The 288358-nt window shown below is 43.3% G+C and overlaps 1 protein-coding gene and 3 long non-coding RNA genes across 5 annotated transcripts; 2 read left to right on the top strand and 2 right to left on the bottom strand.

Annotated features, from left to right (window-relative positions):
• Positions 1-46057: 46057 nt before the first annotated feature.
• Positions 46058-245228, bottom strand: ALCAM (activated leukocyte cell adhesion molecule). Of its 2 annotated transcripts, XM_075336567.1 has the most exons (16): positions 244798-245228; positions 140017-140123; positions 134270-134489; positions 131020-131084; positions 130843-130930; positions 127634-127816; positions 100566-100693; positions 94529-94658; positions 90318-90430; positions 89084-89216; positions 84403-84536; positions 84057-84189; positions 83409-83447; positions 82773-82878; positions 67262-67377; positions 46058-48512 (listed from the first exon to the last, which is right to left on the bottom strand). In XM_075336567.1, exons 1-15 carry the CDS (start codon positions 244853-244855, stop codon positions 67290-67292), a joined length of 1725 nt encoding a protein of 574 aa, XP_075192682.1. In that variant the 5' UTR covers positions 244856-245228; the 3' UTR covers positions 46058-48512; positions 67262-67289. The 2 variants fall into 2 exon arrangements, with proteins under 2 accessions (XP_075192682.1, XP_075192683.1); XM_075336568.1 differs by lacking the exon at positions 83409-83447 and having other exon boundaries at positions 244798-245224.
• On the bottom strand, positions 156002-156672 carry LOC142290337 (uncharacterized). The gene is made up of 4 exons (XR_012750270.1): positions 156554-156672; positions 156369-156439; positions 156173-156268; positions 156002-156083 (listed from the first exon to the last, which is right to left on the bottom strand). It is a non-coding gene; the product is annotated as an uncharacterized LOC142290337 (long non-coding RNA).
• LOC142290336 (uncharacterized) lies at positions 163165-163793 on the top strand. Its single transcript, XR_012750269.1, has 4 exons — positions 163165-163241; positions 163356-163426; positions 163527-163622; positions 163712-163793. It is a non-coding gene; the product is annotated as an uncharacterized LOC142290336 (long non-coding RNA).
• A 560-nt stretch (positions 245229-245788) lies between the features above and the next one.
• On the top strand, positions 245789-249465 carry LOC142291777 (uncharacterized). The gene is made up of 3 exons (XR_012750543.1): positions 245789-246069; positions 249203-249287; positions 249387-249465. It is a non-coding gene; the product is annotated as an uncharacterized LOC142291777 (long non-coding RNA).
• Positions 249466-288358: the final 38893 nt, after the last annotated feature.

The raw sequence follows: 288358 nt of genomic DNA, 5'->3' as shown, positions 1-288358 counted from the left end.
CTTTTGGCTATAATTCCAAAAAGGTATGTTTGGCACAAAGACAACACTGACCAATACCAAAAGAAATCTATAAACAAAATGAAGCATGATAATAGCAGCATTATGCTTTGGGGCTGTTTTTAGTAACTGGAACTAGTGTTCCAGTAAGGGTAAAGTTAAGAATGATTTTTTCAATTATCAGTCAATTTTGTATCAAAACCTTCAGGTCTCTGCCAAAAAGATGAATTTCCCTTTTCAGCACAACAATGACCCTAAGAAATCCTCCAAATTAGCAAAAGAATGGCTTTGCCAGAACAAGATCAAAGTTTTGGAATGGCCCAATCCGACCTCAGAGTGAATTGATAAACTGAGTTGTCCTGAAGAACACAGGAGATTCCCTCGCAATCTGACAGACTTGCAACATGGCTGCAAGTAGGAGTGGGCAAAGACTGCCAATTCTATATGTACCACGGTGATAGATTCATAGCCCAAAAGACTGAATGACGTCATAAATTCAAAGGGTTCGTCAATTAAGTATTATTTTAAGAGTGTGCAGAATTATGCTACCACATAATTTTTATATTATTTTCCATACTGCAAAAAATTAAGTTTGTTTTTCAATTGAGTTGTAGAAATTATAGTTGACATGAATGGTGGAAAAATTCTGAAATTATTCTGCTTCGTTTCTTGCATGACAAAAAACAGGATTTTTTAACACACACGTGTCCGTGTTGCCACACGGTGACATGTATGTTTTCTGCTAGCAGCACAGCTGTCACACATACAAGTTTATGTGATCCATGTGACATCAGTGTGATATTTATCAGCAAAAACACAGGTGACATAAAAATAAAGAATTATTTAATATATGTCTCCGGTGCTGCTGTTTCTGCCTCTGCTGTTGCTTCCAGGTGTCGGTAGTAACAGCAGCGTGGGAGACAGCAGCGCCATGGACAGGTTAGTATACCAGCTCATGCTGTCCGTATACTATCCAGATGTCACACAGCTAGCACAGGGACAGCACACGTAAAACTCAGACACACGCACACATATGCACCTTCACCCCGGACCGTGCAAAATGTGCGTGTTTTGCACAGACTTGTAAAGGAGGCCTAAGGCCTTTTGCGCACGCTGCGGTTTGAGCTGCGGTTTTGCCATTGTTTTGCTGCATGAATTGCTGCAGAAAATGTTCATAACCTTTCTGCAGTCATTACCCAGCAAAACCTATGGTAATAAAAAAAATGGTGTGCGCACATAGCGTTTTTTTCCTCTTCAGGTTTTGCTGCAGAATTTCTGCAGCAAAAAGAATGTGCATTTCCCTTATTTTTCAAAGGCACATGAGGTTTTTGTATAGATAATGGAAAAAACCCCAGGGAACAACCTGCGGAAAATTTGTGGTAATACTGCGGCAAAACTACACCAAATCCACAGTAAAACTGCATGCGGTTGTCGGGTCTGTTTTGCTGCGTTTTTTTACCGCAGGTGCAGTAATCTTTCACAGGGTGCGGAATTTTCTTGAGAAAATTCCATTTTCTAGCGCGCACAGAGCCTTAAGCTGCTTTATAGTGCTGCAGGAAGTGTAGGATGATGCAAGTTAGGCCTTGCATATTAGAGTTTCTGTCCCTGTATGGTGCACAGGTGGGGTACGGCTGGGCATCCCGCCTGATCTAATAGTATGGGCGTCACCTAATAGGCTGCGGGCTTGTGACTGTGCATCTGCACGTGTGAACAGCGCTCTATGAAAGCCATCAGTGTGCAGTTTTATCATCCAGCAATTGCCCCCTCCATTTTTTGGAAGTGTGTGTGATTTGCTCCTCCTGTACCTGAGATGCCTCCAATTAGTGGGGGCAGGGCTGTATTTTGCCTTCGTGCTGCCCTAGGCACTTTAAGTCGTCGCGCCCCTTATTGACAACGTAAAATTGAGTTTTCGCACACGACATCTGTTTAAGGCAGATCTACTCTGTAAAACACTTTAAGGCTATGTGCGCACGTTGCGTACAGTTCACTGCAGAAATTTCTGCAGCGATCTGAAGAGCACATGTGCGCTTCTAATCGCTGCAGAAAATGTCCGTAGTGAGCGCCGATTCCATGCGCTCTGCCTGCAGCTCCTCCCATAGACAGAGCAGGGGCTGCCGACAAAGCGCAGGAAAGAAGTGACATGTCACTTCTTTTTACGCAGCGCTTCGGCAGTAGCCGAAGCGCTGCGCTCTAAAGCGCCATGTGCGCACGGCCCCTGCACAATCTCCATAGACTGTGCAGGGGACGCAGGACGCATGCAGTTACGCTGCGCTACAAAGCGCAGCGTAACTGCATGTATTTGCGCAACGTGCGCACATAGCCTAAAAAGTATCAATGAGAAACGAAGGGCACTAACCCCTCCCCCCCAATGGGGATCACCACGGGCACATCAAAACATAGCATGAGTATAAAATATTTCCACCACACCCTCCCCACTTATATACTGTGACTGTCACACTGCCCCTAATAAACTACACACTGCCCTCCCTTATAAATTATACCCACCACACCTTCCTCAATTATGAAATATGATCTGTACTGTCCTCACATCATGCTGCCCCCTCCTCACAATGTCCCATGCATGCTGCCCCCTCCTCACAGTGTCCCATGCATGCTGCCCCCTCCTCACAGTGTCCCATGCATGCTGTCCCCTCCTCACAGTGTCCCATGCATGCTGCCCCCTCCTCACAGTGTCCCATGCATGCTGCCCCCTCCTCACAGTGTCCCATGCATGCTGCCCCCTCCTCACAGTGTCCCATGCATGCTGCCCCCTCCTCACAGTGTCCCATGCATGCTGCCCCCTCCTCACAGTGTCCCATGCATGCTGCCCCCTCCTCACAGTGTCCCATGCATGCTGCCCCCTCCTCACAGTGTCCCATGCATGCTGCCCCCTCCTCACAGTGTCCCATGCATGCTGCCCCCTCCTCACAGTGTCCCATGCATGCTGCCCCCTCCTCACAGTGTCCCATGCATGCTGCCCCCTCCTCACAGTGTCCCATGCATGCTGCCCCCTCCTCACAGTGTCCCATGCATGCTGCCCCCTCCTCACAGTGTCCCATGCATGCTGCCCCCTCCTCACAGTGTCCCATGCATGCTGCCCCCTCCTCACAGTGTCCCATGCATGCTACCCCCTCCTCACAGTGTCCCATGCATGCTGCCCCCTCCTCACAGTGTCCCATGCATGCTGCCCACTCCTCACAGTGTCCCGTGCATGCTGCCCCTCTCCATAATGACACCTCCATGCTGCCCCACTCATCATACTAAGACCACCACACTAGCGCTTATGTTGAGACCCACACACACACACACACACACACACAGACACTACCCCACTCTTGATATTGACTCCCCCTACATTGTTCCACTCCATACTGAGCCCACACATGCTGCCCCTTCTCCATAATGAGCTCCCAATGCTGCCCCACTCTTATTCTGAGTCCTTACACTCCCCCCCCATCGATATTGTCATTGCTCTATCCCTCAACCCTTGTCCTCTGTCTCTAGCATTGGCCCCTCTCTCCCATTCCCCCAGCAGCAGCCTCTCTCCCCCCGCCTCCAGCAGCAGCCTCTCCCCCAGCATCAGCCTCTCTCCCCCCAGCCTCCCCCAGCATCAGCCTCTCTCCCCCCAGCCTCCCCCAGCATCAGCCTCCCTGCTCCCAGCATCAGCCTCCCTCCTCCCAGCCTCCCCCAGCATCAGCCTCCCTCCTCCCAGCCCCCCTCCTCCAAGCCTCCCCCAGCATCAGCCTCCCAGCCTCCCTGAGCATCAGCTTCCCTCCTCCAAGCCTCCCCCAGCATCAGCCTCCCTCCTCCCAGCCTCCCCCAGCATCAGCCTCCCTCCTCCCAGCCTCCCCCAGCATCAGCCTCCCTCCTCCCAGCCTCCCCCAGCATCAGCCTCCCTCCTCCCAGCCTCCCCCAGCATCAGCCTCTCTCCTCCCAGCCTCCCCCAGCATCAGCCTCCCTCCTCCCAGCCTCCCCCAGCATTAGCCTCCCTTCTCCCAGCCTCCCCCAGCATCAGCCTCCCTTTTCCCAGCCTCCCCCAGCATCAGCCTCCCTTCTCCCAGCCTCCCCCAGCATCAGCCTCCCTTCTCCCAGCCTCCCCCAGCATCAGCCTCCCTTTTCCCAGCCTCCCCCAGCATCAGCCTCTCTTTTCCCAGCCTCCCCCAGCATCAGCCTCCCTTTTCCCAGCCTCCCCCAGCATCAGCCTCCCCCAGCATCAGCCTCCCGCCTCCCAGCCTCCCCCAGCATCAGCCTCCCGCCTCCCCCAGCATCAGCCTCTCTCCTCCCAGCCTCCCCCAGCATCAGCCTCCCGCCTCCCCCAGCATCAGCCTCTCTCCTCCCAGCCTCCCCCAGCATCAGCCTCTCGCCTCCCCCAGCATCAGCCTCTCTCCTCCCAGCCTCCCCCAGCATCAGCCTCTCTCCTTCCACCCTCCCACAGCATCAGCCTCCCTCCTCCCAGCCTCCCCCAGCATCAGCCTCCCTCCTCCCCCAGCATCAGCCTCTCTCCTCCCAGCCTCCCCCAGCATCAGCCTCTCTCCTCCTAGCCTCCCACAGCATCAGCCTCCCTCCCCCAGCATCAGCCTCCCTCCTCCCAGCCTCCCCCAGCATCAGCCTCCCTCCTCCCAGCATCAGCCTCCCTTCTCCCAGCCTCCCCCAGCATCAGCCTCCCTTCTCCCAGCCTCCCCCAGCATCAGCCTCCCTCAGCATCAGCCTCCCTCATCAGCCTCCTTTCTCATCAGCCTCCCTCCTCATCAGCCTCCCTCCTCATCAGCCTCCCTCCTCCAAGCCTTCCCCTCCCAGCCTCCCCAAGCATCAGCCTCCCTCCTCCCAGCCTCCCTCAGCATCAGCCTCCCTCCTCCAAGCCTCACCTTTCCCCTCCCAGCCTCCCCCAGCATCAGCCTCTCTCCTCCCAGCCTCCCCCAGCATCAGCCTCCCTCAGCATCAGCCTCCCTCCTCCAAGCCTCCCTCAGCATCAGCTTCCCTCCTCCAAGCCTCCCCCAGAATCAGCCTCTCTTCTCCCAGCCTCCCCCCCAGCTTCAGCCTCTCTCTCCCCCCAGCCTCAGCCTCTCTCTCCCCCCAGCCTATCTCTCCCCCCAGCCTCAGCCTCTCTCCCCCCAGCCTCAGCCTCTCTCTCTTCCCAGACTCCCCCCAGCCTCAGCCTCTTTCTCTTCCCAGCCTCTCTCTCTTCCCAGCCTCTCCCCAGCCTCAGCCTCTCTGTCTTCACAGCCTCAGCCTCTCTCTTCCCAGCCTCCCCCCAGTCTCAGTCTCTCTCTCTTCCCAGCCTCAGCCTCTCTCTTCCCAGCCTCCCCCCAGTCTCAGTCTCTCTCTCTTCCCAGCCTCAGCCTCTCTCTCTCTCTTCCCAGCCTCCCCTCAGCCTCTCTCTTCCCAGCCTCTCTCTCTTCCCAGCCTCAGCCTCTCTCCCTCCAGCCTCCCCTTGCATGATTACAGTGGACAAAAAGAGGCATCGCAATTTGCAACGATCATCAACTAACCAGTAAGGAGCCCATACATTCTAGGCTCTGCCTCTGCCTTACCTGCTCCGGTGCTCGCCGCCCAGCTCTGGCTGGCTCCTCTTCTGGCTGGCTCCAGCTGCAGACGCGTCCTCCTCCGCGGCGTGTGTCATCTGCAGGATTGGACGCTGCAGCACGGGGCAGTGAGCTGACTGTCGGTCGCGCCCGCGCGCCTCTGACCCCGGAAGTGCAGGCCATGGAACACAGCCGAGTGTAACGGAGGGAGGGACGGGGGGGGGGATGTAAAAAAAAAAAAAAAAAAAAAAATTTATATATATTTTTTTTTTCTGCCAGAAAGTGCCGCCCCCCGCAACGTGCCGCCCTAGGCACGGGACCACGGGTGCCTAGTGGCAAATACGGCCCTGAGTGGGGGCTTAGCTGTATCCTGCTAGAGCACTAGTTTTTGTCCTGGGCGATGTACAACTGCAGCCCTATCTTTGCTGTAAGCAATGCTTAATTTTTGGAGGATATTTATTCCTCTATTTTTGCTATTTTTATATTTAGTGTAGGGACCTACAAGCATGAAGTTACCATGATGAGGGTTGTAGGCTTCCGTATTCTGGCCATAATACCAACTAAAACCTTTTTTTGTACAGGATACAGCCAGGCCCCTTTCTGTTAGGCCTTGCATATTAGAGTGTCTGTCCCTGTATGGTGCACAGATGACATACGGCTTAGCAGCCCGCCTGATCTAATAGTATAGGCGTCACCTAATAGGCTGCGGGCTTGTGACTGTGCATCTGCATGTATGAACAGTGCTCTATTCAAACCATCAGTGTTCATACAGTTTTATCATCCAGCAATCACCCCATCCATGTTTTGGAAGTGTGTGTGATTTGCTCCTCCTGCACCTGTGATGCCTCCACTTAGTGGGGGCTTATGTGATGCCCTGGACCCCAGGGGTCACAGGTCACTACATAACACCATACACACCCTTCCCTGGACAGGTCACACCAGTCAAACATTAAACCCTTGTTGCCACCCTCCAGGGTTGATGTCCACACCAGGTGGGGCGGAGCGAGGTGGTTGGCCCCACCCACCGAGGAGTTCACAGGCTGGAGGCGGGAAAAAACCAGAAGTCAGTCCAGTGGTGGGCAGTAGTGAGTAAAACGTGAAAACTGTTGGTGTCTGGGTGAGAGCCCGGGCACTTCCAGCAAGGTCGGCAGACGGTGGTGGCCGTCTGCAGGAGTTGGTGAAGGTTAGCAGAACCGTAGGACTGGGGTCAGACGGTGGCCCGCCGGTACCGAACCGGGGAACCGATTGGAGCCAAGCACCAGGCAGGGTACTCAGACCCCGACTAGGCTTAAAGCCAACCTCTAGTCAAATTCTCTGATTGCGATCTGGACCTCAGGGGTTCATTCCCACCCAAGTCCCGATTGAAGGCAACAGCCCAAACGTTCCAGATAAGTGCCACCGCCAACGGCCAGAGATCCAAAGGGCCAGCGTCTGCGGGCAAAAGGGCTCCTCCAGCACATATATTTCGGGGAGTGGACTCCCGGTGCCCAGGCATTGGAGTCAAGACACAAAACAGAGGTGCAGGGAAACGACAGCCACCATCAACCCATCCAGGGAGAACACCGCAGCCGGCTGTGGGCCCCATCCATCCAGCCATTTGGTTTACCAGAGACCCTGTCCATCTGTGCCTGAGTGAGTACACCAGTGCCATCCGGCACCGCGCTGCACCGCAACCCTGCACCCTGCGAACCTCATCCTACGGGAACCCAACCTCCCACCGGGCCCCGGGACCAACAGCCCCTACCCACGGAGGGGTCAACACCTAGCTGCTCCCCGCCATCGCTCCCAGGAACCCCGTCACCAGCAGCGGTGGTGCCCACATCACCACAACCCATGGGTGGCGTCACGAATTCTATCCATCCCAAAACCAATCCCAAATCCCCTTTTCACTCGTGGGCGAGGAGCGCTGCTCGAGCCCCGAGTCCGGCCCGCTCGAGCCACCGAGGAGAAGGCACTGGATCCGAGCGCGATCTCCCCCGAGCAACCCCGGGGCAGGGAAAGCTGGCCCCTGCCCCCGACAACTTGGCGTCACAAACAGGATTGAACCAGTCTACTTACCGGTAGACGTGCGCCTTGTGATCCCCGTCAGCGGTGTCCCGCTGAAAAATCTGAAGATCCGCTATTTTGGGCGTGAAGATTTCCCGCTCGAGTCGTCTTTCCGAGCAGTGAAGGCGCGAAAAGCGAAGCCCCGCTCCTAAGAAGGTGAAGTGCTGTAGAAAAACCAAGGGGGGAGCGGGTGAAGAATGGTGGCATGTAACTAGTGCTGCAGAGTACAGGGACGCCAGGACTCTGCCGAAACCTGTTCCTGGACCCAGCAGCAAGATGTGCCAGGAGATACAGGCCACAGTCCACTCCATGATAGCGGAGTGGATGTCAGAGATGAAGGGCCTGGTTGATACTGTGCGGGCATATGAAGTGGAGGTGGTCTCCGAGGAGCGGGTAAACGCCCCATGCCCCTATGTCCCCGAGGGAAAGGCCACTGCGGCTGAGGGGCCCGGCCTGCTGCCATCCACCACACCACCTTCCTCACTGCCCACGCCCGCGGCCACCGCCCCGACCGACCCTGACCCCTGTTACCGGTAGCAGAGCCCGCAGCGTCTGAGGGAGAGGGCCCAAACCTGGCCCCCCCGGGCCTTACCTTTGTCACCGCCCTCATACCCGTCAAAGCTTCTATCCCGGCTGCAACAGAGCTGACAACGGCCCCGGCAGTCCGCCCAGCCGCAACGGAGGCGATCTTCAATGCGAAGCCAGCACCGCAAGTCCCGATGACCGCTCCCAGACACCCGGCCTCGGCTGAGGCACGGCGGGGATGTAGCTGCCAAGCAGCAGAACAGGCCACATCACAGCGGGGTCCCTCGTTACCGAAGGTGCCGGTCGTAGCCGGCACGGAGGGATTCCAGCTGGGTTCGTACCCCACACAAGCTGACCCGGAGCAGGTTGAAGATGCTCCATACTGGGAGAGGCAGCTACGGCAGCTGTGCCACGAGATCACTGTTTAAAGAGAAAAGTGTTGAAAGGTAGCGGTTCCCGGCTACCATGTTAAAGTCCCCGTTGGGACCCTACAGCAAGTCCCCGTTGGACCTACAGTTGTTTGTGGCAGCTAAAGGCTGTTGAAGCACCCGTCTCCGTTGGGACTGATGTTGTCCCTGTTGTCCCTACTCCCAAAGAACAAAGCCGAGAACTTGGGTTTGTAAATATTCTGCCCCAATTGCCCTTCCCGCCATTGCCAGTCTCCGGAGAGGCTGGTTGGAGGAAGGACCCACAGCAGAGCAGGCTGGCGTCCGGTCACCATCAGGACCAGTGACCATCCTATGGGTCAGGGGTCCCCTTGGATGTGGGGCCCCTGAGTGACTGCCTGGTGCGAGACACCGTACCCATTCCCACTTGGGTAACCTGGGCCAGGTTCCTGTTTCCGGACTGGGGAAAAGGGGTGCTGCCCGTTTCTTAGGGGCAGCATCAAGGTCTAGGTTGCTTGGGTGGGAAAGCGGAAGGGCATGGACCCGTTCCCTGTTATTAATAAAAATGTTCCGTTTGTAACGGTTTAAGAGTGTGCCTCCCGTAAGGGAAGAAATGAAAAGAAATGCTTACTGTTTTTATGTTTTGTTCCTATGTTGGGGTTGGGATCATCAGTTGTGTTGTGCAGAAGTCTGGTGGATACACAGCTGATAGTCCTACTGAATAGACTGTTAGAATTTGTATTATGGCAAGAAAAAAGCAGGAACAAGGAAAATGGCGCCCAGAGGTGGCGCATGCACAGATGAGCATCTGAGACATCCAAAGCATCGTCCTACTCCACCACCACCCCTGCCTCCCGTGACCCCGCTCCATCACGGTTGCCACCCGCCTCCCGGTAAGACATTACCAGATTATAAGATGGACCCATACCCCCCCTTTTTCCCCCTCTAAATTTGAGGTGTGTCTTATTATCTGGTGCATATTAGAAAATAAAAAAATATGGTAATTACTTTTTTTCACCATTTCTTTTCATTTGCATTTTTTTCACATTTTTCAGTATACTGTATGGTAAAATAAATCATGTAATTCAAAACTACAACTTGTATCTCAAGAAAACAAGTGGTTGCATGCCTATATCTAAGAAAAAATATAGCTTTTTGGAAGAAAATGCTAAATAGAGGTTAAAATAAAAATCTATAGAACTTTTTCAGATTAAAGTAGGAAAATAATGCTGCACAATGGACCTGTATGATGCCCAATTTAAAAAAAAATAAAAAAAAATAAATAGTTCTTCCTTAAACATAGTTCATTTCTGCCTCGGCCAGAAGACAGCCGCCTGCACATTCAGTAAGTATGCACACGCAGTGTATCACCGCCATCGCCTGAAGTGCGTGGTCTTCTGCACTGATAGCCTTCGGTAACTCTGTAAGAGGCAACCTACATGCTCATTAATCTTCTTCAAATTAGAAATGTCGGTTGCAGTAATTTCTATGCAGGAGCCTGGCAAATTCCTTTCACGTTTAGAACATTTTTTTGTAGATAGAATAAATTAAAACATGTATTAGATGCAATGCGGTCAGATATTTGTATTTAACCTGCATAGTTGGAGGACTGGAGGCTACGTTCATAAAATAATCAGTCCAACTATGGTTACAATACATGCATCTGCGGCAAATAGCTTCACTATCAAATGTCATTCACTTACTAATTTCTAAAAAAACAATTTAGAATGTAATAAAATAATAAAGACAATTGTATAAATGAACATGCTGGTCTGAATGTTACTAGAATTTTGTTTTAAATAACCTAAGCTTTCCCTGATCACTACATTTACAGCAAATATAGAAAACACCTCATTATTATTAGACCTTTTTTCTCAAAGCTGTCATACCAACAATGCAAACTCCAAGATTAATGGTAGGCATAAGTACTGAGTATTCCAGCAGAGAATGGATTGCTGATTACTAGTGATGGGCGAATAGCAATTATTCGTGTTCGGATTATTCGGAATGCATCCAAAATACTATTCTGGTATTATCACGAATAATGAACCCAATGCAAGTCAATGGGGAATCTGAGCATTTTTCTTGCCGTGACAAATAGTGGAAAGCATTATTCGAACCTGAATAGTTACTATTCACCCATCACTACTAATTACTAGAGATGAGTGAATAGTGAAATATTCGGGTTTGGATTATTTGTACCAGATACCTAGTACTATTCCATAAACATAGGAACACAAATCCAGCACGACATCCAATGGATAAAAATCTTCTTTTTGCTTTATTAATCCATGATAAAAAATAGGCTTAAAGGAAGCATATTTCGAAACGCGTCCCTTGCCTTTATTTTAAACCTATTTTTTATCATGGAGTAAGAAAGCAAAAATAAGATATTTATCCATTGGATGTCGTGCTGGATTTTTGTTTCTTTGTTTATCCTAGTGTCATGATCCACCTTCCATGCACTATCTTTGGACTTCAATTATACTGGTGAGCTGGAATTGAGAGTTTACTCTCCCTTTGATATTTGTTTCGTCACGAATAATGAATCTAATGCAAGTCAATACGGGAACCTTGGCTTTTTTTTGGGGAAAGCTTCAAGAAAAATGCTTGGGTTCCCCAGTGACTTGCATCAGATTTGTTATTCGGGACAAATACTGGAATGGTACTAGGTATTCGGTATGAATAATCCGAACTTGAATATTTCACTATTCGCCCATCTCTACTGATTACCCATTATTGGTGTGTAGTTCTTAATGCTTGTGCACACGACTGTATTTTAGGTCCGTGTACTATCCAGCCAAAAAATCTGATCGTATTTGAACCAATGCGATTCAAAATTCCAGTACAAGTCAGAATTTTTCTTAGGACCAGAGTGCACAATTTACGTCCAAGATTAGGAAGGCACTTTGCCATTCACGTTTATGGGTCCATGAAAAAAAATTGGATGACATCCAAGTGCAGTCCCATTTTCAAGGACTGACAGAATGAAAAAGATGGAGATTTTTTTTTTATTATACACCTCCGAGAAAAATGGATCCCACTTTAATCAAACTGTGATCAGGTTAGCATAACTGGACCATTTTTGTCAGCTGGAGATAATACAGTCGTGTGAACCTTGCTTTATATTTGTGACATGCATTTATCTACTTCCATAAAGACTTTCCCTTACAAATTTCTTTTCACGATATTTTCTCTTTAAATGAGCTAAGTCTAAGCAATTAGGTTTAGTTTAAAGTACAGGAATGAAATAAACTCCCCACATACTGACTTTCACCTGTATTTCCCAAAAGGTGTTTACTCTTAAGAACAACGGCTCTTTAGCAAGCTATGCTTAACTGTCACTGTATCCCTGCAAAAAGCTGAAAACTGTAGGAACTGAGAGTATTAGAAGTCTCAGTTCAGTAATACTGCTGATGGAATGAAAGGTAATAACATTTTATACCTTCATGCACAGCACCTACCCGTGGGAGCCAGAGTTCTTCTACATTTCTGAACCCAGGTGAAAAGTGGCAAAAATTTAGATTGCCAAGCAGTCAGTTCTAATCTCATGTTACTTAGACTGTGCAGTATGTCTAACGCGCCGAACTGGAAAACTGTAAATGTTACAGCAAGCTATTAACCTTACTAGTCAACCACAACCTTTAGTTTCCTACGCTGCTCTGCTTTTTCTGTCTTTAAAATGGCCTGCACCAATATTCATCCCCTTGGAGCAATTTTGGAGGAACAGAAGAGCACTACAGATCTTAAGTGTTTGCTAAAAAGCTGAAGTCATCCCTCTGTATTTCTGGAGACTTGAGTTCTGAGAATGCTGTAAACATATTTGCATGCAATAATTACCAGAGGAACTTGGCTAGGATATTTGAACTTTAAGTACTTTTGTGGATCAATTAAGCGAAAACTTGCATTGGAAGCTGGTGATGCTTTCAAATGAATTCATGTGAGATGTTTATTTCAAAGTATTATTTTAAATCATTATGCGGTGAGCAGAATATGAACCGAGTACAATCAATGCATCTCATTTAAGAGACGTATGCTCATGTTAAAGTTGGTGCAATATAGAAGCTTTGAGAATAATGGGGCACCGTGTGCTGATCGGCTTCATCGCACAGCCTATGGTAATCAGTCACTCAATCCATGAATGCAGGGAACTAGTCTTGAATGTATGAATAATATAGAGCTTGAATGTACTCCTGCATCACAATTTAAAGAAAATGTACGATAGGAAAATAGCCTATTGTTTTATTCAGGATCTTCTTTTAAATATATTTTTAATAGTTTTTGGCAGCACTTATTTTCATATTCCAATTTGTATTAAAAGTTACAAATCTTGCAATATTCAAACTGGCCATTGGGGCTTTTTAAAACTTTTTTATTTTTGAAACTTTTTGTTCTTTGTAGAAGACTTTTCAGCAGCCTCTTTATCATCACAGACCGGAGTACCATAATAGGTAACAGCACCATACACAGTTCATAACACAGCATTCACTATTCGCTATATGTGAATTAATATCACAGCTTCACATGCGGCCCTCACTTCATGATAAGCTTTGAAAACACTCATTAGATTAATTCATACAAAGGTTAGGGTCTGAGTCATCTACTGCTGGTAATGTATATGTCAATTTCTTAAAAAAAAAGGGGTGAGTCTAAAATAGCACCAAAGGCCAGTGGGAAAATTTCAAGATGTCTACTTTTTTAAACTACAAATCATAATATAAATGTAACTACTTTTCTTAAAAAAAGAAAATTAAATAAAAAACGCATTGATTTACACAGTAAGCCATTTTCTAAAGACACATTCCCTTTGAGTAGAATACGTAAAAATATTAGGCTTGGCCATACCTTAAGATCATGGATGTAATGCCATACAGTCCAAAATATCCATCGTACAAAACATGGATTCAAAAGTAAAAGTTTAGCTTTATATTAAAAGAAATACATTTTCCCCGGTCATTGATTAGTTTCAGAATTGAATGGTTACTGATTCATATTCTTTGATTTTATCCATTTTTAAACATTATACAGGTAGCACTGCAGTTACAAATCATTTGGATACCAAATGGGCAAGATAGCGTAAGACATAAAATAATACTCCTTGCTACAGCTGCTTGTCTCTGTGTGCTAAGGAATGAAGTTCAGGAATCCCTCTCTGCATGCTGGGCTGTATATGAAACACATTTTAGCATCTAGTCTTCTCCCATTGGCTCAGAGTCAATTACAAATTAAGAGAAGGAGAATATAATGGGCAAAACTGGTGAAAGTGCAGGACATATTTATTAAACGGCTAGAAACATTATTATTCTCCCTCATGTACATATAGATGACAGCTTACACTGACGAGCAAAAGGGAAACAATGTTTTGAGCTTTTGACTTTCAGGCTCCATATGTCATTATTCACTACAGCTTTGAGCATGAGACTACCTTCATTTTATAGACAATCCTCTTGGCAATCTCATACATAAACTTGACCTGCAACTACTTATTATACGATTAGTTATGCAGATTATTGTCATGTCACTGAATTGTTACTGTTTTGCTGCTAAAAATAAAAAATTTAATTTTTAGTTTTGTGTTAGTATTTTGAAAATATACATTTGGCTTTCAACACTGCCTGAATCCTTCTAGGCATGCTCTTGATCAGATTCGATAGGGAAAAACTGGTAGACAAAAAGTGCAAACAATAGGGTCTTATCAGATAACAGCACCAGGAGGACAATCCACTTGGAAAGCTTGCCTTGTTTTTTTGTGGGAGTCACAACTAACTGTAGTGCACTGGTATGTGACAGCTGCTGTGGCCCCACATGGAGTAAAGATGGCCATAGAGATGAAAGGTGGTATGAATGCCACACTGCAGAAAGAGAAAAAACTTCTGTAGTACATCAATATGATTTATTTCTACACATTTTGGATAGCTATCCCTCTCTATCCTCAGGAATGTATGATTGTTCCTGAGGAAGGAGAGGCTATCTCACCGAAACATCAGTGTATTCTGACAAGTTAATTGAAAATATGGTTCAATATTGCATTTGCCCCCTTTTTTCCTGTAGTTTTTGGAATTTTAACCTTTATTTAATACACAATTTTGAAGAATTTTTGTGCAAAATACAGTGGAGGAAAAAAGTATTTAATCAGTCATCAATTGTGCAAGTTCTTCCACTTAAAAAGATGTGAGAGGTAGAGGCCTGCAATTGACATCATAGGTAGACCACAACTATGAGACACAAAATGAGAAAACAAATCCAGAAAACAACCTTGTCTGATTTGGCAATATTTTATTTGCAAATTATGGTTGAAAATAAGTATTAAGAAAAGGAGAAATTCCAGCAACTTCAGGAGAAAGTAGAATTTTCTTAAAAAACAGATTCTTTATTGATCATAAAAATATTAATATTCCATCCAAGCAAGACAAAAAATAGAGAGGCAAGACAGAGGAGCTGTTTCCTACGCGTTTCAACCTGAATAGGTCTTAATCATGGAATGCATTCCATGATTAAGACTAGAGTTGAGCGTGGTTCGAGGTTCGAGGTTCTCCAGTTCTAGGCTCGAGTGATTTTGGGGGCTGTTCGAGATCGAACTAGAACTCGAGCTTTTTGCAAAAGCTCGATAGTTCTAGATACGTTCGAGAACGGTTCTAGCAGCAAAAAGCAGGGCTTTTTACAGCTACAGTGTGCAGGAGCCATCGCTGGCAGCTTGCCAGAAGCTGGTAACCAAGATAAACATCGGGTATCCAACCAAAGAGCTTTGGTTAGTAACCCGATGTTTATCCTAGTTACGTGCAGGAAGCCCACACTTCCCCGCTCAGCTCGCTCCACCCCCTCCTGCCCGCGGCATGTATTGTACACACGTACACACACACACACACACACACGCACACACACTCATGGTCCCGCTCGGCTTACCTGCGGTGATGAAGTCCCGCCATCCCGACCTCAGCGCTGTCACTGTCCTCCATGGCCGCCGCTTGTCACATCACCTTCTCTCGCTTCCGACCCGAGATTGACTAGCGGTGACGTCACGGGCCTCTCGCGATACTTGGTGTGAAGGCGGCGGTCATTGAACTCAGTGACAGGTGCTGTCGGCAGTGCTGGAGATCAGCGCAGGTAATGTACCTCACTGACAGCAGCACTTGTCATGCCCTGCAGTGACCTGGGCTGACCCATTGATGTTAGCTCAGGTCACTGCACTGCTCTCCCAGCCAATGGGGAACATCCTGCTCTTCATTGACTGGGACAGTGTGGATCGTCATGGCAACCCCTTGGATTACACCAGACCTGGATTTGTTTTTCATTCTAATAAATTGGTTAAAGAGGGAATGTATTGGGGAGTGTTTTTTCAAATAAAAATGTGTTTGTCGTCTATTTTTTTTATTACTGACTGGGTTGGTGATGTCGGGTATCTGATAGACGCCTGACCTCACCAACCCCAGGGCTTGATGCCAAGTGACATTACACATCTGGTATTAACCCCATATATTACCCCGTTTGCCACCGCACCAGGGCGCGGGATGAGCTGGGGCGAAGCACCAGGATTGGCGCATCTAATGGATGCGCCACTTCTGGGGCGGCTGCGGCCTGCTATTTTTAGGCTGGGGAGAGTCTAATAACCATGGACCTCCCTAGTCTGAGAATATCAGGCCCCAGCTGTCTGCTTTACCTTGGCTGGTGATCCAATTTTGGGGGACCCCTACGTGTTTTTTTTTTTAATTATTTATTTAATTTAAAATAACAGCGTGGGGTGCCCTCAGTTTTGGATTACCAGCCAAGGTGAGGTTGCCAGCTGTGGTCTGCAGGCTGCAGCCGTCTGCTTTACCCTAGCTGGCTACAAAACTAGGGGGAACCCTACGTCATTTTTTTGGCTAAATACAAAGCTAAGCACCCCTTAGTGCCACATGAAAGGCACCAAAGGGTGCTCCACTTTTTCTCCACTTTTTCTCCATTTTTTCTCCACTTTTTCTACATTTTTTCTCCACTTTTTCTACATTTTTTTTCTCCATTTTTCTCCACTTTTTCTCCATTTTTTTCTCCACTTTTTTTCCACTTTTTCTCCACTTTTTCTCCACTTTTTCTCCATTTTTTTCTCCACTTTTTCTCCACTTTTTCTCCACTTTTTCTCCATTTTTTTCTCCACTTTTTCTCCATTTTTTCTCCACTTTTTTTCTCCACCTTTTCTCCATTTTTTCTCCACTTTTTCTCCACTTTTTCTCCATTTTTTTCTCCATTTTTTCTCCACTTTTTCTCCACTTTTTCTCCACTTTTTCTCCATTTTTTTCTCCACTTTTTCTCCATTTTTTTCTCCACCTTTTCTCCACTTTTTCTCCACTTTTTCTCCATTTTTTTCTCCATTTTTTCTCCACATTTTCTCCACTTTTTCTCCATTTTTTCTCCACTTTTTCTCCACTTGTTCTCCGTTCTTTTTCTATGGTCGGTCTACCCATTAGCTCTGCCATGCATACTGTAGCTCTACACCTACTGCACATGTTACTTTATGATTGACATCTCTTTCGTACCAGAGCTGTCTAAGTCTACTCTGACCCCATATTTGTCATTACTATATTGTCCTTGTACTGTATTATGACATTTGTATCATGTGTTTCATTTCTTGCTGTGTTGCAATTTTTTTGCTGCATCCCAATTGTACCTCTACATTGTTCGAGTTTATGTTATTGTTCTCTCACTCTTATGTGATACTGATTATTGTCATTTTTCATGATTACATGCAGATAAGTCCAATCTGAGGAAGGCTCAGGCCGAAACGTCATTTGTAACTTGTTTTGGACAAAAACATATATGCTTATGAAAAAAAAAATTTTCTTAATACGGACCAATAAAGAGTGATTTTGCATTACTATCCGTTGTGACTTACTGACTTAGTCTGGGAGATTTAGAGTGCCGAGGTTACTCACTAATTTTATCTATTATTACCTCTGAGCACCTATATACCAGTGAGCAGAGCTTCCTCTACAGTAGTTCTCCTGATTAGGCATGCCCTTACCTCATGAGCAGGGCATTGCAGTTTTGGTAGCAACCATTACGACATGGACTCTGCTGCTGTGGACCTGAGAAGAGTGAGTGCAGATTCATTGCACCCACACTCCTCACATGAAGGGTCCGCACTCCTAGAAAATAGGGGATACGTTCCCTGAGTGTCTCCCCCCCATATTCTAGACAGTCCAGAGTCGTCGTGGGACCCCTTTATTTTTTTTCTTACAATAAATTGGTGAAAGAGGAAATGTTTTGGGGACTGTTTTTTCAAATAAATTTCTTTTGTCGATTTTTTTTTTTTTTGTTAGTACTGACAGTTTATGATGTTGAGTATCTAATAGACGCCATGACATCACAAACTTCTGGGCTTGATCTCAGGTTACTTTAGAGCTAGTATCAACCCGATTTATTACCCCGTTTGCCACTGCACCAGGGCACGGGATGAGCTGGGGTGAAGCGCCAGGATTGGCGCATCTAGTTGATGCGCCACGTCTGGGGTGCCTGCGGCCTGCTATTTTTAGGCTGTGAAGGCCCAATAACTATGGACCTTTTCACCCTGAGAATACCAGACCACAGCTGTCCGCTTTACCTTGGCTGGTGATCCAATTTGGGGGGGACCCTACTTTTATTGTGTAATTATTAATATTTATAAAATAATTATAAAAAAAAGCCTGAGGGGACCTCCACATTGGATCCCCAACCACGGTAAAGCTGCCAGCTGTGGTTTTCAGGCTACAGCCGTCTGCTTTACCCAGCTGGCTATCAAAAATGGGGGGACCCAACGTCATTTTTTTTTTTAACTATTTTTTAAATAGAAAAAATTAATGGGCTTCCCTGTGTTTTGATTGCCAACCAAGGTAACGGCAGGCAGATGGGGGTGGCAACCCATAGCTGTCTGCTTTATCTGCGCTGAGAATCAAAAATACCGCGGAGCGCTACGTCATTTTTTTAAAGATTTATTTTTACAGCACTGTGATGTCCAGCAATCAAAATACAGGGAAGCCCATTTTATTTTTAGTTATTTAAATAAATAATTAAAAAAAATATATATGGGCTCCCGCTGCATTTTTTGTATTGCTAGCTAAGGGTAATCCAAGCAGCTACTGGCTGCTAACCCCCACTACTTTGTGTTACCTTCACTGGCAATGGAAAATCCAGGGAAGCATTTTTTTTTTTCTTTGCCAAAAAACTACAAAAAAAGGACGTGAGCTTCGCCATATTTTTGTATGCTAGCCAGGTATAGCAGGCAGGAGTTGGATACAGCGCCAGAAGATGGCGCTTCTATGAAAATGCTATTTTCTGAGGCGGCTGCAGACTGCAATTCGCAGCAGTGGGGCCCAGAAAGCTCAGGCCAACCTGTGCTGCGGATTCCAATCCCCAGCTGCCTAGTTGTACCTGGCTGGACACAAAAATGGGGCGAAGCCTACGTCATTTGTTTTCTAATTATTTCATGAAATTCATGAAATAATAAAAAAAGGGCTTCCCTTTATTTTTGGTTCCCAGCCGGGTACAAATAGGCAACTGGGGGTTGGGGGCAGCCGTACCTGCCTGCTGTACCTGGCTAGCTTACAAAAATATGGCGAAGCTTACATTATTTTTTCAGGGGGCAAAAAACTTCTGCATACAGTCCTGGATGGAGTATGCTGAGCCTTGTCGTTCTGCAGCTGCTGTCTGTCTGTATGGAGAAGAGCAGACAGCAGCTGCAGAACTACAAGGCTCAGCATACTCCATCCAGGACTGTATGCAGAATTTTTTTGCCCACCAAAAAAATGACGTGGGCTTCGCCATATTTTTGTATGCTAGCCAGGTACAGCAGGCAGCCACGGGCTGCCTCCAACCCCCAGTTGCCTATTTGTACCCGGCTGGGAACCAAAAATATAGGGAAGCCCGTTTTTTTTTAATTATTTCACTTATTTCATGAAATAATTAAAAAACAAATGACGTGGGCTTCGCCCCATTTTTGTGTCCAGCCGGGTACAACTAGGCAGCTGGGGATTGGAATCCGCAGCACAGGTTAGCCCGAGGTTTCTGGGCACCTCTGCTGCGGATTTGAGTCCGCAGCCGTCCCAGAAAATGGCGCTGTCATAGAAGCGCCATCATCTGGCGCTGTATCCAACTCTTCCAACAGCCCTGGAGCCGGGTGGCTTGTTGGGTAATCATGAGTTAATACTGGCTTTGTTTTACTAGCCAGTATTAAGCCAGAGATTCTTAATGTCAGGCACGTTTGACCCGGCCATTAAGAATCTCCAATAAAGGGTTAAAAAAAACACCACACAGAGAAAAAATACTTTAATAGAAATAAATACACAGACACATTAGAGACTCCATCTTTATTACCCCCTGTCAGCCCTCCACGATCCTGCTCTTCTGTCTTCTTTCTTTCTAGCGTAGTAGTAGTGACGATTGTAGTGAGGATGAGGTTCCCCAGCTCATCACTTGGGGCTGGGGAACCTCATCCTCACTACAATCCTCACTAGTGTAGTAGTAGTGACGATTGTAGCGACGAACCGAACTCGAACGGGACCCCTGTTCGGCGAACCGACCTCGAGCCGAACCGCGACCGGTTCGCTCATCTCTAATTAAGACCCATTCAGGTTGAAACGCGTAGGAAACAGCTCCTCTGTCTTGCCTCTCTATTTTTTGTCTTGCTTGGATGGAATATTAATATTTTTATGATCAATAAAGAATCTGTTTTTTAAGAAAATTCTACTTTCTCCTGAAGTTGCTGGAATTTCTCCTTTTTTTCATGTGTGCTCACCCAGGTCAGGGTGTTTCCATGCACCGGAGGTAAGATTTGGGAGTGAAGAGGGGAGAGCTGAAGTTTCTTCGTTTTTGAAAATAAGTATTAGTCACCTAAAAACATGCAAGATTTCTGGCTCTCACAGACCTGTAACTTCTTCCTTAAGAGGCTCCTCTGTCATCCACTCATTACCTGTAGTAATGGCACCTGTTTGAACTTATCAGTATAAAAGACACTTGTCCAGAACCTCAAACAGTCACACTTCAAACTCCACTATGGTGAAGACTAGAGAGCTGTCGAAGAACACCAGAAACAAAATTGTAGCCCTGCAGCAGGCTGGGAAGACTAAATCTGGAAGATGCAAACAGCTTGGTATGATAAAATCAACGGCGGGAGCAATAATAAGAAAATGTAAGACATACAAGACCACTGGTAATCTCCCATGATCTGGGGCTCCACACAAAATCTCACCCCGTGAGGTCAAAATAATCACAAGAATGGTAAGCTAAAATCTCAGAACCACACAGGGGACCTAGTGAATGACCTGCATAGAGCTGGGACCACCGTAACAAAGGCTACCATCAGTAACACACAATGCCGCCAGGGACTCAGATCCTGACGTGTCCCCCTGCTTAAGCCAGTACATGTCCGGGCCATTCTGATGTTTGCTAGAGAGCATTTGAATTATCCAGAAGAGTATTTTCTCTGTTTCTCTGCAAAGGGACCAGGAAAACTGATCCGTGTATATGAAAGAATGAATGGGGCCATGTATTGTGAGATTTTGAGGCAAACCTCCTTCCATCTGCAAGGGCATTGAAGATGAAACGTGACTGGGTCTTTCAGCGTGATAATAATCCCAAGCACATCGTGAGGGCAATGAAGGAGTGACTTCCTAAGAAGCATATGAATGTCCTGGAGTGGCTTAGTCAGTCTCCAGACCTCAATCTGATAGAAAACCTTTGGAGGGAGTTGAAAGTCCGTGTTGCCCAGTGACAGGCCCAAAACATCACTGCTCTAGAGGAGATCTGTATGGAGAAATGGACCAACATACCACTAACAGTGTATGCCAACCTCGTGAAGACTTACAGAAAACGTTTGATCTCTGTCATTGCCAACAAAGGATATATAACAAAATATAGAGATGAACTTTTGCTATTGACCAAATTTGTATTTTTCCACCATAATTTGCAAAAGAAAATCTTGCCAAATCAGAGAAGGTGATTTTCTGGATTTGTTTTCTCATTTTGTCTCATAGTTGTGGTCTACCTATGATGTAAATTAAAGGTCTCTCATCTTTTTAAGTGGGAGAACTTGCACAATTGGTGGCTGACTAAATACATTTTCCCCACCTTATATCAATGAGCACCACAAGACTAGAGACATAACCCCTCCGCAAATGAAAAATTAGGGCATGTTTTTTTGTGAATAGAACAGGCAAGCATCAACAAATACCAGAAACAAACTAACCTGCTACGTGAAAAAGAATCCAATATTTCAACTATTATTAGACCTATTAATTGCAAAGAATAGACATATCTCTGCCTTCTATAATGTTTCTGCCTGACACAAATAACCTACTGGCTCATTAATGCTACATTTCTTTTTTCAGCGATGTGTATGTTACATTCCACTTGTATTATTTATTAAACCTTATTAAAATGTACAGATTTTTATTTACATTTGTAATTCCAAGTGCTGCATCTAATTTATTATCAGACTCTTGAAATTCCAGTTCTCGACGCTTTATTTGTTCAGCTGCTAATAACAGCGAAGGCTTATTTTCATCTAATATTTAAATGTCTTCTCTAAAAAAGTACTAACACTTCTAATTAACATGCAGGGTGTCTGGAACCTTTTATTAACCTTCCTTTACTTACATAACTATAAAGCTTAACTCATATTTGTATAATAAGAGGCTTCCATAATATATGATATTAATCTTAGCCTATAAAGTTTGGAGATAAGCTCAAACATGTTATTTTTATAATCTTAATAATTTATTTTTTCCATGAATGCACATTGTCTAGAACTTTGGCTCAGTAACACTAGACCCATTACCTGTTAGCAGGATGTCAACAGGAAAGAAATCAGCTATTAGCAATCTACAAAGTATCAGATCATTGTCAGTACAAGGTAGCTGACGTCCACTCTTTGGACTTTTAATATATGCTTTAAGTGCAAATATATCTGAATATTTGTGATGACTGTAATAGAGGAATGTCAGCACATCAGCGTTGTTTTCCATTTTCTCTGTGGATTGATTTTTTTTCTACTAGAACGGTATGGACGATTTAACAATGGAATAAAAAAGCTTGTTATATGCTGATTCTAAAAATTCTATTCATAATGCTTACAATGAAGCCAGAAACCCAACGGTATTTATATTCATTACCAAAGAATATGTTCAGCACTGGACATCATGGACTGTACACAGTAAATAGGGCTCATTCTTCTTAATTAGAGATGAGCGGACGTTCGGTTCGGCAGGTTCAGCCAAACTTTAAATCAAGATCAGTTTTGGACCCGGACTTGACCTGAACTCCAATGGACATCATTAATTGAGCAGTTCGGGTCTCTGCCCACATGCAGGCAGCCATAAACAGATCACTTCCGGGGAGGCAGAGTTTTCCTTTTTTTTTTTGGTTTGGTACACACTACATCCGATCATGCTATTGTTACCGTTGTGCGAGAAGTGCAAACACTGCAAGCTGCTCGTACTGGGCTGAACATCGAGCGTACCTAAGTACAACGATGCTCATGTGAGTGGTTTGCATATGTAACACACCCGAACTCCAAACCTGAACACTGATTTTTGTAGGACGAGTTGTACTTGAGTGGTTTGCATATGTAACACACCCAAACTCCAAACCTGAACACTGATTTTTGTAGGACGAGTTGTACTTTTGAATGACACTGTTCATTTCACTATACTGAAAAAAAATTCCAAGTGCGTTGAAATTGCAACAAGAAGTGCAATTCCACAATTGTTTTTTTGTTCTATATACCATGTTCATGATATGGTAAAACTGACCTGGCAGTATGATTCTCCAGGTCCATATAAGTACGTCGATACCAAACAGGTACAGTTTTTTTTTTATTTAAGTGGCAATTTTTTTGTTTAAATTTGTAAATAAAAATAATTTTGTTTCTGTCGCCAATTTATGAGATCCAGAATGTTTTAGTTTTTCGGGATCTATGGGTTTATGAGAGCTTATTTTTTATACACTAAGCAGCATTTTTTACTGATAGTTTTGGGGTCTTATTGAATTTTATTGCAGTGTTGCATAATTATGGTGTATTGATTTTTTCTTATTACACCATTTACCGATTGGATTAATTTTATATTTTGATAGATCAGACATTTCTGAACATTTCTGATTTTGTTTACATTGTTTTATTTGTAAAGGGACAAAAGGGGGGTAATTTGAACTTTTGTGTATTTTTTTAAAACTTTTTTTCCTACTTTTTACTGTATTTAATAGGGGACTTGAAGTTTTGATTATTTGATCACCTGTGGTACACAGAGCAGTGCTATAGCACTGCTATGTATAGCAGAAATTATGATATCCTATGAACGCCAGCCACAGACTGGCATTCACAGAAGAAACATAATGAGAGGCACATGGATCGTCATCAGAGCCCTGGTTGTCATGACAGCCCATGGGCTCCCCGCGATCATGTCACAGGCGCACCAAGGAGGAATGATGCGCCTCCCTGTTAAAAAGATTGACAGCAGGATTTAACTGGTTAATAGCTGTGGGTGAATCTCCGATCCACCTGCGCCTATTAAAGGCACTTGATGGGTGATTAAATCAGCCATCACGTGCCGGGAAAGATACAGGCTTGGCATGTGGGCTTAATCAAAGGTAGGGACACAACTATTGAATTACACATACGTGAAAAGTCATGATGGAGTAAATATATACATCCAAAGTATACCACTGTACTGCCATGAAGGGTATGTCAATACACACTAAAAAAGGCAATGACGACTCTTGTCAGGTAAAGAGGAGACTAGAACTAAACTTGCTGTAAGTGCCAAGAAATGTTTATGTAGCTTTTGCTGTTTTATCTATAATGCAGTTGTGCTTTTTGTGTTTTCATTCGTAGGTTACTATATAGTAACTATATATACAGTGGAACCTTGGTTTACGAGAACAATCCGTTCTGGGAGTGTGCTTGTAAACCAAGTTACTCGTCTAGCAAAGCAAAACTTCCCATAGGAAATAAAGCAAATTGGGGTACTCAGTCCCGGGCGGTGTATTGCTGGGAGATGTCACTTGGTAGCCATTGCCCGGTTCCGTGTCCCTGGGGACGCTTTTTTAAAGGGGTATATTTACAGGGGAGAATAAATGAAAGTTTATAACGTGACGCCACTTGCGGGTTGCGGCTATGTCAATGAAGCCGCCGCTGCACAGTTCTCACTACTGGGGCCGGTGTTGGTGACAGCCTGGATGTTAGGCCCTCTGCAAGCAGGGCCAAGCCCCAGAGGATAGGTGATGTGGATGGGTGCAGAACGAAGGTAAGCCACACAAGGGGTTGCAGTGTAATTGACCCCTTTAAGCTGGTGTCACACACAGCGACAACGACGTCGCTGCTACGTCACCATTTTCTGTGACGTTGCAGCGACGTCCCGTCGCTGTCGCTGTGTGTGACATCCAGCAACGACCTGGCCCCTGCTGTGAGGTCGCCGGTCGTTGCTGAATGTCCAGCTTCATTTTTTGGTCGTCACTCTCCCGCTGTGACACACACATCGCTGTGTGTGACAGCGAGAGAGCGACGAAATGAAGCGATCAGGAGCCGGCACTGGCAGCTGCGGTAAGCTGTAACCAGCGTAAACATCGGGTAACCAAGGGAAGACCTTTCCCTGGTTACCCGATATTTACCTTTGTTACCAGCCTCCGCCCTTGCTGCCAGTGCCGGCTCCTGCTCTGTGCACATGTGGCTGCAGTACGCATCGGGTAATTAACCCGATGTATACTGTAGCAAGGAGAGCAAGGAGCCAGCGCTAAGCAGTGCGCGCGACTCCCTGCTCTCTGCACTGTGACATGTAGCTGCAGCACACATCGGGTTAATTAACCCGATGTGTACTGTACCTAGGAGAGCAAGGAGCCAGCGCTAAGCGCGGCTCCCTGCTCTCTGCACATGTAGCACAGCGACGTTATGATCGCTGCTTCTGCTGTGTTTGACAGCTAAGCAGCGATCATAACAGCGACTTACAAGGTCGCTGTACGTCACCGAAAATGGTGACGTAACAGCGACGTCGTTGTCGCTGTCGCTTAGTGTGAACCCAGCTTTACTCACAGTGAGATGGAAACTGGTCAAACGAGGAAGTCTGGTCATGACAGCTTAGTCCCAGTGCTGGTTTAGTGACCTGGTGGCTTCTTTTCCCTGCACCTGTCTTTGGTTGGTGGGTCCCTGTGGCTTGGAGCGTCTGGGGGTCCCCTCCTGGTAGTCTCTCAACGGTAGTCCGTATGACGGTAGCGTGAACCCTGTGGGGTCGGAGTCTCTGGTCCTGTTCCCCGGTTCTGTCATTGCTAATGTGTCCCGAACTTCAAGGTCAGTGAGGTCCTTGATGGTCCCCTCACTGTGCAGATTTTATCAGGTCTGCCTGGAGCCTTTGCCTGACCTAGGTGCTATGGTTCCGGTACTCCACCGGCAACCAAACGCCTGGGCCCTCAGGTCACCGTTACACTCCGGTCAGTGCTTCCACTGTCGCTGTCTCTCTCCGACTCTGACTGTCCACTATCTGCCCCTCTCACCTGGTCGTCTAGTGGATTGGATCAGTTCACCCTCTAGGTGGCCATCCATTGGGTCCAACCCTAGTCTGGCATTAGTCTATGGGGGAATTGGGGGGAAAAACAGGGATTAACTGGAATGTTTTTGTTGTTACCGGCACTGGTCTTCTGGGTCCCTGGGCGTAGGTCCTGCATCCTGGTGGGAATGCAGTACCTTGTAGCTCCCTGATGGCTTCAGGGGTGCTACACAAACTCAGACAATTCATTCCACAACTTGTTCAATATCCCATCCTGGTCCCCTATTGTGCCATTCTACACATGCACAAACACACACACACACACACACACATATTATGCTCACCTTACCTTCCAATCCATCGCAGGCCTCCTGGTTCTTGTAGTCCGCAGGTACAGGATGTGTATCGGGTAACCATCGCGACCGATGCTGGCACTTCCACTGCCAGCGCTCTGAAATCAAAGGCATGAGCCACTTGCCTCTGATTGGTCAGCGCGCTGCCTTTGAGAAGCGGCTGATAGCGGAAGTTCCTACATCGTCGCGATGGTTACCAGATACACATACTGTACCTGCAGACTACAAGAACCAGGAGGCCGGTGGTGGAATGGAAGGTAAGGTGAGCATAATATGTGTGTGGGTGCGTGTGTGTTTGTGCAGACTGCAAGAGCAGGTCAGAGCATGGTGAAAGTACGGAACCGGAAGTGTGTGCGGTGAGTATTTGCTCATACAGCAAAGCTTGCTCGTAAACTGAGTTACAAATTTACAGCAAGCTTTGCTCGTATAGCAAAATACTCGCACACCAAGTTACTCATAAACTGAGGTTCCACTGTACTTTTAAGCTTATAGCTGTTGCTCCAGTTAAGATTTGAGATATAAAGCAGCAGAATTAGAAATTTAGCTCAGGACTGTAGTTTAATCTGCAACTTGGAATCAGTACTACAGTCATGGCCAAAAGTTTTGAGAATGCTACAAATATTAATTTTTACAAAGTCCACTGCTTAAGTTTTTCTAATGGCAATTTGCATATACTCCAGAATGTCATAAAGAGTGATCAGCTTAACAGCAATTACTTGCAAAGTCAATATTGGCTAAGAAAATGAACTTTAACCCCCAAAACACATTCCTGCCTTAAAAGGAGCAGCTAACATTGTTTTAGAGATTGTTCCATTAACACAGGTGTGGGTGTTGATGAGGACAGGGCTGGCGATCAATCAGTCATGATTAAGTAAGAATGACACCACTGGACAATTTAAAAGGAGGCTGGTGCTTGGTATCATTGTTTTTCTTCAGTTAACTATGCTCATTACCATTGCTCAGCACAAAAATGGCCTAACAGGGAAGAGTATCGCAGCTACAAAGATTGCACCTCAGTCAACAATCTATCACATCATCAAGAACTTCAAGGAGAGAGCTTCCATTGTTGCCAAAAAGGCTCCAGGGCGCCCAAGAAGGACCAGCAAACGCCAGGACCGTATCTTAAAACTTTTTCAGCTGCGGGATCGGACTACCAGCAGTGCCGAGCTAGCTCAGCAATGGAAGCAGGCTGGTGTGAGTGCTTCTGCACGCACTGTGAGGCGGAGACTCTTTGAGCAAGGCCTGGTTTCAAAGAGGGCAGCAAAGAAGCCACTTCTCTCCAGAAAAAACATCAGGGACTGACTGATATTCTGCAAGAGGTACAGGGAGTGGACTGCTGAGGACTGGGGTAAAGTAATTTTCTCAGATGAATCCCCTTTTCGATTGTTTGGAACATCTGGAAAACAGCTTATTAGGAGAAGAGGTGAGCGCTACCACCAGTCTTGTCTCATGCCAACTGTTAAGCATCCTGAAACAATTCATGTGTGGGGTTGCTTCTCAGTCAAGGGAATCGGCTCACTCACAGTCTTGCCTAAAAACACAGCCATGAATATAGAATGGTACCAGAATGTCCTCCAAGAGCAACTTCCCCCAACTGTCCAAGAGCAGTTTGGCGCCCAACAATGCCTTTTCCAGCATGATGGAGCACCTTGCCATGAAGCAAAGGTGATCACTAAATGGCTCATGGAACAAAACATAGAGATTTTGGGTCCATGGCCTGGAAACTCCCCAGATCTTAATCCCATTGAGAACTTGTGGGCAATCATCAAGAGACGGGTGGACAAACAAAAAACAACAAATTCTGGCAAAATGCAAGCATTGCTTATGCAAGAATGGACAGCTATCAGTCACGATTTGGTCCAGAAGTTGATTGAGAGCATGCCAGGGAGAATTGCAGAGGTCCTGAAGAAGAAGGGTCAACACTGCAAATATTGACTTGCTGCATTAACTCATTCTGTCAATATAACCTTTTGGTACTCATAATATGATTGCAATTATATTTCTGTATGTTATGTAAACATCAGACAAACACAATTAAAAACCAGAGGGCAGCAGATCATGTGAAAATATAATTTTGGCGTCATTCTCAAAACTTTTGGCCATGACTGTACATACAGTGCCTTGTAAATGTATTTACACTGTGTAAACTTTTCTACATTTTTTTCATGTTACACCCACAAACTTAAATGTATTTTATTGAGATTTTATGTGATATACCAACACAAAGTAGCAAGCATTTATGAAGTATAAAACAAATGATACAGGGTTTTCTAAATATTTAAAAAAATCTAAATATGAAAAATGTCATGTGCATTTGTATTCAGCCTGAGTCAATACTTTTTAGGACCACCTTTCGCTGCATTTACTGCTGTGTCTTTTGGGGTATGTCTCTACCAGCTTTGCACATCTAGAGACTGAAATGTTTGCCCATTCTTTATTGTAGACTACCTATAGCTCAGTGACATTGGATGCAGAGAGCCTGTGAAGAGTAATTTTCAAGTCTTATCACAGATTCTCAATTGGATTTAGGTCTGGACTGTAACTGGGCTATTCACACACATGAATATACTGTACTTTGATCGAAACCATTCCATTGTAGTTCTGGCAGTTTGTTTTATCGTCGTAGTCCGGTGAAAGTACGCCAGCTACAGTGTCAAGTCATTTGCAGCCTTTAAGTGGTTTTTCTCCAGTATTGCTCTGTATTTAGCTCTATCTTCCCATACACTCTAGTCAGGTTCCCTGTGCCTACTGAAGAAAAGCATCACCATAGGATGATGCTGCCATCACCATGTAAGACAGTGGGGATGTTTTTCGCGTTGATATGTGCAGCGTTTTATTTCTGCCACGCATAACATTTTACATTGAACCCAAAAAGTTCTACTTCAGTCTTATCTGACCAAAGCAAATTCTTCCACATGATAACAGTTTTCCCTGTATGGCTTTTTGCAAACTGAGAATGGGACTGAGACCAGATTTGCAGAGTATATAACTGATCATTTCCCTTTGGAAGGAAAGATTTCACTTGAGCTGTGCATCTCTGCAGTTCCTCAAGAGTTACCATGGGCCTCCATGCTGCTTCCCTAGTTTGTGCTCTCATTTTGGATGTCAGTTTAGGTGGACGGCCATATCTTGATAGATTTACAATTGTGCTATACTCCTTACATTTTTGGACGATGGATTGAACAGTGCTCAGTGAGATGTTCAGAGCTTGGGCAAATTTTTTTACCTAACTGCTTTACTCTTCACAACTTTATCCCTGACCTGTCTAGTGTGTCCCTTGGTTTTCATGATGCTGTTTGATCCCTAATGTTTACAAACAAACCTCCGAGGTCTTCACAGAACAGCTGTAGTTATACTGAGAATAAATTACATACAGGAAAAAATTCACAAATTAAGTGATTTCTGGAGGAAATTAGTCACTCAGGATTTTATATTAATGATGTCAGACTACAGATTTATACTTTAATATATTTATGAAACCATTTATAAGATATTTTACACTTCTCAAATACTTGTAACTTAGTGTTGGTATATCACATAAAATCCCAATAAAATACAGTTAAGTTCTTGGGTGTAATCTGAAAAAATATGGAAAAGTTTATATGGCATGAATACTTTTTCAAGGCATTGTAAACAATACAATATACATCCCTAAACTGTATGTATATTGACTTTTTGTGTGCTATGTCAAAAGGGGTCCAAAGGTTGTTTGCTTTAAAGTTGTATTTCAGCTTAAACAAGCAATCATTCTCTGCTTGATAGGTGATCACTGATAGATCTGTGTAGGAATAACTACTGTAAAGCCAACAACTTGTGTCCCCATTTTCTCATAGCTGAAATGCTACTAAAGCTGCTCTTTGCAGTTGGAAATCTTTTTTGACATTCATATTGTTTACCTTGAGAGGGCATAAACATTACAAAAGTGTAAACTATTTGGTCTCACATTGTTGTCTCTTTGACCGACAAGTTCTTAAACCGGGATTATTCTTAGACGTTTAAAAAAAAATCCTGTCACTACTAATTTTTTCATGTTTCTCTACGTGTGATAACTCCAGGAAGTGCAGAGGTTCTTCCCATCATGCACAATGCGCTTCTCTGAAGCCATGACGTGTCCACCCATCTTCAGATGCAGCGATGCTGTCGAAATAGGCAGCGGACATGTGCCAGAATTCCATCAGCTGTGATGACGCTGGCTCGTGAAAATCATGTTATCATGCTCACAGGGGTGTGATGACATGGAAAGAGGGACGACTGGTCTGGGGAACTAACGCCCCTGTGACTAGTCAAAGCCTTAATTAGGATAGAAAAAGCAGAGGTTATAAATACTTTTTTCAAACACTTAGTTAAGTGAATAACATTATACAGGGCTGGTTAGGCAGGAAATTTAGTCATACAGATGTAAGTGCTGATGGGCTGGAGGGCATAGGGGACCTGACAGGTTCCCTTTACATATACGAGTAGTACAATAAGTTTGATGTGTTACATGACCCTCTTCCATATAAAGTTCATCCAAAATGTCATGGCTGCCATGGTCACCACCCATCTTCAAAAGTTTCCCCCCTCCCATATACTAATGAGCCACAACCATTCCCATTTTATTTAGGTGTATCCATATAAATGATTCACCCTATATACTCTGACTTACAACTTACAATTTTTAATTTAAATATGTTAAAAGATACCCCACCCAAAGGTGAAACCACACATAATAAAATATGTAAACTCTTACATCAATGGATAATTGATGCTGATCTATTTAGATTTATGTGGGCTAGTGGTCATACAAGACTTTAGGTAAAGATTGGTGATGAGTAAGCACTACCATGCTCAAGTGCTCGGTATTGAAAATGAGAAAGTCAGACTCTTGGGCTCGACTCATGTACCAAGTATAATGGAAATAAATGGGAAATTTGTGCATTTTTCTGGAAGATCTTCTGGAAAAATACTTGCGTTTCCCATTAGCTTCCATTATACTCAGTAGAAGAGTCGAGTCCCTCCGAGTGGCCGACTGCTCGTTCCGAGTACCTGAGCATAGTAGTGCTCACTCATCACTGAATCTTCTCTTTTGCGATCGGGATACCTTAGATTGACTGACTTTCTGTGATTATGTTTTTGCGTCATTTCTGAATATTAACCACAAACTCATGAGCAACCTCAACCCCCATAGAACCAATATTAAATATTTATTAGTAGAATTGACCTGAATAGATGCTAAGATAATGAAATATGTTTGATCTCATGCCTTATTACAGTTTATATGCAGTCTCTGATCCTATGGACGAATATCTCACATGCTCTAATTGCTGCATTACAGTTTGGTATTTGTAGGCACTTTTAATCTATCTCATCTTTTGTAACCCAATAAACCCCACCCACTATGTGAATCCTTAGGTAATGTATGTCTTGATGGCTCATTAGACCTTCATAAAAAAAACAAGGTTAAAATTCCTGGTTAATATGATGAAAAGGAGTGAAATGAAGCCAAGTTCTGACATTATAAAATCAGAGTGAGGGTATTATTCACTTATGCTTGATATCACTGTTAATGAATGTTTCTGGTGCATGCAGCAAAGAACAAAGGTCCGTGTGATAAGTTATCATTGTAGTCATATGTGAAATTACAACACATAACTTGTCACTTAGCATATTTCAGGAAAAACCTTTGCACTTAACTATTCTTACCTCATTGCCTCAACATTTATTACCAATTTTAACACTGATTGCACTAAGCATTTTAATAGTAAATGAACTATTAATTCTCCATGACTAAAAATACCAGATTAAGACACATGTGGCATCAATCATACAGATTTGTGCTATCAGCTACTTAGGCAGTTCACAGAGAACGGTTCTAATTTTAGGGCTTTTGTTACATGAAAGTGTCCCTATAGCTACATGCCACATGCCTTATCTGGCCATTGCAGGGGCTAAACTACAATTCTGGGCTGTTGTACAGTGTATATATATATACACACAGTATATATATACTGCTCAAAAAAATAAAGGGAACACAAACAAAATGGTATGTTAGTGTTCCCTTCATTATTTTTATTTTTTTTGAGCAGTATATATAAAATACATACAGTGTATATATATATATATATATATATATATATATATATATATATATATATATATACTAGAAGGTGGCCCGATTCTACGCATCGGGTATTCTAGAATTTACGTATTGTGTAGTTCATGTATGATTTTTGTTATATATATAGATGTTGTTGTGTGTAGTTACCAAGTGTTTGTGTAGGGCGCTGTACATGTTCTGAGTGTCGCGGGGGGTGAGAGCGGTGTTGTATGTGTGTTGCGTGTGTTGCGTTGTTCGTGGAGCGCTGTGTGTCTGTAGCGTTGTGTGTGTGTGTGTGTGTTGTGCGGTTTCTGTGGGTGTGGTGTGTTTTGGGGGGAGGTATGTTTTGAGCAATGTGTGTGTTGTGCAGTATGTGCGTATATTTGTGTGTGCAGCGTTGTCTGTGTGTGTGGGTGTCTGTGTAGGGCGTTGTTTGTGATTCCTAGTGTGTGTGTGTTGTGCAGTGCGCGTGTGTGTGTGTGTTGGGGGGAGGTGTGCACCTCCCATCGTGCTCCATCCCCCATGCTGCGCACCCCCCATCGTGCTGCATCCCCCATGCTGCGCACTCCCAAACGTGCTCCATCCGCCATGCTGCGCACTCCCAAACGTGGTCCATCCGCCATGCTGCGCACTCCCAAACGTGCTCCATCCGCCATACTGCGCACTCCCCATCGTGCTGCATCCCCCATGCTGCGCACTCTCAAACGTGCTCCATCCGCCATGCTGCGCACTCCCCATCGTGCTCTATCCGCCATGCTGCACACTCCCAAACGTGCTCCATCCGCCATGCTGCGCACTCCCAAACGTGCTCCATCCGCCATGCTGCGCACCCCCTATCATGCTCCATCCGCCATGCTGCGCACTCCCAAACGTGCTCCACCCGCCATGCTGCGCACTCCCAAACGTGCTCCATCCGCCATGCTGCGCACTCCCAAACGTGCTCCATCCGCCATGCTGCGCACTCCCAAACGTGGTCCATCCGCCATGCTGCGCACTCCCAAACGTGCTCCATCCGCCATGCTGCGCACTCCCAAACGTGCTCCATCCGCCATACTGCGCACTCCCCATCGTGCACCATCCGGCATGCTGCGCACTCCCAAACGTGCTCCATCCGCCATGCTGCGCACTCCCAAACGTGCTCCATCCGCCATGCTGCGCACTCCCAAACGTGCTCCATCCGCCATGCTGCGCACTCCCAAACGTGCTCCATCCGCCATGCTGCGCGCTCCCAAACGTGGTCCATCCGCCATGCTGCGCACTCCCAAACGTGCTCCATCCGCCATGCTGCGCACTCCGAAACGTGCTCCATCCGCCATACTGCGCACTCCCAAACGTGCTCCATCCGCCATACTGCGCACTCCCCATCGTGCACCATCCGGCATGCTGCGCACTCCCAAACATGCTCCATCCGTCATGCTGCGCACTCCCAAACGTGCTCCATCCGTCATGCTGCGCACTCCCAAACGTGCTCCATCCGCCATGCTGCGCACTCCCAAACGTGCTCCATCCGCCATGCTGCGCACCCCCCATCATGCTCCATCCGCTTAGGAGTGCGCAGCATGCCGGATGGTGCACGATGGGGAGTGCGCAGTATGGCGGATGGAGCACGTTTGGGAGTGCGCAGCATGGCGGATGGAGCACGTTTGGGAGTGCGCAGCATGGCGGATGGACCACGTTTGGGAGTGCGCAGCATGGCGGATGGACCACGTTTGGGAGTGCGCAGCATGGCGGATGGACCACGTTTGGGAGTGCGCAGCATGGGGGATGGACCACGTTTGGGAGTGCGCAGCATGGCGGATGGACCACGTTTGGGAGTGCGCAGCATGGGGGATGCAGCACGATGGGGAGTGCGCAGTATGGCGGATGGAGCACGTTTGCTCAGCCTCTCTCCTTCCAGCCTCCTTCAGCATCAGCCCCCCCCTCCCAGCCTTCCCCAAGATCAGCCTCTCTGCTCCCAGCCTCCTCCAGCACGCCGTGCTCCTCTGCCGACACTCACCCACACCCGATCGCATCCACTCACCCACACAACCGATCGCATCCACTCACCCACACAACCGATCGCATCCACTCACACACACAACCGATCGCATCCACTCACACACACAACCGATCGCATCCACTCACACACACACCCGATCGCATACACTCACACACACACCCGATCGCATCCACTCACACACACAACCGATCGCATCCACTCACACACACAACCGATCGCATCCACTCACACACACAACCGATCGCATCCACTCACACACACACCCGATCGCATACACTCACACACACACCCGATCGCATACACTCACACACACAGACACTGACGATATCGCACATACGCGCTGATACTCACAACATCCGGGGATATCACATGCTTCTGGCCATGTGATCCTCCCGCAGGTCCTGGAAGCTCACAGCACAATATCGCCGCCGAGAAGCAAGCGATATCCCAGGATGTTGTGAGTATTTGGATGCGATGTGATGTGTGAGGTGTGTGTGAGTGTGATCTGATTTGTGTGTGTGTGCTGTTATGTTATGTATGTTCTGCAGCTGCAGGACCTTGATGTGTGGATGCGATGTGATGTGTGTGTGAGTGTGTATGAGAGTGAGTGTGAGCCGGTGTACACTGGTAACTATGATACACATCGGGTAACTAAGGGACCTTAGTTACCCGATGTGTATAATGGTTACCAGCTTTCACGGCCTCCGTTAAGATCCCAGCATCGCAAGGTTATGTCTGGCGCTGCCGGGATCCTGACGGAGCCGGTGTAGAAGCAAGTGATATCCCAGCATGTTGTGATGTGTGGATGTGATGTGTGAGGTGTGTGTGAGAGTGAGTGTGATGTGTGTGTACTCACCCGGGAATCGGAGCCCCGTGTCAGTTGGGCCACAGCGAGCGTGCATTGCGTGAGGGGGGCGGGGCCTGCAGAGAGCCGGGGCGAGAGGCCAATCCGTGTGGGGGGGCGGGGCCATGGCGAGCCCAGCGGCCAATCAGCTTTGTGTCACCGTAAGGACACAATTTCGGAGCATGACAGACAGACAGACAGACAGATAGACAGACAGATAGACAGACAGACAGACAGAATAAGGCAATTATATATATATATATATATATATATATATATATATATATATATATATATAGTATATATACTGCTCAAAAAAATAAAGGGAACACAAACAAAATGGTGTGTTAGTGTTCCCTTCATTTTTTTTATTTTTTTGAGCAGTATATATATTTATAAAATATATACAGTATATATATATATATATATTAGTACAGACCAAAAGTTTGGACACACCTTCTAATCTCTAGAGTAACTATTAAGAGGCGACTTTGTGCAGCAGGCCTTCATGGTGAAATAGCTGCTGGGAAACCACTGCTAAGGACAGGCATCAAGCAGAAGAGACTTGTTTGGGCTAAAGAACACAAGGAATAGACATTGGACCAGTGGAAATCTGTGCTTTGGTCTGATGAGTCCAAATTTGAGATCTTTGGATCCAACCACCGTGTCTTTGTTGAAAAGGTGAACGGATGGACTCTACATGCCTGGTTCCCACCGTGAAGCATGGAGGAGGAGGTGTGATGGTGTGGGGGTGCTTTGCTGGTGACACTGTTGGGGATTTATTCAAAATTGAAGGCATACTAAACCAGCATGGCTACCACAGCATCTTGTAGCGGCATGCTATTCCATCCGGTTTGTATTTAGTTGGACCATCATTTATTTTTCAACAGGACAATGACCCCAAACACACCTCCAGGCTGTGTAAGGGCTATCTGACTAAGAAGGAGAGTGATGGGGTGCTATGACAGATGACCTGGCCTCCACAGTCACCAGACCTGAACCCAATCGAGATGGTTTGGGGTGAGCAGGACTGCAGAGTGAAAGCAAAAGGGCCAAGAAGTGCTAAGCATCTCTGGAAACTCCTTCAAGACTGTTGGAAGACCATTTCTGGTGACTACGTCTTGAAGCTCATCAAGAGACTGCCAAGAGTGTGCAAAGCAGTAATCAAAGCAAAAGGTGGCTACTTTGAAGAACCTAGAATATAAGACATATTTTCAGTTGTTTCACACTTTTTTAAGTATTTCATTGCACATGTCTTAATTCACAGTTTTGATGCCTTCACTGTGAATCTATAATTTTTAGAGTCATGAAAGAAAACTCTTTAAATGAGGTGTGTCCAAACTTTTGGTCTGTACTGTATATATATATATATATATATATATATATATATATATATATATATATATATACACACACATACACTGTATATACCTACATACATATATACTTTTTTACGTGACTGAAAACCCCCCACTTTGGTTTGTGTGGCGTTTTCGGATACTGCTGGGTTGGGGTCATCTTGTGGTTTCTTTGAACTACAGAATTAGATTGTAGCCCTCCAAGTTTCGTATTACAGCAGCTGGTATGGGTAATTATGTACTTAATGGGTACTTTAAAGGTGTACTCCAGGGAGATAAAAAAATGTGTACTGTCCCTGCCCTCATACACTATGAAGCTGAGCTGGACGGTTGTAGTATCTTTACATCACTTCTAAATCAATAAAATAGTAGTTGCTCATATCACCTCAGCAGACCAATGTAAAAGTCTGTGCTGCAGCAGAGAACAGAGGGGCAAGACCGCCGGCTCAATGGTCTTCCTACCTGTCAGCCCCAATACTTGATTCTATCCAGCTTGACAACAGGGGGCGTAGCGGGGACATGGCCACGAGCTCCATGCTCTTCCTACCTGCCACGCCCCTGTTCTAAGACTGGATAGACTGTTCTCTGCTGAAGCACAGAGCTTTACTCTGGTCTGTGATGTAATGTTCCATATGGGAGGGGTGAGGAGAAGCTACTATTTTATAGGTTTACAAGTAAACTAAAGATATAACTGCAGTGGCCAGCTCAGCTTCATAGTGTATGGGGGCAGGGACAGTACAAAACTGTTTTGTCTCCCTGGAGTACCCGTATAAATGGAACATTCCTTAATATCTTATCTTCGTAAGAGGCATTAGAGGCTGGTGTCAGGCGTACTTAAAACAGAAAAAAATTAACCGATTTTTGTCCTTGTTTATCCAAGCGCCATCCATTTGTACGTATTTTACATTCTTGTGAAATCTGTATTTAAACATTGACATTTACAAAAGTATATGATCAAATAGTTTACTGGATAAATAATGGTAATGTAATTGGAAAAATCTAAGGCTATATGGTTGATCTGTGTGGGATCATATTTTTTTTTTTACACACCCATGTACTGTATGTATAGTTACATAGTTACTTAGGTTGAAAAAAGACCTAGGTCCATCTAGTTCAACCTTCCTCCACCAGTTCTACATTTGGTCACTAAGTCATTTATAACCAACAATGTTTTGTGCACTGAGAAAATCATCCAGCCCTTTTTTAAAAGCTGTTATAGTATCTGCCATTACTACTTCTTGTGGTAGGGCATTCCACAGTCTGACTGCTCTAACTGTAAAGAATCCTTTCCTATTTAGCTGCTGGAATCGCTTTTCTTCCACTCGCAGTGAGTGCCCCCTGGTCCTTAGTATTGTCTTTGGAAGAAATAAGTCATGTGCCAGTCCTTTATATTGACCACACATGTATTTATACATATAAATGAGATCTCCTCTGAGACGTCTTTTTTCTAAGCTAAACATATCTAACTTTTTCAACCTGTCATCATATGGGAGGCCTTCCATTCCTTGTAGTAGTCTAGTTGCCCGCCTTTGAACTGACTCTAACTTCTGAATGTCCTTTTTAAAATGTGGAGCCCAAAACTGGATCCCATATTCCAGATGTGGCCTTACAAGAGATTTATAGAGGGGTAACAATACGTTGGGATCACGGGATCTAATCTCTCTTTTTATACACCCTAGAATCTTGTTTGCTTTTGCAGCTGCTGCTTGACATTGAGTAATGCTGCTCAGCTTACTTGTAACCAGAATATCCAGGTCCTTCTCCTGTTCTGTAGTCCCGAGTTTACTTCCATTTAATGTATACGCAGTTATAGGATTACTCTGTCCTAGGTGCATTACTTTACATTTATCAACATTAAATCTCATTTGCCAAGTATCTCCCATTCTGACATCTTATCCAGATCTTTTTGTAATATTGTACTATCAAGGTCAGTTTTTAATATCCTACATAGTTTGGTGTCATCAGCAAAGACTGACACTTTACTATCAATCCCATTCACAAGGTCATTAATAGATTAAAAAGAATTGGTCCTAGCACAGATCCCTGCGGCACCCCACTTCTGACTATAGCCCATATAGAGAATGTACCATTTATGACTACTCATTGTTTCCTATCTTTTAGCCAATTCCTTACCCAGTTGCATATAGTTTCCCCTAGTCCTTGCTTCTCGAACTTTAGTATGAGGCTATTATGTGGTACAGTATCAAATGCCTTTGCAAAGTCCAAATAAATCACATCAGCTGCATTACCAATATCCAAGTTTGCACTTACCCCCTCATAGAACCCCAACATGTTGGTTAGACACGACTTATCTTTCATGAATCCATGCTGTCAGTTATATTATTTTCTGCAATATAATTTTGCATGTCATCCCTTAAAATGCCCTCAAAAACTTTGCATACTACTGATGTCAGGCTTACTGGACGGTAGTTGCCTGGATCTATCCTCTTACCTTTCTTAAATATCGGTACCACATCAGCAATCCTCCAATCCTAAGGCACCAACCCTGTTACAAGCGAGTCTAAAAAGATGAGATACAGCGGTCTGTCGATTACGGAGCTCAATTCCCTCAATATTCGTGGATGAATGCCATCTGGCCCTGGGGATTTGTCAATGTTTAGTTTACTCAGACGTAGGCGTACTTCTTCTTGTGTTAAATTAATTATATCTGGTGGGGAACTTTGATTTTTCACTTGTTGAATGATCCCTGGTACAGTCAGTTCCTTGGTGAACACAGATGAGAAATGCCTATTTAATATCTCAGTCTTTTGTTTGTCCTCTATAACTAACTTATTATATTTTAAGGGACCAATACTATCCTTTGTTTTCCTTTTGGCATTAATGTATTTATAAAAGATTTTGGGATTTATTTTGTCATTGGCGATTTTTGTTTCAGTAGCTAGTTTTGCTTGTTTGATTTCTTTTTTGCATTTCCTATTGATATCTTTACACTTCTGAAATGCTATTTCTGTATTCTCAGCTTTTAAGATTTTAAACGCCCTTTGTTTTATTATACTTTGGACAGTCTTATTTATCCATAGTGGCTTCATTTTATTCCTGGACATTTTATTACCAGAGGGTATAAGTTTTTTTTACAGGACTCTAGCAGTATATCCTTAAACTTTCCCCATTTATGTTCAGTATCCCCAGTTACCATGACTTTGTCCCAATCTACACATTTAAGCTCTTCCCTTAATTTGTTGAAATAAGCTTTCCTAAAATTCCAGGTTTTAGCATTTCCCCTTTGAAATGTTCTATTGAATATTACTTTGAAGCTTATCATATTATGATCGCTGGTGCCCAAGTGCTCCCGAACTTGTAGATCTGAAATTGTATAGGTGAGCATGGAATAGTGCATGCAGCAATTTTTTTTTTAGACACGGATACTTGGTCAATGTGAACTGTTACCTGGAACAACCCTTTTGAATTACACTGATCAGGTGGCTATCCAACTTTCACTTGAACAGCACGCGTCTGTATAATATGCTCATCTGAAAGAGGCCTTAGTCCTATGTAAATGGATGTACGTTACTACATTCCCAAAGGCAACTTATTTCATTTACATTATCAACTCGCTTGTATTGCTTCATTTGCATTTTGCTTCTCAGTGCAGTTTTTTTTTTGTATTTTGCTCATAAGCATTAATCAAATTTAAAAACCTAGTTATAGAGGTTAAAAAATAAATGTCAGTGAAGCTGACTGAAAGCAAAAAACAATATCTGATTGGAAATTGTTATCAATTCAGTCTACAGAAGGGTTGATAGTCAATGGTTTAATGGCATGTGTTGCTGATTCAAGAGATTGGCTGCAGACGATATGTAGAGTATGAACTGTGACATCTCTAGCTAATGTAAACAGAAGACAAGAGGGAAGCATTGAGGACATGGTACTGAAATGGATGGAAAAAGGCCAGTATTCAGTTATCCATTATTTAAAGGGGTTGTCCCACAAACATAGTACACTTTAATCAGTAGATCTTAAAATAATAAGCATCATAATTAGATGTGTTAAAAAATGTTCCTGTGTTGAGATAATCTTATGAATAGGCCTCTATGTACTGTTTTATTTGCGGTGTCCGTCCATGCAAAGATGCTTCAGTTCATGCTTGGTACATAAAACAACTTCTGGCCAGGGGAAGAAGGATAAATCACTTATGATACAAGAGTATACAGACAACACAGCAGGGGTTGGCAGCTGGCTGTTTTATCACAGGAGTGAGTGTTCCTGCCATGTCTCTAACCCTTGAAGGTCATCATAAATCAAGTCAGTGATAAAAGAGCTCAATGGTCTCTAGAACTCCATAACTGACTTGATTTAGGAGAAATGAACGAACACTAAAATGCAAAGGCGCAAAATAGGGTCTTATCTGGTATAAACGGAATAGAAAAGAGGTAGCTGACTTTCTCAAGTTATATGACACACAAGACATGAGCTTAATAATGGAGATGCTGCTGCAGATACAATAGTGCACAGGACAGTGCAGACAATGCAGAAAAAGAAGAGAAAACATGTTCACTCCACGCGGCTGATGAAGACTTTCCAAAGTAAGATCCAGGACACACCAGCGGAGGTAAGTGGTTTTTAATCATCAAAACCATTACAAAGGGCTGCTGATAAGTCTTTTGCTTTACCCAGAAATAAACGAGATAGGATGATGAAACTTTACATTTATTCCACATACTCTCCACTGATGTCAACACAATTCTTACATCGGTATTCTAAGTTCTGTAAGCCTAGCAAAAAGAAGGATTTCAGTTGTGCCTCAAACCAGGCATCCATAGCAGCCATGGCATCAGAAATTATGTGAAATTTAGTACCCTTGAGGTGTTTCTTCAGCTTTGGAAACACATGATAGTCGGATGCACTAGATCTGGTGAATAAGGTCGGTGGTCAACCAGCTGGAAGCCTAGCTCTGCCAGTTTTGCCGTGGTCGCTTGTGCAGTGTGAGTGGAGGCATTGTCTTGAAGGAACAAGATTCCTTTGGACAGCTTGCCGTGCATTTGGGCCTACAGAGCTGCCTTCAATTGTTACAAAAGTTCAATGTAATACCTTGCATTGGTGGTGGACCCCTTTTAAAGGTAGTCCACTAGCAGCACGCTCTCCTTATCACAGAACACAGGTGCCATCACCTTACTGGCTGATTTTTGCACCGTGAACTTCTTTGGAGAACCACTGTGCCTCCACTCTTTTGACTGCTTCTTGTTTTCAGGGTCATACAAATAAATCCAGGTTTCACCCATAGTGACCAGTCGATCCAGGATGTTCTTATTAGTCCGGAAACGCTGACAAATGGACTGGGAAGTTTTCACTCGCATGCTGCTCTGATGTGTTGTCAAACATTTAGGGACCCACTTTGCAGAAAGCTTCCTCATGTCGAAATGTTCATGGATAATGACACAAACATGTTCACGGGAAATCCCCATGATGTCTGCTATTGCTTTAGCAGAAATTCGTCGATTCTCCAGTATGGGGCTGTGCACAGCATCGACGATCTCTGGAACAACAACCACCCTCAGTCGTCCAGGACATTCCTCATAACTGGTGCTGAAATGGCCCGTTTAAAATTTTGCAACCCAGTTCTTAACTTCTAGAATATGATATGTCTGCGACATATCACCATGAATATCCTTAGTTATTTTTTCTGCAAGGAAATTCCGCTATCAGTCCTCTGCTCTCAGTTGCTGTGAATATCGCATTAGATTCCACCATTTTGTTTTCCCGCGTGCGTAGAACACTGTTGCCATCGCAACAAACACAAAATTTTGAAAACATAAATTAAACACAGAAGGCTTGCATGTGATACAACATTCATTACTATAGAAACAAAAAAAGATCACAAAACCAAAGACTTATCAGCAGCCCCTCGTACAAGGTCATCTTCAGGAAAAGAAACACAGCAGCAGCACGAAGTGAACAAGTCTTTTGCCCTTTTTCTTGATTTATGATGAACTCAGAAGGATGGAGACACGGCAGAAACACTTTGATAAAAGTCACAAAAATAAGTTCACTCATAAAACAGCTGTTGTAGGGCTCTGCTGTGTCTTCTGTATACTCTCTTATAAGTAATTTATGCTATCTCCCCTTGTCATGAGCCATGGTATATGCTGACCATGAATTGGAGCAGGTCTGCATGATTGGACACAGTAAATCAGAAAACACTCAGCAGGGGCGCATTTGTAAGAATATTCCAACACATGAACATTTTTTTATTAACTCATTCAATTGTGGAACTTATCCCAAAACTTATTAATCCCTTCACAACCTTGGACGTACCTGTACGTCCAAGGCCAGGTCTGTCCCTTTAAGTCGGGCTCAAGTGATGACACCAGTCGCTGTCATGATGTAGTTTCTGTGTATAATTAAAAATGTCTGCTCAAGATGTAAAAAAATAAGACCTTACACAGCCCCAAATTACAAAAAAATGATAACTATGGATCTTGGAAAAATTGCGCCAAAAGCGCAATTCTTTTTTTGGGCAAATTTCTTTTTTTCACCATTTTAATACAAGTAAAACTATACATGTTTGGTATATCTGAACTCGTACAATTTTTGCAATTTCACCACACTTGGAATTTTATACCCGTTTTCCAGTACAGTATGTGGCAGAAAAAATGGTGTCATACAAAATGGAACTTGTCCCGCAAAAAACAAGAACTCATATGGCAATGCTGATGAAAAAATAAAAAAGTTATGGCTCTTGGAAGAGGGAAAAAAAAAAAAACAAAAAAAAACGCCAGAGCGTGAAGGGGTTAAATAAAGACAACCTGTCAACAGGATTTAGCACAATAAATTAAAAAAAACATGGCCACAATGGTACTGTGATGCTGATTAAATAGATACCTGCAGTGAAGGAATCCGATCTGTGATTGTTTAATAATCATCCTGTCAACTTTTCATCTACTGAGGTCTTCTGTGCATTGGACCGGGACTTGGAGGTAGGGTCTTCTGCTTCTCTGACCCTCCACTTGCCTCATCTGTTTCTAGCAATTCAGTGATCTGTCTCCATTTTGAAAATCCATTCTGATGCCATAATTATGGTGGGTGGCGTGTGCTCAGTGTGATTCTGCAGCTGGTCTACACGTTCTTAAAAAAATGGTGCCGGGACTGCGAATGTGCAGATCGATATTTCACATGAATGACCTCTTCATTAAACTGAAATCTCTGACTGTGCAGCCTCCGGTGCCATTTCACTGAAGACAGTCTGTAGAATGACACTGTGCACGTCTTCAATAAAATGTAACCAGTTGGTGGCGCAGGCAGAGATTTCAGCTTTAGGAAGAGGTAATTGAGTTGAAATCTTGATCTGGACATGCGTGGCCCCACACCATTTCCTTGAAGACCTGTAGAATCATACTACACACACACCACCCACCGCAATGATGGCAGCGGCGTGGAATTTCAAAAAGGAGGCAGGTCACTGAATAATCAGTGACCTGTAAAAGAAAGAGAAGAGGTAGGCAGAGGGTCAGAAAAGCAGAAGACGACACTACCCCCGAGTCCCAGCCCTATGCATACCAATGCACAGAAGATGCTTGATGAAAACTTTACAGCATGCTTATTAAACTACAGATCGAATTCCTATACTGCAGGAATCTATTTAATGAGCATCATAGCGTCATTATGGCCATGGCTTTACTTTATAGTGGTAAATTCTGCTGACGGGTTCTCTTTAAAATGTACTTTCTTCATGGGACATCCCTTTTCACATGTTATGCTGCTCGAGTGTTTCATTATCTTATACAGCCATTTTAAGGTGAGGTGGTCTTGACCCAACAATGTTAGTCAGATAATATTCTAGTATCACAACATTTTTCATAACTAATGAAGCGGATTCACTCAGATCCTGAGAAATGAAGGAAAGTGTAATGCCATTAATTAAGTTCTGTTGTGGAAAAGATTTACAAGAGATTGTAAGTCCAAAATTTCCAGTCATGGCAGTTACTGCGAGAACTGTAAAGGATACACTTTTGTTCTCTACACTATACATCTAACCTTGCTTAGCTACATAAATACTACAAACAGTATTGAACATATTGGCTTAAAGTTACCTTTTTATCTTATAATATACAGTAGAAGGGTTAAAATGAACATGTCAGGAGCAATATGCTCCCAGAACCACGAGCAGTTCTGGGTGGATATTGCTTATCCCTGCCTAACTGTCCTGTATACACTATCATACATAAAGAGATCTTTAGAAAAATTATTTTTTAAAGATCCTTTATGATATGCTAATGAGGCCAGCAACAAGGTGCAAGGGTGTTCGTTCCCTTGGCTAGTCGGCCCCCTTAGCATGTTAGCATGACTGGAAGTCTGGGGATGTTCTGATCATGTGCACTGAGCCGAAATCCAGTGTTTGAGGCATACTTACATGCTAAGGGGGGCGAATAGCCAAGGGAACTAACACCCTTGTGACTAGTTGCTGGCTTCCTTAGCATATGATAAAAGATCTTTAGAAAAACGTTTTCTAAAGATCTCTTTATCTATGCTAGTGTATACAGGGACGGTTAGACAGGGATTAGCAATATGCACCCAGAACTGATCGTGATTCTGGGTGCATATTGCACCTGACAGGTTCCCTTTAACGGAAAAAGGAACTAAGGTGGGGCAGGGAGGAGATAGAGGCAAAGCACCTCCTTCCCCCTCTCCCCTACTTTCTACATAGAATCTTGTCAGAAGCCTCTGCCATATATTATATCAGTAATATAAAAATATCTATTCAGTCAAGGAAGACAGATTTTCCTTGAGAATTGTGAATTTTGAAAATGAAAAATCAGTCCAGGAGGAGAAAGAAGTGGAATTCTCTAATAAGATATATTAGTAAGATGCTTATTTTCATGTGCATTATTTATGAAATAAGAATTAAAACGACGGTCTGATTCTTCCTTAGCAGTATCATACACATTATCTGCGCTGATGGGAAGGTGTATTAAATTTGATTTCAATATGACTTGATTTCATGGGACTGTGTCCACTCATGAGGTTCCACACAGATAACTATAGGTTTTAAATAATTTTATAGATATAATTGCAAGTTTTTTTTTTTTTAATACAAATGTTACCCTGCAAAGCGAATTACACTTTTACATAATCGTATTAACTTGGGAAATAAATCATTGTTGCTGGGATCATTTTGTGTTATCTCCACTGTATTAGTCAAAAAGTATGCATAGTATTTTTCTATTTTACACACTGACTTAAAATTGTATACATATTGCAATTGAGAATATACATTATAATAATTTAAAATGATACTAAATGTCTTCGATATCTTCTTCAGCCGAGAAATTCATGAAAATCCACACAAAAATATCGCTTGGTGCTTTTTTTTTTTTTGTTCATTATTTAAAATAAAAATAAAAAGAAGAGTGATAAAAAGTTTGAAGTAAAAACACAATTACAAAAGAAAGAAATAATATTTTTACAACAAGAGTAATCTGTCACGACCAACCAACTGAGGCTTGCACACATAAGTTTGTAGTAAATACACTTTATATGTACAATCTCTGGAAACATACTCCTGGTTTACAGAGGATCAAATACATCTCGTGATATTCAATGCATTCGTTGCTGTCCATTTACAATACCAAGTTTACACGCATTGAAGAGTCCACATTTTTTTTTGTTTTGTTTTTTATAAAGTTACAAATTTAAAATGTAACAAAAAAAAAAAAGAAAAAAAAGAAATACTCAGACGTTTTATTGATTTTTTTTGCTTTTTATATCGAATTATAAATTATGTACCGATTAAACACAAGACTGTGTGAAGGTGCGTTCATAACCTTTTAGTGTTAGATAATAAAACTAAACGATAAAGCAAATTTACCCATTCACTCCTGCAACGCACTGCGAAACAGGCTGCTACCGAATTAGTGGTTAGACCTTTGTCTGGTACCATGGGGTCAATATGACCCCATGCAGATTGGTACAAGTAGTGACTTTTTGTTTTCATGATACCAGACAAGGGTTTAAGAACAGAGCATTAAAAGCTGCAAGCGGCTGCTGCTTGTTATGGATGCTCACTACACAGATGGAGCATGCTTGTTTGAAACAAGAAGCATGCAATTGCTTCTCTTCGGATGGAGAAAATGTCTAACCGGATTAGATCCTCGCACTTAAGGTAATCTGTCACTAGGTTTTTGCTACATCCTCTGAGAGCAGCATAATGTTGGGGCAGAGACCCTGATTCCAGAGATGTGTCATTTACTGAGCTGCTTGCTGTCATTTTAATAAAATTACTGTTTTCTTTGCTGCGGATTTAACAGTTCATGAATACGCTGGATTACCTGGCAGCATGCCAGGTAGTCCTGTAGTGATAATCTCCGGCTAATTAAACAGTGATTTTATCAAAATTACACTAAGCAGCCCAGTAAGTGAAACATTGCTGGAATCAGGGTTTCTGTCCCTACAGTATGCTGCTGTCAGACTAAGGCCAGAGTCACACTTGTGAGAGACTCGCACGAGTCTTGCATCACATCACTCAGCATGGTCTGCTGCTCTCTGGACACGAGTGTCTCAGCTGCATAGAAATACATGCAGCCAACCTGCTCCTGTCAGGTGAGTGTGCGGCCGTGCCGGGTGGTGTGATGCGAGACTTGCGCGAGTCTCTCGCAAGTGTGACACTGGCCTTAGTGGCAAAAACCTGGTGACAGATTCCCTTTAACAGAAGTGGAGTACCTGAGTGGGCTTATCAAACATGTTCTGTGTGAACTCCTACTAAACAAGCAGAAGCTTGCACGCTCATTAATCCTGTTGTCTTTAAAGCAGCAATTCTGATTTGCCAAACACATAGGAAAAAAAAAAAAAGATAACCCGATATGTGTAAATATTTGCGACTTTTGTAGTATGCGTCATCATTTGAGATATGGCTAATAATTTTAATTGAGCTTCCTTCACTACAGGCCAAATGTTCAGATGACAAACTATAATTATGAGGAATGTGCAAAGAGCAGCACTGCTGGAGAGGTACAGACCACGTGATACAGAAATTAAGAGTGAGGTTTAAAGCTTAAGCCAGACTACGAGACAATGGCAATCACTCAAATTACCCTGCAAATATTACAACTGGTGTTTATGCCCCAAAAAAATAAAATAAAAATTGCAATTAAAAATGTAATTATAAATGATAAAAATAAACAAGCGTGAGAGAAAGCATTAATTATAAGTTAGGTAGGTCCTTCAATAATTAGTCTTCTTCAATCATGTGAATAAAACACAGTTTTTCAATGCACAGCTATGGCGGTACATGTTTCCTTCCTTGAAGAATGCTGTTCATAAGGCAGTGAATAACCAAAATAAAGATTCCAGTCATTTTTAAATTAACGATATGAAAAAAAGTCTGTAATGCGGTCGGTAAAATCAGCCAAGTGTGGTGACAACTGCTTTGTGCATCCGTACAGCCTGTACACAAAGTTCTCCGAGTCATTCGTCTAGGTTCAAGCATACAGATTATTCAATAACTGCTCAACCGCTTAGGCTCGAGTGAGTCCAGTGAGTCGTTTGAAACCTCAATTTATAAATGTTTTTTTTTTTACCGATGGCATTCAGAATTAAAAATGTACCTGTGCGTCAAACAGTGTCATAAAAAATAATAACATTACACTATACATCTGATTGACAGCAACTCTCGGAACAAAGCCTTACAGTGTATAAAAATAGCTACGTAAAAAAATTTACATAAAAGGCAAACAAAACAAATTCTCAGTGCAGACATTTACATAAAAAAATAACAGAACACAACATGGTAAGCTATCATCATGGCTGTTGGAACAGTTTTTCTTGATCCTTTTCAGAAATAATTTTCCTCATAATTCTGGGACAACTTGGTACAAATGTTTAATACTTTGACCATGAACATTTGCAGTTCCATTGTATATATTCCATTGAGTACAATCCACATTCATGCTTCAAACTGCTCATCATGGTTTCCCTACAAAGTGCAAAAACAGGATGAAATTAGCATTGCCATAGCTAAATAAACAAATCTAAAAAACAAACCAAACAACATGACACTCTTGGGTCATTATAGCATCTCGGCTTACATCAGTATAAAGATAACAGAAATATTTCTAAGTAGGATGTCTCATACTTCTCCAAAGGATATGGCTTCCCTTACTCAAAAAATACTTGAAATCCCAAATGTTTTATGGCAGATATAAACTTCTTTGCATTTTTTTTTAAATGATCAGAAACAGGAAACAATTCCATTTTCTCATAATTTTTTATTTAGTTTTTAGCCCTTCCCGCCATAGCCATTTTCAGTTTCTCTCCCCTTCTTCCAAGAGCCATAACTTTTTTATTTTTCCAGCAATATATTCATATGAGGGCTTGTTTATTGCGGAATGAGTTGGGCCTTTGAACGACACCATTCATTTTGCCCCATATTGTACTGAAAAGTGGGGAACAAAATTCCAAATGTGGAGAACTTGCAAAAGAAAAAAAGTTCAATTCCACAATCGTTTTTTTTTATTTACTAAGTTCACTACATAGTAACCCTGACCTGGCAGCATGATTTCCCAGGTCAGTATGAGTTCAGTATACAGGTCAGTATGAGTATGGTAGTAATCTACCAAATTAAAAAAATAATTAAGTTTGAAAAATAAAAAAGGCACTTTTCACCATTTTCTGAGACCTATTGCATTTTCATTTTTCAGGATCTGGGTCTGTGTGACTGTTTGTTTTGTTCGTCTTGAGCTGATATTTTTAATTATACTATTTTTGGGTAGATATCATGTTTTGATTGCCTGTTATTACATTGTAAAAAAAAATTATAATTCTTATGTTTTGATTTTTTTGTCAATACTCTATTTACTAATCAGATCAATTTATTTTATATTTTGGAACTAATGCTTCGATACTAACTATATGTATTTTTTTTAATTATTTTCAATGGGGCAAAAGCTGGGTTATTTAAATTTGTATTTTGTTTTCATTTCCATATTTTTAAGAACTTTGTTCCCTACTTTTTATTGTGTTTAATAGTCCCCTTAGGGGACTTGAAGCTGAGATCATCGCTTGTGCTCTACAGAGCAGTGCAGTGCTATAAGCTGGGTCTTACATGCTGCGTCAGTGAATCACTGACAGGTCTCCTGCACTCCTTTACAGAAATAATCACCAATTTGTTAGAGAAGAAAACCCATACCAACACCCACAGGATAAGTAAAAACTGTAATTTACAATACAATTATAATCAAAGAAGAAGACTGCACCGAAACGTGCGCGCGTCGGTGTGGGCGTCACACACTTGGATTTGTGCTCCATCTATACTCTGGAAAATTTCCACATTTATCTGTATTTACTTTGCATCTATTACTGGTTCTATATGACTATTTAGCATCATGGATACCAATTGTATTGTGGAGCAGCTTCCTCTTATACTATATACCTGCAACTTTATATGTTTAGTATATATTTTATTAGAACCACATACTACTGATAATTTTGGTTGGTGCATGCTATATACGTACTTGGGTAATATTTTTGTGTTATTACCACTACTGCATATTATGGCAGCAATTGGGTGTATGTATTGTGGTTTAATGTGAGGTTACCCCTCCTTAGCACGTGACACTTTATCTCCCCTTGTCGTCTAATTATTTATCAATTTTGCACTTTAACCCTTATTTTTATATTTTTGCATAGCCCCTTGTTTGCATACCGTGTGGTTTGCAGGTTACCTCATTTGTAACGCCCTTCTCTTTCCAGCCAATGGTTGTATTTTTAAAAAATTATTTAAAAATCTAATATATGCTCTTTTTATCGAATATTAATAGATATTGTTATTTTGTGACCTGTTATTCGGTTTTTCTTCTTTGGTTCTGTACTGCTTTACACAAGTACTGCAATATATAGAACCAGTGACCAAATGAAAAAATATTCATGTCCGATAGCGGAACTAAGTGAAAAAGCAAAAAAGTAAAAAAAAAAAAGTGAAAAAAAAACTAAAAAGTGCAGAAAAATGAAGAAAAAAGTCTTACCACTAAAACCACAGTTTTTGTGTTAAAACAAAAATAAACAAAGATGCGTGTACATTGGTATTGCCACATCCAGAAAGACCCGATCTATAAAACTATCCCGATATTTATTCTTTATGGTGAATACGTCAAAAAAACACCAACAAACTATGTCAAAAATGGCATTATCTCATCATACTGACACAACAAAGTAAATAAAAACTGATCCAAAATTTATATGTAGAAAAGAAGAAGGGAATTTTGTTTACTTACCGTAAATTCCTTTTCTTCTAGCTCTAATTGGGAGACCCAGACAATTGGGTGTATAGGCTATGCCTCCGGAGGCCGCACAAAGTATTACACTCAAAAGTGTTAAGCCCCTCCCCTTCTGCCTATACACCCCCCGTGCTCCCACGGGCTCCTCAGTTTTGGTGCAAAAGCAAGAAGGAGGAAAAAGAATTATAAACTGGTTAAAAGTAACTTCAATCCGAAGGAATATCGGAGAACTGAAACCATTCAACATGAACAACATGTGTACACAAAAAAACAGGGGCGGGCGCTGGGTCTCCCAATTAGAGCTAGAAGAAAAGGAATTTACGGTAAGTAAACAAAATTCCCTTCTTCTTTGTCGCTCTATTGGGAGACCCAGACAATTGGGACGTCCAAAAGCAGTCCCTGGGTGGGTAAAATAATACCTCATAATAGAGCCGTAAAACGGCCTCTTCCTACAGGTGGGCAACCGCCGCCTGAAGGACTCGTCTACCTAGGCTGGCATCCGCCGAAGCATAGGTATGCACCTGATAGTGCTTCGTGAAAGTGTGCAGGCTCGACCAGGTAGCCGCCTGACACACCTGCTGAGCCGTAGCCTGGTGCCTCAAAGCCCAGGACGCGCCCACGGCTCTGGTAGAATGGGCCTTCAGCCCTGAGGGAACCGGAAGCCCAGACGAACGGTAGGCTTCGATAATTGGCTCCTTGATCCACCGAGCCAGGGTTGATTTGGAAGCCTGTGACCCTTTACGCTGGCCAGCGACAAGGACAAAGAGTGCATCCGAGCGGCGCAGGGGCGCCGTACGAGAAATGTAGAGTCTGAGTGCTCTCACCCAATCTAACAAGTGCCAATCCTTTTCACATTGGTGAACTGGATGAGGATAAAAAGAAGGTAAGGAGATATCCTGATTAAGATGAAAGGAGAATACCACCTTAGGGAGAAAATCCGGAACCGGACGTAGAACCACCTTGTCCTGGTGAAACACCAGGAAAGGGGCTTTGCACGACAGCGCTGCTAGCTCAGACACTCTCCGAAGAGAAGTGACTGCTACTAGAAAAACCACTTTCTGCGAAAGTCGTGAGAGGGAAATATCTCTCATTGGCTCGAATGGTGGTTTCTGAAGAACCATCAGAACCCTGTTTAGATCCCAGGGTTCTAACGGCCGCTTGTAAGGAGGAACGATGTGACAAACCCCCTGCAGTAACGTGCGTACCTGTGGAAGCCTGGCTAGGCGCTTCTGGAAAAACACAGAGAGCGCTGAGACTTGTCCCTTAAGGGAGCCGAGCGACAAACCCTTTTCCAGTCCACATTGAAGGAAGGACAGAAAAGTGGTCAAGTCAAAAGGCCAGGGAGAAAAACCCTGAGCAGAGCACGACAGGAAAATTTTCCACGTCCTGTGGTAGATCTTGGCGGACGTTGGTTTCCTAGCCTGTCTCATAGTGGCAATGACGTCTTGAGAAAACCCTGAAGACGCTAGGGTCCAGGACTCAATAGCCACACAGTCAGGTTGAGGGCCGCAGAATTCAGATGGAAAAAAACGGCCCTCGAGATAGCAAGTCTGTTCGGTCTGGTAGTGTCCACGGTTGGCCGACCGTGAGATGCCACGGATCCGGGTACCACGACCTCCTTGGCCAGCCTGGAGCGACGAGGATGGCGCGGCGGCAGTCGGTCCTGATCTTGCGTAACACTCTGGGCAACAGTGCCAGCGGAGGAAACACATAAGGGAGCTGAAACTGCGACCATCCTGAACTAAGGCGTCTGCCGCCAGAGCTCTGGGATCTTGAGACCGTGCCATGAACATTGGTACCTTGTTGTTGTGCCGGGACGCCATGAGGTCGACGTCCGGCACCCCCCAGCAGCAACGGATCTCCTGAAACACGTCCGTGTGAAGGGACCATTCCCCTGCGTCCATGCCCTGGCAACTGAGATAATCTGCTTCCCAGTTTTCCACGCCTGGGATGTGAACTGCGGATATGGTGGATGCCGTGGCTTCCACCCACATCAAAATCCGCCGGACTTCCTGGAAGGCTTGCCGGCTGCGTGTGCCGCCTTGGTGGTTGATGTCTGCCACCGCTGTGGAATTGTCCGACTGAATTCGGATCTGCTTGCCCTCCAGCCACTGCTGGAACGCTTTCTGGGCAAGATACACTGCCCGTATTTCCAGAACGTTGATCTGAAGCGAGGACTCTTGCTGGGTCCACGTACCCTGAGCCCTGTGGTGGGGAAAAAAACGCTCCCCACCCTGACAGACTCGCGTCCGTCGTGACTACTTCCCAGGATGGGGGTAGGAAGGATTTCCCCTTCGATAACGAAGTGGGAAGAAGCCACCACCGAAGGGAAGCTTTGGTCGCCTGAGAGAGGGAGACGGTCCTGTCGAGGGACGTCGGCTTCCTGTCCCATTTGCGTAGGATGTCCCATTGAAGGGGACGCAGGTGAAACTGCGCGAAAGGGACTGCCTCCATTGCTGCCACCATCTTCCCCAGGAAGTGCATGAGGCGCCTCAAGGGGTGTGACTGGCCTTGAAGGAGAGATTGTACCCCTTTCTGTAGTGCCTACTGCTTGAACAGCGGAAGCTTCACTATCGCTGAGAGGGTATGAAACTCCATGCCAAGATATGTCAGCGATTGGGCCGGTGTCATATTTGACTTTGGAAAATTGATGATCCACCCGACACCCTGGAGAGTCTCCAGGGAAGCGTCGAGGATGCGTTGGCATGCCTCTTGAGAGGGTGCCTTGATCAGCATCCAAGTACGGGATCACCGAGTGACCCTGCGAGTGTAGGAGCGCTACTACAGTAGCCATAACCTTGGTAAAAACCCGTGGGGCTGTTGCCAGGCCGAACGGCAGTGCCACGAATTGCAGGTGTTCGTTTCCTATGGCGAAGCGCAAGAAGCGCTGGGCTCTGGAGCAATCAGTACGTGGAGATAAGCATCTTTGATATCGATCGATGCAAGGAAATCTCCTTGGGACATTGAGGCGATGACGGAGCGTAGGGATTCCATCCTGAACCGTCTGGTTTTACATGTTTGTTGAGCAGTTTCAGGTCCAGGACCGGGCGGAAAGACCCGTCCTCCTTTGGGACCACAAACAAGATGGAGTAAAAACCGTGGCTCAGTTGCTGAAGAGGAACCGGGATCACCACTCCTTCTGCCTTCAGAGTGCTCACCGCCTGCAGAAGAGCCTCGGCTCGCTAGGGAGGCGGGAATGACCTGAAGAATCGAGTCGGGGGATGAGAGGTGAACTCAATCTTGTAACCGTGAGACAGAATGTCTCTCACCCAACGGTCTTTTACCCGTGGCAGCCAGGTGTCGCAAAAGCGGGAGAGCCTGCCACCGACCGAGGATGCTACTAGAGGAGGTCGAAGTCATGAGGAAGCCGCTTTGTTAGCGGCGCCTCCGGTGGCCTTTTAAGGACGTGACTTAGACCGCCATGCATGAGAGTTCCTTTATTCTTTCTGAGACCTTTTGGACGAGGAGAATTGGGACCTGCCCCGCCCTGAAAGCACCGAAACCTCGACTGCCCTCTCCTCTGTTGAGGTATGTCCTGTTTGGACTGGGGTAAGGATGTATCCTTTCCCTTGGATTGTGTGATGATTTCATCCAGACGCTCGCCAAACAGCCTGTCGCCAGAAATTGGCAAACTGGTTAAGCGCTTTTTTGGAAGCAGAATCTGCCTTCCATTCCCGTAGCCACAAGGCCCTGCGGAGTACCACCGAATTGGCGGCCGCGACCGCCGTACGGCTCGCAGAGTCCAGGACAGCAATAATAGCGTAAGTCGCAATTGCCGAGGTCTGGGTGGTAATGGACGCCACCTGTGGCGCGGACGTGCGTGTGGCTGCTTCAATTTGCGCTTGACCTGCTGAGATAGCTTGTAGCGCCCATACGGCTGCGAATGCTGGGGCAAAAGAAGCTCCGATAGCTTCATAGATGGATTTCAACCAGAGCTCCATCTGCCTGTCAGTGGCATCCTTGAGCGAGGCCCCCTCTTCCACTGCAAGTATGGATCTAGCCGCCAGTCTGGAGATTGGAGGATCCACTTTGGGACACTGAGTCCAACCTTTAACCACGTCAGGGGGAAAAGGATAACGTGTATCCTTAAGGCGCTTAGAAAACCGCTTATCTGGACAAGCATGATGAATCTGGACTGCCTCTCTGAAATCAGAGTGGTCCAGAAACATACTCGGTGTAAGAGAAGCTGACTCCTCCGCAGGAGGAGCTGAGGGAGAAATATCCAGCATTTGATCGATGGACGCAATAAGAACGTTCACTATGGCGTCCCCGTCTGGAGTATTAAGATTGAGAGCGCCCTCAGGATCAGAATCCTGATCAGCTGTCTCCGCATCATCAACCAGAGATTCCCCCCGCTGAGACCCTGAACAATATGATGTCGAGGGAAATTCTAAGCGAGCCCGCTTAGTCGGTCTGGGGCTGGGGTCTAAGTCAGAACCCTCAGTCTGGGATGTATGAGATACCCCGGGAGGACATTGTTGGTCCAACTGAGGGGGGCCAGGGAACAATGATTCAACAGAGTCCCTTTGCTGAGATACCGGCCTGGACTGCGAGGCTTCTAGTATCTTAGTCATAGTCTCAGAGAGTTTTGCAAACTCCGTTCCCATCACTAGGACAGTGTCAACAGGTGGCTCCCCCTGGGCCCCTCTTAGCAGAGGCCCTGTTGAAGAAGTGTCACAGGGGCCGAACATTGCACACAATGAGGGTCAATGGAACCTGCCGGCAGCTGGGTCGTACAAGCGACGCAGGCAGCATAATAAGCCTGTGCTTTGGCACCCCTGCCTTTTGTGAGCGCCATGCTATTGTTTTCCCTGAGTAACACACTAGGGTATATAGCCAGAATGAACTGTGCTCATACAGTGTAAAATATATACTATAAACAAATAATGTATCAATACACTACAGCACCATGGGGCTAGCACCACAGGTGCTGCTTACCATCCGCCTAAAGCGGTTATGAGGCCACCAGAGACCGTGTCTGGGTCTCCCAGGGTTAATCCCTCTCTGCAGCGTCGGAGGAGCTGACAGGAATGGCTGCGGCGTCCTGACGAGAGGAGGGAGCCGTGGGCGTGGCCGAGGTGCTCACACTGTGCACAGTGAGGGGGGTGGAGAATGGAAATCATACTCCAGCCCTCAGTGCTGCTCGTTCCGTGCAGCGTCCCGCCCTTCCCCTGCCTGTCAGGGCTGAGGGCGGGAGAAAGGGAAACTAGGCCGCAAGCAAGCCGGGGACTCGAGTATACGCGTGGCCGCCGTAAAAGCGCGGCCGACGCCGAAGTCCCCGGCGAACTACAAGTCTCAGCCGCGCCGCAGTTTCCCATGGCAGCGGCGGTTAGCGAGGTAGCCCCTACATATAAACACACTCAGCGACGCTGAGTGTGTAATGGCACAGTTTAACCCGGTCAGCGCCGCGGTCCCCGGTGCACTAGCACACCCAGCAAAGCTGAGGTGTTGCCGTGTGCGGTCCCCACAGGGATACAGAGTACCTTCACGTAGCAGGGCCATGTCCCTGAACTGTACCCGGCTCCTATCCAGCAGGCTCCACAGGAGTTGTGGATGAAGCACGGTCTCAGTGCCTGGAGACCGATAGGATCCCACTTCACCCAGAGCCCTGAGGGGGATGGGGAAGGAAAGCAGCATGTGGGCTCCAGCCTCTGTACCCGCAATGGATACCTCAACCTTAACAACACCGCCGACAAGAGTGGGGTGAGAAGGGAGCATGCTGGGGGCCCTATATGGGCCCACTTTTCTTCCAACCGACATAGTCAGCAGCTGCTGCTGACTAATCTGTGGAGCTGTGCTGTGCGTGTCTGACCTCCTTCGCACAAAGCAAAAAACTGAGGAGCCCGTGGGAGCACGGGGGGTGTATAGGCAGAAGGGGAGGGGCTTAACACTTTTGAGTGTAATACTTTGTGCGGCCTCCGGAGGCATAGCCTATACACCCAATTGTCTGGGTCTCCCAATAGAGCGACAAAGAAATATAGGAATGAAAATGCCAAACCGTCTTGCAAAAAACAAGCCTTGATATGGCTCAATCGGGAAAAAAATAAAAAAGTTACAGCTCTCAGAATATGGCAATGCAAAAACAAGTTAATGTTTGTAAAATATAGATTTTTGTGTGCAAACGTAGCAAAGCAAATAAAAATCTGGAATTGCAATAACCATGGTGACCTGAAGAATAAATTGATCTAATCACTTTTACCACACAATGAACCACGCAAAAATAAATAAATAAATAAAAACACAATAAGCGAATTGCTGGTTTTTGTTCATTCTTCATCTGAAAAATCTGAATAAAGAGCGATAAAAAAAATGTTGTGTCCCCAAAAAAATCTCTAACTCATTGTGTAAAAAATAAGCCCTAAAACAGATCAGATTTCAGACTATGGTGATGGAAAAACTAATTATTATAAAACGCATTTTTACTGTGTGATAGAAGCAACATAAAAAAAAACAATATAATTTTGGTATCACTGTAATCACACCGACCCACAGAATAAATCCATCCTATCACTAATACTACATGGTAAACCGCGCAAAAATAAAAAAAAAAATATTCCTATACCCACTGTATTTCTTTTTTCTACCTCCCAAAAATCGGAATAAGGCTCTGTTGATATTTATCCGGCACTCTCTGCAGAGCGTTACGTTTGGGTTTGTGTGAAAATCCCCAAAAAAACATGATTCAGTTAAACCCCCCAAAGGAACAACTCACTCTAATGAGGCAGATGAAGACACTGTTTGTCTGAGGCCTCTGACACACATCCGTGCCGCCGGTACGCGTTTGGTCTGTTTTTGCACATCCCGGTGGCACAGATACACGTACACCAATGCTACCCTATGGTAGCAGGCACACACACGTAAAACCGCACGGAACGTGTGTCCGTGTGCGTTTGTACGTGTGTGCGTTTTTCTACACGCTGACATGTCCATATTTTCTCCGTCAGCACGGGTGTCACACGGCCCGCACCCGTACCACACGGATGTAGTGTGGATGCGGTCCCGTGTGACATGCGCCGGAGAAAACACACGTGTCAGTGAAACAAAACATTTACTCACCTTCTCAAGCCCTCCTGTCTCTGCCGCTGCTGCTACTTGCTGCCGACCGCCGCTCATTATGCTCATTTAATATTCACTTCACTGCGGCCGGCAGCAGCAGCAGCGGGGAGACGGCAGGGCTGGAGACCGAAGATCAGCACCACGGACAGCAGTGCGGACCACGTGAGTATGTAAATTACCGGTTCTAAGTGTGCTATCGCGGATAGCACACGTAGAACAAACGTGGACTGCACGTACCCGAGACACGTACTTACCACACGCAACACGCAGGGTAAAAACGTGTCTCGCGGCACGTGCGTGTGTTTAACGGAAGTGTGTTTCAGGCCTGAATCACATTTTTGGGTGTTTTACCCAGAACCCCTGACTTAAGTGCTCAGCGTTGAACACAAGAATGTGATCTCAGTTTTGTAATGAGAGTGCTCAAAAAATGTTCTGTATCCCAAAATATTACCAATAAAACCCCTAACTTATCTCCACAAAACCAGTCCCCACTCAGGTACGTCACCTGTCACTGGGAATATCGGGGGTCCCATGTTACTGGTAGGACAAAAACTCTGGAAAAGCAATATGGCTTCCACCCCTGAAATAACATCCAGTGGCGTCTTCGCTTCCAAATGGGCCCTTCCTTCTGAGCCCCCTGTGCCTAATCCACAGTAAGCGACCAGGTGTGTGGCATTGTTGTAGTGGGGAGAACGCACTTAGCAATTATGTATGTATGGGAGCGCTACAATTTATTTGTAATTATCCATAAGAAGAGCGTGGCTTGGATGTTACAAAACAATCACTGCAGCCATAGATAAATTATTTGAGAGGTGTAATTTCTACAATGGTCACTTTTGGGGTGTTTCTGCTGTTCTGGCACCTTAGGGTTCTGCACATGTCAACTGCAAACTATTCTAGCAAAATCTGTGCTCTAAAAACCAAATGGCGCTCCTTCCTGCTGAGCCCTGCTGTGCGGACAAACAATTGTTTCTGATGACATATAGGGCATCACCGTGTTTGGAAGAAATTGTACAATAAATTGTGAGACCCATTTTCACCCTTGTGTAACAGTGAAATTTGTAGCGAATAAAAAAATTACATTTTTACCACTAAAATTTTATTTCCATGTCCCAATGTTATAAAATTCTGCGAGGCATCTGTGGGTTCAAAATACTCACTACATCGCTAGATGAATTCATTATGTAGTGAAATTTCCAATATGGGGGCACTTATGAGGTTTTTGCTGATCTGGTACCTCGGGGGCTCGGCTAATGGAGACCACAATTTATTCAAACAGAATCCGCTCTAAATACCAAGGCGCGCTCCTTCCCATCTGCTCCCTGCAATGTACTCAAATAGTAGTGGGCAGCCCCATTTGTGGTACTGCCACGTTCGGTAAAAATTGCATAACAAATTGTCCTGTCCTTTTTCTTTTGTTACCCTTTGTGTGATTTAAAATTTTGAAGCTAAATTCAAATTTTAGTGGAAAAACCACAAGTTTTTTGCTTTATTATAGGGTTCAGTTTGCCAAATGGGGTCATATGTGGGTATTTCTGCATTTTTGGCACCTCAGGGGCTCTAAAAAAGGAACATGGTCTCCAAATTTGTGTTCCATAAATCAAATAGCGCTGTTCACTTTCCTAGTCCTGCCAAGTGCCCAAACATTGTTTCTTGACCATGTATAGGGTATCACTGTGCTCAGAATAAATTGTGCAACAAATTATAGAGTTCGTTTTCTCCTATTATCCATTGTCAGAATTAAATTTGGGGCTAAAATAATATTTTAAAGGAAAAAAACGCAACTATCATTTTCACATCCACATTTTCTAAGGTTCTGTGAAGCATCTATAGGTTAAAAATGCTAGCCAAACCTTTACATAATGCCTTGATGGGTCTAGTTTCAAAAATTGGGTCACTTGTGGGGGGTTTCCTGACGTTTTGGTACCATAGGGGCTCTGCAAATGCGACATGATGCTCGCAATCTATTTAAGCCAAATTTACTTCGAAAATTCAAATATTGCTCCTTCTCTTTTGAGCCCTGCCATTTGTATAAACAGAACTTTTTAAGCACATGTTGGGTATCGCCATGGTCATAAGAAAATGCGTAACAAACTGTTGGGTCCACATTTTTGGTGTTATGTCTTGTAAAAATAAGAAATTTGGTGCTAAAGCAACATTTTTGTGAAAAAATAACATTTGTAATATCATGACCTAATGTTATCAAATTCTTTTAATGTTTCTCCTTGCTTTGTCTTCAGATGCAGCATCTCAACCATCTTAATAGAGACATTCATAAGAGAAGGCAAAACAGTAAAAGTTTGGGGTAAATTTAGGGAAATGGATTTCATTCATACGGTCGGTTCAGTGTGTTTCAGAATCAGTTTCATTCAGTTTGATTCCTTCGTCAGGTGAAAACATACATATATGTGCCTGAACAACGAATTCTAAATGGTTCTGAACCTAACTGCACTAGATTAAGTCCATTCTGAACCTTCTATTTGAATGGTCATCGAGTACATCAGCTGCACGCATTATACATCCTATTTCTTCCAGATCAGATTCAGTTTCAGATGGAACAGCCGGGGTACCTGAACTTATATGCATACACAACTTGATCTGGAAAGTGCATTTCTTTTTTTCTTCGGCGCTCCATTGGGAGACCCAGACGATTGGGTGTATAGCACTGCCTCCGGAGGCCACACAAAGCATTACACTAAAAAGTGTAAGGCTCCTCCCCTTCTGGCTATACACCCCCCGTGGGATCACGGGCTGATCAGTTTTCAAGCTTTGTGCGAAGGAGGTCAGACATCCACGCATAGCTCCACTGTTTAGTCAGCAGTAGCTGCTGACTATATCGGATGGAAGAAAAGAGGGCCCATACTAGGGCCCCCAGCATGCTCCCTTCTCACCCCATTCCTATTGGCGGTGTTTGTTAAGGTTGAGGTACCCATTGTGGGTACGGAGGCTGGAGCCCACATGCTGCTTTCCTTCCCCATCCCCCTGAGGGCTCTGAGGAAGTGGGATCTTACCGGCCCCCAAGCCCTGAGGCCGGGCTCCATCCACAGACCCGTTGAACCTGCTGGATACGGAGCTGGGTACCGTTCAGGGACAAGGCCCTGCAACATTCAGGTACTCTGTGTCCCCGTATGGACAGCGCACACTCCAGACTTGCTGGGTGTGCTAGTGCGCCGGGGACAGTAGCGCTGCGCGCTGGGGTTACAGTCACTCTGAGGGACTTTATGTGTTGGGGACTACTGCGCCGGCCGCCCCTGGAGCGGCGGCGCGGCTGAGACTTGCGGTGCGCCGGGGACTTAGCGCCGACCGTGCTTTTACGACGGCGGCGCTTATAAATCCAGTCCCCGGCTTTTGCGGCCTAGCTCCGCTTCGTTCCCGCCCCCACCCTGTCAATCAGGGCAAGGGAGAGACGCTGTACGATAGTCAGCGCAGAGGGCTGGAGTCTTTTTTACATACTCCAGCCCCCTCACTGAGCACAGTGGGATGCCAGTTCCCGCTCTTTGTCTGCACACGCCCAGGGCCCGCCCCTCTCCACAGGACGCCGGCAGCCATTCCTACATGCAGTCTGGCTGGAGAACGGACACAGGCTCTGGGAGACCCAGACAAGGGATTTCTGGCGACCACACACCCGCGTTAAGCGGGCGGTAAGCAGCACATTAGTGCTGGCCCCACTAGTGCCACAGTGTTATATTGGTGTATCTTTTTCTCTATACCATATATATTTATATATTGCACTGTAAGGTCGCTTCTTGGCTGTATACCCTATATTGCTCTGAGGAGACGACAACATGTCATCCGCAAAACGCAAGGGTGCCAAGACACAGGCTGTATACGCTGCTTGTGCCGCTTGTGGGGCTGATCTACCGGCAGGTTCCAAAGACCCCCATTGTGTGCAATGTTCGGTCCCTGTGCCACTTCGTCAGCCGGAGTCTATGGTGGTAGTGGCCCAGGCAGAGTCACCGGTGAACCCTGTCCCGGTGACGGGGACAGAGTTTGCAGTTTTTGCTGACAAGATGTCTGTCACTATGACAAAAATCCTAGAGACCTTGCAGGCCAGGCCGGTCACTCAGACCATGGACACTGCTGCGTCAATGTTCCCCGGTCCCCCTCAGTTGGAGTTAATCCGTGCTTCAAGGGGGTCCCAGGCATCTCAGGCTGAAGGCTCTGACTCAGATGACAGTCCCAGGCAGCCTAAGCGAGCTCGCTGGGAGAGACCCTCCACGTCATCACGCGGATCAGGGTCTCAGCGAGAAGAGTCTCTGCGTGATGAGACAGAGGAGGGTGATCAGGAGTCTAATCCTGACACCGCTCTCAATCTGGATACTCCTGATGGTGACGCCATGGTAAATGACCTTATAGCGGCCATCAATAGACTGTTGGATATTTCTCCCCCAGCCCCTTCAGCAGAAGAGGCAGCTGCACAGCAGGAGAAGTTCCATTTCAGGTATCCCAAGCGTAAACTGAGTACTTTTCTGGACCACGCTGACTTCAGAGAATCAGTCCAGAAACACCAGGCTTATCCAGACAAGCGTTTCTCCAAACGTCTTAAGGATACACGTTATCCCTTTCCCCCTGACGTGGTCAAACGCTGGACCCAGTGTCCAAAGGTGGATCCCCCAATCTCCAGGCTTGCGGCTAGATCCATAGTTGCAGTGGAGGATGGGGCTTCACTTAAAGATGCCAATGACAGACAGATGGACCTTTGGTTGAAATCTGTCTATGAAGCTATCGGCGCGTCGTTTGCTCCAGCATTCGCGGCCGTGTGGGCACTCCAAGCTATTTCAGCTGGTCTGACACAGGTGGACTCTATCATACGTCCAGCAGTGCCGCAAGTGAAGTCCTTAACTTCGCAAATGTCTGCGTTTGCAACCTATGCTATCAACGCTGTCCTGGACTCTACGAGCCGTACCTCAATGGCGTCTGCCAACTCGGTGGTTTTGCGCAGAGCCTTGTGGTTAAAAGAATGGAAAGCGGATTCTGCTTCCAAAAAATGTTTAACCAGCTTGCCACTATCTGTAGACAGACTGTTTGGTGAGCAATTGGCTGAAATCATTAAACAGTCCAAGGGTAAAGACTCCTCCTTACCCCAGCCCAGATCAAGCAAACCTCAACAAAGGAGGTGGCAGTCGAGGTTTCGGTCCTTTCGAGGCTCCGGCAAGGCCCAATTCTCCTCGTCCAAAGGGACTCAGAAAGAGCAAAAGGGCTCAGATTCCTGGCGGGCTCACTCACGCCCCAAGAAAGCAACCGGAGGAACCGATTCCAAGGCGGCTGCCTCATGACTTTCGGCCTCCTCCCTCCGCATCCTCGGTCGGTGGCAGGCTCTCCCGCTTTTGCGACATTTGGCTGCCACAGGTAAAGGACCGGTGGGTAACAGACATTTTGTCTCACGGGTACAGGATAGAGTTCAGTTCTCGTCCTCCGCCTCGGTTCTTCAGAACTTCCCCACATCCCGACCGAGCAGATGCTCTTCTGCAGGCGGTGGGCTCACTAAGAGCAGAAGGAGTGGTGATCCCTGTTCCTCTTCAGGAACAAGGGCAAGGTTTTTACTCCAATCTCTTCGTGGTTCCAAAAAAGGACGGCTCGTTCCGTCCTGTTCTGGACCTAAAGCTGCTCAACAAGCATGTGAACGCCAGGCGGTTCCGGATGGAATCCCTCCGCTCCGTCATTGCCTCAATGTCTCAAGGAGATTTCCTTGCATCAATAGACATCAAAGATGCTTATCTCCACGTGCCGATTGCTACAGAGCACCAACGTTTTCTACGTTTTGTGATAGGTCACGAACATCTCCAGTTCGTAGCTCTGCCATTTGGTCTGGCGACAGCCCCACGGGTTTTCACCAAGGTCATGTCGGCAGTGGTAGCAGTCTTGCACTCCCAGGGACACTCGGTGATCCCTTACTTGGACGATCTACTTGTCAAAGCACCCTCTCAAGAGGCATGCCAACACAGCCTGAATGTTGCGCTGGAGACTCTCCAGACTTTCGGGTGGATCATCAACTTTTCAAAGTCAACTCTGTCACCGACTCAATCACTAACGTATCTTGGCATGGAGTTTCATACTCTGCCAGCGATAGTGAAGCTTCCGCTGGACAAGCAGCGGTCACTACAGACAGGGGTACAGTCTCTCCTTCATGGTCAGTCGCACTCCTTAAGGCGCCTCATGCACTTCCTAGGGAAGATGGTGGCAGCAATGGAGGCAGTCCCGTTTGCACAGTTTCATCTGCGCCCACTTCAATGGGACATTCTCCGCCAATGGGACGGGAAGTCAACTTCCCTGGACAGGAAAGTCTCCCTTTCCCAGACGGCCAAGGACTCTCTGCAATGGTGGCTTCTTCCCACCTCATTATCACAGGGAAGATCATTCCTACCCCCATCCTGGGCAGTGGTCACGACAGACGCGAGTCTGTCAGGGTGGGGAGCAGTTTTTCTCCACCACAGGGCTCAGGGTACGTGGACTCAGCAGGAGTCCACCCTTCAGATCAATGTTCTGGAGATCAGGGCAGTGTATCTTGCCCTTACAAGCCTTTCAGCAGTGGCTGGAAGGAAAGCAGATCCGAATTCAGTCGGACAACTCCACAGCGGTGGCATACATCAACCACCAAGGAGGGACACGCAGTCGGCAAGCCTTCCAGGAAGTCCGGCGGATTCTGTTGTGGGTGGAGGACAGAGCATCCACCATATCAGCGGTTCACATCCCGGGCGTAGAAAACTGGGAAGCAGACTTCCTCAGTCGCCAGGGTATGGACGCAGGGGAATGGTCCCTTCACCCGGACGTGTTTCAGGAAATCTGTCGCCGCTGGGGGGTGCCGGACGTCGACCTAATGGCGTCGCGGCACAACAACAAGGTCCCGACGTTCATGGCACGGTCTCGCGATCAAAGAGCTCTGGCGGCAGACGCCTTAGTGCAAGATTGGTCGCAGTTCCGGCTCCCTTCTGTGTTCCCACCTCTGGCACTCTTGCCCAGAGTGCTACGCAAGATCAGATCCGATTGCGGCCGCGTCATACTCGTCGCCCCAGACTGGCCGAGGAGGTCGTGGTACCCGGATCTGTGGCATCTCACGGTCGGCCAACCGTGGACACTACCAGACCGACCAGACTTACTGTCCCAAGGGCCGTTTTTCCATCGGAATTCTGCGGCCCTGAACCTGACTGTGTGGCCATTGAGTCCTGGATCCTAGCGTCTTCAGGATTATCCCAAGGAGTCGTTGCCACCATGAGACAGGCTAGGAAGTCCACTTCTGCTAAGATCTACCACAGAACGTGGAGGATTTTCTTATCCTGGTGCTCTGCACAAGGAGTATCCCCCTGGCCATTCGCGTTACCTACTTTTCTTTCCTTCCTGCAATCTGGGTTGGAAAAGGGCTTGTCGCTCGGCTCCCTTAAAGGGCAAGTCTCGGCACTATCCGTGTTTTTTCAGAAGCGTCTAGCACGACTTTCTCAGGTGCGCACGTTCCTGCAGGGGGTTTGTCATATCGTCCCTCCGTACAGGCGGCCGTTAGATCCATGGGATCTAAACAGGGTACTAGTTGCTCTCCAGAAGCCGCCCTTCGAGCCTCTGAGGGATGTTTCACTTTCTCGTCTCTCACAGAAAGTGGCCTTTCTAGTGGCGGTCACGTCTCTTCGGAGAGTGTCTGAGCTAGCAGCGCTGTCATCCAAGGCTCCCTTCCTGGTGTTCCACCAGGACAAGGTAGTGCTGCGCCCCATTCAGGAGTTTCTCCCTAAGGTGGTATCCTCTTTTCATCTTAATCAGGATATCTCCTTGCCTTCCTTTTGTCCTCATCCAGTTCTTCGGTATGAAAAGGATTTACATTTGTTAGATCTGGTGAGAGCACTCAGAATCTACATTTCCCGCACGGCGCCCCTGCGCCGCTCGGATGCACTCTTTGTCCTTGTCGCTGGTAAGCGCAAAGGATCGCAGGCTTCCAAAGCCACCCTGGCTCGATGGATCAAGGAACCAATTCTTGAAGCCTACCGTTCTGCTGGGCTTCCGGTTCCATCAGGGCTGAAGGCCCACTCTACCAGAGCCGTGGGTGCGTCCTGGGCATTACGACACCAGGCTACGGCTCAACAGGTGTGCCAGGCAGCTACCTGGTCGAGTCTGCACACTTTCACCAAACATTATCAGGTGCATACCTATGCTTCGGCGGACGCCAGCCTAGGTAGAAGAGTCCTGCAGGCGGCAGTTACCTCCCCGTAGGGGAAGGCTGTCTTTGCAGCTCTAACATGAGGTATTTCTTTACCCACCCAGGGACTGCTTTTGAACGTCCCAATCGTCTGGGTCTCCCAATGGAGCGCCGAAGAAGAAGGGAATTTTGTTACTTACCGTAAATTCCTTTTCTTCTAGCTCCTATTGGGAGACCCAGCACCCGCCCTGTTGTCCTTCGGGATTGTTGGTTTTTTTCGAGTACACATGTTGTTCATGTTGAACGGTTTTCAGTTCTCCGATGTTACTTCGGAGTGAATTTGTTTAAACCAGTTATTGGCTTTCCTCCTTCTTGCTTTAGCACTAAAACTGATCAGCCCGTGATCCCACGGGGGGTGTATAGCCAGAAGGGGAGGGGCCTTACACTTTTTAGTGTAATGCTTTGTGTGGCCTCCGGAGGCAGTGCTATACACCCAATCGTCTGGGTCTCCCAATAGGAGCTAGAAGAAAAGGAATTTACGGTAAGTAACAAAATTCCCTTCTTTTCTTGATGTAGGTTGTTTGGAGGTGTTGTTTGATGGGCTGTTTATTTTTAATTCCATTATATATTTTTTATATGTGTTCCCTGCTTTTCCCGCATACAGACTTGTAACAGATTACTATCATCAATGATCTTTAAATAGACACACAAAATGGAGGTTGCTATGTGCAAGAGCATCCAACACAACATGGAAAATAATGGGCTCCTGAAATCAGGACCATGCCATTTGCCCATTAAGTTATACAGCGCTGACAGAAACGGGTTAATACACCTGTAAGAAGGCAGTTACCGTAATGAAGATTATTTCCCAAAGTAGACATAAATTATGATAGTTGTAACTTTCTGAACAAACATACTTTAATGTACAATCTAGTAGGGCTGCTCCGGTTGACATTTTTTCAGTAGTTAGAAGATAATGCCTCTACATGTACCATAAATCAGTGACATCACAGACATTTCGCTTCAAATATTCATGAGGCACTGTCTGTTGATAAATTGATTGTCAGACTCATGAATTCTTCACTACTGGTATAAGCCAGGTGCAATATGAGAATTTGCAAATCATACGGAGATGATTCTCTTATGCAAAGTTTAAGCTGTGCTTCGAGAAAAAAAAGAGTCGTCATTATGTATCTGGATTACAGTCATCTTAGTAATACTGATTCCTTTGTGATAGGAAAACGCTTTGGAAAAAATTGAGTTTGTGAAATCTACCTTGAGTATTGTGTTATTTATATTATTCTTATGCTTCTGATTTATGATTATTTTCTTCTAGCTTCTTGTTTTCTTCTGTGTTACCAAGTTCTTTTCCTACATGTTTCGAGGCTGGGCTGAAAAAAAAAAGAAAACAAATGCTGATTAGAGTGAGTATTAATTGGTAATGCGATAAATTAACAACTGAATAACGGTTTGACATGCGTGCGGGAAAAATGGTTCATCTTTTACAACTGTCCTGGGTACAATTTACGTTATATTCTTGAAATTACCGATATAAAAGTAAGTTACGTAGTAGCAATTAAAATATTAAATGGAACTTAAATCTGAAAATGTAGGCTTCTTTCCAAAACACCAATATACCCCGCTGTCCCTCTGCAACGCATTAGGAACACCGCCAAGATATTCACTAAACTATTTGCTCTTAAATTAATGTGGTTTAAGGAAAAACGATTTATGATGCTCCAAATCTTAGTAGTGATTTAAAGCAGAGTGAAAAATTCCCCCCAACAGCTAGACCCAGCAACGATGATCGATTAGGAACCCAAAGAATGAATCAGTCTGTAGATTTACGCAAACCATTTTGTAACGGTTTTGATGAAACACTGCATAGAGTACAGGTTGTATATAAAAGTAAATTAAGCACATTTTCAGCACTATGTTGTACATTTCCATTCAGATGCCCCTGAGGTTTCATTTGATTTTTTTTCAACAGAAGATTTATATTGAAAAGGAACCACACGGCCCACTGTGAAAGTCTGTGCGTGCACTGCAAGGCACAGAACAGAATGTCAAGGAGAAGGTTACAACTGTTTGCCTGTACACATCAGAAGAGACAAATGAATCAAAAATGTCAGAAGCAAAAACCTTCACAAATAAGGATTTTCTCTGAGGTTAATTTGTTTGCTGGGAAGCAACAATAACAAGTCTACTGTGAAGGATTAGTGATGTACATGGTTATCACCTAAGGCTAAGAGAAGACACTATTGTTATTTAGGAAAAAAACATCTCCATGTAGTAGACTCTCGTATTAGAGTTATAGGGGCAGATTTATACGACATTGGGGCTTTATACGCCAATCTGAAAAGAAGACTGTCCTAGTAAATAGTGGCAAATTTATCAAAGCGTGCACAACACTTAAAGGGTTATCCTCCCCCTCCCCGAAAACCCCCTTAATGTATTCCCTATTCATAGAAAAGGGGATAACAAGCTTATTGGTGGTATTCTGATAGCGGTCCCCGGATCAGAGCCCAGCGGCCACATCCTGAATGAAGGCGCACAAGTGCAGTCTCCGCTTCATTCATTGTTGAGTACAGTTCTCGGCAATTAACACAAGTCCCACAGACAATGAATGGAGCCAAGTTTGAGCAAGTTCCTTGGGATAGAGGATAACTTTTTTTTTTTTTTAGGAAATAGTCTAATAAATCTGGCAAATTTCTGGACAGTCAAAGCCAGAAAATGAAATCTACGCCAGAAGCAAATTTGTGCCAACATTGGTGATATTATCTGACATAAAGCTCAAGAAATCTGTCTGAAAGTTGTTGACCATGCTTCCTCCCCCCCTTTCATTTCATCAAAGCAACTTTTTCAACTTGTGTTGAGCATAGGACAAAAAAAACAAAAAAAACAACTTGACACTTTTTGTATGTTTTTGCACAGATTGTAAACTTCTGGGACTTAGTTGACCAAAAAACTAGTTTAAATTAAGTAATAAATATGGGCCAAGTTGACCATTTAAAGTGGATGTCTGATTTGGTCACGTCACATTTGTGTTGACGATTCAGTTGGAAGACTTTGCAGATTGTTTATTTTCTAACTTTCCAAGGAGAATGAAGGACAGCATTAAGGAAACCTAACAGACACTGTTTTGGTGGGGGTGGGCTGTTTTCCATCATGTGACGGATCGGCTACAACATTGAATTTCAATATTCTGCTTGTGACAAAGCAGAATAAAAAAAAAAAATATGAATACAGAAAGACTCCAGAATAAAAAACATCAAGCATTTTGGCAAATATGCACACCAACTCCTTTTTTTTAATAATATTCATATTCTGTTTTTGGAAATCAGGACGATACAGTTTAACATGTTACACAAATGAGGAATGCTTTTACATCACTGATCAAATGTTAATAATATATACAACATTCCTGATAATAAAGGCAATTTGATAGAAACAATTAATTATACAGGCTGGACCAAATAATTAAAAAAAATATTGTGAAAATCACATTAAATAAGTTATGCGCTTTCTGTTCAACTTTTCGCATTTTCTCCAGCTCGAGTAAGTCTCTGCAGTCACTTTGTAAGCTGTGCATGATGTCAATGTGTGGCATTTGCATTTGTAAAGCAGATTAAGTTGCATAAAATAGATAGACGTAGTAAAATGCTTACCCTCAATACAGGCAGCTTTAAAATTTGCTATGGCTTGAAAAAGTGCACAGGCATCAAATTGTGCCGTTACAGAGGTTTGTTGATCCTCGAGATGTTTTTTTCGAGTGTTCTCAAACTGCACAGTACGTGATAATGTGAATAAAGCCTCTCGCTAAGCTGATCTTTCAAATGAGACAGATATACTAAAAATAAAGCAATAACATTGCAGAGAAAGGCACTCTTCACTACATGACGCAGGGGCTGTAAAAGGCGGAACAAAAAAAAAGTGTATTCTTTATTCTAAGTACACACTTTACAACACAGATGAGATATCCAACAGATGGTTAAGCCAACAACTCCCATTGCATACGTCTACCAAGATTTATACTGATTGCACCTATCACAATTGTGTCGCTTTTTTTTTTTTTAAGTAAAGAAAAAAAAGATAGAAATTTTTCATTCTCCGTATCAGGAGGAGCAGAGTACATAACTCCTCATACTTCTGTGCAGTAATTCATCATGTGTTACACCATTCCGAGTAGAACTGATCCACACAAAGTTATCTATTTGCTGTGCTTTGTATGATATCACTTGCTGACATTTCACTACGTTCTCGTCTTCTGGTAGAAAAGCAGTTTCACCCCTATATCTAAATCTTTTATTAACAGCGAATACACACACTTTTTCTTGTACAGCATAAAGAGATTGTACAAAGTTGATGAATTTCAAGCAATTTTTCTAGTACTTTTAGTTACATTTTTTGTAACATTTTTAAATGCTCATTTGTTGATATATTTCAAGTTCTACAAAAAGGTCTTTAGAAAAATGGGAAAAAAAAATAGCATAAAAGCACATGCTGTTTTGAGGAAAATAAAAAAAAAACACCACCACCGAACTCAAAAATGCAACAAACCAAAGCAATTTGTATGTAGTCCACTTCATATTTCACTATAGACTTTAGTTTAACGTTTAGCAAGTTTAGACCCTCTCAAAAAGAGAAGCAGAAACTCCATGTGATATCCCACAATTCACTGTAAATAAAGCCCAGCACTTTTTCCAAGTCTAAGAATTTGAGCTCAAAAGTGTGAAACAAATTTTGCAAAACTTACCTCACTGATTATGACACTCAACACTACAACTCCCCATCTGTGTTCATCTGTAATCCATACGTGGACCATCAAACATTGGTCTGTATGGCATTCAATCCCAAAGACCACACACGTGTACTGATATAAGAGGAGTTTTTCGTGAATGCGATATTAAGTCAAGAAGGTAACTACTTTGAATCTATGCAGGCTGCTGGCTTTGGCAAGATGCAGTCCCTGTTCTTAGGATGCTTGCCTGATGCTATGAGACTCTCATATTCAGAAATTTTAAATCACAGAAAACCTTTTACTCCCTTCACTATACTTCTTTCCCCACTCGTAAGTGATTGTGTATAAGCATGTGCCACTGCGGCGCCCCTGAGGCTTCAGTCGCCATAGAGTATGGCACCCAACATTGGGTGTAATGTCACACCCGGTTCCTGAGGAGGTCAGTCCCAGTTTCACCACATTACACACTCAAATACACACCAGGTTGCCCGGTTCCAACTGGGGACTGGGCTAGGGTAGGGTAATAAAAGGGTCGCCGACAGAGAAGCATTTTCAAGATGCCCTCAACAACGGCCCCAGGCCCACTAGCCTAGGACCTGGGAGGGGGGGAGGTGCAGCCAGCAGGAGGAGTCAGGAGCCAACACAGCAGTTAGAGAGTTCTCCAGCAGGAGAGCAGCGGAGCAGACATGCCTCTCAGGTGCTCCGGTGGGAAGGAGAAAGTTCACACGGTTGTCGTTGGGAGAGTGAATCTGCTCCCCTCGCAACCGACACCACACAGGGGCGGCAGGACCCTAGGGAAGATCATACTTCACGTTAGTTTTCCATAATCTGCTTGGACGGAAAGTTTCAAGCTTCCCTGACCACATAGCCCCCGACAGCACAGTACCTATATAGGATCCAGGGCCTCGCTTCAAGCCGGACCCAACATTGGAACCGCGGCAACTGCAGAGGACAGCGACAGCAGTGGCGGCCCATTCCCTGGCGGCATACCACAGGTGGCGTCACGACAAACACCCCACTACTACCCCCATCATCTCTTCCTTGCCATCTTCTGTACGCCTCAGGGAAACGAATCGGGCTAGGCCGCCCGTGACCACAAAAGTCGAAGGCTTGGTGACGAGTAAGTTAAACGCACCTGCCCCGTGGGGTGCTACACCACCTTCTTCCTCAAATTGTGAAATCACAAAAAAACTTTTTCTCCCTTCACAACACTTCATCCACCACTTTCTACCCTAGTGAGTGTGAATATGCTGTGCCACCTTTTCCCTCAAATTGTGAAATCACAGGAAATCATTTCTACCTTCAAATTCATTTTTGATCACCGTGCATTTGGTAGTATTCTAAATGAAGTCCTTCATATGCACAAAAACTATCAGAATAGTGGAAAAATGTAGCTGGTACTGCCGAATTGATATAAATATGTGGCACATTCAGGGATGCCAGTCACTGAAAGAACAATGAGACAGCGCTGATCCCACCTAGATAATCCAATTATGGACATGCGGAAGTTAAATAAACATACAGCAAGTCATTTCTACCTTCACTATACTTCTTCCCTACACTTTCTACCCTAGTAGGTGATTTTGCATATGCTGTGCCACCTTCTCCCACCTTAAAAAAAAAATGGGTAACTGGACAACACCATCTTTTGGATTGGTGAATGTCCCACCAGTTGGGCTCTCATATTTTTAGCACATATACAGTAAATAATATTTCATAAATGACTATAAGGGAAGTTCCTTTAACACGGATAAAAGTAGTGCGCATTTTCTTACTGCATGTAGATTGGAAAGGGAAAGAGTTTATTTGACAGAAAAATACCTCCACATTGTATGATTATTAGGACCTGAGAAAAGTCAAAATGGATACTTCCACTTCTAATGTGCTATATTCTACTTCCCCACGGCACTCGGGGTAAAGGCAAAATCTTTCATGCCCACTTGTTTAACAATAACTAGATTCCCCACAGGTTCCAAACGAAACGCAGATCTGTCAAACTGGGAGCAGATGTGTGAATCTTACATTATTCTATACTTTTCCTTTAACTAACTCAGCTTGGCTTATTCTAGGTTTAGGTTTTGAGAAAACAAGGAATAAAAGAATATTGTGATGTAAAAATTATATAGAGAATGTTGTTTTATTACAGTGATGAATCCCTTCTTGCTCTGAGCTCCACAATGAAAACACACATTTGAAGTATGCATGCTGACACAAGAGGAGTTCTCCGTGGATGTGTTATTAAAAGTCAAGAAGGTAATTGCTTTGAATCTATGAAGGCTGCTGGCTTTGGCAAGATGCAGCGCTGTTCTTAGGACGCTTGCCTGCTGCTATGTGATTCTTTTCATAGGATACCATCCATACAGCTAAGAAGGATTGCAGCCAATGCAGCAGGTGGTCTCTAAAAATGATGCTGTGTTATCAATAAGATTCCAGACCATTGAAATGTTAACACCTCCCATAACATACAGTGATGCGCTGCATGGCGTGATGAGCAGGGCATTCTTTGTAGCCTATACAATTTAACATAATTATGTAGAAGAAGTTGTGTGATAAAAAGTTTTAACAAGAAAGCATTCAATTTCCAGGCATAGACTGATTTCATGACAAGTATTTCTTGTTCTCGAATTATCTTGCTCTATGATATTCAAAATATTTCATGCCTATATTTATACCCAGCAATGCCATAAGCCCATTTTAGGATGATTGCTTGTTAATTGCAATCATTTTTTCTCAAATTGTTTTTTTGTGCAGACTGAATGGATACTTGAAATGTCCGCATACTTGACTTATTTTCCTTATTGTTGGTCTAATGACTAACAAGAAAAAGACAGTTGTTTAGATGAAACAGCATGACATGTGACTGCACCTGCGAAGAACTTTATGGATTTTGTTTTGTATTTTTCTGGAAAACTGGAGTAAAAGCTTTAAAAAGTTGCAAAATGTCTGTGCAGTGAGAAGTTGTGCAAAAATTCTGCAACTCTTTGGGTTTTCACACCAGTTTTATCCAGCTCCATCAAAATGTGTACAGCTGGGGTGGGATGAGGGTGTAGCCAAGTTGGCGCAAAATCCATAAAAATGCCAGAAATGCTACCAAGTCTATTTCAGGCGTAGCAAAAACGCATAGGTGCATGTCACAGAGAAGATGCACCAAAACCAGTAATTGGAGTGTGCTTCTTAATGAATTCAGTGCCACGTACTCCAACAAAACTTGTATAGTGTGAGCGTGTGCCATGCCAGTCTGGATGAACCAGAATCAGTCCTTTTGTTTCTGGCAATAACAATAACTATTATGGGTAAAAAAAAATAGATACACTGTTTCTGCAGCGATTTGAAGCGCACGTGTGCCGTTCAAATCGCTGCAGAAATTTCTGCAGGGACAGAACGCAATGTGGGCACATAGCCTAACCGTCCCTGCATACACTAGCATAGATAAAGAGATCTTTAGAAAAAGTATTTCTAAAGATCTCTTATCTTATGCTAATGAGCGCGGGGACTAGTCCCAAGGGTGTTACATCCGCCGACTAGCCGCCCTCTTAGCATGTTAGCCTGCCCACAGGGGGGTGCTAACATGCTGTTCAATTCAGCATCACCAGTGGTGACGTGCATACCTGTGCTTGCTGTGACAGCACTTCTGAATGCCGGGCACATCCGGTCATGAGCAGTATGAAGCCGAGTGAATGTGTCCCGGCTTCAGAGAGATCTACTGCGAATGACTAGAAGTGCCCAGCATTCAGAAAAGCGTTCACAGAGAACACAGATACGCGCATCACCGTTGGTGATGCTGAATTGAATAGCATGTTAGTACGCCCCTGTGAGCGTGCTAACATTATAACAGGCGGACTAGTCGGGGATCTAAAGCCCTTGGGACTAATCCCCGCGCTGATTATCATACGATAAAAGATCTTTAGAAATACTTTTTCTAAAGATCTCTTTAGCTATGCTAGTGTATACAGGGATGGTTAGACAGGGATTAACAATATGCATTCAGATCTGCTCGGGGTTCTGGGTGCATATGGCACCTGACAGGTTCCCTTTAATCACAAAATACATGAAACAAGTTTTATGACTGGCTAGCACTTAGGACACTGAACTAAAGTCCAATTTTTAGGATACCTTATCTGCCATTTTATTTAGGCATGCAAAGAATCATACCTTTTATTTTCCTCTCACTATATCTAACTGTATAGAAGATTAGTTTTTTAGTGAGACATTTTTAATGTGATGATTTATTGATTATTTTTTCTGCCAGGAAAAAACGCAATTCTGGCATTGTTCTACTTGTCACTGTTTACTGAGCAGTATAAATATTAGCATGAATGCAGAATACGAAGTTGTGGCGGGAGCAGGTTCACTCGACATGAACTCACCAAGACAATACCCCCAAGATCATTATGACGGATACATCAGGCAGGATGTGAGAACCAGCACCATAGAAGTCCTTAGCTAATCCTACCTGTCACATCATCAAAGATTTTATAAACTCCATATACGTCCATTTCACGCTGTGCCCCAAGGATGATATCTGCACAAAAACATGCCCTTTTTAAACAAATATTTATCTTCCAGGAATGCCATTAGTGACGCTAACCTAGTATATACGAAAAAGTAGACCTCAGAACAACAAAGCTGGATTTCTTTCCAGCTGATGAATTTCCATTCCCTTCATCAAACAGCAGCAATTGTGGAAGAGAGATAAATCCTTTGTGGTTCATACACAGATCGCCATACCGGGCCCTGCTGTTTACTTCATACATACAAATTACAAATCATGTCCTCATACTGGCTGGTGGAGCCCTGTACGCTGTGTATGGAGACAATACATGCCAGCGTTATATATTCCATGTATACATTTATACCATAAACTTGGCTATTACAGTATTCCCATGGCTTAGTTAAGGGCAGGATGATTCAGAAAGAGCGGAGATTATTGTACAGTAATTGTGCAGCAGGGGAAATACATTTAAACAAGATGTTTATTTCATCCCCAAATAATGAACAAAATATCTCAACATGTTTCTTCCTGTGCTACCCAGATGTACCAATTTTCATTAGTAACTATACTTCTTCAGGGAATATGGCTTGTGGTACATACAGAGGAACAGTTCACCTCATGGTAGAGGAACCCTCATCAATTGATAAGAGTATAATCTCTTTATTTTTTACCATAAATACTCAAAACTTCATGATCTGATAATTATTTATATTTTGTTCATGTCAAATAAGCTGCTGTATATGCAAAGAAGTAAACCTTGACTGAGTGTCAGCATCTACTGTTACACAACAGGGCCACAGCATGCTAAAGCTAAATACAAAGTTTGTTGTAAGGGTTTTTCCAAGATCCGACTGGACACTTATGACCCTTCTGGGAGCAACAGAGTGTTCCTGTGCAGCCCTTTCCGTCACACCCAACCATCCCTATAAGAACTGCATATCCAAGCCATTTTAGGAGCTCAACATGGTCCTTTTCTTGGCCCCTAAATTTGCCACTGTCGAGAGGCTCAGGTGAGCGAAAGATTTCTTGTCCCTGGGGAGACATTACAACTATTTTATGGTCCAGTCAATGGTAAATATGCACAATATGCATATGTATAGGTAATGCAGAAGTAGAGTCAGGCTTGGTTTCTGATGTCCGAGGGGGACCAGGCTCCACATCAGAAAACATCAGGCATGAACACTAACCAAGGCAACTCCTATGGCTGAAAAAAGATTTTAACCCCATAAGGTATTATGCCATTTTCACTTTAAAGATCCAAAAATGTTTTAGATTGATGATTAGACTGTTGGTACTCTGTCAACCACAACTTTTTTATTATTAGAGGTTCTGCTTAGCGATGAGTAAGCACTACCATACTCAGGTTCTCCGTACTTGTAATAAACAGTTGGACGCTCGGATGGATGTGACTCACGTACTGGAAATCAATGAGGGACTCGAACATTTTTCCGGAAGAGTTACTGGAGAAATGTTTGGGTTGCCCATTGAATTCCATTATACTCAAGTTGCGCCCATCTGTGCATCAAAGAGCTTGTTGCCCGTACCAAGCACCTGAGCATGGTAGTGCTCACTCATCACTAGTCCTATTTTTTTGCAGGATAAGCTCCAGATGAGTGAATTCTCTCAGACCATGTTTTTGTATGCATTTCTTTAGAATAGAAGAGGTAAACAAAGATCTTTATTCATGTTTTGTTGTCCTCTTCCATAGAGATGAAAGGACCCACATTTTTAAGTTAGGTATTTGTACCAAACACCGGCTTTACAAAAAAAAAAAAATCAATTTGTGATCGAGTTCGGGTGCTTTACGTATGCAAACCACTCAAGCAAGCAGCGCTGTGCTTGGGTACACTCAGCCCAGTGTGGACTGCTTGCAGTGTCTGAATGGCTCGCAATGGGGGAAAAAACAGTTAAATGCAGTGTGTAGAAACTCAAGTAAAAAAAAAAATGAAAAAACTCCACCCTCCTTCTGTTTATGGCTGGCTTTATGTACAGTAGGTGGAGACCCGAACTGCCCAATCATTGAGTTCCTATGAGGTTTGGGTCAAGTTCAGGTCCCAAACAGAACTTTAAAGACCGGCTAAAGCTGCTGAACACAAACATGAACGGGTCCACTAATCTCTAGAGACCATGTTTTTTGTATATATTTCTTTGGAACAGCAGAGGTAAACAAAGATCTTTATTCTTGTTTTGTTGTCCTCTTCTATAGAGATTAAATTTTAAAGTTGGGTGTTCGCACCAAGCACAGACTTAAAAAAAACAAAAAAACAGTTCGGATTTGGCGTTCAGGTGCTTTATGTATGCAAACCACTTGAGCGAGTATCACTGTACTTGGGTATGCTCGGTGCTAAGCCCAGTGCGAGCAACTGGCAGTGTTTGATCGGCTCGCACTGGGGGGTAACAACTGTGTGATCAGATTTAGTGTGCAACCTTCCTTCTCCCCCCAAAAAGGGAAAACCCAACCACCCGCTCCCGGAAATGTTTTGTTTATGGCTGCCTGCTTGTGGGCAGAGTCACTTCCATTGGGATTCAGGTCAAGTCCGGGTCCCAAACCAAACTTTATTTAAAGTCCGGCTGAACCCGCCGAATCAAACTTCAACGGGTCCATTCATTGCTACTCTTCTACCTAACCAAGATACCCAGGGAAAGCTTGTAAGACATGTCTTTTTTTTTACTCTTACCATGTAACCATGCATCTCTAACATTCAGAAAATTTATTTTTGATGATTTGTTTACCCTTTAATGAGGCTTTTATCCCAGACGTGCAGTACCTTCACAGGCAGGTGAAAATTCCATTGGACAGCTAGTTAGTAAACACTGGGGGCGATGCCAACATTAATATTTGCTATTCATCTTTTTCACTGCAATGTAGCAATGCAATAAATTCTCAGAACAGTTCCAGCACTGACAGGGCCACGTCAAGACTGACAGCAGGAGATAATCCTTCTAGAAATCATAATTAGAGGACATATCATTTAGACGTGCTGATTGACAGCACTGGGGCTATTAAAACTTCACTAGCGAACATGTCTGATTTTACTGAAGAAGAAAACTGTTCAAAACTGACAACATATCATACTTAATTTTAGACTCCAATTTCTGACAACTTTTTTTTATTTAGAATAACCAAAATATTAAAGAAAGAAAATATTTGGGAATTTGAGAAAGAACAGCAATATTCACTTTCAATATTTATTTCTCGGGTTTGAAGACTGTAGTATTGGGCCCTTTGTATATAATTGCTGAGATGAGGTTAAGAGGAATTTACTTACACTATTCTAATTTTTATACTCCTTGCACTAAGCCAGCGGTACCTATAATTACCAGATGCCACGTTACAATCTCCCAAAACTGTCACTAAATGATCTGTTTTCTGAGCAATGTCGCAGAGAACCGATAAGCGGATCTCATATAGACACACAAATATCATCTTAAGTGAAAGGTAGAAGTAAAAGTCATTTCACCTGCGGGTGCTGTCACTTCTTGGTGCTCGGTTGGTTCCATATCCAAACAACTTCGCAGCAAGAAGTCCACATTATGAACCAGCACACAATAGTAAAATAAAAGCTTTTTATTCCAGCTTTGTTAAAACCGTCATATATTACATGGAACCGCATATATTCCAAGTACTAAAACGGTCGACTCGTTTTGAACCCTTAGGGTGCTTCTGCTGGGACTTGCTGTGCCACAAATTGGAATATATGTATGTCCATGTACTATACAAGGTTTTTAACAAAGCTGGAATAACAGGAATTTTAACCATGTGTTTGTAGACTTGTTGCCTTTATGTCAAAGAGCTACTTTAATAAAACGCACTGGTCTTATGGGAGTTGAGCGCAATGTTCTAATATATAGCTAGTCTAAAAGGGCAAAGTCCCACTATATGTATTCCACTCATTAACAGGCTTTTGAAAGCTAGCCTTTATTATATGCACTAAAACATTATTTACATAGGAATCATTTAATTAGCCAATATTAGATATTCAATGTAACTCTTAACAGCTTATTGATTTGTTAATAGTGGAGTAGATGCCACCACGGAGTACCATCCATTCATGTTCAATAGGGAAATTGTAGTAATATAATATCTTATACATACAACCTGAGTCCCCCAATGTGTTTCATTGATTAATCGGCATAATAAGGGGATGGGAGATTAGTATTAATCAAGTGAAGGGTATACAAGTATCTGGAGCCTGCACCCTATCATTAACTATTTTAGAGACAATTACAAACTGCCCTATGACATTGCAAGGGAAGATTGCCACCATCTTTTCACTTGTCGTGAAATCTACTTATAATTCTTGATATTTATTTTAGTTATGAATGTGTCTACAGTGTGGCCCAGGAGCAGCGTACGGCTTGCAACACTTTGTGTGTGACTCTTGACTCCCCCACTACAACATGACAAGCAAGGAGCCAGGATTTAAAAGGGTTGTCCGAGACTTTAACATTGATCAGCTGTACCTGATGCCACCACCAACTATCGAGGTGCGGAGCTGCACAGCACAGCTCCGTCTATGGAATAATGGCCGTGGCCAGGTACTGCATATCTGCCCCTAATGATTCGAATAGGGGGCTGATGTGCATGATCCTGCCACGGCCATTATACAGTTGTTGAAGCTGTGCTGTGACGCTCTGCAGCTGAGCAATTTGTGGCAGTGTTGGCACTGGGAGCAGTTGATCGTTGGAGGTGCCAGTTATCGCACCCTCACCAATCAGACATTGATGATCCATCCTCAAGATAGGCCATCAAAGTTAACGTCCCAGACAATCCGTTTAATAACAAAAAGTCCAGAGATTTTGGCACTATTGTAACATGATAGAGGTCAACATTGGGAACTCATTAGGGCAGGAATAAATGTTCTTCTCTTACAGCAGGAATTTGCCCATCAAGTGATGGAGCCATTTAAGTGGATGCCGAAATTAATTTCATATGGAAGAGTAGAAAGCAGGAGAAGACCATGGAAAAGACAAAGGGTGCAATGTCTAATTCTCCTGTGTGAAAAACTACTACCTACTCCTTGGATCCCAGAAAAGACCACCAGAAAGTGATCAGACACATTATTTGCCATACATTATTGCATGGGAAACAGCTGTGAACTGCCAGCAGGGTGTGGGCAAAGTGTTGTAAGCACGACATTAGAGCAAAATAAAGGCATCATCGCCGACACTAAAAGCGGGCTTTACACGCAACGACATCACTAACGAGATGTCATTGGGGTCACGGAATTAGTGACGCACATCCGGCCTCGTTAGCGACGTCGTTGCGTGTGAAACGCACGAGCGACCGTTAAACGATCAAAATTACTCACCTAATCGTTGACCGGTCTTTCTAATCCCGATTATCGTTGATGTTGCAGGACGCAGATTGTTCGTCGTTCCTGTGGCAGCACACATCGCTATGTGTGACACCGCAGGTACGAGGAACATCACCGTCCCTGCGGCCATCCGCAATGAGGAAGGAAGGAGGTGGGCGGGATGTTCGGTCCGCTCATCTCTGCCCTCCGCTTCTATTGGGCGGCCGCTTATTGATGCCGCTGTGAGGCCGAACGAACCGCCCCCTTAGAAAGCAGGCAGTTTGCCAGCCACAGCCACGTCGCTAGGCAGGTAAGCATGTGTGACGGGTCATTGCGATGTTGTGCGCTACGGGCAGCGATTTGTCCGTGACACACAACCGACGGAGGCGGGTGCTTTCACCAGCGACATCGCTAGCGAAGTCGCTGTGTGTAAAGCCCGCTTAAAGCTGGGCAGTGCCTATTAAACAACCGCTGTTTAGATACATGTTTACCGATTAGCAGTCACTTAATAGCCTGTTTAGACAGTCCTACTGTACATACAGTACATGCAAACATAATGATCGTTAATATGATTGTTCCATGTGCATACAATACTATTGTTCTCAGCAGAACATGTCCTACTTACACAAGATGAAGTGATGTCAGGAACAATCATTTTTAAACAATCTTAAAAGTCCCTTCACTTAGTGATCAAGCATTGTGCTTGTTCATCCGGTGATTGGCAGCCTGTTTAGTCAGGTTGATTAGGAAATGCACACTTCTAGTTCTCAATAATCGGCCTGTCTTATTATTACAACTCATCTGATTATTATTACAACTGCAGTTTTTTAATAGAACTGGCCAATGTTATAAGCAGTGAAGAATAAGCGAATGCTCTGGCAACGTAGAACATTTATCTATGGATATAATGTAAAACAATTTGGATTTTACAATTAGGGAGCAAACATGGATCTGTCACCAGGTTTCACAATACAAACTTTATACATTATTAATTACATATATTCCTGAAGAGGCTGGTTGGTGTATTTGCTTTTAAAGCCATTTCAGAATGGTTGTGTAATACCAAGTCCAAGTGTATTCATGAGATAACGTCAATCTTGTCCCACCTAGCCATACTGACAGCTCCTCAGTGTTCCTCCACCCTGCTGCTGAATATATCACGCCGGTCAGTACACAATGTAGTTGTCAGTCAGTCAATCTGGGTGAGCAAAGATCAAACACACTTTCTTGCTGAATACCATTATGCAGTGGTAATCACTGTAACAATATACTTCAAAATATTTGCACCTAAGACTTTTGAAGGCAAAAGATTATGTAAGCTAAACATAGTAGCTCAACATAGTAGCTCGGCTCCATCTCTTGTCTATGCAGAAACATTATAAGAGTCCAGCAGTTGTGTATGAAAGATGAACCCAAGTGCAAGGATTGGTTTTATTTATATGCTTTGGTGAATAACCCCCCTATATATAATAACTTTGTAATTGATGATTTTGATTTAAAGGGAACCAATCACCAGAATTTTCATATATAACCTAAAGCCAGGGCTATACTGGCACTATCAGGCTGATTCTATACATACCTTTAGTGGTCAGCTCGGATGTTTAGGTTTTGAAATCCAAGAAAGTGAAGTTTATAAAATGAGCAGCTTCTTGAGTGACAGCTGCACTGGAGCAGATCATATATTCATAGTTATCCCCTCCCCCTGTTAGAATTAGCATAAGCATTATACAAACGACTCACTTTGTCTAGCAGGACCTGTGTGAGGTCATACCCATGTTTCCAAAAGGGGATGGGCCTCAGCCACCAAAGCTGGATACCAGGTCACATGGGTATGACCTCACACAGGTCCTGCTAGACAAAGTGAGTCTGTATAATGCTTATGCTAATTCTAACAGGGGGAGGGGATAACTATGAATATATGATCTGCTCCAGTGCAACTGTCACTCAAGAAGCAGCTGATTTTATAAACTTCACTTTCTTGGATTTCAAAACCTAAATATCTGAGCTGACCACTGCAGGTATGTATAGAATCAGCCTGATAGTGCCAGGATAACACTGGCTTTAGGTTATATGCAAAAATCCTGTTGATTGGTTCCCTTTAAGAAAACACCACAACTAGTTATTAAGACTTTAGACTAAATTGTGCTTTTCCCTCACAGCGTTAAAGAGATAAGAACCCCCCTTAAACATTACTGCATAGAGTGACTAATTAATTAGGTAAGGTAAGTAATTAAAAGGAAAGAAATGTTGAACTACCTTGATCTTTTAACGTATATCCAGTAGGCTAATCCGGCTACAAGTGCAGCAAGCAGAAGGCCAACAACAATTCCCACAATGAGTTTTGCATGGTCGTTACTTTCACCTAAACAGCGATTTTAAAAAACAAAAACAATGGTAAAAAGGAACCCAACAACAGACATTTAGGAACGCGTGCCTAAGAGAAAGCGCGTGAACACAAACAAATGTGCACAGAAAAGTGAGCAATTGTCGGAGCAGCTTTGTGAATTTATCTTTCCATTAAAAAAACATGAGATACAAGGATGACTTTGAGAGTTGTTCTCAAGCTTCATGTCACTCTCTCCGCACAGACATACTAATTGTATTTCTTCCCGCTCATCGTCAACTATTTAGTATGCAAAACAATATACACAAGAGCTACAATCACCCCATCGCATTACTTATGCTTCTCACCTTCCCAAACAGAGGATTGCTGACTTACAAAGACATCTTTTAGGACAGTTCTAAGAGTTAATGTGCAGCAGAAAGGAAGATAATGTCCTTTATTAATCTCTAGCTGTGCAGCAATGAAAAAATAAATAAGATGTGCCATAGAGAAAGGAAAGTGGAAACCCCAGGAAGAAGAGAAACACCTTACGCTACTACTTTACTTACCACTTTTATTATTAGGCTCAACTGGCTCTGGGATGCTGACTGAAATGAAAAATTGAGAAGTGAAATTAAAAAAACCCTTCTTCTGCTGATGTATGAAAGTCACCTTCACCACCATAATGTGTCCTAATCTCCAGCAGTAAAATGACTCTTCCCTTAGTGCAAGTAAAACTACGGCGAATGTTTCACTTTCTCACTGATGTAATAGACTCCACTAACCAAATCTTCTTTTCAGAATCCTCTTCTATACAAAATGACAAGGTTAATACAGACAAAGGCGAGCCGCAGCGTCAGGACTCCCAAACCACAGCCAAGACTGCAAATCAGGGCAACCAGGAGGCAGCTTTAGTTTTTTTTATTCACTTTTTTTTATTTTTTTGAGGCTTTTTGGCTTCTTTCTGCAACAATTTAACTCTGATGTAAGCAGCCATTTCCAATTTTGCTTTTATTTTGCCATCCTTCCATCCAAACATTCATCTTTACATAAGATGCCAGACTATGGGTTGAAATGGTGGTAAAACTCAACTAATGATGTACGGTCGGACGTACTGACAAGGATGAAGGAGTGATTGACACAATCAGTGATGTGCTTTCTGGCGCCGCACTTAATTAGGGTAAATCAGGAGGCGTGAGTGAGTGACAGGTACTTACTGGCAGAGATGTTTAAGGAATGGGATTCTCTCCCCAGCTTGTTTTCAGCGCTGCAGATGATGGTGACATTTTCTTCTGGGGAGATGATGATTTTGGCAGAATATCTTCCATTACTTAGCGTGGTTTCTTCAGTCTGCAGAACATGAAATATGCAAATCTCAATACGATGCTTCTTGGGCATTGCATTTGCACTTTGATAACAAATAAAGGTTCAGACATTTTGCAGTGTCACATGCACATACGAAGGTATTAAGTCCGATTTTTTTTTATTTTCGGGCACACAAAGAACATCAGCATCAGCTTTCGGGAGAAAACGTCAAAGTGAATAGATAATCCTGGAGCTCACCTTGTTTAAGTACACTCCGTTACCGAGACTGACGCACTGCACTTCAGGCTTCGGGAAGCCGTCCACTTCATAGACAATTGTTTTTGACTTTCCATCAGCATTTGTTTTTTTAGATAGCTTGATCCGTGGCTTTCCTACCGAGGGCAAATAAAAGTATATGGTACGGAGAACAATTTAAGATCTACTCTTCTGTTGAGTTCTTTTTGAATAAATATAGGCAAACAACTTTAACCCTTTCCCAATGTATAACATACATATCGGCCACATGCAGGGTAGGGGTGTATGAAGCAGCAGAGCCTACACCATATCACACATCTGTCTGTGACAGCACTGTGATTGGTTCTCTGTTGTTAACCACTTAAATACCAGTCAGCAACTGACTGCAGCATTTATTGCCCATTATCCTGGGAGCGAGCCATTTTGGTTGCCAAGTGCCCTCCCCTCGTGAGGAGTCGATTAGTTGTCTTGGCAGACAGGGGCCAGCTGAAGGCCTCCAAAGCTGCCATTTTAGTACTACACCATGCATTTATCCAGTTAGAGCAATACAGATGCACCGCAGTAGACGTAATCACACATAAAAAGTAGAAAAAAAGTTTAGAAAAATATAAAAAAGAACACACAATTTGAATCAACTCTATTCTCCCTTTTAAGAAAAAACAAACTTTATATCGCCATGTTTGCAAAAACTTTAAGTATTAAAATATTAAACTATTGAACTCATACAGTAAATGCCGTAAAGCAAAAAAAAAATAAGGCGGAATTGCTGTTTTGCTGTTGCTGCAATGTCCACAAAAAAATGCAGCAGAAAGCAATGAAAACATCAAAAGTACCCCAAAATGGCATCAGTAAGGCGGGCTTTACACGCTGCGACATCGCTAGCATCGTCTAGCGATGTCGCGTGCGATAGCACCCGCCCCCCGTCGGTGGCACGATATGTGGTGATCGCAACGATAATTGGGAATAGGGGGGGCATGTCACCGGTGAACGATTTTGAACGTTTCTGCGATGATTCAAAATCGCTCATAGGTGTCACACGCAACTACATCGCTAAAGCGGCCGGATATGCGTCATAAATTCCGTGACCCCAACGGGATCGCTTTAGCAATCTTGTAGCGTGTAAAGCCACCTTTAGAATGTCAGTTCACCATCAACTTTTTTTTCCTTTGAGTTGTTCACCACTAGCCCCTTAATGGACAGGCCACATTTTTCAGCTCTGACATGTGCCACTATGTGGCAATAACTCTAGAATGTTTCCACATATCACGCTGATTTTGAGTCAGTTTTTTTCATCATACATTACTTTACTTTAGTGCTAAATTTAGGTCAATATCTTTTGCAATAATTTATAAAAATATCACACATTTGAGAAAAAAAAAGTATCAAAATGATTACACCTTGAATGCAGACGACACAAAAAAGATCATTAAAGATCAGTAGTTTCCCTCATGCCTGCATTACATCAGCACCATTTGTCAAATGACCTTAATTTGTTAGGATGTTAGAAAGTTTAACTATTGAGCAGTCATTTTTTTTTATCTTTTTCAAGGAAATTTACAAACTTATATTTTTAGGGGCCTATCCTGTTTTGAAGTGATTTTTGGGGCCTTATATATTGGAAAACCCCTAAAAGTGATACCATTTTAAAACGGCACCAGTCAACATATTAAAAAGTGCTGTCAGGTAGATTAACCCTTCAGCTATTTTTCAGCAATGAATGCAAAGTGGCATGACAGGAAAGAAAAATGTTAATTTTAACACTATAATGTTGCTAAGATCTAAACAGGCCACTATTTATCTGGCCATAGGGCCATAACCACCATCAGGACCACACAATCATGATTTCAGCATGCCGACAGGGTTAAGGAAAGAGACCCCACACTCTGCTAACCATCCAGATGGCATTGTCACTACCTACAGCAGCATCTAAAGAGTTAAACGGCCATGGTTGGTGAAAACAATGATTGTGACAGATGCAGCAGGGTGTCGGATGTAATGTACAGCTGCTGCATTTTCCCCCGGTGGGGGGTGCTATTCACTTATACACTAGAGTTCAAAAGTTTGGGGTCACTTAAATATTTCCTTATTTTTGAATGAAAAGCACATTTTTTTTTTCAATGAAGCTAACAATAAATTAAACAGAAATATATTCTATACATTGTTAATGTGGTAAATGACAATTCTAGCTTCAAATGTCTTGTTGTTAATGCGATATCTATATAGGTGTACAGTATGAGGCCCATTTCCAACAACCACCACTCCAGTGTTCTAATGCTACATTGTGTTTGCTAACTGTGTTAGAAGGCTAATGAATGTTTAGAAATCCCTTGAAAACTCTTGTGCAAGTATGTTAGCACAGCTGAAAACAGTTTTGTTGATTAGAGAAGCTATAAAACTGACCTTCCTTTGAGCTAGTTGAGAATCTGGAGCATTACATTTGTTGGTTCCATTAAATTCTCAAAATGGCCAGAAAAAGATAATTTTCATGTGAAACCCGACAGTCTATTCTTGTTCTTAGAAATGAAGGATATTCCATGCGAGAAATTGCCAAGAAACTGAAGATTTCCGACAACTATGTGTACTACTCCCTACAGAGGAGAGCACAAACAGGCTCTAACCAGAGTAGAAAGGGAAGTGGGAGGCCCTGCTGCACAACTGAGCAACAAGACAAGTACATTAGAGTCTCTAGTTTGACAAATCGACGCCTCACAGGTCCTCAACAGGCAGCATCATTAAATAGTACCCGCAAAACGCCAGTATCAACATCTACAGTGAAGAGGCGACCCTGGGATGCTGGCCTTCAGGGCAGAGTGGCAAAAAAAGCCATATCTGAGACTGGCTAACAAAAAGAAAAGATTAATATAGGTAAATGAACACAGACATTGGACAGAGGAAGATTGGAAAAAAAGTGTTATGGACAGGCAAATCGAAGGTGTTTGGATCACACAGAAGAACATTTGTAAGACGCAGAACAACTGAACAGATGCTGGAAGAGTGCCTGACACCATCTGTCAAACATGCTGGAGGTAATGTGATGGTCTGGGGTTGCTTTGGTGCTGGTCAAGTGGGAGATTTGTACAAGGTAAAAGAGATTTTGAATAAGGAAGGCTATCACTTCATTTTGCAATGCCATACCATGTGGACAGCGCTTGATTGGAGCCAATTTCATCCTGCAACAGGACAACGACCCAAAACATACCTCCAAATTATACATGAACTATTTAGGAAACAAGCAGGCAGCTGGTATTCTATCTGTAATGGAGTGGCCAGCCCAATCACGAGGTCTCAACCCTATTGAGCTGTTGTGGGAGCAGCTTGACTATATGGTACGCAAAAAGTGCCCATCAAGCCAATCAAACTTGTGGGAGGGGCTTCTGGAAGCATGGGGTGAAATATCTCCAGATTAACTCAGCAAATTAACAGCTAGAATGCCAAAGGTCTACAAAGCTGGAATTGTTGCAAAGGAGCATTCTGTGACGAAACCAAAGTTTGAAGGAGAAAATTATTATTTCAACTAAAAATCATTATTTCTAACCTAGTGAATGTCTGGACTATATTTTCTATTCATTATGCAACTCATTTGATAAATAAAAGTATGATTTTTCATGGAGAAGACAAAATTGTCTGGGTGACCTCAAACGTTTGAACTGTAGTGTATTGCTGATCAGTAAAAAGGCGTATTGGTGGTCATGAAGGGGTTAAAATGAAAACGTAAAAAAATACTAATTTTAGATCATTAATTATAATTATTAATGGAATGATTTTTCCAGATCACATTTACAGCACAGTGTACACTGTAAAAAAAAAAACAGTTAAAACTATTTCAGAATTGTGATTTTTCACTATTTCACTGCATTTAGAATTCTTTTCCAGGTCAGCTTCTGGCAAAATGAATAGTGTCTCTCATAACTACAAGGCGTCCAGCAAAAAAAGAAAAAAAGCCATCGATGGAATAATAAAGTTAGGCGAAGGAGAAATCAAAACCGCAAAATCTAAAATAGGCTGCGTCAGGAAGTGGTTATTACCTTCATCAAAATCATTAAGAATCAGAATCGGATTTTAAATATTTATCTGAATAAACAAGCGAATGCAGGGAAACAAGAGGTTTCATCAGCCGACATTCTCAAACCTCCTGTGGAGCTCAAGCTTTTCACTTTTCATTATTTGAATGGAGGCTATTGCCCAATTCACCCAGAATAATCTGATTTCAAGAGATCTAAATACATATTATTAAAGGGAATCTGTCAGCTGGTTTTCGTGACCTCATCTGGGAGCAGCAAAATGTAGGCAAGGAGACTCTGAATCTAACAATGTATCAATTAGATTACTGGCTGCAGCCATTCTGACACATTGTGCATTTTTAACTTTAGCCATGTAGCAGAGCTGAGAGAGTTGTCCCCACCCACACGCCAGGCTCTCTATAGAGATTGTACATTGACAGTGAGGTGTCTATCGCTGGGCAAGGCATGCTGCACAACATGGCATGAGCCAGCTAGCCACAGCAATGATAAGGGTCTAGCTGCTAAAACAAACATAGCAAATAAACAAAAGATTGGACTGTGACAACACAGGCATGCCTGAACTTTCTGTGTAAACCCTTACAGCATGTTTCAGCTTATGTAGCAAAAACCTGCTAACAGATTTCCTTTAAGGCGTGTATTATTATATAAGCAGTTCTACCAACCTTCTACAGTTAGTCTTAACGTTTTCTTTCTCCTTAAACCATCAACTTCCAATAAGCTAGTCTCACACTCATAAACACCCGAATCTCGATACTGTAGATTTGTAAAAGTTGGTTGTGAAAGGATCTTTTGGTTCTGGAAAAGAAAACAAAAGAAACCAAAAATAGCATCATTGTATTCTTGTTATTCTAGCTCTTTAAAAAATAAATAGTTAAATCTTTTAAATAAAATGTCTAGGCTCTATGTAATTAAATGAAGAATATTACTGTGTTAAATTCACACAAAAACTAGCTTTAAGGCTTTGTTCACACATTGCTTTGCTGCTGCTGGCAGTAAAGAAGCTGCTTATAAAGCTTAGTTTTTTGGTGATGCAGATTGCGTGTCTCATTTGCCTATAATACATGTTTTAAGGTACTTTCCCACATAGCGAGATGGCTAGCGAGATCGCTGCTGAGTCACAGATTCTGTGACGCAACAAGGACCTCGCCAGCGATCTAGCTACGTTTGACACATAGCAGCGACCAGGCCCCTGCTGTGAGATCGCTGGTCGTGTCGGAATGGCCTGGACAGTTTTTTGATCGTCGAGGTCCTGCTGGGTAGGATACATCGGTGTGTTTGACGCCTTACCAACGACCTTCTTGACGACTCAGAGTCGTCGGGAAGATCTGACTGTGACATCTCACCAGCGACCACGCAGCGACTTACCAGCGATCCTTATTGGGTTGAATCGTTGTCGGGATCACTGAAAAGTCATTAAATGTGACGGGGGCTTAATATACTTGGTCTTATTCGCCAAAAATGAATTGTTGAGGTTTTTTTGCACTTCGCCATTGTTTTCTACAGTGAGAAAATGGTGAAAGCAGTTTTCAAAAACGTAGTAGATTTCCAATTCAGTAAGGAAAAAAGAGCAATTGTGTATGAGATTCTGGAATCTAATAGCTTTTGCTGGTACTGTAAAAAAATCAGCTTTTAATTTGCATTAAAAAACAGCAAAAAAATGCTACAAAAACACAATTAAAATATGTACAATTAACAGAAAGTTACATATGGATAATAACACGAATACTCTGTATACTATACACTATGGCAGATTTGTCCTTTGTTTCTGTCTACCACACCTAAGGACACATTCTTCTGCACAAGGGTATTCATTTCTACCACAATTTAAGGATTTTCTAGCCTAGATTTGCATGTGTAACAGATGTTTGTGAAGCCATAAAAGGGAATAAAACTCACTTTCATCCATGTAACTGAAACATTTTTGCTTGCAGAAGGAATGCAAGACACGGACAGACTGTCTCCAATCTGCTTGGTTATATCTCCAGTAGGTGTCAAGGACAAGTCTAAGTCTAAAAGACAAGAACAGAAAAGTATAGGTGGGAGGAAAACGCACTTTGTAGAAACATGTTTTTTTATGTTTAGCAACATTCATTTGTACGCAGTAAAATTAAACTTGTCTTAAAGTTTTCAACACTGTCCTCCGTTTCGGACACCTAGCACATAATTCATGATCACAATACCAAGATTACACAGCTAAGGGACAATAAATCTCTTCTAACATCTATTAGATACAATCCACCCGAGGGCCAAATCACAGGCTTTGGGGATGGTCGGATTAAGGGGCACTATTGCTTTACATCTGGTCAATCTGATTTCATTATATTTCTGGATAGTTCATTGAAATAAAAGCATTATTTAAAGCTTGTCTAGGTAAAAACAGTAACAAGACCAATTATCTTAGCCACAATGAAGAACACTACAGTTAGGGTGGTGTCACACACAGCGACGACGACAACGACGTCGCTGCTACGTCACCATTTTCTGTGACGTTGCAGCGACGTCCCTTCGCTGTCGCTGTGTGCGACATCCAGCAACGACCTGGCCCCTGCTGTGAGGTCGATCGTTGCTGAATGTCCAGCTTCATTTTTTGGTCGTCGCTCACCCGCTGTGACGCACACATGCAGGGAGCAGGAGCCGGCGTCTGGCAGCTGCGGTAAGCTGTAAGCAGGGTAAACATCGGGTAACCAAGGGAAGACCTTTCCCTGGTTACCCGATATTTACCTTTACCAGCGTCCGCCGCTCTTGCTGCTAGTGCCGGCTCCGGCTCTCTGCACATGTAGTTGCAGTACACAACGGGTAATTAACCCGATGTGTACTGTAGCTAGGAGTGCAGGGAGCCAGCGCTAAGCAGTGTGCGCGGCTCCCCGCTCTCTGCACATGTAGCTGCAGTACACATTGGGTAATTAACCCGATGTGTACTGTAGCTAGCGCTGGCTCCCTGCACTCCTAAGTGGTGTGCGCGGCTCCCTGCTCATGTAGCACAGCGACGCGTGTCGTTATGATCGCTGCTGCTTCTGCTCTGTTTGACAGCTAAGCAGTGATCATAACAGCGACTTACAAGGTCGCTGTTGCGTCACAGAAAATGGTGACGTAACAGCGACGTCGTGGTCGCTATCGCTATGTGTGAACCCAGCTTTAGTCTCTTCCTATAGTTAAATCATTGTTTCTACCATAATATAGATTGCATTTCCATAGCAAATAACCACCTTTTTAAATCCATTAACCTAAAATAGTTCATTATTAGCTGGATGTGCAGTAAATGTTTTCTGCATGAATACAGGGCAGAAAACTGCATAATGAACCAATTGCCATGGTCATCTTCCTGTTCTTGGATTCTAATGGCAGCTTGAGGACTGGAGCCCCTTATCTCTATCTGGGACATTGCATTTAAATGTGGTTTTGTTTCATTTGGTCCTGAAGTAGTTAATGTCAGTTTTTCTGCTTGCACCTCTCCTGCAGTTAAGGTCAGCTGTAGCTGTACTGTAGCCACACCCCCTTGTGTTTATATAGCTAGGTCTCCCAGCAAACTCTGCTGACTATACAAACCCATTTGTATGAAAGTCGTCTTGGTGGAAGGAGCTGCTGTGGATTCTCCTGAAGTTATATCTTCTCCATTTTGGTTATTTATCCCATTTGTCTCCCTTACCCTCTTGTCCATTTACTGCAGTGGTGGGTTTAGTGAATCTCACCCGCCTCTGATTAGTTGGGGCATCTGTAGTGTTTCCCAGGAACTCAGGGTGCTGCTCGGCAACAGTTCCGGAATCTGTGTAGGGACAGGCTAGGAGAGTAGGGACTGTTTCTAGAGAGTAGGTGTCCATCTACCCACTCACTAGAACCAGGGCCCACCATTGTTATTGCTTCCCCGGTGTCCCCCTTGTCTGTGGTGTTTTTGAGGTGAAGTTTTCATGAGTCAGACTTTGGTTGGTCTGAACATGCTTGCCACGCCCATTGCGTGACACCATCCTGTAGTTATAAGGCACTACCTGTAGGTATAGGGCACTAGTTGTAGGTATAAGGCTCTACCTGTAGGTATAGAGCACTACCTGTAGTTACAGAGCACTACCTGCAGGTATAAGGCTCTACCTGTGGGTATAATGCACTACCTGTAAGTATAGGGCACTACCTGTAAGTATAGTGCACTACCTGTAGGTATAAGGCACTATGTGTAGTCATTTGTTCAATAGATTTACAAATATTCAATAATGATCTTGACTGAACCTGATATCAGTTGCATTTCCCTACCTGGCATTTCTATCATGTTCATTTCAACTCATTGCCTTTCCAAATACTTATAGTGGCATACACAGCACCCCTACCATTCAGCTGTTTAAAGGGGCTGTGATGATCCTAAGAGCACTGTGTATCCCTTATTCTTTACCAGGCACAGCACCCTTCCTCTAGTAGGCACAGCACCCTTCCTCTAGCAGGCACAGCACCCTTCCTCTAGTAGGCCCAGCATTCTTCCTCTAGTAGGCACAGCACAAATCCTCTAGTAGGCACAGCACCCTTCTTCTGGTCGGCACAGCACCTTTCCTCTACTAGACACAGCACCTTTCTTGTAGGCACACAACCGGTTTTCTAGTGCCTGGCGTCAGATCCTTGGCTTTTTGAATCAGACTGGGTTACTATCCCAAGCAGAGCCACTGCTTAAAATATAGAACAGTGCTGTGTACAAGTGAAGCACCAAGCAGCTGCTAAATGTGAATAATACTGCTGGCCTATCCTAAGCAGAACTGTAAATCCTCTTTAAATCATTTTAGATTTTGAGTGTCAGTTATCTCATGTGAAAAAAAATTGACAATTTATTGTGTATTGCCAATGTTTAATTAATAAGAATTACAGCTACACATTATTTCATTGTTAAAAAGCTCTAGGATAGTATCATTTAAAAGGGAACCTGTCATGTTGCACTAGTGTGGTCTGTGAACAGCATGGTATACAGGAGACAAAATATAAAATGATAAATAGGTGTGTGGGAAAAGATTCAGTATAACTTGCATTTTATTCACTGAAATCTCTAGAGTTTGTATGGATGAGTCCAGCGGACGGTCCTAGTAGTGATTGACAGCTAGCTCTTCATGCAGTCATAGAGGAAAGACTGTCACACATTGAAAAGCCCGCCCACCTGACGCCTATGCATACAAACACCTGAGATTTCAAAGAATAAAATGCATGTTCACTTGAACCTACATGCATTTCCAATGTGGAAAAGCATCAAAAACATATGTAACTGGCACATGAGTATATTATTAATGCTTTGTCAAAGCTAAATAGCAGGATGTATCAAAAACAAAGCAACTTTATTTGAAACATGACATACCAATTAGAGACAAAAACTGCAGCGTCAAAAACGCTGTAGAAACATATGTAAAAAACCGTACTGAACAACACATATAAAAGTAACCTAATTTTAATAATGGGTGCACAAATTCTGCAGAAAAACTGCACCATTCACAACTCACCTAAGGCTCATCGTGGGAACGTAGCCTAAAATATATTTGGTTGCACTTGTGTTTGAAACCTGTTTTTTCAGGTGACGTATAATAGCCGCATTCCACAAAGTGTGAGGATTCTGTCCTGCGTCTCGTACTTGCAGGGACTATTAGTATCACATCTACACTGACATGACAGGTAATAGCTTGGGGAGATTTGTTTCTTGTTAAAGACAACAATGAAATAGTTTGCATGCATTTATTTTTTGGGAAAGGTTAAATTTAGTATCAGTGATTCATAAAGGCGACAGAAAAAAAAAAATATACCAAAATACATAAAAAGAAAAATAGCTATAAATAAAAAGGTATTAAATATTTATATGCAGGAAGAAGTAGGCAATATATATACAAGCTCCATAAGCCATGTTCTGCTGTAAACATATCAACATTCATTCCATTTAAATGAAATTTCTTATTATTCTAAGGAGGAAAAACTCCATAATGTTTGCCACTGTGCAATGACCTCAATTCCAATATTATCTACATATTACAAAAACAAGCACATTCTCCCGAAAAATCGGAGATATTTATTGCAAGACAGAATCTCATTCTTAACAATGTTCAGAATAACCCGTCTCGATGTTTACACGGCAGAACGGAATGACATTTACTTACAATGCACGGTGACCATTGTGGAGGCGATCATCACTTTGTTTAATAATGAGCATTTGTAATCCCCTGTCGCGTTCCTCTTTATGTCCGTTATAAGGTAGGCACTTGTACTGCGTATACCTTCTTCTTGCCCCTATAAAGAAAATAGAGGGGCAAAATCAAAGACTGATGAAAGAGGGAAGTAAATCACTGAAAATATCGGAACAAAATTTAGCTATTCTGCTTACGGACGTTTGGAAACTAATAAAAAGTAAAAGTTGCTTTCTGTGACCAAAGAATATAGTATTTGCATCCCCTGTCATGTCACATATCACAAAATTGAGATCATTTGGATCCTACTGCATAGTAAGAAAAAAAAAAGTAAAAAGTAAAATAACTGGACAAATATAATAATAGCTGTAGGATAAAGTGCTGTATGCAGTATCCAATCAGATAAAATGAAAAGAATAATGCTGAAGGAAAAAAATAAGGAGCCCTACAGATAAGGTGGTCCTTAAGATGGGGCTATTAGATGATCCATCCTTGGATCCCTACTGAATATCAATGTAAGTCTGCACACATTAGCGTATGGCATCCGATGCGAGAGCTACGGACGTGATATGCTAATGACCCCCATCTAAGGCTACTTTCACACTTGCGTTGGACAGCTTCCGTTGCTATCTGCAGCCTTGAGGAAATACGGTAACCGTTGCAGGAAACCGTTTTATTCCTCATAGACTTCTATTAGCTACGGATAGCAACGGATGGTCTTGCGTTGCATCCGCCCCGCGGTGCATCAGTTGTTTTGTCGCTGACCGTCAGTGACCGTCGGGCGGATGGAACGCTGCATGTAGCGTTTTTCTGCGCTTTGCGGAGTGTAAAAAAAAACGCAACCTGCAGGAATCTGTTGGCGTCCGTTGTTTTTATAATGGACGCCTATGGTGGCGGATTCCATTAGAATCCGTCATTTGACGGATTCCGTTAACGCATCCATCTTTACACAACTGTGCATGCCCAGATGTGTAAAGTCAAGGTAAAAAAAAACCTATAACGGATTGCGTTATTTTGTATGATCCGTAGCATCCGTTGTGCCACTATATGCAACGCATCCATTGCATGCGTCACACAACGCAATGCTACGGATGCCGTTCAACGCAAGTGTGAAGGTAGCCTTATGCTCTGCTTCGAGCGTCAGCAGAGTGTCATGTGACTGTGAAGCTGAGGGCGGGCGCTGCGGAGGAGAGGGAGGGGATAATCCCCCCATCTCCTCCATTGTCAGCCTGTGCGTATATCGCACTGCAATGGGATAACATCCGAGTGCAGTCCGATGTTTCTCTCGCACCCATTCACTTGAATGAGTGCGAGTGATACGGCTCTCGCAGAAAATCACAGCATGCTGCGATTTTTTCTTCAGTCCGTTTAGGGCTGAGAAAAAAAAAATCGCTGATCTGAGCTGCAACATTGTCTAACATGGAGCCGAGGGCAATGTTAGATTTTGTCACATTGCACTTGTGTGAGCATACCCTTAGGCCACACATATCAGAAAGTAAAGCCATGGATCTCACCACTACATTTACTGCAGGTTTGTGAATACCACCTGCACTGCATTAAACGTGATGAGAGCCACAGAAGAGGGTCCGCAGCATTTCTACAATAAAATGAGCAGGTCGGGCATGGAAGAGTCTGCTTTATTTGCATAACACGTGAAAAATCAAATTCATTGCCTTATGGTGGAATCCGCTGAGGATACTACTTGCATACTTGCACTAGTCTACAGGTAATACCCTCAATTCCCTAACATACCTGAACACTATGTAGGCACGGTAGGAGAAGACATGAATTACTACAGCCCTTTACTTCCTCCCTGCTGGTGTTGGATTGGTGGATGTAAGATAGATAGATAAATATGACACTCAAACAAGGAGCAGCTGTTTGTCTGTATAGGAAATTTGCCGGCTGATAAAGTTGAGACATTATTGAACTGACTCTAATTAAACTAGTGCTAAAGAGGAGCCAGGAATGGGTCACAAGCATAGTGGGAGCAAAGAGGATTCAGGAAATTTTGAGCGCTTCTTACAGCAATTTTTGTGGTATTGCAGCAAGCAAAAAACTTTTTTTTTGTTTACAGAGTTTACCGGTTGGGTTAATTGTTTTTATATTAATACCACATACATGTATTTTTTAAAAAAAAAATATTTTTCTTATCTTTATTTTTAAATGGGCGAAAGGTGGTGATTTGAACTTTTATGTTTTATGTTTTCATATTTTTTTTTTTTTTACTTTTTACTGATCTTAATATTCCTCTTATGCGACTATAACCTATAATCGTCTGATCAACTGTGCTATAAGACAGCATTGTGGTATATAGCAGAAATCACAGTCTCTTATGAAGCTCGGCCACATGCTGCATGACAAACATGGAGGCCTTCAGCAGACACCCTGCTTTGATAGCAATCCATTGGTGACCCGCAATCACATCATGGGCGCACACATGGGAGCTTAGAATGATGCATCCCCATGCCGGTGCATGTTAAATACTGCTGTCTGACTTTGAAAGTGGAATTTAACAGGTTAATAATCAGAGCAGAGCTCTACTAGCGATTATTAGAGGCAGGCCCTAGCTGTAATACATAGCCATTACCTGCTGAGTATGGGCGGCGCACCCAGTGAGCCCACTCTATACACCTGCTTCCGACTTAGGCTATGTGCGCACAGTGCGTTTTTGCGCGTTTTTCGGGTGCGTTTTTGGCCTCAAAACTGCAGGACTTTGCTTCCCCAGCAAAGTCTATGAGTTTTCATTTTTGCTGTCCGCACACATCTGTTTTTTTTACCTGCGTTTTTGAGTTAAAAAAAAAAAAAATGGACATGTCAGTTCTTTCCTGCGTTTTTCTGCGTTTTCCCCCCATGCAATGCATTGGAAAAAACGCAGCAAAACGCAGAGATCAAAAACGCAGCAAAACGCAGCCAAAAACGCACCAAATCGCGTCAACAACGCACCCGCGTTTTTTCGACGCAGGTGCGTTTTTGTGCGTTTTTAGCGGCCAAAAACGCACAAAAACGCAGCGTCAAAAAGACGCAGTGTGCGAACCTAGCCTTACACAGTACACAGGATGTCGTGAAGGGGTTAAAAGAAAAGCTTGCAATTTACACATTGGCCTCTGGTTCAATTTTAGACTTGCTATTCTTTCAGGCATAGGCATGATTGCAATGATTGGTAACTCCTCTATATAGCGTACATTAACAACAGTTCCACCATTTACAATATGTGTTGTCACAACCGCACTCCTCCCACCTCCCGCTCCTTTTACAGGGATCTTTGCTGGCCCATTTTAGATGCTTTTGTACAAAAAATAGGCTAGAGCCTACCCACTGTGGGTAATGAATACCTGGATTACCTGAAAGAACAGTGGTCAAAGTGGAAAAAAAATTCCAAATTTTAAAAATAAACAGCGTTATTTAGAAAAAAAAAAAAATCTATTTATATACAGTACCTTGAAAAGTATTCAGACCCCATGAACTTTTCCACATTTTTTCATGTTACACCCACAAACTTAAATGTGTTTTATTGGGATTTTATGGGATATCCCAACACTAAATAGCAAGTAATTGTGAAGTGTAAAGGAAAGTGAGAGTGAGAAAGTCCAGGAGTTGAGCATGCTCAGTAGAACGTGACGGAATCCTGCACTGGAATCCGTGGCGTGACGCATGACGACATAATCCAGCACCGTAGACATTCATGATGCCTCTTGAGGGATTGCGACGGAATCCTACAGAGTGTGTTTTTTCACAGCAACAAAAAACATTACATTCTGCATTCCTCCCACCCGACGGTCAGTCACAAAACTACCGCGGAGAGGATGCAACGCGAGACCTTCAGTTGCAATCCGTCCTTAATAGAAGTCTATGAGGAATAAACTGATTCCTGCAAAATATTTTGCCGGTTACCGTAATTCCTCAAGGCGACGGATTGCAACTGATGTAAAACAACGCAAGTGTGAAAGCAGCCATAAATGTTTCATATGACCAATCAAATTTAAATATTTGATAAAGATAACACAAGTAACCACAAAATGCAGATTATAAGGCCCCATGCACACTCTGCAGTTTTGGATGCTTTTTTTTGGTGCATTTTGTGGTATGGTGACTACAAAATGATACTTTTCCTTCCCCAGCAAAGTCTACTTCATATCAGATTTGCCATGCGCACATTGCTTTTTTTGTTGGGTTGCATTTTTGTGGTGACCACAAAAATGCAGCATGTTGCTTTTTCCCCTTTATCACCCATCGGTGATAAAAAAAAAAAAAACACATCAAAAACGCATGATCAAAAAATGCATCAAAAACACATGGTCAAAAAACGCATGAAAAACTCGTGTTTCTGATGTGGTTTTTTTTTTCGCCACAAGATGTGGTTTTTTTTTTACCACAGGATGCATTTTTGTAGTCACCACAAAAATGCAATGTACAGAAACAGCCTAAATGAAGGTCTTCATTAAGCGAAAAAGAAATCCAAATCTACAGCGCCCTGTGTGAAAAAAGTGATTGCCTCCCCTAAAACATAAACGAGCTGTGGGTAATCACATCTTTGGGAAGCTGAGTTGTATTTCCCCTAGCCACAGCGAGGACTGATTACTTGCCACACATGTTCTCAATCAGGAAATAACTTAAATAGGACCTGCCTGACAAAACATCCTCAAAAGCTACACATCATGCTGTGATCCAAAGAAATTCAGGAACAAAGTAATTGATATCTATTAGTCTGGAAAAGGTTGAAAAGCCATTTGTAAAGCTTTGGGACTCCCAACGAACCACTGTGAGAGCCAGTTAGCCAAAAATGTCGAAAACCTGGAACAGTGGTGAACCTCCCCAGGAGTAGTCGATTGACTAAAATTATCCAAAGAGCACAGTGACAACTTATCAAAGAGGTTACAAAAGACATCAACATCCAAAGAACTGCAGGCCTCAGTTAAGGTCAGTGTTCATGACTTCACCATAAGAAAGAGACTGGGCAATAACAGGCTGTATGGCAGAGTTCCAAGATGAAAATCACTACTGTGAAAAAAAGAACATAAAGGCTCATCTCAATTTTGCTTGATGATCCCCAGTTTTGCTTGATGACCCCCAAAACGTTTAGGAGAATACTCTGTCGATTGAAGAGACAAAAGTTTAACTTTTTGGAAGGCACATGTCTTATTACATCTGTGTGACATCTGGGGCTGTGTTGCTGCTTCAGGACCTGGAAGACTTGCTGTGGTAAATGGAACCATGAACTCTGCTGTCTACCAAAAAATCCTGATGGCGAATGTCCAGCCAACTGTTCATGACCTCAAGCAGAAGTGCACTTGGGTTATGCAGCAAAACAATGATCCAAAACACTCCAGCAAGTCCAAATCTGAATGGCTTAAGGAAAACAAAATTAAGACTTGAGTGGCCTAGTCAAAGTCCTGTCCTTAATCTGATTGAGATGCTTTGGCATGACCTTAAAAAGGCGGTTCATGCTTGGAAACCCTCCAATGTGGCTGAATTACAACAATTCTGAAAAGATGAGTTGGCCTAAAATTCCTCAAGAGCGTTTTAAAAGAATCAGTGCCAGTCTTTGCAATCGCTTGATTGCAGTTGTTGCAGCTAAGGGTGGGCCAACCAGTTATTAGGTTTGAGGGGGCAATCACTTTTTTACACAAGGCTCAGTAGGTCTGGATTTTGGTTTCCCTTAATAATAAAAACCTTCATTTATAAACTTCATCTTGTGTTTACTTGTGTTATCTTTGCCTAATATTTAAGTTTGGTGATCTGAAATATTTAAGTGTGACAAATATGCAAAAGAATAAGATATCAGGAATGGGCAAACCCTTTTTCACAGCACTGTATATACACATATATCTTATAAAATCTTGATAGATTATATACACGTGCACACACACACATACTTGGTTCATTCTGGACGACACATTCTGTTAAACATTAGGCACGGGATATATTTACACAATTTGATAACCGGTTGAAAATCACAATATTCCATGCCCAAAAGTTACAGCATTTAAGAGATCTAGAAATCACTTACTGGAAGGTAAAACAGAAATTCTTGTGGGGGTGGATTGCCGTTTCCTATACACTTCAATGTAATGTTATCGCCTTCTTTTATAGTTTTTTTGGGAGACTGCACATGTATCGTCACCTTCTCTGTAGGGTCTAGAAAAATAAAGTACACAATTATGTTGTGCCAAATAGACATTTCGTCTGCACCAATACAAGTATGCACCATATAAGTATGATGCATTGAATTAGGCCAGAGATATTATGATGCACTTGGTCATCTATCATCTGCCATCATCTAATCACCATGTCTATCTTCCCACAGGTATGTCAATTCATGCACTCTACTTTCCCATGAACTGATCTTCACTCCACTTTGCTCTGCTGTGTGTGCTAATACCTGGTATGTCAATTCATGCACTCTACTTTCCCATGAACTGATCTTCACTCCACTTTGCTCTGCTGTGTGTGCTAATACCTGGTATGTCAATTCATGCACTCTACTTTCCCATGAACTGATCTTCACTCCACTTTGCTCTGCTGTGTGTGCTAATACCTGGTATGTCAATTCATGCACTCTACTTTCCCATGAACTGATCTTCACTCCACTTTGCTCTGCTGTGTGTGCTAATACCTGGTATGTCAATTCATGCACTCTACTTTCCCACTATATCTGACCTGTTCTTTCTTTGCTTCAATATCTTCCTGACATCCTCCAGCATCTGTGTGATCTCCCCCCCCCCTGTTTTGCACCCCCCTTTTATGACCTTTGTTTATTTTGCCTATGTTAAGCTGCACCTTTTTTTTTTTTTTTTTTTTTTTTTTTTGATTGAGTGATCAAGGGGTTAGTCTTGCAACCCACCCCTTCACAGCTGAGTGCACTTGTATGTGTATATAGTGGGGCAACTAAATGTCTGCACAAGACATTTCGTCTGCACCAATACAAGTATGCACCATATAAGTATGATGCATTGAATTAGGCCAGAGATATTATGATGCACTTGGTCATCTATCATCTGCCATCATCTAATCACCATGTCTATCTTCCCACAGGTATGTCAATTCATGCACTCTACTTTCCCATGAACTGATCTTCACTCCACTTTGCTCTGCTGTGTGTGCTAATACCTGGTATGTCAATTCATGCACTCTACTTTCCCATGAACTGATCTTCACTCCACTTTGCTCTGCTGTGTGTGCTAATACCTGGTATGTCAATTCATGCACTCTACTTTCCCATGAACTGATCTTCACTCCACTTTGCTCTGCTGTGTGTGCTAATACCTGGTATGTCAATTCATGCACTCTACTTTCCCATGAACTGATCTTCACTCCACTTTGCTCTGCTGTGTGTGCTAATACCTGGTATGTCAATTCATGCACTCTACTTTCCCACTATATCTGACCTGTTCTTTCTTTGCTTCAATATCTTCCTGACATCCTCCAGCATCTGTGTGATCTCCCCCCCCCCTGTTTTGCACCCCCCTTTTATGACCTTTGTTTATTTTGCCTATGTTAAGCTGCACCTTTTTTTTTTTTTTTTTTTTTTTTTTTTGATTGAGTGATCAAGGGGTTAGTCTTGCAACCCACCCCTTCACAGCTGAGTGCACTTGTATGTGTATATAGTGGGGCAACTAAATGTCTGCACAAGACATTTCGTCTGCACCAATACAAGTATGCACCATATAAGTATGATGCATTGAATTAGGCCAGAGATATTATGATGCACTTGGTCATCTATCATCTGCCATCATCTAATCACCATGTCTATCTTCCCACAGGTATGTCAATTCATGCACTCTACTTTCCCATGAACTGATCTTCACTCCACTTTGCTCTGCTGTGTGTGCTAATACCTGGTATGTCAATTCATGCACTCTACTTTCCCATGAACTGATCTTCACTCCACTTTGCTCTGCTGTGTGTGCTAATACCTGGTATGTCAATTCATGCACTCTACTTTCCCATGAACTGATCTTCACTCCACTTTGCTCTGCTGTGTGTGCTAATACCTGGTATGTCAATTCATGCACTCTACTTTCCCATGAACTGATCTTCACTCCACTTTGCTCTGCTGTGTGTGCTAATACCTGGTATGTCAATTCATGCACTCTACTTTCCCACTATATCTGACCTGTTCTTTCTTTGCTTCAATATCTTCCTGACATCCTCCAGCATCTGTGTGATCTCCCCCCCCCCTGTTTTGCACCCCCCTTTTATGACCTTTGTTTATTTTGCCTATGTTAAGCTGCACCTTTTTTTTTTTTTTTTTTTTTTTTTTTTGATTGAGTGATCAAGGGGTTAGTCTTGCAACCCACCCCTTCACAGCTGAGTGCACTTGTATGTGTATATAGTGGGGCAACTAAATGTCTGCACAAGACATTTCGTCTGCACCAATACAAGTATGCACCATATAAGTATGATGCATTGAATTAGGCCAGAGATATTATGATGCACTTGGTCATCTATCATCTGCCATCATCTAATCACCATGTCTATCTTCCCACAGGTATGTCAATTCATGCACTCTACTTTCCCATGAACTGATCTTCACTCCACTTTGCTCTGCTGTGTGTGCTAATACCTGGTATGTCAATTCATGCACTCTACTTTCCCATGAACTGATCTTCACTCCACTTTGCTCTGCTGTGTGTGCTAATACCTGGTATGTCAATTCATGCACTCTACTTTCCCATGAACTGATCTTCACTCCACTTTGCTCTGCTGTGTGTGCTAATACCTGGTATGTCAATTCATGCACTCTACTTTCCCATGAACTGATCTTCACTCCACTTTGCTCTGCTGTGTGTGCTAATACCTGGTATGTCAATTCATGCACTCTACTTTCCCACTATATCTGACCTGTTCTTTCTTTGCTTCAATATCTTCCTGACATCCTCCAGCATCTGTGTGATCTCCCCCCCCCCTGTTTTGCACCCCCCTTTTATGACCTTTGTTTATTTTGCCTATGTTAAGCTGCACCTTTTTTTTTTTTTTTTTTTTTTTTTTTTGATTGAGTGATCAAGGGGTTAGTCTTGCAACCCACCCCTTCACAGCTGAGTGCACTTGTATGTGTATATAGTGGGGCAACTAAATGTCTGCACAAGACATTTCGTCTGCACCAATACAAGTATGCACCATATAAGTATGATGCATTGAATTAGGCCAGAGATATTATGATGCACTTGGTCATCTATCATCTGCCATCATCTAATCACCATGTCTATCTTCCCACAGGTATGTCAATTCATGCACTCTACTTTCCCATGAACTGATCTTCACTCCACTTTGCTCTGCTGTGTGTGCTAATACCTGGTATGTCAATTCATGCACTCTACTTTCCCATGAACTGATCTTCACTCCACTTTGCTCTGCTGTGTGTGCTAATACCTGGTATGTCAATTCATGCACTCTACTTTCCCATGAACTGATCTTCACTCCACTTTGCTCTGCTGTGTGTGCTAATACCTGGTATGTCAATTCATGCACTCTACTTTCCCATGAACTGATCTTCACTCCACTTTGCTCTGCTGTGTGTGCTAATACCTGGTATGTCAATTCATGCACTCTACTTTCCCACTATATCTGACCTGTTCTTTCTTTGCTTCAATATCTTCCTGACATCCTCCAGCATCTGTGTGATCTCCCCCCCCCCCTGTTTTGCACCCCCCTTTTATGACCTTTGTTTATTTTGCCTATGTTAAGCTGCACCTTTTTTTTTTTTTTTTTTTTTTTTTTTTGATTGAGTGATCAAGGGGTTAGTCTTGCAACCCACCCCTTCACAGCTGAGTGCACTTGTATGTGTATATAGTGGGGCAACTAAATGTCTGCACAAGACATTTCGTCTGCACCAATACAAGTATGCACCATATAAGTATGATGCATTGAATTAGGCCAGAGATATTATGATGCACTTGGTCATCTATCATCTGCCATCATCTAATCACCATGTCTATCTTCCCACAGGTATGTCAATTCATGCACTCTACTTTCCCATGAACTGATCTTCACTCCACTTTGCTCTGCTGTGTGTGCTAATACCTGGTATGTCAATTCATGCACTCTACTTTCCCATGAACTGATCTTCACTCCACTTTGCTCTGCTGTGTGTGCTAATACCTGGTATGTCAATTCATGCACTCTACTTTCCCATGAACTGATCTTCACTCCACTTTGCTCTGCTGTGTGTGCTAATACCTGGTATGTCAATTCATGCACTCTACTTTCCCATGAACTGATCTTCACTCCACTTTGCTCTGCTGTGTGTGCTAATACCTGGTATGTCAATTCATGCACTCTACTTTCCCACTATATCTGACCTGTTCTTTCTTTGCTTCAATATCTTCCTGACATCCTCCAGCATCTGTGTGATCTCCCCCCCCCCTGTTTTGCACCCCCCTTTTATGACCTTTGTTTATTTTGCCTATGTTAAGCTGCACCTTTTTTTTTTTTTTTTTTTTTTTTTTTTGATTGAGTGATCAAGGGGTTAGTCTTGCAACCCACCCCTTCACAGCTGAGTGCACTTGTATGTGTATATAGTGGGGCAACTAAATGTCTGCACAAGACATTTCGTCTGCACCAATACAAGTATGCACCATATAAGTATGATGCATTGAATTAGGCCAGAGATATTATGATGCACTTGGTCATCTATCATCTGCCATCATCTAATCACCATGTCTATCTTCCCACAGGTATGTCAATTCATGCACTCTACTTTCCCATGAACTGATCTTCACTCCACTTTGCTCTGCTGTGTGTGCTAATACCTGGTATGTCAATTCATGCACTCTACTTTCCCATGAACTGATCTTCACTCCACTTTGCTCTGCTGTGTGTGCTAATACCTGGTATGTCAATTCATGCACTCTACTTTCCCATGAACTGATCTTCACTCCACTTTGCTCTGCTGTGTGTGCTAATACCTGGTATGTCAATTCATGCACTCTACTTTCCCATGAACTGATCTTCACTCCACTTTGCTCTGCTGTGTGTGCTAATACCTGGTATGTCAATTCATGCACTCTACTTTCCCATGAACTGATCTTCACTCCACTTTGCTCTGCTGTGTGTGCTAATACCTGGTATGTCAATTCATGCACTCTACTTTCCCATGAACTGATCTTCACTCCACTTTGCTCTGCTGTGTGTGCTAATACCTGGTATGTCAATTCATGCACTCTACTTTCCCATGAACTGATCTTCACTCCACTTTGCTCTGCTGTGTGTGCTAATACCTGGTATGTCAATTCATGCACTCTACTTTCCCACTATATCTGACCTGTTCTTTCTTTGCTTCAATATCTTCCTGACATCCTCCAGCATCTGTGTGATCTCCCCCCCCCCTGTTTTGCACCCCCCTTTTATGACCTTTGTTTATTTTGCCTATGTTAAGCTGCACCTTTTTTTTTTTTTTTTTTTTTTTTTTTTGATTGAGTGATCAAGGGGTTAGTCTTGCAACCCACCCCTTCACAGCTGAGTGCACTTGTATGTGTATATAGTGGGGCAACTAAATGTCTGCACAAGACATTTCGTCTGCACCAATACAAGTATGCACCATATAAGTATGATGCATTGAATTAGGCCAGAGATATTATGATGCACTTGGTCATCTATCATCTGCCATCATCTAATCACCATGTCTATCTTCCCACAGGTATGTCAATTCATGCACTCTACTTTCCCATGAACTGATCTTCACTCCACTTTGCTCTGCTGTGTGTGCTAATACCTGGTATGTCAATTCATGCACTCTACTTTCCCATGAACTGATCTTCACTCCACTTTGCTCTGCTGTGTGTGCTAATACCTGGTATGTCAATTCATGCACTCTACTTTCCCATGAACTGATCTTCACTCCACTTTGCTCTGCTGTGTGTGCTAATACCTGGTATGTCAATTCATGCACTCTACTTTCCCATGAACTGATCTTCACTCCACTTTGCTCTGCTGTGTGTGCTAATACCTGGTATGTCAATTCATGCACTCTACTTTCCCATGAACTGATCTTCACTCCACTTTGCTCTGCTGTGTGTGCTAATACCTGGTATGTCAATTCATGCACTCTACTTTCCCATGAACTGATCTTCACTCCACTTTGCTCTGCTGTGTGTGCTAATACCTGGTATGTCAATTCATGCACTCTACTTTCCCACTATATCTGACCTGTTCTTTCTTTGCTTCAATATCTTCCTGACATCCTCCAGCATCTGTGTGATCTCCCCCCCCCCTGTTTTGCACCCCCCTTTTATGACCTTTGTTTATTTTGCCTATGTTAAGCTGCACCTTTTTTTTTTTTTTTTTTTTTTTTTTTTGATTGAGTGATCAAGGGGTTAGTCTTGCAACCCACCCCTTCACAGCTGAGTGCACTTGTATGTGTATATAGTGGGGCAACTAAATGTCTGCACAAGACATTTCGTCTGCACCAATACAAGTATGCACCATATAAGTATGATGCATTGAATTAGGCCAGAGATATTATGATGCACTTGGTCATCTATCATCTGCCATCATCTAATCACCATGTCTATCTTCCCACAGGTATGTCAATTCATGCACTCTACTTTCCCATGAACTGATCTTCACTCCACTTTGCTCTGCTGTGTGTGCTAATACCTGGTATGTCAATTCATGCACTCTACTTTCCCATGAACTGATCTTCACTCCACTTTGCTCTGCTGTGTGTGCTAATACCTGGTATGTCAATTCATGCACTCTACTTTCCCATGAACTGATCTTCACTCCACTTTGCTCTGCTGTGTGTGCTAATACCTGGTATGTCAATTCATGCACTCTACTTTCCCATGAACTGATCTTCACTCCACTTTGCTCTGCTGTGTGTGCTAATACCTGGTATGTCAATTCATGCACTCTACTTTCCCATGAACTGATCTTCACTCCACTTTGCTCTGCTGTGTGTGCTAATACCTGGTATGTCAATTCATGCACTCTACTTTCCCATGAACTGATCTTCACTCCACTTTGCTCTGCTGTGTGTGCTAATACCTGGTATGTCAATTCATGCACTCTACTTTCCCATGAACTGATCTTCACTCCACTTTGCTCTGCTGTGTGTGCTAATACCTGGTATGTCAATTCATGCACTCTACTTTCCCACTATATCTGACCTGTTCTTTCTTTGCTTCAATATCTTCCTGACATCCTCCAGCATCTGTGTGATCTCCCCCCCCCCTGTTTTGCACCCCCCTTTTATGACCTTTGTTTATTTTGCCTATGTTAAGCTGCACCTTTTTTTTTTTTTTTTTTTTTTTTTTTTGATTGAGTGATCAAGGGGTTAGTCTTGCAACCCACCCCTTCACAGCTGAGTGCACTTGTATGTGTATATAGTGGGGCAACTAAATGTCTGCACAAGACATTTCGTCTGCACCAATACAAGTATGCACCATATAAGTATGATGCATTGAATTAGGCCAGAGATATTATGATGCACTTGGTCATCTATCATCTGCCATCATCTAATCACCATGTCTATCTTCCCACAGGTATGTCAATTCATGCACTCTACTTTCCCATGAACTGATCTTCACTCCACTTTGCTCTGCTGTGTGTGCTAATACCTGGTATGTCAATTCATGCACTCTACTTTCCCATGAACTGATCTTCACTCCACTTTGCTCTGCTGTGTGTGCTAATACCTGGTATGTCAATTCATGCACTCTACTTTCCCATGAACTGATCTTCACTCCACTTTGCTCTGCTGTGTGTGCTAATACCTGGTATGTCAATTCATGCACTCTACTTTCCCATGAACTGATCTTCACTCCACTTTGCTCTGCTGTGTGTGCTAATACCTGGTATGTCAATTCATGCACTCTACTTTCCCATGAACTGATCTTCACTCCACTTTGCTCTGCTGTGTGTGCTAATACCTGGTATGTCAATTCATGCACTCTACTTTCCCATGAACTGATCTTCACTCCACTTTGCTCTGCTGTGTGTGCTAATACCTGGTATGTCAATTCATGCACTCTACTTTCCCATGAACTGATCTTCACTCCACTTTGCTCTGCTGTGTGTGCTAATACCTGGTATGTCAATTCATGCACTCTACTTTCCCACTATATCTGACCTGTTCTTTCTTTGCTTCAATATCTTCCTGACATCCTCCAGCATCTGTGTGATCTCCCCCCCCCCTGTTTTGCACCCCCCTTTTATGACCTTTGTTTATTTTGCCTATGTTAAGCTGCACCTTTTTTTTTTTTTTTTTTTTTTTTTTTTGATTGAGTGATCAAGGGGTTAGTCTTGCAACCCACCCCTTCACAGCTGAGTGCACTTGTATGTGTATATAGTGGGGCAACTAAATGTCTGCACAAGACATTTCGTCTGCACCAATACAAGTATGCACCATATAAGTATGATGCATTGAATTAGGCCAGAGATATTATGATGCACTTGGTCATCTATCATCTGCCATCATCTAATCACCATGTCTATCTTCCCACAGGTATGTCAATTCATGCACTCTACTTTCCCATGAACTGATCTTCACTCCACTTTGCTCTGCTGTGTGTGCTAATACCTGGTATGTCAATTCATGCACTCTACTTTCCCATGAACTGATCTTCACTCCACTTTGCTCTGCTGTGTGTGCTAATACCTGGTATGTCAATTCATGCACTCTACTTTCCCATGAACTGATCTTCACTCCACTTTGCTCTGCTGTGTGTGCTAATACCTGGTATGTCAATTCATGCACTCTACTTTCCCATGAACTGATCTTCACTCCACTTTGCTCTGCTGTGTGTGCTAATACCTGGTATGTCAATTCATGCACTCTACTTTCCCATGAACTGATCTTCACTCCACTTTGCTCTGCTGTGTGTGCTAATACCTGGTATGTCAATTCATGCACTCTACTTTCCCACTATATCTGACCTGTTCTTTCTTTGCTTCAATATCTTCCTGACATCCTCCAGCATCTGTGTGATCTCCCCCCCCCCTGTTTTGCACCCCCCTTTTATGACCTTTGTTTATTTTGCCTATGTTAAGCTGCACCTTTTTTTTTTTTTTTTTTTTTTTTTTTTTGATTGAGTGATCAAGGGGTTAGTCTTGCAACCCACCCCTTCACAGCTGAGTGCACTTGTATGTGTATATAGTGGGGCAACTAAATGTCTGCACAAGACATTTCGTCTGCACCAATACAAGTATGCACCATATAAGTATGATGCATTGAATTAGGCCAGAGATATTATGATGCACTTGGTCATCTATCATCTGCCATCATCTAATCACCATGTCTATCTTCCCACAGGTATGTCAATTCATGCACTCTACTTTCCCATGAACTGATCTTCACTCCACTTTGCTCTGCTGTGTGTGCTAATACCTGGTATGTCAATTCATGCACTCTACTTTCCCATGAACTGATCTTCACTCCACTTTGCTCTGCTGTGTGTGCTAATACCTGGTATGTCAATTCATGCACTCTACTTTCCCATGAACTGATCTTCACTCCACTTTGCTCTGCTGTGTGTGCTAATACCTGGTATGTCAATTCATGCACTCTACTTTCCCATGAACTGATCTTCACTCCACTTTGCTCTGCTGTGTGTGCTAATACCTGGTATGTCAATTCATGCACTCTACTTTCCCACTATATCTGACCTGTTCTTTCTTTGCTTCAATATCTTCCTGACATCCTCCAGCATCTGTGTGATCTCCCCCCCCCCTGTTTTGCACCCCCCTTTTATGACCTTTGTTTATTTTGCCTATGTTAAGCTGCACCTTTTTTTTTTTTTTTTTTTTTTTTTTTTGATTGAGTGATCAAGGGGTTAGTCTTGCAACCCACCCCTTCACAGCTGAGTGCACTTGTATGTGTATATAGTGGGGCAACTAAATGTCTGCACAAGACATTTCGTCTGCACCAATACAAGTATGCACCATATAAGTATGATGCATTGAATTAGGCCAGAGATATTATGATGCACTTGGTCATCTATCATCTGCCATCATCTAATCACCATGTCTATCTTCCCACAGGTATGTCAATTCATGCACTCTACTTTCCCATGAACTGATCTTCACTCCACTTTGCTCTGCTGTGTGTGCTAATACCTGGTATGTCAATTCATGCACTCTACTTTCCCATGAACTGATCTTCACTCCACTTTGCTCTGCTGTGTGTGCTAATACCTGGTATGTCAATTCATGCACTCTACTTTCCCATGAACTGATCTTCACTCCACTTTGCTCTGCTGTGTGTGCTAATACCTGGTATGTCAATTCATGCACTCTACTTTCCCATGAACTGATCTTCACTCCACTTTGCTCTGCTGTGTGTGCTAATACCTGGTATGTCAATTCATGCACTCTACTTTCCCATGAACTGATCTTCACTCCACTTTGCTCTGCTGTGTGTGCTAATACCTGGTATGTCAATTCATGCACTCTACTTTCCCACTATATCTGACCTGTTCTTTCTTTGCTTCAATATCTTCCTGACATCCTCCAGCATCTGTGTGATCTCCCCCCCCCCCTGTTTTGCACCCCCCTTTTATGACCTTTGTTTATTTTGCCTATGTTAAGCTGCACCTTTTTTTTTTTTTTTTTTTTTTTTTTTTGATTGAGTGATCAAGGGGTTAGTCTTGCAACCCACCCCTTCACAGCTGAGTGCACTTGTATGTGTATATAGTGGGGCAACTAAATGTCTGCACAAGACATTTCGTCTGCACCAATACAAGTATGCACCATATAAGTATGATGCATTGAATTAGGCCAGAGATATTATGATGCACTTGGTCATCTATCATCTGCCATCATCTAATCACCATGTCTATCTTCCCACAGGTATGTCAATTCATGCACTCTACTTTCCCATGAACTGATCTTCACTCCACTTTGCTCTGCTGTGTGTGCTAATACCTGGTATGTCAATTCATGCACTCTACTTTCCCATGAACTGATCTTCACTCCACTTTGCTCTGCTGTGTGTGCTAATACCTGGTATGTCAATTCATGCACTCTACTTTCCCATGAACTGATCTTCACTCCACTTTGCTCTGCTGTGTGTGCTAATACCTGGTATGTCAATTCATGCACTCTACTTTCCCATGAACTGATCTTCACTCCACTTTGCTCTGCTGTGTGTGCTAATACCTGGTATGTCAATTCATGCACTCTACTTTCCCATGAACTGATCTTCACTCCACTTTGCTCTGCTGTGTGTGCTAATACCTGGTATGTCAATTCATGCACTCTACTTTCCCACTATATCTGACCTGTTCTTTCTTTGCTTCAATATCTTCCTGACATCCTCCAGCATCTGTGTGATCTCCCCCCCCCCTGTTTTGCACCCCCCTTTTATGACCTTTGTTTATTTTGCCTATGTTAAGCTGCACCTTTTTTTTTTTTTTTTTTTTTTTTTTTTGATTGAGTGATCAAGGGGTTAGTCTTGCAACCCACCCCTTCACAGCTGAGTGCACTTGTATGTGTATATAGTGGGGCAACTAAATGTCTGCACAAGACATTTCGTCTGCACCAATACAAGTATGCACCATATAAGTATGATGCATTGAATTAGGCCAGAGATATTATGATGCACTTGGTCATCTATCATCTGCCATCATCTAATCACCATGTCTATCTTCCCACAGGTATGTCAATTCATGCACTCTACTTTCCCATGAACTGATCTTCACTCCACTTTGCTCTGCTGTGTGTGCTAATACCTGGTATGTCAATTCATGCACTCTACTTTCCCATGAACTGATCTTCACTCCACTTTGCTCTGCTGTGTGTGCTAATACCTGGTATGTCAATTCATGCACTCTACTTTCCCATGAACTGATCTTCACTCCACTTTGCTCTGCTGTGTGTGCTAATACCTGGTATGTCAATTCATGCACTCTACTTTCCCATGAACTGATCTTCACTCCACTTTGCTCTGCTGTGTGTGCTAATACCTGGTATGTCAATTCATGCACTCTACTTTCCCATGAACTGATCTTCACTCCACTTTGCTCTGCTGTGTGTGCTAATACCTGGTATGTCAATTCATGCACTCTACTTTCCCATGAACTGATCTTCACTCCACTTTGCTCTGCTGTGTGTGCTAATACCTGGTATGTCAATTCATGCACTCTACTTTCCCATGAACTGATCTTCACTCCACTTTGCTCTGCTGTGTGTGCTAATACCTGGTATGTCAATTCATGCACTCTACTTTCCCACTATATCTGACCTGTTCTTTCTTTGCTTCAATATCTTCCTGACATCCTCCAGCATCTGTGTGATCTCCCCCCCCCCTGTTTTGCACCCCCCTTTTATGACCTTTGTTTATTTTGCCTATGTTAAGCTGCACCTTTTTTTTTTTTTTTTTTTTTTTTTTTTGATTGAGTGATCAAGGGGTTAGTCTTGCAACCCACCCCTTCACAGCTGAGTGCACTTGTATGTGTATATAGTGGGGCAACTAAATGTCTGCACAAGACATTTCGTCTGCACCAATACAAGTATGCACCATATAAGTATGATGCATTGAATTAGGCCAGAGATATTATGATGCACTTGGTCATCTATCATCTGCCATCATCTAATCACCATGTCTATCTTCCCACAGGTATGTCAATTCATGCACTCTACTTTCCCATGAACTGATCTTCACTCCACTTTGCTCTGCTGTGTGTGCTAATACCTGGTATGTCAATTCATGCACTCTACTTTCCCATGAACTGATCTTCACTCCACTTTGCTCTGCTGTGTGTGCTAATACCTGGTATGTCAATTCATGCACTCTACTTTCCCATGAACTGATCTTCACTCCACTTTGCTCTGCTGTGTGTGCTAATACCTGGTATGTCAATTCATGCACTCTACTTTCCCATGAACTGATCTTCACTCCACTTTGCTCTGCTGTGTGTGCTAATACCTGGTATGTCAATTCATGCACTCTACTTTCCCACTATATCTGACCTGTTCTTTCTTTGCTTCAATATCTTCCTGACATCCTCCAGCATCTGTGTGATCTCCCCCCCCCCTGTTTTGCACCCCCCTTTTATGACCTTTGTTTATTTTGCCTATGTTAAGCTGCACCTTTTTTTTTTTTTTTTTTTTTTTTTTTTGATTGAGTGATCAAGGGGTTAGTCTTGCAACCCACCCCTTCACAGCTGAGTGCACTTGTATGTGTATATAGTGGGGCAACTAAATGTCTGCACAAGACATTTCGTCTGCACCAATACAAGTATGCACCATATAAGTATGATGCATTGAATTAGGCCAGAGATATTATGATGCACTTGGTCATCTATCATCTGCCATCATCTAATCACCATGTCTATCTTCCCACAGGTATGTCAATTCATGCACTCTACTTTCCCATGAACTGATCTTCACTCCACTTTGCTCTGCTGTGTGTGCTAATACCTGGTATGTCAATTCATGCACTCTACTTTCCCATGAACTGATCTTCACTCCACTTTGCTCTGCTGTGTGTGCTAATACCTGGTATGTCAATTCATGCACTCTACTTTCCCATGAACTGATCTTCACTCCACTTTGCTCTGCTGTGTGTGCTAATACCTGGTATGTCAATTCATGCACTCTACTTTCCCATGAACTGATCTTCACTCCACTTTGCTCTGCTGTGTGTGCTAATACCTGGTATGTCAATTCATGCACTCTACTTTCCCACTATATCTGACCTGTTCTTTCTTTGCTTCAATATCTTCCTGACATCCTCCAGCATCTGTGTGATCTCCCCCCCCCCTGTTTTGCACCCCCCTTTTATGACCTTTGTTTATTTTGCCTATGTTAAGCTGCACCTTTTTTTTTTTTTTTTTTTTTTTTTTTTGATTGAGTGATCAAGGGGTTAGTCTTGCAACCCACCCCTTCACAGCTGAGTGCACTTGTATGTGTATATAGTGGGGCAACTAAATGTCTGCACAAGACATTTCGTCTGCACCAATACAAGTATGCACCATATAAGTATGATGCATTGAATTAGGCCAGAGATATTATGATGCACTTGGTCATCTATCATCTGCCATCATCTAATCACCATGTCTATCTTCCCACAGGTATGTCAATTCATGCACTCTACTTTCCCATGAACTGATCTTCACTCCACTTTGCTCTGCTGTGTGTGCTAATACCTGGTATGTCAATTCATGCACTCTACTTTCCCATGAACTGATCTTCACTCCACTTTGCTCTGCTGTGTGTGCTAATACCTGGTATGTCAATTCATGCACTCTACTTTCCCATGAACTGATCTTCACTCCACTTTGCTCTGCTGTGTGTGCTAATACCTGGTATGTCAATTCATGCACTCTACTTTCCCATGAACTGATCTTCACTCCACTTTGCTCTGCTGTGTGTGCTAATACCTGGTATGTCAATTCATGCACTCTACTTTCCCATGAACTGATCTTCACTCCACTTTGCTCTGCTGTGTGTGCTAATACCTGGTATGTCAATTCATGCACTCTACTTTCCCATGAACTGATCTTCACTCCACTTTGCTCTGCTGTGTGTGCTAATACCTGGTATGTCAATTCATGCACTCTACTTTCCCATGAACTGATCTTCACTCCACTTTGCTCTGCTGTGTGTGCTAATACCTGGTATGTCAATTCATGCACTCTACTTTCCCACTATATCTGACCTGTTCTTTCTTTGCTTCAATATCTTCCTGACATCCTCCAGCATCTGTGTGATCTCCCCCCCCCCTGTTTTGCACCCCCCTTTTATGACCTTTGTTTATTTTGCCTATGTTAAGCTGCACCTTTTTTTTTTTTTTTTTTTTTTTTTTTTGATTGAGTGATCAAGGGGTTAGTCTTGCAACCCACCCCTTCACAGCTGAGTGCACTTGTATGTGTATATAGTGGGGCAACTAAATGTCTGCACAAGACATTTCGTCTGCACCAATACAAGTATGCACCATATAAGTATGATGCATTGAATTAGGCCAGAGATATTATGATGCACTTGGTCATCTATCATCTGCCATCATCTAATCACCATGTCTATCTTCCCACAGGTATGTCAATTCATGCACTCTACTTTCCCATGAACTGATCTTCACTCCACTTTGCTCTGCTGTGTGTGCTAATACCTGGTATGTCAATTCATGCACTCTACTTTCCCATGAACTGATCTTCACTCCACTTTGCTCTGCTGTGTGTGCTAATACCTGGTATGTCAATTCATGCACTCTACTTTCCCATGAACTGATCTTCACTCCACTTTGCTCTGCTGTGTGTGCTAATACCTGGTATGTCAATTCATGCACTCTACTTTCCCATGAACTGATCTTCACTCCACTTTGCTCTGCTGTGTGTGCTAATACCTGGTATGTCAATTCATGCACTCTACTTTCCCATGAACTGATCTTCACTCCACTTTGCTCTGCTGTGTGTGCTAATACCTGGTATGTCAATTCATGCACTCTACTTTCCCACTATATCTGACCTGTTCTTTCTTTGCTTCAATATCTTCCTGACATCCTCCAGCATCTGTGTGATCTCCCCCCCCCCTGTTTTGCACCCCCCTTTTATGACCTTTGTTTATTTTGCCTATGTTAAGCTGCACCTTTTTTTTTTTTTTTTTTTTTTTTTTTTGATTGAGTGATCAAGGGGTTAGTCTTGCAACCCACCCCTTCACAGCTGAGTGCACTTGTATGTGTATATAGTGGGGCAACTAAATGTCTGCACAAGACATTTCGTCTGCACCAATACAAGTATGCACCATATAAGTATGATGCATTGAATTAGGCCAGAGATATTATGATGCACTTGGTCATCTATCATCTGCCATCATCTAATCACCATGTCTATCTTCCCACAGGTATGTCAATTCATGCACTCTACTTTCCCATGAACTGATCTTCACTCCACTTTGCTCTGCTGTGTGTGCTAATACCTGGTATGTCAATTCATGCACTCTACTTTCCCATGAACTGATCTTCACTCCACTTTGCTCTGCTGTGTGTGCTAATACCTGGTATGTCAATTCATGCACTCTACTTTCCCATGAACTGATCTTCACTCCACTTTGCTCTGCTGTGTGTGCTAATACCTGGTATGTCAATTCATGCACTCTACTTTCCCATGAACTGATCTTCACTCCACTTTGCTCTGCTGTGTGTGCTAATACCTGGTATGTCAATTCATGCACTCTACTTTCCCATGAACTGATCTTCACTCCACTTTGCTCTGCTGTGTGTGCTAATACCTGGTATGTCAATTCATGCACTCTACTTTCCCATGAACTGATCTTCACTCCACTTTGCTCTGCTGTGTGTGCTAATACCTGGTATGTCAATTCATGCACTCTACTTTCCCATGAACTGATCTTCACTCCACTTTGCTCTGCTGTGTGTGCTAATACCTGGTATGTCAATTCATGCACTCTACTTTCCCATGAACTGATCTTCACTCCACTTTGCTCTGCTGTGTGTGCTAATACCTGGTATGTCAATTCATGCACTCTACTTTCCCACTATATCTGACCTGTTCTTTCTTTGCTTCAATATCTTCCTGACATCCTCCAGCATCTGTGTGATCTCCCCCCCCCCTGTTTTGCACCCCCCTTTTATGACCTTTGTTTATTTTGCCTATGTTAAGCTGCACCTTTTTTTTTTTTTTTTTTTTTTTTTTTTGATTGAGTGATCAAGGGGTTAGTCTTGCAACCCACCCCTTCACAGCTGAGTGCACTTGTATGTGTATATAGTGGGGCAACTAAATGTCTGCACAAGACATTTCGTCTGCACCAATACAAGTATGCACCATATAAGTATGATGCATTGAATTAGGCCAGAGATATTATGATGCACTTGGTCATCTATCATCTGCCATCATCTAATCACCATGTCTATCTTCCCACAGGTATGTCAATTCATGCACTCTACTTTCCCATGAACTGATCTTCACTCCACTTTGCTCTGCTGTGTGTGCTAATACCTGGTATGTCAATTCATGCACTCTACTTTCCCATGAACTGATCTTCACTCCACTTTGCTCTGCTGTGTGTGCTAATACCTGGTATGTCAATTCATGCACTCTACTTTCCCATGAACTGATCTTCACTCCACTTTGCTCTGCTGTGTGTGCTAATACCTGGTATGTCAATTCATGCACTCTACTTTCCCATGAACTGATCTTCACTCCACTTTGCTCTGCTGTGTGTGCTAATACCTGGTATGTCAATTCATGCACTCTACTTTCCCATGAACTGATCTTCACTCCACTTTGCTCTGCTGTGTGTGCTAATACCTGGTATGTCAATTCATGCACTCTACTTTCCCATGAACTGATCTTCACTCCACTTTGCTCTGCTGTGTGTGCTAATACCTGGTATGTCAATTCATGCACTCTACTTTCCCACTATATCTGACCTGTTCTTTCTTTGCTTCAATATCTTCCTGACATCCTCCAGCATCTGTGTGATCTCCCCCCCCCCTGTTTTGCACCCCCCTTTTATGACCTTTGTTTATTTTGCCTATGTTAAGCTGCACCTTTTTTTTTTTTTTTTTTTTTTTTTTTTGATTGAGTGATCAAGGGGTTAGTCTTGCAACCCACCCCTTCACAGCTGAGTGCACTTGTATGTGTATATAGTGGGGCAACTAAATGTCTGCACAAGACATTTCGTCTGCACCAATACAAGTATGCACCATATAAGTATGATGCATTGAATTAGGCCAGAGATATTATGATGCACTTGGTCATCTATCATCTGCCATCATCTAATCACCATGTCTATCTTCCCACAGGTATGTCAATTCATGCACTCTACTTTCCCATGAACTGATCTTCACTCCACTTTGCTCTGCTGTGTGTGCTAATACCTGGTATGTCAATTCATGCACTCTACTTTCCCATGAACTGATCTTCACTCCACTTTGCTCTGCTGTGTGTGCTAATACCTGGTATGTCAATTCATGCACTCTACTTTCCCATGAACTGATCTTCACTCCACTTTGCTCTGCTGTGTGTGCTAATACCTGGTATGTCAATTCATGCACTCTACTTTCCCATGAACTGATCTTCACTCCACTTTGCTCTGCTGTGTGTGCTAATACCTGGTATGTCAATTCATGCACTCTACTTTCCCATGAACTGATCTTCACTCCACTTTGCTCTGCTGTGTGTGCTAATACCTGGTATGTCAATTCATGCACTCTACTTTCCCATGAACTGATCTTCACTCCACTTTGCTCTGCTGTGTGTGCTAATACCTGGTATGTCAATTCATGCACTCTACTTTCCCACTATATCTGACCTGTTCTTTCTTTGCTTCAATATCTTCCTGACATCCTCCAGCATCTGTGTGATCTCCCCCCCCCCTGTTTTGCACCCCCCTTTTATGACCTTTGTTTATTTTGCCTATGTTAAGCTGCACCTTTTTTTTTTTTTTTTTTTTTTTTTTTTGATTGAGTGATCAAGGGGTTAGTCTTGCAACCCACCCCTTCACAGCTGAGTGCACTTGTATGTGTATATAGTGGGGCAACTAAATGTCTGCACAAGACATTTCGTCTGCACCAATACAAGTATGCACCATATAAGTATGATGCATTGAATTAGGCCAGAATTGGGCCGGAAGTGACCGGAAGGTAACAGCATACATAGTCACTGTAAACAATGTTTGTGTTTCTATTCACTCTCACCCCTATAATACTTCACTTCTCACTGCCCCCTCTGATCCCTCAAGCCAGTAATGAACTTTACATCTCTCCCTCCATCCTCCCCACCCATCTTACCTTCCCCTCACATATTTTCTTCCACATTTCACCTAGTGTCTCCAGACACACACGTCCATCTCATGGCCTCTCCTGCTCCCACCTACTAACACTCTCACTGCTTCTCCTCAGTGCTGGGGATATTGCTTCAAATCCAGGTCCTCCTCACCACATCCCTATTGTCACTTCAAACCCTCTTCAACAACCTAACACAAATTTCCGCACCCTCTCAAACCTCATACCCATTCACCCAGCCCCCGCTCCCCCAGTCCCACTAACAGGAGCTCTATGGAACGCTCGCTCTGTCTGCAACAAACTATCCTACATTCATGATCTGTTCATCACTAATAAACTCTCCTTCCTCGCCATCACAGAAACCTGGCTCACCCCCTCTGACACAGCCTCTCCTGCTGCACTTTCTTATGGCGGTCTCCAACTCTCTCACACCCCCCGCCCCAGTAACAAGCATGGTGGAGGAGTTGGTTTGCTCCTGTCCGACCAATGCTCCTTTACCCCAATTCCACTACCACCCTCTGTCACGCTCCCCTCTTTTGAGGTGCACTCCGTACGCATCTACGCCCCCTCCAACCTTCAGCTGGCTGTCATTTACCGCCCTCCAGGGCCAGCCACTGCCTTTTTTGACCATTTCACCACCTGGCTACTACATTTCCTTTCCACCGACATCCCCACCATCATCATGGGTGATTTCAATATCCCCATTGACACTTCCCACTCATCTGTCTCCAAACTTCTAACACTCGCTTCCTCCTTCGGCCTCACCCAATGGTCTTCTGCAGCTACTCACAAAGATGGCCACACGCTGGACCTCATCTTCACTCGCCTCTGTTCCCTATCTAACCTCTCTAACTCGCCTCTCCCCCTGTCTGACCACAACCTACTCACATTCTCTTCCCTCTCTTCTCCAAGTATGCAACCCCCCCTCCACAAATTTTCACACCCTCGCAGAAATATCAAACACATTGATTTACACGCCCTTTCTCAGTCCCTTCTCCCCCTCACAGACATTGCATTTCTACATGATGCAGATGCCGCTGCAACTTTATACAACACTACAATCTCTGCAGCTCTCGAATCAGCTGCCCCCCTCACACACACCAAAACCCGCACAATCAACAGGCAACCCTGGCACACAAGGCAGACTAAAGAACTTAGACGGGCTTCCAGAATTGCTGAGCGCAGATGGAAGAGGTCTCATTCCACTGAGCACTTCATTGCATATAAAGAGTCCCTGACCACTTTCAAGTCCACACTCACTGCTGCAAAACAAACCTACTTCTCATCCCTCATATCTTCTTTCTCTCACAACCCTAAACAGCTATTCAACACTTTCAATTCTCTCCTTCGTCCTCCGGCACCACCTCCCTCTCCTCTCATCTCAGCTGAAGACTTTGCCTCTTTCTTCAAGCGGAAGATTGACAACATCAGAGCAAGCTTTGGCCCACAATCACCACAGCCCCTCATCATAGCTACTCAGCCATCTTCCTCCAAATCCAGCTTCTCCACCATGACAGAAAACAATCTCTCCACTCTACTCTCAAGATCACATCTAACCACCTGTGCACTGGACCCGCTCCCATCGCACCTCATCCCCAACATCACCGCAGTCCTCATCCCAGCCCTAACCCATCTCTTCAACCTATCACTAGCAAGTGGTGTAGTCCCTTCATGCTTTAAACATGCCTCTATTACACCCATCCTCAAAAAGCCCTCCCTTGACCCATCCTCTGTGTCAAACTATCGCCCCATATCCCTTCTCCCCTACGCCTCAAAACTACTGGAACAGCATGTCCATCTTGAATTGTCCTCATACCTCTCCTCCTGCTCCCTCTTTGACCGGCTTCAATCTGGCTTCCGACCACATCATTCTACCGAAACTGCCCTAACCAAAGTCACCAATGATCTACTAACCGCCAAAGCCAAGCGACACTACTCTGTCCTCCTCCTCCTGGACCTGTCCTCTGCCTTCGACACAGTAGACCATTCCCTCCTACTACAGATTCTCTCATCTCTGGGCATCACAGACTTGGCCCTATCCTGGATCTCCTCATACCTAACCGACCGAACTTTCAGCGTCTCCCATTCTCACACCACTTCCTCATCTCGCCCCCTATCTGTCGGTGTCCCCCAAGGCTCAGTTCTTGGACCCCTGCTGTTCTCCATCTATACCTTCGGCTTGGGACAGCTCATAGAGTCCCACGGCTTCCAGTATCATCTCTATGCCGATGACACACAGATCTACCTCTCTGGACCTGACATTACCTCCCTACTAACCAAAATTCCACAATGTCTGTCTGCTATTTCATCCTTCTTCTCGGCGCGATTCCTAAAACTTAACATGGACAAAACAGAGTTTATTGTCTTTCCTCCTCCTCACTCATCTCCTCCAACAAGCCTTTCCATCACACTTGATGGTTGCTCACTCTCCCCAGTCTCACAAGCTCGTTGCCTTGGAGTGACCCTCGACTCTGCTCTATCCTTCAAGCCACACATCCAAGCCCTCTTCACCTCATGCCGATTACAACTCAAAAATATCTCCCGGATCCGTGCTTTTCTTAACCAAGAATCTGCAAAAACATTAGTGCATGCCCTCATCATCTCCCGCCTCGACTACTGCAACCTCCTGCTCTCTGGCCTCCCTTCCAACACTCTTGCACCCCTCCAATCTATCCTAAACTCTGCAGCCCGCTTAATCCACCTCTCCCCTCGCTACTCCCCAGCCTCGCCACTCTGCCAATCCCTTCACTGGCTTCCCATCGCCCAACGACTCCAGTTCAAAACATTAACCATGACATACAAAGCCATGCACAACCTGTCTCCTCCCTACATCTGTGACCTAGTCTCCCGGTACCTACCTGCACGCAACCTTAGATCCTCACAAGATCTCCTTCTCTGCTCCTCTCTTATCTCCTCTTCCCACAATCGTGTACAAGATTTCTCCCGTGCATCCCCCATACTCTGGAACGCTCTACCTCAGCACATCAGACTCTCCACGACCGTGGAAAGCTTCAAGAGGAACCTCAAGACCCACCTCTTCCAACAAGCCTACAACCTACAATAGCCTTCAGCCCAGTAGACCACTGCGCAACCAGCTCTGTCCTCACCTATTGTACCATCACCCATTCCCTGTAGACTGTGAGCCCTCGCGGGCAGGGTCCTCTCTCCTCCTATACCAGTCTGTCTTGTACTGTTAATGATTGTTGTACGTATACCCTCTTTCACTTGTAAAGCGCCATGGAATAAATGGCGCTATAATAATAAATAATAATAATAATAATAATAATAATATACAATTTAAATAACAGAATAATTACACATTGTTTTCACAGTAAGCAGGGAAATGTAATTGCTTTAATGCATCCTTTTTTACGTGGACTGGAGTTAATAGGCACTTTCTGAACACAAAATCATTCCTAATCTAAGAGTAACAAAGAAATTCTATAACACAAAAATAAGTAACTCAACAGAACAATCTTGGAAGTATGGCAAAAGCCATTACTATTTTTCTCAGTAAAGGACCATTAACAACAATTTCACAGTAGGGGTTTTAGTGTAAAGGATTTTTTTTTACTGTGCTACATTATCAGACTGAGCTAATCTATTGTTTACACACAAAAATAATGACACGGGTCCTGGACGGCAGCTAGAAAGAAAGAAATGCTAGTTTTAGTCCAGTGTTGCTGGTAGAAATCAGTATTTTTAGCCATAAAATATCACAAACATCAGGTTGAAAGCCACGTGAAATCCGATTCCTGTTATTTTCTATAGGAATTTCCAATTCAACTACTCAGTGAAATGAGAAAAAATGTATCATCTAAATGATTTTAACTTTGATGTTCAATTCTTAAGAAAAAAATTCATATTAAAACCATAGAAGGAAGCAGATCAGGATAAACCACATTAAATGGATCTAAGAAGGTGCAACCTGCAAAGTTAAGGCCGAAAACCAACAATCAGCCTTGAATTTGTTGTTTTCTTTATGTGTATGACTATAAAGATGTAAAAAAAAGTAAAGTATTCTGATACTCCCTGTGCTGGTGTTGAAACATTTTTCAAGCACCGTACGTATTTTTCGGATTATAAGATGCACCTTTCCTCCCAAAAATTTGGGAGGAAACTGAGGAGTGCATCTTAAAATCCGAATGTAGCTTACCTGGGGTGGTGGAGGGGGGTCACAGGAGGCAGGTGCAATGCTGTGCTGCTTTGTGCGGCTCTGTACGGCGGCTGCTCTGTGCGGTAGTCGGCGGCGCTGCTCTGCATGCCAGGCGATGAAGTATGGGCCATTCTGACAATGTCGGCGGTGAGGATTTCAAATAATGGCACCCAGAGTCCACGCGTGCGCAGATGGAGCTCTTGGCTAAAGATCTTATCTGCGCATATGCCACCTCCGGGCTCCATTTCTTTGAAGTCCTCACTGCCGACATCTTCAGAATAGCCCATGCCTCACCGCCCGCCACACAAAGCACATAAAAGAGTCAGCACAGAGCAGAGATAGCACAGAGCAGAGATCGCACAGAGCAGAGATCGCACAGAGCAGAGATAGGCCAGAGCAGAGATAGGACAGAGCAGAGATAGGACAGAGCAGAGATAGGACAAAGCAGAGCCAGGACAGAGCAGAGCCAGGACAGAGCAGTGCCTGCAGCCACAGCACAGCGGTAAGACACCACCGAATATTTTTTTTTTTCTTCCCCTTATTTTTTCCTCTATATTTGGAGAAATTGGAGTCCGTCTTATAATCCGGTGTGTCTTATAAAACGAAAAATACAGTACCTGTGAACCAAGTCTGGCTTTCAGTAGATACCATAGATAAGGTACGTGCACACAAAGTCTCATTTAAGAGGATTCTGCTTGGAGTCTGTCTGAAAAAGCTCCACAAAAGCGCTCCGTAAAATGTGTAGAGCACAGCATTGTGAAAACACCATTGCGGTGCCATTTCCTCTTCTGTCTCTTCTTTTAACCACTTCAGGATTGAGAAATCGTGAACCAGTTAAAAGAATTTACAGTGGGTACGGAAAGTATTTAGACCCCTTCAAATTTTTCACTCTTTGTTTCATTGCAGTCATTTGGTAACTTCAAAAAAGTTCATTTTTCTTCTCATTAATGTACACTCTGCACCCTATCTTGACAGAAAAAAACAGAAATGTGGAAATTTTTGCAAATTTATTAAACAAGAAAAACTGAAATATCCCATGGTCATAAGTATTCAGACCCTTTGCTCAGTATTGAGCAGAGGCACCCTTTTGACCTAGTACAGCCATGATTCTTCCTAGGAATAATGCAACAGTTTTTCACACCTGGATTTGGAGATCCTCTGCCATTCTTCCTTGCAAATCCTCTCCAGTTCCGTCAGGTTGGATGGTGAAAGTTGGTCGACAGCCATTTTCAGGTTTCTCCAGAGATGCTCAATTGGGTTAAGGTCAGGGCTCTGGCTGGGCCAGTCAAGAATAGTCACAGAGTTGTTCTGAAGCCACTCCTTTGTTATTTTAGCTATGTGCTTAGGGTTATTGTCTTGTTGGAAGGTGAACCGTCGGCTAAGTCTGAGGTTAAGAGCATTCTGGAAGAGGTTTTCTTCCAGGATCTCAGCACTTAGCTCCATTCATCTTTTTTTCAATTGCAACCAGTCGTCCTGTCCATGCAGCTGAAAAACACCCCGATAGCATGATGCTGCCACCAACATGTTTCACTATTGAGATTGTATTAGGGAGGTGATGAGTAGTGCCTGGATTTCTCACACATACAGCTTAGAATTATCACCAAAAAGTTCTCTGTCTCATCAGACCAGAGAATCTTATTTCTCATAGTCGTGCGGGTTTCATATGTCTTGCACTAAGGAGAGGCTTCCATCGGGCCACTCTGTCATAAATGTCCGACTGGTGAAGGCCTGAAGTGATCTTGGGATTCTTCTTTATCTCTCTCACCAAGGCTCTCCTCCAATTGCTCAATTTGGCTGGACGGCCAAGTGTAGGAAGCGTTCTGGTGGACCCCAAATTCCTCCATTTAAGGACAATGGAGGCGACTGTGCTCTTAGGAATCTTGAGTACTGCAGAAGTTCTTTGGTAACCTTGGCCAGATCTGTGCCTTGCCACAATTCTGTCTCTGAACTGCTTGGGCAGTTCCTTTGTCTTCATGATTCTCAGCTGGTCTGACATGCACTGTGAGCTGTGAGGTCTTATATAGACAGGTGTGCTCCTTAACAAATCAAGTCGTATCAGTTTAATTTAAAACAGCTGGACTCCAATGAAGGAGTAGAACCATCTCAAGGAGGATCACAAGGAAATGGACAGCATGTGACTTAAATATGAGTGTCTTAGCAAAGGGTCTTAATACTTATGACCATGTAATTTTTCTGTTTTTCTTGTTTAATAAATTTGCAAAAATTTCTACATTTGTTTTTTTCTGTCAAGATGGGGTGCAGAGTGTACATTAATGAAAAAAAAATTGAACTTTTTTGAATTTACCAAATGGCTGCAATGAAACAACGAGTGAAAAATTAAAAAGGGGTCTGAATACTTTCCATACCCACTGTACATACTTTTTTTTGGCGACTTCCACTAGGAAGCCACCTGTTCTCTATGCTTCACAGTATGAAGCACAAGTCTCAAGGAGGCGAAACAGCTGCAAGAATGCTGGTGAAGCCGCTTTAGGAAAAGGAACGCTGGTGGAGCCGTTATAAGAAAAGGAACGCTGGTGGAGCCGCTATAAGAAAAGAAACGCTGGTGGAGCAGCTATAGGAAAAGGAACGCTGGTGGATCCACTTTAGAAAAGGAACACTGGTGGAGCTGCTTTAGGAAAGGGAAGGCTGGTGGAGCCACTTTAGGAAAAGGAACACTGGTGGAGCCGCTTTAGGAAATAGAATGATGGTGGAACTGCTATGGGTAAAGGAACGCTGGTGGAGCCGCTTTAGGAAAAGGAACGCTGGTCGAGCCACTTTAGGAAAGGGAACGCTGGTGTTTTCTTTAAGCAGATTTGCTGTGAGCACATATTGGAAAAATAAGCAAATAAAACAGTTCTGGGGATCATTTGGACCGTCCCATTTAAAGTTGCCCCACTGGTGCGTAGCGTTCAAAAGAAACCAAAAGAACAAATAGCAGATTCTACACATGTTTTGCTCATTTATTCTTCTAGTCTGTTTCATCTGGAAACAAGAATTCATACCGTATTAAAACTGCAAGTGACCTTCACCCGTGCCTGCATTAATCAATAAAATATCAATACTGTATGAATTATGGTTGACCTTTATTTAATTCATATAAAGAGCTGTCTTCTGGCCACTGAAACGGATAATCTTATAATAGGTGCTGCTTCTATGTGTGATAGAAAATAGGGAAAAAAAAAGGTTTTTTTCTGAAATATGCTTCATTAACTTGATTGAAACTATCCTCAAGTAGCTAAAATTACAATTTACATAAATAGTTGTTAGTAATTGCACAACAAAAGGTAAAGTTAATATAAACCCAATGGGGAAAAAATCCCTCACAATCACACAATGGCATGATTTCAACACAATGATAAAAATTACTCCCCTCCAATAAAAAAAACCAAAAAAACCAAAAGGTGAACAACAAACTAGCACCAAATTAATGCTAATTCTTCGGTTCAAACCAAAGCCCACAAAATGTCGATAGGTTGTTTGGCCGACAGCCATTTCTCTCCTGCCCATGTACATGTGCAGTTGGTTCAGTCGAGCGAGCCTGTATTTTCAATGATTTTCAGAGGAGTCACATCTTTCTCTCCCCTGATATCTGTCAAAATATTTTTACATTTAAAACAATTTGATAATAAGGTGAAACATATGGCAGAAAGAGTGACTAAAGCCACATACATGGAGTCCCGATGGAGCCATAAACACGGAGTGCTGCTATACGATGTCTCAGTGTTTTTTGATGGCAGTTTTTGCTATTTGTGTTTTTGACAGATTGCACAGGGACTGTTCACATGTCCGTGATTTTTCACGGACTGAGGGAGCGGTCAATGCAAAATCATTTTATACATGTGATATTGATCTGCGTATCAGATCAAAATCAGGAATACAAGTTTATGGGGCCATGAAAAAAATCATATAGCCCCCTGAAGCCATCTGAGTGTGGTCTGATTTTCACAAACTGCTAGATAGGAAAAAATAAAGATTGTTTTCTTTTGTTTCCAGGTGCGAGAAAATCTGGTGACACGCAGACCAAAGATCAAAAATATCCGTTTTTCTTCTCCGTGAAAAATACTGATATCTGAATGAGCGCCAAACGAAACCATTTCTTTCAGTTACACCGCTGTAGTAATGTTTTTGGTGCATTGCTTACCAAACATCTAGTACTTGGCTAATCTATTCTGAAAACACCAACATATACAGGCAAATAATAAATGACACACACAAAAATAAAAGTCTAAATACTTACAATAGATATCAAAGACAACTTGATCCGACTCCATTATTGTCATGCCATTCGGCATAAAATAAGTCACTACACATGAAAATTGCGCATCAATGTCATTTTTGGTGGACATGTACTGCAGTGAAGATCGGATGCTATGAAGGCCACTTTTGGAGTTTCTCTCTTTAGACCACTCTATAGAAACAACTAAACAAAAAAAATCCTCATTAGTAAAGATACCTTACAGAACATATCCTGAGTGTTTACTTTAGAGAGTTTTTCACATCAAGAACAAAAACAAGTATTTGACCAACAAGTATCATATAGACATGTCAGAAGTTTTGATTGGTGGGTGTTCAGTGACTAAGGGGTACTTTGCACACTACGACATCGCAGCTGCGATGTCGGTGGGGTCAAATCGAAAGTGACGCACATCTGGCGTCGTTGTCGACATTGGAGTATGTGAATCCTTTTTACTACGATTAACGAGCGCAAAAGTGTCGAAATTGTATGATCAATGTAGTGTCGGTCATTTCCATAATGTCGCTGCAGCGACAGGTACGATGTTGTTCCTCGTTCCTGCGGCAGCACACATCGCTGTGTATGAAGCCGCAGGAGCGAGGAACATTTCTTTACCTGCGTCCCGCCTGCAATGAGGAAGGAAGGAGGTGGGCGGGATGTTTACATCCCGCTCATCTCCGCCCCTCCACTTCTATTGGCCGCCTGCCGCGTGTCGTCGCTGTGACGTCGCACAACCCGCCCCCTTAGGAAGGAGGCGGGTCGCCGGCCAGAGCAACGTCGCAGAGCAGGTATGTGCGTGTGAAGCTGCCGTAGCGATAATGTTCGCTACGGCAGCTATCACAAGATATCGCATCTGTGACGGGGCGGGGACTATCGCGCTCGGCATCGGTTCAATCGGCTAGCGATGTCGCAGCGTGCCAAGTACCCCTAGGAACCCCTCTGATCACTAAACTGAGAGGGACAAACTCATTTAAGTGACTAATGCTCGAAGACTGAAGAAAGGTTGAATGCAAGTCTTCAGTCTGGGAGGAGCACAGCTGTTGGTTGAACTATTCTGTGCTTCTATTTTGTTGATCAGTGGGGGTCTCAGCATCCAGATCTCACCAATTTCCTGTTACCCTATGAGTACACTGCCAACTTTACACAGCATAGCTCATTTTTATTCTGGAGCAAACTGTTCTCTTGCCTACCAGATTCCTGGTTGCAGAGGCGCTCAAGCTTTACTGGCAGTTCATACCAGAGTCATCTTCATGTCATTGGCCTGAACTGTAAAATCTCCGATGCTGTAATGAAAGGCAGCTGTGTCTCTGCAGTGTAAGAAGAGCGCACTAATGCTGAAGTGGACCAGATCAGGAGAACAGTACATTTTAGCAGCTTCCAAGTTTCAAACAGCACTTACAAGCTCTAATAGAAAGAACCTGTAAAGAACACACAACTGGACATCACTGCCAGAAGACAGCAATGGCAGGTGACCTAGGCAATGAGCAGTAAACTATAAAACTAAAAATCCCATTGCTTTCGAGAATGGAGAGGAATTTTCATAATAGATTGCAAAGTTTCTTGTTTTTACAAGCACTTTGCAATTTTAACCATTATAGAGCAGGAAATAAACCCTTTATGTTACAAAGGTTACAGCAGGCTGGTGATAAACCGCTGCGTGGACAAAATCAAATCAGAAAACTGAGATTGTATAGAAACAGCAAAGCATATGAAAGTATCTTGAAGTCAAGACACTTCAGAAATTTTGGTAAGAGGTGAAATGTGACAAAACAGTCCATAATGAGGATGACTGCTGTGATAATCATCAACAAGGCTTATGCAGACAAGTTGAATGCCATATGTTATTAAAAGATCAAAAAAATTGGTCTGCACTCAGAAAATGGGTGGTGGTGCAAGTGAAAAATGGGTCTAATCCAAGATAATAAATTCACCGCACTCATAGATTGTGATGCAAAAAATTTTTTCAAATTTATTGAGGCGACTGTGTAGTCATTCGACGTTTCGGCCCCGCCTGGGTCTTCGTCAAGAGTCGCTTAAAGATGGGTGCCTGGGATATGGAAATTTGAGTGGATTGATAGCGTTAGTAGAGAATACCTTGAGGATAAAGGTCCTGGGTTTAGCCAGCGCAGAAGTGCTGTGGCTGGTGATATGGTGTATCGACTCTTGACTAAGACCCAGGCGAGGTCGAAACGTCGAATTACTTCACGGTCTCCTCAATAAATTTGAAACATTTTTTGCGTCACAATCTATGAGTGCAGTGAATTTATTTATTATCATATATTATTAAAAGGCAAAAAGTTTTGCTGCCAAAGTGTCCTGTAGATGTATATATACATGTTTAGTTATTTTCCATATCCTCACTGAGTATTTGTTACAAACAGCCGCTACATACAACACAGGAACAATCTCATTAAGCGTTGTCCTTCTAAGTGTAATTACAGAATCGCGTCAGGATAACTGGATTTTAAGTGACTTGTAAAGAAAGCTCCTGTATGAAAGTGAACTGTGCCGCATCTGTGCGTAATTAAAAAGCAATATAGTGATACTTGTTATCTCGTGTTATTAACTTAGTGCTGCAGGAAGTAATGGGAGAGGAAACGCTAAGAAAACTGGTTACAGACATATCTCAGACCAATTCTAGGTGATGCAAAAACTAATAAATCACTACAAGAAAATGAAATAATGCAGCTGATCTAGATACAAGAAAGGGTTTTTCCAAAAATAAAACTGATTGCTAAGAGGATTTGTGAAAATCATAGATGAATGGAATAAATAAATGTATCCTATATCCCATACATCTAATGACAGCACTAGAAACAATGCTCCTGCACTGCTCACCTTTACTCGTGTGTGTACTATATTCATCTCGTATATCTTCCTTCTCCCCGCCTTCAGACCAAACAAGTTAATCAACAGGTAGTGAGTGCAGCGGCTGTGCTCACTTCCTGTTGATTGTTCATTTAGTCCGAAGGTGGTGGAGAAGGAAGCCGGCGCTGATTGGCCTCGGGGCTCGTGTGACATGACAACCCCATGTGAGCACCAGCACCGCAATCCCATACACTGCTAGCAGGGCACAGATACGGGAGAGGAGTATAGGCGTTATTATTTCACCTGTGGGAAACATGTGGAATCAGAAGGGGTTGTCCTAGTATTGGACAACCCCTTTAATAGTTCCTAGAATTGTATCATATGTACAGTAAGAACAAACATACCTCCGTCAATCGGTAAAAGAACTTGACCGTTTCTGTACCATGTAATGTTGGCATCTGGGTAGCTGTCATTAGCAACACAATCCCCAACCTGTACAAATGACATGTCATGAAAAAACACACTACAAACATAAGGCTTGTTGATTAGGGGATTATTGTATTGAGTTTCACTGTATTTACCTTATTGAGCTTCCCTGTTTCCATAAATGTTGGCTGGTTGAGGATCTCAGGTTTGGATGGTGGCTCTAAAATGATGAGTGTGTAGAGAGTGTTATAAAAGGTTGGGTAAGTAGATACCAGAACAAATACTAAATGGATCCACTTTGATATGTCAGATTTGTTTTACATAAGCAGCGAAGTACATTACAATGCAGATATCTACTCACACAAAGCAGGTTTCTCCAATGTCGATTTACGAGCACGCCGAGTTTCATATTCTCAGCACACTTATTAGAGGAAGGGCACATTGCAAAGCTACAGCACATTTATTTGGAAGGGTGAAAATCGCAGCAAAAAACGACATGCTACAGATGTGGAAAAGCTGTAATGGTTCAAATCCACAGGGAAAAAATAAGCTGCATATGCACGCAACTCCAAATCACTCAATCACTAGAGCGATAAAAAAGCATGGGTTTTTATACCTGAAAAGAGTGCAGAAAAATCTGAACTGGAACATTTTTGAGCTTTTCTTTTTTAACCCCTTCTCTCAAAAGCCATAAGGTTTATTTTTATGTTGTTTTAGCTCTAGCAGAGCCTGTTTTCTGGCGGGATTAGTGGTACTTTTGAATGACACCAAATCATTTTACCAAATAATTTACTGAACAAATTAAAAAAAAAAAGTGCAATTCTACCATAGCTTTTTTAGATTCCTTTATATGCTGTTCAAGGGGTTGTCCACGACTCAGACAACCACTTCTCAATCTGAGCATTTGGCCCCGTTAACCCCTTCAGCCCCGGGGCACTTTCCGTTTTTGCGTTTTTGTTTTTTGCTCCCCTTCTTCCAAGAGCCGTAACTTTTTTATTTTTCCATCAATCTTGCCATATGAGGGCTTGTTTTTTGCGGGACAAGTTGTACTTTTAAATGAAACCATAAGTTTTACCATATGGTGTACTGGAAAACAGCAAAAAAATTCCAAGTGTGGAAAAATTGCAAAAAAAGTGTGATGGCACAATAGTTTTTGGGATGTTTTATTCACGGTGTTCACTATATGGTAAAACTGATGTGTGGGTATGATACCTGAGGTCGGTGCGAGTTTGTAGACACCAAACATGTATAGGTTTACTTGTAACTAAGGGGTTAAAAAAAATTCACAAGTTTGTCCAATAAAAGTGGCGCACGTTTTGCGCCATTTTCCGAAACACGTAGCGTTCTTATTTTTTGGGATCTATGGCTCAGTGACGGCTTATTTTTTGCGTCTCGAGCTGATGTTTCTAATGGTAGCATTTTTGCGCAGATGCTACGTTTTGATCGCCTGTTATTACATTTTGCGTAAAACTTGCGGCGACCAAAAAACGTAATTTTGGCGTTTGGAATTTTTTTGCCACTACGCCGTTTACCAATCAGATTAATTGATTTTATATTTTGATAGATCGGGCATTTCTGAACGCGGCGATACCAAATATGTGTATATTTATTTATTTTTTAACCCTTTAATTTTCAATGGGGGGAAAGGGGGGTGATTTGAACTTTTAGGTTTTTTGTTTTTTTTTTAATTTTTTAAAACTTTTTTTTTACTTTTTTTATTTTATTTTACTAGACCCCCTAGGGGGCTATAGCGATCAGCAATCCGATTGCTGATTGCTATCTGCTGATTACAGCTATACCGCTGTAAACAGCAGAAATAGTCACTTTCTTTCTTCCTCTGCTCCGTGCCGAGGAAGAATGAAAGTGAAACTTCGTAGCACCAGGCGTCATCACATGACCCTGTGCTACGATGGCAACCACCGAACGTCACGTGATCATTCACGTGACGTCCGGAGGGGGCGGCGGTAAGAAAAAAAGATGGCCGCGCGCATATAGATCTCGCTGCCAGACTTTGGCAGCGAGATCTAAGGGGTTAATGTTCCGGGTGGAATGCGATTCCACTCGGAACATGTAGGCACACATGTCAGCTGTTGAAAACAGCTGATATGTGTGCCGATCCACGCCGCCTGCCCGCGGCAGGGGGCGGGGCTTACCGGGACACGATCCATGACGGATATATCCGTCCATGGTCGTGAAGGGGTTAAAATAGAACAGCTTATACTCACTTCCCGTGATGGCGCCGTTTCAGCGGTGTCGGCACTCGCTCTAGTGAGGCTCACGTGACATTGTTATATCACACGAGCCCTGCAACCAATTGCTACCGGCTTCTCTCTGTTTTCAGACATATATGTAACTAATAGGAGGTGAGTGGCAGCTGCAGCTCTCACTGTTGATTACTTCTACGTCAGAGCCCAGCGAGAATGACTTTCGGCACCACTAGAAAGGGAGATGAGCATAAGCTTTTTAATTTTAATGGGAGTCAACATGTCGGATGAGAAGGGTTATCTTAGTATTGGACATCCCCTTTATGTGGACCCTAAGCCACTGTAATGACTTTATATTAGTAGAACAAAGTGGACCGGTCAGCAGTCTGACTGTAACATCTGTGTCATTATCCTATATAGTCTGGAAACAAGTTTACATTAAAAGCGCTAAAACAATATTGGATTATCCTGGTATTGATTACAACCTTCCAAAGGAACTGAAAGTGACAAATGTAGAAGAGAATAAACATACTTAAGGTGTAATAGACATCTTCCAAAGCTTATTAACAACTGTTAATGTCAAGGCAGTCACTTGAGATAGAAACATTAACACAAAGGCAGGAAACTGTTAAATACCATACAATTTCATAGCACTGCCTGAATTACTGTCAGGAAGTATACAGTAACTCCGTTCTGTTCAGCTTGACAAGAACAATAGCCTTTGTGCGTTTGCCTTTCCATTCAGTCATATTTCTTCCCCAAGTACAAATAGGTTTTTACACCGGTAAAACCCCCAACTGAGTATAGTCAAGAAGCAGGCAATACTATGTATGATTACTGCTAAATGCCCTATAATATCCTCTGCATATTCCCAGAAACCTCTAATATGTCTAACAAATGCATGTAATGAAAAATACAGCATTCTGAAATATGTCCTATTCTGTACTGGGAAGAATGATTTTTTCTCCTTCTGGAGCACAATTGCCTCCAAACCTTTGAATTTGTCTTCTTAAACAATGCTGCTCTAACGCAAGGTAAGAAGTCAAAATTGCTGCTAATGACGAGTATGATTCAGAGCTTTCCTGTTGCCTGACAGCAAGGGATGATATAGAACAAAATGTTCCCTTTTTTAATTAGGCTTCCTGGAAACTGTCCCCAGATACAAAATCATAAATTTGGTATAATGGTAGTGTGTACTTACTGAAAACTCTGACTAGCGTTGGCACTTCAAGCACATTGTCCATGGTTATGAGCATGCACACAAATCTCTTCTCATCAGTGATCCTTGCATTGGAGATGGACAAAGTGTAGTCCTCCAAAAGCTCCAAGCGTCCATTGTACTCCGATACATCTTCGAAACTGGTTTTGTTCTTCACAGCGGACCGAGTGGCTACAAACACAACATTTCCATCTGGCTGTTCCTAAGCACAAAACATATGATAAAGCACAGTGCATCAAGCATGATTCAGGAAAGTCAGTACCAATGAAATCATGACTAAAGGCCTTCTGTAAAAGGACATTTATTTTTTTTTTTAAAAAATGTTCCAATGTCAAAGTGACATTTCTGAAGGGGATCTGGGTACTGAGACACCCAATAATCTATAAAATGAAGGGCCAGTGTCTCTTAGATGAATAATGTGCCTCCTCACACCAGATCCCTTTTGAGGATGCAAATCTAGTGGTAAAAGGGCTCTTAGACTTTCTAAGACTCTGAACACTGCTTGCTGTATACTCAGCAAGCTGTCCAGACTCAAAGAAACATAGCTTCTATCTCATTACTATTGTGATCATAGGAGCTTCCCACCAAGTGGATCACCACGGATCCAGACTTCTGATATGTCATGAGAAACTGTCAGTAGGATAAACCCTTCTAAGCCGTCTATATAGACATGTTGGTAATAGAAATGTGAATAAAATGATACAATGATAGCTGCGATACAGTGCTTTATGCCAGAGAATCCTTGTTTTTCTTAATGTGTAACTGAACTGTTAAGATCTATGGGCTGGACACAAATCTCCCTGGGAATCTACCTCCAGAGCTTATTGTAACTTAAAAGTGGCATAACCTGTGTGAGACAGGAAGGATAGGAAAGCATACTGTCAGTTATTACATGTCTCACAGTGGTAATGCCCTCTTTCATTTAAAGGGAACCTATCACCAGATTTTGGCCTTCTAAACTAAAACTAGCACTTTAAGCAGCGCCTGTGCTGCATTCTATAAAGGTGCACTTTACCCCGAGCCCCCAAAAATACCTTCATAAAGTCTCCTGCCCTGTATGTAAGTTGTCTGGTCCAGTCAGATGGTGTCCTAATCTTCACCTCCTGTCCCTCCTTTCGCCCTCCTCCTGTGCTGATTTACATGGATGACGCCTCCGACGCCATTCTTGTAGGCGGGCGAAATCTTGCAATTGCACAGACATATTCCCAGCTTGCGCAGGTGCACTTTGCTCTACCCTATTGCAGGCAGAGCCGAAAACATAGGTACACCTGTGCGAACTGGCTCTAAAATATCAAAGCATCATTTTTTTTCAGCTACCATCTTTCCCCAAAAATAAGACAGTGTCTTATAATATTTTTGGCTCCACGATCTGCGGTAGGGCTTATTTTCAGAGGATGTCTTTTTTTGTATTGTTGTCAGTGATTGGGTCACCTGTTAATGAGTATTCACCCCTTGCCTTGCCCATAATATGTACGTTGCTGTACGTCCCGGATGTTTATAGACACATGCCGGCTAGTTAATGTAATGAGTATTCACTCCTCTTCTCGCTCATAATCCTGCCTACCCCTTTTCTAGCATCAGTGATTGGAACTTGTGCTAATGAAATTATGAATATTCACCCCCTTCCCCGCCCCCCCCACTGCCACCGTCATTTATTGGAACTTGTGTTAATGAATTCAGCGTGTATTTCTATGCAGCTGTTATGCTCAGGTGAGAAGAGCCGCTGGCCAGTGTGAGCATTGTACTGCGATTCTGCAATGAGAGTCTGATTGTATCACTGACACCGCTGGCACAAAGGAGGGGATGGGTAAGGCTGCTTTCACACATCCGGTTTTAGCAGAGACGGCCAATACGGCTCTAAAACCTATGCAACGGATGCGGCGACAATACCGCATCCTTTGCATAAGTTTTTGACATGCGGCCCGTCCATTTTTTGCCGCTTGCGGCAGGCCACTGAGCATGCACAGTGGAAAAAAACGCATGCGGCGTCCAGAGGCATGATTGCAAATCGCGCCGCATCGGCCGGACGCGGCGCAATGCGTTTTTTTTGCCGGACTAAAAAACGTGCCAGGCAACGTTCCATCCGGCCGCCGCATCGGCTAAATCTGCCGCATGAGGCAAAAACCGGACCGAACGCAAGCCCATGCGGCACAATACGGCGCTAATGCAAGTCTATGTAGGAAAACCGCAACCGGCGGCAAAAAAACGGTTGCGTTTTTCTGCAAAGCGCCGAATTGTGCCGCACAGGAAAAAACGGATGTGTGAAAGCAGCATAAAGGGGATGAATATTCATTGTTTCATTAACACAAGTTCAAATCAATGACGCCAGCATAGAGGGGGCGGGAAAGGGGTGTGAATATTCATTACTTTATTACCACAAGTTCCAATCACTGACTCAAAGGGGTGAATTTAATTCACTTGCCGGCATATAACTCTAAACTTCCGGGGTTTACAGCAACGTACACCAATAAGTTACATATCCTGAAAGTGCTGCCCAAGCCATATATTAGGACACTATTCGAATGATGATCAGCAACTAGGGCTTATTTTTGGAGTAGAGCTTATATTTTAAGCACACTTCAAAAATGCCACAAAATCCTGCTAGGGTTTCTTTTCGGGAATGCACTATCTATGAACTGCAAGTCAATATAGATTGCTTAACCCCTTCAGCCCCGGGGCACTTTCCGTTTTTGCGTTTTTGTTTTTTGCTCCCCTTCTTCCGAGAGCCGTAACTTTTTTATTTTTCCGTCAATCTTGCCATATGAGGACTTGTTTTTTGCGGGACGAGTTGTACTTTAAATGAAACCATAAGTTTTACCATATGGTGTACTGGAAAACAGCAAAAAAATTCCAAGTGTGGAAACACTGCAAACAAAGTGTGATGGCACAATAGTTTTTGGGAGTGTTCACTATATGGTAAAACTGATGTGTGGGTATGATACCTGAGGTCGGTGCGAGTTTGTAGACACCAAATATGTATAGGTTTACATGTATCTAAGGGGTTAAAAAAAATTCACAAGTTTGTCCAATAAAAGTGGCGCACGTAATTCCGTAATTTTGGCGTTTGGAATTTTTTTGCCACTACGCCGTATACCAATCAGATTAATTGATTTTATATTTTGATAGATCGGGCATTTCTGAACGCGGTGATACCAAATATGTGTATATGTATTTATTTTTTAACCCTTTAATTTTCAATGTGGGGAAAGGGGGATGATTTGAACTTTTAGGTTTTTTGTTTTTTTTTTTATTTTTTAAACCTTTTTTTTTTACTTTTTTGTTTTATTTTACTAGTCCCCCTAGGGGGCTATAGCGATCAGCAATCCGATCGCTCTTATCTATCTGCTGATCACAGCTATACAGCTGTAAACAGCAGATTCAGTCACTTTCTGTTTCTCTCTGCTCGCGGCCGAGGGAAAACGAAAGTGAAACTTCATAGCTGCGGGCGTCATCACATGACCCTGTGCTACGATGGCAACCACCGAAAGTCACGTGATCACACACGTGACTTCCTGTGGGGGCGGCGGTAAGTAAAAAACATGGCCGCGCGTGTATAGATCTTGCTGCCAGACTTTGGCAGCGAGATTTAAGGGGTTAATGGCCGCGGGTGGAAGCGATTCCACCCACGGCTAGCAGGCACACATGTCAGCTGTTGAAAACAGCTAATATGTGTGCCAACCGCCGCCGCCTGCCCGCGGGGCTTAACGGGACACGCTCCATGACGGATATATCCGTCCATGGCCGTGAAGGGGTTAAAAGGGGTTGCTGCTACTGACAGGTTCCCTTTTACAGATTTTTAACAGATTTTTAACATGACAAAAACTCTCTAAAAATAGAAAATACAGATATTAATAGCTTTGTTTTTTTAAGTCAAATGTATAGATCCTAGTAGATCTCTTGTCCCAGCTATGAAAGCTGTTACCCAACAGTTCTGACTTTGTAAGCAAATTTCCTCAAACCTTTCCTAATGGCAGAAGACAAAATTCACTGTCTAGAAGGATTAAATGTATAAAATTATTTATGAGAACATAAATGTCCAGTAGTGGAAGTTAATGCATCAACCCTGTGATGCATGGATCTAAAGGGGGCTTTACACGCAACGACATTGCTAACAGGATGTCGTTGGGGTCACGGAATTCGTGACGCACATCCGGTCTAGTCAGCAACATCGTTGCGTGTGAAACGCAAAAACGACCGTTAACCATCAAAAATACTCACCATATCGTTGATCGTTGACACGTCATTCTTGTTAGGTCACCGCCGGAGTCTGCTCCAGCGACTTCTGCTCCGATCGCCAGGCGACGCCGTGTTCCTGCTGTGGATGGTGCTGGTGATGGGAGAGAAGTCGATGCCAGCGGCACCAGTGGGCGCAGGCTCCGATCATCCACTGGGCTGGGTTAGCTTGGGATCTGCAGTACCGCTGGCTGACTGTGGGTGGCATGTGTCTTCCAGCTGAAGTTGCCAGCGTTCAGCTACAGCCAATGGGAAGACACCACACCCTTCTTATTTCCCCTCCTGTCACATGATTACTGCCAGATATAGTTCTGATTTTCCTAGCTCCTGTTACGTCCTATTCTGTTGGTGATTCCTGTGTTGACTTCTGCGTGTTTTGACTACCCTTCTGCCTACTGGTTTTGTACCTTGCTGCCTGACCCGGATCTGACATCTGCTACGTTTGCTGACTACGTCACTGCCTGCCGATTCTGTCCCTGTTCCGCAATTCCTGGTTTGACCCTGCCTGACTACTACTCTCATCGGACTGCAGCCTTCCACAGGTAGTGATCTCCAGTTTTCTGTGTAATTCCAAATCCCTGTATAGGGGTTAAAGGGTTTCAGTGTTCTGGGGGTCCTACTTGGTGAGTGTCTTCCCTCTAGCCTCCCCTTTACAGCTTATCTGAGTCTGTGGATCCAGGCAGGCGTTACAATTCTAATCTCAAATATCATTGCTGCTGCAGGTACGATGTTGTTCGTCGTTCCTGCGGCAGCACACATCGCTATGTGTGACACCGCAGGAATGAGAAACAACATCGTACCTGCGGCCACCGCCAATGAGGAAGGAAGAAGGTGGGCGGGATGTTACGGCCGGTCATCTCCACCCCTCCGCTTCTATTGGGCGGCCGCTAAGTGACGCCGCACAAACCGTCCCCTTAGAAAGGAGGCAGTTCGTCGGCCACAGCGACGTCGCTAGGCAGGTAAGCCCGTGTGACAGGTCCGAGCGATGTTGTGCACCAAGGGCAGCAATTTGCCCGTCATGCACAACCGACGGGGGCGGGTGCTTTCACCAGCAACATCGCTAGCGATGTCGCTGAGTGTATAGCAGCCTTAAATGCAAATGGGTTCGGATCAACCAGATTGACTACAGCTATGTAGAATGAGGCCACGTAACAGACCATCAAGATGCTACATCCCATATTCTTAGAGGGCTGTACAAGGGCAGAACACCAAATGAATATTCATTAGTGGCCACTAAGCCAAAGAGATGCCTTCAGTATCGCTGCAATATACAGGGGTTCATACATATTAGATATATTTTGTCCAATCTCAACGCTTAGGTGAAATCAGCTGACCAACGGCAACAGTCAACAGTGTCAAAAGAGCCATAGTCATAGGTTGTGCGTATAATCACCGCATGAGAAAATCAGTGAGGGAACAGCATTGTGGTGACAGAATATCTCTAAAAGCAATGAAACAAACAAATTTCAGATGATTCTGAAAATCTCTGTACTTACATATTTCCATTTTCCAAACAGTAGACCATCAAGTTTTTCTTGACCTCGAACACAAGGTATATCAATTGTTTCTCCAAAAATTGCACTAAACGTATGTAAACCAAAACCTGCAAATAAAAAAAAAACAAAATATAATGATTCATCCCAGTTACATAACTTCTGCCACATATGCATACAGTATAAAGGGAAATTCCCTTAAAATATCAGATACAACTTTCTTGTACCCTTGAGATGAACACTCCATTTCTCCAGAGCAATATGAGTAAGACAAAACCTTTCACATGCAACTCAAGTGAAATAACCCAAAACACCAAACACAACCGCCTGATTTATTCATACATTTATATTAACAACAATGTTATCCAAGTAATACAGGCATATGATACGTATTAAGCCAGATACTAGAGATGATAGGGATTACCATGATTACATAAGTAAACAATTTGTCTTCTGAACAGCAGTGGTTCTATTTGTTCTGGTTTTATGCAAGATTGACACCATTATGCTGCTTAGATTTCATATAAATCTCTAAATATTTATTTTTGAATACCAAGGTTTATCAGTTTTGTCAAAGAGGCACTTAACTACACTGACAAGCAAAAAGGTAATATTGTTTTGAACTTTTGACTTTCAGGCTCTATATCTCACCTTTCACTACACCTTTGAACATGAGACAGCCTTCATTTTATAGACAATCATCTTGGCTATCTCATACATAAATTTGACTTACAAATATTTAGCATATGATTAGTTATGCAGATTATTGTCCCTGCATTGTTACTGTTTTGCTCTTGGTGGTAGAAAAATCTTTTTCTTCCTGTATACTACAAATTACAACCTGTTCTCAGATTCCCTAATAGCTCAGTGTGTTATTAGGTTGATTTAAAAGTGAATGGTCACTGGTTCGAATCAAGGAGCATCCATGAAAATATCCCAAGAAAAGAGAAACAGCATCATCCACCTCAACGATAGTGTGTCAGCCAAGAAAATTGCTAAACCGCATCATGTGAGTGCTATAACAGTTGGACAAATACGAAATTAAGTCTGTCCATCCACTCAAACGCTAGAAGGTGGACGTCCATGCAAATATCAGACTTAACAAGTTGGCTCATCACAAGGTCTAACAGTTCTGGTGTGACAAACACGGCAGTGGAAGTGTCTAGTATGCTTCATAATAGTGAGATCACAGACATCCATGCAGGCAGCATGCAACGAATATTACACAAGTTTGGCATGGTGGGTCGAAAAAAGGTAAAGAAGCGTCAAATTCAATATCGTCATAAGAAGCGACGGCTCGAGCTTACCAAAAAAAGTACAAAAAGTGGACGGTAAGATTGGAAATGGGTGATTTGGAGCAATGAGATTAAAGGCAATAGACTAGGCTCTGATGGGTGCAAATAGGTCTGGTAGAAACAAGGGGAAATGGAGCTAACAAATTGAGAAATTGAAGAAGCTTGTTGGAGGAAGCCTGATGATATGAGGTTGTTTCACAGCCAAATGTGTTGGATACTTGACCAGGATCGATAGTGCTCTCACTGCTGAGCTATATTTGAGTATTTTACAAGCCGAGTTACTTTGTACACTATTAAGCCGGGGCCACACGGGGCACTAGTGCAATTCTCGCATGACACTCTGCTCTCACTGGCAGCACAGCGGGAGCCGAGTGTCATGCGAGTGTCCCTGCGACTGAGGTCCGACTGTGCGAGAGGTCCTCAGCTGCGGGGGGCGGGCCGGCACTTTGGAGGGGCGGGAGGGATTTATCTCCCTCTCTCCTCCGTAGCCGGCTAGTGCGATTCTCGCTCTGCACGTGCGGTACACCGGTGTACTGCGAGTGCAGTGCGATTTTTCTCTCGCCCCATACACTTGAATGGGTGCGAGAAAAAGTCTCTCATTACAATCACAGCACGCTGCGATTGTTTTCTTGGTCCGATTAGGGCTGAGAAAATAATAGCTCAAGTGCGCTGACACAAAGGCTAATATTGGTCCGCGTGGAATGCGATGTTTTATTGCACTCCACTTGCACCGTTTTTCTCGCCGTGTGGCTTAGGCCTTCCTATAAGTATGAAAAGGATGACAGAGTATTCCAGCAGGACAACATCCCAAAGCATACGTCGAGATTGGCAAAAAAATTATTCAATAACAATGAAGTAGAGGTGTTGGATTAGTCCATAGACCTCAACCCAATTGAACCCTTGTGGGTATAGTTGAAGAAAAATCTGTATACAGTACCCAAGTGAGTCGGCCAGTGTGCACCAACATTGGGAACATGTAGAAGGGACCTGGGATTAGATTCTGGTTGAGACATGTTGAATTTTATTGATAGCATGCCCTGAAGGATGCAGGCAGTGTTGAAAGCCAAAAAGTAAATTATCAAAATAATAAAAATGAAAATTTTGATTTTTAGGAGCAAAACAGTAACAATGCAGTGACATGACAAAAGTCTGCATAACCAATTATATGCTATATAGTTGCAAGTCAAATTTATCGCTGTTGTGCAGGTGGCAAGGAGCCGTAGTCGTGGACAGAGGCGAACTCCTGCTTCCAAGCAGTACTCATCATCTGGGCTGCACTCCTACCACCTCCACAGTGCAACAAGGAACACCACAACCTCGCTTCTTTATGCCTGCTTTACACGCTTCAATAAATCTTTCAATCCATCGTTGGGGTCAAGTTGTAAGTGACGCACATCCTGCATCGTTCGTGATGTATTTGCGTGTGACACCTACGTGCAATCAAGATTGAGCGAAAACACGGTGATCGCATACACGTCGTTTATTCCTCATACATTGGACGTTTTGTTGCACGAACCTAGTCAATTGTAACGTGTGACATCACTCATACGATTTTGGTGTCTGAGGCTATGTGCGCAGGTGTGCGCTCTGCACCGCAGCTTAAAAAAGGTCTGCTTCAGAGCGCAGCTGAAAAGCTGCGTTCTGAAGCGCTTCACAATGTTTGTCATTCACTAATCTCTGTCAGTCGGTCACTATCTCTGTCACTCTCTCTCTGTCCATGTCAGTCTATCCCCCTCTCTCATACTCACCGATCCCCGGCGCTGCACGGCGTTCACACTGCTCCGGCGGCTTTTACTGTTTTGAAAAAGCCGGCCGCCCATTAAACAATCTCGTATTCCCTGCTTACCCCGCCCACCGGCGCCTATGATTGGTTGCAGTGAGACACGCCCCCACACTGAGTGACAGGTGTCACACTGCACCCAATCACAGCAGCCGGTGGGCGTGTCTATACTGTGAAGTGAAATAAATAATTAAATAATTTAAAAAAAACGCGTGCGGTCCCCCCCAATTTTAAAACCAGCCAGATAAAGCCATACGGCTGAAGGCTGGTATTCTCAGGATGGGGAGCTCCACGTTATGGGGAGCCCCCCAGCCTAACAATATCAGCCAACAGCCGCCCAGAATTGCCGCATACATTAGAGCGGGTAACCTCAGTGACAGCTCAGCTGATCGCGCGGCTGTCTTCTGTTGCTGTGTGGAGGTGATAGGAGCGGCTGTGTCTGCTGCAGCTCCGGTCACCTCCATGCAGCAGCGCTGGAAGCGACGCTGGAGCATCCTGGATTACGCCGGACATGGAGGGCTTTTTGGGGCTGATTAAAGTGGTGAACCAGGGTATATGTTTGTGTTTTTTATTTCTAATAAAGGATTTTTCAGGTGTGTGTGTTTATTTACTGTAATTTACAGATTAATCATGGAAGGTATCTCGGGGAGACGCCTGACATGATTAATCTAGGATTTAGTGGCAGCTATGGGCTGCCAATAACTCCTTATTACCCCGATTTGCCAACGCACCAGGGCAAATTGGGAAGAGCTGGGTACAGTCCCAGAACTGTCGCATCTAATGTATGCGGCAATTCTGGGCGGCTGTTGGCTGATATTGTTAGGCTGGGGGGCTCCCCATAACGTGGAGCTCCCCATCCTGAGAATACCAGCCTGCAGCCGTATGGCTTTATCTGGCTGGTTTTAAAATTGGGGGGACCGCACGCCGTTTTTTTAATTATTTATTTCACTTCACAGTATAGACACGCCCACCAGCTGCTGTGATTGGGTGCAGTGTGACACCTGTCACTCAGCGTGGGGGCGTGTCTCACTGCAACCAATCATAGGCGCCTGTGGGCGGGGAAAGCAGGGAATACGAGATTGTTTAATGGGCGGCCGGCTTTTTCAAAATAGTAAAAGCCGCCGGAGCAGTGTGAACGCCGTGCAGCGCCGGGGATCGGGGATCGGTGAGTATGAGAGAGGGCTGCTCACTTCAGTCACTCAGGGGATTAGCGGTCACCGGTGAGTCCTTCACTGGTGACCACTAATCAGGACGCGACACAGACAGAGCCGCAGCATGACAATGAAGTCGGGTGAAGTTCACCCGAGTTCATTCTGATCGTGCGGCTCTGTCTGTGTCTGCTGTCATCTGCCATTCAGCTCTGCTACATGGCTGTCTGTGTCTGCTGTCAGCGGCCATGTAGCAGAGCTGAATGGCAGATGACATAGTAAAAACGCATCCCTACACATTACACTCGCTTGGCAAGTCAATAAATAAAAAAAAAAAAAAAAGGGTGCCCAATGCATACGTCACACAACACATGATCTAAAGGATCGCACACAAAATTGATCAATTTAACATAGACTACTAACGCACGTGTGACAGCAAATGAACGACCTACGTGCAATCTCATTCAATTACATATGCGACCTGGGCGTGTCACATCGCATACGAGATCGCACACCTAATTGTAAGGTGTAAAGCTGGCTTTAGAGTTAAGTCAGAGACAGTCGGTTAACATCTCTTTACTGAAGAAATCACAGTTTCTGTGGAACACATCCGCTGCGGGCACATAGCTTTAATGTTACAGGCATGTTACGGTTTGGTTTCTTTATACTTTTTCCTGCACACTGCTCCCTCCTGTTCATCTCTCCAGCTACTAAAGGATGGTCTCTCATTCCAAGCAACACCACAGTGACAGCTAGTAAATTCATAGAGTCCCACACTGATCTAACCGCATGCCCTCCCACAGGGATGTGATATCCCATGGGACGGAGTTCCTTCACCACTGTCTCCGTGCCGTTCCGTTCACACAGGTGTATGTTACCTCACACCTAGACCGGTCCTATTGGAGTCAATTGCTTCCCAGAATTCCCACTAGAGCCAAAGACCACAACTTCAGACTATAGGAGGCAGTCACAAGCCTTAATGGGCAGATCACTGAAGAACTGGACATAAATCACTTTTGGTCCTGGACTTCCTACAGCCACCATTGACACCGTAGACAAATGTTTTAATAACAGCTTTAAAATCATTAAGACTCATTTACATTGTTAATAATTCTGCCTACTTTACTTAAATTTTACTTATTTTCCTTCAAAATAGACCATAGTTGGTAAAAGAGTAATAAAAAAAAGCCTTATCGCCCTCCTATTGACTCTGTACAGGGGGTGGAGATGTTGACCATGGTGGAAAGAGCAGCTATATGGAATTTCCTTCCCTTGTGAATTCTCTCCCCTATTGTATTAAATACTTTGCTTTAGCCATAAGAGAAAAATTTGCTTTAAAGCACCACTCCATAGGTTATTTTTTTTACACCACTTAAGTGGGGCTTTTAATCTAAGGTCGGTGCCCCCGGTCTCATACTCATAATCTGGCGTTTTCACGTTTTATTGGCGCTGCTCCAGTCGGTCATGCAGTTTGTGACCTGCCGGCTGCGCCAGTGTTTCATGGAGTGAGCTGGAGGTCACTCTTCAATACAAGTCTATGAGAGCCTTGTTCTGGCTTTCATAGACTTAAGGCCCCATCACACACAGAGATAAATCTTTGGCAGATCTGCGATTGCAGTGAAATCATGGACATATTGTTCCATTTGTACACAGCCACAAACCTGGAACTGATTGTCCACAATTTCACTGCAACCACAGATCTGCCGCAGATTTAGCTGTGGTGTGACAGGGCCTTTACAGTGAAAGTTTGTGACGTAACTTCTGATTCCCAGCCAGTCAACAGTTGGGGTCACAAGATGGTGCTGTGGGACTGGAGTGGCGCTGGTAAAAGGTGAAAACGCCGGAGGGCGAGTATAAAAGCAGGGGTGTGGACCTTAAAATAAGAAAGCATAACTCCACTGATGAAAAAAAAATGCTGGAGAGGTGCTTTAAAAAGGATTTAATGGTATTTTTTGACTAGCTGAAAAAAAATTTTGACTGCAAAACACAGTGTTATTCAGATCTTTCATGTGCTTTAAGAATCCATAAATAAAGGACTTGAAATCCTAGTCTGCATTTGGTGTTTGTTACTGAATAGCTAGTTTATAAGAAGTAATTTACAAAAATATGTGGCGCTCATGCTCCTGAAGATAAGGTAGCAGCAGGAAGCTGTACTGGAAGGTAAGATATTGCAACATGCAGAAAACCTCTATGTATGTAAGCTCAATCGGTAAATGTAACAAGAAAAGTAAAGAGGTCTTACCAATAGCGTAATTTATCACTACAGATAGGTGGTAAGTGTCTGATTGATGGAAGTGTGACTGCTGCGACACAAGCCAGCTTCAAAGCCTTTGAATTAAAAAGGACCTTACTCCAGTTTCAGCATGATAAATAGACTGCATCAAGTATTAGTGGCTACAAAGCTGAATAAAACATAGTTATTATTTTAATTCTCCTCTCTGTTGCGGAGATGTTAGCTTGTAAAGTTTGGGATATGATGTATTAACTTTGTCTTTGGATGAGGATGTCCAATCATAAGCAGATATCAACACACAGAGAATACACCCTCCTCCCCTCAATGATCCATGCAGGTACAGTGTAGAGATAAGAGTTATGTACCATTACAAACAATTCCAGATCTCATTTCACGGCAGTCAGTGTGGGGAGAAGGGTAAGGGTGACAGGTGACAGCACTGTGAGAGGCGATTTAGAAGTATTCTAAATGTGAAATGATTCCTAACTCAGCTCTGCTGAATCTCTACAATGTAACTGCAGAGATCAATAAGAAGAGGAGGTTGTGGTCTTTCTTTCCTTGTCTATTGCTGCCTGCTTATAGGGTAACCTTGATGCAAGGGAAGAAGTTCACTCCTGCAGAGCCAAACCTGTGGTAACGTTCTATTGAACTATAGCATAACTTATATCCTAACAGAGATGAGCAAATGAGGCAAAATTTGAATTTGCTTGTTCACATGGATTTTCCTGGGAAATTCGATTCACAGTGAAAGATATTCTGCATGAATTTAATATTTTTTATTTGGCCTTGTGGTCTCAAGACCCCAGAGCACAGTAAACATTATAGCTAACAGAAAAAAAATAAAGTCATCTCATTGTTCACCTGTCCAACTCCTCTGCTCCTCTCTGCCACCTGTCTCGCCTTCATCACATCTACGGATGACTGTGCTCACTGTGCTGTGGGTGAGGAGCAGAGTCGCCAAGGAGAGGCGAGTGTAAGACATTTTTTTTTTTTTAAGTTTTTAAAATTTTGATGCCCTTTTACAGTGTATACAAATGGTGGCCATTTTGTTGTATCCGCATGGGAGTAAATGACAAAAATCTGCATTTTGGCAAAGGAAAATTTTTATGAAGTTCAAGAAGAATTTATTACCACTCAAATGTATTCACTCATGTCTATATGCTAAACTTTACAAGCTCGAACTCTACAATGGAGAAGAGAAATTAAAGAATACAGACTATGTTTTACTCACCTCCATAGCTGCTATTCCATGATGTGGTGAATTTAACAAGATCCTTTTTAAGGCCCCCTTCACACGTCCGTGAAAATCACGCACGTATTTCACGGACGTGTCAAAGGTGCGTTTTCCCCTCCATGTACCGTGTTTATGGCACTACTTGTGCTCTCCGTGTGTTATCTGTGATAACACACGGAGAACGGAACTTTCTGCTCACCTGTCCCTGTCGTCGCTGTCCGTGGTGCTGATCTTCGGCTCCAGCCCCGCCGACTCCCCGCTACTGCTGCTTCCGGCCGCAGTGAAGTGAATATTAAATGAGCATAATTAGCGGCGGTTGGCAGCAAGTGACAGCAGCGGCGGAGATAGAAGGGCTGGAAAAAGTGAGTAAAGATTTTTTTTTTTCTCTGACACGTGTGTTTCTCCAGTGCGTGTCACACGGGACCACATCCACACTACATCTGTGTGGTACGGGTGTGGGCCGTGTGACACCCGTGCTGCCGGAGAAAAACGGACATGCATCCGTGTGGAGCACACGGACACACGTCTGCTCCACACGTGCGTGCACATAAACCCATTGATTTTAATGGGTTTACGTGTGCCCGTGTCTCCGGGTGCATGCAGGTGTCGCGGGCGGAGGGGCCGTGTTCGCTACGTTCGGGTCCGGGGCTGCTGCTCGGTGGCTCGAGCGGTGGGCCGGACCCGGGGACTCGAGCAGCGCTCCTCGCCCCCGAGTGAAAAGGGGTGTTGGGTGGTTTTTGGGGAGATAGTTCGTGATGCAACCCACGGGTCGTGGTGATGGTGGGCACCACCGCTGCTGGTGATGGGTCTCCCGGGAGCGATGGCGGGGAGCAGCTAGGTGTTAACCCCTCCATGGGTAGGGGTCGGTGATCCCGGGGCCCGGTAGTGGACGAGGAGGCAGGAAGGCCGGGGTGCAGGGTTGCGGGGGCAGCGCACCGCGGTGCCGGATGGCACTGTTGTACTCACTCAGGCACAGATTCACAGAGTCTCTGGTAAACCAAACGGCTGGATGGACGGGTCCCGCAGCCGGCTGCAGTGTCTTTGCTCTCCCCGGACAGGTTGATGGTGGCTGTCTTTCCCTGCACCGCTGTGAATGTGTTGACTCCGGTGGTTTCCCACTGGTAGTGCGCTCCCCGGCGTGTATGTACCGAAGTAGCCCGTTTTGCCCACAGCAGCTGGCCCTTGGATCTCTAGCCTCTGGCGGTGGCTTTTTATCCTCACTGTGTGGACTGTTGCCTTCTGTCGGGTCTTGGGTGTGAGTGAACCCCTGGGGTCCCGGTCACTATCGGATTTGACCTTTTCGGCGGCTCCTAGCCTGGTCGGGGTCTGATGGCCCTGCCTTTGTGCTTGGTACAGATCTGCTCCCCGGCTCGGTACCGGCGGGCCACCGCCCGTCCACGGTCCTATGGTTCCGCTGACCTGCACCACTCCTGCAGACGGCCACCACCGTCTGCCGACCTTGCTGTACGTGCCTGGGCTCCTACCCAGACACCACCAGTTTCTCTCTCCTCTCGCTCTCCACTTCCAACCTCCACTAAACTAAACTCAACTGAACTGACTACCTTTCCCGCCTCCAGGCCTGTGAACTCCTCGGTGGGCGGGGCCAACCGCCTGGCTCCGCCCCACCTGGTGTGGATATCAGACCCTGGAGGAGGCAACAAGGATTTTGTTTGACTGTTGTTGCCTAACCAGGGAAGGGGGTGTGTGTGATGTTGTGTTTGTGACTACCTGGCTAGTCCAGGGCGTCACACAGGCACGGACCTAGCATGTACCAGAGACACGTGCGTGTCAAGGGGGCCTAAAGCACACAAATCACCAGCATTTTCCTATCTAACCTAAAGCCAGTGCTATACTGGTACTATCAGGCTGATTCTATACATACCTTTAGTGGTCAGCTCAGAAGTATAGGTTTTGAAATCCAAGAAAGTAATGTTAATAAAATCCCCAGCCTCTTGAGTGACAGCAGCTGTGGATCAGATAATATCTGGGGGTGTATTCATAATTATCTCTTCCCCCTGTTAGAATTAGCATAAGTATTATACCATCTATTTACTCTTTGCCTTACAGGACCTGTGCTGAGGTCATACCCATGTGACCAGAATTCGCAGGGCTGCAGCCAACAAAGCTGATACCAGGAAGCAACATTTTTTTGTTGTCTGAGGCCCCGCCCCTTCTGGTCACATGGGTATGACCTCACAACAGGTCCTGTAAGGCAAAGAGTAAATCGATTGTATAATACTTATGCTAATTCTAACAGAGGGAGGAAATAACTATGAATACCCCCAGATATTATCTGATCCTCAGCTGCTGTCACTCAAGAAGCTGCTGATTTTATAAACTTTACTTTCTTGAATTTCAAAACCTATACATCCGAGCTGACCACTAAAGGTATGTATAGAATCAGCCTGATAGTGATAGTATAGAATTGGCTGTAGGTTTAATACGAAAATCCTGGTGATTGGTTCCCTTCAAATGTCAATGCACATGTTTGACCACTAATACACTCAAACAAGTGTTGGGACTCATTTTAATCATCTGTGGGGGTCTCAGTAGTGGAAACATCACTAACCATTTACATGTAGGATAAGTGAAAAGTTCAGATTTTGGGGTCAATCTTTTGAATTACATTTTTTTAGGATGATTAGGATTTGCAATTTTACACATCAATGACTTCTATGGCAGTTTTCTAGACAACTTTATGTGCAGAGGTAATTGTTCAGAAGAGGTGTACTTTGACATTTGCAATGATAATGGTGAGATCTATACATAGATGTTAACCTCTATTGTAGTCCTGCTTGTGATAATGAATGAGCACCTACAAAAAAACGCAAATGAAAGCCTATTATGAGGTCCAGTGGCCAGGCAGAATGGAAACTGCACAATTTTAGGATTTATGAAGAATAAAAATAGTGATACAGAAAAGTAACACACATACAAAAAAATGATTTATGTAAATTAATTTAATAAATATATATATATAATATAATGAGGGCAGCACTCCATAAGCGGTTGACACACACCTATGGGCCAATAAAGGTATGCGTTTTGGCAAACTAAGGCTGTATGTGCACGTTGCGTCGTGTCCCTGCAGAAATTTCTGCAGGGATTTGACAGCACACGTGCGCGTCAAATCGATGCAGAAACAATGCATAATGAATGCAGTGTTTCTGCAGAAAAAAAGCCGATTTCATGCGCTCCGGATGCAGCCTCTCCCATAGACAGAGCAGGAGCTGCATCCAAAGCGTACGGAATAATTGACATGTTGCTTCTTAGAACGCAGCGATTTGGAACAAAGTTTTGGTATCCAAATCGCTGTGCTCTCAAACGCTACGTGCACATGTCTCATGCACAATCTACATAGACTGTGCAGGGGACGCAGGCCGCATGCATTTACGCTGCGGTGCAATACGCAGCGTAAATGCATGAAATTCGGCAACGTGCGCATGAGCCCTAAGGAGCGCTGCCCTCATTATTTCTCTTCTATACTGTATAACAGTAATGGAATTGTTGCATGTAATGCCATGCACCCACAACCTTTGGGTTTAATCTGGGCGGCTCTCATTATATATACACTGTATAATATAAATATATATATATATATATATATATATATATATATATATATATATATATATATATATATATATATATATACACACACACACACACATATACAGTCAGGGCCAGAAATATTTGGACAGTGACACAAGTTTTGTTATTTTAGCTGTTTACAAATACATGTTCAGAAATACAATTATATATATAATATGGGCTGAAAGTGCACACTCCCAGCTGCAATATGAGAGTTTTCACATCCAAATCGGAAAAAGGGTTTAGGAATCATAGCTCTGTAATGCATAGCCTCCTCTTTTTCAAGGGACCAAAAGTAATTGGACAAGGGACTCTAAGGGCTGCAATTAACTCTGAAGGCGTCTCCCTCGTTAACCTGTAATCAATGAAGTAGTTAAAAGGTCTGGGGTTGATTACAGGTGTGTGGTTTTGCATTTGGAAGCTGTTGCTGTGACCAGACAACATGCGGTCTAAGGAACTCTCAATTGAGGTGAAGCAGAACATCCTGAGGCTGAAAAAAAAGAAAAAATCCATCAGAGAGATAGCAGACATGCTTGGAGTAGCAAAATCAACAGTCGGGTGAAGAAGAACCCGTTCACAACATCAACTGAAGTCCAGAACACTCTCAGTGAAGTAGGTGTATCTGTCTCTAAGTCAACAGTAAAGAGAAGACTCCATGAAAGTAAATACAAAGGGTTCACATCTAGATGCAAACCATTCATCAATTCCAAAAATAGACAGGCCAGAGTTAAATTTGCTGAAAAACACCTCATGAAGTCAGCTCAGTTCTGGAAAAGTATTCTATGGACAGATGAGACAAAGATCAACCTGTACCAGAATGATGGGAAGAAAAAAGTTTGGAGAAGAAAGGGAACGGCACATGATCCAAGGCACACCACATCCTCTGTAAAACATGGTGGAGGCAACGTGATGGCATGGGCATGCATGGCTTTCAATGGCACTGGGTCACTTGTGTTTATTGATGACATAACAGCAGACAAGAGTAGCCGGATGAATTCTGAAGTGTACCGGGATATACTTTCAGCCCAGATTCAGCCAAATGCCGCAAAGTTGATCGGATGGCGCTTCATAGTACAGTTGGACAATGACCCCAAGCATACAGCCAAAGCTACCCAGGAGTTCATGAGTGCAAAAAAGTGGAACATTCTGCAATGGCCAAGTCAATCACCAGATCTTAACCCAATTGATCATGCATTTCACTTGCTCAAATCCAGACTTAAGACGGAAAGACCCACAAACAAGCAAGACCTGAAGGCTGCGGCTGTAAAGGCCTGGCAAAGCATTAAGAAGGAGGAAACCCAGCGTTTGGTGATGTCCATGGGTTCCAGACTTAAGGTAGTGATTGCCTCCAAGGATTCGCAACAAAATATTGAAAATAAAAATATTTTGTTTGGGTTTGGTTTATTTGTCCAATTACTTTTGACCTCCTAAAATGTGGAGTGTTTGTAAAGAAATGTGTACAATTCCTACAATTTCTATCAGATATTTTTGTTCAAACCTTCAAATTAAATGTTACAATCTGCACTTGAATTCTGTTGTAGAGGTTTCATTTCAAATCCAATGTGGTGGCATGCAGAGCCCAACTCGCGAAAATTGTGTCACTGTCCAAATATTTCTGGACCTAACTGTATACACACACATTATATACATACATATACACAGACACTCACACACACAAACACACATATACAGCAAAAATCTTGCAATATAACACCCACAAATCTTTAAACAATTTATACTGGCACATTTCCTTTAAGTTATCAGGAACATATGTAGAGCTTCACACTCATTTCATCATTCTAAAAAGTTATGCAATCCATAAAATGGAAAAAGTATGATGGTCTGACGTGGATTGACTGATACGTTTCCCCCAGGTAACATTTCACATACTTAGTCACATTTCCTAAGAATGACGAAATGTGGCGATCCAACCTGTCAGTGATAGTGCAGTATTTGCTATATTTCTCAGTTCAAATATGTTAAACATTTTGGATCGCTGCCAGGTCTCACCAGTATTGTTTTTCGCAGCTTTTTTTTTTAATCGGTATCTGTACATAAAGATGACCTCTGATGTACCGTATACACTTATGATTACTATCATCTGATAAATATGGCCAGATAAAAATTAGATTGCAAGAACCATTATTTGTTACAATTGTGCTTTCCTACAAGCCTGTAACAGTATTCATCTAACCACTAGATTATACACTGGGTACGGAAAGTATTCAGACCCCTTTAAATTTTTCTCTTTGCTTCATTGCAGACATTTGGTAAATTCAAAAAAAGCTCATTTTTTTCTCATTAATGTACACTCTGCACCCCAAATTGACAGGAAAAAAATAACAGAAATATGGAAATTTTTGCAAATTTATTACACAAGAAAAACTGAAATATCACATGGTCATAAGTATTCAGACCCTTTGCTCAGTATTGAGTAGGAGCACCCTTTTGAGCCATGAGTCTTTTTGGGAATGATGCAACAAGTTTTTCACACCTGGATTTGGGGATCCTCTGCCATTCTTCCTTACAGATCCTCTCCAGTTCCGTCAGGTTGGATGGTGAACGTCGCTGGACAGCCATTTTCAGGACTCTCCACAGATGGTCAATTGGATTTAGTTCAGGGCTCTGACTGAGCCAGTCAAGAAATGGTCACAGAGTTGTTCTGAAGTCATTCCTTTGTTATTTTAGCTGTGTGCTTAAAGCCCCATTACACGAAACGATGTATTAACGATATATCGCCGGGGTCACGGATTCTGTAACGCACATCCGTCATCGTTATAGACGTCGTTGCGTGTGACACCAACGAGCGGCCGTTAACGATGGAAAATACTCACAAAATCGTCCATCGTTGACACATCGTTCATTTTCAAAAAATCGTTGGTTGTTGAGGACGCAGGTTGTTCGTCGTTCCTGCGGCAGCACAGACCGCTATGTGACACCGCAGGAATGAGGAACACCACCGTACCTGCGGCCGTCCACAATGAGGAAGGAAGGAGGTGGGCGGGATATCACGCCCGCGCATCCCCGCCCCTCTACTTCTATTGGGCGGCCGCGTAGTGACGCCGAATGAACCTCCCCCTTAGAAAGGAGACGATTTGCCAGCCACAGCGACGTCGCTAGGCAGGTAAATACGTGTGATGGGTCCTAACAATGTTGTGAGTGCCCGTGACGCACAACCGACAAGGGTGGGTGCTTTCACCAGCGACATCGCTAGTGATGTCGCTGCATGTAAAGCCCCCTTTAGGGTCATTGTCTTGTTGGAAGGTGAACCTTCGGCCAAGTCTGAGGTCCAGAGCACTGTGGAAGAGGTTTTCTTCCAGGATATCTCTGTACTTGGCCGCATTCATCTTTCCTTCAATTGCAACCAGTCCTTCTGTCCCTGCAGCTGAAAAACACCCCCACAGCATGATGCTGCCACCACCTTATTTCACTGTTGGGATTGTATTGGGCAGGTGATGAGCAGTGCCTGGTTTTCTCCACACATACCGCTTAGAATTATCACCAAAAAATTCTATCTTCGTCTCATCAGACCAGAGAATCTTATTTCTTATAATCTGGAAGTTCTTCATGTGTATCTTTTTGCAAACTCTATGCGGGCTTTCATATGTGTTGCACTGAGGAGAGGCTTCCATTGGCCACTGTGCCACCAAGACCCGACTGGTGTAGCGCTGCAATGATAGTTAACTTTGTGGAACTTTCTCCCATCTCCCTACTGCATCTCTGGAGCTCAGCCACAGTGATCTTGAGGTTCTTCTTTACCTCTCTCACCAAGGCTTCTCTCCCACAATTGCTCAGTTTGGTTGGACGGCCAGGTCTTGGAAGAGTTCTGGTGGTCCCGAACATCTTCTATTTAAGGATTATGGAGACCACTGTGCTCTTCGGAACCTTGAGTACTGCAGAAACTCTTTTGTAACCTTGGCCAGGTCTGTGCCTTTCCACAATTCTGTCTCTGAGCTCCTTGGGCAGTTTCTTTGACCTCATGATTCTCATTTGGTCTAACATGAACTGTGAGCTGTGAGGTCTTATATAGACAGGTGTGTGCCTTTCCAAATCAAGTCCTATCAGTTTAATTAAACACAGCTGGACTCCAATGAAGGAGCAGATCCATCTCAAGGACGATCACAAGGAAATGGAGAGCATGTGACTTAAAAATTAGTGTCTGAGCAAAGGGTCTGAATACTTATGACCATGTGATATTTCAGTTTCTCTTGTTTAAAAAATTTGCAAACATTTCTACATTGCTGTTTTTTTTCTGGAAAACCACTTAAACACACCTCTATAAAAATAAATTATTTAATCAAATTAATGGTAGAAAAATATACGACACCAAATATCTGACATAGACACGAAAACACAGTGATCAAATACGGCCTAGTGGAGAGCAGAGGGAGCGTGCAAAGATAGATAGTTGATAGTTTAATGGCTCTCAGTGAACTAGGAGGGACTACAATACTCCTCAACTCCTCCTGCCTACTTGCGGAGAGTGTTGTAAAGTTTTGAACACTCCCCGCTCCGGGTGGCTGTCCCTATATATCCCTGTACTCCACTGACCTATACCACCACCACCAGGTGCATTGTGAGACGACCAGGACAACATATAATATATTAAAATCTGTTGGTTCCTGACTAGGATTGCAGACTATGCTGCAGTCCAGATACTGTAAACAGCAGTTTAGGACAGAGCTGATGGGCCCGACAAGACCGGTACCCACAGCTCCTCCCGACGCGTTTCCCCCCCTCCTAAATAAATGTTCGGGGGTTCATCAGGGGTGATTTAGCCAACAAACACCTGTGAAATAGACAAAAACAGACAGTTGGTGTCTTTCAATATAAAATCCAACCAATCTCCAAGAAATCCCCTTTACCTACAAGACTTACTTGGAACTGCATCCAAGTGTGATGTAATAACAGCAGCAGGATATGCTTGTACAATATAGCTTGATACCATCAACACAGAGGACTACAGGTGTCCCCCTGGAATTAAATATAGTTACACAGCATGTTAGTCATTGTGCCTCCAAAGTATCTCTGCACCATGCAGTAATCACACCTATCAGTGTATTTGTGCCACTACCTTCTTAGGTCCACTTTTCTTCTCCTCCAACATGTAGTATTAGTGTTGTTCCGTATCTAGCATCACCATATCTACATAGACAGTACAGACAATAAATATATGAGTCTATGTTTTAAAGTAACATCTCTCCACATCATACCATGAAGATGGTGTCTTGTGGTATCTAATACTAGAACAGAGCATACCCATAGTAGGTAAATGATGCATAATGTTCTCCAGGACCAGTCAGCCCTTTGGCGCCACTTCTAGGCCTTTGCTATAAGAGAAAAGAAAATCATCTCAAAGGCCAAGGGGGTTTACATACTCTAAACTCACATAACCAAACAAAGGCATCAATGTCAAAAATACCTATAAGTCTGAATGACGGTTTTAGATGGTAGGTGATATACACTTTGGCACTTAAGATGAAGTGCAGCGTGCATTTACTAACAGAGTAGATGTCTGCCCTCTCTTAAATTGTGGATCCGGCTCCCCTGGTTAGCTCCCTGTAGAGAGAAGCATATTGTATAGCTCACATGCAGGGCAGGTGCATATTGGCTTACATTGCCCTATCACTTGTCATTACCTGGGCACTGGTATTTCATTAGAAGAAGCCCTAGGTGTTTCCTTAGTGGAAATCCTGCTTCAGATCCCACCAGTACATGAACACGTCCTGGGAAAACATAATGTACAACTAGCTCTAGTGCCAGGTTTTATCCCATCAAGCATATCCAGATACTGGATATTATATGCAGTCCTGATTAAATAAGGAGAGTTACCTACCAGCAAGAGGCTCAGTCTATAGTGACCAAGGTACCAAGCGCTTAGACGTATAAAGTTCCTCAGGGCGCAGCAATGTGACCTCCCGGGCTGACGATCCAATGGTCCGTACTGTCCCTGCTACCTGCCTGCCTCATCAGTGCCATCAGATCTTTTAAAATGCCCGCACCCCAATATGGGGGTGGGACATCCTGTTCTCCGAAATGGACATATTGATGGGCCAATCGCAGACGGATCCTGTGTGGCCGGAAGTGACGCGTCAGGGACGGATTGACAGCTCCCACATCCAATCCTCATGACTCGCACTGCAGGGACTTCCTGTACTCCGAGATGGACATGTTAGTGGACCAATCAGAGACGGATCCTGTATGGCCGGAAGTGAAGCTTCAGGGACGGATTGACAGGTCCCACATCCAATCCTCATGACTGGCACTGCAGGGACTGACCTATCACCCAGTTGCAGCCGCCCTCAGTGACAGTCACACCCAGGCGTCCCAGCAACCGCATTAGCCTGGATACAGACAGATCCTGCCCGACCGGATGTGATATAGCTCAGATTGACAACATGATAGCCCTATACTGGTTGCTAGCACTCAAATCAAGTGTAGTACTGAATCGCATCCAACCTCAGCGACACTAATTGCTATACCTAATCTTCTCAGTAATACCTACAGTCAGGATCGTTCCACCTAAGACCAAGTGTCTCCACATGCTTATGCATATTGTCCACTGAGATTGTCTTGTGAGACAACCTGTATTAGTCAGCTAGCACATGCTGCCTGTGTCAGTTCATACAGACTAGAGACACAGTGATAATAGTCTGTCTGAGTCTATGAGAATGCCATTGCATGTCTCTAGGGGTTCTTGGATTATCTTATAATGAAAATAGGTAAAAATGACCCAGAAATTGGCAAGAAGATGCCTTTCCTATCCTACACCAGAAGCCAGAAGGGCTTATATAAAGCTGACAAAGCTCAAATTCTCATTTATTCCGACCGGGGAAACAGAATCTAACAGAAATATCCACCTAGCCTCGCGTTGGAGGATTTTATTGTTCCAGTCACCCCCCCGAATTGGTTTCTTGACCACCTCGATCACTTGAAAAGATATCGTGCCCGCGTCTCCATTATGGCATGTATTAATATGTCGGGCTAAAGCCGTGTCTCTCTTATGGCCAATATCCCCCAAGTGCTCCCCAATTCTGACACGTAGTTCCCTCTTAGTTTTACCCACGTATCCCATGGGGCAGCTGCAAGTGTAACTCCACCTTGGTTGTTATCCTAATAGTGGTCTATGTGTGATCAATGGCGGGATTTCTATCCGGACCAATTAACACTACTAGGTGGTTGGATGATGCCGAAGAGGTGTTTTCAGACAAGGCGATTGGTAACCAGGGAACAGGAAAGACAACTATCAGGAATGTCTTCTCGGAATTGCTAGATGCTTATAAAACTAATGTGAAATCTTGGTGGGAAGTACAGTCCCTTGAGCGTTATATTAAGCAAAGAATTGTTCCACGTGGTCTTAGGATCAATCTTATACCAGCAGAAAGATCAAGAACAGATAGGCTGATTGGTAGGTGGGAGGAGGAATTGACCAATTCCTCAATCAGACTGATGACCATTCTCCTGGAGGAGGAGAAAGTCACCCTAGAGAATAGTTCCAAAACCCTGCAAAATCTTAGGGAGGAAGCAGTGAAGTTTAAGGGAGAACCCGATTTTGTGACCAAAGAAACTTCACTGCAACTTGCTGTTGATAAGTATCAACAAAATTTGAAAACTAGGAAGCACAAGCACTTCCTGAGGGACCTGGCTGACTTCACAGGTCAGAAGGAGGTCTCATCGGGGGTCACGGGTCCTCAAACTGACGTTTCATCCTCAGATTACTCAGATTCTGAGTCTCAGGGAAGGCTGGTGCCCAATAGGAATAAGGAGAGAAGGTATCAACAGGGAAGGCAAAAGAACTGGGGTAGAGGGGGTAGAAGGAACTGGCAATGGGACAGGAATGGTGGAAGGTATGGGTCATCATCATACTCGGGAACACCATACTTAGGTGGGGCACAGTCGAGACCGTTGGACAACATGGCCCCTCCCATTGCCCCGCCCTCTCCTCCGTTCTCCTCTCAAGGGAATCAACAGTTAGGACCCCACAGCGCAGCACCCACCCCTTTTTTAGGGGGGCGGGACCCCTACAACTTGAGAAATCATGGGTACAGAAACTTGAAAAACTAAATGTCCCGAGCTCATTGGATCATCAGGTCATTAATTTATCAAGTTACCACCTCTCTGAGGTGGAGATGAGGGTTCTTAAGCTTGGCCTTACATTCGTCCCTACAACCAGATACGACCCGTTCATATGGGCCAAGGATTTGGAATTATTTATAAGGAAATTAAAATGGAAAAAATTCTTTGCCCACAATGATGAAATTGAATGCAGTAGGCTGGGAATTCCAGCAGAAATGCTTCATGACGTTAGGCTATTATCAAATTTGGATGAAATGAGAGGAGAGTGTATAGGTGTGGGACCTTTCACTGATTTGAAACCTAAGAGTAAAAAGACACTACCCCCAATGGACTATAGTAGTCTTAATATTTTTTCAAATTTAGTGATGAAGGACCTCAAGAATATTCAACCTAAATCACGATCCGTTAAGCCGAATCTGAACAGGGAAGAATGGGAGGCATTGAGCAATCTGGAAAAAAATACCCAAATCACAATAAAACCATCAGACAAGGGGGGGGAACACTGTCATTATGAACACCAAAGACTATCCGGCAATGTGTAAACGTATCCTGACTGACAGAACAACTTATCAAGTACTGCCTAAAGATCCAACCACTGAATATCTAAGGGAACTTGAGACCCTTCTGAGGAAAGGACTTCAAACGAAGGTAATTTCTGAAAAAGAATATGACTTTTTATATCAAAAGTTCCCAGTAATAGCCACCTTCTACGCCACTCCTAAGATACATAAGGGTCTATGTCCTTTGAAAGGACGACCCATTGTATCAGGAATTGATGCGATTGGCCAAAATCCTGGTGTCTATGTTGACACAGTGTTACATCCATTCGTCACTGGTCTAGCCTCTTACATTAGAGACACCAATGACCTCATCTCCAAATTAGACGGGATCATCTTAGACCCAGGCACAGTTTTAGCATCAATTGATGTGGAACAGCTTTATAGCAGCATCCCACACGACAAGGGGATAGAAGCTGTTCGATATTACCTCTCTACACGAGGTAACCAGTGCCGGGAACACAGCAATTTCGTGGTTGATCTCCTGCTCTATATTTTGTCACATAATTATTTCCTATTTGATGGAAGGGTGTACCACCAGCTCAGGGGCACGGCTATGGGGAGCCCTTGTGCCCCCACATACGCCAACATGTTCCTGGGCTGGTGGGAAGACACCCATGTCTTCAGAGACGAGGATGTCATCTTTGCCCCCCATATACAATTCTGGGGGCGCTATATAGATGACATCCTCGTTCTCTGGACGGGGGAGCAAGCCCTTTTTTCTGAATTTATTGAGAGACTTAACAGCAACGATCTTGGGCTAAAATTCACATTTGAAGTCAGTGCAGATAGTCTAGCCTTTTTGGATCTTAAAATATCAAAGGACTTAGGAGGGGGATTGGTCACTAGCATCTATAGGAAACCCACAGCGACAAACAGTTTATTAAGATGGGAGAGCCATCATCCAGCACCCCTGAAGAGGGGGATTCCTAAGGGACAATTCCTCAGGCTTAGACGAAATTGTTCGTCCCTGTCAGATTTCGAATCCCAGGCCTTAGACATGGGAGGTCGGTTTCGACAGAGGGGATATCCCCTGCACGTACTAGAACCAGCATACAAATGTGCTAGACTAACCCCAAGGAAAGAACTTGTTAGGCCACAAAAAAGACAAAAGGATGAGCAGATTACCCGACTAATAGGAACGAATGACGATCACAATCCCAGGATAATGGAGGTGCTTAGGCGTTATTGGCCGATCCTCAAATCTGATCCAGATATAGGGAAATGCATTTCTTCGCATGCCAGTATCACATTTAGAAGAGGGAGATCAATAAGGGACAAGTTAACACATAGCCATTTTTTGGCCCCAGAGGGGCAAGGGACCTGGTTGGATCGGAAGCCTCAAGGGACATTCAGGTGTGGTAGATGCAGCTACTGCCCACGAATTAACCAAAACAAAGAGTTCCATAACAACAAGACAGGCAGAGTCTTTAGGATTAAAGATTTTGCAAACTGCAGGACCCAAGGAGTAGTGTATCTGTGCACTTGCAGCTGCCCCATGGGATACGTGGGTAAAACTAAGAGGGAACTACGTGTCAGAATTGGGGAGCACTTGGGGGATATTGGCCATAAGAGAGACACGGCTTTAGCCCGACATATTAATACATGCCATAATGGAGACGCGGGCACGATATCTTTTCAAGTGATCGAGGTGGTCAAGAAACCAATTCGGGGGGGTGACTGGAACAATAAAATCCTCCAACGCGAGGCTAGGTGGATATTTCTGTTAGATTCTGTTTCCCCGGTCGGAATAAATGAGAATTTGAGCTTTGTCAGCTTTATATAAGCCCTTCTGGCTTCTGGTGTAGGATAGGAAAGGCATCTTCTTGCCAATTTCTGGGTCATTTTTACCTATTTTCATTATAAGATAATCCAAGAACCCCTAGAGACATGCAATGGCATTCTCATAGACTCAGACAGACTATTATCACTGTGTCTCTAGTCTGTATGAACTGACACAGGCAGCATGTGCTAGCTGACTAATACAGGTTGTCTCACAAGACAATCTCAGTGGACAATATGCATAAGCATGTGGAGACACTTGGTCTTAGGTGGAACGATCCTGACTGTAGGTATTACTGAGAAGATTAGGTATAGCAATTAGTGTCGCTGAGGTTGGATGCGATTCAGTACTACACTTGATTTGAGTGCTAGCAACCAGTATAGGGCTATCATGTTGTCAATCTGAGCTATATCACATCCGGTCGGGCAGGATCTGTCTGTATCCAGGCTAATGCGGTTGCTGGGACGCCTGGGTGTGACTGTCACTGAGGGCGGCTGCAACTGGGTGATAGGTCAGTCCCTGCAGTGCCAGTCATGAGGATTGGATGTGGGACCTGTCAATCCGTCCCTGAAGCTTCACTTCCGGCCATACAGGATCCGTCTCTGATTGGTCCACTAACATGTCCATCTCGGAGTACAGGAAGTCCCTGCAGTGCGAGTCATGAGGATTGGATGTGGGAGCTGTCAATCCGTCCCTGACGCGTCACTTCCGGCCACACAGGATCCGTCTGCGATTGGCCCATCAATATGTCCATTTCGGAGAACAGGATGTCCCACCCCCATATTGGGGTGCGGGCATTTTAAAAGATCTGATGGCACTGATGAGGCAGGCAGGTAGCAGGGACAGTACGGACCATTGGATCGTCAGCCCGGGAGGTCACATTGCTGCGCCCTGAGGAACTTTATACGTCTAAGCGCTTGGTACCTTGGTCACTATAGACTGAGCCTCTTGCTGGTAGGTAACTCTCCTTATTTAATCAGGACTGCATATAATATCCAGTATCTGGATATGCTTGATGGGATAAAACCTGGCACTAGAGCTAGTTGTACATTATGTTTTCCCAGGACGTGTTCATGTACTGGTGGGATCTGAAGCAGGATTTCCACTAAGGAAACACCTAGGGCTTCTTCTAATGAAATACCAGTGCCCAGGTAATGACAAGTGATAGGGCAATGTAAGCCAATATGCACCTGCCCTGCATGTGAGCTATACAATATGCTTCTCTCTACAGGGAGCTAACCAGGGGAGCCGGATCCACAATTTAAGAGAGGGCAGACATCTACTCTGTTAGTAAATGCACGCTGCACTTCATCTTAAGTGCCAAAGTGTATATCACCTACCATCTAAAACCGTCATTCAGACTTATAGGTATTTTTGACATTGATGCCTTTGTTTGGTTATGTGAGTTTAGAGTATGTAAACCCCCTTGGCCTTTGAGATGATTTTTTTTTCTCTTATAGCAAAGGCCTAGAAGTGGCGCCAAAGGGCTGACTGGTCCTGGAGAACATTATGCATCATTTACCTACTATGGGTATGCTCTGTTCTAGTATTAGATACCACAAGAAACCATCTTCATGGTATGATGTGGAGAGATGTTACTTTAAAACATAGACTCATATATTTATTGTCTGTACTGTCTATGTAGATATGGTGATGCTAGATACGGAACAACACTAATACTACATGTTGGAGGAGAAGAAAAGTGGACCTAAGAAGGTAGTGGCACAAATACACTGATAGGTGTGATTACTGCATGGTGCAGAGATACTTTGGAGGCACAATGACTAACATGCTGTGTAACTATATTTAATTCCAGGGGGACACCTGTAGTCCTCTGTGTTGATGGTATCAAGCTATATTGTACAAGCATATCCTGCTGCTGTTATTACATCACACTTGGATGCAGTTCCAAGTAAGTCTTGTAGGTAAAGGGGATTTCTTGGAGATTGGTTGGATTTTATATTGAAAGACACCAACTGTCTGTTTTTGTCTATTTCACAGGTGTTTGTTGGCTAAATCACCCCTGATGAACCCCCGAACATTTATTTAGGAGGGGGGGAAACGCGTCGGGAGGAGCTGTGGGTACCGGTCTTGTCGGGCCCATCAGCTCTGTCCTAAACTGCTGTTTACAGTATCTGGACTGCAGCATAGTCTGCAATCCTAGTCAGGAACCAACAGATTTTAATATATTATATGTTGTCCTGGTCGTCTCACAATGCACCTGGTGGTGGTGGTATAGGTCAGTGGAGTACAGGGATATATAGGGACAGCCACCCGGAGCGGGGAGTGTTCAAAACTTTACAACACTCTCCGCAAGTAGGCAGGAGGAGTTGAGGAGTATTGTAGTCCCTCCTAGTTCACTGAGAGCCATTAAACTATCAACTATCTATCTTTGCACGCTCCCTCTGCTCTCCACTAGGCCGTATTTGATCACTGTGTTTTCGTGTCTATGTCAGATATTTGGTGTCGTATATTTTTCTACCATTAATTTGAATAAATAATTTATTTTTATAGAGGTGTGTTTAAGTGGTTTTCGTGTAACTCCACCTTGGTTGTTATCCTAATAGTGGTCTATGTATGGCTGTTTTTTTTTCTGTCAAGATGGGATGCAGAGTGTACATTAATGAGAAAAAAAATGAACTCTTTTGAATTTACCAAATCGCTGCAATGAAACAAAGAATGAAAAATTTAAAGGAGTATGAATACTTTCCGTACCCACTGTATATACTTTTGAAAACATAACACAGCAAACTATGGGAAGCAAGCCACGATTCTACATTCCTTTTTGCTAAAAAAGGACTATGTACTATAGATACTTTTTTTTTAGTAACATCATTATTATTTTGAACAATAAACGCATAAAGGATGGCAATGCAGTAAAGTAATATAAATGTAGGAGACATTCTAAATAATAATACAGTGAAGTATATGTCTTTAGAAGGATGAGATATTACTGTGAGGAGACTTTACACATCCCAATTAGTATGACATTAATTCATTTGTTAGTGATAAATACAATATTTCTTTCAACTATTTATTTATTTTTTTTTAACAATGATCATTAATTTTCTTTATGATCTCAGCAAAAAGTTGAGCCTCAGGACTCATCCAGATGTAAAATAGTTAATGTATGAGTCCTGTCAATTTTTTTTATAGATAGAACTTGTACTTATGACAAGTTTGTGCATTTTCGAGAACCGAATGATCCACACCAAATCACGAAAACATGTCCAATATTGATGAAAGTCAGATCAAGCCGATGAATAAGTTGGATATAACTGACTGATAGGAGGAGCTTGGGAAAGCTATGTTAGTTTCTTTTTTTTTTTACATAAGAAAAAAAAACTAATGGTAAAAGCGGACACATCAAACACTGATGAAAAGCAGTCTGAAAAAGCGCGGTCTGAATAAGCCCTTAGGTGGTTCCCCATGACCCGCAGCTTTGAGTCTTGTACGTACGGTAGTATAGGCACAACATGTAGAAAGTGATTGCCTTATTAGCAGCTAGATGTGGATTTCCTTTGGAGGAATATTGAATTCTATTGCTGAGTAAGGGAAAAGGGACTAAAGTGTTCTGATCAAACAGGTATTCTTTTAAAAAGAAAGAATTGTTTAATTTTTTATAGTGACACAAATTTGCCCTCAGACAAATACAACAAAGTAGCAACATCAGAGAGACAATAGACTGAATGGCAGCACATCGACTTGTAACATCTCACATTTCATTGATCTCTACTGTAATGTTCTAACAATTATTTCACATAAAAGGCCCAATGCATAACAATAGCTCAGCAGCTTTTCAGTCACAAATGTGTTTCATGTATGACTAAAACTAGCGGATACTAGGAATTGTACTGTGCAACGTGTTTAATGTGGTAACTATGAGCCTGTGATCAAAGCCAACCATAGTCTACAGCAGACCTGGGCAAGGGGCGGCCCGCGGGCCACATCCGGCCCGCCTGCTCTCTGTGACCGGCCCGCCCGTCTTCAGCCGGTGCAGTGGAGACGGGCTGCAGCGTGCCGAGCAGGGAGAGATCCTGCAGGTCCGCACAGTCAGTGCAGGCAGCGGAACGCAGGAGTCTTTCCTCTGTTCCCTGCCGGCACTAATTGTCAGTGACACACACGCGCACTCTGACGTTGTCAGTACTGCACTGCGTGTGTCATTTCAAAAGTTCCCGCCGGACAGGAGAAGAAGCAGCACAGCAGACGGAATAATTCATCTTGCAGGACCTGCGATGATGTCACGCCCATGTGACTGTGTGGGAGGAGACACAGGATGCCGGGCAGAAAGCAAAGATAGTGAATCCTGAAGGAGATGTGGACACATGATGACTGGTAATGAGAAAAGAGGGGACATGAGGGGGAGGGGGGCTGCAGGGTGAGTGCATATGAGGGAAGATGGAGTTGCAGGGTGAGTGGCATATGTGGAAAGATGGAGTTGCAGGGTGAGTGGCATATGAGGGCTGCAGACTGACAGAAGGATGTGAAGGGGGTGCAGAGTGTTTGAGAGGGGTAAGTTGGGGTACAGGCAGGGTGAGATATGTGGGCATGGTGTGTGACATATGGGGGTGTAGTGTGTGTGTGATATGGGGGTGCAGGCTGTATGGGGTGTAGTGTGTGTGATATGGGGGTGCAGGCTGTATGAGGAGCAGGGTGTGTGACATATGGGGGTGTAGTATATTACAGGTGTGCTATATGGAGGTGTATATAGTGGTGTAGTATATGGGGGTATAGTGATGTAGTATATTACAGGTGTACTATATGGAGGTGTAGTATATTACAGGTGTACTATATGGAGGCGTAGTATATTACAGGTGTGCTCTATGGAGGTGTAGTATATTACAGGTGTGCCATATGGAGGTGTAGTATATTACAGGTGTGCTATATGGAGATGTAGTATATTACAGGTGTGCTATATGGAGGTGTAGTATATTACAGGTGTGCTATATAGGGGTGTAGTGATGTAGTATATTACAGGTGTGCTATATGGAGGTGTAGTATATTACAGGTGTGCTATATGAAGGTGTAGTATATTACAGGTGTACTATATGGAGTTGTAGTATATTACAGGTGTGCTATATGGGGGTGTACTATATTACAGGTGTAGTATATGGGGTGTAGTGATGTAGTATATTACAGGTGTACTATATGGAGGTGTAGTATATTACAGGTGTGCTATATGGAGGTGTAGTATATGGAGGTGTAGTATATTACAGGTGTAGTATATGGAGGTGTAGTATATTACAGGTGTACTATATGGAGGTGTAGTATATTACAGGTGTACTATATGGAGGCGTAGTATACTACAGGTGTGCTATATGGAGGTGTATATTACAGGTGTGCTCTATGGAGGTGTAGTATATTACAGGTGTGCTATATGGAGGTGTAGTATATTACAGGTGTGCTATATGGAGTTGTAGTATATTACAGGTGTGCTATATAGTGGTGTAGTGATGTAGTATATTACAGGTGTGCTATATGGAGGTGTACTATATTACAGGTGTAGTATATGGGGTGTAGTGATGTAGTATATTACAGGTGTAGTATATAGGGGTGTAATGATGTAGTATATCGGAGGTGTATTATATAGTGGTGTAGTATAATACAGGTGTATATGGGGGTGTAGTATATTACAGGTATATGGAGGGAGTGTAGTATAATACAGGTGTAGTATATAGGGGTGTAGTGGTGTAGTTTATTACAGGTGTAGTATATGGAGGGGGTGCAGTGATGTAGTATATTGGGTAGAACTGAGGTAATTATATTAGTCCGGCCCTCTAAACCAATCCCAATTTCTCATGCGGCCCCATGGGAAAATTAATTGCCCACCCCTGGTCTACAGTATAAAGTATAGGCTACAATGCCAGAACCCAAGCACCTAGGACCCTATACAACCAATATAGTAATATCGTCACATCCGTCTGATCAACACCTAGGACACTATACACCCAATATAGTAATATCGTCACATCCATCCGATCAGCACCTAGGACACTATACAATCAATATAGTAATATCCTCACATCCGTCTGATCAGCACCTAGGACACTATACAACCAATATAGTAATATCGTCACATCCATCCGATCAGCACCTAGGACACTATACAACCAATATAGTAATATCGTCACATCCATCCGATCAGCACCTAGGACCCTATACAACCAATATAGTAATATCGTCACATCCGTCTGATCAACACCTAGGACATTATACAACCAATATAGTAATATCGTCACATCCGTCTGATCAGCACCTAGGACACTATACAACCAATATAGTAATATCGTCACATCCATCCGATCAGCACCTAGGACACTATACAACCAATATAGTAATATCGTCACATCCATCCGATCAGCACCTAGGACATTATACAACCAATATAGTAATATTGTCACATCCGTCTGATCAGCACCTAGGACACTATACACCCAATATAGTAATATCGTCACATCCATCCGATCAGCACCTAGGACACTATACACCCAATATAGTAATATCGTCACATCCATCCGATCAGCACCTAGGACACTATACAACCAATATAGTAATATCGTCACATCCGTCTGATCAGCACCTAGGACACTATACAACCAATATAGTAATATCGTCACACCCATCCGATCAGCACCTAGGACACTATACAATCAATATAGTAATATCGTCACATCCGTCTGATCAGCACCTAGGACACTATACAACCAATATAGTAATATCGTCACACCCATCCGATCAGCACCTAGGACATTATACAACCAATATAGTAATATCGTCACATCCATCCGATCAGCACCTAGGACACTATACAACCAATATAGTAATATCGTCACATCCATCCGATCAGCACCTAGGACACTATACAACCAATATAGTAATATCGTCACATCCATCCGATCAGCACCTAGGACCCTATACAACCAATATAGAAATATCGTCACATCCGTCTGATCAACACCTAGGACATTATACAACCAATATAGTAATATCGTCACATCCGTCTGATCAGCACCTAGGACACTATACAACCAATATAGTAATATCGTCACATCCATCCGATCAGCACCTAGGACACTATACAACCAATATAGTAATATCGTCACATCCATCCGATCAGCACCTAGGACATTATACAACCAATATAGTAATATTGTCACATCCGTCTGATCAGCACCTAGGACACTATACACCCAATATAGTAATATCGTCACATCCATCCGATCAGCACCTAGGACACTATACACCCAATATAGTAATATCGTCACATCCATCCGATCAGCACCTAGGACACTATACAACCAATATAGTAATATCGTCACATCCGTCTGATCAGCACCTAGGACACTATACAACCAATATAGTAATATCGTCACACCCATCCGATCAGCACCTAGGACACTATACAATCAATATAGTAATATCGTCACATCCGTCTGATCAGCACCTAGGACACTATACAACCAATATAGTAATATCGTCACACCCATCCGATCAGCACCTAGGACATTATACAACCAATATAGTAATATCGTCACATCCATCCGATCAGCACCTAGGACACTATACAACCAATATAGTAATATCGTCACATCCATCCGATCAGCACCTAGGACATTATACAACCAATATAGTAATATTGTCACATCCGTCTGATCAGCACCTAGGACACTATACACCCAATATAGTAATATCGTCACATCCATCCGATCAGCACCTAGGACACTATACACCCAATATAGTAATATCGTCACATCCATCCGATCAGCACCTAGGACACTATACAATCAATATAGTAATATCCTCACATCCGTCTGATCAGCACCTAGGACACTATACAACCAATATAGTAATATCGTCACATCCATCCGATCAGCACCTAGGACACTATACAACCAATATAGTAATATCGTCACATCCATCCGATCAGCACCTAGGACCCTATACAACCAATATAGTAATATCGTCACATCCGTCTGATCAGCACCTAGGACACTATACAACCAATATAGTAATATCGTCACATCCATCCGATCAGCACCTAGGACACTATACAACCAATATAGTAATATCGTCACATCCATCCGATCAGCACCTAGGACATTATACAACCAATATAGTAATATTGTCACATCCGTCTGATCAGCACCTAGGACACTATACACCCAATATAGTAATATCGTCACATCCATCCGATCAGCACCTAGGACACTATACAACCAATATAGTAATATCGTCACATCCGTCTGATCAGCACCTAGGACACTATACAACCAATATAGTAATATCGTCACACCCATCCGATCAGCACCTAGGACACTATACAATCAATATAGTAATATCGTCACATCCGTCTGATCAGCACCTAGGACACTATACAACCAATATAGTAATATCGTCACACCCATCCGATCAGCACCTAGGACATTATACAACCAATATAGTAATATCGTCACATCCGTCCGATCAGCACCTAGGACACTATACAACCAATATAGTAATATCGTCACATCCGTCTGATCAGCACCTAGGACACTATACAACCAATATAGTAATATCGTCACATCCATCCGCTCAGCACCTAGGACATTATACAACCAATATAGTAATATCGTCACATCCGTCCGATCAGCACCTAGGACACTATACAACCAATATAGTAATATCGTCACACCCATCCGACCAGCACCTAGGACATTATACAACCAATATAGTAATATCGTCACATCCGTCCGATCAGCACCTAGGACACTATACAACCAATATAGTAATATCGTCACATCCATCCGATCAGCACCTAGGACATTATACAACCAATATAGTAATATCGTCACATCCGTCCGATCAGCACCTAGGACACTATACAACCAATATAGTAATATCGTCACATCCGTCTGATCCGCACCTAGGACACTATACAACCAATATAGTAATATCGTCACATCCATCCGATCAGCACCTAGGACATTATACAACCAATATAGTAATATCGTCACATCCGTCCGATCAGCACCTAGGAAACTATACAACCAATATAGTAATATCGTCACATCCGTCTGATCAGCACCTAGGACACTATACAACCAATATAGTAATATCGTCACATCCGTCTGATCCGCACCTAGGACACTATACAACCAATATAGTAATATCGTCACATCCATCCGATCAGCACCTAGGACATTATACAACCAATATAGTAATATCGTCACATCCGTCCGATCAGCACCTAGGAAACTATACAACCAATATAGTAATATCGTCACATCCGTCTGATCAGCACCTAGGACACTATACAACCAATATAGTAATATCGTCACATCCGTCCGATCAGCACCTAGGACACTATACAACCAATATAGTAATATCGTCACATCCATCCGATCAGCACCTAGGACATTATACAACCAATATAGTAATATCGTCACATCCGTCCGATCAGCACCTAGGACACTATACAACCAATATAGTATCATCGTCACATCCATCCGATCAGCACCTAGGACATTATACAATCAATATAGTAATATCGTCACATCCGTCTTATCAGCACCTAGGACATTATACAACCAATATAGTAATATCGTCACACCCATCCGATCAGCACCTAGGACACTATACAACCAATATAGTAATATCGTCACATCCATCCGATCAGCACCTAGGACACTATACAACCAATATAGTAATATCGTCACATCCGTCTGATCCGCACCTAGGACACTATACAACCAATATAGTAATATCGTCACACCCATCCGATCAGCACCTAGGACATTATACAACCAATCTAGTAATATCGTCACATCCGTCCGATCAGCACCTAGGACACTATACAACCAATATAGTAATATCGTCACATCCATCCGATCAGCACCTAGGACATTATACAACCAATATAGTAATATCATCACATCCATCCGATCAGCACCTAGGACACTATACACCCAATATAGTAATATCGTCACATCCGTCTGATCCGCACCTAGGACACTATACAACCAATATAGTAATATAAAAAAAATATGTACAGTATATATAAATAAATGTTGGATCACCCTTTTAACATCCAACGTTACCAGCCATAAAATGGTTAATTGGTGGTTGTCTGTAACATTGGTGACATGGATATTTTTTTCCTGCCACTTACAAACATATGCATTATCAGTACATTCGCCCTCCTGCCCCAACATTAACCATTTGCCAAGCTGTTCAGAGACCAGACTGTGAAATGCTGACCTAGCCTTCAAAGGAATTCTCAAGATCTGTCAGGCGCTGATGAAAAGTTTTGTACATGAAACAATAAATCAGAAGCGACTAACAAAGCGTAATGGACTGGTACAGTCATCTATCAATTTGGTCATATTCCTGTTTGTTCTGAAGAATAATTTCATACTATTTATAAGCCTGCCAATTGGTTTTATCTAATTTCCGCAGGTTGGTTATCAAATAATTGTTTCTGGTCTTTAGCTTAATGAAAAAAAAAACCCTTAGATTTTTATGTTCTTTTTGTAATTTGCAGGCATGACTATAATACCAATGTACATGAAAAAAGCAGTGGTGATGATGACACAGGAGGAAATGGGAGGTAGGCGTCATACCTGGCTTTTACCACAGGTGAGATGGACGCTATGTATGAACTTCATGAAACCTGTCTAGCTGCCGGTGGGAAGATCGGATCTTCAAAAAAAACCCAACTAATTCTACATCTCCTAATACTGTGCAATTACTAATATACACTCTACTAAATATTCAAGATAACGGCGTTAAGTATGTAAATGTTTATAATGGAACGATGATAAATAGCGTTTTGGGGTCACATCCCTTCCTCCCATTTATGTCCCTGAAACACACAGGTGTGTTTTTGTATGCTGCATCCTCTGTGTTTTGTATACTATGGACTGATACAAATAGCGGAATAAGGCACACTATGACGTTTTTGCACTTCTCAAAAACACTCAATTTTTGGCCGCAAAAAAAAGCGAAAAACGCTTGCGGTAAAAATGCATGCATTTTTACCGCGTTTTGGGGTGTTTTTGATCACTCCGTTTTGTGGCGTTTTTTTCAATGCATTGCATGGGTGACAAACGCAGTAAAACGCAGGAAAGAATTGACATGTCCATTTTTATTTTTTAGTTCAAAAACGCAGCTAAAAAAAAAAAAAAAGCTGTGTGCGGACAGTAAAAATGAAAAGTCATAGACTTTGCTGGGGAAGCAACGTCATGCAGTTTGGAGCCCAAAAACGCACCCGAAAAATGAGCAGAAACGCTGAGTGCGCACATAGCCTAACAGAAATACTTGCTGGCAGCTTGGGAGTAAATATATGGCGGTAGTATTTTCCACCACCTTTGATCGTTTGTATTACAGCTTGGGAAAGTATCTACAGTATGAGATTTGTTAAATTGATTGCAGAATTGTATGTGTTTCCAGTACTGCCTGTCAGGTTGGCTCAGTGACACCGTGGTACTGCAATTGCTCTAAAAAGGTTGTCCGCTAATAGGATAACCCCTTCTCATTCACAATGTTTGCCCTTTTTAAAATAAAAAAGCCTATTCTCCCTATACTTCTGATTCCAGAGGTGTGGACACTCATGTTCCCGGGACTCACTAGCCGGTCACTTCATGTTAATTATATGTAGTGGCCCGGTCCAGATTGTGTCTGTTTCTTTAAGTACATTTACTTATATGTAATATTATGCTATATGTTATAAGTAAAGCATTTTTCATTTGTTGTGTTCTAGCACCATCTACTGGTGAAAACTGTAAGAATCTGAAGTGTTCATTGGGTGTTATCCTATTGGCTAGTTCTTGGTCACATGGCTCAATAGGTGGAGCTATTCTCCAGCCTGTGTCTGGAAAGAACTGGAATGAGCTGGTTCTGGCTGAGTCTCTTCTGAGGGAAGACATTATGTGGAGAATCTCTTCACCACAAGACTCCTCCTAGGCCCGAGGCCTAGAATTTCATCATTTCCTGATTTTTACAGCCAATATGCTGAAGGCTTCCTATCCTGACATTGTGCATCTCTTCAGACAGTAGGGCATACTGACTATATACCAGACCCTACTGCACGCAGATTGGGGACGTTTGAGGGTCTCCCGCCCCACTGCAATATTAGTGGCTTTCATGCCATTGTCCACGCACCAGCCGTCCGCTCCCCGTAGCACGCTGGGCAACTATCTACATTTGCTTACAAGTACTGCACGTGTCTGAACTAGCAGTGAAATTAACCCCAGGACTCCAGGTCTGTACAATCTTATCATATCTACCCTCTAAACTCAAGAGACTCTGAACCTAAAGCATACCAGTATTAATTCTGAAACAAATCGTGCACTTAAAGCTCCAGTACCCTAATTGCACTTCAGCATTCAACTCCAAGCTGTATTTTCCGTGGCCTACCCACGAGAGACTGTGAAACATATATTCCGTATTGATTTGCTTTGTTCCTGCTATATTAAAGCAACTGTTATCCCCAAGACCGTGTCTGTGGACTGTCCATCAGCTGTGGATACTGTGTGGGGGTGGATAGCAGGGAACATCTGGGCCCTTACAAAGGTCGAATTCGGTGTCACGAACAGGATCATTCCTCTGTGCCTATCTTCTCTTACTGCACTACAAGTCTCAGCATTGCTCATTAACCTCTATCTTGCCAGTGAATACTGCCAAAGACTGTTTCCTGTTTCATGCTGGGGTTAACAGCACCTGCACCAGCTCTTCTACTCTGCTGCCTTTCAAGTTACTCAAATAAGTGCAAATCCTCATTCACCGCAGTGCTATTTTCAAGAGGGGGAGCCTTCCATCTCAGAGACTGTGTTGGTGCATAACAGTGCATCCCTTAAAGCTACAGTGTCATCATTATTCTTAAAGAGACAGTACTTGCATCATCACCAAAATGTCTGAAGCTCTTCATAATGGCCAGGCCGAATCTGTTAACTCTGTATCATCATCCTCATCAGCTAGTGCTCCAGTGGAACGGGCTAATGCCGCCAACCCAGTTCCAGCCCCTGTCATGGCTACCGGCATGCCATTCTTCATTGGAACCTCTAGTCTCCCAAGCTACAGAGGAGATCCTCATACACTTGCTGGGTTCAAAGAAAAGATGATGCATACTCTTGAGCTTTTCTCACTTTCTCCCCATCAGCAGGTACAACTTCTCCTGGGACAGCTTGATGGACCAGCTGCTGAGGAAGTCCGTTCCTGGCCATCTACTGAGAAAACCAATGTAGAATAGATCCTTACCCGCCTGAGTAAAGAATTTGAACGCCAATCACCCACCGAGGTTCGTCTCAAATTTTACAACAGACGTCAGGGACCAGGTGAGACTCTTAGGGACTACGCACTAGCCCTTCAGTCTGCATACAGGGCCTCACAGCAAATAGACACTATAGATCCTGCTGCTGCAGAAAACATAATCACCGACAGATTCATAGAAGGTGTAGACTCCAGGCTAGTACAAAGTCAACTCCACATGCTAGCAGCACAAAATCCAAACATGACTTTCTTAGACTTTAAAGATCTAGCCCTGCGAGTAGTGGGTACTGACTCACCTTGTACCAGCTATGCTCTTGCGCCTCGTTCCTCAGACCTTGCTGCTGGAACTTCTACTGTATCTCCTCTTTCACCTGTTTCCCCTATGCAGGCCACACAGTCTGTGCAAGCCCCTACTCTCATTCATGCACCTCCTACCACGGATGCACTTGTCCAAGTCCTTGAATCCGTATGCCAAGCCTTAAAGGAGCTAAAAGGCCAACCCCCTGCATCATGTGAATCATCTGTAAATCGGACATTGTCCCAAGAGCCACATTCTAGTAGGTCAAGTCCTGATAGGCCCCCTCCTGGAAGGCCTCCATCTGGTGATTGTGTGTACTGTACTTATTGTGAGCGTCTTGGACACTACAAGTATCAATGTTATAAGTTAAACGGGACACCCCCGAGGCCAAGGGCCATCCCTCAGGAGGTGAATACAAGGGCCCAAAGGGACAATCACAATTGATTTCCCGGTTCATCTCCAAATGCCCGTATATAACCATATGGATCGATGGTGTACCTCTAGAAGCTTTAGTGGACACTGGTTCACAAGTCACCACAATTGAGCGACGAGCCTTTGAAAAGAATTGGGACTTTGATCTCCTGAATCCAGTGGGTAAAGCAAAGTTAGACTTAATTGCAAGTAATGGTCAACCTATTTCCCAGCTAGGCTACTGGGAACCCACAATCCAAATTGGTGATCGCAAGTTACCAGGTCAAGGTGTAATTGTTACTGAGGCTGAGGGAGATACAACAGCAGTAGTGTTAGGCATGAATGTCATTCGCCATGTGTTTACTGAATTGCTCGCTGCCTTGCATGCTTCTCTCCCTTCTGCTTCTTCCCCTTACAGGCAAGCTGTTCAGCGGACTATCAAAGTGTTCTGCGCCCAACAGAAGTTTGCTAACAGTAAAGGTGAGATCTGCCAAGTTCGAATCACCGACGCACGACCAGTTACCCTCTCAGCCAACAGCGAGACTCTAGTCTGGTGTCGAGCTCGACCAGGAATTGACAATGAAGACTATGTAGCTCTTCTTGACTCCATCCAGATTGAAGGACAGCCCCTGGTAAAAGCTGCCAGAAGTATTGTCACCGTCTCAAACGGTAGAGTACCAGTACGGCTAGTCAACCTAAGTGATATTCCTATCGAGCCATACAAGTTTAATTCAGTTGCTCAACTGTATAGTCTTGATCCAGAAGACATCATAGATGAAGAGACACTTGCTCATCAAAAGTCATTAAAAGCCACTCCCAAAGGCTCTAATACACCCACTACCTTCTGGTGGAATGAACTTAATGTTGGAAATGCTAACACTCCTATCGAATACATCAATGGTGTAACTAAACTTGCTAAGCGACACAGCCAAGCTTTCAGCAAACACCCCCTTGACTTCGGCAAGACTACTCTGATCCAGCACAAGATCAACACAGGTGATCATCCTCCTATCAAAAAAAGACATCGTCCAGTACCTCCTGCTAACTATCAACAAGTAAAGAAGCTGTTAAAAGAGATGAAAGATTCTGAAGTCATCCGAGAAAGTCAAAGCCCATGGGCTGCACCCATCGTCCTGGTGAAGAAAAAGGATGGTAACATCAGATTTTGTGTCGACTACCGAAAGTTGAATAATGTTACACACAAATATGCCTATCCTCTTCCACGGATTGAAGAATCCATCACCGCTCTTGGCTCAGCTGCATACTTCTCCACTCTTGATTTAACCAGCGGTTACTGGCAAGTACCCATGGCTCCTGAGGATGGAGAGAAGACAGCTTTCACCACCCCAATGGGACTCTTTGAGTTTAACGGTATGCCGTTTGGGTTATGCAACGCCTCTGCTACATTTCAGACGACGCAGAAGATGTCCTGATGTTGAGCTTAATCATCTCTGGAGACAGCGCAAAAGACTCTTCATTCAAAAGGGCTTGATCCTGCGCAATACTTTAGACCCGGTTTCAGGTGAAAGGCTACATCAGATTCTAATCCCACGGCGAAATGCCAGAATTGTTCTTGATGCCTACCACGACCAGTCTGGGCACTTTGGCGTGCACAAAACTGAAGCCACCATACGCCAACGCTTCTACTGGATTGGGATGCGGTCAGACATAGAAAATTGGTGTAGTGAATGTCCAGCTTGCAACCTCACCAAAGTCGGTAAGAAAGATGCCAGAGCTTCTCTTTATCCAATCCATTCTCAGAAACCAAACGAGCTAGTCGCTCTTGATCATGTGAAGCTAGCACAAACTCGTTCAGGCTACACGTATGCCTTAACCATGGTGGATCACTATACTAAGTGGGTTGCTGTTGTGCCAGTAAAAGACCTTACATCTCGGACTACAGCTATCACCTTCTACCGTGAATATGTGAGACATTACGGTTGCCCTGAAGCAGTCCTCACAGATCGTGGATCTGCCTTTGAGTCACAATTATTTCAAGAACTCTGCCAATTCCATGAGTGCAAAAAGCTGAGAACAACCACCTATCATCCCCAAGGCAATGGCCTCTGTGAGAAAGTCAACCAGACCTTCATCAATATGCTGCGAACAGCATCTGTTACCAAACAAGCTGAATGGCCTCAATTGCTTGACGAGTTAGTGGAAATCTACAACAATACTGTCCACTGTTCTACAGGCTACTCGCCATATCTGATGTTTGGAAGACAAGGTCAGCTCCCAAAAGATCGTTCTCTTGGAATCCAAGTCCCTGACGTGATCAATCCCCTGCCAAAAACTGATTGGGTCTCAGAGCATCAGCGAAGAATACACGAAGCCCAACAGATTGTTGATTACCGCATGGGTGAAGCTCACCGTCAACAAGAAGAGAGCTACAATCAAAGAGCTAATGCTTCCCCACTTCAAGTTGGAGACAAGGTATGGCTAAAGTAGTACCACAGTACAGGAAAACTCGACTCACTCTGGGAAACAGAGCCATACACAGTTACAGCTATCCCATATCCTGAGTCAGATGTCTATGAAGTGAATAAACCCGGAATGGCCCCACAGACAGTGCACAGGAACCGCATGAAGCTATGCACCAAAGAGGATCTACTGGTGATGTGATCACCTCCTCCACAAGTCTTGTCGGTCTACACACCAATTCCTGCAATGGAAACACCAGCCAGACAACCTACTGTGGAAGAGTCCCTCTACAATACTCAATTTATCCTTCCATGCTATCAATATGTCCCTGTCTCGGTTCCTGCTCCAGTTGCTGCTCCTCTGCCAACTTCACCTGAGCCAGCAAACAATATCTTTCCTGCTCAAGAGGAAGATCAAGTGTTGAGGCGTTCAGAGCGAAGCACAAAAGGAACACTTCCAGCCCGCTACAGAGACTAAAAGGTCATATCCTTTTCCATGAGTATATAATCTTGTGTTTATTTATTTAGCTGGATGGTCAGTTTAGTAATGTTTAAGCCTCTGCACCTGAGTAATACCAAGCACCTTGTTTATTATTTGCACAATTTTCTGTATACAGCCATGGACTTATAGACTGGACCACTAAAGTGCCTTTCCAGAGCCTTTCATATGGACGATAGTATATTGCGGAAAGAGACTCTATCTCATATTGGCACTACCATATTCAAGTTTTGCATTTGTTCATTGCCTTATTGTTACTGTGCCTTAAATATATATTTCCTTCCTTTCTTAGAAGTCTTCCACTCGCACAATCGCCGAGGACGGCTCACCTTCAGAGGGGGAGTATGTAGTGGCCCGGTCCAGATTGTGTCTGTTTCTTTAAGAACATTTACTTATATGTAATATTATGCTATATGTTATAAGTAAAGCATTTTTCATTTGTTGTGTTCTAGCACCATCTACTGGTGAAAACTGTAAGAATCTGAAATGTTCATTGGGTGTTATCCTATTGGCTAGTTCTTGGTCACATGGCTCAATAGGTGGAGCTATTCTCCAGCCTGTGTCTGGAAAGAACTGGAATGAGCTGGTTCTGGCTGAGTCTCTTCTGAGGGAAGACATTATGTGGAGAATCTCTTCACCACAAGACTCAGGCCCGAGGCCTAGAATTTCATCATTTCTTGATTTTTACAGCCAATATGCTGAAGGCTTCCTATCCTGACATTGTGCATCTCATCAGACAGTAGGGCATACTGACTATATACCAGACCCTACTGCACGCAGATTGGGGAAGTTTGAGGGTCTCCCGCCCCACTGCAATATTAGTGGCTTTCATGCCATTGTCCACGCACCAGCCGTCGGCTCCCCGTAGCACGCTGGGCAACTGTCTTCATTTGCTTACAAGTACTGCACGTGTCTGAACTAGCAGTGAAATTAACCCCAGGACTCCAGGTCTGTACAATCTTATCATATCTACCCTCTAAACTCAAGAGACTCTGAACCTAAAGCATACCAGTATTAATTCTGAAACAAATCGTGCACTTAAAGCTCCAGTACCCTAATTGCACTTCAGCATTCAACTCCAAGCTGTATTTGCCGTGGCCTACCCACGAGAGACTGTGAAACATATATTCCGTATTGATTTGCTTTGTTCCTGCTATATTAAAGCAACTGTTATCCCCAAGACCGTGTCTGTGGACTGTCCATCAGCTGTGGATACTGTGTGGGGGTGGATAGCAGGGAACATCTGGGCCCTTACATATACAGCTGAAGACAGGCAAAGGGAAGCCGGAGCTAATTGTGCACAGGGCTCGTGTGACTTCACAACCTCACGCAAGCCCCGGGAACGCGAGTGCTGACACTGCTGAAACCGCAACAGATCGAGAGGCAAGTGACAGGTAGCGTGATGGGGATAGGGAGAGAAGCAGCAGAGCTGTAATTACAGTGTCCACCCACTGCACTTATAGCTCTTCTACCTCCCTATTTCCCCTGCCCACTGCCTCTGACTGACAGGCAGCATGATGGGGATATGGAGAGAAGCAGCAGAGCTGTAATTACAGTGTCCACCCACTGCACTTATAGCTCTTCTACCTCCCTATTTCCCCTGCCCACTGCCTCTGACTGACTGGCAGTGTGCTGGGGATAGGGAGAGAAGCAGCAGAGCTGTAATTACAGTGCCCACCCACTGCACTTATAGCTCTTCTGCTTCTCTGTTATTCCCCTGCCCACTGCTTCTGACTGACAGCAGCGTGCTGGGGATAGGGAGAGAAGCAGCAGAGCTGTAATTACAGTGCCCACCCACTGCACCTGGAAATGATTAGCATATAATGTCACTAACAGATTTCTCTAAGATAGAAAGGCAGATTTCTATAAGAAAGGTAAGGATTTACTCAGCATTAATGTGCCTTACCACATATGTCATTAGTCTGCGGTATAAAATCTTGAAGACAAGTTTTCTGTAAGCACGTCTGTACTGTTATATGACTATAGTAACACATGACGGCTATTTAAGTGACTGATCATCCTGATTATACAAGGATGGCTGAAATCCAGTGGAGTGGGAGTCGCTCCTGCAGAATAACTCCCCGGTCTGGCTCTAGAGACAGCGGTTCTCTTCACAACAACTTTAAGAATATTTCCATCATAGCCGAGCTCATTAGGTTAAAATGAAATAAAAACTAAAGGCTCAAACAATATTATGGCTCTGTCATATGGAGTCAATACAGCACCCATAGAGCAGCAAGGGACCTAACAGTTTGGTAAGTCTCCCACTTCATATGGTGGATTTTTTTTTTCAGGAATATTTTGTATGAAACTGGCGTGAAATACAAATTGAAGCAAACCTCTCTGCTACTGTGGTATAACAGAGGTTTTGTAGAAAAATCTGTAATTTAGTACAGTATTAGGGGTACTTTACACGCTGCGACATCGCTAGCGATTGCTAGCGGTGTCAAGCGCGCTAGCTCCCGCCCCCGTCGCTTGTGCGACATTTGGTGCTCGCTGCCGTAGAGAACATTATCGCTACGGCAGCGTCACACGCACATACCTGATCATCGACGTCGCTGTGACCGCCGAACAATCCCTCCCTCAAGGGGGAGGTGCGTTTGGCGTCATAGCGACATCACTGCGGCGTTACTAAGCGGCTGGCCAATAGAAGCGGAGGGGCGGAGATGAGCGGGACGTAACATCCCGCCCACCTCGTTCCTTCCTCATTGCCGGTGGACACAGGTAAGGAGATGTTCGTCGCTCCTGTGGTGTCACACACAGCGATGTGTGCTGCCGCAGAAACGACGAACAACATCGTACCTGTGGCAACAGCGATATTAAGGAAATGAACGACGTGTCAACAATCACCGTTTTGGAACGATTTTGAGATCATTGATCGTCGCTCATTAGTGTTACACGCTGTGATGTCGCTACCGGCGCCGGATGTGGGTAACTAAAGACGTGACCCCGACGATATATCAGTAGCGATGTCGCAGCGTGTAAAGTACCCCTTAGACACCATATGCGGAAAGCAGTGCATGTGAATTACATAGGACTAGAATATCCATGATCTTCTATTCTTCTCTGAACTGGACCATCACAGTCACAAACAACTTTGTTTTCCCCATAGGGAGTAATAGAAATATAATTACAGAAATCCCACATTTTCCTTGGCCTTGTAAAGCCTATCGTGATTCTTCACCCTATTTAAACCTCTCTTGGTGTCATTGGTGTTGATATATTACTATAAGCCCCTATAGTTATCATACTTATGACCCTTGAGGAACCTTACAGTAATTTATTTAACGTTTTAAGGGTTTCATATTTTATTTGTATTCGGTGAGCAGTGATTTTCCACTTGTGAGAGATTTGTGAATCAGATAACCTCAATTTATATTTAATATCTTAATAAAAAAAATGTTATAAAATATTAACCTTTTTATTGGGTGCACTTTCTTGCGGCACATTAAATAATGCAAAAGCCAGAAGATTAATTCTCGCTAGACTATCTTTCTTCATACACAGCTGGAAAATGCTAATAATAAAGCATACATAGCAGTACGAACCGCATCTTATTGCTCCCACATTAGCAGCAGCATGTCCACTAGGAAGCATCGGGGATGACATTTACTACATAATAGCACAATCTGTAGCTACGTGGCACTAGATTTGTTATGTCTACCTTTCCTGCAAAAAAGCCAAACATTTTTCAAAACCTTCCTAAATATATAGTCATTTCTGGAACCAATAGCAGTCACATTTTGTTTTCTTTTTTTCTTTTATTCAGAAAAAAAATGAAAAGGTCCAGATTGACAAATTAGCTTCCCTGAAGTATGTTTGATTCACTACATGGTACAAAGTCCTTCGGAGGCATCAATCATTCTCTGCTGATATCATTACACTGTTTTTATATTAAAACATACTGTAAACATGATTTCCTTCTACAATCAGGCTGACTCCGTGTTACGTTCATCTTCATTCCTTGTACAATGGGCTAAGCAAGGACAGACATCCTAGTACATACATCAAGACTCAGAACTAAGCTTGTCAGTCACTGCTGAATCATTTCAGCTGTATCCAATTTCGAGCTGTGCAAAGCTCTTCTCACATCGCTCTTCCAAGGCTGCGGACAAATCAAATAGCAGCCGAATCCCAGGTTCATTACTCTCTCCGCTTAATTCAACAGTACAGTCACATTTCTGTTCAAATGAAAGCAGAATGCAGTCACAATCACACCGGCCGTGCGCTGGATCTAAGATCCTGGGCAGAGAAAGAACAGAAATATACACATACATATATATATATATATATATATATATATATATATATATATATATAATATATATATAATATATATATATATATTATATAAAAATATATATATATTATATATATATATATATATATATATATATATATATATATATATATATATATATATATATATATATATATATATATATATATGATAATCATACCAAGTGGATGGTAATAATCATACAACTGTGCAGTCAACTCACCAAGGTAGCCTTAGCCTTGTTACTTCTATCAATGGATGGACATTACTAATCCCATGGGAAAGCAAGACTTGACTAGGTGAACATCCAATTTGTGGAATGTTCCTTTCGATGGTTCTTGACTACCCATAGGGCATATATTCATGAAATGTTAAAGCACTTTCATGTCAATGGGGAGCAAATGAAGCATGGATAGCCCCAGTCTCTACTGCTGGACTGGACAATGTACAAATGCACTAACCAGTAGCCTGCTTGTGGCTTTAGAGCAGGAGAATGTGCAACCTTCATCACAATATATTATATATGTATACATACATACACACACCCATAATATATATATATATATATATATATATATATATATATATATATATATATATATATATAGATAGATAGATAGAGAGCGAAACTGGTGCACTGTTCTGCCCCTGAAATGTGCATCATCTCCCTCTGCCATGGAAACTGCACATCGCCAATATATCACACAAAGAGTTGCACGGCAAGGTGAACACCCCAAGTAATACTAGAAGGACTTTATGTATGAAAAACATGTGACTTTTTAATATACCAAAACCAGAGGTCCAGAACCAGGTCATCATGGGAACCAAGACAAGAATTACATTCCCATCAATGAAAACACATATATATATACCTCACATTTGTTCTCGCCCTTTAATTAATAGAAGTCATAGGCTTCATGACCAGGTACACGGAGAAGCCTCTGATATACCATATGTAGTAGTGCAAATACCACTAAAAACCACAGGGTCTGATATATCAAGACCGGTGTTGTTCACGTTGGTGAGATGGGATGGAGTCAGACACTCCTGATTGATGAAGAAACATGCACTTCATGAATGAGGAACATTGGAGGAGTGGTGTACAGCTCTGTGTGCGTCTCATCACACATCGTACTCCAGACCGTACTGTAGCTTTGGACATGTCCTTGTGTCAGCTCCGCCCACTTTGCCGAAGCTGGGCAAAAAAAGCGAGAATACCAGAAGTCACATGATTCTCACATAGCCTTCTGTTGCTTCAAAACAATGCGACCTTTCAAAGCTTTTTATGTCAGAAAACTTGTGTAAGAGCTTTGATGAATCGGTCCTGAAGACTTTCCTGTTCATCACTCCCACGATGAGGTTTTTAGTGAGCGTTTGACGCAGTGTATTTTCACTGTGCAAAAAAACGTATTTTACAGTTCCAGCAAAGTGGATAAGATTTATAGAAAACTCTGGCCCACTGTGCTTTTTTTTTTTTTTTTTTTTAATTACACTGCATAATCTGACCTGTGGTACACCTTAGAAATCTGCAACATGTCAATTTCTCTTGCGGGTATGCTGAGTTTTATGAGCTGATTTTCCCCATAGATTAAATGCAGAGAATCCACAGGTAAAAAACACATGCATTTTGTGTGTTTCCAGTGTGGAAAAGAACTAAAGACACATGTAATAAGCACGTTACTGTATGAATAGTTTTATCAACGTCAAATACCAGGAAGTATCAAAGACAAAGTAGCTTTATTTAAAACATGACCTACCGACAAGAAACAAAAAACGCAGAGTCAAAATGCTAGCAGCATCCATACGTCTATTTTGAAAAGACAACCTCTAGATATGACACTGAGCACGTGCACTCAACTTCTTTGGTTGACCATGGCAAGGCTTGTTCTGATTGAAACCTGTCTTGTTAAACCACAGTATAGTCTTGGCCACTGTGCTGCAGCTCAGTTTCAGGATGTTGGCAATCTTTTATAGCCTTGGCCATCTTTACGTAGAGCAACAATTCTTTTTTTCAGATCCTCAGGGAATTCTTTGCCATGAGGTGCCATGTTGAATTTTTCAGAATAAGAAAGAGTGTACGCGATTACACCAAATTTATCACCTCAGCTCCCCATTCCCACCTGAGACCTTGTAGCACTAGTGAGTCACATGAACCCGGGTTGGAAAAATGGATAACTGGGCACAATTTGTCCATTTCCACTTAGGGGTGTACTCACGTTTAGTGCCAGTGGTTTAGACATTAATGGCTGTGTGTTATTTAGAAGGCACACCAAATTTGCACTGACTATTTTACATTGTATCAAAGTGTCATATCTTCAGTGTTGTCTTACGGAAAGATGTAATAAAATATTTACAAAAATGTGAGGGGCGTACTTTTGTAATATACTGCAGCTACAGAAAATCTCATTTTCATTGAGGCAAAGCAGATCTGCATGTTTTTTCTTAGCTGTAATTGGTATGTGGGAAAAATTACAGCATGATACGATTGACTCCGAAATTTGTAGTGTGAGAAAAAAAAAAAGATGCCATACGGACCCATCAGTACAGCATCCGATTATTACGACTAAGTTACAATTTTGTAAGATGGAAAACTGTAAATGGTCCTGTAAAAGTTTATCTGCTGAGTAAAAAATGGATAACATACAGACAGCACATGGCTGACAAGTGAGAAAGCGTCTTACATTTCTAGATGAGAATCAGACTGATTTTTTTATACGCTTGTGTGGCCAAAGGGTGAATGGAGACTACTACACATAGTTTAAGAGAATGAATGATTCAGCAGGGCTAAGTAAGTTGCACCTATGAACATGTCAAGTGCTCTCTGACAGTGGATACCAGGAGAAATTCGTATTGAGCATATTGTTTGTCAACATGACCTGATTTCTTGATAAGAGCACCTTAACTAATTGTCATGTTGAATTGGACAAAAGATGTAATAGCGGCTGCAGAGCAGAATTAACTTTTTTTTTGCGCCTCTTTGTTGCAGATATATCAGCAAATTTTAACTTTCATCAAGTCCAAGTGGAAGTGATTAGATAGCTTTCATTGTGGGCATATACTTCTCCCTCCAACTTTATGATGCTGATAGAAGGGTTTGTAATGTGACTCAGCTAAACTCAGCTACACTGCCCCACCCCCCACACTGACTCATGTAGGAGGGTAGACCAGGAGATTAGGGTGGTATCATTACATCTCACAAACCGAGAAACCTGCTCTAAGCTGTTGTAGGGGCGTGTTCTTCTTCACTTTGTGTGTTGCTGCCTAATAATGATTGGTCAGCATCATACAGGAGGAAGGACACGCCCCCAGTCTAAACGCTGACATTTAAACCAAAAATTCTCATTAGGTGTTAAAAACTTTTAAGATTTTTACAACAAAGGCAAAATAAAAAAAAAAAACACATTAATTTTATTCGGCTCTACAGCTATTATTACAATCTGTGTCCAGTTCAACATGAAAAATTTGGTGAAAGGTCGAATAAACATGCACATAGCTGACTAGAATATGTAAAATTATGGGAAGATCAAAGAAAGACACAAGTTGCTGCCGCCCAGATATCTTGTGCATTGACAGCTTTCCACAAGCCATCCTCAGAGGCCTTTGCATGATGTGTATGTAACTTTTTATTACCCCCCAAGTTTATTTTTTACATTGATATATTTGTCTCAAGATTTCAATCTCTAACTATTACAGTACATTAACACTATAAAAATACTTCAGTGTATAAAATCAACAGAAAAGTTTCCATTGATGAAATCCAATTCAAGCAGAATAAAAAAAAAAATTCCATGAAAATATCAGCTGAAAATAAAAGTGCAATTCCTTGTATTTGTATCCTAACACATCACTTCCCATACCGGCACTGAGGACACTGGAAAATGCTTCCACTGTTAGGCTTAACTGAAACATCATTGTATCCACATTTGGCTAAGTCCAAGTGGGTTCTTTATTTGCTGAAAGTGCCGCTTCAACATAAAGGAAAATGAAAAGCATCAGCCCATTAATTGCAGTTGTTGGAAATAGACTGCCCTTTTCTGTGTTCTTAATTATCATAGAATATTATAATTAATATAGTATAACTGCGGTATATAAATAATATCGTTTATTATAATAGAAGATAGTTTAAAGCATAGGCAACGTGTATTTCATGTGAAGCAAACTAAATATGATAGAGCACAACCAACAAGTAGAATGCATCACCCCCTAGGACCCCAATGTATATAAAAAAAAGTGAGACAAATACACAGCTTTGTCAAAAATTAAGAGACCACGTCCAAATTTTCAGTTTTTCTTATTTTTCTCTTTATAGGTATATTTTTGAGTAAAATGTAAATTGTTCTTTTATTCTGTAAACTACTGACATGTATCCAAATTTCCAAGCAATAAATTTTGTAGTTATTTTCTGAAAATGAGAAATGGTCAAAATAACAAAACAATGCATGGCTTTCAGACCTCAAATAATGCAAAGAAAACAAGTTCATAATCATTTAGAAACAACAATACTAATGTTTAACCTCAGGAAGAGTCCAGAAATCAATATTTTGTGGAATAACCATGATTTTTATCACAGCTTTCATGCGTCTTGGCATGCTTTCCACCAGTCTTTCACACTGCTTTTGGGTGACCTTATGCCACTCCTGGTGCAAAAATGTAAGCAACTCTTCTCTGTTTGATGGCTTGTGACTATCGATCTTCCTCTTGATTACATTCCAGAGGTTTTCAATGGGGTTTAGGTCTGGAGATTGTGCTGGTTACGACAGGGTTTGATGTGGTGATCCTTCATCCACACATTGATTGACCTAGCTGTGTAGCATGGCGCATTGTCCTGCTGGAAAAAACAGTCCTCAGAGTTGGGGAATATTGCCTGAGCAGAAGGAAGCAACTGTTTTTTCCAGGATAACCTTGTGTGTGACTTGATTCATACGTCCTTCGCAAAGATGTTTGTTGTATTTTCTTTACCTAATTTTCAGTTTTGCCCAACACCTGGTAGTCTAATGGTTAGACGGAGACCTGGAGAGGCATACAAGCCACAGTGTCTTGCACCCACTGTGAAATATGGTGGAGGATCAGTGATGATGTGGGGATACTTCAGCAAGGCTGGTATTGGGCAGGTTAACCTGTCGCATGCACATGCTGCTTATTTTTTTTCTGGTGGACTGTAACCAAAGTTTTTTGGGGTTTTTTTGTACAGCATGTCTATGGTTTCAGAATTTTTCACCCATTCAAATGAATGGGACAATAACACAAGTATATAAAACAGAGAAAAATTACATATTTGACTTTTTTCAGCCAACACCATTTTTTGGATGCAAAAAGATATGTGGTAAATTCTCACCGTGTACACAACCCTATAGTTGGTCTGAGTGCAGTCTGTGAAAATACGGACCTCAAACGGACAGCATTCAGTCCATTGTTATTTATCTGGATTGTTCTGTTGCCAGTTTAGTCACACTAACTGTATGTGTGGAAAATAAACATTTTCAGGTTTGCTTATCTCTAGTCAAAATCAGATAATTTCTTTTAAATGCTTGTATGAACTTACTCTAATGGATAGAACCCTTAAAAAATATCGAAAACACGGGAGCAGACAATTATCCAAAAATTGACAGTTCCCCTCTTTCTCCCCCTTTTTGCAGGTACGGTGACACTTGCACATCACAGAGCTTACTCAGAACATTCTTCCATATCATTTTTTTTTTTTTTTTTTTTTTTTTTTACACAGTGCAAATGAGTGGAGTCAGCTCACCATGTCTGCAGCCTCTTGTTCTTCTGGTACGGTGGCTTCTGATCAACTGATTTTGTCATTAAGATTTTACAACCTAAACTAATGGCATATATGTAAAGGTGCTTTTATGCTGATAAAATCCTTACCTTTCTTGTACAAATCCGTTTTGCTGATTTACAGAAATTCATAGTGGAAATTGTATGCTAATGAGCTGTAAGGGCACGAAGTGGGCCCTGAAATTACAGCTCTCCTGCCTCTACCTTTTCGACACCTGCTGCCTTCCTCCTGTCTCTTACTGACAGGTCACTCATTTTTGAGATACCTGTCAGCTTAGTGAAAGTATAAAATGTAACCACCAGACTGACAGTCTGGTGGTTTTGTATCAGTCACATGCATCGCTTGACGCATGTGACTGATGCGTTGTACAACGGTGACAACGGATGACAAAGAAAAGAATTTCATTGTCGGACTCCGTTGTGTGCGGGAGGGGGCGGAGCCGAGCGGGGGGGCGGAGCCAGGCGCTGAAGATGTCAGTGGCATTGCTGCGGTCTGCATGACTGGGAACAGGTGAGTGTTGTGAGAGTGTGTGTGTGTGTGTGTGTGTGTGTGTACACACATGCGGAGTGCGGGAGGGGGCGGAGCCGAGCGGAGGGCGGAGCCAGGCGCTGAGGATGTCAGTGGCAGTGCTGCGGTCTGCATGGCTGGGAACAGGTGAGTGTTGTGAGAGTGTGTGTGTGTGTGTGTACACACATGCGGAGTGCGAGAGGGGGCGGAGCCGAGCGGAGGGCCGGAGCCAGGCGCTGAGGATGTCAGTGGCATTGCTGCGGTCTGCATGGCTGGGGACAGGTGAGTGTGTGAGTGTTGTGAGTGTGTGTGTACATGTGCGGAGTGCGGGAGGGGGCGGGGCCGAGCGGGGAAGTGTCGGCCTCCCTGCACACGTAACCAGACTAAATATCGGGTAAAGCAAAGCACCCGATGTTTACCTTGCTTACGGGCTTATACCGCTTAGCGCTGGCTCCTTGCACCGTAACCAGGGTAAATATCAGGTAACCAAGCAAAGCTGGTGACGTGTGCAGGGAGCTAGAGAGCATGCGCAGCGAAATCCGACGGATTGCACTGCTCAAAAAACGTTACATGCTGCGTTCCTCCCGCCCAGCGGTCAGTCGTTCCACGACTGATCAGTCGGGCGGAGGGTGCAACGCAGCATCATCAGTCACAATCCGCCGCTCATACAAGTCTATGGGAACAACGGAATCCGCTAAACGGATTCCGTTGTTTACCAGAGCAGCGGATTGTGACTGATACAATTTAACAGAAGTGTGAACCTAGCCTAAACTGCTCGAAATCACTACCCACCTCTACATTTCAAACAAAAAGCTGAATTTTATACTCTTGGCTCTTCTTTAGGAGGCATCTCCCCTTTTACTCTTGGCTCTCTTTTAGGAGGCATCTCCCCTTTTATACTCTTAGCTCTTCTTTAGGAGGCAGCTCCCTTTTATACTCTTGGCTCTTCTTTAGGAGGCATCTCCCCTTTTACTCTTGGCTCTTTTTTAGGAAGCATCTCCCCTTTTATACTCTTAGCTCTTCTTTAGGAGGCATCTCCCTTTTATACTCTTGGCTCTTCTTTAGGAGGCATCTCCCCTTTTATACTCTTGGCTCTTCTTTAGGAGGCATCTCCCTTTTATACTCTTGGCTCTTCTTTAGGAGGCATCTCCCCTTTTATACTCTTGGCTCTTCTTTAGGAGGCATCTCCCCATCCACAAGAGTCTTGTTCTAACAGTTTTGAAATGTTGTGCTCTTGTCATTCATTTGTAAACTTGCCTGATGATGGTGCCTATGTGCCCTGGAAGCTTAGAAATGCCATTTTTCTTGTTAACCAATAAAGGTATCAATCCTAGAATACGCTGTCATTTTTGGTTTTAGGCCCTTTGCGCACGCTGCGGTTTTTGCAGCGGATTTGATGCATGAATCGCTGCAGAAAATGTTCATAACATTTCTGCAGTCATTCCCCAGCAAAACCAATGGTAAAAAAAAAAAAAATACTGTGCACACAGTGTTTTTATCCCCTACAGGTTTTGCTGCAGAATTTACTGGTCAGCTCAGATGCATAGATTTTGTAACCCAAGAAAGTAAAGTTTATAAAATCGGCAGCTTCTTGAGTGAAAGCAGCTGAGGATCCGATAATATCTCGGGTGGGGGGGGGTGTATTCATACTTATCTCCTCGCCCTGTTAGAATTAGCATAAGTATTATACAAACAATTCACTTTTTCCCCTGCAGGACCTGTGTGAGGTCATAACCATGTGACCAGAAGGGGCGGCGCCTCAGTGAGCATAGCTGATACCACAAAGTAACATTTCTCTGTTGTCTGAGGCCTCGCCCCTTCTGGTCACATGGTTATGACCTCACACAGGTCCTGCAAGAGAAAAAGTGAATTGCTTGTATAATACTTATGCTAATTCTAAAAGGGGTAGGGAATAACTATAAATAGCCCCCCCCCCACGAGATATTATCTGATCCACAGCTGCTGTTACTCAAGAAGCTGATGATTTTATAAACTTTACTTTCTTGGGTTTCAAAAACTAAATATCCAGGTTGACCACTACAGGTATGCATAGAATCAGCATGATAGTGCCAAGTATAGCACTGGCTTTAGGTTATATATGAAAATCCTGGCAATTGGTTCCCTTTAAGGCCAGATGTGTGCAGCATATGACTGATGATAGTTGTTCTGTGGAAAGATTCTCCCACCTGAGCTATGGATCTCTCCAGCTCTTCCAGAATGACCATGGGCCTCTTAGCTAATTCTGTAATTAGTACTCTCCTTCCTTGGAATGTTAATTTAGGTGGACAGCCTTGTCATGGTAGGTTTATAATTGTGCCATACTCTTTCAATTCTTGTATTGAACAGTGCTCCGTTAAATGTTCAGAAATTGGACTTTAAAAAACAAAAACAAAAAAAACAAAAACAAACAAAACCCTAACCCTATTTTACTCTTCTCCACAACTTTATCCCTGACCTGTCTGGTGTGTGCCTTGGTTCTCGTGATGCTGTTTAATCCCTAATGTTCTCAAGCAAACCCCTGAGGCCTTCACAAAACAGCTGTAGTTATATACTGAGAATAAATTACACACAGGTGGACTTAATTTACTATATATGTGAGTTCTGGAGGCAATTGGTCACTCAGGATTTTTCTTTAAGGGTGTCAGACTACAAGAAGCTGAATACAAATACGTTACAGTTTTCAGACTCATTTTTAAAATATTTAGTAAATCATTTATTATTTCCTTTACACTTCACAAATATTTGCTACTTTGTGTTGGTGTGTCACAGAAAATATATTCAAGTTTGTGCATGTAACTGGAAAAAACATGTAAAGGTTCATGGGGTAAAACATCCTATTTTTTTCTCTTTTGGTCTGTTTGTTCATTCATAGAAGAGCTGGAAGAATCTGGCAATGGACCGAAGATCTCTCAAATAGAGCTCTTTACTGGAAAACATAGTGGTCAGTGTAATGAAAGAGATTAAATTAGGTAATTAGTCAAAAGAAAATGTACTCTACTACAACGGTTATTATAGAAACAATGAAGTTTTCTGATCAGTCATTACTAAACTATTTTGTAGTCCGTTCAAGACAAAAGGCAGGGAGTGTTTTACACAAAAAAAAAAACATTAGCAGACACATGTCTGAAATATACCAGTGCCTGCACCCAGGAGCCCGACCCTGTGGCAACCTGCCAGTATAAGCTATACAACAATGGCTATACATGTGAATGACAACAAGCAGCGGTAAAAGTAACTGAGAAAATAGGGAGTGTGTTCTTCATTATTTGATATAATACTAAAGAAGTGACCTAAAAAGGTTTATGCTTGAAATGCTTCCTACTTATTCTCCCCTCTAGCCATATCTGGCATCTGCTCTCTACGGCTAGTCACTGTGTGCACAAAATAAGCAGAAGACACGTTCGGAGGATAAAAAGGCAGCCACGGTTTCTTTCTATTCATAATTTAATGTCACCTAAAATCATCAAAAATTTGGGATACAAATTCCTGTGTTTGGGATACAGAAATTAAATGCATCAATGCACAGCTTGTACTGAAATATCATAAAATAAGGTGATTGCTATGAAGATTATCCGATTTCATTGTGTACAGAGAATATAAATTATGACTGATCTGCAAGCCTACACAATGGCTCAACTGGCAGAACTATGGTGCCAACACAAAAGGAGGAAAATCTAGGCTGTGTTTGCTCCTAACCTTACGCAAACATTAAACGGTGTGTGCTCTGCAAACAGACCAGTAACAAACGCATAGTCTAGATTTCTGCTTTAATGGGTCACACTTGAAATACATATAACCCAGTGTGGAGTCATCTCCTTACCATTCAGTAAATGCCACACCATGGAGTCAGGCAGAAGTGGGCGCACAGCACTGAAAAAAACCCTGAACCCTTCAGGATTCACATTGGCTTTGCTGGCATAAGGAGGGTTCCCACGCATTTTTGATGCGTGTTTTCACTGCATCCAAAGTGCTGCGTTGTACCGTACAAGCACATTACATGGGATTTCTAGAAATCTCCTGTCCACTGTGCTTCTTTTGAACGCATCGTAAACTGACAAGCAGACTGGCTTTCCAAGCCGCAGCATGTCAATTTATGCTGCGGAGAGCCGGAGACATGATTTTTCTCCGCAGGGAGAGGATAGAGAAAGTAGGCAGCTGCCAGAACCCTAACCATGGGCACAGGTAGTTGCTGTCTCCTGTGGAGAACACTCGCGCATCCGCAAGAGAAGACATGCTACATCCAGGAAGCTGCATGTCTGGATCAAGGGCACCCACCCTAAGGATTTCCATAAAGATTTGTGAAAATATGCAAGCAAAAACAAAAAAAAAAACACAATAAAATTCAAACTTGTGCACACAGCCTAATACTTGCAGGACACATTGAATACAAACCAAACAGAAAAAAATACCAAAAAAGTCTGTATAATACATATAAAATGTACATACAAAGTCCATCCTAATAAATTAGAATATCATCAAAAAGTTAAATTTATATCAATAATTCAATACAAAAAGGGAAACACATTATATAGAGTCATTACAAACAAAGTGATCTATTTCTATTGTTTATTTCATTTAATGTTGATAATTATGGCTTACAGCCAATGAAGACCCAAAAGTCATTATCTCAGAAAACTAGAATAATTACCACAAAACACCTGCAAAGGCTTCCTAAGCCTTTAAAATGGTCCCTTAGTCAGGTTCAGTAGGCTATACAATCATTAGAAAGACTTCAGAAATCAAGAAGGCAGTCATTGACACACTCCACAAGGAGGATAAGCCACAAAAGGTCATTGCTAAAGAAGCTGGCTGTTCACAGAGGGCTGTATCCAAGCATATTAATGGAAAGTTGAGTGGAAGGAAAATGTGTGGTAAAAAAAAAGGTGAACAAGCAACCGAGATAACCACAGCCTTGATAGGATTGTTAAGAAAAGGCCATTTAAAAATTTGGAGAAGATTCACAAGGAGTGGACTGCTGCTGGAGTCAGTGCTTCAAGAGCCACTACACAAACATATCCAGGACGTGGGCTACAACTGTCCCATTCCTTGTGTTAAGCCACTCAAGACCAATAGACAAAGCCAGAAGCTTCTTACCTGAGCCAAGGAGAAAAAGAACTGGACTGTTGCTCAGTGGTCCAAGGTGTTGTTTTCAGATGAAAGTAAATTTTGCATTTCATTTGGAAATCAAGGTCCTAGAGTCTGGAGGAAGAGGCACACAATCCAAGCTGCTTGAGGTCTACAGTAGTGTGAAGTTTCCACAATCAGTGATGGTTTGGGGAGCCATGTCATCTGCTGGTGCAGGGCCATTGTGTTTTATGAAGACCAAAGTCAGCGCAGTCGTCTACCAGGAAATTTTAGAGCACTTTATGCTTCCCTCTGTAAACAAGTTTTGGAGATGGAAATTTCATTTTCCAGCAGGACTTGGCACCTGTCCACACTGCCAAAAGTATCAATACCTGGTTTAATAACCACAGTATCACTGTGCTTGATTGGCCAGCAAACTTGCCTGACCTAAACCCCATAGAGAATCTATAGGGTATTGTCAAGCGGAAGATGAGAGTAGAGATGAGCGAACCGGTCCCGGTTCGGCTCGAGGCCGGTTCGCCGAACGGGGGTCCCGTTCGAGTTCGGTTCGTCGAACGTTCGACGAACCGAACTCGAACGTATAGGCTATAATGGGAGGCAATCACAAACACATAAAAATGCATTATAAATGTACACAAACAGTTAATAAACATTGCCATAACACTTACCGGTCCTCGCGATCCCTTCTGCACTCTGTCTCCTGCCGCTATTCCATCCGATGATCGCTGAATCCTCCCGGTGACCTGCACTGCCAGCAGAGAAGCAGGACCTATCGTGACGTCAAAATAGCCATGTGACCAGTCACGTGGCTATTATCTCATTGGCTAGACTGGTCACATGACTATGACACGTCATGTAGGACCTGCGAGTGCATCTCTCCGGTACACGGTGCACATATGTGTATCGCCGTGTACCGGCGACATGCTCTAGCACACGGTCGACTCCCCGTTCCGTTAGGGACCGGCTGACACAGCCGGTCATTAACGGAGATCACCGTTGCCATAGCAACGCAGTTAGCGGTGACGTCACCGCTAACCGCGGCTCTGGGAGCACCGTTGCTATGGTAACGCGTCTGTCAGCGTTACCGCTAGCAGCCAGCAGTGATCACTCACGGAGTGAAGGCTGCACGCTGCTTCCCGATTGTAGTGAGCATTGTAGTTAGGATGGAGGTTCCCCAGCCCCAAGTGATGCCCCTCACTACAATCGTCACTACTACTACACTAGAAAGAAAGAAGACAGAAGAGCAGGATCGTGGAGGGCTGACAGGGGGTAATAAAGATGGAGTCTCTAATGTGTCTGTGTATTTATTTCTATTAAAGTATTTTTTCTCTGTGTGGTGTCTTTTTTTAACCCTTTATTGGAGATTCTTAATGGCCGGGTCAAACGTGCCTGACATTAAGAATCTCTGGCTTAATACTGGCTGGTAAAACAAAGCCAGTATTAACTCATGATTACCCAACAAGCCACCCGGCTCCAGGGCTGTTGGAAGAGTTGGATACAGCGCCAGATGATGGCGCTTCTATGAGAGCGCCATTTTCTGGGACGGCTGCGGACTGAAATCCGCAGCAGAGGCGCCCACAAACCTCGGGCTAACCTGTGCTGCGGATTCCAATCCCCAGCTGCCTAGTTGTACCCGGCTGGACACAAAAATAGGGCGAAGCTCACGTCATTTGTTTTTTAATTATTTCATGAAATAAGTGAAATAATTAAAAAAAACGGGCTTCCCTATATTTTTGGTTCCCAGCCGGGTACAAATAGGCAACTGGGGGTTGGAGGCAGCCCGTGGCTGCCAGCTGTACCTGGCTAGCATACAAAAATATGGCGAAGCCCACGTCATTTTTTTGGTGGGCAAAAAACTTCTGCATACAGTCCTGGATGGAGTATGCTGAGCCTTGTAGTTCTGCAGCTGCTGTCTGCTCTTCTCCATACAGACAGACAGCAGCTGCAGAACTACAAGGCTCAGCATACTCCATCCAGGACTGTATGCAGAAGTTTTTTGCCCCCTGAAAAAATTATGTGGCTTCGCCATATTTTTGTATGCTAGCCAGGTACAGCAGGCAGGTACGGCTGCCCCCAACCCCCAGTTGCCTATTTGTACCCGGCTGGGAACCAAAAATAAAGGGAAGCCCTTTTTTTATTATTTCATGAATTTCATGAAATAATTAGAAAACAAATGACGTAGGCTTTGCCCCATTTTTGTGTCCAGCCAGGTACAACTAGGCAGCTGGGATTGGAATCCGCACCACCGGTTGGCCTGAGCTTTCTGGGCCCCACTGCTGCGAATTGCAGTCTGCAGCCACCTCAGAAAATGGCATTTTCATAGAAGCGCCATCTTCTGGCGCTGTATCCAACTCTTCCAGCACCTGCCTGCTATACCTGGCTAGCATACAAAAATATGGCGAAGCTCACGTCCTTTTTTTGTAGCTTTTTGGCAAAAAAAAAAAAAATGCTTCCCTGGATTTTCCATTGCCAGTGAAGGTAACACCAAGCAGTGGGGGTTAGCAGCCAGTAGCTGCTTGGATTACCCTTAGCTAGCAATACAAAAAATGCAGTGGGAGCTAACATATATTTTTTTTAATTATTTATTTAAATAACTAAAAATAAAATGGGCTTCCCTGTATTTTGATTGCTGGACATCACAGTGCTGTAAAAATAAATCTTTAAAAAAATGACGTAGCGCTCACCCCCATCTGCCTGCCGTTACCTTGGTTGGCAATCAAAATACAGGGAAGCTCATTAATTTTTTCTATTTAAAAAATAGTTAAAAAAAAAAAATTACGTTGGGTCCCCCCATTTTTGATAGCCAGCTAGGGTAAAGCAGACGGCTGTAGCCTGAAAACCACAGCTGGCAGCTTTACCGTGGTTGGGGATCCAATGTGGAGGTCCCCTCAGGCTCTTTTTTATAATTATTATTATTTTATAAATATTAATAATTACACAATAAAAGTAGGGGACCCCCCAAATTGGATCACCAGCCAAGGTAAAGCGGACAGCTGTGGTCTGGTATTCTCAGGGTGGGAAGGTCCATAGTTATTGGGCCTTCACAGCCTAAAAATAGCAGGCCGCAGGCACCCCAGACGTGGCGCATCCACTAGATGCGCCAATCCTGGCGCTTCACCCCAGCTCATCCCGTGCCCTGGTGCAGTGGCAAACGGGGTAATAAATCGGGTTGATACTAGCTGTAAAGTCACCTGAGATCAAGCCCAGCAGTTTGTGATGTCATGGCGTCTATTAGATACCCAACATCATAAACTGTCAGTACTAACAAAAACAAAAAATCGACAAAAGAAATTTATTTGAAAAAACAGTCCCCAAAACATTTCCTCTTTCACCAATTTATTGTAAGAAAAAAAATAAAGGGGTCCCACGACGACTCTGGACCGTCTAGAATATGGGGGGGAGACACTCAGGGAACGTATCCCCCATTTTCTAGGAGTGCGGACCCTTCATGTGAGGAGTGTGGGTGCAATGAATCTGCACTCACTCTCCCCGGGTCCACAGCAGCAGAGTCCATGTCGTAATGGTTGCTACCAAAGCTGCAATGCCCTGCTCATGAGGTAAGGGCATGCCTAATCAGGAGAACTACTGTAGAGGAAGCTCTGCTCACTGGTATATAGGTGCTCAGAGGTAATAATAGATAAAATTAGTGAGTAACCTCGGCACTCTATATCTCCCAGACTAAGTCAGTAAGTCACAACGGATAGTAATGCAAAATCACTCTTTATTGGTCCGTATTAAGAAATTTTTTTTTTCATAAGCATATATGTTTTTGTCCAAAACAAGTTACAAATGACGTTTCGGCCTGAGCCTTCGTCAGATTGGACTTATCTGCATGTAATCATGAAAAATGACAATAATCAGTATCACATAAGAGTGAGAGAACAATAACATAAACTCGAACAATGTAGAGGTACAATTGGGATGCAGCAAAAAAATTGCAACACAGCAAGAAATGAAACACATGATACAAATGTCATAATACAGTACAAGGACAATATAGTAATGACAAATATGGGGTCAGAGTAGGCTTAGACAGCTCTGGTACGAAAGAGATGTCAATCATAAAGTAACATGTGCAGTAGGTGTAGAGCTACACTATGCATGGCAGAGCTAATGGGTAGACCGACCATAGAAAAAGTAGAGAAAAAGTGGAGAAAAAGTGGAGAAAAAAGTGGAGAAAAAGTGGAGAAAAAGTGGAGAAAAAGTGGAGAAAAAGTGGAGATTAAGAGGAGAAAAAGTGGAGAAAAAAGTGGAGAAAAAGTGGAGAAAAAGTGGAGCATAAGTGGAGAAAAAGTGGAGAAAAAGTGGAGAAAAAGTGGAGCATAAGAGGAGAAAAAGTGGAGAAAAAGTGGAGCATAAGAGGAGAAAAAGTGGAGAAAAAGTGGAGAAAAAGTGGAGCATAAGAGGAGAAAAAGTGGAGATTAAGAGGAGGAAAAGTGGAGAAAAAGTGGAGCATAAGAGGAGAAAAAGTGGAGAAAAAGTGGAGAAAAAGTGGAGAAAAAGTGGAGCATAAGAGGAGAAAAAGTGGAGAAAAAAGTGGAGAAAAAGTGGAGAAAAAGTGGAGATTAAGAGGAGAAAAAGTGGAGCATAAGAGGAGAAAAAGTGGAGAAAAAAGTGGAGAAAAAGTGGAGAAAGTGGAGAAAAAAATGGAGAAAAAGTGGAGAAAAAGTGGAGAAAAAGTGGAGAAAAAGTGGAGAAAAAGTGGAGAAAAAGTGGAGAAAAAGTGGAGAATAAGAGGAGAAAAAGTGGAGAAAAAGTGGAGAAAAAGTGGAGAAAAAGTGGAGCATAAGAGGAGAAAAAGTGGAGAAAAAAGTGGAGAAAAAGTGGAGAAAAAGTGGAGCATAAGAGGAGAAAAAGTGGAGAAAAAGTGGAGAAAAAGTGGAGCATAAGAGGAGAAAAAGTGGAGAAAAAGTGGAGAAAAAGTGGAGAAAAAGTGGAGAAAAAGTGGAGAAAAAGTGGAGAAAAAGTGGAGCATAAGAGGAGAAAAAGTGGAGAAAAAAAGTGGAGAAAAAAGTGGAGAAAAAGTGGAGAAAAAGTGGAGAAAAAAGTGGAGAAAAAAGTGGAGAAAAAGTGGAGAAAAAGTGGAGAAAAAGTGGAGAAAAAGTGGAGAAAAAGTGGAGAAAAAGTGGAGCATAAGAGGAGAAAAAAGTGGAGAAAACGTGGAGAAAAAATGGAGAAAAAGTGGAGAAAAAAGTGGAGAAAAAGTGGAGAAAAAGTGGAGAAAAAGTGGAGAAAAAGTGGAGAATAAGAGGAGAAAAAGTGGAGAAAAAGTGGAGAAAAAGTGGAGAAAAAGTGGAGCATAAGAGGAGAAAAAGTGGAGAAAAAAGTGGAGAAAAAGTGGAGAAAAAGTGGAGCATAAGAGGAGAAAAAGTGGAGAAAAAGTGGAGAAAAAGTGGAGCATAAGAGGAGAAAAAGTGGAGAAAAAGTGGAGAAAAAGTGGAGAAAAAGTGGAGAAAAAGTGGAGAAAAAGTGGAGCATAAGAGGAGAAAAAGTGGAGAAAAAGTGGAGAAAAAAGTGGAGAAAAAGTGGAGAAAAAGTGGAGAAAAAAGTGGAGAAAAAGTGGAGAAAAAGTGGAGAAAAAGTGGAGAAAAAGTGGAGCATAAGAGGAGAAAAAAGTGGAGAAAACGTGGAGAAAACGTGGAGAAAAAGTGGAGAAAAAGTGGAGAAAAAGTGGAGAAAAAGTGGAGAAAAAGTGGAGATTAAGAGGAGAAAAAGTGGAGAAAAAAGTGGAGAAAAAGTGGAGAAAGTGGAGAAAAAGTGGAGCATAAGAGGAGAAAAAGTGGAGATTAAGAGGAGAAAAAGTGGAGAAAAAGTGGAGAAAAAGTGGAGAAAAAGTGGAGAAAAAGTGGAGAAAAAGTGGAGAAAAAGTGGAGCATAAGAGGAGAAAAAGTGGAGAAAAAAGTGGAGAAAAAGTGGAGAAAAAGTGGAGATTAAATGGAGAAAAAGTTGAGCATAAGAGGAGAAAAAGTGGAGAAAAAAGTGGAGAAAAAGTGGAGAAAGTGGAGAAAAAAATGGAGAAAAAGTGGAGAATAAGAGGAGAAAAAGTGGAGAAAAAGTGGAGAAAAAGTGGAGAATAAGAGGAGAAAAAGTGGAGAATAAGTGGAGAAAAAAATGGAGAAAAAGTGGAGAAAAAGTGGAGAAAAAGTGGAGCATAAGAGGAGAAAAAGTGGAGAAAAAGTGGAGAAAAAGTGGAGAAAAAGTGGAGAAAAAGTGGAGAAAAAGTGGAGCATAAGAGGAGAAAAAGTGGAGAAAAAAGTGGAGAAAAAGTGGAGAAAAAGTGGAGCATAAGAGGAGAAAAAGTGGAGAAAAAGTGGAGAAAAAGTGGAGCATAAGAGGAGAAAAAGTGGAGAAAAAGTGGAGAAAAAGTGGAGCATAAGAGGAGAAAAAGTGGAGAAAAAGTGGAGAAAAAAGTGGAGAAAAAGTGGAGAAAAAGTGGAGAAAAAGTGGAGAAAAAGTGGAGAAAAAGTGGAGATTAAGAGGAGAAAAAGTGGAGAAAAAGTGGAGAAAAAGTGGAGCATAAGAGGAGAAAAAGTGGAGAAAAAAGTGGAGAAAACGTGGAGAAAACGTGGAGAAAAAGTGGAGAAAAAGTGGAGAAAAAGTGGAGAAAAAGTGGAGAAAAAGTGGAGCATAAGAGGAGAAAAAGTGGAGAAAAAAGTGGAGAAAAAGTGGAGAAAAAGTGGAGAAAAAGTGGAGAAAAAGTGGAGAAAAAGTGGAGAAAAAGTGGAGATTAAGAGGAGAAAAAGTGGAGCATAAGAGGAGAAAAAGTGGAGAAAAAAGTGGAGAAAAAGTGGAGAAAGTGGAGAAAAAAAATGGAGAAAAAGTGGAGAAAAAGTGGAGAAAAAGTGGAGAATAAGAGGAGAAAAAGTGGAGAATAAGTGGAGAAAAAAATGGAGAAAAAGTGGAGAAAAAGTGGAGAGAAAGTGGAGAAAAAAATGGAGAAAAAGTGGAACACCCTTTGGTACCTTTCATGTGGCACTAAGGGGTGCTTAGCTTTGTATTTAGCCAAAAAAATGAAAAAAAAATGACATAGGGTTCCCCCTAGTTTTGTAGCCAGCTAGGGTAAAGCAGACGGCTGCAGCCTGCAGACCACAGCTGGCAACCTCACCTTGGCTGGTAATCCAAAACTGAGGGCACCCCACGCTGTTATTTTAAATTAAATAAATAATTAAAAAAAAAAACACGTAGGGGTCCCCCAAAATTGGATCACCAGCCAAGGTAAAGCAGACAGCTGGGGCCGGATATTCTCAGACTAGGGAGGTCCATGGTTATTGGAATCTCCCCAGCCTAAAAATAGCAGGCCGCAGCCGCCCCAGAAGTGGCGCATCCATTAGATGCGCCAATCCTGGTGCTTCGCCCCAGCTCATCCCGCGCCCTGGTGCGGTGGCAAACGGGGTAATATTTGGGGTTAATACCAGATGTGTAATGTCACCTGGCATCAAGCCCTGGGGTTGGTGAGGTCAGGCGTCTATCAGATACCCGACATCACCAACCCAGTCAGTAATAAAAAAAAAATACACGACAAACACATTTTTATTTGAAAAAACACTCCCCAAAACATTCCCTCTTTAACCAATTTATTAGATTGAAAAACAAATCCAGGTCTGGTGTAATCCAAGGGGTTGCCATGACGATGCACACTGTCCCAGTCAATGAAGAGCAGGATGTTCCCCATTGGCTGGGAGAGCAGTGCAGTGACCTGAGCTAACATCAATGGGTCAGCCCAGGTCACTGCAGGGGGGTGACAAGTGCTGCTGTCAGCGAGGTACATTACCTGCGCTGATCTCCAGCACACTGACAGCCCCTGTCACTGAGGTCAATGACCGGCGCCTTCACATCAAGTATCGCGAGAGGTCCGTGACGTCACCGCCAGTGTCAGTCTCGGGTCGGAAGCGATAGGTGATGTGACAAGCGGCGGCCATGGAGGACAGTGACAGCGCTGAGGTCGGGATGGCGGGACTTCATCACCGCAGGTAAGCCAAGCGAGCGAGCGAGCGGGCGGGCGGGCGGGCGGGGGGGGGGGGGGGTGGATGTGTGTGTGTGTGTTTGTGTATGTGTATGTATGTGTACATGCCGCGGGCAGGAGGGGGTGGAGCGAGCTGAGCGGGAAAGTGTGGGCTTCCTGCACGTAACTAAGATAAGCATCGGGTTACTAACCAAAGCGCTTTGCTTGGATACCCGATGTTTATCTTGGTTACCAGCTTGTGGCAGGCTGCCAGCGATGGCTCCTGCTCACTGTAGCTGTAAAAAGCCCTGCTTTTTGCTGCTAGAACCGTTCTCGAACGTATCTAGAACTATCGAGCTTTTAGCAAAAAGCTCGAGTTCTAGTTCGATCTCGAACAGCCCAAAAATCACTCGAACCGCGAACTGGAGAACCACGAACCACGAACCGCGCTCAACTCTAGATGAGAGACCCCAGACCCGAAAATGCAGACGAGCTGAAGGCTGCTATCAAAGCAACCTGGGCTTCCATAACACCTCAGCAGTGCCACAGGCTGATCCCCTTCATGCCACGCCACATTAATGTAGTAATTCATGCAAAAGGAGCCCGACCAAGTATTGAGTGTATTTTACTGTACATACTTTTCAGTAGGCGCCAACATTTCTGAGTTTAAAATAATTTTCTCAGTTGGTCTTATATAATATTCTAATTTTCTGAGATAATGACTTTTGGGTTTTCATTGGTTGTAAGCCATAATCATCAACATTAACAGAAATAAACACTTGAAATAGATCACTCTGTGTGTAATGACTCTATATAATATATGCGTTTCCCTTTTTGTATTGAATTACTGAAATAGATTAACTGTTTGATAATATTCTAATTTATTGAGATGCACCTCTACTTTATTAGGGACCAAAAGAATGTTAGATGGGAATTGATATACAAAAAATTGCCAGGACGCAGATTCAATTATCAATTCATACATTTCATAATGAAAAATATATCGGGGGGAGGAGTGGATGGTATCACAGCGTGGATATATAATATCCATATAGATTGTACAATATATACAAAGAGGATTTTCTAAAAGGAAAAATATATGTAGTATAGATGCACTGATCAATATATACAGCCATAGCTCAGTATTGTATTGTTCAAAAAAAAAATTATTTATAGACACACATATACACATATCAGGAAAACAATAAGAAAATTGCATGTAAAAAAAAACTGCACATGCATTTTTAGTGCATTTCCATGGTGGAGATACTTAAAAAATGAATCTAAAAAAGAAGCAGCATCTAAAACGACATAAAAACATTGGTAAAAAAAAAAACAAAAAAACAATTACGCAATGAAAAACACAAGTAACCTAATTTAAATAATAGGTACAGAAATCATAAAACATCAAGAATTCCCCCCAAAGCTCATTGGGGGAGCGTAGCCTTACAGAGCAGAATATGTAGTGGATGAAGAGCAGCTCCAGCCGCCGTGCACATAACAGGCGAGCACACGGATCCAATCCCATCGGCATGTTATCTTAAGTGGGCTTTACATGCTACAATTTATCTAACGATGTGTCGGCGGGGTCACATCGTAAGTGACGCACATCTGGCATCGTTAGTTACATTGTAGCGTGTGACAGCTACGTGCGATTGCGATTGAACGTTAAAACTTTGATCGCATGCACGTCGTTCAATTACTAAAAATTGAACGTGAGGTTGTTCAATGTTCCCGGGGCAGCACACATCAATGTGTGTGACAGCCCGGGAACGATGAACACAGCTTACCTGCGTCCCGCCGGCAATGCGGAAGGAAGGAGGTGGGCGGGATGTTTACGTCTCGCTTATCTCTGCCCCTCCGCTTCTATTGGCCGGCTGTCGCGTGACGTCGCTGTGATGCCGAACGTCCCTCCCACTCCAGGAAGTGGATGTTCGCCGCCCACATCGAGGTCGTATGGATGGGTAAGTACGTGTGACGGGAAATAATTGTTTGTGCGACACGGTCAACAAATTTAACGTGCCACACATACGATGGGGGCGTGTCACATCACATACAATATCGTATGCGAAATTGTAAGGTGTAAAGCAGCCTTTAATGTCTGTTTCGCTGTCAAACACATGGCTTCTTTCAAGTTCTATTCAGGTGAAAGGGACATTTTCAGAAAGTTCTCAAGCAAAATCGACAGGATGTGAATCAAAAAGACTCTCACATTTTGTTTGCAGTTTTTGTCACTTCTGATTTTTAAAAAAGGTTTCCAAAATCTAAACCAAAAAGACTATACGCATGATTCATCATTTGCGTTTTTTCAAGTGACTTAAGTGACATGCGCGGCCGCGTGTGACCTTATCTTGCCGTGATTCCATTTAACTGTACCACATTTGTGACGGATCAAGCATTGCGGCAGAATACCACTGATGTGAAACCAGCCTAACTAACAATATGGGTGGTTGTAACCATGGATACCTAAGCTGCAATGCCCTGCACATGAGATAACGACATAGTGAATCAGGAGAACTATACTACATTTCTAATTGGAGATATTTGCTAATATTATTACTACACATACTACACATTGGGATAGGATCTTGGAGATGGGAATACCCCTTTAATGGCCCCAAGTTCCATTTGTTGTTCTGTATCAGAAAACAGCAATTAGAAGAACTCCTCTCTAAGTGCCTTCTTGGAAATAGGAACTTAAATAATCAGCGGTTTGATTCCCTCGCTCAAGAGCTTTTTCCAGCAATAATGGAGGACCAGTCTGTGCAGCCTCAGTATGGAGAAGCTACGCCCGCCCATGGCAGGCTAATGGCTCCATGATTAGTTTTAAGAATTAGTATTTCTGTGCTTATTGTATAAATTAGGTTACTTGTGTTTTTATACGTTTTTGATGCTGTAGTCTGTGTCTCTTTTTGGTATTGTCATGTTTTAAATAAAGCGGCTTTCTTTTTGATACTTCCTGGCATTTGTCTTTGAAATAACTTTATTGGTACAGTCATCTGTGGATTACATGCAATTTTTATATGCAGATTTTTCGCATCCAATGCAGTTCTACGGGGAAAATCCACACATGAAAGACTCAGCGTGCTCAAAGAGAAGAAATTGACATATTGCAAATTTCAAACACCACACCACAGGTTAGCAAAAAGAAAAAAGCACAGCAGGCATGATATTTCTATAAATCCCTGCCACTTTGTTGCACTTGAAAGATGTAGTGTTTGCACAGCAAAAAATACGCAGCATCAAAACCCCCCAAAAACTCATAGGCCTAAAGATTGTGCCCTGGAGACTCTGAATGTGGCTTGCACCATATGTGAACAGCCAACCTCAGCGTTTGGAGGCGTAGGTCACTTAAATGATAGTCTGAATGTAAAGTATATAATTCTGCAGCAAAAATACAAGCAGAACTAGGCAGTTCACACGCTGCGTCTTTGTAGTATTTTTTTGGTTGCCTTATTGTTTACAGTCCCAGCAAAAACTACGAGATGCTAAAAATCTCATGCACACAATTGCCTTATTTTTCTTGACTGAATTCGAAAACTGTGATTTTGCAATTTTTCTTCACCACAGAAAGCATAAAGTGCAAAAAACCCACAATCATGCAATTTGTTGCTTTTTTGGTGAATAAAACTAACTTTATTAAACATGTACTGTAGACAAGTGACAAATACAATCTGTACCAAAAAAAAGCAGCAAAAAACACAATGAAAGTGAAGCAAAACGCTGTAAATATGCTGGTCATAAACAGCTTCTTACTGCGAAGACAGCAGGTTTTCCCTGCAGGAAAAAGCAGCAAAAAGCAAAGTGTGGTTTAAAATATTTATATTTTTAATAATTAAGAAGGGGAAAGGGGGAAGGGGAATTTGATGCTATTTCATAGTTGAATATGATTGAATACACCATAGATAAAAGACTTCTATATCCTAAGGCTTCTACACTGTGTGCAGAATTATTAGGCAAATGAGTATTTTGATCACATAATAATTTTTATACATGTGGTCCTACTCTAAGCTGTATAGGCTTGAGAGCCAACTACCAATTAAGTAAATCAGGTGATGTGCATCTGTAATGAGGAGGGGAACCGCATGCGGATTTCGCTGTTTTGGTGCAGTTTTTTACCCCGGGTACGGGATTCTTTAAGAGGGTCCGGATTTTCCTTAAGGAAAAGGCACTTTCTAGTGCACACAAAAAAACGGACCCTCTTGACCCCTTAAGCCCCCGGGCACTTTCCATTTTTGCGGTTTATTTTTTTGCTCCCCTTCTTCTGAGAGCCGTAACTTTTTTATTTTTCCGTCAATCTTGCCATATGAGGGCTTGTTTTTTGCGGGACGAGTTGTACTTTTAAATGAAACCATAAGTTTTACCATATGGTGTACTGGAAAAGAGCAAAAAAATTCCAAGTGTGGAAAAACTGCAAAAAAAGTGTCATGGTACAATAGTTTTTGGGATGTTTTATTCACGGTGTTCACTATATGGTAAAACTGATGCATCTACGTGATGCCTGAGGTCGGTGCGAGTTTGTAGACACCAAACATGTATAGGTTTACTTGTATTTTAGCAGTTAAAAAAAATTCACAAGCTTGTCCAATAAAAGTGGCGTACGTTTTGCGCCATTTTCCGAAACCCGTAGCGTTCTCATTTTTCGGGATCTGTGGCTCAGTAACGGCTTATTTTTTGCGTCTCAAGCTGACAATTTTAACGGTACCATTTGTGCGCAGATGCTACGTTTTGATCGCCTGTTATTGCATTTTGCGTAAAACTTGCGGCGACCAAAAAACGTAATTTTGGCGTTTGGAATTTTTTTGCCACTACACCGTTTACCAATCAGATTAATTGATTTTATATTTTGATAGATCGGGCATTTCTGAACACAGCGATACCAAATATGTGTATATTTATTTATTTTTTAACCATTTACTTTTCAATTGGGTGAAAGGGGGGTGATTTGAACTTTTAGTTTTTTGGTTTTTTTATTTTTTTAAAACTTTTTTTTTACTTTTTTTTTTATTTTACTAGTCCCCCTAGGGGGCTACATGGATCAACAATTCGATCGCTCTTCCCTATATGTTGATCACAGCTATACAGCTGTAAACAGTAGATACGGAAACTTCCTGATTCATTCAGCTCCGGGCCGAGTGAAAACGAAAGTGACTCGTCATAGCTACAGGCATTATCACATAACCCTGTGCTATCATGGCAACCACCGAAAGTCACGTGATCACTCACGTGACTTCCAGTGGGGGTGGTGGTAAGTGAAAATCATGGCCGCGCGTATATACATCTCGCTGCCAGACTTTGGCAGCGAGATGTAAGGGGTTAATGTTACAGGTGGAATGCGATTCCACTTGTAACATTCAGGTACACATCAGCTGTTGAAAACAGCTGACATGTGCGCGGATCGCCGCATCCTGCCCGCGGCAGGGGGTGGGGCTTAACATCACACGGTCCATGACGGATATATCCGTCAAAGGTCGTGAAGGGTTTAAAGAATCCCGCACCTGTGGTAAAAAACCTCAACGAAATCCACATGCGGATTTGCCGCAGATTTTCCGCAAGTTGGTCCCTGCGGATTTTTACTATTATCTATGGAAAATACCGCAGGTACCTGCGGAAAAGAAGTGACATGCTTATTAATTCCACAGCGGAAAATCCACGGGTATAAAAAAAAACGCAGTGTGCGCACAGCATTTTTTAAAAACCATAGGATTTGCTGGAGAATGACTGCAGCAATGTTACATGTATTTTCTGCAGCAAATCCGCGGCAAAATCCGCAGCGTGCGCACAGGGCCTTCGATAGGGATGGGAAGAATGTAGGGAAGATTGGGCTGTGGAAAGTTGTGTAATTTAATTGGGGAAACAGGGACGGGGGAAGGAAAAATTAGGGTAGAGGGTAAGGAAGAACAAGGCTCAATCAATCATTAAATATAACTAAAACATACAGTCATATGGAAAAGTTTGGGCACCCCTATTAATGTTAACCTTTTTTCTTTATAACAATTTGAGTTTTTGCAACAGCTATTTCAGTTTCATATATCTAATAACTGATGGACTGAGTAATATTTCTGGATTGAACTGAGGTTTATTGTACTAACAGAAAATGTGCAATCCGCATTTAAACAAAATTTGACCGATGCAAAAGTATGAGCACCCTTATCAATTTCTTGATTTGAACACTCCTAACTACTTTTTACTGACTTACTAAAAGCACTAAATTGGTTTTGTAAGCTCATTGTGCTTTGAACTTCATAGGCAGGTGTATCCAATCATGAGAAAAGGTATTTAAGGTGGCCACTTGCAAGTTGTTCTCCTATTTGGATCTCCTATGAAGAGTGGCATCATGGGCTCCTCAAAACAACTCTCAAATGATCTGAAAACAAAGATTATTCAACATAGTTGTTCAGGGGAAGGATACAAAAAGTTGTCTCAGAGATTGAGGCTAGGAACGCACTTTGCGTTTTTACCTGCGTTTTAGGTGCTTTTTAGGTCTGTTTTGGGAAGCACCTTTTTCTTGCCATAAGGCATGCGTTTTGATTTACCAGCAAAGTCTATGGAAAAATTTAATTTTCCGACCCCACTTTGCGTTTCTAAACTGTGCGTTTAATTTGCATATTTTGTGGCAAAAACCATGCGTTCAAAGAAGGACCATACCGTATTTTTCGGACCATAAGACGCACTTTTTTTCCCCCAAATGTTGGGGGAAAGTTGGGGGTGCGTCTTATGGTCTGACTATAGGGCTGCGGCTGGGAACGAGGGTGCTGCGGTGGAGCAGGTAATTGGGGGCACGAGCAGGCAGCAGCAGCGCCTGCCGTGACCACGTGGGCCCGCTCATTACATATGCACGCCCATCCTCCCGCCCATCTCTCAACGCTGAAGCCGGCACTGCCAGGTGGGCGGGAGGATGAGCTGGTACGCGCGCATAGTAAAGAGCCGGTCCGCATGATCACCCCTGGCAATTACAGCCTGGAGTGATCATGTGCGGCTGTATTCACTGCCCCCCGCGCGTCATCATCAGCGCGGGGTGCAGTGAATCAGTGCACTCACCCGTCCCCGTGTGTGGAGCCGTCCCCCTGCAGCACGCGATGTCTTCCTGTCTGTGCCGGTCAGCTGATCTGTGCTGATCAGCTGATCGGCACAGACAGGAAGACATCGCGTGCTGCAGGGGGACGGCTCCACACACACAGGTCATTCCCGCTGAGAGGAAGATGATCGGTGCTGCAGGGAGTGAGGAAAAGGTGAGTATAAACGTTTATTTTTTTCTCTGTGCTATAGGATACAGGCCATATACCAGGATGGTATATGAGCACGATGGGGGCATATAGCAGGATGGGAGTATATGAGCAGGATGGATGGGGGTATATGAACAGGATGGGGGTATATGAACATGATGGGGGCATATAGGAGGATGGGAGTATATGAGCAGGATGGATGGGGGGTATATGAACAGGATGGGGGTATATGAACAGAATGGGAGTATATGAGCAGGATGGGGGTATATGAACAGGATGGGGGTATATGAACAGGATGGGGGTATATGAACAGGATGGGGGTATATTAACAGGATGGGGGTATATGAACAGGATGGGAGTATATGAGCAGGATGGGAGTATATGAGCAGGATGGGAGTATATGAGCAGGATGGGAGTATATGAGCAGGATGGGAGTATATGAGCAGGATGGGAGTATATGAGCAGGATGGATGGGGGAAATATCAATAGGATGGATGGGGGGTATATCAATAGGATGGGGGTATATGAACAGGATGAGGGAATATGAGCAGGATGCTGGTATATGAGCAGGATGGGGGTTTATAGCAGGATCATATACAAGGCAGGAGGATCATTACCAGGATGGGGTACCTTTAGTAGAGAATTTGGGGACATTACCCCCATAACAGTGTCAGCAGCAGATCCTCTCCCCATAACAGTATGTCATGACCACATTTTTTTGCTTAAAGTTTTATTTTCCTATTTTCCTCCTCTAAAACCAGGGTGCGTCTTATAGACCGGTGCGTCTTAGGCTATGTTCACACACTGCGTTTTTTACCTGCGTTTTGGGTCCGTTTTTGCTGCAGAAATTTCTTGAGAAATTCTTGTAACCTTTCTGCAGACATTCCCCAGCAAAACCTATGGCAAAAAAAATTAGCTGTGCACACACTGCGTTTTTTTCTTAAGAAAATTCTTTCAGTAGATTTTCTTAAGAAAAAGAATGAGCATGTCACTTCTTTTCTGCAGCTAACTGCGTTTTTGCCATAGATAATTGGCACAATAACGCAGGGAGCAACCAGCGGTAAAAACGCACCAAAAACGCACCGAAAACGCACCAAAAACGCACCGAAAACGCGGCAAAAACGCAGGTGCGTTTTTGATGCGTTTTTTAACGCAGGTGCACTAATCCTTCACTCTTAAGAAATTTCTTAAGAAATTTCTTAAGAAAAATCATTTTTCTAGTGTGAACATAGCCTTATAGTCCGAAAAATACGGTAGTTGTTTTTGCTATTTTCGGTGCGTTTTGCTAACATTGGAGTCAATGAGAAATGGCAAAAACCAAGATTCCTTCAAATTTCTGCGTTTTACCTGCTTTTTCAGAGCAGAAAGCATGCGTTTTGGACTACCAAAACGCATGCTTTTTGATCAATAAAATAATGATTTCATAAGTCCCTTTACACACACACACAGTCCGACAATTTAAATTAAGGAAAATAATACTTTATTGCAATTTTGCCATAAAATATCATATTACCGCAAAAATTTAATGAACATAATTTAATTTCATGATTTTTTCTATGATTATAGATTTGATTTTTTTTTTACCATTTTTTCTAAGATTTGGACTATTTAAACTTTATTAAGCAGGGTCTTTATGTTCAAAATGCAACTATCAGAACGCAGGTGGAAACGCAGATAAAAAGCGCTCAATACGCATCTAATACGCGGCAAAAACGCATGCGTTTTCAGCGCTAAATTTCAGAAAAAGGCAACTTTGGTCAAATCAATTAAGCCCAAAACGTGCGTTCTAAACAGCAAGTAGGTGAACGCAAAGTGCGTTCCTAGCCTTAAACTGTCAGTTTCCACTATGAGGAACATAGTAAGGAAATGGAAGAACACAGGTACAGTTCTTGTTAAGCCCAGAAGTGGCAGGCCAAGAAAAATATCAGAAAGGCAGAGAAGAAGAATGGTGAGAACAAATCAAGGACAATCCACAGACCACCTCCAAAGACCTGCAGCTTCATCTTGCTGCAGATGGTATCAATGTGCATCAGTCAACAATACAGCGCACTTTGCACAAGGAGAAGCTGTATGGGAGAGTGATGCGAAAGAAACCGTTTCTGCAAGCACGCCACAAAGAGTCGCCTGAGGTATGCAAAAGCACATTTGAACAAGCCAGTTATATTTTGTAAGAATGTCCTGTGGACTGGTGAAACAAAGATTGAGTTGTTTGGTCATACAAAAAGGCGTTATGCATGGAGGCAAAAAAACACGGCATTCCAAGAAAAGCACTTGCTACCCACAGTGAAATTTGGTGGAGGTTCCATCATGCTTTGGGGCTGTGTGGCCAATGCCGGCACCGGGAATCTTGTTAAAGTTGAGGGTCGCATGGATTCAACTAAGTATCAGCAGATTCTTGACAATAATGTGCAAGAATCAGTGACGAAGTTGAAGTTACGCAGGGGATGGATATTTCAGCAAGACAATGATCCAAAACTCCGCTCCAAATCTACTCAGGCATTCATGCAGAGGAACAATTACAATGTTCTGGAATGGCCATCCCAGTCCCCAGACCTGAATATCATTGAAAATCTGTGGGATGATTTGAAGCGTGCTGTCCATGCTCGGCGACCATCAAACTTAACTGAACTGGAATTGTTTTGTAAACAGGAATGGTCAAATATACCTTCATCCAGGAACTCATTAAAAGCTACAGGAAGCGACTAGAGGCTGTTATTTTTGCAAAAGGAGGATCTACAAAATATTAATGTCACGTTTATGTTGAGGTGCCCATACTTTTGCACTGGTCAAATTTTGTTTCAATGCGGATTGCACATTTTCTGTTAGTACAATAAACCTCATTTTAATCCAGAAATATTACTCAGTCCATCAGTTATTAGATATATGAAACTGAAATAGCTGTTGCAAAAACCCAAATTGTTATAAAGAAAAAAGGTTAACATTAATAGAGGTGCCCAAACTTTTTCATATGACTGTACAGTATATACAAATTACATGTGATTGAATAAATGATCTTATCTGTGACGACAAATTAAATGACCATATTTATTCACGAGTTTTAAGACGATACCCCTACGTGGTGTATATTATAATGCACAAATATCTGTTCACGTGATCCCTTCTGGTAATTGGTTCCATGGATTCCATCGTTTGTAATATGGGGCGAATAAATTATTTGTAATAGCATAATGTTTTTCAATTTTTCATGAAGGGAGAGAGTTTTAACAATTTGTGATATATTAGGGACGTCGATTTTCTTCCAATTGGCTGCAATTAGGTTTTTAGTAGTGAGGAAAATATGGATGGGTCTATGGGATTTATTTCTTCTAGTTCTAAGGAGAGCAGGTCTTTTTGTTTGAGGTGAGAACAATGTTGCAATGACTGATGTTATTAATTTTGATACTTCCGACCAGAGATCCTTTAGTGCTGGACACCCCCAAATGACATGCATTATGTCACCAACCCCACCACAATTCCTCCAGCAAGCAGGGGTGACATCTTTGTTAAATTGGTGAATTCTTGATGGAGTAAAGTACCACCTCATTAGTATTTTTGTATGTGTCTCTAGAAGAGACGCACTAGAACTAGGAAAAAGCAGCAAAAAGCAAAGTGTGATGAACATAGCCTTAGTATTGCAGATTTGCAATAGTTCTATGTTAATGGAAGCGTTCTATGTTGCAGGGTTCAGAAAGTACTGAGGTAATGAAAATGTGCATCCAAAATCAGTAACACAGATACTGTAGAATACACAGCAGTGAGAATGGAAACATTCTGCATGGAAATGTAATCTATACATGTGCTGTGAATTTTTTCATTTTCTTTTTACCACCCACAGGACTACATGGTTAACATTCCCTAATTTTTGCTCTGCAAAAGTACATGACAATGTCCCGAAATAGTAACTTTTTGGTTGCAGTCACACAATCATATAACGGTCACAAAAAAATGGGCAATTTTCATCAGTATGTTAACTATGTCCGTTTTGTACATCCATATAACAACAGATTTTTTAAATTCGACAGTTAATAAAATTTACTACACTAATTACAGCATCCTCTGTTAATAATAATATTTATTTCTATAGCGCCAACATATTCTGCAGCGCTTTACAATTCAGGAGGATCATATACAAGCAAGTAACAGTTATAGAAGATACAATATTTAGATGGGGAAAAAAGACAACCCTGCTCGTGAGAGCTTACAATCTACAATGAGATGGGGGGGGCAAGGTACAAGTGCTTATTTACAACGACAATCCAGCCATCTCAAGGAAATGGGGGATAGATAATGGCTTCCTGGACAAGTTGCCCAGAGCCTTGAGATGCATTTGGGTGCCATGGAGTTTGACGTGGTGTTATGTTCTGAGAAGTCGTGGAGGGACTATGTGAATTTAGTTTGGCTAGGGAGTGTGATAAGCTGCCCTAAAAAGATGCGTTTTTAGGGTGCGTCTGAAGCGGAGTAAGTTGTGTTTTGTCATATCTTCTTGGGGTAGAGCGTTCCAGAGGGTTGGTGCAGCTGGGGAGAAGTCTTGGATCCAGGAGTGGGAGGTTCGAATTAGTGTGGATGTTAGTCGAAAGTCATTTGCAGAGCGTAGAGAACGGGTGGGATAATAGACAGAGAGGAGGGTGGAGATGTAGGGGGTGCCGCACTGGTCAGAGCTTTGTGGGTGAGAACAAGCAGTTTGAATTGGATCCTGTGGTATATGGATAGCCAGTGCAATGACTGGCACAGGGCAGAGGCATCCGAGTAGCTGTTAGCCAGATAGGTGACCCTGGCTGCTGCATTAAGGATGGACTGTAGAGGAGAGAGTCTAGTTAGGGGGGAGACCAATTAATAGAGAGTTACAGTAGTCAAGGCGAGAGTGGATCAGGGCCACCCCTTGTTGTTGACCCCTTCATGACATATGACATATTTAAGTCGTATGTTCTGTCTCTGCCTTTGATGTGGGCTCACATACCACATTCACATCTTTCCCTGCACATCAACTGATTTCATCAGCCATCCTGTGTCTCTAACAGCCACAGGGATATCGGAGATCCGCCAACGGTTGTTAACAAGTTGAATGCCGCTGTCAATCTCTGAGAGCCAGATTTAACATGCGCCATCAGGGGGGCGCATCATTCCCACTCCCGTTGAAGGACCAGTGACGTGATCGTGGGGTGCTGATAGGCTGTCGTGACAGCCAGGGGTCAGTTGATGACCTCTGTGTCTGTCATGATGACCATCCTGTGAACGCTATTCATAAAAGACCATGATTTGTTTTATATAGAGTAGTGCTGATGCACTGCTCTGTATAGTACAAGCGATCAGAAGACCGCAGCTTCAAGTCCCTTAAAAAGCCCTCGAAAGCTGAAACCACCCCCATTTTGCCCCATTGAAAACAAAACAAATAAGAAAAAAAAATATATACACATTTGGTATTGCCGTGTTCAAAAGTGTCCAATCAAAATATGAAATAAATTATTCTGATCGGTAAACAATGTAGCGAAAAAAAAATTAAAACCGCCAGAATTATGGTTTGTTGGCCGTCACAACAAAATACAATAAGAGAGATAGCAACATTGTATCTACTAGCTCAGAGCGCAAAAAGTAATCAATCACACAGCCCCAGATCCCCAAAAAAATAAAAACATTATGAGTCTTGCAAAATGGTGCCAAAAACAAAACTTTTTTTTATTATAAACTTCTAAAAAAAAAAAAATCAACACTTCAAAAAAGAAAAAAAAAATATATGTTTGGTATCTATATGCTAGTACTGACCTGGAGAATAATACTGCCAGGTCAATTTTATCATATAGTGAACATGGTAAATTAAAACCCCGCCCAAAAAAATTTTTTTTTTCTTCACAATTTCCAGTACACTATATGGTAAAATGAATGGTGTCATTCAAAAGCACAACTCGTCCTGCAAAAAATAAGTCTTCATCTGGCTATATTAATGGAAAAATAAAAAGGTATGGCTTTTGGAAAAGCGGAGAAAAAAAAACAAAAAACAAAAGAGCAAAAATGGAAAATGGCCATGGCATGAAGAGGTTAATAATTGCAATGTGTCTATAAACAATGGATGCAACATGGATGATTCACATGGGATCACTGGAGTTTTTCTTTTGGACATTCATTCACTTGAATGGGCAAGTTATCCTCTGAAATATGGAAGAGTTTGCTGTGATTTTTTTTTTCACATGTACATGCAGTCATCTCAACAGCCTTAAGGCCGCTTTACACACAACAATATCGTTAGCGATGTGAGACGCCCAGATCGTTGCTATGATTTGCCGAGATCGCTCATAGGTCGTTTTGTAGCGGTCCCACGTCCACATCTCACAAACGACGCTACATTGTTCAGCGATATATTGTTTGACCAAGGCGGTCGTGTGGACGCCATCACACAGCATTCCTCCCAATGATTCCGGCAACAACAGAGGAGTATAATTGTCCATAGCATACACCCTGGCGTGACACCAATCAGAGCGGAGTAGGCGTGGCGCATTGCTCATAACGACACGCCTGCGTCGCTGATGACGGACGCACTAACGATGTTGTTCGTTGTTGACAGGGTGTCAAACGTAGCAATATGTCTGCTGCATTCGAAACGACAAATAATATTTTGAAACTGAACGTGTCAACTATCTTCGCAATTTTTACAATCATTCGGAGTCGCTCGTAGGTGTCACACGCAACGATGTCGCTAACGACGACAGAAGTGCGTCACAAAAACCGTGACCCCAACGACATATCGTCAGATAAATCGTAGTGTGTAATGGGGCCTTTATTCTATGTGGGTGGTGTGCTAGCCAATCTTGAAGAGACTGTCAGCACAGAATGACGGTTCAAACCAAGCACAGGCGCTTGCTGTATCATGGTGTGGCCAAATATTCAAGTGCTTCTTCCCACTAGCTTGTTTTCCCCTCCATCTCTGACCTTGTCTTGCTCTATGAAGAACTGTCAAAGAAGAGAGGGGATTGAAGATAAAAACAAAACAGGAGGGAAAGTGCACTGAAATGTTTGACCCCACCATGATGCTCCGAGTACCTGTGCGTCTGTGCTTGGTTTGAACAGTCACAAACAGTATATATATATATATATATATATATATATATATATATATATATATATATATATATATATATATATACATACATATATATATATATATATATATATATATATATATATATATATATATATATATATATATATATATATACATACATATATATACACATATATACATATATACACACACATACATACACACATACCACCCTTGGAGTTGTATGACTTGACGGAGGATTTACTAGTACTAACACCCCAATAGAAACAACTTTTCACCAACCAAAATACAGAATATAGTGATGTAAAGTGCCAAACTGTTTGAATCACTGGAGAATTGTTATTTGAATGAACACCTTTAAATTAGGTCACTGAGCACAACATGGTAATTCCATCATTAACGCTTATTAAATTATGTCACGTAGAAATTCTTTAATCACTTATTTAATTAATGTTGTCAAGTACATCTGAAACATATTAACTACAAAATTGAGTTAGGAAATTACCATGAAAAGTCTTCAGCTGAATCTTGATACAACCTGAAGCAAATGCAAGTGGGTGTCCGGACACTGTCCTAATATGCCTCAAGAAACACACGCATTGTTTTTACTTGCAACAAAAGCATTGATAACAATAAAGCCTACATACAAAGGAAAGGAAATAACACGGGAATTGAGGCACTATATTCCATGAAGAAATCCCGGATGTCTAAGCTCTGACACAGACCGATCCTAAGAAAATTATGGAGACATGACGGATTATGACCTGAGGGTGGGACCAAAATGCGAATGTGGATCTGTAAAAAATTGCACTTACCGTATTTTTCGGACTATAAGACGCATTTTTTTTCCTCCAAATTTGGGAGAAAAGTGTGGGGTGCGTCTTATAGTCCGAGGCAGCGGCTGTGGAGTGGGATCACAGGAGGCAGGGAGGGTCGCTGCAGGAGGAAGCCGGCGGCTGGAGAAACCACGCGTGCCCGCTGTTTAAAGTAAAGGAATATTCATTAGCTGCTCCACGCCCACCTCTCTCTGCAGTCAGTGACTACAAGCGGGTGTGAGGAGCAGCAAATCAATAGTTTAATGTAAACAGTGGACACACGTGGGAGCTCCAGACGTCTGCTTCCTGTAGAGGCTGGGGAGACTGTGTTTTCCGCTGTTTAGGAGGCAGGAGCAGGGGGCCGCTGCAGTCATGTCTGGCCCGGGGGATGTGCAGATCACTGCAGTGTCTGGGCCAGAGCACGACATACAATCACAGCACAGCCGCAGTCTCTGTGCTGAGGGCTCACATTGCTTTCAGTTTGGTCCTGCCTCTGCACTAGAAACAAAGTCTCCCGTAACAGCAGGATCTGCAGTGATGTTATGAAGAGGCGGGGCCAGAACAGCACAGAACAGCACAGTGCCCCGCCTCTTCATAACATCACTGCAGGTCCTGTTGAGTTACGGGAGACTTTGTTTCTAGTGCAGAGGCAGGACCAAACTGAAAGCTAGGTGAGCATCACATCTGTAAAAGTAAGGCAATAAATATAGTGTATAAAGGTATTACAGTACACCTGGACGGGGTTGGATCATATATATATATATATATATATATACACACATGCATACACATACACACACACCAGGTTGGAGGATCACACATAAGGATGGAGGCCACATATACCTGGAAGGGGCTCAGAATGGGGGGATATGAGTACAGAATTTGGGGATATTACCTCCGTAACAGTGTCAGCAGCAGACCCATCCCCCGTAACACTGTCATCACCACATTTTTTTTACTTCAATTTTTTTCCTCCTCTAAAATAATGGTGTATCTTATAGTATAGAAAAATACGGTAAGTTGGAATGCATTTTTTTCACAGTTTATCACAGTACCAGCAAAAGTGATGAGATTTCATAAATCTCATACACACATTTGCTTTTTTTTCCTGACAAATAGAAAATTGCTGCACTTTTGAAAGAAGCAGCATGTCAATTATTTTCAGCATTTTTGCAGTTTTTTTTCACCATTGAAAGCAATGAGAAAATGCAAAAACACTGCAAAAACTCAAGTGCATTTTTGGCTACTTTTATGATGAATGAAACTAAATTTCTGTAACTACATACTGTAGACAAATGACACCAAAAACATAGCCAAAAAAACAGCAGAAAAAAAGGCAGCAAAACCTGCCTTCGGAAGCAGCTTTTTTACTGCCAGGAGAGCAGGTTTTGCTGCTGAAAAAAGCAATGTGTGAACATAGCCTTAGCATGCCCCCCCACCCCCGTTGTGAATAAGGATCACAAATTCTGCTTTTTCATTAAAATCACTGTAACTTTCTTCACATAAGATTCCGTGGGATACTACAATTTAGTCAGGTAAACATAAGACCACATAGTGGGATATATCACCAGGATATAAATACACTCTTTGAGCAAATACACCTATATATTCTCTTTAGAAACAGCAAGATACTATTGACTTCCAGCAATGCAGCCAGCATAACATTACTACTAAGTAAGCTGGGGAAAGAGCAGTCAGCACAAACATATCAATAAAATCTCAGCATCTCAGCAGTTATCCCATAATGATCTTTGAAAAAAAAAAAAAAAAAAAATCACCTTCATTTTTTTATAGAAAGCAAAAAAAAAATAACTGACATCCATTATATATATATATATATATATATATATATATATATATATATAGTCTATAATATATATATATATATATATAGTCTATAATATATATATATTATATATATATATATATATATATATATATATATATATATATATATATATATATATATATATATATATATATATATATATAATATATATATATATAATATATATATATTATAGACTATATATATATATATAGTTCAGCTGGTGGTCATACACAAATTGGCCAACTTGTGTAGTAAGCACCCTCATTTTATCAATATAACCAGTTACAATATACCAGTAGCGCAGTTCACATTTCATGCATACACTGCCGGCATAGATCTTGGGACATACAGACTCCTGTCTCGCCATTTGTATATACACTACTCACATAAAGTTAGGGATATTTGGCTTTAGGGTGAAATTTCAGCATGATCCTAAAATGCTCTCTAACCTTTTCAGGTGAGCTTGATGTGACCTTCTCTACACAGTTAAATGCAGATGTCCAACTGTTCAATGTTTTAGTAATTTTTGCCCAACTTGCTGCTCTCTAATAAGGAGCTTAATGGCAAAAATCGCAACACGTGTTTGATCCATAAATCGCCCAACAAACTTCGGGCTTCAATTACGATTGGTATTAAACAGTCCTCCTCATCATGCTGTTCACATTTTGACATCATGAGACCAAGACAACACCTAACAACTGATCAACAGGACCTCGCCATTGTGAGGTTTCAAGCAGGATGTTCAGATGGAAGTGGCCTCTGAGCTCACAGAGTCACAGAGGTTGCAACAGAAATACAGAGAAACTGGAAGAGTCACAGAAATGCTTAGAAGTGGACATCCTCTGGCCACATCCTACACTGAAGATCGCTTCATTGCGAATAATGCCCTTTGGAACCAGATGATGAATGCCACACAAATCCAGGTACATTTAAGAGAAGTGAGAGGCACCAGTGTCACGTCAGACCATTCAAAACCATATACACGAGCGTGGTCTGCATGCTAGACGACCTGCAAGGGTACCTGACCATGCCATCAGGCACAGGTGTCATCTTGCATGAGCCAGGGAATATCTACGCTGGATGAAGGATCAGTGGGCTGCATTGCTGTTCAATTCAAGTCAATTCACACCAGTACTGGGGACGTCAAGGAGAGCACTATGCATCAGCCACTGATGTCACCAGATGAGCCTTTAGTGGTGGAGGTGTTACAGTGTGGGCAGGTGTATCTAGTCAATACAGATCTGCCCTACAATTTAAGAACAACACAGGCCTAATTTCATCTTCATGGACAACAATGCTCCAAGCTCATTGAAGTTGTATCAATAGGGAACGGCTGCTGGAGACTGGGGTACCTGAAATGAAGTGGCCTGCACTTCATTTTCTCCAGACCCGAATCCAATAGAAAATCTATGGGGATCAGCCGAGTCACCGTGTGGAGGGTCATAACCCTGTATCACAAAACCTCTGTGAATGGAGTGCCACCATTCAAGAAGATTGGGATGCCATGCCTCAGCAGACAATGACTTATGAACAGCAGGAAACAGTGCTGTCAAGCTGTATTGACGCTCAAGGATACATGACAATTTATTGAGACATTGACATTTTTATTGGGAGGGGTATACCCACCACTGTTGTTGGCTTTTGTTTCCATAAATTGTTTGAGATGAGGAGAACCCCATTGCATGCTTTACTTGAATGCATTGCTTTCATGATAAAATATCACTGTAGCGTGAAAGTTTTAACCCCTTTAACCAAATGTTTCAAATCTTACAAGTGCCATTTTATGTGACAATAAATCTGCAAAGTTTCATCATATCTCAGTGATTTGGTTACATTTTATGATAATGGTACATTTAGGTTAATATGTTTTGAGTTTTTGTTATAAAAAATATCAGAAATTTGACAAACATTTCTACAAATTAGCAATTTTTAACCTTTGAATGACTATCCCTGTAATCCAGGTAGTCACCCACACAAAATACCGTAGTTAATAAATAACATTTCCCTTATTCCTGCCGTACATCAGCACCATCTGTAAAATATATATATTTTCTTAGGATGCTGGAGGCTTTAAAATTGTAGCGGCAATTTTACATTTTTCAAGGAAATTAAGAAAACTTATTTTTCAGGGATCTACTCAGTAATGACATGACATTGGGGGATTTATATACTGGAAATGCTCAAAAGAGCTAACATATTTAAAAATACTATCCCTCAACATATTAAACACTGCTGTCAGGTAGTTTAACCCTTCAGCTGCTTTTCAAGAATGAATGGAACATGGCATAACAGGAATGAAAAATGTTATTTTTACAACCTAAGTGTTGCTAACAACTGAATAGGTCACTATAGCCAGCAGACGCAGACCCCGTTACCTAGTCCTAAATTGCCATGGCTACCATCAGGAACACAAAATCATTAAATCAGGATGCCGATAGGGTTACAAAGGAAGATCCCTTAACTATCTAGATGGCATAGTCACTACTGACAGCCACATATAACAGTGGTTGGTGCCAAAACGGATCGTGGCTGATGCAGCAGTGTCAGCTATAGTGTACAGCTGCATATTCACCAGTCTCTGGTCAGTTTTAAGTCATATAGGTGATCACTAAGGCTACTTTCACACTTGCGTTGGACGGCTTCCGTAGCATTGCGTTGTGTGACGGATGCATTGCATATAGTGGCACAACGGATGCTACGGATCGTACAAAGCAACGGAAGCTTTTTTTTCTTCTTTACAGTTTTACCGGCAGCAGACTATTGTGAACGATCAGCTGATCACCCGGTGGCCGGGCGCTCAGCTGATCGCTCTCACATGCCGGCGGGCAGGCGCTCAGCTGAGCGCTCTCACATGCTGGCGGGCGGGCATACCGGCAGGCAGGCGCTCAGCCGAACGCTCTCACATGCTAGCGGCCGGGCATGCCGGCGGGTGGGCGGGCGCTCAGCCGAGCGCTCTCACATGCTGGCGGCCGGGCATACCGGCAGGCGGGCGCTCAGCCGAGCGCTCTCACATGCTAGCGGCCGGGCATGCCGGCGGGCAGGCGCTCAGCCGAGCGCTCTCACATGCTGGCGGCCGGGCATACCGGCAGGCTGGCGGCCGGGCATACCGGCAGGCGGGCGCTCAGCTGAGCGCTCTCACGTGCTGGTGGACGGGAATGCCGGCGGGTGGGCGCTCAGCTGAGCGCTCTCACATGCTGCTGGGCGGGCGCTCAGCTGAGCGCTCTCACATGCTGGCGGCCGGGCATGCTGCCGGGCGAGCGCTCAGTTGAGCGCTCTCACATGCTGGCGGCCGGGCATGCTGCCGGGCGGGCGCTCAGCTGAGCGCTCTCACATGCTGGCGGCCGGGCATGCTGCCGGGCGAGCGCTCAGTTGAGCGCTCTCACATGCTGGCGGCCGGGCATGCTGCCGGGCGGGCTCTCAGCTGAGCGCTCTCACATGCTGGCGGCCGGGCATGCTGCCGGGCGGGCTCTCAGCTGAGCGCTCTCACATGCTGGCGGCCGGGCATGCTGCCGGGCGAGCGCTCAGTTGAGCGCTCTCACATGCTGGCAGCCGGGCATGCGCTCAGCTGAGCGCTCTCACATGCTGGCGGCCGGGCATGCTGCCGGGCGGGCGCTCAGCTGAGCGCTCTCACATGCTGGCGGCCGGGCATGCCGGCGGGCGGGCGCTCAGCTGAGCGCTCTCACATGCTGGCGGCCGGGCATGCTGCCGGGCGGGCGCTCAGCTGAGCGCTCTCACATGCTGGCGGCCGGGCATGCCGGCGGGCGGGCGCTCAGCTGAGTGTTTGGCCACCGAGAGACAAATTAAAGTTTGTGATTTAAAAAAAAAAAAAAGCATGCGCAGTGAAATTTTACGGATTGCGCTGCTTAAAAAAACGTTGCATGCTGCGTTTCTTCCGCCTGACGCAGCGTCAAAATAACGACGCTGCGTCGTCCAGCGGATGCAACGCTGACACTTGCGTTACAGTGTGTCGTCCATACAAGTCTATGGAGAATAGCGCAGTGCATTAACGGACTGCGCTATTCTCCATAGTGACGGACTCCGCTGAACGTAAGTGTGAAAGTACCCTCAGAGGTTAACTCTTCAATCAAAGTGCATGGCAATATTACAGCTCTGCTTTTCTGAAGCAATAATGGTGTTGTCAGAAGTCTCCGAGAAATCTATTGTACCTCTGTTTTCATCCAGAGACGTATAGAGGGTTTTCTGTCTGTGTGAATACCAGATCATAGCATGCTCGTAGGGCAGCGCCCTCTGACTGCAGACTTGTGACTCCTCACATCGGGCTGTGTGCTCTGAGGATTGGCCAATGTCAGAGCCGCGAACAGTGGTCACGTGACCGCGAGTATGCGATATGTCTGAAACAGGCCTAAAGAGGAGGTTTCCACCAGTAAATATTAAATTCTAGTGAAAAGTCCACAACTATACGTCTGCCCTCTTTTGTGAGCTAAGCTTTCTCCAGCCTGCGGTAGATGCTTCAGGCTGTTTCCAAATACATAAAACTATCATCCGTGTTAGTTTTACTAACTAAACCCAGAGAGTTATACATTCGCTTTATCTATAACCTGAATTTATGGCTTACAATTTAGATTCTATGTCCTGTACCTGATCATGGGGTTGCCCATCTTACCTGACAAGTCATTCAGCCAACAATAGCTCTATTCCACTGTTATTTCAGCACTGGAATGGCGCTTTAAACCCAAGTCCCCTGCCCCTGATCTTATACTCACCATTCGGCATCTTTACTTTTTTGACACAGTTCCGGTTCCACGACGCAATCTTGTGACTGTAACTTATGACTGTCCGGAAGTCAAAAATTACGTCACAAGCTCCCAACGTATCTCTAAGAGCCAGAACAAGGCAAGAATGAGGCTCTTATAGAAATGCATTGATTTGTGACCTTGGGCAAGCTTCATGAAACAGTGGAGCTGCAGGCAGGTCACAAAGTGCAAGAGACATATGGGAGTGGAGGTGTAAACAGATGAAAATCTCAGAGGCTGAATATATGAGGGGGTCAGGGGACTTAGATTTAACCCCGTCACAACCTATGACATACTGGTACGTCATAAGTTGTCTCCCTACCTTTGATTTAGGATTGCATGCCGAATCTGCATCTTTCTCCCCACATCGGCTGATCTGATCAGCCAACATCTTCCTCTTCCGCAGGTGGATTGGAGATCCACTTAAGGCCGGAGTCACACTTGCTAGTGCCTCTCGTGTAACTCGCGCGAGTCTCTCATTGAATCACCCGGCATGGCCACACACTATGCATACAGGAGCGTCTGCGCTGCATAAAGATACATGCAACCGACCCGCTCCTGTCAGGGGAGTCTGCAGCCATGCCGGAATCTACCATGAGAGACTCACGCGAGTTACACGCGAGGCACTAGCAAGTGTGATTCTGGCCTAAATCACACTGCCAATCTCTGACAGCAAGATTTAACATGCGCTATTGGAGAGAGCGTCATTCACCGCTCCCATCGGTGGCGGCGTGACGTGATCATGTGGCGCTGATTGGTTGTCAGGGGTCAGCTGATGACCCGTGTCTGTTATGACGAATTTCCTGTGGACGCCAGCTGTGAGCCTGCATTCATAGGAGATCATGATTTCTGCTGTACAGAGCAGTGCTGATGCACTTACTGTGTACAGTACAAGCAATTGGATGATCACAGCTTCAAGTCCCCTAAAGGACTATTAAATACTATAAAAAGTGAGAAAAAAAGTTTTTTAAAAAACGAAGAAAAAAAATTCAAATCACCCTTTTGTCCCACTGAAAATAAAACAGTAAAAAAAATACACATATTTGGATATTTCTGAGCTCAGTGATACAAATCTATCAAAATATAAAATTACCATAATCTTATTGGTAAACAGCACAATGGAAAAGAAAATCAAACTGCCAGAATTATGGGACTTTTTGGCTGCCGTAACCTTACAGTAAAATGCAATGCAATGCGATGATAACAGCACTACCCCAAAAATGGCATCACACAGCCCCAGATCCCGAAAAATGAGAACGCTATGGGTCTTGGAAAAAGGTGCCAAAAGCTAACTTTTTTTTTTCCAACACAAACATTGAACTTTTTTTTTTTTACCAATGAAATAAAAGAAAAACGACATGTTTGGTATCTTTGTACTCATACTGACCTGGAGAATCATATTGTCAGGTCAGTTGTACCATAGTGAACATAGTAACCCCCGCCCCCCTCCCCCAAAACAAATTGTGGAATTGAACATTTTTGCAATTTCACCTCACTTGGATTTTTTTTTTCCTGTTTTCTAGTACACTATATGGTAAAATTAATGAAAAATGAAGTTATGGCTGTTAGAAGAAGGGGGAAACAAACAAAAAGGGAAATTGCCGGGTAGTGAAGAGGTTAAGGTACCACTCTAGCGCTAAATTAAAAAGGCTGGAGTGGTGCTTTAAGTATGGGGCACAAATTTTTGCACCAAAAGGCTGCAGGCTACAGTACCAGCAAAATGAATGAGGTTTCTGAATTCCATTGCACATACTGCTTGTTTCCTTGCCGAGTTGAAGCAGTTTCACATCTGCAGCATGTCAATTCTTCAGCGCTTTTCACCCATTCTAATGACCGCGAAAACAAAGCATAACCCCCCCACATCAAAAACGTGCAGTAAGTATGGCAAAGGCGTCTTTCATGCCGTGTTTTCCCTGCCAAATGAGATGTTTTTGATGCAGAAATGTCTGCAACAAATACTTAGAGATTGCTAACTACTTTTAGGCTATGTTCACACAGGGCTTTTTTGGTAAGTTTTTGCTGGGTTTTTTAGCTGCAGATTTGCCTTGGTTTTATGCAAATCCATGCTAATAAAAAGCTGCTTTTTACAGTCCCAGCAAAGTCTATGAGATTTCTGAAAACACACACACACAGATTTTTTCCTGACTGTTTTGTCAAATACCTGCATTTTTGGTCAGGTTTTTAAAGAATGAGCATGTCAATTCTTTGCTGCAGATTTGCTGCGGTTTTTCATTATAGAAAAAAAACAGCAAATCCAGACCAAATCTGCAGCAAAAACGCCACTAAAAAAACGCATAAAAAACGCACCAAAACCGCAAATGACTCAAAAGGAGATTTCCTGCCACAAGATCAGGTTTTGGTGATTAAAAAAAACTTACCAAAAAAGCTCTGTGTGAACATAGCCTGACATTGATAAGGAGAAGTCATTAGAATAGGCCTTGGGAGAAGAATAGACCTTAGGATAAGTCATCAATATCCAATATCCGACACCCGCCCCCCCTTTGATCAGCTGGTCTTCATGCTGGCGGCAGCAGCAAGCAGCTGGAAATGCTCAGTTCTGGAGCTGCTCTGTCTTCCAATAGCGGCTGTGGCTGGATACTGCACATTCGCCTCCTATTGATTTGAATGGGAGGTGGATGTGCAGTACCCGGCCATGGCCGCAATCAAAAGACAGGGCAGCTCCGGAACTGAGCATTTCTGGCCACTTAATGCCACCGGTGGCACAGAGGACAGCTGATTGGCAAGGATGCTGAGTGTCGGACTCCGGCTGATCAAAAATTGATGTGCTATCCTAAGGATAGGCCATCAAAGATAAAGTAGTGGCCAACCTCTTTAATGTGTGCACATAACCTACAGTGTTTTTGCTGCATTCTTCACTCATTCAAATGAACAGGGGTAAAAAACGCTTAAAAAACACTCATATTTCATGCAGCGTTCTTTCTGCCTACAAATGAATTGTTGGTGCAGAAATTTCTCGAACAAATACTTAGCGTGTGCACATAACCTAACTGTTCAGTTTCTGGATGTGTTTCTCTAATTGCAAGTACTGTCCTAATAATATTACCTCTATTTTATGTTGAATATCCCTATTCAAAATCAGAGCAGAAAAACAATAGGAAAATAATATGCAGAATAAAACATTATCAGGCACATTACCACCCCAGGCGTGTAACTTTATATTCTTTTGTACTACGCTCAGTAGTAGTAGCAGCTGGGTGGTCCTGTATATACACTGCCCAGTTCTCCACACAGTAACAAAAAAGAAAAAAAATAGATTGTTTGCTCTTTTTGCAAGTTAGATATGATCAGTGAAGACAGAGAGCAGAAAAGTAACTTGATCTGAGCCTCTCCGGAGCCCTGCTTCCCCTCCTGTAATATAAATATTCAATCACCAGGCCAGGCTGTAAAAATAGCAGATGAATATTGAAAATGAACTGTAGCCCTAAACCAGACATTTTGTACCATTTTTTATTCCTCTTATATACACTGCATGACAAAAAGAAAAGTGATTGCAAGCCAATTTACAACCCGAAGGAAAAGCTGAAACTACAGTAAAGCCGTGGTGATTTTAACCAGGCCATGCAGCATGGGGTCACTTAAAGAAACCTCTGCAAGAACATACTGTCAAAGCTACAAGTAAACACTTTCAATCATTACAGCGCTGCTGTATATAAGATGGTAGGAAGATGGAACGTAAACTACGGGCCGGTGCAGTCATTTACAATGCTGGAGGCCACACACTCCTGGATTATTATATGGCTATGGTAGCCAAAACAATAATGCTGGGATAATTCAATGAATGATACCATAAAGATCGTCATCAGAAATGTGAGAGTCCAGTCAGAAGATGGCTACAGATCACCTGCAGGGGGCTAATATTACAGGCAGGCAAGTCTGTGTCCGCATACTAACTCATTGCCTGATGTTGACTGTACGAACAGAGACTCTAAGGCTATGTGCGCATGTTGCGTATTTACATGCAGTTGCGCTGCGATCTGCACCGCAGCGTAACTGCATGCGTCCTGCGTCCCCAGCACAATCTATGAAGATTATGCAGGAGCCGTGCGCACGTGGTGTATTAGAGCGCAGCGCTTCGGCTGCTGCCCGAAGCGCGCGTTCTAAGAAGTGACATGTCACTTCTTTCGTGCGTTCTGCATGCAGCACCCGCTCTATGAGAGGAGCTGCAGTCAGAGCGCATGAAATCGACTTTTTTTTTTCATTAAGGACTCTTTCTGCAGCGATTTGAAACGCACGTGTGCTGTTCAAATCGCTGCAGAAATTTCTGCAGGGACAGTACGCAACGTGCGCACATTGCCTTCAGGGTGCTTTACACGCTGCAACATCGCTAACGATAACAACCGCCCACGTCGCTGTTTCGTCATGGGGCGATTGCTGCCGTAGCGAACAATATCGCTACGGCAGCGTCACACGCACATACCTGCTTAGCGCCGTCGCTGGAGACACCGAACAATCTCTCCTTTAAGGGGGCGGTTCGTTCGGCATCACAGCGGCGTCACTAAGCGGCTGCCCAAAAGCAGAGGAGGGGCAGAGATGAGCGGGACGTAACATCCCGCCCACCTCCTTCCTTCCTCATTGCCAGTGGAGGCAGATAAGGAGATGTTCGTCGTTCCTGCGGTGTCACACATAGCGATGTGTGATGCCGCAGGAACGACCAGCGGCGTGCACCACCAACAATATTATGAAAAGGAGTGACGTGTCAATGATCAACAATTTTTGACGTTTTTGCGATCGTTGATTGTCGCTCCTTTTAGTCACACATAACGATATTGCTAACGGCGCCGGATGTGCGTCATGAACACCGTGACCCCGACGATATATTGTTAGCGATATCGTTGTGTGTAAAGTACCCTTTAGGGCTCGCTCACACCACCGTCTCACTTGGACGAGTGCTATCCGTTATTTATCTGATGGCACTTAGGCCAATGATATTCACTGGGGCAGTGCTGATCAATGGTTTTTAACAATCATCTCAGAACTTTTAGCGTTTGTTAAAATATTGCTGTAGGCCTCTTAGCATCCTCCTGGACCAATTTTCTTCTTTTTGCTCATCAATTTGTGAGGGACGTCCAGTTATACGTATCGTCACTGTTGTACCAAGTTTAGGCCACTTATTCACAAAGCAAGTATATTTAACACCTTTACGATTTATTTAACCCCGAGCGATTTTCCGTTTTTATTTTTTGCTCCCCTTCTTCCGAGAGCTTAACTTTTTTTATTTTCACATCAGTCTTGCCATATGAGGGCTTGTTTTTGTGGAACAAGTTGTATTTTTAAATGAAACCATGAGTTTTACCATATGGTGTACTGGAAAACAACAAAAAAATTCAAGAGCGGAAAAACTGCAAAAAAAGTGTGATCGCACAATAGTTTTTGGGATATTTTATTCCCCATGTTCACTATATAATAAAACTGATGTGTTGGTGTGATACCTCAGGTCAGAATGAGTGGAGTTTGTAGACACCAAATATGTATAGGTTTACTTTTATCTAAGAGGTTAAAAAAAAATTCACAAATTTGGAAAAATAAAAGTAGCACACTTTTAGCGCCATTTTCCAAAACCCGTAACGTTCTCATTATTTGGGCTCTATAGCTCAGTGATGACTTATTTTTTGTGTCTTGAGCTGACATTTCTAATGGTACCATTTTTGCGCAGATGCTACGTTTTGATCGCCTCTTATTGCATTTTGCACAAAATTTGCGGCGACCAAAAAACATAATTTTGGCGTTTGGAAATTTCTTGCCGCTACGCCATTTACCGATCATATTAATTGATTTTATATTTTGATAGATCTGGCGTTTCTGAATGCGGCGATACCAAATGTGTATATTTTTTTATTTTTTTAACCCTTTACTTTTCAATGGGCCGAATGGGGGGTGATTTGAACGTTTAAGTTTATTTTTTTTTCATTTTTTTTTTAAAACCTTTTTTTCACTTTCTTTTAATTTTACTAGGACTCCTACGGGACTATAACGATCAGCAGTCTGATTGCTATTGCATTTCTCCAGATCACAGCTGAGGTCTGGAGAAAAGTGGCTTTACTTTCACAGACGGTGCTCTGCCGGCAGTGAGAAAAAGTGGCTCATGATAGTTACAGAAGTCATCACATGACCCTATGCTACCATGGCAACCACTGGAAGTCACGTGATCACGTCACGTGACTTCCGATGGCACTGGGTAGGTTATGCTAATGCCGGCGCCCTGATACATCTTGCTGTCAGATTTTAGCAGCAAGATGTAAGGGGTTAATAGGCACGGGTGGAAGGCGATTCAACTCGCGCCTGGCGGGCACACATCTCAGATGTTGAAATCAGCTGAGATGTGCGCAGATTGCCGCAGACTGCGGGGATTAACCTCACACGATCCATGATGTACCCAGTACGTCATGTATTGTGAAAAGGTTAATGCCTTGGAAAACAATTGTACCACTGTCCTGATTGATAACTTTTATCCATGAGATCCCTTGGTTGTGTTTTAAGCTGTTTACTAACCATGGCTTTTACTGTAAAAGTAAACTAAATAAATGTCAGGAAAATCCTACTGGAACAGCTGAACAGTTCAGTTTGTTGCTCAATGGCTTGGTATAGATTAAAGGTGACATTAAAGGGAACCTGTCAGCAGATTTGGGGCCTATAACCTGTGGCCACCACCAGTGGGCTCTTACAGTGCCTTGCGAAAGTATTTGGCCTCCTTGAATTTTTCAACCTTTTCCCACATTTCAGGCTTCAAACATAAAGATAAAAATTTTAATGTTATGGTGAAGAATCAACAACAAGTGGGACACAATTGTGAAGTTGAACGAAATGTATTGCTTATTTTAAACTTTTTTAAAAAAATAATAAACTGAAGATTGGGGCGTGCAATATTATTCAGCCCCTTTAAGTTAATACTTTGTAGCGCCACCTTTTGCTGCGATTACAGCTGCAAATCACTTGGTGTATGTATCTATCAGTTTTGCAAATCGAGAGACTGAAATTCTTGCCCATTCTTCCTTTGCAAACAGCTGAAGATGAGTGAGGTTGGATGCAGAGCGTTTGTAAACAGCGGTTTTCACAAGACACTGTATATCCCTAGAACCATAGAAATCTACCATAGAAAACAAGTAACCTAGCAGGCCTGCGAGGCCCCAGGTATGCGTTCTAGGGATATACAGCATTCTAATGGTCACTGCGGTGGAGTTGGGTCATAAGGGTATCTCTGTTCTCCGGTGGCGGCGCCTCCTCTTTCGTCCATCTTTGTCATTCTTCTGAAGTCGGGGTGCATAACACGTCCTACGTCACCCACACTTGAGGTCCTGCGTACTTTGATCTGCCCTGCGCAGGGCAGATCAAAGCATTGTAGTCTGCCTGCGTGGGATCGCCGAGTGTGTATGACGTAGGATGCGTCATGCACACAGGCGTCAGAAGGAGGATGAAGATGGACGAAAGAGGAGGCACCGGCACCAGAGAACGGAGATGTCCATACCGCGCGACCGTTAGGTAAGTATTATAAAGTGTTTTTTATGTTCTACACAGCGGTCTGAGCTCTTATATACAGCATGTTAGAATGCTGTATATAAGAGGCCACTGGTGGGGACCGTGGCTTATAGGCCCCAAATCTGCTGACAGATTCCCTTTAAAGGTGAAAAAATATCTGTTGTATGCAGACTTCTCAAATACACTGTACGAAACCTATCTAATGTGCAACAGTTTTAATTGTGTTGTGAAAGTAGACTAGTCTTCACAATTACACTTTGCACAACAGATTATGGGTAAGGGTAAAAGCACACAAAGATTTTTGAGAAGTCTTTTGGAGTGGATCTGCCTGAAGAATTGGGTAAAAATGCTTAAAAGACTCTTTTCTTTTACTGTTCTATTCTAAAAACACTTTGTTGTTCACATGTACGTGTTTTGACTGGTTTTGAAAAATACCTGGGGTGAGAAAAGGAAGTGCATGTAACTGTTCTGAAGTGGATCTCGATGGAATCCACTCCATACTGGGCACTGTCCAATCAGAATGCTGCTGAAAAGAATCCAGAACAAAAACTCCTTCAATATATAAAAAAGCCTTCAAATAAGGTTTTTTTTCTACAGCGGTTTCCCTTAGGCTACTTTCACACTTGCGTTGAACGGTATCCGTTGCATTGCGTTGTGTAACGGATGCAACGGATGTGTTGCATATAGTGACACAACGGATGCAACGGATGCTGCAAAACAACGCAATTCGTTTTGATTTTTTTTTTTTTTTCCCGGTTTTACCAGCGGCAGACTATAGTGAACGATCAGCTGATCGTTCCCTGCAGCCGGCCGCTGGGTGATCAGCTGATTGCTCCCAGTAGCCGGCCGCCGGGTGATCAGCTGATCGCTCCCGGCCGCCGGGTGATCAGCTGATCGCTCCCGGCTGCCGGGTGATCAGCTGATCGCTCCCTGCAGCCGGCTGCCGGGTGATCAGCTGATCGCTCCCGGCCGCCGGGTGATCAGCTGATCGCTCCCTGCAGCCGGCCGCCGGGTGATCAGCTGATCGCTCCCTGCAGCCGGCCGCCGGGTGATCAGCTGATCGCTCCCTGCAGCCGGCCGCCGGGTGATCAGCTGATCGCTCCCTGCAGCCGGCTGCCGGGTGATCAGCTGATCGCTCCCTGCAGCCGGCCGCCGGGTGATCAGCTGATCGCTCCCTGCAGCCGGCTGCCGGGTGATCAGCTGATCGCTCCCGGCCGCCGGGTGATCAGCTGATCGCTCCCTGCAGCCGGCCGCCGGGTGATCAGCTGAGCGCTGTGACTTGCCGGCGGCCGGGCATGCTGGTGGCCGGTCATTCAGCTGAGCGCTGTCGCTTGCCGACGGCCGGGCGCTCAGCTGAACGTTCGGCCACCGCGAGCCAAAATAAAGTTTGATTTAAAAAAAAAAAAAAAAAAAAAAAAAAAAAGAGCATGCGCAGTGAAATCCAGAGGATTCCACTGCTCAAAATAACGTTACATGCTGCGTTCCTCCCGCTGGGCGGAAGCAACGGAGCGTCGCCCAGCGGAAGCAACGCAGCTCCTTTTGGTACAATCCGTCAACCATACAAGTCTATGGGAAACAGCGGAATCCGTTAACGGATTCCGCTGTTTCCCAAAAGGGCGGATTGTAACGGAAGGAAAATAACGCAAGTGTGAAAGTACCCTTAGATAAAAAACATAAATAAAAAAAAACAACACTGTGTGCTCATACCCTAAGGATATGTTCTCTCAGGCTATGTCTGGTGAGAAATTTCCACAGCAAGAGTTTGTGAAATGCAGCAGATTTGTATCAACTTCCTACCCTGCAATAAAATGTGTAGCAACAGCCGCAGCATCTGTGTGAATTGTATAATTTGTGAGAAATAAACCATTTTTCCCCTCTATCATCCATATTGCATGTGGTATCAGCATTACATCCATTTTTTGACATTTTTCTTTACACTGAAAGAATCTTTGTTCCAAAGCCAATAAAATACCCCTGAAAGATCATCACTAAGCATGAGATCCATGGGAGAGGAATGCAAAACACAAGCCTTATTATTTGCATCCATGCTCCATCAATCTCCAAGACTCACAGATCCATCCATCCAACTCACCAGGTTTTTGCCACCTAATGTAAGTGCAGTATATAGGGGCAGAGACCCTGATTCCAACGATTTGTCACTTAATGGGCTGCTTAGTGTAGTTTTGTTAACATCACTGATTAATCAGCAGTAGATTATCACTACAGGACTACTTGGTGTGCTGCCAGGTAGTCCAGCATATTCATGTGCTCTGTATAACTGCTAGATCTGCAGCAGAGAAAACACTGATTTTATCAAAAGGAGAGCAAACAGCTCAGTAAGTCACACATCGCTGGAATCAGGGTCTCTGTAGATGGGGGAACAAAAACCTGGTGACAGATTTGCTTTAATCAACAGGTTATTTTCTGATGATAGCTTACCTCTAAGATAAACACTGTGGGGAAACAGAGTACACCAAACCAGAGGGTGATACCTTTCTAAAAAGATATATTATGTCCAGGTAATACGTGAGTTGAGTTGGCGTAATTCGGTGAAAGCTCAATAACTATTGCCTCCGTGGCTGAGGGATGAACTCCACCAAGATGCTTGAAAGAAAAGTTAATTCATGATTTTGGGCTGCACTAACTGAAATGAAGATCCTTGATCCAATAAGAAAGTTTCACAGTTTGTACCACAGTTGGTTTTTTTTACACCAGCGCGTTGTGGAAATGCGTTGTGGGATAAAGATCGCTTTCTTATATTATTGGATCAAACATCTTCATTTTGGTTAGCACAGCCCATTACTGTGAATTGTCTTTTCCTTCAAGCTTCCCTGTGTCACCAGTCTATTCTCAATGTATGGAGCAATCACGTGATAAACATTCTGCTGTATACAGCTAAATACTCATTGGGGGCTCCACCTAGTGTCCAGATACCAGAGAAGAGGGTTAAACACATTGTTTATTATTTAATAACTTAATATATTTTTCTAATCTGTATAGTAACACGGGGTTTTTGGGTAAACATAGTTATCTATTACATAACCTATTAAGAGGCAGCAGGTTTTAGAGATTCTTCACACCTCTCAGTCGTCTTTACCAACCCCTATTCTAAATTTTTGGGCTGTTTTTTCGCTGATATTTAGTTATGCTACTGGAAGATATCTGTTCCTCTTTTCCAAATGTCTTTATTTCAAATTCTAAATAAAAACAGCTAAAAGAAAAAAAAAAAAAGACACTAATGACTTGCCTGAATTCCAATATGGGAATGTACCAGTAATTTAAAATAATATTGACTTTAAAATTGGTAATACACACATTTTACGTCAAAGTTAAACCGCCAACAGAGGTCACCATGAGACTACAGTAATAAATATACAGATTCTACGATCTGTCAATCAGGAAGGCACATGGCCTGAGAGTCACAAGCTGCACATGTAAGGCTATGTGCGCACGTTGCGTCGGAGTACCTGCAGTTTATTCTGCACGTTTTCCTTCCCTTGGTTTTTGACCAAATGGCTTTTGACCATTTTTCAGCGCTAAAAACACATGCGTATTTACCGCGTTTTTAGTGCGTTTTTAGCGCTTTTTACCTGCGTTTTCACCAGATGCGTTTTGTAGATCAAGACACTGAGAAATAAAGTTGGAATAGTCAAAAAGAATGAAAAAAGAGAAAAAAAATATAAAATTAACTCTTAATAAAACTATATGAAAAATTATCAATTTTAATGAAATAATAGTGGTTATGCACATTTTAACTGGAAAATAGGTAAAGTGTATTATTTTTTAGCATTTAAATTTTCGGTTATTGTGTGTGTGTAAAGGAACATTATAACCCTTTAATTTTATGCCAGAAAAGCATGCGTTTTTGAAGCCAAAAACACAGTGGAAAAGCAGGTAAAAAGCATGAAAAACGCAGGAAAGTTTATTTTGGTTGCGTTTTGCCATTTCTCATTGACTCCAATGTTAAGGAACCGCTGCAGAAATGGCAAAAACAATTGACATGCTGCTTCTTTTTCTGCATGGTTTTTGACCACAAATATGCAAATTAAACGCTGCAGAAAAAAAAGCAAAGTGCAGACAGGATTTCTGCTTTTCCCATAGACTTTGCTGGCAATCAAAAACGCATGCGTTTTAGCGCAAAAACGCTGCTGCTAAAAACGCTGCAGAAACGCGGAAAAAAACGCAACGTGCGAACATAGCCTTATAGTAAACTCAAGTTACTACTATTCCACAAAATCAAACTACTGTTGATAACACACACATTGTTTGGGTAAGGCTACTTTCACACATCAGTTTTCTGTATTCAGGCACAGTCCTTTTTTTTCCTGATCCAACGGATCCTGAAAAAAAAGTGAAAACCGTATCCACCGGATCCGTTTTTTTAACGGATCCGTTATGCCGGATCCGTTAAAAAACGGATCCGGTGGATACGGTTTGCATCCGTTTTTGCATCCTTTTCGTCCGGTTTTTGGCTGGATCCGTTTTGTTAATTACATTGGTGCATGCGCAGTTAACAAAAACGGATCCGGCGGCCGCATCCGTTTTTTACCGCATTACGCCGGATCCGGCGTCCATAGGCTACTATTGTAAAACACGCCGTATCGCGCCGGATCCGGCGCGATGCGTTTTTTTTGCCGGACAAAAAAACGTTGCAAGCTACGTTGCCTCCGGCCGCCGCATTTATTTATTTTGCCGCATCCGGAAAAAAACGGATGCACCGCAAAGCCATCCGGTACAATCCGGTAACAATGCAAGTCTATGGGGAAAAAACGGATGCGGTACTGGATCCGTTTTACCCGTTTTTTTCCGGATTGAACCTGATGGCAAAAAACTGATGTGTGAAAGTAGCCTAAGTGTGACCATTAGCAGCAGTGGATTGGCTGCAGCAGTCACATGAGATAATGCCATGAAAGCACAGGCAGACCCAGTGCTGATATTTTCAGAGCAGAGCCAGTGCCACTTTATCTCTCTTTTAAAAGAAATTGTTGGGCACACGACTCTGTGGCACTTAGTAATTTAGAAGAATTACAGGTTCTCCCGCTGAACTGCTTAGTACTATCTAATAATAGTCTTATTTCTTTAGCGCCAACACATTATTTACAGAAGGGACATGTACAGCCAATACAAGACATTACCGAGTAATACATAATTCAACAATTACTAGGAAAGAGGGCCCTGCTCACAAGCTTACAATTCTATCAGGAAATAGCTAGGACAAAATAGGTAAAAAGTGATTTTTCTATATGGTCAAACCACCAATTTAATAAATAAATAGGGGTATTTAAAAATTATGACCTGTTACCACTGAGTTCATGGAGGGTTTGGAAACAGGTGATAAAAAGGACCCAAAGAAGATTTAGGAAGGTAGAACAAAGAAGAGTTAGATTACTGAGGTGAGGATAAAGACCAGTGTAAAGTAATGTGTTTTTAGGGCACACTTGAAACTGTGAATGCTAGGAATTATTCAAATTGTCTGGGGTAGAGTGTTCCAGAGCACTGCTGCAGCTCTAGAGAAGTCTTGGAGCTCAGTGTGAGGTTCGAAGTAAAGAGAATGTTAGTCTTAGGTCATGAGCAGAATGGCGAACATTGGCAGGGTGGTACAGATTAGGGAGGAGATGTAGGACAGTGCAGAGCTGTGAAGACTTTTGTGGATGAGAGTGATGTTTATATTGAACTCCATAGAATATAGACAACCAGTGCAATGCCTGGCACAGTGGAGGCATAGGTGTAGAAGGTGGGCTCAAATATGACATGCAGCTGCATTCAGGATACAATAGAAGAGAGAGTTTTGAAAGACGGAACAGATTAGCAGAGTTGCAGCAGTCCATACAAGAATAAGGCTTGTGCAGTGTCAAAGATAAGGAAAGGTCGGATTGTGGACATGAGGTGTAGGTGACAAATCCTCCTCAGACTGCAGAGCTTTTCTGGTCTCAAAATAGCAGTTGCTGGGGGAGCATGTGACCAAACCTGTTCATCAGCCTCCTCCAAATGACCAGATTTCAGTACATTTCAATTGGAGGCAGCTGATGGGCAGGTCCTGTCACATCCTCCACCATCAGCTGCCATGGTCAGAGCAGGAAAGCTGTGTGGTCTGTAAGGCTACTTTCACACATCAGTTTTTTTCCATCAGGCACAATCCGGAAAAAAACGGATAAAATGGATCCGGCACCGGACCCGTTTTATCCCCATTGATTTGTATTAGCGCTGGATTGTGCCTGATGGCCTTGCGTTGCATCCGGCTTTTGCCGGATCCGTCATAATTGCCTAAAGCGGCGGCCGGAGGCAACATATCTTGTAACTTTTTTTGTCCGGCAAAAAAAAACGCATCACGCCGGATCCGGCGCGATACGGCGTGTTTTACAATGGAAGCCTATGGACGCCGGATCCGGCGTAAGGCTACTTTCACACATCCGGTTTGAGCACTGCGGCTCAATCCGGCTGTGAAAACTATGCAACGGATGCGGTGAAAACACCGCATCCTTTGCATACGTTTTTACATGCGGCCGGTCCGGTTTTTTCCGGTTGCGGCATGCTACTGAGCATGCGCAGTGGAAAATACCGCATGCGGCGACCGGATGCGGTTTTTTCTGCATCGCGCCGCATCCGGCCTCCATAGGGATGCATTGAAAAATGCGCCGCAGCGGCCGGATGCGGCGCGATGCGGTGTTTTTTGCCGGAGCAAAAAACGTTGCAGGGTACGTTCGATCCGGCCGCCGCATCGGCTAAATCTGCCGCATGCGGCAAAAACCGGACCGAACGCAAGCCCCTACGGCACAATGCGGCACTAATGTAAGTCAATGCAAAAAAAAAACGCAATCGGCGTTACAAAAGCCGGTTGCGGTTTTTCTGCAGAACGCCGTATTGTGCCGCAGAGCAAAAATCCGGATGTGTGAAAGTACCCTAATGCGGCAAAAAACGGATGCGGCTGCCGGATCCGTTTTTGTAAACTGAGCATGCTCCAATGTTTTGAAAAAACGGATCCAGCAAAAAAAAAAAAACTGACTAAACGGATGCAAAAACGGATGCAAAACGGATCCAACGGATCCGTTTTTTTACGCATCCGGCAAAACGGATCCAACGGATCCGTTTTTTTACGCATCCGGCATAACGGATCCGGTGGATACGGTTTTTACATTTTTTGCCGGATCCGCTGGATCAGGAAAAAAAAGGATTGTGCCTGAATGCAGAAAACTGATGTGTGAAAGTAGCCTAAGGCTGCTTTCACACATCTGGTTTTTGCTGTGCGGCACAATCCGGCTCTTTGCAGAAAAAACGCAACCGTTTTTTCCGCATAGACTTTCATTAGTGCCGGATTGTGCCACATGGCCTTGCGTTCGGTCCGGTTTTTGTCAGATGCGGTATATTTAGCCCATGCGGCGGCCGGATGGAACGTTGCCGATGTGGCGCTTTTTCCAATGCATGCCTATGGATGCCGGATGCGGCAAAAACCGCATCCGGCCGCAGCATGCGTTTTTTTGCACTGCTCATGCTCACTAGCGTGCCGCAACCGGCACAAAACGGACGGGCCGCATGTAAAAACTTATGCAAAGGATCCGTTTTTTTCGCTGCATCCGTTGCATAGGTTTTAGAGACGGATTTAGCCGCACTTCTAAAACCGGATGTGTGAAAGCAGCCTAAGGAAACTGCACTAACAACCTGTAATATTTATATATAGTAGTAGGTGCCACAAAGTCATGTTCCCCCACATCTGGTACAATAAGATGCACTGTACAAATACCAATGATCGCCTTCTGATGGGAGTTCACCTAACAAACAGCACACAATCATATATGCTGTATTAACACATCCACATTCTGCAGTGAAACTGCTTCTTCCGAAATCAACCCACAGATGCTTATTGTAATTGCTAGTCAACATTTCAGATTTCTTGCACATGATCAGCCACTACAGGTTATACAGGGGTTTCAGGGACTTTTCAGAATCATAATAGGGATCGTTATAAACAAGTAAGCCTTACTACTGAAGCTTTAGTTGCCCCAGTGCCACCACCCCAGTGGTCTCTGCCAGGAATAAAACGGATTATATCCCATGCATCAATCACCAAATCACTGAGGCCAGAGATTGGCTGTAGTGTGATACCATATGATACACTTTATAGATTCTGAGGGAAACTATAGCATCACTGCAGCAGAACATAAACTAAATACTTAATTACAACAAAACGGTAGAATTGACAGAAGAATGTCAGACATTACTATTATTAATGACCGGTCATACACTACTGGTATACCAATAAAACAACATTGACTTTGAGGATTCCACACTCAGGTAATAGTTATATATTCCCATAACAGTCGGCACACGTGATCTCCTGTGTCTTCCTGTCTTACAGCTTAGTATTATTAGACGGTTACTGAAGGTGCTCCTGTGTCCCATGAGCAGCTCATATAATGGGTGTGCATTAGAGTTCATTATCGCCATATACTTCTTCTGAATTCCTTTCTCAACTACCTTCTCAAAAGAGTCAAGATGGCGGCCCACTGTCACGCTTCCCTTCTTGATAAGTTGGTTTATTAGCACTCACCCGCACACTACTTCCCCAGTATATGATGGTGAAAAAGATGGCAATTGCCCACTATGGACTAGAACAACTCTAATATCATGCTGCCCACATTAAACTACCTTAGTTTCCATAGGAAGTACTGTTCGTTCTTTGTACGGTTCCCCCAATCTAGTTTGCTGTCCAAGTGGACCCCAAAATACCTAAATCTCCACCTGCAACACTTCCTGACCAGCATAGTGACAGGTAAATATTCAGTCTTTCTCCTGCTATAATTCAGCACCAGCTCCTTAGTTTTCTTTACGTTTAGTTGCAGATAGTTAGCAATGCACCAATCCACAAAATCCGACACCACCCGTCTATATTCCTCATCACCCCAGCCTTCCCCAATACATCCGACTATGATGAAATCATCTGAGAGTTTTTGATGGTGGCAAAAATCAGATCTATACTGAAAATCTATTGTATACAACATGAAAAGAAAAAGTGACAGCACCGTTCCTGAGGGACACCTACACTATGCAATCTGCCAGACAGCCACTCCCATCTGTACAAAGTGCGGCCTGTCTGACAGTCAGTTATCCAATGTCTCATCCCCTCAGCCACCTTCATATCAGTGGTCCGATGACTGACGAAGAAGCGGTTGTCAAACTTCTGGGACCATTGAATAGCAGCACTGGACTAGCAGGGGATTAGAGTACTAAAAAACCTTTATTTTATGATAATCCATACTCTAACAATCTTGGCAATAACTGGGTAAGAATTCACCAAGTGTAACATTTAAGGGCTCATTCAGAAGTCAGTTTTTCTTCTACATGTGCTATCCATAAAGCTATCTGAATAGCACTCTCACCCGTGATAGCCTATGGTATAGTGTTTCCTCAGGGCAAATGGTCCACACAACAGTGCAGAGACATGTACGATATTCCTTTGAGTGTTGGCTCAAACTCGATGCAACTCTATGGATCCGTGAAAAAATATCAGACAGCACTTGATTTTCATGGACAGTTTGATAGGAGATGCTTGAGGAACCGCTATCACTTTTTATTTTTTCATCTGAGAAAAACTGATGAAACTCCCGACTAAACTGATGGTAATTACTGACTCTGATCCAGCTCTGAGAGACCCGCGGATGAAACGTGGACTTTTTTTTAAGTATAAAAAAATCACTAACATGTGAGTGAGCCATAGTTCAAAGAGAAAATCCTGAAATGCATTGCAAGTGCTTCATCATTGCTCGGGAAACTTCAGTACCCTTATTAATGTTCTCATTCTTTGGAGATTCCCCTGACCACACATCTACATAATATTATCCCAGACTTCTACCAATGAAGGGACTATGTGAACGGCCAGCAGTGATGTCACAGCGCCCAATACTTCAGAAGAGCCTTCCATTGCTTTGATGCTGGGGAGTTTTGGCTTCATAGAGCTGAACTTGTCATGTATTACAAGTGTTACATTTCTGCCCTGAATTAGTCCATCGTAATTCTTTGCAGGACACCATTGTTATTTTTAATAATGTAAGCAAGCTGGAAAAAAAGAGCTAAGTGCACTGCGGACATTACATTCAGAGAATTCCTATCTGTATATTTCTAATCGCTCCTTTTCTCCACGTGTATGTCCACCTACTGATGTTTTACATACATCTGTCACATTACAGCACTGTTGAATTTCAATCCCTACATTTTCTCTAACTTGTATTGGCATTTTTGTCACAGTTAATTGTAAAGGCATTGTACAAAGAATACATTTCCACTGCCAGAAACAGGCTGTTTCATATAGTTAAGGCTCCGACTAGTAAAGTATAATACAGAAAATACAATTCTTTACCAGCCACGGTCCACTGAGCTGCAATAAAGTAGATCCAGCTTTAAAATATCAATAGCCCCCAGACACATCATGTGTAAATCTCTCCAGTTCTTTTATAGAAAATCAAGCTGACAAGCTTTATACTAAAAAAATGGACCATAAGGCAGAAAGAATAAGACGTGACAGTTCATATCTGAAGTAGTGTTTCCACTAGGCTGGTTAGCACATATCTGCAGTACGTGATGCTCACAATACACAATGTCCCACCATCAGCCCATACCTGCACAGAAAGGCACACTTACTAGATAATATGCATGTATACCTATACATTCTTATACATAACTCCAAAGTTTCCTCTTCATTTGGTCTGGTAATGGCTTGCCCCGAAGCGGCAGGGACACACCCTTGTGAGGCCTAGCACGCACTTTACCCAACATCAATGTGGCCCCATAGAGTTCCACACCAATATTTAACATTGTTTAATCAACAAGCAGAATTGACTGCCAATCTTAAAAGAATGAATACAATGAGACTAACTATAATTTCCACATATGAACGCGACATTCTGTAAATATCAAGTCACAGAGGTTTTATGCTTAGCCAGGAACACATCCTTCTAATGAGCAACTGAGCAGTCAGATAAAGCAGAACTGTGCTCATAAGAGAAATGGACACTGACAAGACCGCTAGACGTGAGCCCCCGAGAATACGACAGAGGATGCACAGCCTCATATATTTTAATTACCATGTGTCTGCATCACAAACCTGATTTACAAACTGCAGATATTAGCTTTAATTGTGGGAAATTTCTGCCTACATGACAGTGTCACACCACACACCTCCACTAGTTGGCAGCATCGGTCCAGCCTCGTCTGTACAAAGCGGCTGGAATGATTTTGTAGGAATATGTGATCTCGTCAATGACTCCAAATACTTTCATCATCAGAATAAATATGTGAGAATTAAAACGTGTTCTACTTCAGTGTGGAAGGACAATACAATACTACAATACTCAGGATAATACATCCCAGTTATCTTTCAGGGTCAGCATCATTTCTGCCACCAAAAACATAGTTTAGCTATATAATGTGTGTATTAGCAAATACTAAGGGTCATTTTTATTCAAGGAAAGAGTAGAGATAACGGTGCTCTATACTAGCTGCACAGATACAGCCTCTAAATTGCTTTACAATACTGGGGAGATGGATGCTGCCGTTAAATTCAGAAATAAAATTGCTTTATGGTCCACTAGCGCAGGCAGTTGGAGATGAGAGCACTGGAAGATCAAGTAGTAGATATATGGCCACAAATCTCAGCAGTGCCGAAAGAGAGGCTTATATTAATACTATGGTGACTGACTCTCCTCTAGGTCACATCCAAATCGTGTGGCTCCCCCAAACCACTCCGAATGAGCCAGCCCCAGGGGGAGCATGTTATCTCCTCATCTCTGCATTCTTCTCACACCAGCACCTTCATTTACACCAAGTAGCCAAACCAGAAGAGCAGCTTTGGTCAGACTCTTTCTGTTGCTCTTTTGTCTGGAGGAATGGTGGAGTTTCAGGACTCCAAGGAAAAGAAGAGTAAACAAGTTGAGCACAAGGAAAAGCAAATGTTTGCTTTCCAAGGCAAGAAAGACCTGAATGTGTAGATAAATGCAGCTCGATGGCACTAGGATGGTCATACTGGGCACCAGGAGGGTCATACTGAGCAACAGAAGGGTCATACTGGGCACCAGATGGGCACACGGTTAGTCATACTGAGTGGGAACTAGGAGGGTCATACTGTTCAGTAGAAGGGTCATACTGGGCACCAGGAGGGTCATATTGGGCACCTGGAGGGACAAATTAGGCACCCGAAGGGTTATACTGGCCATTAGGAGGGTCATACTGGGCACTAGGAGGGACATAATGACCACTAGGAGGGGCATAGTGGGCAACAGGAGGGACATAATCACCACTAGGGACATACTGGGCAACAGGAGAATTTTACTGGGCACCAGGAGAGTCATACTAGGCACCAGAAGAGTCATACTAGGCACCAGGAGGGACATACTGGGCACAAGGAGAGTTATACTGGGCACCTGGAGGGACAAATTGGATACCCGTAAAGACATAATTGGCACCCGGAGGGTCATGCTGGCACCAGGAGGGTCATGCTGGACACTAGGAGGGTCATACTGAGCACCAGGAGGGACATAATGACTACTAGGAGGGACATACTGGGCACCAGGAGGGAAATAATGACCACTAGGAGGGAAATAATGACCACTAGGAGGGAAATAATGACCACTAGGAGGGACATACTGGGCACCAGGAGGGAAATAATGACCACTAGGAGGGACATACTGGGCACCAGGAGGGAAATAATGACCACTAGGAGGGACATACTGGGCACCAGGAGGGAAATAATGACCACTAGGAGGGACATAATGACCACAAGGAGGGACATACTGGGCACCAAGAGGGAAATAATGACCACTAGGAGGGACATACTGGGCACCAGGAGGTAAATAATGACCACTAGGAGAAACATAATGGGCACCAGGAGAAACATAATGGGCATCAGCATGTGGTCCCCTCTTTAGTGGTCTGTCACCATTGCTCTGTTACCAGCTAAGAAGCCACTGAACAGAGCAGTAATCCCGGGAGGCTCCTGCTAAGGATGGACCGGGACAGTCCCCAGTGATTAGGATCTGGGAGTTTACAATGGAGGCGCTCAGACTCCAGCCCACAGCTGTGGGTGCCCTGCTCCATGATGAGCACCAGGTTACACTGTGCCCGAGGCCAGCTCCCCTGTACCGGGCAATGGCGGGGGAGGGGCTGGCAGAGGCGGAAAGTTTAATGTGCTGGGAGAACAAAGCTGTGCTATGGGGCATCCCGCACACAGGGCACCTCAGCACGGAGCACACAAGCGCCCACTATAGCCAACAGGTAGCGGGCACAGCACCAGGCAGGGGATGGCACAGTGCCCGGTGTCCTTTCCTGGGTGCCATACACTGCCCATATATAGTGTGTTGCCCCCTAACAAGCACAGCATGACGTCATCACATCCCACTCGGTGACGACATAAACTTTGGTCCCTCAGTGGTAGAAGTTGCCGGGCACATGTGCATTACCTGTCCGCAGGGTGGCCGCACACAGCACACACACGGCCAGGATGGTACTCGCTGCCATCACCCCAGGTCCGAGAACAGGCTGCTGAAGATGACGTGCCCGGACCGGCCGGTGGCACCTGTGGCACTAGTGTCCGGGTGTAGGTGGCCGCAGTCCAGTCACCCCCTCCGGCTGTATGGCCAGGCGCCAGGGACTCCCGCTAATATGGCACTGGTACAATCCGGCAGGTGCCGCACACAGGGAGGCTCCGTCCCGCAGCCGCTGCTCCCTCACACTGACTCCTGCGCTGCCTCCTCTCAGCACTGCCTGCCTACGCGCGCTCCCGACACCAAGCGCGGCCACTGCCAGTCACTCTCCCCGCGGTGCGGACAGGACGTGAGCGCGCACAAACTTTCCCAGGTGTCGCCCCCCCTCTCCTTGGTGACCTAATACAATGCACGATACACGTGAGCGCGGGGACCCGCTCCACAGCCGCACTGGTCACACGCCCGTCACGCCCCCAGCCCGGGCTCCGAGCCGCAGGTGTCTGGCTGCGCGCCCCCGTGTACGGCAGGTGTCCGCCGCTGTCCTCCTTGCGGCGCTGCAGGACCTCGAGTGGAGAACAGCGGAGCTCCGCGGGAACGCGCCTACGTGCACCGAACACACGGAGCCCTTTCGTGCCCCCTGTCCAGCTGTAACAATGGGACCGTCCCAGCAGTGACACTGCACCTGCACGGCATCTTCCACTTAGTCAGGGGGGCGGCTGCTAATTCCTGTCAGTCACACACTGTCACCCGCTCACTACTGACGTGTATGAGCGGTGTTCCAGGGGATGCCCGGCAGCTGTAGTCACAGGTGCTACGGCGGCAGAGCGGACACATGCACGGGAGACTGGCCGGCTGTGCTGTAACCGGGATGGGCACGTTCCTCAGAGCTGGCACTGCCCGGCTGTAACCGGGATGGGCACGTTCCTCAGAGCTGGCACTGCCCGGCTGTAACCGGGATGGGCACGTTCCTCAGAGCTGGCACTGCCCGGCTACAGTCACCAGCCTGTAACTACACGCCCCACGGAGCCCTGGCATCACCACACTGTATAGGGACGCGGGTCGCGGTGTTTGCGCGGGCTTTGTCCCGGGCAGTGATGGATCCGGTGGTGGAATGTCCGAGGATTCCTCCGAGGTGACGGCTGTCTGCTGCTCCCCGTGACTCGTCACTTGTGACTCCACTTTCACTTTCAGTCAGCAGTCATGAGAGGAATGAGGTCACGCAGACTTTCCACCGTGGGGTTTTCTCAGGTGCTATATGTGTCACTTCTAGATGTTGGGAAGTTGGGGCTTTATAATCCTCAGCTATAAATAATACCATGGGATGTGACTTGTCATGGAGGCTTATAAGTCCACTCACAAATATCCTGTGCTCCACCCTGAGAACTTCCTCAAGGTTTCCATCTGAAGTCCCCTTCAGTATAATGGACTCTGGCCTTTATGGCCATCAGTTTAGGCTGACACAATACATTGTCACAGTCTCCTTTGCGGGAGGTCGACCTGAATCCTGATTTTAGTGGCTTCAGATGGCCCCCTGACTGTATAAGGCCAGGGCTACACAGTGATACAAGCCTCAGGTCACAGTGTGGCAATGGGCATGTCAGCCGATAAAGCCAGAAGACACCCCCTGTGTGGCCAGAGTTGCACTGGTATGTCCGCCCCTGCGCAGGAAGGCTTGCACTGGTATGTCCGCCCCTGCTCAGGAAGGCTTGCACTGGTATGTCCGCCCCTGCACAGGAAGGCTTGCACTGGTATGTCCGCCCCTGCTCAGGAAGGCTTGCACTGGTATGTCCGCCCCTGCTCAGGAAGGCTTGCACTGGTATGTCCGTCCCTGCGCAGGAAGGCTTGCACTGGTATGTCCACCCCTGCGCAGGAAGGCGTGCACTGGTATGTCCGCCCCTGCTCAGGAAGGCTTGCACTGGTATGTCCGCCCCTGCTCAGGAAGGCTTGCACTGGTATGTCCGCCCCTGCACAGGAAGGCTTGCACTGGTATGTCCGTCCCTGCGCAGGAAGGCTTGCACTGGTATGTCCGCCCCTGCTCAGGAAGGCTTGCACTGGTATGTCCGTCCCTGCGCAGGAAGGCTTGCACTGGTATGTCCGCCCCTGCGCAGGAAGGCTTGCACTGGTATGTCCGCTCCTGCGCAGGAACAGATGCACTGGTATGTCCAAGCCTCCGGAGGAAGGCTTGCACTGATATGTCATTCCCTGCGCAGGAAGTTTTACACAGGTATGTCTTCTGTGCATGAAGCCTTGCACTTGTATGTCCGCCCCTGCTCAGGAAGGCTTGCACTGGTATGTCCGCCCCTGCGCAGGAAGGCTTGCACTGGTATGTCCGCCCCTGCGCAGGAACAGTTGCACTGGTATGTCCAAGCCTCCGGAGGAAGGCTTGCACTGATATGTCATTCCCTGCGCAGGAAGGGTTACACAGGTATGTCTTCTGTGCAGGAAGCCTTGCACTTGTATGTCCGCCCCTGCTCAGGAAGGCTGGCATTGCTATGTCCGCCTGTGGGCAGGAAGGGTTGCACTGATGTTTCCACCCCTGTGCAGGAGGGGTTGAACTGGTTTGTCCGCCCCTGCACAGGTAGGCGATCTGTAGTACACATGCCAGCCAGTTTAGGGACCTAGTGATCTGTAGCACATAGTTACATAGTTTGAAAAAAGACATAGGCCCATCTAGTTCAACCTTCCGCCACCAATTCTACATTTTGTCACTAAGTCACTTATAACTGACAATGTTGTGTGTATTGAGGAAATCATCCAGCCCTTTTTTTAAAGCTGTTATAGTGTCTGTCATTACTACCTCTTGTGGTAGGGCAGTCCAGAGTCCGTCTGCTCTAACTGTAAAGAACCCTTTCCTATTTAGCTGCCGCAATCGATTTTCTTCCACTTGTAGTGAAGAACCTGGTCCTTAGTATTGTCTTTGGAAGGAATGAGTCAAGTGCCAGTCCTCTGTATTGACCACACATCTAATATATAAAGCTGAGTGTATGTGTGTATGTATGTCTGCTAAAGGAATCCCAAAAATTATCTTTTCATAGGTGTACTTAAAAAATGACAAAAAGAAACGTGTTCCAGCTCACCGCTCTGGTGTATAAGTCTGAGGAGTAGACCAGCTGATCCTGCACGGAAATCCCAGGCACAAGGGGATAATAGCAGATACAAGGTAACGAAAATCCAGCGGATCACAGGCAGATGAATTAAAAACTTTCCTTTATTTTCATCGCTTTAAAAATGGATAGACAGCATCCACAAGGCACAGTTCATCCACAAGGCACAGTTCATCCAACGCGTTTCGACATAACGCAGTGTCGTAAGTTCTTATTCATGGATGAAATGTTTTTAATTCATCTGCCTGTGATCCGCTGGATTTTCGTTACTTTGTATCTAAAAAATGATAAGACGTCATTAAGTAAAAAACGTGTCATAAAAACAGAAGACACACAGTCCACAATAGCCACCAAGCTCAAATGGGCTAGGGACAGTACAATCGTTTTTGCAGAAAATATATGGTGGCCACAGAGGCCTGTTACAGGCTGACCAGTGTTCAGCACCCTCCTAGGGTCCCCTGCAATTTAACCAAACATTAACCCTTTGCTATGCCCCACTAAGCTACTGTGCATTCAGTTATCCTCTTTGGGAGACCTGTCAACTTACTAGTACAGGCTGACTGGTGCCCACCAACTTCCTCAGACACCCTGTGTATAACTCTGTATTGCCCCCTTATTAACCCCTAAACTACTCCATACCAAAGCTGACCTTCAGATCAATGTTGATTCTGTCACCTCTGGCTGCTCTCTCTGTGGCCACCATATATTTTCTGCAAAAATGATTGTACTAATATTGGAGCTAAAAATACCCCGGCAGATTTGCTCCAGCTTCATTTCAATCCATCATCACTTGCTGACAATGTTCAGGGAAACATTTCCAAGGTAATACTCCACATAGGGTGAGCTATTAAATAGCACCTTAAATTTAATACAATCTTTTATATTTTTAATATTTTAATATCTTATTATCTAACAGGTGCAACTAACCTACCAAATCCTCATTATCTGGTAACACCCGGATAAGATTCCACAAGCTTCCTAAATTCAGGAATAAGAGTCCATCAACGGTATAAAAAGTCCTTTTTTTTTTTTTGCCCCTCTATCCCTCTCCCCTATAGATATACATGAGGATACAAATCTTTAATTTGACTTTTTAGCCAATTAGTTGCTGCTGGCATTTTTGGTTCTTCACAAACAGCACCTCGACTTGGAGACGACCTCCATGTACATTTGCCAACCATCAATAGGTACCGGAGGTTCGTCACGTATATAGCTTGGCTTGCTATACATTTTACCTAGAGCCCTTATTCATTGATTAACCGCCGATATTTTTCCAGGTTTCCTCTGTTGTACATTGGACATTGGCCTTGTGCTCTACTCATTCTATTCACCACTTCACTGTCCCACTTCTGCGGAACAAAGGTAATCTCTATTTGTACTGAATACGACAACACTAGGTTTACCCCATTAGGCCCATATTCTAATATACACATTCTCCCCCTTTTTTCTCTCATTCCTCAGGTCCTATATCAATCCAATCATCATCATCATTCGGGATACCTGGATCCCATCAGAATTTCCTGACGCTTTTAACCCTTTTTACTCCATTTTATGAAATATGAAATAAACATTTATTTTAAATTTTAAACAATTTCACATTGTTCTACCTTGATTTTATACTTGATCTCCAGTATATCATTTTGCGTAAATTCATCTACCTACTGCATTCAACTAACCCCTGCCAGTTAGCGAGGTAGCCATATCTTTTTATTAATGGCAACTGTCAGTGGTTGCTATAGGAACAAAATAAACTGTTAGTATAAGAAACTTATGTGTGAGGTAATAAGATGTCGGTGGGGAGACGGTTTAGAGAGAGACAGAAAAAGACAGAGACAGACGGGGAAAGAGACAGAGTGATAGAGATAGACCTGGAAAGAGAGAGACGGGCAAAGAAACAGACCTGGAAAGAGACAGACGGGCAAAGAGACAGACCTGGAAAGAGACAGCCCTGGAAAGAAACAGCCCTGGAAAGAGACAGCCTGGGCAAAGAGACAGCCGGGCAAAGAGACAGCCGGGCAAAGAGGCAGACCTGGAAAGAGACAGACCTGGAAAGAGACAGATGGGAAAAAGACAGACGGGGAAAGAGAGAGACAGACAGAAACAGAAATGGAGACAGATAGACTGATACAAATACAGAGAGATAGAAACAGATAGACAGAGACATAGACACAGACAGACAAGGAAAGAGACAGACAGCGACACCCAGAGACTGGGAGAGAGACAGAGAGACAGTTACTATCCCGAGCAAAGCCCGGGTACTACAGCTAGAATATTTATAAATATAAATGAGATCTCTGAGACTTCCTTTTTCTAAGCTAAACAAATCCACGTTTTTCAACCTCCCATCATATGTGATGCCTTCCATTCCTTGCAATGATCTAGTAGCCCACCTTTGAACTGACTCGAACTTCTGAATGTCCTTTTTAAATTGTGGAGCCAAAAACTGGATCCCATATTTCAGATGTGGCCTTATAAGGGATTTATAGAGGGGTAACAATACTTTGAGATCACAGGATCTACCGTATTTTTCGGACTATAAGACGCACCGGACTATAAGACGCACCCTGGTTTTAGAGGAGGAAAATAGGAAAATAAAACTTTAAGCAAAAAAATGTGGTCATGACATACTGTTATGGGGCGAGGATCTGCTGCTGACACTGTTATGGGGGTAATGTCCCCAAATTCTCTACTAAGGTACCCCATCCTGGTAATGATCCTCCTGCCTTGTATATGATCCTGCTATAAACCCCCATCCTGCTCATATACCCCCATCCTGCTCATATATCCCTATCCTGCTTATATACCAGCATCCTGCTAATATTCCCCCATCCTGTTCTTATACCCCCATCCTATTGATATACCCCCCATCCATCCTGCTCATATTCCCCCATCCATCCTGCTCATATACCCCCATCCTGTTCATATACCCCCATCCTCTTCATATACCCCATCCTGTTCATATACCCCATCCTGTTCATATACCCCCATCCTGTTCATATACTCCCATCCATCCTGCTCATATACTCCCATCCTGTTCATATACCCCCATCCTGCTCATATACCCCCATCCTGTTCATATACCCCCCCATCCATCCTGCTCATATACCCCCATCCATCCTGCTCATATACTCCCATCCTGTTCATATACCCCCATCCTGTTCATATACCCCCATCCTGTTCATATACCCCATCCTGTTCATATACCCCCATCCTGTTCATATACCCCCATCCATCCTGCTCATATACTCCCATCCTGTTCATATACCCCATCCTGTTCATATACCCCCATCCTGTTCATATACCCCCCATCCATCCTGCTCATATACTCCCATCCTGCTATATGCCCCCATCGTGCTCATATACCATCCTGGTATATGGCCTGTATCCTATAGCATAGAGAAAAAAAAAACAAATGTTTATACTCACCTGTTCCTCACTCCCTCCAGCACCGATCATCTTCCTCTCTGCGCCACTGACCTGTGTGTGTGGGGCCGTTCCCCTGCAGCACGCGATGTCTTCCTGTCTGTGCCGATCAGCTGATCAGCACAGATCAGCTGACCGGCACAGACAGAAAGACATCGCGTGCTGCAGGGGGGGCGGCTCCACACACGGGGACGGGTGAGTGCACTGATTCACTGCACCCCGCGCTGATGATGACGCGCGGGGGGCAGTGAATGCAGCCGCACATGATCACTCCAGGCTGTAGTTGCCAGGGGTGATCATGCGGGCGGCTGTTTACTATGCGCTCGTCCTCCTGCCCACCTGGCAGCGCCGGCTTCTGCGCTGAGAAATGGGCAGAAGGATGGGCGTGCATATGTAATGAGCGGGCCCACGTGGTCACAGCAGGCTGCTACAGCCTGCTCGTGCCCCCGATGACCCGCTCCACCGGAGCACCTCATTCCCCGCAGCCACAGTCAGACCATAAGACGCACCCCCAACTTTCCCCCAACATTTGGGGGGAAAAAAGTGCGTCTTATGGTCCGAAAAATACGGTAATCTTTTTTTTTATACACCCTAAAATATTGTCTGCTTTTGCAGCTGCTGCTTGACATTGAGTGCTGCTGCTCAGCTTATTTGCTTACTTGTAACCAGAATACCCAAGTCATTCTTCTGTTCTGTAGTCCAGAGTTTACTTCCATTTAATGTATATGCAGAAATAGGATTACTATGTCATAGGTGCAGTACTTTACATTTAACATCATTGAATATCATTTGCCAAGTGTCTGCCCATTCTGACATCTTATCCAGATCTTTTTGTAATATTGTACTATCAAGGTAAGTTTTTCATTTCCTACATAGTTTGGTGTTATTCAGCAAAGACTGACACTTTAATCGTAATCTCATCCACAAGGTCATTAATAAAGAGCCACATATGCCAGAAAGCTTAGGTACTTAGTGGTCTGTAGCACATATGCCAACCAGTTTAGGGACTTATTGATCTGTAGGACATATGCCAGCCAGTTTAGGGACTCAGTGATCTTTAGCACATATGCCAGCCAGTTTAGGGACTTATTGATCTGTAGCACATATGCCAGCCAGTTTAGGAACTCAGTGATCTTTAGCACATATGCCAGCCAGTTTAGGGATTTAGTGATCTGTAGCACATATGCCACCCAGTTTAGGGATTTAGCAATCTGTAGTACATATGCCAGCCAGATTAGGGACTGAGTGATCTGTAGCACATATGCCAGCCAGTTTAGGAACTCAGTGATCTTTAGCACATATGCCAGCCAGTTTAGGAATTTAGCAATCTGTAGCACATATGCCAGCCAGTTTAGGAATTTAGCAATCTGTAGTACATATGCCAGCCAGATTAGGGACTGAGTGATCTGTAGCACAAATGCCAGCCAGTTTATGGACTTAGTGATCTTGTAGCACAAATGCCAGCCAGTTTATGGATTTAGTGATCTGTAGCACATATGCCAGCCAGTTTAGGGATTTAGTGATCTTTAGCACATCTGCCAGCCAGTTTAGGGATTTAGTGATCTGTAGCACATATGCCAGCCAGTTTAGGAATTTAGTGATCTGTAGCACATATGCCAGCCAGTTTAGGAATTTAGCAATCTGTAGTACATATGCCAGCCAGATTAGGGACTGAGTGATCTGTAGCACATATGCCAGCCAGTTTAGGAACTCAGTGATCTTTAGCACATATGCCAGCCAGTTTAGGAATTTAGCAATCTGTAGCACATATGCCAGCCAGTTTAGGAATTTAGCAATCTGTAGTACATATGCCAGCCAGATTAGGGACTGAGTGATCTGTAGCACAAATGCCAGCCAGTTTAGGAACTCAGTGATCTTTAGCACATATGCCAGCCAGTTTAGGAATTTAGTGATCTGTAGCACATATGCCAGCCAGTTTAGGAATTTAGCAATCTGTAGTACATATGCCAGCCAGATTAGGGACTGAGTGATCTGTAGCACATATGCCAGCCAGTTTAGGAACTCAGTGATCTTTAGCACATATGCCAGCCAGTTTAGGAATTTAGCAATCTGTAGCACATATGCCAGCCAGTTTAGGAATTTAGCAATCTGTAGTACATATGCCAGCCAGATTAGGGACTGAGTGATCTGTAGCACAAATGCCAGCCAGTTTATGGACTTAGTGATCTTGTAGCACAAATGCCAGCCAGTTTATGGATTTAGTGATCTGTAGCACATATGCCAGCCAGTTTAGGGATTTAGTGATCTTTAGCACATCTGCCAGCCAGTTTAGGAACTCAGTGATCTTTAGCACATATGCCAGCCAGTTTAGGGATTTAGTGATCTGTAGCACATATGTCAGCCAGATTGGGGACTGAGTGATCTGTAGCACATATGCCAGACAGTTTATGGATTTAGTGATCTGTAGTACATATGTCAGCCAGATTAGGGACTGAGTGATCTGTAGCACATATGCCAGCCAGTTTATGGATTTAGTGATCTGTAGCACATATGCCAGACAGTTTATGGATTTAGTGATCTGTAGTACATATGTCAGCCAGATTAGGGACTGAGTGATCTGTAGCACATATGCCAGCCAGGTTAGGGATTTAGTGATCTGTATCACACAGATGATAAACATAAATGTATGGCACACATGTCTATCATGTTGTTTTTGCCTTACTAGAAGAGACTTAGGAGACATAAGCCATACCTTGTATATTGTGACAAAAGCACTACAATTGACCAAAACTCAAATTGCTTTGTGGGATTGGGAGTATTTGAGGAAATGCACCCTAAGGCCTCCTTCACACATCCGTGTCTCCAATACGTATGACGTCCATTTTCTTATAGCGGAGACTCGGGCACAAGTAGACCCATTAAAATCAATGGGTCTACGCTCACGTACATGTTTTGCCAAGGACCGTGTGGAGCATACGTGTGCCTGTGTGCTTCACTCGTAGACATGTTCGTTTTCTCCGGCATCACGGGTGTCACACGGACCGCACACAGACCGCACGGATGTGATCTGTGTTACACGCACCGGAGAAAACATGTGTCTGTGAATTAAAAGAAATTTCTAGAATCACCTTCTCCAGCGCTGCTGTCTCTGCCACTGCTGGCACTTGCTTCCGACCCCGCTCATTATGCTCATTGCATATTCACTGCACTGCGGGCTGGAAGCAGAAGCAGCGGGGAGTCGGCAGGACCGGAGACCGAAGATCAGCACCACCACCAGCTCTTTCAGGATATTTTGTAGACGTGTTGTGACTGCCGATGTCATGCTGATTGACAGTCGGCTGCCCACCGGTCAATCACAGCTGTCAATCAGCATAACATCGGCAATCACACCCCAACAACAGAGTAGAAGATTAGCTGCTGCTCTGTAGACATGATGTCTGTGACCACTTTGTGCCAACAGAGTTCTGCACTCAGCACAACAGGTAGTTAGCAACTGCCTGCCTGTCAATTCTTAAGATTGTAGTAAAAAAATGAATATAGTTCTGGATGACCCCTTTAATAAATTAATTCATGACCAAGTTATACGCTAAGATTCTGTGTTCACGGACATCAAAGCTACAAGTATTGACTCAAATATCCATTCATGCTGAGTGACCTTTCCCACCCATTAACACAATCAACAACATTGGTGATAGAAAAAATATTTCACATGTAAAGACATTCCATAGTGCTACTGCCACAGAGCATTTAATAGCCGGCCACATACAGAGCTCTTCCTTTGTAGTACAGCCCGTGTTCAAAGTAGCTGGAGAGGAGTGTGTTTCTTTTTTTACTTGTGCTTCATGTATCCTTATCAAGGCCAAAAGAATCTGTCTGAAGAAGATATCTACATAAAAAGTCTATTTATGTTCCTCTGCTTGAACAAGCATCCTTGCCATATCTTCAAGCCCTACATTACACACAAGGGACTGATTTAATAAGCTACATAGCAGAATTCTGGCACACTGTGTGTGCCACAAGAAAAACAGTATTTTATGCCTTGGACAACATTTATTATGTGTTCAGACAGATTATTTGACATTTTATGAGGGGTGGAGAAAAGGGCTTGGTCTATATTACATTCCCATATGCTCCACAATTTAGCTTAAAAAGTAAGGGTCTGTTATGGATTGGGGATATGGATTAGATAAATGAAAATCCGATATCACTTAACATCTGGCAGCATCTCCTCTGAGAGAAAATAATTAAATTAGTGAGGAGCCTACACTGGCAGGAAAAACAAACGTTTTCTACATTTTTCTCTCTAGCAAAGGGTGCCAAAATATGCAGGAGAAAATATAGGCCCCTAAGGTAGTTTATATGACTCTCACATACCAGGAACATCATATTGCAATGGAAATGCAATATTTAAATTGTCATATTGCTAATTATCTCATATCAATATCATCCAGTGATATAGTTGACATCGGAGATATAATCACTTCTGTGGGTTCAATCAGCCTTGGGAAACTAGAGAAATTAAATATCAACCCGATGTCACGTCTCCACCAGAGTCCACTCCTGCGACTTTTGTTTCGATCATCAGGCACCGTCACACTTCTCCCGTAGACAGTGCTGGTGATAGGGGAGAAGTCAGTACCAGTGGCTCTGGTGTGCGCAGGCTTCACCCATCTACCAAGCTTTGTGTGACTGGGACCGCAGTACCACTGGCTGACCTTAACAGTTTGTGCTTTCCAGCTGAAGTTATCGACCTTCTTCCATGGCCAATGAGAAGGCACCACACCCGTCTTATTCCTCCTCTAGTCTGCTGGCTGCTGCCAGATATAGCTTAGAGTTTGTTTCTGCTACTCGTCTTGCTGATTCTGTCTACACCTCACTGTTTTGTCCCATTTAACCACTGACTGTTTCTGACTATTCTCCTGCCTGCTGATTTTGTATCTTGTTGACATCTTTGTTTTGACCTTGGCCTGATTTCCCGACTACTCTTTTGCCTGCTGATTTTGCCCCTTATTGAACCTTCTGGTTTTGACCTTGCCTGATTACTTTCCCAGTCTCTGGAATGCATTTTTTCCATAGCCTGCAATCTCCTGGACCTTATAGTAAATCCTGATCCATGTATAGGGGTTCAAAGGTTTTGAGGTCCCACGGGATCCTGCTCTGTATGCGGCTTGTGCCTCTAGCCTGTCCGTGACAGCCACCTTGTGTCTGTGGTTCCGGACAGCCATCACACTCGAATTCTAGATATATCATAGTGGTACTTGGTGTGTCTAGGATGGTGAAGTATGCTTGGAAATTTGGCAGTCATATTATTCAGCTCTGTAGCTACTGTGGGAATATATGACATAAATTAAAATTGTGTCATTGCATTCATCTTTCCGTGCATACAGTTAGCCTTCCTCTTTAGCTGACCAGGATGTGGAGTGAAGGGAGGGGATGAGACCCTTTATATTTTCTCATCCAGAAAAACTCATTGTCATATTTAGAAGATACAATTTGCACTGCAGATTAGTGCTATTTTTCCCTCTGGTCTCTGCCAGAAGGCCTCACAGTTTCCATCAATAAGACATTTCTGCATTTAACGTTTTATTTTTTTAATTGTTTTTGTCTTTTATGTGTTTGCCTTTTTTGATTATTTAATCTTTTTTTGTAATTTATGTAAGCACTGTACCTGTTGTTTCGCATATTAAATCTAAAATGTAACAAGATTTTTCCTTGCTAATCTTAACATACCCACCACCCTGAGAAGGGGCAGTATACCCTGGTTGTGTTACTCTGTGCATGTCAGAGTGAAAGCTGTGTGCACTAGTCAGTTACCCAGGAGTGAAAGCAAGAAGTATGGTGTAGATGTTTGACTAGGTGTAAGGTGCACTTAGCTCATTGTCAGCCAATAAGTGAGAGGACGATTGCGTGTGAGAAGCAGAGTCTCCCTTAATGATCACATCCGTGTCACATATGTGTGCCACCCCTGCAGCAGTCAAACTGCTCGGATACGGGGTTTGCTGTGGCTCGAGAGTCCCCGGACCCGGGGCTCAGTGGCCACTCAAATAAGAAAGGAGGATTATTTACAGGGGAGAGTTTGTGACACCACCCGTGGTTCGCAGTCAGGGGAGTACCGCCTCTGCCGATGGGAGTACCTGAGGAAGAAGGAGTGGGGCAGCCAGAAGGTGGTCCCTCCACAGGTAGGGAAGGCCCTGGGGCTCTGGAGGGATGGTGGATGGCACGGTGGGGTGATGTGGGCAGGCAAGGACCCGGAGAGGCAAGTGTATTCACTCAGGCTGTGCAGTTGTTAGTGTGGCTAATAAGCAGACTGTGACACAGAAGTAAACCAAACCTCTGGGTGCCGCTGTCACTCTGGGGAGCTCCTCCGGGTGTCCGTCCCTGCTGGTATTACTTAGTGGTCCGGAGCCTGCCTCCATGCACAATTGTGTAGATGTTCTTGAGTGCCGATCATTCTCCAAAACTAAGTCTAGGCACCCTCTCCCAATACCCTGCAACCGGGTCTCCGACTCCTCTGGCCCAAGACCATAATCTGCGACCCAACCAAGGTCACACAGGGAGCTACTACTCTCTCAGCTCTTCACTCTTTGAGGGCTACTTCTCAACTGACTTCCTTCCCTCCCACCAGTCTGCCTGACCCCTAGGCGGGTGGCCCTATTACAGCTAGACCACCCACTGGTGTGCCTGACAGGGTGTGGTGTGAGGTGTGGTTAGGATTTGAGTGCTGATGGACGCAATACCAGTAGTTAGGATCCCAAAACCATGGAGGGTGAGTTCTACACCATCCGAAACATGGGTTCAGTTCCCTGTGACACCCTGACGTAGTCAGGGGCGTCACATATGCAGCGAGGTTGGCGGTTTTCATGACACCTTCATTTTAATTAATATTTATAAATCAATTGTAGTGTACACAGGAATAACACAAGTTTGTAATACATGGTACCAGAGAAATCTCCTTGTTTCTCATTCTGGACTGATCTTTCAAACTCAATTTAATGGTGATATTTGTATTCAGACTTTCCCATTGCTGAGATAAGTGATGACAGTTGCTGCTAAACGTCTATGGAGGGGGAGGAGCTAGAGGCAGACAGAGACATTCTGCTGCAATGTTTATTGAACGACAGTTACACTTTTACCGTTGGTCCCCCATACTGACCAGGCTAAAGTCGGAAGAACCTGCCAATATCAGTGGGATCACCTGACAGTCTATAAACTATAGGGGCCTACTGATTCTCTCTGTCAACTGATGTTGGGGGAGATAAGAGTTGGCCAGTTGAAACATAGTGACACAACGTAAAGTTTTCTTTTTTATGAATTTCCGTAAAATTGCTATAATCGTAATGACCTGGAGAATCATATTGCCCAGTCATTTTAACACTCAACATTATTACCTACAAAACCCATAAAAATTGTTTTTATCTCTACTGGCTAACACGGTACAAAGATATATTTTACCTGTATAAAAAATTGTGTTATTTTTGCACAATTTCACCTCACTTGGAATTTTTTTCCCCAATTTCTAGTGTTTAATTGTAAAATTAGTAGAATTATTCAAAACTAAAGTCATCCTGCAAAAAAAAAAACCCTAATATAGCTACAGTATGTGGATGAAAATATTAAAAGTTATGGCTCTTGGAAGAAGGGGAGAAAAACCCCCCAGAAAATCGGCGGTCAGGAAATGAAGCTGTGTGCTAGATAAGTCTTCTTATTGTGATAAAGATGGCGCATTATAACACTGTTTAGTCTACGTTTACAGTATATAGAAGCTTGCTTTAACAAATCAGTGTGTTTATTCCACTCCGTTGGGCTTACAAATACTGATGCAGAGTTCTCTAGAATATTTCTGTGTGAAAGTTATCTTAAACAAGTTCTCTTACAAAGGCGGAATACTTTGGTCATTACAGACACACAGGCTGCATTGGAAATCCACAGCACTTAATCCATATACATATGAACATGTCATAAAAAACAGGCAAAATAATCTGAGACACCCATTAATATCCAGATTATATTAATTTATAGCTTTTGAAAGTTTGTATTGAGGGTTTTGTTTGCCAAAAAAATCAAGTTGTGAAATCAAGGGGATGTTTATTATTTTTCCAATTGAATTATTAGTTGTAAAATTTGGATACCTTTAAAGTGGTTTTACCAAGAAAGTTAGCTCCTTTATATAGAATAGGGAATAATTTACCTGCCCCTTTATGCTCTATACTGCAAAAACTCACAAGATAATAAAATACAAAAAAGAACGATTTTGAATGATAACGTATCTAGTAAAGGATAATATGGAAACCCAGTTTTAACAGATAAATCCAAATTAAATGGTAACATATACCAGTCTCATTATATTACCTATTTGCATGCATCTCCTCCAGCAAAATATGTAAATCGGGTGGTTACCTGTAAACACACCTGCAGACTAAATGCTATCTGACCAGAGGACATCTAACCAACATTGAGCTTGCTCCTCCAGTTTCACAAACTTTGAATTTTTCGGTTATTGTGCTTGTGTAATTTGGCAGTTTTTCTCATGGACACAACCACCCAATTTCTACATCTCTAGATAACTATGAAAGAAATTAAGGCGTGGTAGAGAAAGGTCTGAGACATAAAGACAAAGAAAGCTAACATCTCACCAGTGAAACTATAGAAGGATTATTATATGGAGCTATTTTCCTTCAGACATTATTTCCCTGTTGATTCACATGATCAAACAATGCCAGGCTTTGATCCCGCTCTGGTTAACGTATTCAAAATGCAAGTAGCTCCACCTGTGTTTTCACTAAGGTTTGTCACATATTTAGTTAGTGTTATTTCAGCAGGTGTGTTTGCTGGTACAATGTATGGCTAATAACACTTAAGGGGACTATTCACAAAATGTATATATAGTAATATATCTTTAATAATCTTGGTCATTAGTCTAGTCAGGAGTGTTAAAATAATTTTCACAGAGGGCCACATCAGCATTATGGTTGACTTCAAAGGACCGTTTGTAATTGTAAGGGCTCATGCAGATCTACATGCAACACAGTACGAGCATGGACTGCAATGCATAAACTGGCCAGGGACTATACGAAAGCTGTCCCTGGCTAGTAGGGTTATACAAGAGCTGTCCCTGGGTTGTAGGACTGTACAAGAGTTGTCCCTGTGTAAAAGGGTAATACCAGAGCTGTCCCTGGATATTAGAACTATCCAAGAGCTGTCCCTTGGAAATAGGGTTTATATGACACGTGTCCTTGGGTTCTAGGCGGCTTTTAAGAGAACTGTCTTTGGGTAGTAGGGATATAAGAATGAGATCCCTGTGTGATAGGTCTATAAGAGAGTTGTCCCTGGGTAGTAGGATTATAAGAGAGAGGTCCCTGGCTATTAGGGCTATAAAAGAGCTGTCCCTGGCAGTGATGGATGAACCTGAACTGTAAAATTTGGGGTTCGTACCGAACACATAGTGTTCGTGCACATGATCCCGAACACGAGCTTTCCTGGGAAGCTCGTGTTACAGTTCGGGTCCACTTCAGGTCCAGGGGCTGTAAAAACAAGCACATTATTAAAAACATTAGGATTATACTTACAGGTCCTGCGATCCTGTCTCCCAGCCGTTTCTGTTTCCGGGTCCGATCATTATCTTCCAAGGGTATTCACTGCACTGCTGTGACTCGGCAGTTTTCGACTGTTCTCGGCTGTGCTCACGGTGACGTCAGGGTTCACCCAAGTCAATTGAATTTTGTCACTGTGCGAGTCTCGTATCGGTATCACCTGGCACGGTGCACAATCTCTTGACAGAAGCGGGTCGGCTGCATGTATTTCCATGCAGCTGAGGCGCTCCTGTCAGGAGAGTTTGCGCCGTGCGGGGTGATGCAATGTGAGACTCGCACGAATCATACACAAGTGGAATCATACCCTCACTGTCAGCCTGCTTTTTGCTCTATAGAGATACTTGTTTGTACAGAGTAATGAAGCTAAGCTGACATTGCTCTACCTGCTTCTCGCTCTGTAGAGACACTTCCCTGTACAGAGTGATGAAGCAGAGCTGACATTGCTCTCTCTGCTTCTTGCTCTGTAGAGAAACTTGTCTATACAGAGCGATGAAGCAGAGCTGACATTGCTCTACCTGTAAACTACGTCGGACTAAGGATTTTTTTTATAATAAATATGGAGTCTTTAAATTGATTTTGTTTTATTTCTAATAAAAAACAAAATTCTATGTGTTGTGTTTTTTTTAATGTCTTGGTGGCCATGTCTAATATAAAGCTGGTATTAGCTGAGAATACAAAGCCAGTATTAACCCCTTTATTACCCAGCACGCCACTGCCATCAAGGCCGCGGGACGAGCTGGGTAAAGCGCCTGGAAACGGTGCTAAAAAGCAATTCACCATTTACAGGAGAGGCTGCGATCTGTAGTTTTAAGCTTGGGGGGCCCAGAACACTTGGGCCTTACCATTCTAAGAATCCGAGCCCCCAGATGCCTGGTTTTACCTGACTGGCGATCAAAATATGGCAGGAGCCCATGCATTTTTTTTAATTATTTTTTTAAATAATTTAAAAAAAATTAATTGGCTTGCTGTAGTTTGATTGCCAGACAAGGTAAAGCCAGGCACATGGGGGTGGCAGCTTGTAGCTGTCCGCGTTATCTGCGTTAGGGACCCAAATCACAAATGCTGTCACACAAAATGGGCGTCTGTGATTGGCTGTTGGAGTAACCTTTAATCTGCCCATACAGTCTAGATACTAGAATGTATGGACTGGTTTCTGGTTACTCCAGCATCCAATCACAGATGCCCATTCTGTGACAGTGTCTCTGATTGTCTGTTATTGTATAAGTAAAATAAAACAAAAAAGAAAAAAAAATATTTCATTAGAAATAAAACAGAATACATTTAGGACTCCATCTTTATTACCCCCCCCCCAAAAAAAACACTCTGCTACATCTGTGTGAGAAGACAAACACTGCTCACACAGACTCAGCTAAAAGCTGTCAGAGACTTCACCCAAGTGCATAGCTGAGGCCGGTCAGCTGTGCCCCTGGGTAACCACAACTGACTACAGGACCTTCCATGATGTCATAGCCATGTGACCAGTCTGTAACCCATGAGGTATTACAACATTCACACCAGATTGGTCACGTGGCTATGACATCATGGAAGGTCCTGTAGTCAGTGGTGTTTACCCGGGGGCACAGCAATGATCGGACCCGGAAGCAGAAGTGGCCGGGAGACAGAGTCTGCAGGACACATAGCATGACCTATAAGTATAATGACAATGTTTATTATTAACTATATTCTTTATTTTACAGCCCCACCCCCCGCCCCATCACATAACTGTAAGGTCCAAGTTTGGGGTTTGGATGCAAGTTTGCGTTATCTCCGATCCTGAACACAAAATTTACAAAATGTTCGGACGAGGCTCTCAATCCTGAACATCGGGGGGTTCGCCCATCACTAGTCACTGGGTAATAAGACTATAAGAGAGCTGTCCCTGAGTTGTAGGGCTATAAGAAAGGTACCTGGGTAGTAGGGCTATAAGAGATCTTTCCCTGGTTAGTAAGGTTATAAGAGAGCTGTCCCTGGGTAGTAAGGCTAAGAGAGTTGTTATTGTGTATTATGACTAGTAGAACTGTCCCTGGGGAGTAGTTGTGAGACTGCTTCCCCTGTTAGGGACTAAGGGTGCTGTCCCTGGGTTCTAGGACTAAAAGTGCTGTCTCTGGGTTCTAGAGCTAAGGCTGCTATAATGAACCTTGGAGACCAAGATAGACTCACCCTTTGCTAAGTTCTGGCTATCTCCATGCTTATTTAATGGCTCAAAGATGGAACCTGCTCCCTTTACTTATGCCACCCCCTTTAAGTGCTTGCTGACTACGCCCTCTCGATTTAAAAGATGGCACCTGCTTCTTGTTTTACTAAGCACTGGCTGCATCCACTCAGATCTCAAGATGGCACCAACTCCCTTTTGCTGGCTCCTCCCCTCTGTTAATCGCTGGTTATTTCAAAATAAAACACAGCCAGTACATAATAGAGCACTCATTCCCATCAGCTTAAAGCGATTTTTAATTTCCTATTAGCTGGTTCCTGTCCACCCATAAAATTGTAGGCTGTTCAGCCCAAGAAGAAGCACAAAGAAATATACACCTTGATGCTGGCTGCTGGATTCACATAAAACTGGCCTTTTTATTTGCTAGGTGTCTCAATTTTTTAATCTATTTCCTTAGCAGTAATGCATGTTCAAATTCCTATATTCAATGTTTGCATACCATAGCATCTCAGAGTGCAGCTGTATATTTGTTATAGTCTATTTCATGTTCAGTTTGCACCTTTTCACATTTGTCTATTAAGAAATACCATCAGTTTTCTCATTTTAGATTACAGGGTCATCCCTTCTGACTGAGCACTCTTTCCCACCAGCTTAAGGCAATGTTTAACTTCCAATTAGCAGGTTCCTGTCCACCCATAAAATTGTAGGCTGTTCAGCCCAGGTAAAGTCAATTGGGTAGAGGCAATTCGGTAGGGACACAGCATATGAGATACGCCTTTACACTGGCTACTGAGCTCACATAAGACTGGCCTTTTTTATGTGCTAAGTGTCTCAATTTTTACATTTATTTCCATAGCAGTAATGTATGTCCAAATTTCTATAGTCAATGTTTGCATACCCTAGCATCTCAGAGTGCAGCTATATATTTTTTTGTAGTAGAGAGGGTGGTGCCAGCATAGGGGGTGTGTGCCATCTTGGATTTTGAGTTTCAGCGCATACCTCCATGCCACTCCTTAAAGAGAAGCTGTCAGCAGCATTTTACTAAGTAAAGTACAGACAGCCATGTTGACACTGTCATACTGATTAAAATGATACGTAAGTTGAAGAAATCAGTTGTGCATTTTTTTTTCATCTGTTAGAAGTTGTTTTCTATTCATTACATTGGGGCGGGACTCATGGAAGGTTCTTCAGCTCTGTTCAGGTGCCTCCAATGCCACAGGGTGTCTGTTCTTCATCCTTATTTAAAGCACCGTCCTAGCTGTAGGCGTCACTTGTGCAGATTCATCTCTTGCCATTCGTCAGGAAAAGGGTGCCAGCACCTGCGCATGTCATTAGGGCTATTTGACTGAAGTCCACAATGAGATCAATTTGCACAAGCGCAGCCTGCGGCTAGGGTGGTGCCAGCTTGAAATGTAAATCCTTCTGTCTTGTGACCTTGCGAGGAACTTGAAATGATGAGGTAGGCTGGATTTGGCACTCAGGCCTTGAGTTTGACACCACTGGTCTAGATGATTTTGCCATATAAGTTAGGAAGCATCACAATACAGTTAAATTCTTGAAGATGTGATGTGGGTAATACAGTGAGAATACATCTTTAGGGTATGATCACACACGGCATCTCTTTTTACCACAAAGATGCATTGTTTTTGTCCCAAAAACGCACCGCGGCAAAAATGCATAAAAAACGCAATGTGGTTTTGACGCGTTTTTTTACGCATTTTTACTGCGTTTTACCCAATGCGTTTTTTAAGTCAAATCTATTGACTGGAAGGGATCAAAAAAGCTGGAAAAAACGCAAAATGAATTAACATGCTGCATCTTGGGTGCATCTTCAAAAAGGCAGCCAAGATGCAGCCAACAAAAGATGCCCAGTGTGGACAGCAAAATCAAAATCTCATAGACTTTGCTGGGAGAAGGAAATGCATGCATTTTGGTGTATCTTTATGACCTCAAAAAGGCACCAAAAACGCAGCAAAAGATGCTCTGTGTGAACTTAGCCTAAGGCTACGTGCCCACGGGACAACGTACCCGCAGATTTTGCCGCGGAAAATCCGCGGATTTATCTGGATTTTCCAGATAAATCTGCAGGTTTACGCAAGTACAGACACTCCCCATGTTATCCTATGGGATTTGGGGAGTGCTGTTTCAATGCTGCGTTTTTTGCGGCAGCCGCACGTAAATGCATGTTAATTATTCCTGCGGAAATATCTGCGGATGTCCCGCGTTTCCACTATGGAGATAGAGTGCGGGACATCCGCAGGTATTTCCGCACTTGTCCAGCAGGTTTACCGGAACAAAAATGCTTGAATTCCACAGCAATGGATAGCTGTGGATTCTGGGGAGCAGCTGCGGTAAACCTGCGGACAAATCTGCGGCAAAGTCCGTGGGTACATAGCCTTAAGGTCTCACAGTCATAATAAAAGCTACAAGGGCTGATTAAAAAAAAATAAGCTAAATGTTTAAAAAAAGAGTATTTTTACCTTACAGATCACCTGCCTCTCCTTTTAAAAGCTATCTGAGCCCTTCATCAGCCTCTCTAATTTCTATTCCAGCTGGATAGGTATTTATTCGCTGCAGCCAATCACTGATAGCAGCACTTACCAATGTGTCACCACAGAGGCCAGTAATTGACTGCAGCTGGCATGTCTTTATTCCCGGAACAGAGTGTACAGTATAGCTAGTGAATGGCAGCAGCAGTCATATGCCGGAAAACGAAGCAAGGAGACCAGCATCCCTTTAAGAGGAGGGGAGAGGTAAGTGTTCATTATACTTTTATTTTTGTGCATTTAGGAATTTATTTTTTCAAAACAAACTTCATGGGTGGACAAATTCTTTTATTGATATTTGTGAGAACAAGCAGCAGGATGCTCCTGTGACATGTCTATCTTGTCTCATTGCTCAAACAAAAAGTCAAGAATCTGTAACACAAATATTGAATTGTGTGGATTTTCTCTTAACATTGCATCAAGGTTTTTTGTTTGGGTTTTTTTTTTCACAAAGCACACTCTGCAACATTGAAATTTCAACACCAAGAAGAAAAAGTTGTGGAATTATAAAAATCACATGATCGATAAACATGTTAGTGATATACAAATTCTGAAACATTGCAAACAACATTTTTAAAACATCTTAATTTATTTAGCATTGAGTATCAGTGCCGCATGCATAAATATGCAAAAATACATGCACTTACACGCTTTGGTATGTTATCAGTTGCTCTTACTGGTTGTCTAAGGAATGCTCTGCCATGCTGAATTCACCTGGACACGTTGATCATCAACATCCGCTAATGCTAGCTCACTTTGCAATTGTGAATCAATGATTACTCCGATGTGCTCTATGGGGGACATGTCTGGTAATGCTGCAGGCCATGGTAGGCCTCACAGGCAGCTAACAATAGCACAAGCAACATGCAGCCTGGCATTCTAATGAAAAATAGCTCTTGGAACACTTTAGAGAAATGACCATACCACCTGGTCCCCTGACTAAATCATTGTAAAGACGAACTGTTAATGGACCTGGAAAGAAGACTTCTGGGGTCCAGTTGCCATATTATATGCCATGATCCCAGGAGTAGGACTATAGGGATGTTCCCTTGTGAATGCCTCTTCATGGCAAAGCCCCCTTGGTCTTCAGACCAATCTCCAGTTATCAAAGCGGAACTCATCACTGAAGAGGATAGAGCTCCATTGCCCCATTCCTGTCTCCAGTCTACATATTGAGATTATGTGGCCAATGCTATGAAGATTCCCTCACAAGGGAAAATGAGCAGCACAACATTAGAATCCATACATTTTAGTATACATTTGACACATTTTATATGAAAGAAACAAGCTTTTGAAACAACGGAAGCTATCAGCAGCTCCAGTCTATACCACTACCACTTTTATAGGTTTTGTGTCCAGTTTGCAATCCTATAAGGTGAACAGCCAACTATTGGGGAATCAACAAGCAATGTGTGCGTTATGAGCTTGAGAAATTCTGTACCTACTGCTCAGAATGAAGCTCCATCAGAATCGATGGGCATCATGCGACATTACTACATTGGATTACATCGGAAATCCAGATTTCTTTTTAATTAATAAAGTGGTGAACAAGGGGGTGTGGGGAAGTGTTTATTCACCAATTGGATTATGTCAGAATGTCATTGTTTTCTTATTCAGTAAGTTGGTAAATGAGTGTGCTGGAGTATTTATTTAAATAAACTTTTTTTCCTCTTGTGTGTGTTATATTTATATCTCTATACTTACCGGGTTAGTAATGTGGGTGTCTGATAGACACCTATCCATTACCAACCCCTGGGCTTGATGCCAGCTGTCAATTCACAGCTGACATCAATCCCCAAAGTATTATTCTGATTGCTACTGCATTACGGCACTCGGGAAGACCCGAGCAAAGTGCCAGAATTGGTGCATCTAATCGATGCACTACTTCAGGTGCGGCTGCGGGCTATTTTTAGGCTGGAAGGAACCAAATAATCATGGGCCTTCTCAGCCTGATAATATCAACTCCCAGCTGTCTACTTTACCTTTGCCGGTTATCAAAAATAAGGCGGAGCCTATGCTGTTTTGTTTTTTTTTATTATTATTTTCTTAAACAGAGTCGGATGCTCTCTATCTTTCAGCCAACATAAAGCAGCTGAGTGCTACAGCCTGCAGTTGTCTGCTTTATCAGCGCTGGTTATAAAGAATAGGTGGGACCTCACATCATTTTTTTATTTATTCCCTAGCCACATTTGTTTGGAGGGCAGTTGTCCCATTTTGCTGACTTTACAGCCCCCAAGCCCTTACTATGACCATTTTCCAGCCATTTTACATGACAGAAATTTGGGTCTCCATTGACTTTTATTGGGTTCAGAGTCAAGTTTGCGTCCAGAACCAAACTGTTAACTAAAATCTGGCCAAACCTGAACTTCCACAAATCCGCTCATCCCTAACTTTATGAGCGCATAAATGTACTAACATTTTAATTGATTCATAGTGAGGGAAAGGACGGATTCTGGAAATGTTTTTGAGCTGGTAGCAGCAGGAGATGGTATGGGATTTGATGAGTGGTTTGAAGAACAGAGCAGTGTCAATGGATACACTGAGGCAGCATACATGCGATACATTGGAAAATGTGATCTAATTTAGTGTGATAGATACATATGATATGATATGGGAGTTGAGTGAGATAAAACTATGATGATGGGGCCATGTCCCTAGTCGAATTCATCAAATATGCTTTTTCTTTCTATGCCAGAAATGATACTCCAGTCCCTAATTGGAGTAGCATTTCTAGTACAGTGTATGCCACTTAGAAGAGGCACCAAATTCATTAAGTAGTGTGTGCCATTCAGTTTGATGTACTCTATCAAATTTGGACCATAATGAGTGTTAGTAAACATGATGAGGTGAAGGAGGCAATAGCTGAGTGACACTGGGACTCAGGACAACAGGGAAGTGACAACTGGGCCACAGCTGCCTTCAATTTATAGGTTGTACTAGAAGCTATTATTCTATATGAGCTGTCCAAGGCCAAAGGTATAAATGGAGAACCGGGGTTCCAGGACAGAGCCTTGGGGGCACAGACAGAGAGATGGTGGAATGAGGAGTAGGTGTGTGAATGAGAGGCACTAAATGTGCAGTAAGGGAGGTAGGATGAGATCCATTAAAGGGCAAGATCTTTTATGCCAAAGAAAGAGAGGATCTGTAGTAGGAAGAAATTGTCAACTGTGTTGAAGGCAGAGGACAAGTCAATGAGGAGGAATATAGAGTATTGGCTGTTGGCAGACAACAGGTCATTTGTAGCTTTGATTAGGACAGTATCAGTAAAGTGGTGGGGGCAGAAGCTGGATTTTAGATTATCAAAGAGTGTGTTGGATAAGTGGTGGGAGGAAAGTTAATGTAGACGGGTGGCCAATGAACATTCTATATCTGTACCTCTGTAATTGTGTCATAGTGCTTTATAACTATACCATACATAGTCCCTTATTACAGATCCTATTATAGCCCTTCATGTCCGTTTCAGACACAGTTTTCTCATAAATGGTGAGCCATAGGCACCTAATGCAATGTAACAGCCAAACCAGCCAAATTGCCCTCTAATAGTGTCAGATAAATAGTCTCCTTTTCTAGCAGGAAATTAAAAACCAGACATCTGTCACATTCTCTGTCTGTGTTTGTTATATACTTTGGAGGAAAAGGTATTTGGCCAGAAGGGACTTATTAATTATTGATTTATGTCATTCTGAAATAGTGGTGTTGCACCTGTAGTTGCGCATTTCTCTGCAATTGGCATGTCCTGATAAAACATTAGAACGGACCTCTTTCTTTTTTTTGTTATTAAGCACACATGTTGCTAGAACTGTGTTTCCATAAAACGTGGTAATTTACAATATGTATAGAAAACTGGGCTCAGATGGCATGAGTGTGGAAAATGGTCCGTATGTTACTTAGTGAAAAACACAATTTTTCATCCATATGTCAGTTTTATAATTCCATTTGACATATTTTTTTAACATAAAAAATCTAATAAATATAAAAGGCCAAACACTGTTTTCTATTTTAAGAATTGCAGTCGATCCATAAAAGACATGATGTGGATGGTGGATGGTGCCCTTAAGGAACCCATCGAGCATAATGGGCGAGTATGATCTGAAAAAGGGATCCAAGTAATGCATGCTTTAGGGCTGCTTCTCACTTGCGAGTTTCTCACAGTAGAGCAATGCGAGAAAATCTCGCATTGGAATCGGACACATGTTAGTGAATGATTCAGCTCGCATTTGCGATTTTTTTCTCAGTCCAAATCGGACTGAGAAAAAAAATCGCAGCATGCTGCTTTTTTGCGAGTGTCTACTGCGAGTCTCTCCAATGCAAGTCTATGGGAGCGTGTAAAAAATCGGATGTCACGGGACGACACTCACACCATCCTAGTGACATCCGATTTTCTAAATACATTTCTCGCATGTTTCCTAAAATACTGGAAACGAGAGATGTCTCACAATGTCTGTCAATCACTATTTTCTGTCAGTCGGTCTCTCCCTCTCGGTCTCTGTTCTCTCTCTGTTGATCGGTCTGTCGGTCGGTCACTATCTCTGTCCCTCACTCTCTGTCCATGTTGGTCTATCCCTCTCCCCCCCTCTCTCATATTCACCGATCCCCAATCACCAGCGCGGCGCTGCACGGCGTTCACACTGCTTCGGCGGCTTCTCCTCTTTTGAAAAAGCCGGCCTCTCATTATTCAATCTCGTATTCCCTGCTTTACCTGCCCACCGGCACCTATGATTGGTTGCAGTCAGACACGCCCCCACGCTGAGTGACAGCTGTCTCACTGCAACCAATCACAGCAGCCGTTGGGCGTTTCTATGCTGTGCATTAAAATAAATAAATAAATAATTAAAACAAACGGCGTACGGTCCCCCCCAATTTTAATACCAGCCAGATAAAGCCATACGGCTGAAGGCTGGTATTCTCAGGATGGGGAGCTCCACATTATGGGGAGCCCCCCAGCCTAACAAAATGAGCCAGCAGCCGCCCAGAACGGCCGCTTCTATTAGATGCGACTGTTCTGGGACTGTACCCGGCTCTTCCCGATTTGCCCTGGTGCGTTGGCAATCGGGGTAATAAGGAGTTAATGGCAGCCCATAGCTGCCGCTAAATCCTAGATTAATCATTGCAGGCGTCTATGAGACACCCCCAATGATTAACCTGCAAGTTAAAGTTAATAAACTCACACCGTGAAAAAATCCTTTATTTGAAATAATAAACAATAACAAAGACCCTCGTTCACCACTTTATTAAGTACGCAAAAAACCCATCCTTGTCCGACGTAATCCACGGAGGTCCCGCGTCGCTTCCAGCTCTGCTACATGAAGGTGACAGGAGCTGCAGAAGACACCGCCGCTCCTGTCACCTCCACGCAGCAACTGAGGTGAGAAGCGCGATCAGCTGATGTCAGTCAGGTTACTAGCGGCCACCGCTGGATCCTCCAACAGTGACAGCAAGTCGCCCGAGTGACAGCGATGAAGTCACAGGTGAGTTGCTGTCACGTGGGGAGGATCCAGCTAGCCGCGGGTAACCTGAGTGACAGCAGCGCTAATCGCGCTGCTCAATTCAGTCACTCAGGGGATTAGCGGTCACCGGTGAGTGCTTCACAGGTGACCACTAATCAGGACGCGACACAGACAGAGACGCGGCATGACAGTGAAGTCGGGTGAAGTTCATCCGAGTTCATTCTGATCGTGCGGCTCTGTCTGTGTCTGCTGTCATCTGCCATTCAGCTCTGCTACATGGCTGTCTGTGGCTGCTGTCAGCGGCCATGTAGCAGAGCTGAATGGCAGATGACAGCTGCTGAGGAAAAAAAAGGATCACACACGGTTCACACACGCATTGCACACACACTGCAATCATGAGAAAAATCTCAGGATCGCAGTGCAGTTGCATTGCACTCTGATCTAACGTGAACTAAAATCAGCCGAGTTTTTTTTCAGCCAACTCGGACCGATTTTACTCGCATAGATGTGTTTCCAGCCTTAATATTTCACATGTGGACCACATGTAAAAATGTTTTTGTGAACTACCACATTATCTTGCATTGGTCTGTGTGCTCTCCATATACTACCCGTTTTACATACACACAGCATACGGACATTTACTGTGTACATCTGAATGATGAGTTTGTGAGATCTAGCTAGCAGACGTTCTTTGTTCCCTACACATCCACACATGGCTGTAAAATGAGATTCTGCCTCTTTTGCAATATGTCACTGTTTACTTTCCCTGGCAACACACTGGCAAAGATGTTAAGCAGGGCAAGATCTCTTCCCGGAAGATCCTGTTTAATACTAAAATATGGGACAAATGAGATTACTTATAATCTATTTTTTGGTGATGCTATAAGTTGTACAGGATTTTTCTTCTTGCTGTGTGGTGGTAGAATAGATATACTGTATTGCCTTAAATTCTGTGTATACAAAATGTATATATAAAATGTGTAGAGTAAAATGAAACTTTTGCTGAGGGTTTTCCTATAGGCTTGAAAGAAAACAAAGATTTACTTAAGGCTGTGTCCGCACTTTCCGTTTTCACCTGCGTTTTGCATCCGTTTTGAACTGCAGCGTTTTCATGCCAAAATGCATGTGTTTTGATTTTCCAGCAAAATCTATGAGAATTGTTGATTTCTTGTCCGCACTTTGCGTTTACAAACGCAGCGTTTAATTTGCATAATTTTGGGGAAAAAATCAGCATTCAAAGAAGCAGCATGTCAATTGTTTTTGCCATTTGTGCTGTGTTTTGATAACATTGAAGTCAATGAGAACTTGCAAAAAGCAACCAACATCAAAATTCCAGCTTTTTACATGCTTTTAGGTGCAGAAAACATGCGTTTTTGACATCAAAATAATGAAATGATATGTCCCTTTACACACACACATAGTCCGACAATTAAATTAATGAAACATATTAATTTATTGCTATTTTAGCGATAAATAGTATTAAACCGCTATAATTATATGAAATATAACTATTTTCATTATTATTTCAATAATTACCGTATTTTTCGGACTATAAGACGCACCGGACTATAAGACGCACCCTGGTTTCAGAGGAGGAAAATAGGAAAATAAAATTTTAAGCAAAAAATGTGGTCATGACACACTGTTATGGGGCGAGGATCTGCTGCCTACACTGTTATGGGGGTAATGTCCCCAAATGCTCTACCAAGGTGCCGCATCCTGGTAATGATCCTCCTGCCTTGTATATACAGTATATGTCCCTCATCCTGCTATTTACTGTCATCCTGCCATATGGCCGCATCCTGCTATATACTGGCATATGGCCGCATCCTGCTATATAACCCATCATGGCATATGCGCCCATCCTGCTGATATGACCCCATCCTGTTGATATGACCCCATCCTCCTCAGATGACCCCATCCTGCTCGTATGACCCCATCCTGCTCGTATGACCCCATCCTGCTCGTATGACCCCCATCCTGCTCGTATGACCCCCATCCTGCTCGTATGACCCCATCCTGCTCGTATGACCCCATCTTGCTCGTATGACCCCATCCTGCTCAGATGACCCCATCCTGCTCAGATGACCCCATCCTGCTCATATTATACCCCCATCCTGGTGTATGGCCGCATCCTGTGGCACATAAAAAAAAATAAACGTTCATACTCACCTCAGCTCACCTCACTCCCTGCAGCATCGCTAGTCCTCCGGTCTGTGTCAGCGGCAGCGCCGCTGAGTGGTGCCGTCCCCGTTCTCCTGCAGCATCACTTGTCCTCCCGTCTGTGTCAGCGGCAGCGCCGCTGAGAGGAGCCGTCCCCGTTACCCTGCTGCATCGCGATCATCTCCTGTGTCTGTGCCGGATGCGTGTGGACACGTGCGCACAGCGATGACGTCATCGCTGTGCGCGCCGCTAGTCTCCACCCAGCCGACGGGACAGGAGATGATTGCAAGGTAACGGGGATGGCTCCACTCAGCGGCGCTGCCGCTGACACAGACGGGAGAACGAGCGATGCTGGAGGGGAGCGGTGAGTACTGTACACTGATTCACTGCTCCCCGCGCTGATGATGATGCGCGGGGGGCAGTGAATACAGCCGCACATGATCACTCCAGGCCGTAGTTGCCAGGGGTGATCATGCGGGCCGGCTCATTATCCCCCGCCCATCATCCCGCCCACCTGTCAGTGCCTGCTTCAGCGCTGAGGCATGATGGGTGGGGGATGGGCGTGCATATTAAATGAGCGGGTCCACGTGGTCACGGCAGGCTGCTACAGCCTGCTCGTGTCCCCGATGACCCGCTGTACCGCAGCACCCTCATTCCCCGCAGCCACATTCAGACCATAAGATGCACCCCCCACTTTCCCCCAACATTTGGGGGGAAAAAAGTGCGCCTTATGGTCCGAAAAATACGGTATGTGTTCCTTTTTTTCCCTTTTTTCATTGTGTTTGACTGTTTAAACTTTATTTAGCTGTGTCTTTATGTTCAAAACGCATCTGTCTAAACGCAATGGAAAAGCATGTAAAAAGCGCTAAAAACGCGGTAAAAACGCATGCATATTTACCGCGATTTAATGGTCAAAAGCAACTTTGGCAAAAGCAATTTCTGCCAAAGGATGCGTTTAGATCTGCAACTAGGACTACACAAAGTGCGGACATAGCCTAACAAGTCCCTGGTAATAGGATAATTCTGTCTACGCAGCAGATCACCTCAAGAAGCATTTTAGCTCCTTTTGAATCAAGACTGTATTAAAGCAAAGGTGGTTTTGTTGCCCACAGCAACTAATGATATTTAATTTTCGGCATCATATGATTGGGATTAACTGTGCTATGTTGCTAGGAATAACTAGGCCTCCTTTCCCTTATTTGAAATACATCAAGACAAATTGGATTCTCTGGTGGAGGTGCAGGGAGGATGGGAATTATCATTGTCTGATCCTGTATAACAAGGTATACTCAAATGATCCCCAGTGAGCAACTCATATTATCTATTTATGTCTTTTACTATTTGCTCACTTAATATTTAATCACGCTACCCAGGTAATTCTGATCATATTTAGTAATATAATTGCTTTGTGTAAATGATCTGTAAGAATCATTTTTTAGTTAATGATAGACGCTGATTTCATAAGTAAAGTTCATTTGGCATTTTAAAAGTTCGATTTAGCAGATGTAAAAGTGTGATGATTGCCAAATATGAAAAGAACTATATGTCAGTTAAAGGGAATCTGTCAGCAGGTTTTCGCTATTTAAAAGGGACTCGCCAAGAAATGTGCTAAAATAAATTAAATAAAAATTTCTGAAATAAAAGTTAAAACGACGGTTACACTTTTAGGGTATGACCGCACATTGCGCCGTCCTAGTTGCATTTCTAAACGCACGTTTTGGAATTAATTGATTTAGCTAAAGTTGCCTTTTTCAGAAATTTAGCACTAAAAACGCATGCGTATTTACTGCGTTTCAGATGCGTTTTCAGCGCTTTTTACATGCTTTTTCCCTTGCGTTTTGACAGATGCGTTTTGAACATCAAGACACTGCTAAATAAAGATTAAATAGTCAAATAGAATTAAAAAAGAGAAAAAAAAGCAAAACATATATAATTTTTGAATTATTTAAGAAAATATTTATATTTCATGAAATTATAGCGGTTTTATAATATTTATTGCTAAAATAGCAAAAAAATCATAATTTTCAAAAATGTAATTGTTTAAAGGGACATATTATTCCATTATATTAATGTCTGAAAAGCATGTGTTTTTGAAGTAAAAAAACGTAGTGTTTCTGCACCTAAAAAGCAGGTAAAACGCAGGGATTTTGATGTTTCTTGTGTTTTGATACTTCTCATTGACTTCGATGTTATCAAAACGCTGCAGAAATGGCAAAAACAATTGACATGCTGCTTCTTTGAACGCATGTTTTTTGCCACAAATTATGCAAATTAAACGCAGCGTTTTAAAACGCAAAGTGCGGTCTACAAATCTACATTTTCCATAGACTATTATGGAAAAGCAAAGCGCATGCCTTTTGGCATGAAAACGCTGCAGTTCAAAATGGACCTAAAAAGCAGTTGAAACGCAGTTGGAAATGCAAAGTGCTGTCATACCCTAACTGATGAAAAAAATGTAGAAATTTGTTAAAAAAAATTAAAAAACTAGTAGCTTTTTTGCCATTTTCTGAGACCTAGAGTGCTTTTAATTTTTGGGATCTGGGGCTGTGTGATTGCTTATTTAATGCGCCCTGATCTGATATTTGTAATGATACCATTTTGGGGTATGTGCGATGTTTTAATCTCCTCCTATTGCATTTTATTGCAATATTGCAGCCGCTAAAAAAACATAATTCTGGCGTTTCACTTTTTTTCTTATTATACTGTTTACCAACTGGATTCATTTATTTTACAAAAGATACCAAATATGTGTATTTTTTAAAAATAGTTTTTATTTTTTGTGGGGCAAAACGGTGATTTTAAGTTTTTACAGTATTTAACCCCTTAGTGACAGCCAATACGTTTTAAAACAGTGGCCATTAAGGGTACTTATTCCTTACATCTGTTTTAAAGTGGGAGTAAGCAATAAGGCTATGTGCGCACGTTGCGTTTTTTCCCGAATTTCTGCAGCGTTTTTAGCTGCAGCGTTTTTGCGCTAAAACGCATGCGTTTTTGTTTTCCAGCAAAGTCTATGGGAAAAGATGAAATCCTGTCTGCACTTTGCTTTTTTTTCTGCACCGTTTAATTTGCATATTTTGGGTCAAAAACCATGCTGAAAAAGAAGTTGTTTTTGCCATTTCTGCAGCGTTTCCTTAACATTGGAGTCAATGAGAAATGGCAAAATGCAACCAAAATCAACTTTCCTGCGTTTTTCATGCTTTTTACCTGCTTTTCCACTGCGTTTTTGGCTTCAAAAACGCATGCTTTTCTGGCATAAAATTAAAGGGTTATAATGTTCCTTTACACACATACAATAACCGAAAATTTAAATGCTAAAAAATAATAAACTTTACCTATTTTTCTGTTAATATGTGCATAACCGCTATTATTTCATTAAAAATGATATTTTCCATATAGTTTTATTAAAAGTTAATTTTTTCTTTTTTTTTCTCTTTTTTCATTCTTTTTGACTATTTCAACTTTATTTCTCAGTGTCTTGATCTACAAAACGCATCTGCAGAAACGCAGGTGAAAACGCAGGTAAAAAGCGCTGAAAACGCACTAAAAACGCGGTAAATACGCATGCGTTTTTAGCGCTGAAAAATGGTCAAAAGCCATTTGGTCAAAAACCAAGGGAAGGAAAACGTGCAGAATATACTGCAGGTACTCCGACGCAACGTGCGCACATAGCCTAAGTGTATAGCTCCTCCAAAGTCTGAAAATCTATGGGGTTTCTGCTACTGGGTGTAGCTGAGACCCTGGAAAACATGTTTTTTCAGTCCTCGTCACGTGATCGCCGTTTTTCAATGCATAGAGGTATCATGTTAAAAAAAATTAAATCAAATGTCAAATTAATTTCTTGTCTGACCTGATCTAGTATGTTAGACGAATGAGAAAAGATGTCTCCAGGTTTCCCCCGGTACCTTAGTACTGGAAAAGCCTTCCCCACGCCCACCTCCTCTTCGCAGTCTAAAATGGCGGGCGCATGCATTGTCAGACTTTGTCACCCAGCAACAGTCAGAAAACAATTTAATTGGTTCTTGACTTTTGAACACTTATATATATAGATCCTATCATAATGTTCAAAACTCCAATATTTAGTAAATATTGGGAGCACTCAGGTGTGCCTCTCCCCCTCATAGCTGTTCTGGGAGGGAAGAGATACGGTATACTACAAGTGCTGTCAGCGAAAAAAAAGAAATCAATTATATAGGTAAATTTTAATATACCTTTCCCAAATTTCATCATCACTCCCCATGATCATCCATCCCTGTCATCCCCCTAATCAGGCAATCAGATTATTTATTTTTTTTATTTATTTTATGATTTTTTTTTCTTAGCTAGGGTTTGGGTGACAAAGTAGTGTTATGGTTAGTTTTACAAAATAGGGTTAGGGTTAAACAATATATATAGAGAGAGTGTTTAGTGCAGAGCAGGCGTGCATGCTGCTTGCCTCCCGCAGTTCTGGAACGGATAACGAATATGCATCTAAAGCAGAACTGTTTTCAAACAGTGACGACTCAGCTTCCTCCACGGGATCTCGTCACTGCTAAAATATCAGAGGCAGGGCCAAGTTCCTCCACCTTTGCATTCCAACTGGTCCTTTTCCCTGCAAATTCCCCCTTTTGTACCAGCCCCTGACATCAAACTAGATATCACTACTTTTGCACCATTTGGTTTTTTCAAAATCTGCATAAACTATGATGTACTTGAACTTTTTACCCATCACACAAGTGTATAGGAATAGCCACTGGATAGTTAATTACATATATCAGTTTCAAACAGCAAAGTTACAAAACAGCATATCACTGCTGAAAAATATTAAAATTTAACTTTTACTTCAATCACTAAAATCGTGGTCAGAATCACAAACAACATAAATTGAATTAAAATAATTTGGCCCTTCTTAACAGTGGCCCAAATAACACCGCACGTAAATAATTGGATTTATCTCACCAACTTATTCTCTTCAATGGAGTTTTAGGGTCCATTTATTAGGACGCGTTTCAATCAACTCTTCAGGGGAGTATTCAAATGCCTCTTAGGTCCCATAAAGACACGGACCTTGCATTTATATAGTATGCTGTAATAAATGCATATATAGAAAAGATCAGCGTATCAGCAATACAAAAATTTGAACATCCCTGTGTGGGACAACTCACCATCTTATAACTCTGTTCAAGATAGAAATGCGGTAATTCCAAAACAGGTACTAATTACAGAGGGCCTGTCACCTCTACAAGCATGCTGCAATAAATACACAATAGATTCCTATCAGTAAAGTCAGAGGTTATTTTATCTTAATCCATTCAGCCAAATCACTGGGAACTCACCACATGGTACGGACGCCTGTGCCTCTCGCCCTATCAATCAGCTGTTGCCAACAATGGAGTTTAAATACTCCCTCCTCATCACAGCGTGTGACGTCATTTCCCTATTCTCAAACACACAGCAGCAGTCAGGTGACCGGATATGACGAGCGCTGTTATACCATCGCTATGGCAACATGTCTCCATTCTCAAAAACCCGGCAGTCAGGTGACCGGATGTGACGAGCACTGTTATGCCGTCACTACGGTAACATGTCTCCATTCTCAAACACACGACAGTCAGGTGACCGGACGTGACGAGTACTTTTACGCTGTTACTATGGCAACACATGCCTTCTCTCTATTCTCAATACACAGCAGTCATGTGGCCGGATGTGACGCGCGCTGTCACGTCGTCGCTATGGTAACGTTTACCTTCTCTCCTCATCGTCCATTTCAATCACCTATGGTGCCGCACCAGAATAAACTGCGGTCATCATAGCAAGCAGATGACCGGAAATGGCGCATAATATTGTTTGTGCAGTTGCCATGGCAATATACACCATCCTTGCTCACAGATCGCCCAGCCGGTCACATGGCCCAAAGTATCCTATCATCATATGCTTTAGTTCTTATAGCGATTTACTCCTTTTTTATCATGTGATTTTCAAAGGACGAGTGAATCACCACCCCCACAGCAATCACATGACAAATACGAATGAAAGACCCTTACCTAATACACTTAAGTCTGAAGTGGATAATGCCCTACTTGATAGGTTCACTACTTGGTTAGATCCAGGGGATTCTGGAATCCCCCTCGATTTGTTCTGTTCCTTAGGAAGTAATCTCTTTGTTCTAAAAAATGGCCATTCTGATAGGGTTGATTGAACCTTCCTCTACCATTTCCAAAGTTCTTTTTCTTTCTGCCTCTCCCTCCCATATTCCTACCCTCTGAGTCAGATACATCTGTATCTGTTGTTGAACACTCAGTTTCACTAGGTTTTATATAGCGTGGAGGGGCAAAATTATAGATTTTATTCTCTCTGAAATCCTGAAGATCTCTATTATAAAATTTATGCTTCTTATCCTTCAGGTGGTATTGATATTTTTCAATTGTACTTTGTAATATCTTTTCTTTTCCCGAAAAATCTGTTTCTTTTGAAAATGTGTTAGTTATTTCAATCTGCTCTTTAAGCGCCACCTCAAGATCTGCAAGGTTCTTTCTCTCTTCTTCTAGAAGTAATGCCATCAACCTAAGAGAGCTTTCCGTAGCCTCTTTCTCCCATTTTGCAGCTAATTCCTGACTCCTATAATGAAATCCTGGCTGCAGGGAGATTCTCAAATGTCTAGGAACAATTTTATTACGCAAGTAGACCTCCAAAGATTGCACTTCCCACCATGAGGCTGTTCTATTCTTATAGATCTTAGTTAGTTCCCGAAATGCGCCGTTCAGGGTGGGAGTGTATTTTTTCTGCACATACGTCTTTTCTGAAAATACATCTTTCGCTTCGTTGGTCCAAGAGCCTATGTCCAAACCTGTGCTTAGGAAACCTGCCATGTTGAATAAATTCAATATAGGAATAGCCACTGGATAGTTAATTACATATATCAGTTTCAAACAGCAAATATAATTTTTTCACAGTTTTTGGTACGTAATGATAAGCTAGTATTACACTTTTTAATCTAGGTGTGGACTATTAAATAATTTTAAACAGAAGTCTTTTTTGAGATACCTTTCGTAATGTGGCCCTGATGAGTAGTAAAAATGGGCAGTGGAACCTCCATGTTTCTATCTGGATGACATGCTGTAGTATAAGAAATAATGGAGTTTGTAGGTCTCCATCTGCATGTATAAAATGGGTGATGTGGTGAGATTTTGGTGATACAGCTTGGCTTCACCTCTCCCCCCCCCCCTGTTTGTTTGATTGTGAAAGATATTGGATTAACCGTTTTTTTTTGCGGGTACAAATTCCAGATCATAATCAATAAAGAAGGTTTACATATTGTTACCTTTATTATATTGTGGTATCAGTTTGGAAACGATTATGAAGTACTGCAATAAATCATACAAATAATGACGTCATTCCTGATATCTATTCTCTCTGGTAACGTGATGCATTGTCATGTGATTGCTGTGGGGGTGGTGATTCACTCGTCCTTTGAAAATCACATGATCAAAAAGGAGTAAATCGCTATAAGAACTAAAGCATATGATGATAGGATACTTTGGGCCATGTGACCGGCTGGGCGATCTGTGAGCAAGGATGGTGTATATTGCCATGGCAACTGCACAAACAATATTATGCGCCATTTCCGGTCATCTGCTTGCTATGATGACCGCAGTTTATTCTGGTGCGGCACCCTAGGTGATTGAAATGGACGATGAGGAGAGAAGGTAAACGTTACCATAGCGACGACGTGACAGCGTGCGTCACATCCGGCCACATGACTGCTGTAACAGTACTCGTCACGTCCGGTCACCTGACTGTCGTGTGTTTGAGAATGGAGACATGTTACCGTAGTAACGGCATAACAGTGCTCGTCACATCCGGTCACCTGACTGCCGGGTTTTTGAGAATGGAGACATGTTGCCATAGCGACGGTATAACAGCGCTCGTCATATCCGGTCACCTGACTGCTGCTGTGTGTTTGAGAATAGGGAAATGACGTCACACGCTGTGATGAGGAGGGAGTATTTAAACTCCATTGTTGGCAACAGCTGATTGATAGGGCGAGAGGCACAGGCGTCCGTACCATGTGGTGAGTTCCCAGTGATTTGGCTGAATGGATTAAGATAAAATAACCGCTGACTTTACTGATAGGAATCTATTGTGTATTTATTGCAGCATGCTTGTAGAGGTGACAGGCCCTCTGTAATTAGTACCTGTTTTGGAATTACCGCATTTCTATCTTGAACAGAGTTATAAGATGGTGAGTTGTCCCACACAGGGATGTTCAAATTTTTGTATTGCTGATACGCTGATCTTTTCTATATATGCATTTATTACAGCATACTATATAAATGCAAGGTCCGTGTCTTTATGGGACCTAAGAGGCATTTGAATACTCCCCTGAAGAGTTGATTGAAACGCGTCCTAATAAATGGACCCTAAAACTCCATTGAAGAGAATAAGTTGGTGAGATAAATCCAATTATTTACGTGCGGTGTTATTTGGGCCACTGTTAAGAAGGGCCAAATTATTTTAATTCAATTTATGTTGTTTGTGATTCTGACCACGATTTTAGTGATTGAAGTAAAAGTTAAATTTTAATATTTTTCAGCAGTGATATGCTGTTTTGTAACTTTGCTGTTTGAAACATCACACAAGTGTATATGCGGCGCCCCTGAGGCTCCAGTTGCCACAGAGTATTGCACCTTATTTAAGGCGTGATATATGCCTTGGGTAAGGAGGGGGTTAATCACCGGTGTTCCACATTCACACTTTACATACAGCTTAGGAGCCTTTTCACAGGGGGGTTGGCTCAGGGTAGATAGGGGGGTGGCCATCACGATGCATGGGACTTCCCCGGTCACTGAAGCCAGCCACGTGGGGGGTAGAAGTAGGAGCAACTTACACAATCTTCAGTCAGTTGACCCGGTTCTGGAACACAACACCATCACCACTTTCTTCTCTTCTCTTCACGGGACCTGTGGCTTGGAGCGGAGCGCTCAGCCCAGGTTCCTTACGGCTGGAAGGACAACTCTGACAAAGGACTTTCTTCTTTGAAACACTGGTGACTGCTTCTAACTTATCCAAGGTCAATGGGGCACATCACAGCAGGTGATCGGCACTACCCAGGCGAGTGGCACAAAGAGTGAGTAAAGACACCTGGAACCGCAGCATCTGGCTCAGACTCTTATTGCCGGCTCCCCACGCCTCAGTGCCAAAGGCCTGCGCCATCACTACTCCCCTCATCATACCTCCCGGGGCCTGTTCCACCTGTGAGGAGCGATACCATCTTCGGCTTCTAGTACCATCCGCCCCAGAGGACAGCGACAGTAGCAGCGGCTAATCACTGGCCACATATCCCAGGTGGCATCACGACAATCATCCTGTTACAACCCCCATCATCTTCCCTACTTTTTGGTGTACACCTCGGGACATGAAGCTGGGAAGGCCAATGCGACATCCCAGACCACCACATCGGCCCGGTGACTAATAAAACAGGTATGAGACACGTACCTGACTACACCCCTGCCCCCTGGGTGCTACATATATACCCATCAATACATTTCCCTAAATCCCACATCCATTCCTGTTCCTGGATCTCCACAAATATCCCAGAAATAAAAAAAAAGCTGTTGCCATTACCCTGAACATGGGTTATAGTTAAAACTCACTCTGTGTTGCTACTGGGCAACTAAATCTGTTTACAGCACCCCTGTATTTGCAGCCGTAATGTCCTGATATGAAACCCTAATGAGATTTCTCTATTTTAGTGACAACTCCCAAATCCCTCAAGAAATGTCCCTAATTATGATCGCCTAAATAAATTAAGAGCCCTAATTTCCCTCTTAAAAGATGAATTTCAAAATTTCTTTACCCTGCAGCAAATGTTGCCGTTGATGAATCCATCATGAGTTTTAACCCCTTAAGGACGAAGCCAGATTTGTACTTAATGCCCAGGCCATTTTTTGCAATTTTGACCAGTGTCCCTTTATAAGGTTATAACTCTGGAACGCTTCAATGGATCCCGGTGATTCTGAGATTGTTTTTTCGTGACATATTGGGCTTCATGTTAGAGGTAAATTTAGGATGATATTTTTTTATTTTATTTGTGAAAAAATCTGAAATTTGACAAAAAAATTAAAAATTTTGCAAGTTTCAAACTTTTAATTTTTATGCCCATAAACCGGAGAGTTATGTCACACAAAATAGTTAATAAATAACATTTCCCACTTGTCTACTTTAGATCAGCGCAATTTTTGAAACAAAATTTTTTGGGGTTAGGAAGTTAGAAGGGTTCAAAGTTCATCAGCAATTTCCCATTTTTTCAACAAAATTTACAAAACCATTTTTTTAGGGACCACATCCCATTTGATGTGACTTTGAGAGGCCTGGGTGACAGAAAATACCCAAAAGTGACACCATTCTAAAACCTGCACCCCTCAAGGTACTCAAAACCACATTCAAGAAGTTTATTAACCCTTCAGGTGCGTCACAGGAACTAAAGTAATATGGAATGAAAAAAAATAAAAATTAACATTTTACCTAAAAATGTTACTTTAGCACTAATTTTCTTACTTTTTCAAGAGGTAACACCAAAAATTGGACCTCACACTTTGTTACCCACTTTCTTATGAGCGCGCCGATACCCCACATGTGGTCAGAAACCTTTGTTTGGGTAAATGGGAGAGCTCGGAATGAAAGGAGCAATATTTGAATTTTGGAAAGCAAAGTTGGCTGAAACAGATTGCGGGCAACATGTTGCTTTTACAGATCCCCTAAGGTACCTAAACAGCAGGAACCCCCCTCAAGTGACCCCATTTTGGAAACTAGACCCCTTAAGGCTTCTATCGAGGGGTATACTGAGCATTTTGGACCCACAGGTACTTCACAGATTTTGATAACGTTACTTTGTCATATTGAAAATTGTAATTTTTTTCTCAAAAATGTTGCTTTAGCATCAATTCTCTCACTTTTTCAAGAGGTAATTCCAAAAATTTGACCCAAATGTTTGTTACCCACTTTTTTATGAGCGCGGTGATACCTCACATGTGGTCTGAAACCTTTGTTTGGACAAATGGGAGGGCTTGGAACGAAAGGAGCAATATTTGAATTTTGGAAAGGAAATTTGGCTGAAAAAGATTGCGGGCACCATGTTGCATTTGGAGGACCCCTAAGGTACGTAAACAGCAAAAAACCACCACAAGTGACCCCATATTGGAAACTAGGCCTCTCAAGGAATTTATCTAGATGTTTGGTGACTACCCTGAACCCCCAGGTGCTTCACAGAAGTTTATAACGTTGAGTCATGAAAATAAAAAAATAAAATTTTACCACAAAATTGTTACTTCAACCAGGTAGCTTTTTTTTCACAAGGGTAACAGGAAAAAAATCACCATGAAATGTATTCTGCAATTTCTCCTGAGTTTGGTGATATCTTATATGTGGTGGAAATCAACTGTTTGGGCACACGGCAGGTCTTGGAAGGGAAGGAGTGCAATTTGACTGAACATTTGGCTGGAATAATTAGTGGACGCTATGTCGCATTTGGAAAGCCCCTAAAGTGCCTAAACAGTGGAGGCCCCCCACAAGTGACCCCATTCTGGAATCAAGAAACCTCAAGGCTTTTATCTAGGTGTATATTGAGCATTTTGAATCCACGAATACTTCACAGAATTTGATAAGCTTAGGTTGCCATATTGAAAATTTTCATTTTTTTCACAAAAATGTTTCTTTAGCATCACATTTCTCCCTTTTTCAAGAGGCAACAACAAAACGTGGACCCCACAGGTTGTTATCCAATTTCTTGTGAGCGCAGGGATACCCCATATGTGGCCAAAAACCTCTGTTTGGATATATGGGAGGGCTTGGAATTTAAAGAGCACCATTTGAATTTTGGAAAAGTTGAAATAAATTGCGCGCACCATGTCACATTAGCAGGGCCTCTTGGGTACCTATACATTAGAAACCCCCCACAAGTGACTCCATTTTGGAAACTGGACCCCTCAAGGATTTTATTCAGGAGTATAGTAAGCATTTTGAATCCACAGGTACTTCACAAAAATGTTGCTGTAGCAACAAATTTCTCTCTTTTAGGCTATGTGGCCATGATCCAGCGACACGGCGTCCAGTACACAGTGTCAGCCTTCCTGCAGAGATGTGAGTGTTGTCCACGGGAGAACGCAGCTGCCCATGCCCACGATTTGGGTTCAGGCTGCTGTGGAGCTCTATGCTACCTGCAGAGCACACTCATCTCCGCAGCATAAATTGACATGCTGAGGCTCGGGAAGCTGCGCCACAGGTCGGTTTATGCTGCGGAGAAAAGAAGCACAGTGGGCACGGGATTTCTAAAAATCCTTCAACTGTGCTTTTACTGCACAACGCAGCGTTATGGACGCAGGGAAAACACTCTGCGCCCAAAACGCTGCAAACCCTGATTGTGGGCACATAGCCTAAAATGCTACAATGGATGAATGGATAGATGTCAAACATATATATAGCGTCCCACCCCCCTGCATATTCTAAGCTGGCGCCCTTTAGTGCCTTTCATGTGGCACTAAAGGGTGCCTAGCCTTGTATTTAGCCCAAAAAGAAAAAAAAAATAATTAAAATAAATGACATGGGGTCCCCCCTATTTTTGATAGCCAGCTAGGGTAAAGCAGACAGCTGTAGCCTGCAAACCACAGCTGACAGCTTCACCTTGGCTGGTGATCAATTTGGAGGGCTCCCCAAGCTGTTTTTTTTTTTTTAATTATTTATAAATAAATAATTAAAAAAACAAACAAACGTAGGGTCCCCCCCAAATTAGATCACCAGACAAGGTGAAGCTGACAGCTGGGGTCTGGTATTCTCAGGGTGGGAAGAGCCATGGTTATTGGACTCTTCCCAGCCTAAAAATAGCAGGCCGCAGCCACCCCAGAAGTGGCGCATCCATTAGATGCGCCAATTCTGGCGCTTCGCCCCAGCTCATCCCGCGCCCTGGTGCGTTGGCAAACGGGGTAATAAATGGGGTTGATACCAGGTGTGTAATGTCACCTGGCAGCAAGCCCAGCAATTAGTTATGTCACGGCGTCTATCAGATACCTGACATAACTAATTGACAGTAATAAAAAAAAAAATTGACAACAAAAAAAAATTATTTGAAAAAACACTCCCCAAAACATTCCCTGATTGACCAATTTATTGAAAAGAAAAGAAAAAAAAAATACGCTGTAATCCATTTGGACGTCCCACGTCGACTCTGGACCTTCTAGAATATGGGGGACATGTTCAGGGAACGTATCCCCCATTTTCTAGTATTGCAGACCCTCCATTTGAGGAGAGTGGGTGCAAAGAATCTGCACCCACCCTCCCTGGGTCACAGCTGCACAGTGCCGAGCAGCAGCAGCAGCAGCCAGCGTCTCACAACACAGGAAGCTGTCAGCTGCTCGGCACATGTGACCGCACTCACCGGCGTCTGCTGTGAAGGAGGAGGGGGCCGCGGGGGATCAGCGCTCCGACAGGTATGTATGACACCGGGGAACACCGGGAGGGATAGGGGGGGACCCGGCAGGGCCTAGGGAGCAGGTTTCTGTCGCATGTGTTATGGCACATACGACAGAAACCATAAGAAAAGTGTAAATGAGGCCGGCGCGCTGCTGTGCTCGCCGGTGCGCGCGGCCATCTTGGATTTTCGGGAGGGGGTTGGGGGTCGGAGGGGGCACTTTGGGGATACCGAGGGGACCGGAGGGAACCGGGAAAGAGATTTATCTCCCATCTGACATGTTTGTTTATGCCAGATGGGAGATAAATGATTTTTTACCGGCGCGGTCATTTACTGTAACCTGATCATCGGTATACGGTGTATACCGGTCATCAGGTGAGCGGGGACCGGAAAAACCGGCCAGAATCATGATCTCCAGGGTCTCAGCTACCCCCGGCAGCTGAGACCCCGGAAATTTTCTGACTCTGGGGGGTGCTAGACCCTTTTTTCCGACCGCCGTTAAAAAGCGGCGGATCGGAAGAAGTACCCTAATTTGTCGCCGTTAAAAGGCGTATCGGCGGTCGTTAAGGGGTTAAAGGCCGTCTTTCATTTCGCCAATTTATCCCTTCCAAGCGCTTTAAATATGGTGTAAAGTTGTGCAAAACGTGCAAAAGCACAAGCAGATACACTTTCTCTTTTATGAAGGTAGGGACTGCCAAATTAACCCTCCAAACTGTCCTCAGACGATTGGCATCCCTGATAAAATTGTCTAGGCGCTAATGACACCATTTCTAGATAAAGGTTACCACGTGTACACCAACAATTATTATACTAGTATACCCTATAAGTTAGCAACCTATCTCATCCAGATTGCTACCTATAACAATTTTGTCCTGTACAAAAATTTACAAGGAATACTTACATTTCTCCAGTACCAGGAAAAAAAATAGTTGAGTGTCTCCTATTTGACTCAACAGCACAGGAGGTAGCCTTCAAGTCAGAGAATGTCAGAAGCACCATTTCATTGGCCTTGTTTCTCCCACTCCCACCCAAAACCGTCCCCCAGAAAAGATGGTGAGTTTGTAGTAAGCATGGTAGATGGAGGGATTCCCAGTATTATTGCCCCATGTGCCCACCCCAACCAGGCCTTTTTATCACCCCCTGCTTTGAGAAATACTACACAACTTCCCACTATTAATTTATCATCAATTTCTCCACATTATGTGGTAGTGTCTTTTTTTATTAATAATTTATATTTTCTGTTTAGCGAGCCCTAGTAGAGAGTCTATTTATTACTTGAGCCATTAAAATTACTATTTTCATTAGTAAAAAGCATTTTACCCTATTTCACAATTAATTTCAGGCCACGATCCTCCCATACCAAGCTATTCAGATAAATTATCGTCCACATGTCCATGTCTGCATACTCCAGAATGTGTACCCAACAAATATTCTTGAAAAGTCAGGTCTTCTAACAATTAATTTCAGGACTTGATCACTCACACACATTTTGACCATTTATCTTAGTTTGACTGTTTTCACGACTATATCTTGCTACACACATCTTATTTTGCTTTTATATTACTTTTATATTATTTATATTAGTGATACAGGCATAATCATTTCATTAGAGGATTTCTAACAATGAGGCTGTTCTGTATTTATACACTATAGGCTTTACTGCATGGTTCTTGCTGAACCTCCTATACCGAACAATACTTTTAGGCTAGGAAC

The sequence above is a fragment of the Anomaloglossus baeobatrachus genome, chromosome 2, assembly GCF_048569485.1.
Source record: "Anomaloglossus baeobatrachus isolate aAnoBae1 chromosome 2, aAnoBae1.hap1, whole genome shotgun sequence".
In the NCBI taxonomy this organism is placed as follows: domain Eukaryota; kingdom Metazoa; phylum Chordata; class Amphibia; order Anura; family Aromobatidae; genus Anomaloglossus; species Anomaloglossus baeobatrachus.
This window is presented reverse-complemented; position numbering and strand designations above follow the sequence as displayed.

Excerpts from the sequence above, each read along its gene's own strand:
- ALCAM (XM_075336567.1), bottom strand. The coding sequence starts at position 244,855 with ATGGCAGCGAGTACCATCCTGGCCGTGTGTGTGCTGTGTGCGGCCACC. Across the intron at positions 127,817-130,842 it reads TCTTTTACCGATTGACGGAG|TTGTTTCTATAGAGTGGTCT; the intron begins GTATGTTTGTTC and ends TTTTTTGTTTAG. Across the intron at positions 83,448-84,056 it reads TTCCTTAAACATCTCTGCCA|TCAGCATCCCAGAGCCAGTT; the intron begins GTAAGTACCTGT and ends TTTTCATTTCAG.